The sequence below is a fragment of the Rhineura floridana genome, chromosome 1 (assembly GCF_030035675.1).
Source record: "Rhineura floridana isolate rRhiFlo1 chromosome 1, rRhiFlo1.hap2, whole genome shotgun sequence".
Classification (NCBI taxonomy): Eukaryota; Metazoa; Chordata; class Lepidosauria; order Squamata; family Rhineuridae; genus Rhineura; species Rhineura floridana.
The window spans coordinates 30,087,696-30,354,842 of NC_084480.1; the positions used below are offsets into that span (position 1 = coordinate 30,087,696).

Below are 267,147 nucleotides of genomic sequence, written 5' to 3' on the forward strand. Positions count from 1 at the left end.
CAGTTTCCTGACGGAATGGCCACTGACAGAAATTCAAACTTTACAGACACAGAACTATGGCTGCTATCCTATGCAAACTTATTTCGGAGTAAATCTAGTTAAATAGAAGCCCTCTTTGGGTGTTCAAAAGAAAAGGTTTAAAGTGGGAAGGGGTGCATATACTAGCATCCTGCCAATGTCCCTGTGCACCCTGGCTACTCTCCTTACCTTTGCACATTGGGCTAGGTGCTGAATGGGAATTCTAACTGTGTTCAACTGAACACAGTTAGAATTCTTCCAATAACGTAGAACCCAGTGCAATCAGAGTTCCTGACTGAAGGGAGGACATGGTTAGAATCGCCCTGCAGACATCCACATAAATGTTGCAGGCAGCACACAAGGAGACAATTGGATAGAGGCAGTGCATGTCACTCTATATTCCCTACCTCAACTGAGCCCCCATGCAATATTTTGAATGCCTGAAGAGGGTTTTAATGGAACAGTAAATCTGCATAGGATTGGGTTGTTAATGATCCAAGTCAGCCAAAAAATGATTTTTCTAATCCATGTAAGTGGTTGTGACAAGGAAATTATGGTTGGTATTTATTCTATATTAATTACACTGAGGAAAAACAAATTATGTTGCTGCAAATGTTGCTTTTTCTTTTCTCTGGCTCTTTCTTGCAAAACTGTGTGATGGCTCTCAGGAATATTGTTTTGTGTGTGTGTGTGTCTTGTGTCTTATCTACAGGATTCAAGTTTTGAAGGACACCATTTCAGACATCTCATAACTCTTAACAGTTTCTGTACATTCCCATAGTAATCATCATATTTTCTTCCTTCCTTTAAAAAACACAAAGAGAGAGAGCTTTACATACATAGTGTACAGCACGTACTACTAGTCAAAATGTGGTCAGGATCTGCTTGTTATATATGAATCTAGAGAGAGCTCAGGCAAGATAATTTCAAGGGCATTTTGTTTTTTTAGTCAATGTGTGGCAGAACTGAGGTCAAGGAATGTTACTGTTTTCTATCTTCACCTTGCCATGGGTTAGGAACTTTTACTATGGGGGGGGGGACAATTAACCCTTGGAAACCACAGAGTAGATTCTTTTCCCTAACACTGTTTTTTAAAAGGATTCTTTTAAAGGGTTCATTCTCAGTAAGGTTTCACCAGGGATGGGGAACCTAGGGCCCTGCAGATGTAATTCTATTGAATTTGAGAGGCCTGCATCATCAAGGATTTTTACTATTCATTCATCAGTCCAAATTAAAAGACTGAGCAAGATACACATCTGTACATTTTATGGTGCAGGCCAGATCTATTATTTACAAGATCTAAAAATGCCAAAGGAGCTCTGGAACATCCAGCTACCAAAAAGTCCAAAGTACCCACTGAAGACCTTTACAGGTTGAAACGGGTTTGAAGATGTAGTATAAGATGTGAATGCAATGAATATATTAAGAATACTTTATTGCCATATATGATGGTTTTCAACAATGTTATGATTGCTAGTTATTATATATTAAAATTACATTTAATACTTTAGATGTTTTAATAGATGAATTACTGAGCCCATTTGAGTTTTTCAGAGGTGGTTTAGAGGTTGGGTTTCTATCATTTTTGGTTGCAGGCTGGACTACAACTCCCATCACTCCTGACCGTTGGCCATGCTAGCTGGAGCTGATAGGAGTTGGAGTCCAACAACATCTGCAGGGGCACAGGTTCCCCACCGCTGGGTGACAACATACTTTCTGTAGCCATTGTGAGGGGTGTGGGACTGCAAACCTCTGGGTTTCCCCAAGCTACCTGCTTCTACCCTCTAGGACATGGATTGTTGCATAAGGACTAGGGATGGGTGAGAAGTTAAATTCAGTTTACATTTCAAGCTGAATCTATCAAGTTCACACTTTCCAAAACCATATGAGAACCGAAATGCAGCCATCCTTCTAAATTCACACTTTTTCAAATTTTGCAATGCCATTTGCCAACTAAACGGTGTTTACAAAAATGCATATGTTAGGTGAAAGTGTGCATAAAAAGGAATATATGAGTGAAAATAACATACAAAAGTACATTGTATAATGAGAAATTGCTTGCAAAACTGGGTACTTTAGTCAAACCTGCCTACAAAAATGTGTTTATTAGGAGAATTTCGCACTAAAATGCTGAAGAATTTTCATGAGGATTTAGAAAAAAGGTTGCAAATTGTTGCAGAAATGTGGAGAACTGAATTTAGGATTGGGAAAATAAAAAACTGAGAGAACCAAAAATTGACATATCTTTCAATTCCTAATGAGGACACACAGAAAAGTAGTTTGCTATAAGTACATTAAGTATTTTCTCACTCTAGTCCAGCAACCTGCTCTTTCAGTGGCCAATCAGATAGCTATGGGAAGCCCACCAGCAGGACCTGGGCAGCAGCACTCTCCCTAGTGCATAGCCCATCATGGCTAGTAGCTATTGGTAGCCTTATCCTCCATTATTTTTTCCTAAACTCCTTTTAAAACCATCCAAGTTCTAACAAAAGCTTCTAATTCAGGGAAGCCTGCAACAAAGTGTAGCGGCTTATATTAATATTAGCTTTTTTTAAAAAAAACGTATGTTTTACAAAAACTAATAAAAACACATTTAGTAAAAATAAAATGGAATAAAGTGGAAGAGCCACTAAAAATCAATATTGGATAAAATGGCATAAAGTTAGCAAAAATACCATTTCAAACCCCTTCCACTCCAACACACCAACTCATTCTCTCTCTCTCTCTCTCTCTCTCTCTCTCTCTCCTCTCTCTCTCCCCATCTGCACTATACTATACATTTAAACTAGTATCATACCACTTTAAACACTCATGGCCTCCCTGAAAGAATCCCAACTGGAGTTTGTTGAGGGTTTTTAGAAGATCCCTGTTGCTCTCATAAAGCTACAGTTGCCTTAGTGGAGTGCTTTAACAGTTAAACCCCCTTCCCAGGCAACTCTAGGAACTGTAGCTCCATGAAGAGATTAGGAGGTCTCCTAAAACTCTCAGCACCCTTTACAAACTACAGTTTCCAGGATTTGGGGGGGGTGCGAAGCTATGACTGTTTAAAGTGGTATGATACTGCTGTAAAGGTATAGTGCTGATGTGGGCTAGTCCTACTGAAACAAAACAGTCTTTATTTTCCTAAAACATGCAACAGAATCAGCCTGGGGAGGATATTTTTAATGGATGCCACCACTAAAAAGCCTCTGCCCTTTGTATTCTTTGGCTTCTTCTCCTGCAAAACATGGACTGTGTGCTCTTCCACTCACAATCTCCAGTTTTGTAAAAGGGCAAGCTGATCATCTCCATGATTATGGGGAAATGTCTCCTTACAACTGGTGGCTTTGGCTGAAGCCTTGCAAGCTAGCTGTCTCTAGAATTAATATTCGTTCTGGAATTTACATTGTTTTAGAATGGTTCCGATCCTACCTCAAGGGTTGTTTTCAGATAATAGCATTGGGTGGTTGTCTTTTGGCCCCCTGATTGTGTTGTGGGGTGCCACAGGGTACCATCTTGTCCCCAATGCTGTTTAATATCCATTATTAATATTCATGGGAGCAATCATCAGGAGGTTTGGGGCGAGGTCTCAGCAGTACGCTGATGATATCCAACTCTAGTCCTCTGTAACATCAGAATTGGAAGAGGTCGTGAAAGGTCTGGATCGCTGCCTGATCTCAGTGGTTGGCTGGATGAAGGCCAATAAACTGAGTCTGAATCCTAGCAAGATAGGGGCACTGTGGGCTGTGGTTCACGAGTTCAGATAATTGGTCAGTTGCCTGCTTTGGATGGGGCCACTCCCTCTGAAAGAGCAGATCCATAGTCTGGGAGTGCTCCTGGATACATCTTTGTCACTAGAGGTCCAGGTGACCTCAGTGACTAGGAGTGCCTTTTACCAGCTCCAGCTGGTAAGAGAGCTGCGGCTGTTTCTGGACCAGGATAGGCTGACCACTGTTGTCCATGCACTGGTAACCTCCAGGCTGGATAACTGTAATGCGCTTATGTGGGGCTGCCTTGAGGTTGGTCTGGAAGCTGCAGCTGCTGCAAAATGTGGCAGTGCAACTGCTCCCTGGGGCAGAGTATCACCAACATGTCACCCTGCTGCTGAAAGTATTGCACTGGCTTCCCTTTAGCTACCAGGTCAAGTTCAAGCTTCTGGTTTTGGTGTACAAAGCCCTATACAGCTTGGAACCAGGATACTGTACCTAAAATATTGTTTTACTCCTTATATACCCAGTCGATCACTATGCTCTGCAGGTGAGGGCCTCCTGCAGATACCATCTTATCAGGAGCCCCATTCTGCACAGCACAGGAAGTGGACCTTTAGTGTAGTAGCACCTACTCTTTGGAATTCCCTCCCCTTAAATATTAGACAGGCGCCATCTGTGTTATCTCTTCTGCATCTACTGAAGACCTTCCTCTTTCAACAAGCCTTTTCAGTAGAGACCTTATCCCAGTCTGTGTCTGTGCTGGAATTGCTTTTTAAGATGTTTTAAAATCTTTTTTAAAAAAAGATGTTTTTAAAGGTGTTTTGTTTTAATATATTTTAACGTCTGTTTCTAAGATGTTTTAGACTGTTTTCAGAGTTTTGCTTGCTGCCCTAGGCTTCTTCTGGGAGGAAGGACGAGATATAAATTTAATAAATAAATAAAATTATAAATAAATTTGGTACTGGAGCAGGATTTTCCTTTTTTGCATTGCTCTGCCAAGCAAAGGGTACTGCTCTTTGCTCTGCATTCAAGCCTCTGTCTAGCCAGAATAAACACGACCTTGAGACAAGAGAAAATAGATTACCAAGAAATCTATAATAAGGATTTTTTAAAAACGTGAGTGAGGAGTGATATATAAAATGCCTGCATGATTGTTGGGCAGTCATCAGTGGCATCTCACTGTGCATGAATTCAATCACTTTTCCTCCATCAGCAATTATTTTAATAATCTATATATCAGAAAATCCATGTTTAATTGCAACAGGAACAATTTTGCATGTTACTTTCCTCAAATAGCTATGCTCAAAAGTGGGTCAACACATACTGTCCACTGCTGTGGATTTCCTCAGAAGTAAGTCCAACTAAGTTCAATGGGCCCCGGCCTCCAAGAAGTCTTCTGTATCTTTAAAAGTTGTGCAGGGGGAAGGGAGAATTCCACCTTGTGGTTTTTCCCATTACAGGGTTGCAAGAACACCTGCACTTGGCTGACTTTCTCTTCTCCTAAAGATACAGGATCAGTCTCAGGCCCTGAGCCTGGCAACCCTATTCAACACTATCTTGGAGCTGGATACTTGTTAGCAGCAGAGTGGTGGACCAAAATCCTAAATTTGTCTGTCCCCAGGAATAGACACATGGAGTTTGTGGAACTGAAGCTGTCATGCAATTGAAGCTACCATTCCATGTTACAAGCATGTTACAAGAGTTGGAAGGGATTTTAGGTTTTTTATGTTCTGTAAAAGTAACATCAGGAAAGAGAGATGACATGGAAATATGCCTACGCACATTGTGCTTTAACTCTAACCCAGACCTTTGGGGGTTAAATTACATCCTGGTGCACCTTTTGTGGCTGAATATACACAGAAGTAGACCCACCATACAGTACTTCTAGGATACTATCACCTGCACAGCAGTAAACAATGTATCAAATTTTCAGCTACTTACCATTTATAGTTTGACCTGATCCAGTGGTGCAAGATTAAGTACCCAGATAGTGTTCTCTTTTTGAAAACCAAAAAGAGCTTGGGACACAAAAACAACAACCAAGTAAGCTATAAATTTTTCCCCAGTTGGGGTGCTTTTCTGTCCCAGCCACTGTTAATATACTTTCCTCTGCAAGCACCCTGTCCATGTGACTACTGGTCTGGAGTGTTTGCACCTTGTGTTGGGTCAGCGGGACAGACTGGGGATTCTGTTGGTGTACTGCCCACTCCGCTGCCCAACAGACTCCCTAGTTGAGCTGACCGAGGTGGTCTCGGGTGTACTGTTGAGATCCCCCAGACTGTCGGTTCTGGGGGATGTCAACATCCATGCCGAGGCCACCTTATCTGGGGCGGCTCAGGATTTCATGGTGTCCATGACAACCATGGGACTGTCCCAATATGCCACTGGCCCAACACATGTAGCAGGGCATACTCTCGATTTGGTTTTTGCATCTGGACATGGAGTTGGTGATCTGAATGTGGGGGGCCTTACATCAGTCCCTCTGTCATGGACAGATCACTGCTTGCTGAAGTTTAGACTTACAGCGGCTTTTCCCCTCTGCAAGGGTGGGGGACCTATTAAGTTGTTCAGCCCCCAGAGACTAATGGATCCAGATGGTTTCCAAAGGGCTCTGGGGAGTTTTTTGGCTGATAGGGCTGGTGCTCCTGTCGAAACCCTGGTTGAACTGTGGAATACAGAAATGACCCAGGCGGTTGACATGATTGCTCCTGAGCGCCCTCTCCTGTGTAGAGCTCGTAAGGCTCCATGGTATATCCAAGAGCTGAGAGCGATGAAACAATATTGGAGACGACTTGAGTGCAGTTGGAGATGAACTCCTAGTGGATGCAATTATACACTGGTAAGTGCTTATGGTAAGCTGTATTTAGCGGCAGTGAGGGCAGCAAAAAAACAATATTTTGCTGTCACTATCAAATCATCAATCTGCCGCCCAGCGGAGCTCTTCAGAATTGTCCAGGGGCTATTACACTTTGGCCCCAGGGACATCTGAGGCCTGCTGTAATGAATTTGCTAGGCACTTCCAGGATAAAAACTTTAGCATCTGCCAGGACTTAGACTCCAGTGTTATAGCAGGTGAATCAAGCGAGGTAACAAGAGCACAGCCTTGTCCCGATGTCTTGGATGAGTTTCAGTTGGTGCAGCTTGAGGACGTTGACAAGGTGCTTGGACAGTTCATGCAAACACTTCTGTGCTGTATCCTTGCCCTTCTTGGCTAATAAAAGCTAGCAGGGATGGAACAGCCGGCTGGGCCAGGGAAGTGATTAATGCCTCTCTGCGAGAGGGGGTGGTCCCTAGCTGCCTGAAAGAGGCAGTAGTGAGACCACTCCTGAAGAGGCCCTCCCTGGACCCAGAAAATCTTAATAACTATAGGCCTGTAGCAAATGTTCCATTCCTGGGCAAGGTCCTTGAATGAGTGGTTGCAGGCCAGCTTCAGACACTCTTGGATGAGACCGATTATCTGGATCCATTTCAGTCGGGTTTCAGGCCTGGTTTTGGCACAGAAACAGCCTTGGTCGCCCTGTATGATGACCTTTGTCGGGAGAGAGACAGTGGGAGTGTGACTCTGTTGATTCTCCTTGATCTCTCAGTGGCTTTCGATACCATCAACCATGGTATCCTTCTGGGGAGACTGGCTGAGTTGGGAGTGGGAGGTACTGTATTGCGGTGGTTCCACTCCTATTTGGCAGGTTGCCTCCAGAAGGTGGTCCTTGGGGAACATTACTCGGCACCCTGGACTCTCCAGTATGGGGTTCCACAGGGGTCAGTCCTGTCCCCCATGCTGTTCAACATCTACATGAAACCATTGGGTGCAGTCATCCGGAGCTTTGGAGTGCGTTGCCATCAGTACGCTGATGACACGCAGCTCTGTTTCTCCTTTTCATCTTCTTCAGGTGAGGCTGTCAATGTGCTCAACCGGTGCCTGGCTGCAACAATGGACTGGATGATAATAAACTGAGGCTCAATCCAGACAAGACTGAGATGCTGCTAGTGGGTGGTTCTTCTGACCAGATGGTGGATGTCCAACCTGTCCTGGATGGGGTTGCACTCCCCCTGAAGGAACAGGTTCGTAGCTTGGGGGTTCTCCTAGAACCATCTCTGTCACTTGAGGCTCAGGTAGCCTCGGTGGCACGGAGTGCCTTCTCCCAACTTCAGTTGGTGGCCCAACTACGTCCCTACCTGGACAGGGATAACCTGGCTTCAGTTGTCCATGCTCTGGTAACCTCCAAATTAAATTACTGCAATGCACTCTACGTGGGGCTGGCTTTGAAGACGGTTCGGAAACTGCAGCTTGCGCAAAATGCAACGGCCAGATTGGTAACAGGGACCAGACGGTCTGGACATATAAAACCGATTCTGGCCCGCTTGCACTGACTGCCTGTATTTTTCCAAGCTCAATTCAAGGTGCTGGTTTTGACCTATAAAGCCTTACATGGTTTGGGACCACAATACCTGATGGAACGCCTCTCCCTATACAAACCCACCCGTATACTACGTTCAAGATCAAGGCCCTCCTCCCGGTGCCTACTCCAAGGGAAGCTCGGAGGGTGGCAACAAGGGAGAGGGCCTTCTCAGTGGTGGCCCCCAAATTATTGAATGATGCTCTTGACGAGGTGCGCCTGGCGCCAACACTGTTATCTTTTTGGCACCAGGTCAAGACTTTCCTCTTCTCCCAGGCAGTTTAGCATGTGTTTTAAATTGTTTTTATATTGTTTTGAATTTTAAAATTGTGTTTTAGATTGTTTTTAAAATATGTGTTTTAAATTGTATATCTGTTTTAATTTTTTTTGATTGCTGTAAACCACCCAGAGAGCTTCGGCTATGGGGCGGTATACAAGTGCAATAAAATAAATAAATAAATATATATATTGGGATTTTAAAAACGGGTGTTTTTAACTGGTGCTTGGACAACTCCTTGAAAGTTTGGACTAAAACCCAGAGTGGATTCCACTGCCCCACTGACACGGAGCCACCAGTTGCCACTGCCTGCAGGGGAGCAACAAGGCGTGTAGGAACATGGGGTGATGGTGGCCACTACACATGGAGCCTGAGCACCTCTCTGGGTAGGGAGAAGCCAGCATTGCTGCAGCAATTTCTCCTCAGGCTGCTTTCCATGTGGTCAGCAATCTCCAGCCTGGCTGCCCCTTCTCAATTCCTACAAGCAGATGGAAGTCAGAATGAACAGCAGGAGTCTCTCTTGTGCAACTTCTGTCCTGGCTTGTGCCACTGCCCTTATGTGAAGAGCATGAGTTTCACTCTCTTTCTTGCAGGAGTGCCACTTCGGGTTTAATTGAAGAGGAAGGAACAAATCTCCAGTGACAAGTTTCTTGGCAATGTTTAAGGGTCATTCTTTGATATATTCAAAATTAAAATACCGCACCCCCCAACGCACACTGGGGGAAAAAAAGTGCAAAGAGGCATCATGATGATTCAGTGCATAGGCCCATGACACAAATGTGCCTATAAATATGCATATGCTGATTTACCAAGGGGTTATAGCTCAGGGGCAGAGCACATGTTTTGTAGGTACGTCTCAGGTTCAGTCCTTAGAATCTTCAGGTAGGCTTGGGAGAGACCCCTGTCTGAAATCCTGGGGAGCTGCTGCTAGTCAGTGCAGATAGTACTGAGTGAGAGGGACTAATGGCCTGACTCAGCATAAAGCACTTTCCTATGTTCCTAAGCATAATATGTATAGATGCCGTGGGCTAATTAAGATGGCAGGTGGTTGAGGTCTAACCAGCACGATCCTTTCCAGTGTGCCCAGCCACCCTGTAATTAAAATTCTTTCAAAAATTTTTTTTAAAAGGAGAGAAAGACGGAAGACGTGTGGCCTGGTATAAAAGACCCTGCCCTCTGGGCTATCCCCTAACAATGCCCATGTTACTCCACATGCATAATGCAAGAACATCTCTTATAGTTACTTCCAGTGGTGATTTGTACCCTTTCGGACTGGTGGCGTGGAAGGCAGGGAGGCCAACAGTAGGTGGAGCCAAAGTCAGCGACAGGAAGAGCCAACAAAAACCAGATGAAAATCAAGTAGAACATTTGTGGCATAAAAAGTCAAAAGGATTTCAGTAGGAAGTGACAGGAGATGCACTGACTGGAAGTGAAGCGGTGTGACTGCCCAAAACATTGGCAGGAGCAAACAGTATATTTAATGTGGGATTGCATATAAGTGCCCCCAATACCATCAGGAGCACACATCATAATGCAAAGGGCATCTGGAGACCTCCTTTTTATACCCCAAATATTCTAGTTTAGTTTTGTCCCACTTTTGTTGCACTGTAGCGCATCCAGACAGCATTATTTATTTATTTATTTAATTTATTAGTTGCCCATCTGGCTGGTTTACCAGCCACTCTGGGTGAAGTACAACATAAAAACATTAACGTGGAAGCATTGGGAAGGCACCACAGCACAAACGAAAGCAGAACAAATCCATCACTATCGCACTAACACTGTGTCTGGAACATGTTGCAGAATACACTGGACTGGAGGGGTCTTGAAACAAGTTGGGAAAGGGCCATAGTTCTATGGTACTGTAGCATGCAGAAGGTCCCACGTTCAATCCATGGCATCTCCAGGTAGGGCTGGGAAAGTCTCTTGCCTGAAATCATGGAGAGCCACTGCCGGTCAGTGTCAGCAGTACTGAGCTAAGTGGACTATTGGCCTAAGACTGAATAAGGCAGCTTCCTGTGTTCTTAACTATACATGGCTCACCTGTTTATCCTTCCTTTCTCTTCCCCTGTTGTTTCTTCTAATTCTACACTGTAAGCCCCTCAGGGCAGAGCTCTCACCTCATGTAAAGCGCTGTGCATGCTGTTAGTGTTAAATAAATAGATAGACTTTTTCATTTTTGTAACTAGGCACTGAGGGTGTGAAATCAGTGAAGCTGGCCAGAGGTGCGGGTGCTTCTGAAGAACAACTGGTTCTTGAAGTATTAAAATTAAGAATAAATACCTGCTGGATATTCCAGAAATTAACAAAAGCCAACAATGGCCCGAGTACAGAAAGGTCCTGAAATGGATCTAAAGTATGCATTCTCCCCACCCCACTGAGGCTGCTTCACCTTTCACTCTGCAAAAGACTCAGGGGTGGGGGGCAGAGATTGGCAATGGAGGCAGAATTCTCTGGCATCCAGGCAGCTGACTAGATGTTACAGACCCATCCTCTGTCCTCCTTGTCCAAAACTCTACAAAATGCTTTTTCACAGCACTTTTTCTTTCCAAACAATCCAAGTCCCATGCACTTTCATTATTTGATTTAAGGTCTGATCCAGCTATTCCATTCACCCCAGATAACGGGTGGGGAACCTGTGGCTCTCCAGATGTAGTCAAACGATAACTCCCATCAGCCCCAGCCAGCATGGTCAATGGTCAGGGATGGTGGGGGTTGTAGTCCAATAACATCTGGAGGGCCACAAGTGTGTCCCCCCAGTCTATAGTAGGGACACCTTATATCTATAGCCTACTGTAGTGGTTCCCAAACCTTTTTCTCCAAGGACTACCTGAAAATCGCTGAGGGTGGACCATGTAAGGATTCTTCTGCCATTTGTAGCAATTGTCATGCACTGTGCTAGATGCTGAATGCTTTTTAATTGTATTTTTATTGCTTCTTTTATTTCTTCAAAATTATGTATTTTATTGTGTTCCAATAAAGGTGCAATAAAAATACAATTAAATATCAATAGGAATATTTCATGCAATGGATGTGCTGTCTCTGGCTCCAACCTCAAATCCACAGACATGTTGCAGACCACCTGAAGGAAAGCTCATGGAGCACTGGTGGTCCACGGATCACCATTTGGGAAGAAACCATGGCCTAGCGATCATAGGGACGTAGGAAGCCAATTTATGCTGAGTCAAACCCAGTGGTCTATCTAGCTCAGTATTGCCCTCACTGATGGGCAGCAGCTCTCCAGGCTTTCACACAGGCAGTCTCCACCAGGCCTTCCAGGAGATGCCAGAGATTGAACCTGGGACCTTCTGCATGCAAGAGCTATTGCCACTCCTCTACTCAGAGCAATTGCTAGTGTTATTGTTGTTTTGTGTCTTCAGGTCGATTTCAGCTTATGGCAACCCTATGAATCAGTGACCTCCAATAGCATCTGTCATGAACCACCCTGCTCAGATCTTGTAAATTCAGGTCTGTGGCTTCCTGTATGGAATCAATCCATCTCTTATTTGGCCTTCCTCTTTTTCTACTCCCTTCTGTTTTTCCCAGCATTATTGTCTTTTCTAGTGAATCATGTGTTCTCATTATGTGTCCAAAGTATGATAACCTCAGTTTTATCATTTTAACTTCTAGCCAAATGAAGTGTAAAGAGATGGGAGCATATTCCCTTTCCCCCTCCTCTCACCCCACCCATCTTTACAAAAAAAAAGGTAAATGGAATGCCTATTGTTGAGAGACCCTTCCTCAGATCCTTTGGGGAAGAGCCAAGCCCTGCAGTCTCAAAGTTCTCTCTCTAGGTGGAGCCCAAAATAAGAAAGGAAGAGAAATTATTTGGGGAAAAATTTATGTCCAAGCCAAAAAAAAAAGTGACACGCACTAATTCGCAACTCCTCATAGGCTGGGCGGCAATCAGAGCTCCCAAGAATGCAGTGAACTCCTCCCAACCATCTCCCCGCCTCGAGGCACGGCCAGCCCACCCAGCCCCTTTTGCCCCCTCCCTCCCGCCATCCAGATCAGAAAGTGCAGACATGATCCCCACTTAAAAGAATCCCGTCCTGCTTCTGACACAGAGCCTGCCTCTCCCACCCAGCCCAGCTCGCTCCAGGAGACCGACGCGGTCGAACTCTCGAGCGCAAGGCAAGCGGTGGCGGCAGCAACCATGGAAAAAAGGCGAGGAGGCGGCGGCGGGTGTTGTGGCGGCGGGTGCTGTGGCGGCGACAAGTAAGAACCCGACGCCCGCACCGCCAAGCAGGCTGGGGGGCGCAAGCCAGGGGCGTCGCTGTTTTGTTCCAGATTTCCATGCACCGTGGCGACAGCGCAGCGCCCACCAAGACAGGGAACGCGCCAGACCCCTCTCTCACCTCACTGGGAACGCAGGTAGGAAGGGCGCAGACTGGGCGCATTTCTAGTCTTATTTTTCCTTCGCTTCTTCCCCCGTAGGGTAGGCTTTTCTCTCTCCCCCCCCCGGCCGCCCTGAGTCAAGCGGTAATCTGATCTACGTCGCGGAAGCCTAAACTGAGGTTTGGGGCGAGAGGGAGCGGGGGACGGGACTGGGAGACCCGCATGCTCCTGTCTCCAGCTCTGGCGATCCGTCTGGTTTTAACTTCACCCACCCACCACTTGGGGAGCAGGCCATTCCTAGAGGGCGAAAAGGCAAAGTGGGTTGGTCACATGGCGTCGTCACTTTGTCCCAGGTGAACATGCAAAGCGCTTGTTGCTTGCAAACTTCGAGGAAGTTTTGAAGAGCGCGTACACTCGGGCAGGAACCGCTTCCTCGGGCAATGGGAAGTTGGGGTTTGCGCGTGTGTATGTGCAAGGCCAGCTCTTATTGAGAGAGAGAGGCGATATTCTGAGACTGCGTTGGATAGGTTCGACGGCTTGTTATTTGATTGTAGCAACTCCTCACCACCACCACACACATGCAAAAAAAGGTAAGAGGCGGCTTTAAAAAAAAAAAAAAAGAGAGAACTTGGAGCGAAGTGGATGATGGTTCTTGGATGGCAGGGATGTTTCTCATGTTGGATTTTTCAGAGGGAAAGCCCTGTTGGTCTGTTTGCAGCTAAAACAACAAAGAGACTTGTGGCACCTGAAAGACTAACCCATTTACGAGCTTTTGTGGGATATAGTGGCACAAAACTCTTTGATATGTATTAGTTTTTAAAATGCAACAAATCTCTTGGCGGTTGTTTTTTTCAGACCTAGTTTCACTGCCCCCTTTGTTTTGTTTTGGGGTTTGGGGAGCTGGCCAATAGTTTGGATGATTGCTAGCTCTAGGCCAGGAGCAAAGGTAAATTTCAGTGTGGATGAATGCTAGCCTCAAATGCATGGCTAAAAGGGTTTTTTCCCTCCTGCAGGCTACACTTTGGGGCCACTTTTGACAAACTAGCCCTCTTCACCTGTTACTCTGGATTGGTGGAATTTGTTGCACCCAGCGTTAAGCAACTGTTAATTCTTGCTCTTTCCAGTTCTCCCCCAGATTCTACTTTCAACACGCTCCTTTCCCCCCTCTCCATGTAACACACAGCCTAACAGAACAGATCCTTTGGATCTTCCCAAGGATGAATCACATGCAGTCCAATCCAGTCCATGTTTCCTTGGATATATGCTGCACTGTGTTAGTGAGGCTTACTGCTATGCAAGAGTGCATAGGATTGCAGCCTTAATGTGACTCAGTTACTTCATTTAACTCCCCTGGGTTCACAGATTATGGATATTTGAAATGTCCTCCACATGTTCTATTAAAAGTATTGAACATATCCCTACTGGTCTTAGCTAGAATGACATAGATGTATTTTTAACTTAAATCTTCCTGTCCAGACACTTTGTCATTAAAGGTCTTCCTTTACACAGTGCTAATAAAGATTACCCAGGTAAGCTCGAATTGGCTTCATTAACAGACTTATAAACTGTATGGGCATATAGTTGCTCTTTATGCATGATGTACAGCTCTCATCTACATTAGTGCCAATAAAATAGGTAGGTCACAATTAAGGATGGAAAGATCTATCAATTTTGGTTCTCTCAGTTTCTCATGCTTCCAATCTTAAATTCAGTTCTCAACATTTCTGCAACATATTGCATTTTTTAAAAAAAATGAAAATTCTCCAGCATTTTAGTGCAAATTTCTCCTAATAAACACATTTTTGTAGGCAGTTTTGACTAATGTAAACATTTTTGCAAGCCATTTCTCATCATATAATGCATTTTTGTATGTTATTTTCACTCACACATTTATTTTATAATGCATTTTTGGAACTGCATTGCAAAATTCAAGCAAGTGTGCATTCAAAGAATGGCTGTTTCATATGGTTTTGGAAAGTGGGAATTTGATGAATTTGGCTTGAAATGCAAACTGAATCAAATTTCTCCCCCATCCCCAGTCACAATCCAGCTAAAGTCCAGCACCACTAATCATCAATTTGATGACTCTGCTCTCTTTTTGGCACCAGGTTAAAACCTTCCTATTCTCTGAAGCATTTTAATCTAAATTGATTTAATTTTAAAAATCTTACTGTATTGATTTTAGACTGTATTATTTTGTATTATATTGTGTCATTTATTGTATTTCCTATGTTATCATATTTTTGTTCACCGCCCAGAGAGCTATTGCTAGTCGGGCAGTATATAAATTTAATAAATAAATAAATAAATAAATATATTTGGATTTGTATCTCGCCTCTAAGTTTGTTATTGTTGATTTTTATACTGGATGTTTTTGAAAATAAATAAAATTATTATTAAAAAAATAACAGTGAGGCTTTACAGTTCCTCCCTTTGGTAAAATCATGTCCATATAGTTATTAAAGCAATGAGAAGATGGATTTTCCCCCTCTTCATGATGGTTTATAAAGTGGAAGATCAGGGCTCTTAATTACGCAGGGAACCAAATTGAGTAGAACAGTGCCCCCCCCCGACATTAAGCCTCTAGCACAGGGGAGCTGCAGGAATGGCAACAGGGGGTTGTGGGGTGGGAAGGGGCTAACTTGCTCTTCCCATTGTGCAGTGGTAATCGCAGGGGGAATTTTGTGAAAAGAACATTTGAACAGAGTTACGGTGAGATGAGAAAACGGAATAGAATAGCTACCCAGATTCCTAAATCTGGAATTGCAAAGCGTGATTTTTGTTGTTGTTGTGAGCTCACTGGCATCGTTCATAGACCTAAGCTATTTGATCCAGCAGCCCTGTGCATGTGTGGGAAGATGAATAAGCAAAAATTATCCATTGGCGGGAGTGAGTCTTCATGGGTAGTCAGTTTTCTCCAAGAAGCGATGAGAAAGAAATGAACATAGAATCATCTAGAACATATTTTATTTATTTATTTATTTGCATTATTTTATTTGACTTCTTCCAAAGGTTCAGGATGAATTACAATAAAATAATTGCAAAAACTCCCAATAGCTTTGTGTGGTAACCTGGTGGGCTTGATGCGTTCAGAGCCCCATCAAAACAAATGTGAAGGTTCCAGTACTGAACAAGTATACTGGGTGTGAAAGAATAGCTGGGTTTTTTTGATTACAGTTGGAATATTTATGCAGACTAGAGATGTTAAAGCAAAGCAAAGCAAAGAATGCTTGCAACCTCCCCATTTGGTGTTGACCTCGTCCCCAATTATACAAGAGGGATCCACCCCCTTGGGCCATCGGGTCTTCTGTCCTGGAGATGGAACGAGTAGCTCCCAGAGACCTGATGGCCCAAGAGGATACCTCCCTGTTGTACTGGAAGGGGAGGTTGTGAGCATTCTCTCCTTTGCCTTAACATCTATGGTCTGCATAAACACTCCATCTGCAATCAATAAACCTACCTGTTTTTGCACATCCAGTGTACTTGTTCAATATTGGGACCTTCAAATCTGTTTTGATGGGCTCAGAGTGGATCAAACCTAACAGATTATGACACTTTGATCAAATGTCTCCCATTCTATCCCTGGCTACCAGAACCAAAGCCAATCTGAATAAAAAGGTCTTGCACTTAGACTTGGGCTAATAAGTGAAGAAAACCGTTCCAAAGATTGCAAGATCTTTTAGATAGAAGATTGTGCTCTAATTCATGCATTATATATCCTTCTCTAACTAGAAGGTTCTGGGAGGATTGTGACACCCAGACCCACTGCAAAGCCTCAAGCTCAAGGTTATTTCTATGTTTCCATTTGCTATTCAACTTCAGTTGCTGATATACTGCTGCTGCTGAAAATCTTGCTGCAAAAGGAGGGAAGGAGGCAAGTTTGCATATAGCTTAGTTGTTGGTTGAATTCCCCAGTAGTTGCCTTTTGTCCAGGCCATGGGACCACTATTTCAGCTTGTGGCAACCAGGGCTTTCAGTCAGTCAATGCTGACTTCCAGCTCATGGGTTGCTCATGTGAATGCTGGTGCCAGGTGTCCAAATCCTCATGGATTGACTTTTGAGCCCCCAGTTGCAACAGAACTTTTCAGGTAATTGTGTTCCTCTGTGAAAAGCCAATCCAAGTTATGTTCAGTGCATGGGGTTGGCATTCAAACTACCAGCCTGTGGTAGTGTGGCTGGGAGTCAGCATGGCTGGCTAAAAATTATGAAGAGAGAAATTCTGCTTGCTCTGGTTCTTATTGCACCCCTGAGCCAGTTCCAGTAACTGTTCCAGTTCCTCCAGCATCTGCTCAAGCTTTCTTTCATTTTTGCAGCATAACTTGAGATGTCCTGGATCCATAGTGCTATACTTCTTTATAGCCCTAAACTCCACTCTCATGTACCTTAGGAGCATATATTGAGTCAGACCTTTGGTCCATCAAGCTCAGTATTGTTGACGATGACTGGCAGTGACTCTTTAGGGTTCCAGACAGGGATCTCTCCCAGCCATACCTGGAGATGCTGGCGATTGAACCTGGGATCTTTTGCATGCCAAGCAGATGCTCAGTCATGGGTCAGCCTCAAATACTGATTGTACTATCCATGCATTTAATTTCAGTTACGACCTTAGACACGTTTTTGCCTAATATGAAACGTCTATGTTTTCTCCTCCTCTGTTACTTTAACATCCACAGGGATGAAGTTTTAGATGCAGGGAAAATGGGACTCCCTCTGTCATGGAGAGTCAGACTCTGCTTAAATCTAGACAGCAAAGGCACAGAGATTGGTAGTCTTGGAGCAGTGCTTGACAACTCCCTTTGCCCCGAACTTGATGGTTTTGAAAGAGAATAGCTGCAGGGAATGGTAATTTAAAATGTGAATGCTAAAATATAATTTCAATCCACAGTAGCTTCTGTAAAAAGGATATTTATTATTTAATAAACCTGCTGCAATGTTTTACCTTTAAAGCTTTTAGGTGGCAGATTTGCTAGAGTTCCCTTTTAAAGACAGGTGGTGCCTCTGTAAACACACAGTGCTTCCTTCCACACGTGGCAGTTTATTTGTGGACTCAGGGCTGCTCACGCATGCAAATTTACTGCTGCATCCACACAATGTCATCCTCATCAAAATGTCATCCCCCCCACAATTTAATCTGGATTTACCATTTCTACAGTGTGTTTCCACTTACCTGGTTTTCCATGGAAACAGTAAATCTGGATTAAATAGGAAAATACGGGATGATGATGACAATTATATGTGAACTAATAAACTGCTGTGTGGAAGGAAGTGACACTGGGGGGAAAAGTCGCCCATGTGTTCTTTTACTATTGTTATTATCAGAGGGTTAGAGAGCATCTCATCTGTTCTCTCATGAGACTGTTTTCATGTCTGTCTTTATAGACCCTCAAGTATTTTTCTTGAGGGGACGAATATTTTGGGGGCCCTCTAGACATCCCTTTTATTGTGCGTTCATGATGATTTGTGTTCATGGTTGTACTAGGATGGTTATATGGGATCCCGCTTTCAATACTGTTTGCGCCTGCAAAATTTCCGCGCAGACATCCTGCTTCATTTCCAATTGGTTCATGTCCCATATTTTCCTGCTGAAACTCTGTAACTTTTCATACCACAAATATTCTGGTTTATTTTTTGTCCTGCTTTTGTTGCACTTTATGCTCCTTCAGATGGCAATGATGCAAGAGCACTGAGGAAGCATTGCATGACATCTAATAAGGCGGAATGATGTGTGGATAGTCCACTATAAATCCACCACTAATGCACTGTTATTGTGTCAATGACATGTTACAGAATATACCCGCAAAAAGATTCTAGTCTGGAGGGGCCCTTTATTAGGTGGCATTATTTTTAAACCTTCTTATATCCCTCATACATTCGACAATTGCCAGTTTGTAGTTTGCCTTTTTTAATAATCAGTTTTACTGAGATTGTAACCTTGTAATTTGTCTTACCAGTCGGTTGTCCATGATCAGCACATTACTATTACAGTAAGTGCGATGGTGATGGGAAAGAGTATTCAGTTCTGCTGTCCTTATTGTTAAAGATGTTCTGTTTTTCGTCTTGATTGGGATTTATCACATCAATCCAGCAAGAGCAAATGGACAGGAAGAACAGGCTTCTATTTATGGAACTTCTCATCAAAGGTGCAAAGACTTCTGTGACAAGGGGGCAAGAGAAACCACTGTTCAGCACCCATGGATGTGTACATGAGTAAGCTTCCCTTCCCATTGATGGGGACACCTTGAACATGATGGAAGGTCTTTTTTGCTGATATGGCATATGGCAACTTTCCCCAACAAGCTGCCTTCCAGATGTTCTGGACTATGGCTATCATCAGTCCTGCCAGCATGGCCAATAGTAAGAGACATCAGAGGGGGACCAGGTTGGAGAAGCCTGGTATATGGGATTTAAAAGGAAGTGGGAAACCTTGTTCAGCCACACTCCCTTATAGGCAACCTTCTAGAGGCCTTATACTCAGTGGTTGGTGGGGTCAGAAGCCAAAGGTGGGATGGAGCAATTGAAGTCATTCTTATTGTTGCACAGTAGGCTACGTCCAACCACACAACATCCAGAGGTTTCAACACGGTAAGTACCACATCTCTCCAAAAGGCATCATTACAGTTCAGTCCGGCCAGGAAAACCACTACAGAGCAGGGCTTGTGGGGGTGTGGCTTGAGGAGAGGAGTGTGGCCTAGGAAGGAGTCATGAGCTGGGAGATTCCTGAGGGCCAAATAGAGACATATCTGGAGGGCCATTTTCAGCCCCCAGGCCTGAGGTTCCACATCCCTCGAACATTCAAATGACCGAGCTATCATGCGAAGGATGTAGTCTTTGCATACCTCCTGGCTGTGCCCATGAGCTAGAACCTTTGATTTGTCCTTGTGTCTCTGGTTCATGCTTAAATTGTTGTATTTGTAATTAATATTAACCTCCTTTCCTGGAGATTCTCTCCCATCTGACTGATAAGATGCTATCTATCATGTTTGGAAAATAGATTTTCCAGTTTGGCTAATCTGTGCTGGATTTTGACTTTTTGAAGATGTTAAAAAAAAATGAGATGACATTGCCTGACAAAGTAAAAATCCACAGTTTTGCCAACATGCTACACGTGAAGATGCTAGGGTGAAAATGAGGACAAAGCTCCTTTCCCCTTAATTGTTGTGCAAATGAAGACACTTTGGCAGGTGCAACTTTGCTGGTCTGGATGCTCCAGCTAATGCACAATGCAATAGCTAGACCGCTGAAGGGGTCAAACGGCTGACAGCATGTGACAGCTTTGCTAAAACATCTGCTCTGCCTGCCCATATGCTACCAGGCCAGATTCAAGGCTCTTGTGTTGATATACAAAGCCCTGTACAATTTGGATCCATGATACCTTAAGGATTACTTGAACCCTTATGTCCCAGCTCAATCACTGAAACCATCCACAGGAGCACAGTTAGTTGTCCCCTGTGTTTCAGAGGCCCAACTGGCATCAACGAGAAGTTGGGCATTTAGAGATGTTGGTCCCATGCTGTGGAACACTTTTCCAGCAGAGATCAGCACACATCCTTGCTATTGACTTTCAGGCATCTCTTGAAGACCTTTTTATGCTGACAGGCCTAAGCAGTTGTTTAAAGTGTTCTTGATTGGCCAGGGATTTTAATGTTTATATTGCACTGTTTTTAACTGTGTTTTATTGTATAGATTGTTGTACCCCGTCATGATATTTTATATGAGTTGGCAGTATATAAATATTTTTATAAATAGAAATGAATAAATAAAGCTTTTACTCACCTACATAAGGCAGAGGAGCCATGTTCACCTGTGCACCTGGTCACCTGAAAAAAGGCTTTCTAGCGAAATGTATCTTTCGAGGTTAATATTTAAACGAATCATTGTCAGGGCATGATACCGTTCGCCATGGAAGAGGGTTGCCTAGTTAATGAGTTCACCGCCACATTACAGTCCCATATAATTGTTCATTCATATGACATAAATCATGTGCACCTATATTAACCTGCCAAGTGCTTGTTTATAATTATATGTATATGTCTAGACTGCTGTTTCCTGCCAGAAAGAACTTCACAGTGGCTTACATGTTAAAAATATACCATGTGATTTAAAAAACACACACAAATAAAACAATATGTATATAAAAAGTTAAATATGATGTTACATGTTAATTAAAGATGCATACTTTATATAAAAAGTAAGTGACAAAGCAGTAAGAAACAACAAATAGGGTTACAGCAACAACATTCCAACTGGGGAACAGAACAACACTCTAAGCTTTTACCGAGCATTGATGTGTAAGAGCATACGAAGAGTTCTGCAGGGTCACATCAGAGGCTTATGCAGTCCAGCATTCTGTTCTCACGATGGCCAACCAGATGCCTATGGGAAGCCCACAGGCAGGCCATGAGCACGACATGTAGGGTGGGGCCACACTCTCCTTGCTACCGTCTCCAAACATAGCAATCAAGCTTTGATTTCAAGTAACAAAGAGAGATGTGTTCAGGAAAGCCTGGTGTAGGTGCAGCAACGGTCTCACGATACTAGGGGTCACAATCAAGAGTATGACAGCAGGGTTTGGAGTACTAGACTGGACAGTAGCCATGAAGATGTCCCGAAAAGTCTCCATGCCCTCTAGCTGTTAAAAGAGCAAGGCATGGCTAGTGAGCTCACGAGACTCTCACCCTATGCGGAACCCCAAGCACTCAGGCACTTGTGCGAGGAGGATGCCATAGCTGCTCTCATCACTGCTTTGTAGCCTTAGCTGCAACCAGAGCTTGGAAAGGTTACTTTTTTAAACTGCAACTCCCATCAGCCCCAGCCGGCATGGCCACTGGATTGGGCTGATGGGAGTTGTAGTTCAAAAAAGTAATGTTTCCAAGCTCTGGCTGCAACTAACTTGTCTGGGAGTACCTGGTCCACTGGGAAGGTCCCGTGCATAGTGATTAGTATTAGCTGAGCCAGTCTCATGTTGGGAAGCTGAGCCAATATGTTGTGTTGTGGTATGTCAGAGGCTGGTTAATGGTTATTGTTTTCATGATGCTATTTCAGCTCGGATGGGGAACCCGTGGCCCTCCAGATATTGTTGGACTCCATTTCCCATCAGCCCCAGGCAACATGGCCAGTATTCAGTGATGATGGGAACTGAAGTCCAGCAACATCCAGAGATCCACAGTTTCCCTGTCCCTGAGACGGGATTGTCGTGTATAAAAAGGCACTGAAAGATTCTGTTCGGTGTTTAGAATGCCAGTTTTCTCATTTTCCATTTACAGTGGTCAGACAAATTAGGACATTAAAGAAGAGAGAAGAAGGCATTTTCTGTTGGAACTTTGAATTTAAAAGCTGCCTTGCAGCCAAGATGTGATGAAAATGTGATGTGTTCCAGCACTGTGCTTGGTTAGCACTGAGCATCTTTATATATACACATATATAAATGTGAGGCTTTCTGAAATAAGGAAAACAACACATCCCTTGTAACTGCATCTAGCCTCTAAAAGCTTCATTTTGCTCCAGAAGCTCTATTATTTACCCACAAACTACATTTTAAATGTGGGAGGGGGAATAAAACAGTCACAACAAGCCACAGTTGTGTGTTTGGGCACCGGATTTCCTATTTTTTTGTCCTCGCTGATCAGGTTTTTTTCACCAGTTTTCCGCTGCTGAAATGGATTTTTTTTAAACAATTGCCTCAAAAATATCAATATTGATATTTCATTTATATATAAATATTTTTAAATCTATGAAAAACAATGTTTTAAAAAATATTAATATCAATATCTTTGTGTGAAAAAAGAGTCAGTATTTACAGCAAATAGCGAGCATTGATTCCTGATGAAGTGGTACTGGAAGTTTGATGGAGCAAAAATCAAACCAGCACCAAAATGCGGATCCCATCCCTAGTGGGCACTAATGCGACCAGAGAGCTCTTGCACACATGAGGCTCTCATTGTTGGATATGCTTGAAATGTCTCGTGTGGACCTGCCCTAGAAGTCTGTCTTAAAATAGAAGGGCAATGCTGGATGCAACTCAATTATGCCTTTTATTTGCCTTGGTTACCAGGCACCTTTCCGCCTTCCAACAGAAATAAATTGCTTGAATTGGAGAGGTTGATTTTTACTTAGAAGAAGAATTGCTGGCCTGAGTAAGTAATCTTTCTACTTGCTCCTTGGAGCCAGCCAGGGTAGCTCTGGGGTGGGCTTGATAGAAACCACTCTTTCTTTACAATCCTTTGTTTTCTTTTTGTGTCTTGTTAAGCAAGCAAATTATTTTCCTCACTTATTTGTTGCAGCCCATATAAAATCTACAATGTGTCACTTTTGGATCCCATACTTCCTTCAAGGAGCTCACAGCAATTACTTTTCCAGTTCCCGTGTTCTATTTCGTACTGCTTTTTACCCACTGCTCTGCTTTTTTATAGTTGATGTTTGTATTTTTTAAAATCTTGCATATTTATCATTAAGCAGCACTGTAAATATTTATGTTGAAGGACGGCATATACATTCTTAAAAAAAATCATTTTAGGTATTCATTTTATACTTTTTAAACTTGTCTCTAGTTGTTATCGATGGATTTTGGAACTGTTTTTAAAACTATTTGTAGCTGTTTCTTGTTATGTTTGTAAATTGCCTTGAGAAGCATGTAAAAGGTGATTCATAAACAAACGTTATTCTCACAATGACCTCAAAAGGTAGATTAAGCTGAGAACTCGGTTTAGGTGTAACAGGAAACTATGAATTGCCACTATGAAAGTGAGCATAAGGCTTTTATGCTCCCCTATACTCTTCTCTCTTTTGTGCACCACACGAAGAGATCATGGCATCTCAACTCTGGTTTGTTTGAACTGTTGTTAGTGAGAACAAGAGAGGATCAACCTGTGATTTCAGATCCTGACTTGTTCTCAAGCCATTGTTTAAGCAAATCACAGTTCTGCAAGATTGCTCATCACAGGGTATTTTGGTTAGTTTAAATCATTTAAAATCTTCCAGTCTCCTTCTCTGGTATGCAAAAGAGGAGGGGAGGCCCACACATGAATCTAAGTTTTGTGCAATCTTGTTCACAAGAAACCATCATTTCTCATTACCTTTGAATTGGCTCACATGGAATGCCAAACCACAGTTTTACACTACTGGAACAAACCCTGTGCATATGCACTTCTTCCTCTCCTTATATGTTTAACCTAGGCTGCAATCTAATACATGTCCACTCAGAAGTAAGCTCCGGTGGCTTCAGTGGGACTTACTCCCAGGTAAGTCTGTATTGGATTGCAGCCTTAATGAGTTACCTCCTGGTTTGCACTTGTTCATCATACCAGGATTGCTTGCAATCCAACTTTAAACTGAGCCCCAGAACTCTTGGGAGGCACACTCCAGACAAAGTTAAAAGCACTGTTCAGTCCCATTAATTTCAGTGGGTTGTACCCAACTAAATTTTACTCAGCGTTGAGCCACTGAAATTAACAGATCTACATTATACATGTCCATTAATTTCAACGGGCCTGCCCTGAGTATGACTGATAATGGAAGCAACCCAATGGAGGGGTCATAGTTCAGCAGAAGAGCAACTTTTCAATTACTGGTATCTCCAGGTAGGACTGGGAATATCCACTGCCTGAATCCCTGCCAGTCCGGTACTGAGCTACGTGGACCAATGGTCTGATTCCACATAAGGCAGTTTCCCATGTTCCTAAGAAATTTAACGATGTCCTTAACTTTCCATTTAAATTAAAGGGACCTACAATGCTTGATTTTGGCTGGATTATGGCCTTGTCCTTTTTTATCTTCACTTGTTCAGTATTGTTTAAGAGCAGTTGGAAAGCTGTTACAATCAAGCCTTAAAGGGGAAGTGTCCCGTCTTGCTTGCCTGCAGTGGAGTAGCTTAGCTTTCACGAACTTGGTATCCTCTGGATGTTTTGAACTACAACTCCCATAAGCCCTGACCAGCATGATGGGAGTTGTAGTTCAAAACATCTAGAAGGCACCAGGTTGGCGAAAGCTGCATTTGCTCCTGGCAAATAATATATGAGACCCCAGAAGTGCCATTTTCCTTTGTGCTGTTCATTGTGCTTTTAGCTATACCGTACTGTCAGGAAGTGGCAAATAATTCAAATCATGCTCCAAAGAGCTGGCAGTCTGTTCAGGCATGTGTAGCCTTTACAAGGACATGTTGCATTACAATGCAGTATAAATATACTTGCATCGGCCTGCCATGTGCCTGCAGTGGCATTTTTTACGATATAAGGCCTTCTTGGATGAAAAACAGTGTCTTCTGAAATAGGACATACTAAGAGAGTTTTGTACCTGTTACCATGGCTTGTAGGAAAATATCTAATGTACAGATTTATACGTTACCGGAGCAGCATGGGAGTTCATTCTATGTGTAATGGTGTAGTTCCATGCCACTCCAGTAACATCTGCAAACAGAAACCGCTTGGATCAGGCAGAGTATGTGGTCCCTCTACCATGTCACTAGCCACCTGAGTGATGTCCCTGTTTTATAAGGCTGTACGTCTTGGCTTGATCAGGTCTCTTTCTGTCCAGAAGCCTCTTTGCTATTTGATTTGCCCATCTCAGATATTATTATCCATGGACGGGACCACACAAGGTCCTCTGAAGTAGCTTCTAAGAACCTAAGTAGCCATTGTAATGCGCTGTGCTAGATGCTATATTAACTAATAGGCAAAAAACCCTTGCAGTTTAAGAACATACCTATAGCCAACATATTTCTATCAAACTTTAAAAAGCAGGGAAATTGGGCAGCTATAGTGAATGCACCAAGGGAGCAGGAGACCTGACCTCCTCTCTGAAATATTGTACTGCCTTATAAATTTGTCAAAATGCAAACACAATTTGGGTTGGTCTTTTACAGTCCAATCCACTTCCTGTGTAGCTTGGAAGAATTTGATAACATGTGCCTCTGAGCATATGGTGACTGGTAGCAATGATTTTAATTGCATTTTAATTGCTTTTATTTCTTATACATTTTATTTTAGTGTATTACAAATTGAATTCCATATGAATATGAATATTTAGTGCGATGGATGTTCTGTCTCCTGTCTTCAACCACAAATCCACAGACACACCATGGACCACCTTAACAAAACTCTTAGACCACCAATGATCCATGGACCACAGTTTGGGAACCCCTGTTTTAGAAGTACAAGATCAGGGCTGGCCATTTATTCTGGTCAGTTGGCAACCCCAAGCTAAGTTTTTGTTTATTTATAAAAGTATTTCTATCCCGTCATATCATAAAATATCAAGGTGTACAATGTTAAAACATAAAGCACAGTAAAAAAAAAAAGTACAAATAATCGACTGGCTAATCAAAAATAAAAATTAAAACATCCACCAAGGCCTGTCAGCATAAAAAGGTCCTCAAGAGATGACAGAAAATTAAAAGTGAGGATGTTTGCTGAATATCTGCTGGAAGATTGTTGCCCAGCATAAGACCAGTAATACTAAACACAGTATAACAAATGAGTCAGGGACTTCCCCTCAAGTAGACTGGCTTTTAAAACTTCAGGTGGATCTTAATTTCTTAAAACCCAGTTTTACATGGGTGCTTTGAGGATCTGTTTTCCACTGATGGGGATTTTCAAGGATTAGAGGTTGAGTTCCAGTTGAATGTGGATATTTTCCCCCCAAATCCTAATTTTGTGATAAGAGTTGCCACTTTTTTATGACAGTGCTTTGGTCTTTTGCCTGCTGTATTTTAGGCTCTTTGTAGCCTGAGCATTACACTGGGGAATTGTTTTTCTGTACGGCTGTATAAAGCTGTTTATAAAGCCCCAGGAGGAAGTATGTCAGAAAACATGCAACCCTTAGCCTGTCTTCCTAGTAATCTTAGAACGAATGCTAAAACATTGTTTTAAATCATTTTAGAGTGCTTTATTATTTTATTGTGTTAATATATTTTATGTTGTTTAAGGTGCCTTGAGAATAGGCTTAAATAACAAATACTGTAAATGTGTGGTGTTGTTTAAAATCATTTGTGGCTGGGTGCTGTCTGGATTTGGTCCCAAGATTGCTTCATCACAGCCACTCTTAATACCGCTTGATAAACAATAATCCTGCCTGGAAAACAAGCCCCCAAAGGCGTAATTTAAACCTGATCTTATTTAGGCCTCAATTTTCTCATACTTTCTTGCGAATAACTGAGTTTAGAATTGTAGCCTATCTATGTTTATTGCCTTAAGTATAGCAAGAGGATTATCCGGGAATCTAGTGCTGCCATTTTGCAGAAACCCTGCTGGGATAAACACACCAAGGAGCAGTTTGTTCCAAAATTTAAATCTAGCTTCATAATGGTCATTTGGATCTTTACATTCCTTGTTTGACTTCCCTTGCCGCCCCAGCCCCTATCTAAATTGCAGACGATGCAAGCCTTCCACAACCCACAGCTAAATGATGTTGTTGAATTAACCGTTTTGCAAAGTGGAGGTCAGTAGAAGTCCCCAACAGACAGCCCCTGTGATGATCTAATTACCTGGGAATTGGTGAAGTTTTTTTGTTTAGTGAGGAGTGCAGTCCTGTGCATGTTTACCTGCTTAAGCCTCACTGAACATAGTGGGACTTGTTTCTAATTTAAAACATGCATAGGATTATTATGCAGCAGTCTTTCTATTTTTGTCATTGCTTTGGGCTCCTTTTAATACTTACTCTTTCCTCTTTTTTAACATTGGATTTTCTGCAGAAATTTTAAATCTGGATTAAATAGGAAAATAATATGGGATGGCGTTTTGATGAGGACAACACTGTGGGCTAACTGCACAAAGTTAGCATACATGGCTGGTACAGAGTCCACAATAAACTGAAGCATGCTCAGTCCCATAATTCCCCCCCCCGATAGCAACCAGATGATCTCGGGGGTAGGAGGTGAACCAAAAACAAAAGGCCCAATGACACACACACAAAGTTCACATACACAAAAATAAATTTTATATGCTTATAGGTCCATCATATTGATCAAGATATAATTCATGATCCATAATATGTTAGAATACATATATGGAAACAAATGGTGGAAAAGACTACACGTTACTATCACCAGAGCTTTTTTTGTTTAATAGTCTGAAAAGTGCAAGAAAAAGGCCTTTCCGCTAATCAAATAGACTCCAAACAATGTAGGGAGATTAGCTTCCACCCAGTAATTGCATCCTACTGCTGCCAGGCTACCCTGCGTTGGTGGTGGAGAGCTGCACACGAAGAGGCTGCTTGTACCAAGCATCACATAGGCTTCTTTTTTAATCTTCTTCCTTCCCTCTGTCTAGTTTCAGCTGCTTCTCTCCTCTAACCCTTGTGCCACTTCACTATCTCTCTTTCTTTCTCTCTGTCCCAGTAATAAGCTTGGTCTTCTTTGCCCTCCTTCCTCCTATTTTCAAACTTGACCTTTTGTGTGGATGATGTGGCACTATGAATATGGAGCATGAAAGATAAAATAGCAAAGATTTAAGGCAGAGTTAAGAATGTGATTAGTTTGCTGACTTGGTGGGGAAAAGGGGGGGGGAAGCAGCCACTACTGCCTTTAACAGGAGTCTGAACTTTAGAGATCAGAAGCTTCTTGTGACCTGGAGCTAAACATTATCACTTGCTCATGTCTGTAGACCTGATGCCCTCCAGATGTTTTGGACTACAACACCCATAATCCCTGACCATTGGCTATGCTGGTGGAATATTTAGGACCCTCCAGATGTCTTTTTTATTGTGCATTCATGATGATTTGTGCTCATGATATGCTCATGATGTTATTTGGGCAGTTACCCATGATCCCGCTTTCAATACTGTTTGTGCCTGCAAAAGTTGTGGGGCAGACATACTACTTGGTTTCCAGTGGGTGCATGTCCTTTAGTTTCCTGTTGAAATCTTGTAACTTTTCATATCACAAATGTTCGGGGGTGTTGTTCTTGTCCAGCTTTCTTGTACTGGATAGGATGGCAGACAGCAATAATGTGGTAACATTGAGGACACACTGCAGAACAACTAACAAAGACACCGTCTCTCTCTCTCTCTCTCTCTCTCTCTCTCTCTCTCTCTCTCTCTCTCTTCAATCTGGGGCCAAGTTTAGCTACTGGGCCAAGTTCAAGGTTCTGGTTTTGTTGTACAAAGCCATATACAGCTTGGAACCAGGATACATGAAAGACAGTCTTACCCCTTATATACCCAGTCGATCACTGCACTCTGCAGGTGAGGGCCTCCTGCAGATACCATCTTTTCAGGAGGTCCGTTCCGCACACCATAGGAAGTGGACCTTTAGCATAGTTGCACCTACCCTTTGGAATTCCCTCCCCTTAAATATTAGACAGGCACCATCTCTGTTATCTTTCTGGCGCCGACTGAAGACCTTCCTCTTCCAAAAAGCCTTTTAAGTGGAGACCTTATCCCAGTCTGCGTCTGTGTTGGGATGGCTTTTAAATATGTTTTTAAAACTTTTTTTAAAAGATGTTGTTAAAGATGAGCCATACGACAATGGAACCAATTACCTAGAGAGGTAGTGGGTTCTCTGACACTGGAGGCTTTCAAGAGGCAGCTGGACAGCCATCTGTCGGGAATGCTTTGATTTGGATTCCTGCATTGAGCAGGGGGCTGGACTTCATGGCCTTATAGGCCCCTTCCAACTCTACTATTCTATGATTCTATGTTTTGTTTTTTAAAGACGTTTTGTTTTAATATATTTTAAAGACTGTTTTTATGATGTTTTAGAGTGTTTTTAGTGTTTTTGTTTGCCACCCTGGGCTCCTACTGGGAAGAAGGGCGGGATATAAAATTAACAAATAATAAATAAATAAATAAAATGATATGTGAACAGTCCAGTATCAATCCACCACTAATGAACTATTATTGCCTCAATGGCATGTTGCAAAATGCACTTCCAAAAAAATCCTCCAGTCTGGAGGGGCCCACAGTCTAAACATCTGGAGGGCACCAGGTTGTGGATAATGCTGTTTAAGGTGTAGAAACAAAGGCTAGTGCTTTTTTTAAAAAAAAGGTGCAAGTCCTTCTGACCCTGCTCTATGATCTTTTTCAGATATAGTACCCAGGTGGAAGAGAAGGCTGGGCTCTTGCACCTTTAATAGTTGTGTTGCATTAACTCTCCTTTTTTTGCCTGATGGCCTCCCTATCTCTAGGCTTGGAGGTCTGGGTTTTGTGTTTTTTTTTAATGTGATGACCTTAGAAAAATAGAGGCATTTGGCAGTAGCCATAACCCAGTATTGGAACTCATATGGGAGAGACCAAGACCAAATTTTCACATATTAATGATGTGTACTTGCCTGGACTGCTTTGGGAGGAAGGACAGGATATAAATTTAAATAATAATAGTAATAATCATAATTCTGCAGCTGAGGTGGTGAACCTGTATCTGAGTATCATGTCAGACTCCAGGTGGGTGCTTCCTTTTATTAAAAAACATTCTTTTCACATAGAAAATGGGGCTTGTTAAGAGAGAAGGTTAAGAGAGAAGAGTAGGCTCACTTTTTGGATACTAATGCATTCAGTCATGTGAACTCCTCCCCAAAGTCACAGTGGCATAGCCCCCCTGCAGGTTTACCACCTCAGCTGCTGTTGTGAATTCAGTGGGATTTCTTCCCTGCTACGTATGTTTAGGATTGCAGCTTTACTCAGAAGTAAGCTTCTGAGAGTGTTTTTAAGCTGGAAAACCTTAAACTTTTAAAATAAAGCTCTAATCCTAACCTGATTTACTAACAAGGAAGTGGAATTGTGTTTTGAACAAATGTGCTTGGGATTGTGCTGAACACCCCGCTGGTTTTAGTGGGGCTAACTTCCAAACAAGTTTGCTTACTTCAGGCTTAAGGACAGAAGAGCCAGCAGTGGTCACTCAGTACATTGAGATTCACAACAGAAAGCATCAGAAGCATTCTTGTGGGGAATGTGAAGCTTCCCAGTCAGGGAAATCTTGTTAGGGTGCTTGCCATAGCTAAGTGGTAGAGCATCTGCTTTGATGCAGAAGGTCCCTAGTTCTATCCCTGTTATCTCTGTATAGAGCTGGGAATGAGAGCCACTGCCAGTCACTCAGTGTGGGATCTGTGGAGAGAAGATAATACTGAGCTTCATAAGGAGTGAAAGGCAGATTTAATCAATTAAATGGTCTGAAGCAATCGTGGCATTCGTAACGACATGATTAGCAATCATGTTGTTTTTTTAAAAAAATACCAGGTGCGGAAGGGGATAGTCATCAGCACTGCAACACTCAGGAAGGTGAGGTTTGAGCCTTCTCTTCCCACCTGATATCTTAGTCAAAATTACAACCACCACCCTCCAGTGGGGGGACGACAACAATGCAGTTAGGCTCTCTGATCACCTGAGAAGGTTGAAGGATGGGGAATGTTACTTGCTTTGCCAGAACAACATCATCACTACCTACAATGCTGTGCTGGTGGTATTCAGTGCTGACCGTACTCAGGGTATACCTATTAAAGTCAATAGACATGACTGGCTGAGGTTGCTTAATTTCAATGAGTCTGCTCTGAGCAGGACTTCATTGAATACAACCCACTGGATGTATCTGGGGTGCAGGAATATTACATTCAGTGCTGTAGCCAGTGATGCATGGATTTATGCAAGATGGACTGTGTGCATCTCCAAAATATCAAATTAAAGTTGTGCCTACCCTTGGAGAGAATTTTCACTTTCTTATTGTGTACTTTTAATCCTCTCCTAAGGAAACACAGTTTGGGAAATCAACTAAAGCCAGAGAGACAGAAATCTGACTTTTATCTCTAGGTAATGGACGAAGCACTGAACATTTCAGAGGATTCTGGGGAAGTTTAGAATGAACTGCAGGGTTGCCTGTGGCAATCTTATCTTGCTGATTCAGAGCAAGGCTCTAAACTGAGGCTCTGCTTGGCTTTCAGTCAGTAAAAGATCCCTGTAGTACTTCCCCTGGAGATTAGGGTAATAACTGTGGAGTTTGAACTAAGCCATTCACTGCAGAATTTCCCCTCCTTCAGTCCTAACTGTTGTTTATAAAACTTAGCGAAGATAATTACCATCCAGTCCAGAACTCTGATTGGGTAACTGTGGGGATGCTCCCTGAGGTCTGTTGCAAAACGAGAATGTTCTCCCCTCAATCTCTGGCATTGTCTCAGCAAACCCTGCCAATCCGAGCAATAATGAATCCTGTTTCTAAAATACTTGGAAAAGGATATTGACTTTTGGGTACATGGGGTCATTGTTCTCATTAAGTGCAATCATGCCACAGAGCTTCCCAGCTGTTCCTGTACTTCACATTCACCATTTGTTCTTCTTTCTGCTAGAGGAATGTTGTTGGGTTTTTTTGCCCCCCAGGAAAAGTGGTAGTGAACAGGGGTTTAATCTAAATGGTACAAAAAGGTGAACAGCCTCTTTGGGTAGAAGGCGTTAGTGGTATAAGGAAGAATGGATGGCTTGGGACTCTAAAAGCATGACAACTCATTTCTAGGCCAGGTTGGGAGCAATGGCCACATCCAGATGAGGGCAGGATGCACACCATACATTTAAAGCACATGACTTCCCCCAAAGAATCCTGGAGGCTGTAGTTTGTTAAGGGTGTTGGGAATTGTAGCTCTGTGAAGGGTAAACTACAGTTCCCAGGATTCTTGGGGGAAAGTCATATGCTTTAAATGTATATTGTGCAAGCAGCCTAGGGCGTAAGAAGTTGCCTTATGCCAGATTAGATCATAACCCAATATTGTCAACTTTGAATGGCAGAATAGCTTTCCAGGGACTCAGGCAGAGGTCTTTCTGATCACCTCCAGTATGATTTTTCTTTAGCTGGAGATGCCAGGGATTGAACCCGGAGCCTTCTGTATGCAAAGCTCTACCCCACTCTACCACTGACCTACGGTTATCCTCAGGCATTTTGTCATCAACCTGGGGTTTCTCAGCTCATTTGCTGGAGCCAGAGCTATAGTCTGAAACACAGCTGGCGGAAAGTTCTCTGTTGACAAGGCAGGAGTTGAAGTCTGATCTTAGTCATGGTCAGTGGTGTGGATTTTCTGGAAAATTTTGGATTGGTTAATTTGCATAGGAAAAAAATCGGTTTTGCATCTGAAAGTGATCTAATTTAGCATGTTTATTTTCCTTCTTTTTAATAAACAAAGCTAAAACCTAAATTGCCTAACATTGTATTTGCAGCTGGCATCCATTCATTTCTGCTAATGAAGTTATGAAACAGAAAGTATTTCCACAGAAAAATAAAGCGCTGGAAAAATTTCCATCGCACATCGCTGTTCATAATCAGAATCATAGTCAAGTTGTTTCTGTACCACATTTGCCATCATTTATGCTCAAAGTGGTACACAGAAAATAGGCTAAATACTGCAATAGTACAATATGCATAATGCATAATAAAAGTTACAGTATGCATACATCAAAAAGAGAGCATGAAGTTTACAAAAAAAAAGTGGCATTGAGCAAGGCCACAGTCCTACATCATGTGTACACCAAGGAAAGCAAAGAGCAGAGTGGCTTTACTCTTGTTCCTAAGAATATCCTACAGCAGCCTTCCTTGGCCTGGTACCCTCCAGATGTTGTTGGACTGCAACTCCCATCATCTGTGGCTTTTGGCCATGCTGGCTGGGGCTGATGAGAGGTGTAGCCCAACAACATCCAGAGGACACTAGGATGGTGGAAACTGGACTTCATGCTGGGATGCTTGGGGACAGAATGAGCTGCTGGAAGCTCCTACAGGGAATCCAGAAGCTCCTACAGGAAATCTAGAAGGGACTAATTCTGTTGTGATTGCTTGGCTGCGAGGATGGCTATGTTGCACCCTGCATGGCCACTAGAGAAACAAAGGGTTACAATGGACATCTGTGGGTCTCTGCATATGTAGGATTGCAGCCCAGGTTGTTATCTCAGCCTAACATACATCACAGAGTTATTGTGAACATTTGATTAGGTATATTCACTCTGTAATTAAGTAAAAACTGACGTGTGTGCAATTTTGTGAGTGTTGCTATTTGATTGATGTTGAGAAGATGAAAAGAAGAAAACATTGCTGTTATTTTCCCCAAAGGGAATATTGTTGTTGATGATCAATTAGTTCATCCAATGGCTGTGAAAGACAGGAAGACAGGATTTCTTAATGGAATTCATTGGCAAGCCTGATAAGAATGGAATGGCAAGGAGGAAGTGCTTGAACAAATTTCAAAAGCAGGAAGAGGGTACCCCAAGGCTCTGAGGACATACAACTGGTAACCTGTTCAAAATGGACTTGGATGAAAAGCCACCCTGATCTGGCTGGAAGACTAGTGGGATACAAAATCACTCAGTCTAATAGCAAACTCAAGTAGTAGTGAGTGATGATAGTGTTGGAGCACTTTGAAATAAGCAGGAGGCATCAGGATGTGATCTGGTAACTCACACCTTGGACAGCTCCTTTAAAGTTTGGACTGAAACCTGGAGCAGACATCGGAGTCAGCGGTCTCTACCGCTTGGCAGCATTTTCTGGTTTGGGGCCCCACAGCTGCTTTTTCTTCACAGTAAAAGTGCCCATTTTAAGCACAATTGAAAACAAAAAAGGTGTGTTTATTGTAACATGTAATTTGACCTCTTGTTGTGTCATAAAGAAAACATAAACAATATTTTATATCCTGAAGCATTTTGGGTAAAATCCTAACCAATGGCAACAAGAGTCCTGGCTTTTGACTTAAAGTGAGACATTATTTCTCTCCTAATGCATAGAAAAGAGCCAAAAAATCAATAGAGATGGACAATATTTGTCCAAATCTGCAATCTAGTGACTATCCATTATTCATAGCAGATAAATTAAAAATGCATTCCAGTAAAGCAATTGGTATTGTGCCCACAAATACACTTTTATGCCCCCCCAATCCAGTCCTGAGGACATGGGAGGCTGCCTTATATGAAGTCAGACCATTGGTCTATCTAGCTCAGTGATGTATATACTAACAGGCAGTGGCTCTCCAGGGTTTGAGACTGGGGACATTCCTAGCCCTACTTGGAGATGCCAGAGACACTCTGCTGCTGAGACTGCGGCTCAGTCTTTTGTTTATGATTAGCAAACATTCAGTGTTCACAGGAACAAGTGATACCAAAACAACAACTTTCTTGCAAACAGCATTGGGATTAGGGGCAGTGAGTATCCAGCACCAGGGAATCATCAAAGTGGGGGTGGTAGCAGGGTACCGCAGGGCTTGGTCCTGGGCTCAGTGGTTTTTAACATTTTTATTCATGACTTGGATGAGGAGGTGCAGGGAATCCTTATCAGATTTGCAGATGATACAAAATTGGGAGGGATAGCTACCACCCTGGAGCACAAAAACAAAATTCAAATGGATCTTGATAGGCTGGAGGATTGGGACTGAAAACAACAGAATGAAATTTATCAGGGATGGGTGCAGAATTCTACACCTAGGAAAAAGAAACCAAATGCGCAGTTCTAAGATGGGGGGTATTTGTCTCAGCAATACTGCATATGAGAAGGATCTTGGAATTGTGGATTACAAGCTAAATATGAGCCAACAGTGCAATGTGGCTGCAAAAAAGGCAAATGTTATTTTAGGCTGCATTAACAGAAGTATAGTTTCTAAATCGCATGAAGTACTAGTTCTCTTTTATTCAGCACTGGTTAAGCCTCATATTGAGTACTGTGTCCAGTTGTGGACACCACACTTTAAAAAGGATGCAGACAAACTGGAATGGGTTCAGAGGAGGGCTACATGGATGATCAGGGAACTGGAAACAAAGCCCTGTGAAGGGAGACTGAAAGAACTGGTCGTGTTTAGCCTTGAGAAGAGAAGACTGAGGGGGAGATATGATAGCACGCTTTAAGTACTTGAAAGATTGCCTCACAGAGGAGGGCCAGGATCTCTTCTCGATCATCCCAGAGTGCAGGACATGGAATAATGAGCTCAAATTATAGGAAGCCAGATTTCAACTGATCAGAAAAAACTTCCTAACTGTTAGAGCAGTACAATAATGGAACCATTTAATTTGGATTCCTGCACTGAGCAAGGGATTGGAGTCAATGGTTTTATAGGCCCCTCCCAACTCGACTATTCTATGATTCTCAGAATCACATAGCCTACTACTGAGGAATCAGTCACATGGACTGACAGTAAGTTAAATTGGGCAACCCCAGAGTCAAATCAAGGTTAGGGGAAGGTGACTGGAAGCTAGTCTTCATTTTTAATACAGTTGTATGCAAGAGCAGTTGGATGAGCCCCTCATCTGTCTTTAAGTTGCCAAGCGTTTGTGTGTATGTGTGCATGTGCAGATATATGTGCACAGGGATGCTCAGTGGTGGAGCACATGCTTTGCATACAAAAGGCCCCAGATTTAAGCCCTGACATCTGCAGGTAGAGATGGGAAAGAGTTGTGATCTGAAATCCTGCAGAGCCGCTGCCAGTTTGGTTAGTCAGTACTGAGCTAGGTGGACCAATGGCCTGACCACTGACAATGGTCACTGTAAGGCAGCTTTCTATGTGCTGTAGCAAACTAACACATGTAGCTTTCTGGAATGTTTTTTAACCTACAACATGGATTTAATTGAATCAGTATTAGTAAATTTTCTAATGGGTAACCACATTAGTCTCCTGCAGCGCAAACAACGAAGAGTCTTGTGGACACCTTAAAGACTAACAAATTCCTTATGCCAGAAGCTTTTGTGGGCTACATTACTCTTGAACAGTACCTCAACAGACTCAATGCTGTTATTTTTGGATTGAACAGAGACAAAAGATTTTTAGCACATCCTATGTGATAACTGATCTACCACTGCCTGGATATCTGTGTTACCAATAACTGTTTTTATGAATTTCTCTCTCTCTCTCTCTCTCTCTGTCTGTCTGTCTGTCTGTCTCTGTCTGTCTGTCTGTCTGTCTCTCTCTCTCTCTCTCTCTCTCTCTGTGTGTGTGTGTGTGCGTGCGCTTCTTCTGAGAGGATATTCTCCACATATTGATTGCAACATCCATCAAGCCTCCATTCTGTCCAGAGAAAACCTCCTCCATCCGAATGAGGTGTCAAAGCACAACGGATTCCATTTGTGGTAGATTTCCATCCAGCATCTCCTATCACCAAGCAATCAGGGAGAGCTACCCATTGCTAGCAAACTCTGAACAACTTGCTAGAGCCATCAACAAGCCTCCTGTTGTAGCATTTCGCCAGCCTCCTAATTTACGCAGACTGTTGGTGAGAGCTGTGCTTAAGCCACCTACCACCAATCCAGGGTCTCATCCTTGTCACTCCAAATGCTGTATCACCTGTGTGTACCTCAGGGAGACAGCCACTTTTACAAGCACTAGGACAGGCAGGACATATTACATCAAACAGAACATCACCTGCAGGTCCTGCAATATAATTTATGTCATTCAATGCAAGAGACCAGGATGTCATGTCCAATACGTAGGAAAAACTACAACTGGCCTACACACACCCTTCAGAAACCACAAATCGGCAATCTTGACAAAAAAAGCGGAGCAACCAGTGGCAAAACATTTCAACACTGAGGGCCACAGCCTGTTGGACTTTTCTATAACAGCCTTGGTAACAGCATTATATATATATATATATATAATTAACCATTGTGTGTGTGTGTGTATATGAACTACAACTGACCTACTCAAACGCTTCAGTAACCACAAATCGGCAATCTTAACAAAAACAGAGCAACCAGTTGCAAAACATTTCAACATTGAGGGCCACATCCTGTTGGACTTTTCTATAACAGTTATAGAGATGCGAACAGATCCAGCAGCACTGACTAAGAGGGAGAACTTTTGAATATACTCTGGACACATTGGCACCACATGGCCTTAACCTGGAGGACAGTACCAGCATTACTTAGCTTGTGCATAGGAAGCCCCTGTAAGCATTTCATCCTCAAAGCTCTATAACTGGCACCTTGGTAACAGCATTTGTTGTCAACAAAAGCTTATGCCATTTTTTTACCTTTAAGGTGACACAAGATTCTTTGGTGTTTCTGATTAATAAGGAGACTAATACAATGCCAGCTGACTGCACCTCTTCTGAAAATTCTTTTGCAACGTAGTTATTGATCGCTGCAGTCAGTTTAGCATAGACAAACAATAGCTTGGCCTTCACCTTAGATGGTATCATGTCTGCTGGATCCCAGCACTTTTCATGCTAGAAATTTGTGAGGCTGAGAATCAAGCTATGTGGACATGGTACACTCTTATTACCACTTCCAGCTGCTGGTGGGAGAATCACGTTTGAAAAATTAAAATTAACTTTTCACACAACAAATTTACGGAGCTAGTACTTTTACCGCATAATGTTTGTTCCACACTTGCAAGGAACAACTCCTTCAGGGTGGCAGCTCCTGCTCTCTAGAATTACCTTCCCATTAATATTAGACAAGTACCTTTTCTATATTGTTTCCGGTGCCTTCTAAAAACCTTTGTTTCAGCAAGACGTGTAAGACAGTTTTCAACTAATTCATCCTATTAGTGCAAGGATGCCACTAGCGCAACAGGACTTTCCCCACTCAGCCCCTCCCCAAATCTCCCTAAATATAGAAAAAATAGGGGGGGTTGTGGGAGGGAAGAGTTGGATGTAAATTTCATAAATAAAATGATAGGGTAGAACTTTTCTCTCTGATATACCAGTTTTCTATGTTTAGGTAATTTAAACTTTTTATATGGGGGTATATTTAGCTGTTACCTCCCATGTTCAGTCTGAAGTGGCACAGGCCAGTAAGAGTTGCACCATGTGACTTGGAGATGGACTATTTTGGGCACATTAGTGAATCATTTTGATTGTATAATAAAGACATATCTGTTTCTCCTTTGCATACCTTTCCCCAAGTGAGCACTGTCTTTTCCTAAGCATATAGACCATAGTGCTTATGACTGAAATGAATTTGACCCAAATAAATATTCTTGTAAGGACAATTGGTCCTGGGGAGGTAAATCTTGCTCATGGAGTTCATGCTTCAATAGATACTTTGGCTTATTTATTTATTTAAAAGCATTTATGTACCTCTTAATATTTAAAAAATATCTAAGTGGGGTAGACTCAAAAACAAAAACACAACCAAAACCCATCAAAGCAAGTAAAACAGAATTTCAGAGGAATCAAACATGTAAATCATGGTCCAGTCTTATCAGTCAGGAAAAGCCTGGGCATAAAGAGCAGCCTTTGCCAACTGGGTGCCCTCCAGCCAACAACATCTGGAGGGCACCCAGTTGGCAAAGGCTGCCTTAGAGGAGCAGGTTTGATCTTCAAGTCTGAAATCCTGGCTCTGACATGATTGATACCTGGTTCTTGCGGAGAAGACTGTGCGCTTGAGGCCAAGAAGCATTTCCTAACCAGAATTGCAACACTCAGCACTCTCCTATCTCCAGAGCCTTGTGCAAACACCAAATAATAAGTTGCTAGTGAATTATTACCTAGTCACCTCTGCTGTTCTGGGAGTGGGCAATGCAAATGCTCTTCCCATCCTTCATGTAGTCAATCAGCTTTACAAAGTCGGAATCTCAGTGACTTTATTCTGCTGTCAGCTTGCTTGATGGATGGACCCCGGTGAACCTGGAATGGTGAAAGGCGTTAGAGAAGAACATTGGATCCATTACAGGAAGACAGGGACACTTATCAATTTTCTATCCCAGTCTCTCTCCAGGGATCTCAGAGCAGCATGGATGGGGTTATTTTATTTTATTAATAGCATGCAAACAAAACAGGGATGGGGAACCTTGGGCCCAGGGGTCAAATGCAGACCTCCAGGCCTCTCTAACTGGCCCTAGGGGCTCCCCCCAGGCCACATCTCCTCTTCCCAGGCCTCTCCCCTTATACGTTTTCCTTGAGTGTTTTTGCGTGGCTGGAATGAGCCCCTGAATTCTGATAATACCTCTTAGTCCCCTGGATGGAGGATAGGGAAGGATGTGTGAATCTGTAGAGGAAGCAGCCTGCTGTACAAAGGTAAAAAATTGACCTTTGGTAACATTGGCTGGGGCTGATGGGAGCTGGAGTCCAACAACATTTGGATGGCCATTTGCTGCCCCTGGTCTGTACAATGGGTCAGAGTACACATGATGTTCATTATATGCTTAACCTGGTTTTTATTTTGTAGAAAGAGTCACTGCCCAACCCCAATCCAGAATGTGCTCCTGGTCCAGATCATACAATCATAGAGTTGGAAGGGACCTCAGAGGTCATCTTGTCCAACCCTGCCAGCTCAGTGCAGGATCTGCAGAGCAGGATTTAACTATAGCATCCTTAACAAATGGCTGTCCAGCGTCTGCTTACATACCTGAAGAGAAGGAGAGCCCATGCAAATATCTGGCCCTGTTATTACAAGAGCAGGAAGAGTGGGACAGTGAAGTAGGCAGCAAGTGCCTTGCCTTTATTTATCCATAGCAGATATTTTAGCAACACAGAGAGAGAAAAGTTCAATAACCCATTTGAACCAAGTACGAAACACAAGTGGAATAAAGCAGAGCTTGGAAAAGTTACTTTTTTGAACTGTAAATTCCATCAGCACAATCTAGTGGCCATGCTGGCTGGGGCTGATAGGAGTTGTAGTTTTAAAAAAGTAACTTTTTCAAACTCTGGAATAAAGTGCATAATTCCTAGCAAAATGGGTACTTTTTATAGTGTTATTTATTTATATCCCTCTCTTCCTCCCAAAGGAACCCAGGGCAGCAAACACTTCTCTGTTCTTTAAAAAAAAATTCAGTGCAAAATAAAATTAAAACATATTTAAAACAGTTAAAAACAATACAGCACAAGAAAATGCCTCAAACAAATTTAAGCACTGATGCAACCAAATCATGTGTCTCTTTTGATAGGCCTGCCAAAACAACAAAGTTTTTAGCAGACATCTAGAAGAGTACAGTGTGTGCTTTTAATGATCAGACCCTTATAAGCAAGGGAGCTTTTAGCACAATACAGTGACGGGCAGATCACATTCTTGCACTTTAATGATTTTTATTATGATACAGTACTCCAGTGATGCTTAAGAAAACAACCAAAAAGTTAGCATATATTTCTGCTGATGTCTTTAGTTATTAAACCATTCTGAAATGCTTCAATAGAGCATGTAATTAACTCCTGCTGTTGAAATCAAGCATGACCATGTATCTTTTCTGGCTGAACAGCCTAGAATTACACTTGATATGAGTCTATGTATAATTTGCAGGCCTCTTCTATTTGAAGGCAGGAAAAGATAAAGCACATTGCTACTGTTATAGTTTTCAGGGCTGATGTGTTACTGTTCATGAATTGCTCATGAACAAGGTTATATATTAACTAATAGGCAAAAAACTTTGCGGTTTAAGAACGTACCTATAGCCCACAGATATTTCTATCAAACTTTAAAAAGCTGGGGAATTGGGCAGCTATAGTGAATGCACCAGGGGAGCAGGAGACCTGACCTCCTCTTTGAGATATTGTACTGCCTTACAAATTTGTCAAAATGCGAACACAATTTGGGTTGGTCTTTCACAGTCCAATCCACTTCCTGTGCAGCTTGGAAGAATTTGGTAACATGTGCCTCTGAGCATATGGTGATTGGTGGCAACTAGGGTTCCAAGGTTCATGGCCTGAGACTGATCCTGTATCTTTAGGAGAAGAGAAAGTCAGCCAAGTGTAGGTGTTCTTGCTACACTGTAATGAGAAAAACCACAAGGTGGAATTCTCCCTTCCCCCTGCACAACTTTTAAAGATACAGATAACCTCTTGAAGGCCACAACCAAGAGGTCTTCTGTATCTTTAAAAGTTGTGCAGGGGGAAGAGAGAATTCCACCTTGTGGTTTTTCCCATTACAGGGTTCCACGAACACCTGCACTTGGCTGACTTTCTCTTCTCCTAAAGATACAGGATCAGTCTCAGGCCATGAATCTGGCAACCCTAGTGGCAACACCTGCCATCTCCAAAGATGGAGAATTACATTTTTGTATGTTTGTTGGTGTTTTTCTTACTTTGCTTCTTTCCTGTGTTTCTAATGTTTCTACAGAGAATATAACCTAGGAAACTGTATTTCTCTCATTCATCCTACAAACCTGTGTCAAATTTATTTTTATTAATTTCAAACCCTTTTTATTGGTCAATGTCATACGGTGGCGAAGACAGCCTTTTGTGTTTCAAACTGGAGGTTATGCTCTGTTTCTATTTTGGGTGCATTAACAGTTGAATCTGAACCTACAGTTTGATGTAAAATCAGACTGATTACAATATGTTGCTATTTAAGCAATGACTCTAGCTGGTGGAAAAAACAAACTTGGCCTGCCCAAGATGCATATTTTCAGCCTGCACTGCTATGTTTAAACCACTCCATTTAAGGAAAGGTGGGCACGGTCAATTAAAAACATAAAGCACACCTAGAATTTTGCTAGAATATATTTCACCTCCCACTGTTTTGTCTTGTGCAAACTGAGACACTCCTCATGTCCGTTGGAAACTATTCTGCAGAACAGTCAGTGCCATTATTCCACAATTGTTTTTGGAGCTTTTTTTAATGTTGCAAAGTGTTGCTGTACTTCACATATTCACAGAAACAGAAGCAAAAGAAAATAATTTACTATGGGAAACTTCACTAAAATTGCAAAGTAAATCAAACATACTTAGAATGACAATCTAAACTATATCAACTGTTTTAATATTGTTGCTTCCTCCCTGCTAAAACAAGATCAGCACAGCACATACCTTGTTTCTGTTATTTGACTGTGAAAGTGTTTTTAGCAGTCCTGTTTGCGGCCCTGGGCTCCTGCTGGGAGAAAGGGTGGGATATAAATCAAATAATAAATAAATAAAATAAATAATAAATTATCCTACCACCCAAATGTAAACCAAAGCTGTCTCTGGCCACATCCACACCAGACCTTTATTTCACTTTAGACAGTCATGGCTTCTCCCAAAGAATCCTGGGAAGTGTAGTTAGTGAAGGGTGCTTAGAGTTGCTAGGAGATGCCCTGTTCCCCTCACAGAGCTTCAGTCGGAGCAACTGACTGTTAAACCACTCTGGACACTGTCAGAGGAATAGGAGTCTCCTCTCAGCACCCTTTACAAACTACACTTCCCAGGATTCTTTGGGGGAACCCATGACTGTCTCAAGTGAAATCAAGGTCTGGTGTGGGTGTGGCCCCCTGATTAGGCAAGCCCAGCAGCTGTGAGTGTGGCTTTTAGAACACTGACAGTTGGTTTTTACTGAGCATGCCTGGGCTTATTAAGTTCAAGCCAAAATTTCTTAAATTAATTAAAAATCAGCCAGGCATTTTTAAAACTTTTAAACTGCAGAAGATAAAAGTCAGAGTATGGGGCAAGGTCAGTAATAGGATTACAGGTACTCTGTGAACATGGCTGATTTTTAATTAATTTCAACAAATTATGAGAACTCTGACAGAAAAAAGTCCAAAAGAGGTCTGTTTTTTTCTTCTCTTTTTATACTTTGAACTCTTGATTCTCTGTGACTGTTTTGTGTATCGCCATGAAAATTTAGATTGTTGTTAAGCAAGCATTTCTGAGTTCAGAACTATAAGTTTTGTAAGGTATTGTCTTGTAATGAGCTTATGGGAAGTATCAGAATGGCATGGGGGTATTTTCAATATAATATTGCAGAATGCAAAAAATCCATACTGGCTATAATATACTGCCACTCTTGTGGCTGTATAATTCCTTGTAATTGCCTTATAAAATAGGCCAGCCTTGTAAATAAGTCCATAAGAGTTACTAAGCCCACAATTTATTTTTTACTAGCCTTCTGAAAGGCTAGTAGCATGCATTTTCATAGGGGAGAGGGTTCAGATGATCCCACGCTCACATATTGAAAAAGAGGTGTGTGTCCCCCTTGCATGGAGGAGCTTAAGGTGCTTAGATCCCAAATACCTGACAGACCACCTCCTTCCCTAGAGACTCTTCCTCAGTGGGAAGCACTGAAACAGCGATGAAGGATGGAAAGATCCCTTGCCAGCCCTATCCCTTGCTTTCATGGAAGCAAATGAGTGGCTTCAAACCATGCTGAAACAGACCTTCCTCCTATATGTCATCTGTAGTTGTATGGATACAGCAGTCAACAACTTCATTGTTTAGGTCATGAATCTGATTAAGTGGACTCTGGTCCATGAAAGCTTAGGCCATAATACACATTAGTGTAAGCTAGTGGTTCTTGAACTTTTCTCCCCACAGACCACTTGAAAATTGTTTAAGGACTTGGCAAACTACTTAATTATTGTTCTGCCTGTTGTATTTATTTTATTTATTTATTTTAAAATATTTCTATCCCACTCTTCTACCGTATAATAGTGCACTCAGGGCAGCTTACAAAAATCAAATCAAATACGTACATAATAGTAAACAGTAAAATCACAAAAACATTAAAATAAATTAAAATACATAAAATACAATTAAAATACATACTACACACACACACATATATATACATATATATATAGGGAGTGGTACTAAAGGGACTGCAAAGGTAAAATTTAATGTAGAAGCATAAAATCAGTGTCAGGCTCTACCTTCAGTCCCTCCCAAAGGCTCTCCGGAACAAGATCATTTTCAGAAGTCTCCAGAAAACCAACAGGGAGGGAGCAGAGAGGACTTCTTGGGGTAGAGTATTCCAAAGCTTGGGGGCCACAGCTGAAAAAGCTCTCTCCTGCGTGCCTGCCAGTCTAACATCTTTTATTCCAGGCATGCAGAGGAGACCAGAGGCAGATGATCTTAAATCCCGGGCAGGTACATATGGGCGTAAGCGGTCCCTCAGGTATATTGGTGCAAGGCCGTTTAGGCCTTTAAAGGTCAGAACCGGCACTTTGAATTGGGCCCGGAAACAAATCGGGCGTAAGTGGAGTCGATAAAGCACAGTGGTGATATGCTCCCTGCGCCATTCTCCAGTTAACATTCTGGCTGCTGCATTTTGAACCAGCTGCAGTTTCAGAACCATTTTCAAAGGCAGCCCCACATAGAGTGCGTTACAGTAATTAAGCCTCAATATCACCAGTGCATGTGTCACTGTGGCCAAGTCAACTGCCTCCAAGAATGGACGTAGCTGGTAGACCAGTCTGAGTTGGCCAAAAGCACTCCTGGCTACCGCAGCCACTATCTGATATTCAAGCAGCAGGGCAGGATCCAGGAGGACTCCCAAACTGTGGACCTGCTCCTTCAAAGGGAGTACAACCCCATCCAGAACAGGTTGCAGCCCCATCCCTAGTGCAGTTTTTCTCTTGACCAGCAGTACTTCCATCTTGGCTGGATTAAGTTTCAGTTTGTTAGCCCACATCCAGCCCTTCACAGCTTCCAGGCTCCGGTTTAGGATGAGCACTCCCTCCCTGCAATCAGGTGGTAGGGAGAGATAGATTGTAATAAAATAAAATATAACGCAATAGAACAAAATGCAACAAGTGAAAGAAGCAGTAAAAATCAATGTGAATATTTAATACAATGGATGTGCCAGCTCTTGACTTCAGCCACCAATCTACAGGCATGTGGACGTGCCATAGATCACTGGTGGTCCACCCACCACTCTTGGTGAACCCCTGGTGTAAGCTTTTGAAACTGATGGCATCAGGGATCCAGTTTAAGGATCCCGGGACTCTGATATTTCTGCTATTATAGATTAACAAAGCTGCTCTTTTGAAAAGTTCTTGTAGATGGTGCGGCTCAGTGGTAGTGAAATTTTAAAAGTGCAACGACTGCTCTGGTCCATAAAAATAAAATGTGAAAGCATTCTCATTTGTTTTCCATTGCTGAGAATTGTCAGACATCACACTCTGGCTTACTTGCCATACAGTCAGAAAAATTCTCCAGTAGTGCTTCCATAATACACTTTTTAATGTGTGAATCTATGCCAGGGGAATGGCCCTAAATTAAGGGCCCATACGAATGACTTTTACCACACATTTGGCCACACTACCAGTTAATGGATGATAAAACCTCTTCATAGTAAAAAGACATAAGAACATAAGAACATAAGAAGAGCCTGCTGGATCAGGCCAGTGGCCCATCTAGTCCAGCATCCTGTTCTCACAGTGGCCAACCAGGTGCCTGGGGGAAGCCCGCAAGCAGGACCCGAGTGCAAGAACACTCTCCCCTCCTGAGGCTTCCGGCAACTGGTTTTCAGAAGCATGCTGCCTCTGACTAGGGTGGCAGAGCACAGCCATCATGGCTAGTAGCCATTGATAGCCCTGTCCTCCATGAATTTGTCTAATCTTCTTTTAAAGCCATCCAAGCTGGTGGCCATTACTGCATCTTGTGGGAGCAAATTCCATAGTTTAACTATGCGCTGAGTAAAGAAGTACTTCCTTTTGTCTGTCCTGAATCTTCCAACATTCAGCTTCTTTGAATGTCCACGAGTTCTAGTATTATGAGAGAGGGAGAAGAACTTTTCTCTATCCACTTTCTCAATGCCATGCATAATTTTATACACTTCTATCATGTCTCCTCTGACCCGCCTTTTCTCTAAACTAAAAAGCCCCAAATGCTGCAACCTTTCCTCATAAGGGAGTCGCTCCATCCCCTTGATCATTCTGGTTGCCCTCTTCTGAACCTTTTCCAACTCTATAATATCCTTTTTGAGATGAGGCGACCAGAACTGTACACAGTATTCCAAATGCGGCCGCACCATAGATTTATACAACGGCATTATGATATCGGCTGTTTTATTTTCAATACCTTTCCTAATTATTGCTAGCATGGAATTTGCCTTTTTCACAGCTGCCGCACACTGGGTCGACATTTTCATCATGCTGTCCACTACAACCCCGAGGTCTCTCTCCTGGTCGGTCACCGCCAGTTCAGACCCCATGAGCGTATATGTGAAATTCAGATTTTTTGCTCCAATATGCATAATTTTACACTTGTTTATATTGAATTGCATTTGCCATTTTTCCGCCCATTCTCTCAGTTTGGAGAGGTCTTTTTGGAGCTCTTCGCAATCCCTTTTTGTTTTAACAACCCTGAACAATTTAGTGTCGTCAGCAAACTTGGCCACTTCACTGCTCACTCCTAATTCTAGGTCATTAATGAACAAGTTGAAAAGTACAGGTCCCAATACCGATCCTTGAGGGACTCCACTTTCTACAGCCCTCCATTGGGAGAACTGTCCGTTTATTCCTACTCTCTGCTTTCTGCTTCTTAACCAATTCCTTATCCACAAGAGGACCTCTCCTCTTATTCCATGACTGCTAAGCTTCCTCAGAAGCCTTTGGTGAGGTACCTTGTCAAATGCTTTTTGAAAGTCTAAGTACACTATGTCCACTGGATCACCTCTATCTATATGCTTGTTGACACTCTCAAAGAATTCTAATAGGTTACTGAGACAGGACTTTCCCTTGCAGAAGCCATGCTGGCTCTGCTTCAGCAAGGCTTGTTCTTCTATGTGCTTAGTTAATCTAGCTTTAATAATACTTTCTACCAGTTTTCCAGGGACAGAAGTTAAGCTAACTGGCCTGTAATTTCCAGGATCCCCTCTGGATCCCTTTTTGAAGATTGGCGTTACATTTGCCACTTTCCAGTCCTCAGGCACAGAGGAGGACCCGAGGGACAAGTTACATATTTTAGTTAGCAGATCAGCAATTTCACCTTTGAGTTCTTTGAGACACAGATGACTAAGCTACCCAAGGATATAAAACAACTGCTAGGAAACTGAAGATGTTACATCTTCACCAGACCTTTGAGAAGATTCTAATTAGTGGGCACCATAGAAGGTCTTTGATGATGGATTCACTGAGAAAATAATCCTCATGGCTAATTTTATCTGAACAGGCTATCTGGTTTTAGAGGTTTTCCCTTTTCCCTTTGGGAGTGTTATATAGCCCTAATTTTCAAGCAAACCTGAATATCTGTCCTGGTCTCATTGGGCTCTGAAGGAGACTTCCCAGGAATAACACAGACAAGGGCAACACCAAGACAGTAGTGTCCAAGCAAACAACGGGATCAGGGAAGAAGCAAGGTCAGAGCAATGCAAGGTCAAGATCCAAGCAGTCCAGGGGCAGAGTAGGGCAAGATCAACAGAAGATCAGCAAGCAGGTCAGGCGCAGAGCTGGTGTATAGACATTGTTCCAGCAGCTCTTCCAGCCAGCACTGGAGTTTTTATGCTGGAGCTGTGGAACCACACCTCAAACCTCAGCTGACTCCTATTAATCACCTGCAGCCAGACCTTTACTCCCAAGGCCTGCAGTCATACACTCCTCTGAATGGGCCACGTCTCCTGCTGGCGTTTGAGGTAACACCTATCCCTTGGGCTCAAGACTCGTTCAGCTTCAGTGTCAGAAGCTGAACTTGCCCCAGATGCTGATGGCCCTTCCTGGGCCTTGTCACAGGATCCTGGCCCCTCACCCTAAGATGGAGCTTGACCAGGATGGGGGACAAAGACTGGAGGTCTTCCTCTGATGAGTACTCCCCTGGCTGGGTCCTGGCAATGTCCCTGAATGTCATTTATAGTAGAATAACATTTCCAGAGGCCCGACAGGCTTCAGCTAGAAGTTTGGCATTTAGTGTCACTGATCCCGTGCTGTGAAACACTCTTCTGGCAGCGATTCAGCAGGCATCCTCATTTTTGACATTCAGATATCTCTTGAAGACCTTTCTTTGCCAACAGGCCTTTGCAGCTGTCACTTTAATGATTATTTCTATTGTTTTTAGAATAGCATTGCCCTGATATTTTATGATATGGCAGTATATAAACACTTTGTAATAAATGCACAAATAATGTTAGCTGTTCAGAGCGGCAGATAATACATACATGCCCTGACCAGCTTCTTTACAAATTTATTCTGCTCAGGTGTGGTTGTCAGGCCACAGAACATAGAGCAGCATGTAAAAAAAATGTCTGTGCCCAGTTGATGAGCTATGTCAATGGGCCAGATCCAACTAACTCGTGGAAGCCAGTGCAAAGATTGCTGCTAGTACAACAGGGTTCCCTCCTCACCCCCCACTCTCCCCAAATCTGCTCCAAAAGATTGGGAGAACCCTCAGAACAACGTGGGGGGGGGGAAGAGGGGCAAGCAGAAATGCGACCTCAGCACTACGTTGAATACAATCCAATGGCTACAACTTGTGTTTAGTGTGGAGAGAGTTAACCACAAGTCCTAGTTCTGATGACCACACTATGACAAACCTTGACTTAGCTCAACAAGGCACAGCACTCAAAAGGACCAGGGAGGAGCAACAAAATGTTGCTGTATGAAGTACTTCCTTATTCAGGATTCCAGCTACTCCATTGCATTCCTCCATCTCCCAGTTTTTCTCTTCTTCCTCCCTCCCTCCAATGGACAGTTAGCATTCTGTGGATACAGAGCATGTTCAATCATCATTGGGCTGTTTCTGGGGCTCTCTCCCACTAGGGGTGAGGGGAATTTCAATTGAGCTCATATTTCAGGGCAAACCTACCTAATTTGCACTTTCGGAAACAATATGTAAACCGAAACACAACCATGCGTTGAAATTCACACTTCTCCAAATTTTGCAGTGCAGTTCTCTAGCTGAGTAATGTAGAGAAAAATGCACATACTGGGCAAGGTGTGAATAACAATGCTTAAATTAGTGAAAATAGCATACAAAATGCATTGTATTAGGAAAAAATGCTTTGCAGAAATGTGTCTATTAGACCAAATTACAAACCAAAATGTATATATTAATGAGAAATTTACACACTGATGAATTTTCATGAGGACTTTTTTAAAAAAATGGCAAAGTGATGTAAAAATGTGGAGAACTGAATTTATGATTGGGAAAACGAGAAACTGAAAGTAACTGAGGCTGACAGATTTGCCAAATCCCCATCTTCCACCCCTTTTATGCTTTTTTGCTAAAGATTTCCTGCACTTTGCCAAAACCTCAAGATTTTGTTGATGTGAAAGAAAATGTATGTGGGTGGTGATGTCATGTAAGAAATGGCACTCACAGCCTGGTAAATAAAAGGAATTCTAGGAGCAGAGAAGGCCAGCATTGCTAGCCTTTCATAATCTTCTCCTGTCAGATTGTCAAATAGTCACACTAGTACACAGGATACAGTTTCCAATTACTAAACATTGATTGGCTGATAATTCTCCCAATTTTCCTAGGAGCCGACAGGCTATTAGAGAAGTGGGTGTTAGGTACAAGCAAGTGCCAACAGGTTTTGATGGCTGAACAGGCCATTGCATATTAGTGTGACAGTACCCTTCTTAGAGCCACTTCAGATTATGTTGTGGTGTTTTTTATCTCAGCAGGTTTTGAGATGTGTGTCAGTGGCACTATGGAATGATTAGATGTATGTCTCTCATGTCAGTCTCCAAGCTGGAGGCATAGTGGGCTGGTTTCCAAGGTTTTTTTTTATTTGTGCTTGGATTGAGCTTCTCAGAGTGAAACTGACATGAAAGCAAGGGGGGTGGACCTTTCAATATCAATGCAAATTTAACAGGCAGCATTCCAAGTATGTTTGCAAATGTAAAAGTAGCATTTAAGATTCTGTAATGAAGCCATATGACTATGTGAGAGAGCAGATCTGTTGCAGCAGAACCTGTGACTTGCATTCACTTATAATCTACCTGCATAAATGTAAATAAAGCAAATTTTAGGAAAACACCACAATAGCGACATGAGAGACAGACTCTTTTACATCCTGAGTTCATTCATACATTACCTCTCTCTCTGTCTCCTTTCTCTCTACCCCCCCAAACATGATTATCACATATCACCCTAGTCTGTAAGAAAATATTTGCTATGAATTCATCCTGTCTGTTACTTAGTGTCTGGATCATCTCTAAGATGCATGCATTCATTAATATCTTGGCACAATGCTTTAGTCGCAGTAAATGTGACAATATTTATCTTGTGCAGTTAACAAACTTCTTCCATGCAGTATAGCTCAAAACCTTTCCTGAAATTTGACAGTACTGTCGTGGTTATGCTTGCGTGGTCGTTTGATGTCATCTCGTTCACATCCTTACGTCGTTTAAAGGAAATTCTTAAGAGCTAAAGGTGGAGGCCCGTAAGGTGGGGGTGGGGTTTTGAGGGAGAAGGGAACATTCCATACCGAAATAGCAAGGTTGTTGATGCTCTGCAAGTAATGGCCTGTCCACACTATAAATATAAGAATACCAGAGAATCCAGTTACATGCTGTCCCCATAACTAGTCACAATATACTATTAAATTGTACGCAAGAAGGACAACGTTCTATAATACAAGGTGCCAAGTGTAGTAGATAAAGTTTACAGTGAGCTGGGGCTTGTGAACTTGTTTATGTCAAAAGGACTGTGGCTACAGTGTAAAAGTGCTTTAAAAAATAGAGATGATTTGGTGGATGAAGTGGCAGTTATGGGAACTCTGGGGGAAAGTGACCACACCATACTAGAATTCTTGATTTTAACAGAAAAAAAAAGCTGAGAGTAGCCATACATGTACCCTGGACTTTAGCAAAGCTGATTTTAATAAACTCAGAACAATTGTAAGTACTGTTCCATGGCAAAGTGAAATGAGAAAAGGAGTCCAAGATGGGTGGGAGTTTCTAAAAAAGGAAATTCTAAAAGCGCAATGGCAAGCAATTCCAACAAGGAAAAAAGGGGGGAAACAACAGAAGAACCCAATGCGGCTTCACAAAAAGCTTAGAGATGACCTGAAAACAAAAAAGGACACATACAAGAAGTGGAAAGAAAGCCAGGCCACAAAGGAAGAGTACTGGCAGGTATCACAGAATTGCAGGGATGGCGTCAGGAAGGCTAAAGCTGAGAATGAGCTGAGGTTAGTGAGAGAGGCTAAAAGCCACAAAAAAAGCATTCTTCAGGTACGTCCATAGTAAAAGACAGAGAAAAGAAATGGTGGCACAGCTACTCAATGAGGATGGCAAAATGAACAGATGACAAAGAAAAGGCAGAAGTGCTCAATTCCTACTTTGGCTCAGTCTTCTCCCAGAAGAGGGTCTATGACCCTCCCAGGAAACATGAAGTAGAAGGGGCAGGATTGGAGCTTGAGATTGATAGACAAATGGTCAAGGAATATCTAATCACTTTGAACGAGTTCAAATCGGCAGGGCCCGACAAACTGCATCCTAGAATATTGAAGAAACTGGCTGAAGAACTCTCAGAAGTGTTGTCTATTATCTGCAAAATCATGGAGGACTGGTAAAGTGCCGGATGACTGGAGGAGAGCTAATGTTGTCCCTATCTTCAAAAACGGCAAAAAGGAGGAACCGGGGAGCTACAGACCAGTCACCTAACATCAATCCCTGGAAAAACTCTGGAGCAGATTACACAGCAGTCAATCTGTAAGCACCTTGAAAACAATGCAGTGATTACTAGGAGCCAACATGGATTTATGAAGAACAAATCCTGCCAACCTAATCTTATCTTGTTTTTTGATTGGGTAACCTCCCTTGTAGACTCTGGGAATGCTGTGGACATAATATATCTCAACTTCAGCAAAGCTTTTGACAAAGTGCCCCATGAAAGCAACAGAATGAAATTCAACAGGGATAAATGCAGAGTTCTACACCTAGGAAAAAGAAACCAAATGCACAGTTATAAGATGGGAGATACTTGGCTCAGCAATACGACATGTGAGGAGGATCTTGGAATTGTCGCTGATCACAAGCTGAATATGAGTCAACAGGGTGATGTGGCTGCAAAAAAAGGCAAATGCTATATTAGGCTGCATTAACAGAAGTATAGTTTCCAAATCAAGTAAAGTACTAGTTTCCCTCTATTCAGCACTGGTTAGGCCTCATCTTGAATACTGCATCCAGTTCTGGTCTCCGCACTTCAAGAAGGATGCAGACAAACTGGAACGGGTTCAGAGGAGGGTAACAAAGATGATCAGGGGCCTGGAAACAAAGCCCTATGAGGAGAGACTGAAAGAAATGGGCATGTTTAGCCTGGAGAAGAGGGGAGATATAATAGCACTCTTCAAGTACATGAAAGGTTGTCACACAGAGGAGGGCTGGGATTTCTTCTCGATCATCCCAGAGTGCAGGACATGGAATAATGGGCTCAAGTTGCAGGAAGCGAGATTTCGACTGAACATCAGGAAAAACTTCCTAACAGTACGACAATGGAACCAATTACCTAGAGAGGTAGTGGGTTCTCCGACACTGGAAGCATTCAAGAGACAGCTGGACAGCCATCTGTCGGGAATGCTTTGATTTGGATTCCTGCATTGAGCAGGGGATTGGATCCTTGCTGGATCGTCACCTTGCAGTGGTGAGTGGGCTTGCGTGTTCCAATGAACCCTGTGAGCGATGCCATTGGGAGTCATGTACTCACAGCAGTGTCACCCATGGCGGTAAGGTAAAGGGAGAGGAACCAGACAAAGAACGATCCAAGAAAGTCCTCAATGGCAGAACAGGCGGAGGATAACAATGTGTATGTTACAACGGCTGTGAAGGCGGATGAAGGCTGCAGCAGATAAAAGACTTCCAATTGTCGTGGTATCCATGCCATTGGATCAAAGCCTTTTTCTGTCAAGATTGTGTGTTGATCGTCATGCACTGATCTCCCACATAAAACAAATTCGTGCACAGGTGTCTTCCAACCAAACCAAACCAAACCAAACCAAAAGTCTCATGGTGATCGGCAAACGGCAACGGGGGCAGGACTGTGAAATCTGGGAGACCCTAGTCATGGACCAGCACATGGGCGGTGGATTCAGACTCAGTCGTCCTGGCTCAAGGACCGAGGCAGTTGAGTAGTTCGGCAGCTGTATCCACGACTGAGCAGTCCTATTCAGGATCCACTCTGCTCACCCTGTATGGGGAGGGGGCTAGAAAAGGTGCTCTAAACACAGTCTGCCTCATCTCTCTCCTTGACTGGATCACCGCATCCAGTGGGGTCACCACTTAGCGGTCGCAAAAGACAAATGAACTTTGGAACGTGGAATATACGGACATTGCTGGACAATACAGATAGGGAACGTCCTGAACACAGGACAGCCATCATTGCGAGGGAGTTGAGACATTCTAATATTTGACATAGCAGCACTCCAAGAAACTCGAAGAGCAGGAGAGGGACAATTGAAGGAAGAAAAAAGAGGTTACACTTTCTTCTGGAAAGGACTGCTTGAACAAGAACGACGAATACATGGAGTAGGCTTTGCTTTGTGACGCTTTTGTCAGAAGTTCCTACTGGCATTAATGAATGACTCTCAACTCTCCGATTAAAACTCGCCCCAAACCAGCAGGCAACTATTCTCAGTACTTATGCACCAACATTAGATGCTGATGAAGACATCAAGGAAAATTTTTATACCCAGCTGGACACCATCTTATCAGAGATACCTAAGAAGGATAAAATTATCCTCCTGGGCAATATCAATGCAAGAGTTGGGCATGATTTTGATTTATGGCCAGAAACCATTGGGAAAGAAGGAGTTGGTAATAGCAACGTGAATGGAATTCTACTTCTGACTAAATGTGCAGAGCATAATCTTGTCATCACAAACACACTCTTTCGCCAAAAAGATAAATTTAAAACATGGAAGCACCCTCGGTCAAAGCACTGGCATCTCCTGGATTACGTAATTGTCCGTGCCAGAGATCGTCGTGATGTACTCCTCACCAGGGCCATGACGAGTGCCCATGACTGGTGGACAGATCACTGATTAATTCGATCCACTATGGCAATATTTTTCCTCAACGTTTGCTCCAAGGAAGAAAACCAAGGCGTAGAATGAATATCCATGCCCTTCAAGATCCTATTAAGCAAGCTTGCTTTCAAACAACTATCAAGAAACATCTACCTACGGAACTTCCTGAAAACATTGATGAACACTGGATTAAACTGAAGACTTCCGTCATTGCAGCATGTGAACAAACTATTGGATACCAAACTAAGAAACATCAGGACTGGTTTGATGAGAATGGTAGTGAGATTGAACATATCATTGACAAGAAAAGGAATCCCTTCCAGATATGGCAAAAAGACATTAACTGTGCTGCTAAGAAAAAAAACCTATGCCAGTGCAAAGGCTGAGGTCCAAAGAACTAGAGAACTTAAGAACGCCTGGCGGATAAAGAAAGCTCAAGAAATCCAGCAATTTGCAGGTGCTCATGATGCACAGGGCTTTTTTAATGCCACAAAGGCCATCTACGGACCAACATATTATGGTACAAATCCCCTACATTCAATAGATAGTAGCAAACTTCTAAAGGACAAAGAGTCTATTGCACTGCATTGGAAAGAGCATTACTACAACCTCCTTAATCGTAACTCTGTTGTGGCTGGTGAGGTCTTCTCGCAAATCCCACAACAACAAATTAGAGATGAGCTTTTTAATCTCAGTAGGGTGAAAGCAAAAAGTAAGATAATTACAACCTCTGTCATAGAACTTCAATATGCCGGTGATAATGTAGTCTCCGCATATCCAGAGGAAGACCTTCAAACTATCCTAAATGTCTTTGCAGAAGCATATGAAAAGCTTGGCCTCTCGCTTAACTTCAAAAAAACCAAAGTGCTTCAACAGCAAGTGCGAACCAATTCCCCTGTAGCACCATCAATCCAGCTTAATGGTGTGACGCTGGAGAATGTCGATCACTTTTCTTATCTTGGCAGCCATCTCTCTGTAAAAGCTGACATCGACGCTGAAATTCAGCATCGTCTGAGCTCTGCGAGTGCCGCATTCTCCCAAATGAAGCGTAGAGTGTGTGAGGATCGGGATATTCGCAGGGAGACCAGAATGCTTATTTACAAAGCCATTGTACTACTGACCTTACTGTATGCCTGTGAAACATGGACCATCTATAAATGCCACTCCCAACTTCTTAAAAGATTCCACCAATGCTGCCTCCGGTAAATTCTACAAATTACTTGGGAAGACAGATGGACTAATGTTAGCATTTTGGAAGAAGCAAAGACCAATGATCCTTCGACATCAACTTCGCTGGACTGACCATGTTGTTCGAATGCCTGATCACCATCTTCCAAAGCAGCTACTTTACTCCCAACTTAAGGATGGAAAACGGAATATCGGTGGACAGCAAAAGAAGTTTAAAGTTCTCAAAGCTAATCTAAAAAAATGTAACATAAGCATGGAGAACTGGGAAGCCTTGGCCCATGAGCATTCCAATTGGAGGTCAGCCATTATCAAAGGTGCTATGGACTTTGAAGAAGCACGATTACAGGGTGAAAGGGACAAACGAGCTAAGCGGAAGGCACGTCAAACAAATCCTCATCGTGACCATCTTCCATCTGGAAACCTGTCCTCAATGTGGGAGGCTGTGTGGATCCAGAATTGGCCTCCACAGTCACTTACGGACCCACTGTTAAAGACCTTACCCCGGAAGACAATCTTACTCGGCCACGAGTGATCGCCCAATGGACTTGATGGCCTTATAGGCCCCTTCCAACTCTACTATTCTATGATTCTATGAAAAGGGGGGAAATTTTTGAAGAGGAACATAAGAGGAACCTGCTGCATCAGACCAAAAGGCTCATTGAGTCCAACATCCTGTTTTCACAGTGGCTAACCAGATGCCTATGGGAAACCCACAAGCAGGACATGAGTACAACAGCACTCTCCTCATTTGTGATTTCCAACAACTGGTACTCAGAGGCTTTCCGCCTCTTGACATCGTGGCTAGAATGTTTGGTAGAATGCTGAATGTAAACAGTCCATACCATGAAACCCTAACCATGGCAATGGTTTCTTTTATGCATTTGGAACACAGAATCTTGCTAAGTGCCTTCACCTTTTCATCCCAACCTGATGTTAGTCCCTCCCTTTTTAATCTTTATTTACTCTTTATTAATAATCTTTCTTCCCTTCTCTTGCTTTCCAGCCATGATGTTTTCCTGCACCTTCTGCTTCCCCCTCTGCTTCTGTGTACTTCTGTGCTCCTTTTAGGCTTCAGGGAGGTGGTTTTATCAGTTCCTTCTCTTGCGCTTCAGCCTTTCCAGTTGTTGTGCAAATGCTATATAGCCTTGGAAGCATGTGTTCATTATTCTTCAAACATTCTGATTATCATGTGTTGTGTTAAATCCCTTATCTTGCCAAAGGCATAGCGACATGAGCTCATTAATGGGAAAATTAACTCAGTAAAATGCAGTCATTAGTATATAGGGTGTGAGTGTGTGGGTGTGTAGGGAGTGGATAAAATGAGGACAGGAGGTTTTTATGTTCTAGTAATGAACCTCTGCAAGTGAAACGAAACCGCCCCCGACAACTCTATTTGAACTTCCCTGCAAGAAATGTTCAGGGCTACGTTGCCCTGCTATTCAAAAGCTCCCATTATGTTGCCAGCTGACCAGGCAAAGACTGGACTAACCTGCTCTTATGCCTTAAGAGCAACATTTTATGTATTTACCCCCTTACATTTGTATCCTATCTTTCTTCCATCATGGAACCCAAAAAGGTATACATGTGGTTTTTAGGTGGTCACCCACCAAGGCATTTACCAGACCCCCAGACCTGCTTAGCTTCAGCAAGCTGGTGGCTTCATGTATCTTCAGACCATACCCTGGGGTATGACTGGCACAACTTCGTAGGTTTTGCTTTTTACAGCATGGAGATAAGCCTTATGGCCTGCAAAAGTTGTGCACCATGCTGCTGTTAAATTCTAGAGGTGACAGGTTGCAATGCCCCTGTTATTTAATTTATCACACGTGTACTACTATTTCTCCAAAGTGTTCAGAGCAGTTTAACATATGGTTTGCATTGAGGCAGCTTTTACAGGCAGACCTGCTTAGTTTTAGAAGTACTTTTTGCACTGTTACATTATTCTTTGGTCCTGTAACAAAAAATGCTACTTAATTTTATTTTATTTATTAGATTTATATCTCACCCTTTCTCCCAGTAGGAGCCTAGGGCGACAATGGGTATGCTGAGGATCATTCAGAAATCTCTCTGTCTCTCTCTGTCTCTCTCTCTGTCTCTCTCTCTGTCTCTCTCTCTGTCTCTCTCTCTCTCTCTCTCACACACACACACACACACACACACACACACACACACACACACACACACACACACACACACACACACACATTCTGAACTAGAACATGCCACTCTTGTCACCTCATTTTCCTGCATGGGTAAGCCAGGCCTGCGACCTTGATGGTGTTCCAGGGGAAGGTTATTACATACTGGATTACTACAGTGCATTTTATGTGGGGACTGCCCTTAAGGTTGTCCCAGAAGCTACAACTGGTGCAGAACACAGCAGTTCATTGCTTAGCACAGTTAGTTTCTGCCAGCATGTAATACCTCCGTTATACTCTGAAATATCAAACAATAACAAATATTCAGGATGGAGAAAAACAAAAAGGGATTGCGAGGAGCTCCAAAGGGATCTCTCCATACTGGATGAATGGGCAGTAAAATGGCAAATGCAATTAAACGTAAGCAAATGCCAGCAAAATGCACATTGGGGCAAAAAAGTAAATACATCCTGATTTCACATATATGATAATTAGGCCTGAATTGGTGGTTACTGACCAGGAGCAAGATCTTGGGGTTGAAGTGCGTAGCTTTATGAAGATGCTGACTCAGTGTGCAGCAGCTGTGGAAAAAGTGAATTCCATGTTAGAGATCATTAGGAAAGGGACTGCAAATATCCTAATACCATCATGCAAAACTATGGTGCAACTACACTTTAGAGATTGTGCACAGTTCTGGCCAGCTCAACTGAAAAAGGATATTGTAGGCTTCGAAATGCTTCAGAAAAGGATATTGTCATAGCACCAAGATTTTATTTATTTATTACATTTATACCCCACCTTTCTTTTCATGATTGAAACCCAAGGCAGCTTACATATGGTTCCCAGGCGGTCTCCCATCCAGGCACTGACCAGACTTAAAGCTGCTTAGCTTCAGAACAGAGCTGGCCTTATGTGCCTTCAGACCATAGCCTGTGATAAGAAGACAGTAAGAAAAAGAGGCAATTGGGTGGAGGCAAGGAGAAGAAATATATTTTGAGTTTTTGAGTGACCATTTGGCTTAACTGATCAACAGTGCTTAGGAGGGCAAGGACCACATTTGGCTTATGCTAGCCTTACATGACAAATTGCAGCACAAAATGGCAGTAATTAGATTTCGGAGGGCTCTTCGGAAGGAAGAGGGGCTTAAAAAGCCGCAGAGCAGATTAATTATGAGGCATTATTGTTGTGCTTTTTGGAAGCAAGCTTCTTCCTGCCCAGTTTCCTTTCAGGATCAGATTAAATGCCTTCCTGGGCTATAATTGGCTAAACACCTCAAATGTCCTATAACTCTGGGATCTGTGAAGAGGTCATTGGGAACACCCCAGGAGGGCAAAGCTGTTGAATTTGATGTAATTCTCTGGGCTGTTAAGGGACCTGAGTGGAGAAGCAAGACCAAAGTCTCCTGAGAGAGCAGGACTTTGGAGCAGATGTCCAGGGCCCCACTCAGCAGAATGAACAGGAAGGCCCCCAAACACAACAGGGATGACATCCTATTTTGAAGCAATATATATTACCATCTAAAGAGAGGCCTCCCCTCTATAAGACTATTGAAGTTATTTAACTGGTCAAATGAGGTCAGGTCAGCACACACAAAAAAGCATGTTTAGCCCAACAATTCTATAAACATAGAGTAGCTCACACCGTTGCAGATACAGTAGGGCTCCACTCATACGGCGGGTTACGTTCCGGACCCCCGCTGAAAAACTAAAATGGCTGAAAAGCGGAAGTCATTGAATAGAATGGCACGCAATGCCCGAAAACCGCCGTAAAAGCGGAACAAGCACCATATGAGTGGGGCTTTAGTCTAATTGCATCTAATTAAGACCACCGCATTAGCAAAGCGCCGTAAAGCCCTTCTGTACCATGTCATCTTACATAAGGTGAATTGGTCACTGCTGTGCTCTCTACCAGTTACAATCCACTTATTTATTTAGTTGTTACTTTGGAACATTTAACCTAGCTGCATCCCTAAAGGCTTGGGAAGGGTGTTTCCAGTCAATCCTGTTATATCACAACAAGCATGATGTGTATGCATTGTTCAGGAAGCATTCAAGGAAGAGTTTCCATTTAGGGAATATCACATTTCTCCCATATTCAGCACTGCGCCAACACTGTTATCTTTTCTCTTCTCCTAGGCATTTTAGCATGTGTTTTTAAATTGCTTTTTAAAAAATGTGTTTTTAAATTTGTATATTTGTTTTTAATGTTTTTAATTGTTGTAAACCGCCCAGAGAGCTTCGGCTATGGGGCGGTATACAAATGCAGCAAACAAATAAATAAATATTTATTGTTCCTAGGCAAATGTAGTTATTTCACCAAGTAGTGCTATCTGCAATGCAGATGCTTGAATGTCACAGGTATCTATTGGATAATGCCAGTGCTGTGACACTGAAGATGAGCAACACAATCCATCCTTGTTCCAACTTGTTGTGGCCCTAACACCAGAGCTTAGTCTTATAAATCGGGAACATTTTTTTCAATTATATTTTTAGTAAGATTAAGAAATTCCACTGATCTCTTTGAATATACACTGTTTATGTAAGAAATGAAATTTCTATTCCCATGAAACAATTTCTAATTACAAGATGTGTTAAAATTAATCGAATGCTGTATTAATTAAACATGCATACATTCTAATGTCATTCTTTAGCAGATTTCCTAATCCTTTTGTGCAAAGCTTATCTGGCCCCTTCCCACAAGTGATGTCGTTTTTGCAGAGTTGGAGTTCAAATTTTCCTGTGCAAGTTACACTATACCAATGAGCCTTTGGAAACTGATACTTTGTATTGGGAAATGTTCTGATGCCCTACAGCAGGATCTAATTTAGCATGCACATTTTTCTTGTATCTAGCATTCCTCCAAATAACCTATTTATTGAGTATTCATCCTGATCTGCTTGCAAAAAACTTATGCGGAAGTTAGATTGTATTCAGTTTTCATTGAGCATTCATTCCAACTTATTTGTGGGGAGCTTATATGACAATGAGCATTCATTGTGTGGTGTTTATGTGGCTTCAAGGTCACAATTAGTTCATCCCACACTTCTCCATGCATTTCCCCATCACTTCCCTAACCACAAAAAGTCTGTTTCTTTTTAAAAGTGGATTTGTTGTGCTGGGGCAACAGAGTACTTAAACCCATTTTACTTGTGCAAACCTAAGTAGCGCAGTATGCCCTTGGATTCAGAAAATACTGACAGTCTGAAGGCGCCCTTAGTCAACAAACCTGAAAACACTGAAACTGCCACATTTGCCTAATATTGTATTTGCAATTGGCATCCATTCATTGTTTCTTGGGAATGTATGAAATGGATCATTTCCTGCAGAAAACTAAAGCACCGGGAAAATTAAAAAAGCTGGAAAAGCATTTTGTAAAGTTTCCCACCTCCACCCACATCACTACCTCCCATGCTGCTTTCTGCTGTTCCTGGAGATATAATGTTTTAAAGGGGCCTTGTAGGGGCCTTTATCCACTCTGCCCATTTAACTTTTTATTTTGGGCTGTTTTATTTTGTGGCTTTATTATGGAAATGTTGCATTTTAATTGCTGTAAGCTGCTCTGAGTAATGTGAAAGCAGTGTGGTATAATGGTTGGAATGCTGGACTAGGACATGGGAGATCAAGGTTAAAATCCCCACTCAGCCACGAAGCTCATTAAGTGACCTTGGGTCAGTCACTGTCTCTCAGCCTAACCTATCAAACAGGGTTGTTGCGAAGATAAAATTGGGTGGGGGAGAACCATGTTTATACACCATCTTGAGCTCCTTGGAGGACAGGTGGGATTTACAGTAATACCTCAATTAACAAATCCTCCAAGAAAGAAGCTCCTTTTAACAAAGTCTTTTTTTGAGTGGGTGGGGGATCACACTCTGACATAGTCCGAATGTGACTCCTTGTCTACAGGATTGTGCTGCTGCAGGCAGCTCTGTCACGCGTGGCTGGAATAGTGCTTCTTGCAAGGTGGCGCAGGAGCCTCCGCAGTAAACAGTTCTTCGGATGCCCTGGAAGCACTGTTTACTGCAGATGCATCTGCTCAAGCGCAGGGGAGGATGGCACAGAGAGAGAAAGAGAGACTAAGCACAGGGTGATGGTGGTGGCTGCCCCTTGCCTGCCTGCTCAAGTGTACAGAGAGGAGAACTGTGCTCAGCGCTTTAGACTGCTATAGCAAGATGCTACATGAGAAAAGAAAAAAGGCAAGGCAGGCATCCCTGCATGCATTTTGGAAGAAGCCTTCAAGTGATCTGTATGCAAGGCTTACCTGACGTAGTTGTTTCATTTCAGACACGTGTACTGTTAGTTTTGAATAAAAAGTTTGCTGAAATATGTTGAACTGCTCTACTTTTTTGTGGTGTAGGAACCTATCCCTGTTCTTTCCATGTTATTCCTGCCTCTGGTTCCAAAGTTTCTGTTAAAGAAGTAATGTCCAGGAACACATTGATTTCTAAATAAAATAAATCAAGCCAGGTTTTTCGACAAAGGCCTCTTAAATGAAAAATAAACACTTGCGTGGGTAGACACTCAAGCTGCCTTTCTCATATTGTAACAATCAGTACAAAGCAGATCTCTAAGCTATTCACCCGTCAGAACAATGTACACTTCTCTTGCACTTCATCTTCCTAAAAGATGCACTCTAGTTGTCTGATCTTGAAGACATTGATTAGGACTCTTAATTATGCTTTCCCATTGACTCCTGCACTTTCCCCTGAATCAATGGTGTTTTTGCTCTGTATAGCAGTGTTATGTTTCATGCTGTCACCTGTGGGAGTTAATTGGATTTGTCAGCGATATAGTAGGAAAATAAATGCTGCTCCTTCTTTTCCGCAAGAGAAAATGTGGCTTTCAGTCATTTAGGATTGAGTTTTTAAAGGTCAGTGCAACATCTCGGCTTCTGTCTGTCTGTCTGTCTGTCGGAAACCAGCTCATCTCATTAGGGTTTTCCTGGTTCCTTTGACTGTGTAACTTCAACCAGTTGTGAACATTTATGGTACAATCCAATACATACTTACCAAGAAGAAAGACCCATTGGAGATCCAGTGGTGTTTACTGTCAGGTAAGTGTGCACAGGATTGTGCTGTGTTCAATCTCACATTTGAGTAAACATGGTCATCTTTGGCCATCCTTATGGGCATCTTTATTGGCCAGTAGAATCCCTACACTTGGAGCTTTTGGTAAGGTGCACTCATCTGCGTTGAGTCGGGGTTCTCAAACTTTTTTATCTTCAGAACCGTTCTCACATTTATTTGTGTAGTACAGAATCCCTATATGTTTGCTGCAAACCCCCCATGTGCTATAGATTAGAAGATTCTCGGACATGTTCTAGGCAAAGTGCACAGTCAGTTCACATGGCAGACAGGACTATTGTCCCACTAGTGCTATCCTGCATGAACTGACAGTGCATCCTAGTACATAACCTAATACTCTCCTATGGCTGCCTGTTTCATAGATTATTGGTACCACTTTGAAAACTCTCCTTCAGGGAAGCTTGTCTACCATTAGCAAACTTCTCGTTGCAGAATCCCTGACAAACTTTCAGAGAACTCCAGGAACACTGTTTGAAAGCCACAACTCATACATCATACTTGCAGAAGAAGAGACAGTGATTCCTGATGATAGCATCCCATCTAAATCATCAAGCAGTTTGGTAGCAGCAGGAGATAGACATGTAGACACTAAATTCAGTAATTCAAGCAACATCTCTACAGTGAGGAAGGACAGTCAAAGGATGACAAGTGACAGAAAAGCAGAAAGCAGTATTCAAGCCTGGCCAAGTTATTTTATAATCTTAGATGGTTGTATAATCTTAGAAGGGGGCATGGCTGTCACTATCGTGAAGGGACCTTGCGCGCGCACACATGCACACACACCTTCTTTAAACAATCAAAATCTGATTGTAAAAAAAAAAAACAGATTAACCTACCCTGATGAAGAAAGGTGCTTCCTTGAGTTCATTTATGACACTGTTAACTCGAATTTCATAATTTAAACAGATGAGGAGAGTAAATAAGTCTACGTTGACAGAAGCGTAATGGGCTGTAGATGAAAATTACACAGCCTTTAAATTAATGCTTCTTCTGTGCTTACATTTTAAGATACAGAAAAAGTGTATGTTTAAGGAATACTGAGGCTCAGTATTTAAAGTCAGTCTTGGGGGTGCAGGAGACTCTCTCAAAAGCACTGACTGTCTCGCATGCCAATGTAAAGAAAAGCTGCATATTCTGCGGCCAGCCACACTGGCCTAAAACAGATGGGGATGTTTATGGAGATTGAAGCAGGCTCTGGAAGAATCCTCCAGAAAAATATGTTGCGTTTCATCCTCAAAGGTTAATGAGACAACTTTGCTGAGTTACTGAGACCTGACTGGGGTTTCTGTTGGCCAAGGGTTGAAAAGTTACTTTTTTGAACTAGAACTCCCATCAGCTCAATCCAGTGGCCATGCTGGCTGGGGCTGATGGGAGCTGTAGTTCAAAAAAGTAAATTTTCCAAGCTCTGGGTCGGCTCCAATGTAGTATTGCAAAGTACTTCGCTGGCTATCGTTTTTATGTTCATGCTCCCCTAGGCAGTTTTAAATGGGAGTCAGACTGATTCACCATGGATAAGGCTATCAATGGCTAGTAGCCTTGATGATTGTATTCTACAGTCAGGATCAGAGACCGGATGGCTCTCAATGTCAGTCTCTGGAGAATATCAGCAGGAAAATCCTATTGACCTCATGCTGTGGTCGTGGTTGGCCCCTGTGGAAAACAGGGAAGCACTGCAATACTAGGAAGACCTTTGATCTGATCCAGCAGGGCTCTTAGGAACATAGGAAGCCACCTTACACCAAGCCAGCCCATTGGCCCATCAAGATCAGTAATGTCTACAGTGACTGACGGTGGCTCTCCAGGTGGGAGCTTTTCCACAAGCCCTACTAGGGATTGAAGCTGGGGGCTTTTGCATGCAAGGCCCTACTACTGAGGTATGGCCTTCCCTCCTTCTCATATTCTTAATGAAAGATAAGGCACTGCCACATTGCCTTTTTATTGAGCATTCATCTGGATTTGTTTGTGGGGAGGTTAGATGACATTGCATTAAAGCAAGTGCTATCTCTCACTTTCCAGTGCATTTTCCCATCACACTTTGCAAAGAAGTTGAATCCCTTGGTGAAGGGGGTTTGTTCCACAAGCCCTTCCAATCAGCTGTACTTGTGCAACCTGAATTTGCCAGTATGTGATTGAATCCTACCCGAAAAAGGCAACAGTCTGGAAGTACCCAAAGAAAACCATTGCACAAACTCACCCAGCTAATTGCTGTTCCATAGTGGAAGGAGTAGGTGCATGCAATAGTGCTGCTGCCGCTACCACTGTTCTTAAGTTATTTTTCATATTTTTATTTGTTTTCAGCATATACAAACACAACAGTGTACATGACCAGAACAAAACAGAACAAGGAAATAAACAATATCCAGGGATGAATTTAAATTTGAACTTCTTATTTCGTTGCCCTATAGCCAGGTTTAAAATTATTTGAAATAATCATAAAATCAAAGCAACAGAGAGGGACAAAATTACCCCCAAAGGGCTAAAACATGTCATGACACCATTGGGAATGTGAAGATTTAAGATGTTAAAACATTAAGCCAGTTTAAGGGAAGGGCCATAGCTCAGTGATTGTGCATCTGCTTGCATGCAGAAGATCCAAGGTTCAATCTCGGTGTCTCCAGGTAGTACTAGATAAGGCTTCTTACTTTAATCTCACTGTAGATAAATAGAGCTAATGGTCTAAGGCAGCTTCCTGTGTTACTACAAATAGATTTTAAATAGCCTGGGAAAATAAAAAGAGTCTCTACTTGGTGCCAAAAAGACAATAAAGTTGGCGCCAGGTGAGCCTCTCTGGGGAGGTCATTTTAAAGCTGGGAAGACTGCATACCTTTTTCATAAGGCCCCTGGAGGATGTTTTTGCTGAAACTTGGTAGAATCAGATTGAGACTGAGGAGTTCACTAAGGGCCTCTTTGCCTCCCACATTCCCCAATTTGAGCACTGGTGCATATTCCCCCATACGCATGTATAAGGCATTGTGTGTGCCGAATGTAACACACGTTTGGAAGAGCTTTTCCCCTTGTCAAAGATGGAGGAAGATCATACAAGTCAAATTTGCTTGCACCAGACCCTGCACACAGAATGAATGTAGGAAACGGACTTATACCAAGGCAGACTGTTTCTGTCTATCTCTATGTTGTCTATCCTGATAGTCAGCAGCTCTCTAGGATCTCAGGCAGAAGGTTTCTACTGTACCTGCTATCAGAAGTAATTTTAGCTGGAGATGCTGTGCATGGAAGTTGAGACCTGGGTATGCAAAGCATGTGATCTGCCACTGAGCTATGGATCCTCCCCCTCTCATAAGGCCTTGTACGTGCAACCATTTTCAACTTTACAGAATCATGATTCTGGGCCAAGTAAATGCATGGACCAGCTAAAAGACTTGCCCACGATGAGTCTGTGGTAGAGGCAGCACTCAAATTTAAGCCCTGTTCTCCATGCCACTCTTGGCAGTCGCACACTCATGCCCCAAATTCCTTCCATGGCTGTGCACAGGGCTTAACACGAACCAAGGTTCAATAGAAGTTTGCTCCTGAATGCATGAAATAATGATAGGCAAAGGACCTCTGAACAATTGCAGAGTGCATTTCTCCCTGCAATTAGTCAAAAATTAACATTGACCTTCAGCAGAGGACATTATAATTGTCTAATAAGAGGGCATAATTGATCTTACCATTATTTCTTCTAATTAAGAATGCCATCTTTTCTTCTCTGTAAGGTTTATGTCACTTTAATAGATACATGACAAGTGGAACAGTGAGGAGGTTGCCCATGGTGATGGATAAAAGTTTTACCTAATGAATTGTTTTGTCAGCAAGATGTTAAAGGCGCAGGCAGGGCCTTGTTAGAGGTGGCTTGGGAGGGCAAAATCCAGGCCTTTTTCAGCAGGTCCCAGATCTCCTATCCCTTTCCCTCTCTTTTTAAACTTTCTTTTAAAAAACTTTCCTTATGGGGCAGCTGGGTACACTGCAATGCACAGTGAGACCTCAGCCACCATCCATCAATACACAGGGATGGGTAAATCTGTCGATATCAGTTTTCCATTTCTCCAATCTTAAATTCAGTTCTCCACATTGCCACATCGGTTTGCAATGTAAAAAAAAAAAAGTTGTCATGAAAATTCATCGGCATTTTATTGCAAATTTCTCATACTCTACACATTTTTGTATACGGTTCTACCTAATATACACATATTTGCAAAACAGTTTCCCCTGACATAATGCATGTTTGCATGCTGCTTTGAACAATATATGCATTTGTACGCACACTTTACCTTAGCATATGATTTTTTTGTGCACGCTGCTTGGCTGGAAAACTGCATTGCAAAATTCAGAGAAGTGTGAATTTCAAAGGATGGCTGTCTTTCAGTTTGCATATTGAAAATGAAAATTAGGTAGGTTTACCTTTAAATGTCAACTGAAATGAATCTCTCACCCATTCCTACACACAGATGCCAGAGGAGTCTCTGCAGTGCCCTGGGTTCAAGAGCCTGGTTAGCAAAAAGGAGGAGAGGGAGAGAGATTGATATACAGCAGATCATCCAAACTGATTATGTATCAACCAATCCAAATGCATTGCCTAAAACCATGGTTGTCACAATATGGAACAATATAACACAGAGCGGGGTGTGAAGATATAATATAGCAAATGTGATGACTAATAAAACAATTGAGCATTCCAAACCTATTATTGATTTGTTCGTTTATTAAATTTGTTAAATTTATATCCTCCCTTCCTCTCAAAAGGAGCCCAGGGTGTAAAACAAAAACACTAAAAACACTCTAAAGCATCTTCAAAACAGACTTTAAATTTAAACAAATCATCTTTAAAAACATCTTTTTAAAAAAGCTTTTAAAACATCTTAAAAAGCAGTTCCAGCACAGACGCAGACTGAAAAGGCTGTACTGAAAAGGCTTGTTGAAAGAGGAAGGTCTTCAGTAGGCACGGAAAAGAAAACAGAGGTGGTGCCTATCTAATATTTAAGGGGAGGGAATTCTAAAGGGTAGGTGCCACAACACTAAAGGTCTGCTTCCTATGTTGTGGTGGTGGTGGTGGTGGTGGATCCCTCGCTGGATCGTCACCTTGCAGTGGTGAGTGGGCTTGCGTGTTCCAATGAACTCTGTGAGCGATGCCGTCGGGAGTCATGTACTCCCAGCAGGGTCACCCATGGCGGTAAGGTCAAGGGAGACCAACCAGACAAAGAATGATCCAAGAAAGTCCGCAACGGCAGAACAGGCGGAGGATAACAGTGTGTATGTTAAAAATGGCTGTGAAGGCGGATGAAGGCTGCAGCAGATAAAAGACTTCCAATTGTCGTGGTATCCATGCCATTGGATCAAAGACTTTTTCTGTCAAGATTGTGTGTTGATCGTCATGCACCGATCTCCCACATAAAACAAATTCGTGCACAGGTGTCTTCCAACCAAACCAAACCAAACCAAACCAAAAGTCCCATGGCGATCGGCGAACGGCAATGGGGGCAGGACTGTGAAATCTGGGAGACCCTAGTCATGGACCAGCGCATGGGTGGTGGATTCAGACTCAGTCGTCCTGGCTCAAGGACCGAGGCAGTTGAGTAGTTCGGCAGCTGTATCCACGACTGAGCAGTCCTATTCAGGATCCACTCTGCTAACCCCTTATGGGGAGGGGGCTAGAAAAGGTGCTCTAAACACAGTCTGCCTCATCCCTCTGCCTGACTGGATCACCGCATCCAGTGGGGTCACCACTTAGCGGTCGCAAAAGACAAATGAACTTTGGAACATGGAATATACGGACATTGCTGGACAACACAGATAGTGAACATCCTGAACACAGGACAGCCATCATTGCGAGGGAGTTGAGACATTCTAATATTTGACATAGCAGCACTCCAAGAAACTCGAAGAGCAGGAGAGGGACAATTGAAGGAAGAAAAAAGAGGTTACACCTTGTTCTGGAAAGGACTGCCTGAACAAGAACGACGAATACATGGAGTAGGCTTTGCTATTAAAAATGATCTTGTGAAGCTCTTGTCAGAAGTTCCTACTGGCATTAATGAATGACTCTCAACTTTCCAATTAAAACTTGCCCCAAACCAGCAGGCAACTATTCTAAGTGCTTATGTACCAACATTAGATGCTGATGAAGACATCAAGGAAAATTTTTATACCCAGCTGGACACCATCTTATCAGAGATACCTAAGGAGGATAAAATTATCCTCCTGGGCGATATCAATGCAAGAGTTGGGCATGATTCTGATTTATGGCCAGAAACCATTGGGAAAGAAGGAGTTAGCAATAGCAACCTGAATGGCATTCTACATATGACTAAACGTGCACAGCATAATCTTCAGGGCCGGTTCTAAAGGACCACCAGGCGGGGCACTGGCCCAAGGGCCCCTGGAGCTACAGAGTAACAGGGGGCCCCTCAGTGGCTCCTCTGCTCCCCTTCTACGATCCACAGCAATCCGCAGCCCCCCCACCCCCTACTTACCTGTCTCCTGCCTTTTAGTATTGCCCTTAATGAAGATGGTGGCTGCGGTTTCCCTAAAGTACTGAAGCCCCTGCCGCCATCTTAGTTGATGGCAGAGATGTGTGCGCATAGCACGCACACATGCCATCAACAAAGATGGCGGCAGAGGCTTCATCCCCTTAGGGAAACCGCAACCTCCATCTTGGTTAACGACAACAGTAAAAGACAGGAAACAGGTTGGTGGGGGAGTGCACGCGCAAACACGCACACACGCTGGGGCCTAGGGCAAGCTGATGCCCAAGGGCCGCGGCATACCTGGAGCCAGCCCTGATAATCTTGTTATTACAAACACTCTTTCACCAGAAAGATAAATTTAAAACATCACCCTCAGTCGAAGCACTGGCATCTCCTGGATTATGTAATTGTCCGTGCCAGAGATTGTCGTGATGTGCTCCTCACCAGGGCCATGATGAGTGCCAATGACTGCTGGACAGATCATTGATTAATTCGATCCACTATGGCCATTCATATTGTTCCTCAACGTAGGCTTCAAGGAAGAAAACCAAGGCATAAAATGAATATCCACGCCCTTCAAGATCCTATTAAGTGAGCCTGCTTTCAAACAACTCTCAAGAAAAATCTACCTATGGAACTCCCTGAAAATGTTGATGAACACTGGATTAAACTGAAGACTTCCATCACTGCAGCATGTGAACAAACTATTGGATACCAAACTAAGAAACATCAGGACTGGTTTGATGAGAATGAGATTGAACATATCATTGACAAGAAAAGGAATCCCTTCCAGATATAGCAAAAAGACATTAACTGTGCTGCTAAGAAAAAAATTTATGCCAGTGCAAAGGCTGAGGTCCAAAGAAGAACTAGAGAACTTAAGAATGCCTGGTGGATAAAGAAAGCTCAAGAAATCCAGCATTTTGCAGATGCTCATGATGCACAGGGCTTTTTTAATGCCACAAAGGCCATCTACGAACCAACAAATTATGGTACAAATCCCTTACGCTCAATAGATAGTAGCAAACTTCTAAAGGACAAAGAGTCTATTGCACTGCATTGGAAAGAGCATTACTACAACCTCCTTAATCGTAACTCTGTTGTGGCTGGTGAGGTCTTCTCGCAAATCCCACAACAACAAATTAGAGATGAGCTTGCAGTATCTCCTAATTTGGATGAAGTCAGTAAAGCCACTAATCAAATGAAGAATAACAAAGCTAGTGGACCTGATGGGATTCCTGCTGAAGTCTTTAAAGAAGGTGGGCCTGAATTTACACAACAACTTCATAAGCTCATCGAAAAAATCTGGATGAGGGAGGAGATCCCGGAAGACTTTAGGGATGCCATAATTATCACTCTTTTCAAGAAGGGTGATAGAACAGATTGTGGGAACTACCAAGATATCTCTCTTCTAGCTACCGCAGGTAAAATCCTTGCAAGGATCCTCGCAAATCATCTCAGAAGACATCCTCCCTGAATCCCAAAATGGTTTCCGCCCTTCCAGGGGGACAGTGGACATGATCTTCACTGCATGACAGCTTCAAGAAAAATGCAGGGAGCAGAACCAACCTCTGTATATGGCGTTTATTGATCTGACTAAGGCCTTTGATACTGTAAATTGAACTGCTCTCTGGACCATTCTTCTGAAGATTGGATGCCCTGATAAATTTCTGAATATTTTGCGACTCCTCCATGACAACATGACGGCAATAATTTTGGATAACAATGGCTCTCAAAGTGATCCATTCAAAGTGCGATCAGGCGTCAAACAGGGATGTATCATTGCTCCGACCTTATTTGCTACTTTCATTGACATGATTCTACACCTTATTGAGGGGAAACTTCCCACTGGCGTGGAAATCACCTATCGAACAGATGGAAAGCTTTTTAATCTCAGTAGGCTGAAAGCAAAAAGTAAGATAATTACAACCTCTGTCATAGAACTTCAATATGCCGATGATAATGTAGTCTCCACACATTCAGAGGAAGATCTTCAAATTATCCTAAATGTCTTTGCAGAAGCATATGAAAAGCTTGGCCTCTCACTTAACTTCAAAAAACCCAAAGTGCTTCATCAGCAAGTGCGAACCAATCCCTCTGTAACACCATCAATCCAGCTTAATGGTGCGACACTGGAGAATTTCGATCACTTTTCTTATCTTGGCAGCCATCTCTCTGTAAAAGCTGACATCAATGCTGAAATTCAGCATCGTCTGAGCTCTGCGAGTGCCGCATTCTCCCAAATAAAGCATAGAGTGTTTGAAGATCAGGATATTCGCAGGGAGACCAAAATGCTTATTTACAAAGCCATTGTACTACCGACCTTACTGTATGCCTGTGGAACATGGACCATCTATAAATGCCACTCCCAACTTCTTGAAAGATTCCACCAATGGTGCCTCCTGAAAATTCTGCAAATTACTTGGGAAGATAGGCGGACTAATGTTAGTGTATTGGAAGAAGCAAAGACCACCAGTGTTGAAACAATGATCCTCTAACATCAACTTCTCTGGACCGGCCATGTTGTTCGAATGCCTGATCACTGTCTTCCACAGCAGCTACTTTACTCCCAACTTAAGGATGGAAAACAGAATATCTGTGGACAGCAAAAGAGGTTTAAAGATGTTCTCAAAGCTAATCTAAAAAAATGTAACATAAGCATCGAAAACTGGGAAGCCTTGGCCCATGAGCATCCCAATTGGAGGTCAGCCATTATCAAAGGTGCTATGGACTTTGAAGAAGCACGATTACAGGGCAAAAGCGACAAACGAGCTAAGCGGAAGGCATGTCAAGCAAATCCTCATCGTGACCATCTTCCACCTCAAAACTTATGTCCTCACTGTGGGAGGCTGTGTGGATCCAGAATTGGCCTCCACAGTCACTTACGGACCCACTGTTAAAGACCTTACCCTGGAAGACAATCTTACTCTGCCACAAGTGATCGACAATTAGAAATGAATGGTGGTGGTGATGATTATTAATATTTATTAAATTTATATCCTGCCCTTCCTCCCAGTAGGAGCCCATGGCGGCAAATAAAAACACTAAAACACTCTTAAAACATAAAAACAGACATTCAAATATATTAAAACAAAACATCTTTAAAAACGTCTTTTTAAAAAAGCTTTAAAAAACATCCCAAAAGGCAATTCCAACACAGATGCAGATTGGGATAAGGTCTACTTAAATGACTTGTTGAAAGAGGAATGTCTTCAGTAGGTGCTGAAAAGATAACACAGATGGCGCCTGTCTAATATTTAAGGCGAGGGAATTCCAAAGGGTAGGTGCCACTACACTAAAGGTCTGGTTCCTATGTTGTGGGGAACGGACCTCCTGATAAGATCAGGAGGCCCTCGCCTGCAGAGTGTAGTGATCGACTGGGTATGTACGGGGTAAGGCAATCTTTCAGGCATCCTGGTCCCAAGCTATGTAGGGCTTTGTACACCAAAACCACAAACCAGAAATGGGAAGAGCACTACTGAGCTCAGGGCCTGCTTGTGGGCATCCCATGCACAAAACTTGGCCTCAAATTGAGAGAGAGAGAGAGAATAGCCATGCGAAAGTGGTAGTGGGGGAGAAAAGCAGAATTGATTTAATAAAGCTTCTGCAGCAGGAAGAAAATTGATTATTTGCCCAATCAGCCCAAATAAATTCTGTAGCTGTTGCCAAGCTTAGTTGTCTTTTTCTGTAATATAAATGAATTCTAAGCTCTTAAGTGTAAACAAGCTGTGACCATTCAAAGGGTTCTTTCTGTAAATGAGATTTTCCTGGGACAATATGAAACCATAACCCTGGAGGCGTAAAGTAGATTTTACCTAATTGGCAAAGAATCAGTTCCATTCCGCTTTCCTGCAAAGGTAACTTGAGAAGCACAATGTTGGACTGTGTTTCTTTGATGTCCCATTGGCTCTGAACAGGATTTCCTAAACTGATCTTGGACGTCACATTTCAGAGGTCAATAGTGGGCCTTTTCCTTTCTGACCTACTATCTCATTCTCTGGATACTCTGCACACCCAAACAGGACTGCCTTTAGGACAACTTCATACCTTAGAGGTCCGTAGTACAGTGCTTTTGCTTTGCAGGCAGTGTCCCAGGTTAAATTACTGATTTATTTACTTACTTATTTATTTTTAATTAGATTCATTAGTTGCTTGTTACCCGAAGGTTTCCAAGCCACTTGCAACAATGTTAAAAACAAAAACATCATACTATTAAAAAAAAGCACAAAATCATAAAACAACAACCGCACCCCCATGCAGCCACAGGAAACATCATGTCAGTCTGTTAGATGCCTTGGGGAAAAATGGAAGTCTTTATCTTGGATTCTGTGGAATCTCCCAAGTTGATGTGGGAAAGACCCGTGTGAAAACTTGTTAGTCAAGGGAAACAGTACTGAGTTAATGAACCAAAGGAGAATAAGGCATTTAGCTGAGGCTGATGGGAGCTGTAGTCCAAAATAACTGGAGGGCACCAGATTGGTGGTGGCTGGTCTAGACAGACTCAAGAAAAGACAGCTCTATTTGTTCTTTCCTTCGACCAGCACAGCAGGCCGGCAACCTGTTTTACTGTCCACCTGACATCCCTCAGAACCTGACACGGGCGGGAACCAATGTAAGTTGTGGGAGTTTTTCAAAGAGCAGAGATTCTTCCTCAGTGCTTGTTAAAAGCAATTAAAATAAAATAGAATTTGTGAATTAAGCCCTCTTTTAAAGATGCCTCCAGACTGTCAGCATTTTGCAAGAGGAATTCAAGTGCATCCACAACTTTAACTTAGCACATTTAAAGTCGATTAAAGCATTCTGTTGCTCTAGTGCAGCCTTTCCCAACCAGTGTGCCTCCAGATGTTGTTGGACCACAACTCCCATCAGCCTCAGCCAGCATTGCCAATGGTCGGGAAAGATGGGAGTTGTGGTCCAACAACATCTGGAGGCACACTGGTTGGGAAAGGCTGCTCTAGTGCAACACATTTTTTAAAAAACAACCACAAACGTTTTGCAGTTTGGAAAGTGATGGGGGAATGCATTGAAGTGGAAAGAGGGGAAGGTATGTAAACACCCTGCGTACAAATCAGGACCAATGCTCAGTGTCGTATAACTGGCCTATAAACAAATCAAAATGAATTTTCAATAAAGACTGGACATAGTCTAACCTCCATGTAAGCAGTGTGCGAGCAAATCAGGATGAATGCTCAAAAAATATGTCATCGGGAGGGTCCCTAAGTTCCACTTTTGTCAGCATTTAAGTTTACTGTCCCTTCATTTAACCAAAATAACAGGCTTTTAAAACACAGAGAGAGAGATGCTTGTGTTTTATTGGTTGGTCACTTTCCAAGTTTCATGGTGCTGTTGAATTTATCAAGTAAATCAATTGTGCCAAGACGCTTCGCCATCCCTAAGAGGTTTACAATTGCACAAATTAACTCTTTAGGCAATAAATGAGATCATCCTACAAGGTTCTCAACTAATGAACATTTAGAAATAATCAGTGGGCTACTATAGAGCTTTTTGCTTTTTAAAATATCAGATGTGAAGTAGTTTTATGATGTAACCTTCAGCCTTTCCTTTCTCTGACTTACAGGATTAAAATCATAATGATAGAAACATACTAAGGTACAAGCAAGCAATCAACAGATAAAATTACAAAGCAAAATCTCCCAAATGGCTTGCCTGTCTGGCAGCAAAATTCCACTGGAGGTGGGGGGGGGGGAGGACACATCAATCTCCTGAAGCAGGGAGTTCCAAAGAATGGAGGCCACAACTGAGAAAGCCCTCTCCTGCATTCTCAGCATCCACACCTTAGATGGGGAGCGGGAAACATGCACATGTGCTCTATCATTGAGTTGTGGCCCCTCCCAGATCCTAGTTTTAACAAGATTTTATGAATCACTAGTAATGCCAAATCATTGGCTGTCTTCTCTCTTAAGATACCCTATGAACGAATGCACATGACCGATTGTTGGCGCACCATTTTGACAGTGTTTTTTTTCTCTCCCCTTTTTTCAAACAATCTGCAAGTGACTTCTGACAGCGTGTGTCAAGCAGGTTGCACAATGTGCAAAGCTGATTATGGTCAACGAGTCAGAAAACCTCACTCCACAAGCAGGGAGTCTGATCCAGGCCTGCAGTTCTCATGCTCTTATGGCCTCAGTCTGCAGCTGAGCCAGGATTTGTTCAACACAATCTATTCACCCGGCTATGCTGGTTCTCCCATTTACAGACATTCAGGGGCATTCATTAAGCTGTAATTAATTGCACAACGAAGATGCATCCTGTTCTACACTGTTCTACATAGTGGCTCTTTCTCCTTAGACGAGAATCAAATATGTTCTTAAGATTAATTTAAGCTTTCTAAAATATTCTAAGGCCCTTGAGCAAAGTAAAAAAATGTAGCAATGAGTATTTAGTCAAGCAAAAGACAGGAACTGGGAGCTCTTAAAACAGACTAATAAATCTGGTGTCAGCAGTTCTGCTGAAAGAAGCTAGTCCATTTTGGGCAGAGCATTTATTTGTTCTGCTTTATTCAGTATTTCTACACTGTCCCCATAATCATAGTCTTCTGGCAACAACCCTTGTATAACACTGGGGTCCCCAAGCATGGTCCTGTGGATGGTGCACATCTTACTTTTTTAAAAAAATTAAGGAGTTTTAATGAAGGAGCATTCCAGTATGGGATCCCCTGCCTGAGGTGAAACAGTTTAGTAAGAATTGCTCCACATGATTCTGCTGTCTAGGTAGGGTCCAATCTACCCTATACACTTTAAACCCTCAAGACTTTCCCCAAATAATCCTGGGAACTGTAGTTTGTTAAGAGTGCTGAGGGTTATTTGAAGACCCCTATTCTCCTCACAGAGCTTATATTCCCAGAGATCCCTGAGAAGAGGAATTGACTATTAAATCACTCCAGGAGTTGAAGCTCAGTGAGGGGAATAGGGGTCCTTTAATAACTGTCAAGCACCCTTCACAAACTACACTTCTCAGGATTCTTTGGGGGAAGGTTTCAAGTGGTATAATTCTGCTTTAAATGTATAGTGTAGATGGGCCCCTTGGCTCTTAAAGGGCTCATAAGACCTTCCAGTTAAAGGGGTCTCCGTGCCCTTGGCATTTTTCAAGGTACTTCAGATCATGCTCAGTGCCTCTCTTTCACCCACTCAAATAGTGATTCCCTAGAGTGGTTGCTTACAACACATACATAATATGTAAAACAGGACTCTCTCCGAGTCTACAGAACAGGCCACAGGCTGTTTGCTTGTTTGTTTGTGTTTGGCTCAGCTGAAAAGACAAATGATCTTGTTGACTATATAATCACATCCTCCTAAGATATATTTGATAGCTCCTCTGTGGTGTATTTAGGCTTAGTGAAAGCTACCTAGCTTCATGAAATAGCTTCTGGTAGCAACAGAATGTTATCAGATCATGTGAGGTTCAGCTGGGGCTGTTATTAAAACTGTGACATCTGCAGTGCTGGGTTCTTCCTGGAAAGAGTAGCTCTGATTTCAGGTTGTGTTCAATAAACTACGTGCTTGAAAGGTCATTTGTATGCTATGATAAGAATTTCTTGCTTCGCAGAAACTTTAGCTGTTGCATGTGTCAATTTCAGTGGCTCTCATGTAGGTCTTAAGGATTCTTTGTGGCCCTTATTTGTATTGGTGGCGGTCTGCTGTCCTGGAAGGACTGACCGAGAGCAACAGAGACTGCCAAAGAACATAAGAATTCTCTTGCTGAATAGGACTAAGGGTCCAAGCAGCCAAGCAGATGCCTCTCTGAACATCCACAAGCAGGACATTAAGGTGGGAGAGCCTTCCGCTGTTTGTTACCAACATCTAGCAGTCAGAGATATACTACTTCAAAACATGGAGGTTCAGTTAGCTGGCTTAGCTAATAGCCAGTAAAAAATCTATCTTTGATGAATTTGTTGAATCCTTTTTCTAAAAAAGCTGTCACCACATTTTATCACAGCTGAATTCCATTAAGTTATTTGTTTGAAGACATAACTCTGTTGGTGCTTGGCCAAACAACTTTAGAAACATCATTGGGTGGTCCCAAGCTTTATTTAAACATATGCCCTAACCAGAGCTTGGAAAAGTTACTTTTTTAAAACTAGAACTCCCATCAGCCCCAGCCAGCATGGCCACTTTTTCAGAAGGAGCTACTAGACCTATACACAGGTATTGTAAATGCAGCTACATCCTAGATTTACAGATTTATATAATGGCATCATTTTGTTTATTATTGAGGGCACAATCCTGTGGTCCCTGTGAGGGAATCCCAGGGGTCTTAAGATTTTGCAGATCTAGCCAGTGTATCAGAGGTAGTACAATACTGTTTTAGATGCCTGCTGAAGACTTTTCTGTTTCAACAAGGCTGACCAGACATGTGATTTAGTTGTGTCTATCTTAAATGTTTTATTTATTTTATTTTATTCTTAGCAATGGTTTTATGCATGCTTGAGTTTAATTGGTTTGTGTATTTTAGTCATGTTTCATAAATATAAATTGGACTTGTACACTGCTTGGAGAATGGTTTTTGAGCAAGTAGTTTATACAATTTTCTAAAGATAAATAAATAAATAAAAAGACCAGTTGCTGGTAATCACAGATTGGGCCGTGTGTGGGAGTGTGCGCGCTGTTGCATTCACACCTGGCTTGTGGGCTTCTCACAGGGACCTGGTTGACCACTGTGAGAACAGGATGCTAGAGTAGGTGGGCATTTGCTCTGAAATCCACCTAGGCCAGCCGTTCTCAACCTTTGGGTCCTCAGATGTTGCTGGGCTATAGTTCCCATCATTACTGACCATTGGCCATGCTGGCTGGGGCTGATGGGAGTTGTAGAGGGAGCTAGAGGGAGCCCCAGCTGACGAAGCGTCAAGGCGAGTTAAGCAGCAGAGCGAAAAGAGGGTAAGTAGCTCCCATTTATTCCATTATTTAATCAAATTAAAACAGCTCAGAGCAATAAGTAATAAGGGCAGTCTAAGGTCACCCTGAGCTAGGAGCCAAATCCTGAAAGAACCTCTATCTTAGGAGACAGATCCTAGGAGAAGGAAGCCTATAGAAAGCTAGTTTTCAACACCACCCTAGCAGGAAAGCTTCAGGGGACACTGTAAACAAGGCTGAATTCCAGTCGGAGAGAAGGGGAAAAAGGAAACTCCACCGATACATACAGGGAGAGAGTCAGCTCAGTTCTTGCTAAAAAGGGCAGCTTTAGCCTTTCTGAAACACAACCACAAGCTCTGTTTCCCTAGGTTAAAGAAAGGTCAGGCTGTTCTAGGTGGGAAAACAACAAACACAAAAGACTTGCCTGGAAGTCGCAGCCCCTTGCTTAGATTAAAAGCAGCCAAAAGCTTAAACAGCCCCGCCCCTCGCTCAGGAAGGAAGCCTGCCTTCCTGCCTTCAAAGGAAGGAAGCCTGAGATAATTCTAAAGAGTTAAGCCCCAGCTGATAGTTGAGCCATCAGCCTCAAGTAACACATCATTGGCTGGCAGCAGTAGCTGGGAGGAACCAGCCACACATATAAAGTCAGAGCACCCTAGCGAGGGAGCCTGCTCCACGAGCTAGAGGGAGCCCCAGCTGACAAAGCGTCAAGGCCCCAGCTGACAAAGCGTCAAGGCCCCAGCTGACAAAGCGTCAAGGCCCCAGCTGACAAAGCGTCAAGGCCCCAGCTGACAAAGCGTCAAGGCCCCAGCTGACAAAGCGTCAAGGCCCCAGCTGACAAAGCGTCAAGGCCCCAGCTGACAAAGCGTCAAGGCCCCAGCTGACAAAGCGTCAAGGCCCCAGCTGACAAAGCGTCAAGGCCCCAGCTGACAAAGCGTCAAGGCCCCAGCTGACAAAGCGTCAAGGCCCCAGCTGACAAAGCGTCAAGGCCCCAGCTGACAAAGCGTCAAGGCCCCAGCTGACAAAGCGTCAAGGCCCCAGCTGACAAAGCGTCAAGGCCCCAGCTGACAACGCGTCAAGGCCCCAGCTGACAACGCGTCAAGGCCCCAGCTGACAACGCGTCAAGGCCCCAGCTGACAACGCGTCAAGGCCCCAGCTGACAACGCGTCAAGGCCCCAGCTGACAACGCATCAAGGCCCCAGCTGACAACGCGTCAAGGCCCCAGCTGACAACGCGTCAAGGCCCCAGCTGACAACGCGTCAAGGCCCCAGCTGACAACGCGTCAAGGCCCCAGCTGACAACGCGTCAAGGCCCCAGCTGACAACGCGTCAAGGCCCCAGCTGACAACGCGTCAAGGCCCCAGCTGACAACGCGTCAAGGCCCCAGCTGACAACGCGTCAAGGCCCCAGCTGACAACGCGTCAAGGCCCCAGCTGACAACGCGTCAAGGCCCCAGCTGACAACGCGTCAAGGCCCCAGCTGACAACGCGTCAAGGCCCCAGCTGACAACGCGTCAAGGCCCCAGCTGACAACGCGTCAAGGCCCCAGCTGACAACGCGTCAAGGCCCCAGCTGACAACGCGTCAAGGCCCCAGCTGACAACGCGTCAAGGCCCCAGCTGACAACGCGTCAAGGCCCCAGCTGACAAAGCGTCAAGGCGAGTTAAGCAGCAGAGCGAGTTCGGCAGCAGGGCGAGGAGGCCAGGGCCCCCCACTCTGCCCGTCCGTTCCGTAACCTCAACTAAACCGCAGTCTCCAACACATTGACGTAATAAACCTTAAACAAAACTATGCAGGTAAGAAGCCAGCAGGGGTGTGGGGGCTTTCCAGTGTTTTGCACCGCCTGCAGCATGTACGACTGTCTGCCTGTTGGACAGAAGTCGTGGGTGTGCTCTCGGTGCAATGAGCTCCTGGCTCTCTGGGAACGACTTCATTTCCTTGAGGCCAAGGTGGCGGACCTGGAAAAGCTGAGAGAGGCAGAGAGGTGTGTGGAGGAGGCCTTCAGGGACGTTATAGCTGTGTCCCACTCCAACAATGATAGCTCTCCTGCTATCATGGAGAATGATGATCTCGGGGAAGGAGAGCGTCCAGCTGAGGAAGAGGGAAACGATTCCTTAGAAGGGACCCATTCCTTGGGGGATGAGCAGCTATCCTCTCCTGCCGAGGATATATCTCCAGGGGGTGGAGGGATCCTTGTAGTGGGTGATTCGATCATTAGGAACATAGACAGTGGGGTGTGTGATGGGCATGTAGACCGCAAGGTGTTTTGCCTGCCTGGTGCGAAGGTTGCGGATATCGCCCGTCATTTAGATAGTTTGGTAGACAGTGCTGGGGAGGAGTCAGTGGTCGTGGTGCACGTTGGCACCAACGACATGGGGAAATGCAGCCGTGAGGTCCTGGAAGCAAAATTTAGGTTGCTAGGTAAGATGCTGAAAGCCAGGACCTCCAAGGTGGCTTTCTCTGAAATGCTACCGGTTCCACGTGCAGGACCAGCCAGACAGTGCAGTCTCAATGTGTGGATGAGACGATGGTGTCGGGTGGAAGGATTTGGATTTGTTAGGCACTGGGGAACATTTTGGGACAAGCCGGGCCTGTACAAAAGGGACGGGCTCCACTTGAACCAGAATGGAACCAGACTGCTGGCACTTAAAATTAAAAAGGTAGCAGAGCAGCTTTTAAACTGACTGAGGAGGGAAACCCGACAGGAACTGAGGAAGGTCCGGTTTGGAATAAACCTCCCCCCTGGGATAAAAACCAAAGAAATGATGAAATTTTAAAAGGGGTAGGCCTAGAAGTAGGCATTGTGAGAGCAGGGGCACAGGATATAAATTCAGAAGAGCAAAATTACCACAGGCCAAACCACAAGTGCCAAAGACACTTGAAGAGAGACACTGCTTGCAAGTGACTGTACGCTAATGCTAGGAGCCTCCGAACCAAGTTGGGAGAACTGGAGTGCTTGGTCTTAGAGGAGAGCATTGATATAGTGAGCATAACGGAGACCCGGTGGAATGGAGAAAACCAGTGGGATATGGTTATCCCTGGATATAAACTATATCGGAAGGACAGGGCAGGATGTATTGGTGGCGGAGGCGCTCTATACGTGAAAGAAGGCATTGAATCCAGCAAGCTCGAAACCCCAAAAGAGGCGGACTCCTCCACAGAATCGTTGTGGGTGGTGATACTATGCCCCAGGAGGGACTTAATACTGGGAACGATCTATTGTCCCCCTGATCAAAATGCTCAGGGAGACCTTGAGATGAGATATGAAATTGAGGAAGCATCCAAACTAGGAAATGTGGTAGTAATGGGTGACTTCAACTACCCGGACATAGACTGGCCGCATATGTGTTCCAGTCATGACAAAGAAGCAAAGTTTCTAGATATTCTGAATGACTATTCCCTAGACCAGTTGGTCATGGAACCGACCAGAGGGACGGCAACCCTGGACTTAATCCTCAGTGGGGACCGGGACCTGGTGCAAGATGTAAGTGTTGTCGAACCAATTGGGAGCAGTGACCACAGTGCTATTAAATTAAACATACATGTAACTGGCCAATTGCCAAGAAAATCCAACACGGTCACATTTGACTTCAAAAGAGGAAACTTCACAAAAATGAGGGGATTGGTAAAAAGAAAGCTGAAAAACAAAGTCCAGAGGGTCACATCACTGGAAAATGCTTGGAAGTTGTTTAAAAACACTATATTAGAAGCTCAACTGGAGTGCATACCGCAGATCAGAAAAGGTACCGCCAGGGCCAAGAAGATGCCAGCATGGTTAACGAGCAAAGTCAAGGAAGCTCTTAGAGGCAAAAAGTCTTCCTTCAGAAAATGGAAGTCTTGTCCGAATGAAGAAAATAAAAAAGAACACAAACTCTGGCAAAAGAAATGCAAGACAATAAGGGATGCTAAAAAAGAATTTGAGGAGCACATTGCTAAGAACATAAAAACCAACAACAAAAAAATCTATAAATACATTCAAAGCAGGAGACCATCTAGGGAGGCGATTGGACCCTTGGATGATAAGGGAGTCAAAGGTGTACTAAAGAACGATAAGGAGATTGCAGAGAAGCTAAATGAATTCTTTGCATCTGTCTTCACAGTGGAAGATATAGGGCAGATCCCTGAACCTGAACTAACATTTGCAGGAAGGGATTCTGAGGAACTGAGACAAATAGTGGTAACGAGAGAGGAAGTTCTAGGCTTAATGGACAATATAAAAACTGACAAATCACCAGGCCCGGATGGCATTCACCCGAGAGTTCTCAAAGAACTCAAATGTGAAATTGCTGATCTGCTAACTAAAATATGTAACTTGTCCCTCGGGTCCTCCTCCGTGCCTGAGGACTGGAAAGTGGCAAATGTAACGCCAATCTTCAAAAAGGGATCCAGAGGGGATCCCGGAAATTACAGGCCAGTTAGCTTAACTTCTGTCCCTGGAAAACTGGTAGAAAGTATGATTAAAGCTAGATTAACTAAGCACATAGAAGAACAAGCCTTGCTGAAGCAGAGCCAGCATGGCTTCTGTCTCAGTAACCTATTAGAATTCTTTGAGAGTGTCAACAAGCATATAGATAGAGGTGATCCAGTGGACATAGCGTACTTAGACTTTCAAAAAGCATTTGACAAGGTACCTCACCAAAGACTTCTGAGGAAGCTTAGCAGTCATGGAATAAGAGGAGAGGTCCTCTTGTGGATAAGGAATTGGTTAAGAAGCAGAAAGCAGAGAGTAGGAATAAACGGACAGTTCTCCCAATGGAGGGCTGTAGAAAGTGGAGTCCCTCAGGGATCGGTATTGGGACCTGTACTTTTCAACTTGTTCATTAATGACCTAGAATTAGGAGTGAGCAGTGAAGTGGCCAAGTTTGCTGACGACACTAAATTGTTCAGGGTTGTTAAAACAAAAAGGGATTGCGAAGAGCTCCAAAAAGACCTCTCCAAACTGAGTGAATGCGCAGAAAAATGGCAAATGCAATTCAATATAAACAAGTGTAAAATTATGCATATTGGAGCAAAAAATCTGAATTTCACATATACGCTCATGGGGTCTGCACTGGCGGTGACTGACCAGGAGAGAGACCTCGGGGTTGTAGTGGACAGCACTATGAAAATGTCGACCCAGTGTGCGGCAGCTGTGAAAAAGGCAAATTCCATGCTAGCGATAATTAGGAAAGGTATTGATAATAAAACAGCCGATATAATGCCGTTGTATAAATCTATGGTGCGGCCACATTTGGAATACTGTGTACAGTTCTGGTCGCCTCATCTCAAAAAGGATATTATTGAGTTGGAAAAGGTTCAGAAGAGGGCAACCAGAATGATCAAGGGGATGGAGCGACTCCCTTACGAGGAAAGGTTGCAGCATTTGGGGCTTTTTAGTTTAGAGAAAAGGCGGGTCAGAGGAGACATGATAGAAGTGTATAAAATTATGCATGGCATTGAGAAAGTGGATAGCGAAAAGTTCTTCTCCCTCTCTCATAATACTAGAACTCGTGGACATTCAAAGAAGCTGAATGTTGGAAGATTCAGGACAGACAAAAGGAAGTACTTCTTTACTCAGCGCATAGTTAAACTATGGAATTTGCTCCCACAAGATGCAGTAATGGCCACCAGCTTGGATGGCTTTAAAAGAAGATTAGACAAATTCATGGAGGACAGGGCTATCAATGGCTACTAGCCGTGATGGCTGTGCTGTGCCACCCTAGTCAGAGGCAGCATGCTTCTGAAAACCAGTTGCCGGAAGCCTCAGGAGGGGAGAGTGTTCTTGCAGTCGGGTCCTGCTTGCGGGCTTTCCCCAGGCACCTGGTTGGCCACTGTGAGAACAGGATGCTGGACTAGATGGGCCACTGGCCTGATCCAGCAGGCTCTTCTTATGTTCTTATGTAGTCCAGCAAGTCTGGAACCCAAAGTTGGGGAAAGGCTGACCTAGGCTCTTTTTATGTTCTTATGTTTCCTCTCCACAGGAAAGAGGGAGGTCCATGGGTGCAGCAGGAAGTCTAACCTAAATGGTCTTGTTCCTCCTTCCTCCAGTCTGTACATATCCCGTCGTTTCCTGCTGAAATCCTGTAACTTTTCATACCACAAATGTTCCAGCTTGTTGGTTTTTTGGTTCTGTTTCATTGCACTATAGCACAACAGTGCCTCTCCAAATGGCAATCATGCAGTAACATTGTGAAAGCATCACAGAACACCTAAGAAAGCAGAATGATGTGTAGATGGTCCAATATAAATGCACCAACACACAGTAATTGTGTCGATACATTGTTGCAAAATACACCTGGGTGAAAAACCCACTAGAGGGATACTAGACCTCTGTGTGAAATTTAATCCTTTGTCCACTCTGAGATACTTCTGGATTGTTAATAAGCACTGAGCTTGCTTAGTCATCAGCTATAGATAGAAATACAAGATCACTCATGTACAAGAAACGAGACTGCAGCTTAATAACAAGGATAATTAGTGAGTAATCTAATGATTAAGAATGATATAGATGGAAGCAGAGTTGTCAGATATTTCAGTATTAACACTCGGCAGGTCAGGACTTGGCCAGGTCACAAAATCTATGAATAGAATCTATAAATAGATGGGTAAAGCAACACAACACTTAGATCTTCTCCAGAACTAATGAAAGTCTCCTCTTTCTCTATGCCCAGTCTTCCACCTGAAATCTTATTGTGTGAATTACTGAAATCTTGATCAGAAAAAATTCTGGACCACTTACTTCTAGCATCACTGGAGCAGTAGGCATGTGGAGTAGCACCATATTGCTGCCTAAGCTGGTTCGGGGCAAACCTTGAGCCTGATGATGCCTCCCTCTTCTATTCTCTGTAGCCCTGTTTTGTCTACGATCCTAAGAACATCCAGCCTGCTGGATTAGGTCACTGGCCCATCTGGCCCAGCTTTCTGTTCTCACAGTGGCCAGCCAGTTGCCTCTGGGAAGGCCAGAAGGTAGAACTTGAGCACAAGAGCACTCTCCCCCACACCCTGTGGTTTCCAGCAACTGGTATTCAGGAGCATACTGCCTCCAATCATGAAGGAAGAGCGTGGCCAGCATGGCTAGCAGCCGCTGATAGCCTTATCCTCCATGAATTTATCTAATCCTCTTTTAATGGCATCTAAGTTGGTGGCCAGCGCTGCCTCTTGTGGGAGTGAATTCCATAGTTTAACTATGCGCCATGTGAAGAAGTACTTTATTTTGTCTGTCCTGAATCTTCCAATGTTATTAGATGTCCGTGAGTGCTAGTGTTATGTCAACCCTCACCACCCGAGTTTGATATTGAAGAGTTATATAGTTGCAAAAGACTAAAGGCTCATCTCATCCCAATCCCAAAGACAGAATGACTCAGTCACCCAACCCTCTTTCATAAATCAACCTTCACTAGAGATAAACAACTCGCCGTCCTGGGGCCGCAACCTCCCCCCCCCAGCTTCCTCTCTGGCTGTCAGCATAGCCTCTAATGCTAAGGACACACACTCATACACTCTCACAAAAGGCAAAGAGGCCTTTTGACACCCCCTCCTCCCCTGTATGGAATAGCAACTGAGGCTCTCTGCCAGATTTCTCCCCTCCTGCACCTCAGCTGCTTCCTCCTGCATGTGAGCCGGGAGACAGGCAAAAGGAACGAGAAGATGAGGTGGATGAGGAAAGAAGGTCTGGCAAGGCCTCTGTTGTTGTTTATATAGCAGGAGGTTAGATACCGACCAGAGCTTACCCTGGGTCTTTGCCAGTGTGGGAGTGAGTCAGTGGGCAGAGCTAGTGTTGCTGACCCTTCAGCCCTTGCTCAATGCAAAACAGAAGCCCTGCCAAAAAAAAAAGAAGTGCAGTGGCTTGTTGTTTGGCAAAGCAATGGAAGCAGCTAGGATGAGCCTGTCTGGATCGCTCTTGGGCCAGTGGTCCTCTCCCTTGTTGGTAAAAGTAGTCCCAGCGCTATTTTGGGCTCTCTCCCACAACAGTGGTAAGGTAGTAGTCCCAGTGCTCTGTGTGGGAGAAGGAAAAGAGACCATTGGTTCTTTTCTTTGATGGTGGCAAGGGAAGTGGTTCCAAGGCTGGGCGTGGGAGAAGATAAAGAGGCTGGTGGCTCTCTCCCATGATACTTACAAGAGTAGTGGTCCCAGTACTGTTGAGGGAGAAGAAAAAGAGGGCATGTAGCAAAGAGGAACCAGGAGCCGTATACATTAGCCAGCTCTGTTCAGTGATGGCGGTGGAGGAGGTGGAGTACAGCTAGCCTTCCCTCCCACCCGCCCACCCACCCACCCTCCAATTCTATTCACATGCATTTTTCAATAACAGGAGGTATGACAAACTTTCAGGGCATGAAAGGGGTTGAAAATGTTGTGATCGTAGAGCAATCATCACAGAAATACAAAATCAGCATTCACATCACATGAAAACAGTGAAAACATCCCAGATAAGTGTACTGCAGAAACGACCAAAGACTTCACATTTTGTATTTGCCGCTAGAATTTTCAGAGTTGGCTATTCAGAAACGGAACTGCAATATTTGACCCACATTTCTGCTATTGTTGCATTTTGGTGAAGGCAACAGATGTAAATGCCATTGCGTGAAGATACTTCCCAGTCTTCCTGATATCTGTTACAGCTGCTATACCAGCAGCAGCTATACTGGGCCAAGACAGTAGCCCTAGCCTAGCCAGTAGGAATTACAATCATGTGAGGTAGGAGAGTGGATCCTCCCTGGCTGTTATGTCTGTGCTACCCAGTCCCGCTGCCTTCCACACATTGGAGGGGGTAGCTCTGAAGGAGGGAGCTTGATCTATCCACAAAGGCTCCCCACGAGTTAGAATCCTGCATGATCAGAGCTCTGGACCACACAGGCAGCCTCCACACATAGAGCAGCTGGGCCGGCTCTCCCATTAGGCGGTGTGAGGCGGCTGCCTTGGGCAGCAGATGCTAGAGAAAACTGTTGGAGGACAGTGCTGTGTGGGTCATGCGGACTGCCCTTTAAGTTAGTATGCAGTCTTCAGCTGCAGTGGAAGATTCTATCCCCTCACCAGTTTTGAAATAAGATTCAGTGGCTGGTGAGGATGCCATCTTGTCCTTTGACAAAATGTCTCAGGCTGCCCCTATAGAGCAGGCTCCATGCTTCGCAAGTGCCCCCAACAAGCAGGGAAGGTGGAGAGATTAGGTTAAAGGGATGTAACACAGGGGGTGGTCCCGCTCTCCCCATCATATGATTCTAATCATGTGGGGGTGAACGCACAAATAGTGTGTGTGTGTGTGTGTGTGTGTGTGTGTGTGTGTGTGTGTGTGTGTGTGTGTGTGTGTGAAGAGAAAAGTATCTGTGTGTGAGTGAAGAGAAAAGTCTATGTGCGTGGTATTTATGCTTCCTGTTTTCTTCATCCTTATATCATGCATACGAGTGAAGTGAACTATATTCTGTGCCTTGGCTGGCATTCTCAAAACCATCTGTCTGCAGACCAGGCATTTCTCACTTTCTTTCTGTGGGACAGTTCTAGTCTGGGATGTGTTCTGATATGTGGGGGCCTGATATCTTGTGTGGAAAGCTTGGTGGTGCCAGGGAAGTTGGAAAATACATGGAAAAGTGATATTTATTTATTTATTTAAAATATTTCTATCCCGCCCTTCTACCCTACAATAGGGCACTCAGGGCGGCTACAATAAAATCGCACACATATATAATAAAACATTAAAAATTACAGTAAATTAAAATGTATAAAATACTATTAAAATACATAAAATGCATTATGCACATACATACATAAAATGCATTACGCATACACATACAAACATGTATATATGTGCATACACATATAAGAAGGTGAGAATAAAAGAACTTAAAAGGTAAAAAACTTAAAACAGTGTCAGGCTGACCCGCCAGTCCCAACAAAAGGCTCTCTGGAACAAAATAGTTTTTACAAGTTTCTGGAAGATCATCAGGGAGGGAAGCAAAGCGGGCTTCTTGGGGCAGGGAATTCCAAAGTCTGGGAGCCACAATTGAAAAGGCTCTCTCCCGCGTGCCTGACAATCTAACTTCTTTCATTCCAGACATGCAGAGGAGACGAGGTGGATGAGCTTAAATCAGGCTAGGAAAATATGGGCGTAAGCGGTCCCTTAAGTACACTGGTCCAATGCCATTTAGGGTTTTAAAGGTCAAAACCAGCACTTTGAATTGGGCTCGGAAACAAATTGAGAGCCAGTGGAGTCGATAAAGCACAGGGGTGATATGCTGCCTGCGCCGTGCTCCAGTTAACATTCTGGCTGTTGCATTTTGGACCAACTATAGTCTTGGACCAACTGATATGTCTTAGATGGCAAAGGAGAGGGCCTTTTTAGTTGTGGCTCCTCCTCTGTGGAATGTGCTCCCCAATGAGGTCCACCTGGCACCTTTGCTGACATCTTTTGGATGCTAGGTATAGACTTACCTTTCCCCCCCCCCCAGGTCTTTGATAGAATTAGTAGATTCTGTTTTGTTCTTGGTCTGCTGCCAAAGCATCCTATGGCTGCTATTGGGGGGTGGGGGCGGCGGCTGTTTTTTGTATGTTGTATTCAAGTTCCATGTTTTATAATGAACTAATTAATTTTCTATTTGATGAAATTGCTTTTGCTGTCTTTAGAGTTCGTATTGATGGTTTTAAGTGGTTTTTTTTAGAGTTTATGGTTCTTAGAACTTGTGTTTTGTTGTTTTTATCTTGTACGCTGTTTTGTTGGCTTTATGCGGTGAAGTGGTCTGTAAATTTGTTTAATAAAATAAACAACTATATGATTTCTACCCCTCCCCATGGTATAATGTATTTACATTTATATTTTTAAATGTAAGTCGCTTGGAGACCTTTTAGGTAACAAGTAACTGCTAAGTTTAATAAATAGTAATGATTGATCCAAGATGGGAAACCTTAGGCCCAGGGGTCAAATGCAGCCCTCCAGGCCTCTTTGTGTAGTCCTTGGGATTCTTCCTAAGCCATGCTCTGTCCCCAGGCCAGATCCCTATCACTGGTTCAGCTCCATACCCTCTTCGAGTGCTTTTACCTAGCTGCAATGTCTCCTTAAACCAGATAAAAACTCACATCCATTGTTCCGCCCACTTTAGCCACTGGCCCAACTCACCACTGACACGCAGACCCTAGAAGGGCTCTCCATGAGGGAATGTGGTTCTCAGGATTGAAAAAAGCCTCCTCAATCTTGTCTTAGATGGACAAAGCATTTTCTGTGGGCCCCATTCCAAGTCTTGCCCAGATACCAGCATTTTAAAAATATACTTATTTCAAGGGTTGGCAACCCTGTGTTGACTTGCCACATTAAGTGGGACTTTGTGCTTTGCTTCAACTTTGGGTTTTAACTGTGCCTGGCTGGAATCCAGCCCAGGCACATTGCCAGCAGCAGGCACAGCTGCTTTGGCCCAGTCAGTGCTCAGACACCCCTTGGGTGTTAATAAACCCTTTCCCTGACAGGCCCAAGTAAAGCTGCCAGAGAAAAAATAATCAGGAACCCATTGATCGTTTTATTATGTAGCTCCTTTAACATTCATGGGTTTTTTTCCCTTTAAAAATGGGCTTTTCCTAGAACTGAAGGTACATAAATTACCCCTTCACTATGCTGGCCAGATACAGAAGAGGACAGGGTCTCTTTTATATTCTATTCTTTTATATTCTGGCACCTTTAATAGAAATGAAAACCAGAAAACGGGACTGATTTTAAAATCAAAACAGTGTGATGATTTGAGGGATTCTACAACAACTAACTGTTAAACTTTAAAGGAGTGTAGCACAATGACTAAGGTCCCTTCCAGATAGGAATGGGTAAGAATTTTGATTCAGTTCACATTTAAAGCCGAATTTATCAAATCACACTTTCCGAAACAGTATGAGAACCGAACACAGCCATCTTCATATTTGCCTTAATTCGAATTTTGTGATGCAGTTCGCCAACCAGACAGTGTTTCAAAAAATGTTTATGAGGGGAAAATGTCCATGAAAATGAATATATGAGTGAAAATAGCATGCACAAATGCATTAAATGAGGAGAAATTGCCTACAAAAATGTGTTTATCAGGAGAAATTCACACTAAAATGCTGGAGAATTTTCATGAGGATTTTTTTTTAAAAAAAAATCACAAATTGGTACTGAAATGTGAAGAACTGAATTTAAGATTCAAAAAATGAGAACCTGAGAAAACCGAAACTGACATATTTGCTCGTCCCTACTCCCAGATAACTTGTTTATTGAGCATTCATTTTGATGTGTTACGACTTAATGTCATACAATTATCACATTCTTTCCAGTGCATTTCCCCATCACTTTCCTTATCACAAAAAGTCCACTTTTGGGGGGAAGTTGTGCAAGAGCATCAAATCCACTATAACTGCAGAACCTGAATTTGCCGGTATGTGATTGAATCCCACTCAAAAATAGCAACAATCTGGAAGCACCCTAATGATGGAGCTACATGTTGACTTGGCAAACCCATACCTGTTGAGATCATGAATGTGTGGGACATTTAAAGGAAAAAGTTTATGAGCAGGAAAGAATGGTGCTTAACCCCTTCATGCCTGCTGACTGCAAATGTCTCTAAAGAATAGAGATGTAAAATTTCTGAAAATGTTGAAGCCATGGAAGAAAAGCTAGTTTTTTTGCAGGGGGTACAACTTTTTGGGAAAATCGAAAAATCTGCAGTACTTTTTAAGTGCCCTTTTACAGACTGAAAGTCACTTTTTACTTTAGGAACATAAAATATATTATGTATAACTTGGTTTGTCATTAAATTACCATGTTTGGTGCAGTAAAAGTACAGTTTATTCAGACAATAATTATAAGTTGAATTTATATACAGTTTTGACTAATGTACACATTTTTGCAAGCAATTTCTCAGAATATAATGCATATTTGTATGTTATTTTCACTAATATATTCATTTTTATGCACATTTCCCCCTAATATATACATTTTGGTTAGTGTTGTTCGGTTGGAAAGCCGCACTGCAAAATTCAAATAAGTGCAAATTTCAAAGGATGACTGTGGTTCAGATGTTGTTTTGGAAAGTGTGAATTTCATAGATTCAGCTTTAAATGCAAACTGAATTGAATTTATCCCCCATTCTTAGTGATGGCCATTAACCTGGATGGCTTTAAAAAGGAGTTAAACCAGTGCTTCCCAAACCTTTTCCCCCCGTGGACCACTTGAAAATTGCTGAGGGTCTTGGTTGACCACTTAATGATTTCTCTGCCTTTTGTAGCAACTATAATGTGCTGTGCTAGATGCTGTATGGTTTTCAATTGTGCTTTTATTGCTTCTATTTTTTATACTGTATTTTGTTGCATTACAATTTGCATTCTGTAGAATTCAAACAGTAATATAATAAAATACAGTATAAGAAATAAAGGAAGTAATAAAAATACAATTGAAATCAATATGAATATTTAATGTGGACCACCCGAAGGAAGGTCATTGACCACTGGTGGTTCATAGATCACAGTTTGGGAACCTCTGGGTTAGACAAATTCATGAGATCAAGGCATGAAGATCAAGGCTACTAGCTGCAATGACTATGTTCTATCTTTGGTGTCAGAAGAGGTCTCCAAATACCAGTTGCTGGCAATGGAAAGTGGGGAGAGTGTTGTTGCCCTCATGTTCTGACTATGGGCTTCCCATAGGCATCAGATTGGCCACTGTACGAACAGGATGCTGGCCTAGATAGGCCTTTGGCATGATCCAGCAGGTCTCTTTTCATGTTCTTACCTTCCCTCACAATGAGCAGTTCTTCTTTAGACTCTCAGCTGCAACCCAGGAAATCCCTGCTTCAAAGCTCAGCTCTGCTATGAAATCACTAGATGAAGCTTGAGTGATCTGTGCTGCTGCTTGCTTGCTTCTATCATAAAGAAGTTCCTGCAGGATACACATGTTTAGTCTGTTGCAGCAAAAGCAGCAAAGAGTCCTGTGGCTCTTTAAAGGTGAACAAATATATTATGGCATAAGCTTTTGTGGACCAGAGCAGTAACTTACTACTACTACTTAAAAGGAAATGGACTGCCTTCAAGTCGATCCCGACTTATGGTGACCCTACAAATAGAGTTTTCATGGTAAGAGGTATTCAGAGGTGGTTTACCATTGCTTTCTCTGAGGCTGAGAGGTGACTGGCCCAAGGTCACCCAGTGAGCATTATGGCTGTGTGGGGATTCGAACCCTGGTCTCCCAGGTCGTAGTCCAACACACTAACCACTACACCACACTGTCTCTCTTACTACTACTTAATACCACGATTAAACTGTAGATTTCATACTGCAAGTAATAACACCTATGAAACTGCACCACACTACTTTGGTGTAATGGTAATAATATGATGCAGAGTTTGTTTCTCACTTTGCCAGCCAAACTAAATGTTACATGCAGTTACGTGTTTCTTTCCTGCAACTCTTAAACTGAAAAGCAGCCTATGGGACTGCAATTGAGAATAGAGGAGCAGAGGGTGAAATGTAGAATCAGTGGAGACTGGTCCATTAGGGGAAAAGGGGTACTGGACCACCAACTTAAGCTGACTCCCACCTGCCTGCCTTCTTACTTACAAGCAATCCAGAGGTGTCTCTGACTGTCTGGCCCCACCTACTTGTTTGCCGCCCTGGGCTTCCTTTGGGAGGAAGGGCGAGATATAAATTTAATAATAAATAAATCCTGTTGGCCTCCCTACCTTCTGCCCTACTATTCCCAATGGGCACCAGCCATTACTGGGTAGAATGGCCAGATGCAAAAGAGGACAGGGCTCCTACACCATTGGTAGTTGGAGAATTTCAGGAGGTGTAGTCATCTAGCCTCCACTGTGAAGGGGAAATTTATGTCACCATTTGTCTATTGAAAACCACCACCTCCAAAGCTGCTTTTCCACTAGGGTTGCCAGGTTCATGGCCTGAGACTGATCCTGTATCTTTAGGAGAAGAGAAAGTCAGCCAAGTGCAGGTGTTCTTGCAACCCTGTAATGGGAAAAACCACAAGGTGGAATTCTCCCCTCTGCACAACTTTTAAAGATACAGAAGACCTCCTGGTTGCCAGGCCCGGCCTCCAAGAGGTCTTCCGTATCTTTAAAAGCTGTGCAGGCGGAAGGGAGAATACAGGATCAGTCTCAGGCCATGAACCTGGCAACCCTATTTTCCACCCACAGGAAAAAGGTGTGGTTCCCCCCATATCTTTTCCCCTGTGGGTGGAAAATCAGCTTTAAGAAATATGAATGGACAGATATCAGGAAGGGAAAGGTTTGAACAGCTCACTCCCCTCCCACCAATCTTCTGTTCTCCCTTACAGCCTCCAAGACTGCTTTTCAGTGTTAAAAAAATAATTGAGAGAGAGAAAAACACAATAGCTGTTTGGTAACATGTAGTTTGTCCCTATGGGAATTTGCCCGCTGGTACAGCACCTGTTAGTATAGGAGAAGTTATGGTTGTGCTATGAACTTTCTGCAGATGGGGATTGTAACATTAGGTGACCTAAGCATCTGGCTGGCCGTCTTTCAGTCTGCTCAAAAAAGGGGTCAACCTATTTATAATGCAGGGAGGTTGATGCCACTGTTCTGTGAGCAGTACATTGAGAAGCATCCCACAGATTATCATTTAGTGCCTAAAAATAACAGGGTGATAGGCTTGCTAATGCCCTGATCTTTGCCATTCTGGTAATCTCTAATGTGCCCCCTTTTTACATCTGCCGTCAGCCCACAAATTAAAAAAATACACATTGGCTGCAATCACAGTTCCTGCTCAGAGATATCTTACACCACAATCCTCAACATGTCTACTCAGAAGTAAGTGCTTTTGAGTTCAGCTGGGCTTACTCCCTGGTAAATGTGTATAGAATTGCAGCTTTAATGTATTTTTCTCTGACCTAGAGTTTTGTTCAGTAGAACCCACCTGATAATTCAGAGGCTGTTATGGATAGTTTATGTGGAATGGCATAACTATAAGTCGTTGCATTCAGACTTGGGGCTTCTCAAGACAACCTATTTATTGAGCATTCATCCTGATTTGCTTGCGCAAGGCTTACGCGGAGGTCAGATTGTATCTGGTCTTTATTGAGCATTCTGATTCGTTTGCAGGGAGGTGATACGACAATGAGCATTCATCCTGATTTGCTTGTGGGATGTTTATACATCTTCCCACTAATTATTAGTTCATTCCATACTTTTCAATACATTTCCCTGACACTTTCCTAACTCCAAAAAGTCTTTTTTTAAAAAATGCCTTCGTTGTGTTAGGGCAACATTCACAGATACTTCCATCCCTAGTCTGGAGGCACCTGTGTAGCTCAGTGTTCCAGCACAAGAAATGATACCTGTAGGTGAATTGTAGTCGGTCATCTGGTCAACCCAAGGAGAAGAGCCTAGATTATGACTGGGACTGTAGTGGAGAGAGTTTTTTAGCCTTTTGCCCTCACATTGTAATTAAGTGGCCACATGCAAGAGAGGACAGGGCTTCCGCACCTTAAATAGTTGTGCAGAAGGGGGGATTTCAACTGGTATAGCCTACATGACAAATATGCCACCCTATTCAAGTATAGGACTCAAAGAGAGCAGGAGTTCCACCCGGAAATGTTCTGCGGCATCACAAGATCTGTCTGTGTTTTCTTGAAAGTTCATGCATATAGTTTATGATTCCATTTAAGTTACACTAGTTCTTTCATTTTTTGCATGTCTTGAATCTTATAAGTAGCTTTTCCATAGCAATCTGGTCGCCCTCTGCGTCCTTGCCACACCTTCCTACCTGCATTGCTCCAGAGTCCGATCAGATCCATTCCGACATTTGGGCCCCTTCAGACATCCTTTTTATTGTGCATTCATAACTGTTTGAACTTGTGATGCTATTGCGGTGGTTAGAGGCAATCCTGCTTTCCATACTGTTTGCCTGTGCAAACGTTTTGGAGTAGACATACTGCTTTGTTGCCAGCCTGTGAATGTCCTTCAGATTCCTGCTGAAATGCTGTAACTTTTCATACCATAAATGTTTGGGAAAGGGGAGGGGTGTCCTGCTTTTGTTGCGCTACCATCCAAGAGTGCCTCTCTAGATGGCAATAATACAGTAACGGTGGGGAAGCATCACAGAACAATGAACAAAGCTAAATGTGTGGATGGTCTAGTATAAATCTACTGTTAATGCACTATTACATGTTGCGAAATACACCCACAAAGAAACACCAGCCTGAAAGGGCCCATTTGTCACTTACTTGTCCTGTTTTAATGCCTCAAGAAGCAGCTGCTTTCATCCATTGATAATTTCCCCTTCCTTTATGTTCATTTGCAGCATGCTTGTTTTGCCCTCAAAATATATACCTATATAAAGGCAATATAAAAATGTGGTCCTGTGATGAGAGTCTGACAAACTGCATTTGATTTTTAAAAGGAAGTGCAGAAGGGGGATCATTGTGCATTTGAAGAGGCATCTCATTAGCCCGCAACACATTCCTAATAGACAAACTATGCTTTGGCTGTGACATTGAACTGGGCCAGCTTTTCCTAACTTGATGCCCTCCAGATATTTTACTGCTCTGGAGAGCAGCAGGGCAGGGAAGGCTGAATTTGGACAAATACACTGTTCTTCAACCTTAGGTCCCTAGATGTCGTTGGACTACAGCTCCCATCATCCTTGGCCATTGGCTAAGCTGGCTGGGGTTAATGGGAGTTGTAGTCCAACAACATCTGGGGACCCAAGGTTGAAGAACAGTGGGCTGATATGTACCTTATTGCCCTGGTACTTCTAAGTTTAGGAACTGTTCATTCCTGTGACCCTAATCACTGTCTAGAGGTTAGCCAGGAATTAAGTAACTGTGATGAGGTCCAGATCTCTTTGATTTTGAATGCAAAAAAAGTTTTGTGTATCTGTTTTAAGCACAGTGGAGCATGGTCTAATCAGGAGAATTCTTCCATTGCTGGCGTTTTGCCGATTGCTATTGGTTAGACAAGCTGGCCTCTGCTGTCAGCTGTGGGAGAGGAATAGCTGTGACGCCTGAGAGCTTTTGCAACTGTGGATGTTTGTGGACGGATTTAATTCCTTCCAGCTGGCGAAGAGCTCTGCTGTTTCCATTGGGTGAGGGAAAGCCTTCAAAGTCTGTCCCATTATGTGGAAATCTGTGTGCATTTCATTTTCCAAGGGCAAGAACTGAGACATACTTGCTTTCTTTTTGCTGTTGCAAGTCTTGCCATGAGTTGGCTGGGAAGAAGGTATAAATATATTGCAAGGACAGCACACAATATTTTTCCCGCTATGTAATAGTCAACTTAGAAATCCACAAAAAATGGTTAATTATTTAGAATACCTTATGTTCATTCACATCCATGTCATTTGCACTTTGTACCTTATAGCCTTGTCACAGTTGTCCATGATTCCATACTCAGGTGATCTGAATGGATTGCTATAATGCATTATACTTGGGATTGTTCTTGGAGATTATTCGGAAACTTCAACTAAAGCAGAATGAAGCTGCTAAAATGTTAATTGGTACAACCAGATGGGATCATATCACACCAAGATCTACATTGGCTGCCCATTCAGCTCCCAAGCCCAATTCAAGGTGCACACGCTTGGCTTGGGCCAGAAATACTTGAAGGACTGCCTCTCTCCATACCAGTCTACCTGTGTCTTAAGATCTTCAGAGAAGGCCCTTTTCCATATCTCATTGCCAGAAGAAGCTTCTTATTCAGCAAAGAGGGACAGAGCATTCTTTGCAGTGGCACCCTGTCTCTTGAATGCTCTACACAGCAGGGATTGTAGGAGTTACATTCATTTTGTGCCAGTTCAAAAATCACTGGGCTGCATTTGATTAAGTCCTGCTCAGAGTAAACCCACCAAAATTAATGGGCCTAAGTTAGTCATGCTCATTACTTTCAATGGGTCTACTCTGAGTAGGACTTAGTTGAATACAACCCAAATATTCTCTCGGGCACTTAAAAGTTTAAAGTTTTGTGTCTGGTCTTTTTTCCAACAGTTTTTAACTGCCTGTAGTCAGTGTGTTTTTATGAAGATGTTTGATCTTTAATTGTGTTACGTTGCATTTGTTTGTTGTGTTTTTCCTTTATCTTAGTATCTTTGTACATGAGCAGTCTCACCCAGTAGCACCACTCACAGTGGGCAATTCCATCACTCATGCTACCACAACACACTGAGAATCAGTAAAACAAAGCATACATACAATGACTCGAGTGCCTTTTCGTGTCACACAGGAACCACAGTCATAACAGTTCCTGCTGGAACTGCCAATTGGCTGCTTACATATCACCAAAAGAGAGGAAATTCATCACCAAAAAAGGAGGGCAAAATTTGCATATGCAAACTTATGCATATAGGTGCAAATTTAAAAATATTTCATATAAATAAAAATACAATACATTTCACCATAGAGAAGAAGACTGAGACCAGGTGGCCTGTGCATCTGCTCAGTCTGCAGTCCTGGCGTTAACCTTGATAACGGCAACTTCAAGTTCTTTCCTGCTCTCCCCTTCTAATGGTCCATTAACTTTAAGGTGGACTTGGACCAGACAGCACTTCAAATAAAGGACTTACTCAAATAGGGGACTGCCTTCTGTAAAGTAGGGCACGTGGCCACCCTACTTATGCCTACATATATACATAGGGAAGGACCGGTACACACCACTGCTTCCAGCAAGACTTGTAGCAGAAAGGGGGCACTTCCGGTTTCCCATAGTATCCGGAGTTTTTCTTAGAAGCACATTATTTTTTAGGCATGGTAGTCCACAGAAAATACCATGCCTCAAAATTGTACAGAATTATAGTAGTAAATTATATTGACAGCAAAGTAGTAAAAACAACCAACTTTTAAAAAATCATGACCACATATTATACCTGTGCTGAGAGACCTGCACTGGCTGCTGATCAGCAACCAGTTCAAGGCCTTGTTCTTAACATATAAAGCCATGAACAACTTGGCAACAGGCTACCTGAAAGACAGCCTGCCACCATATAGACCTGAAAGATCACTGAGATGCTCTGGGGAAATCATGGCACCCTATCCTGTAGAATATCATAGGGCAGTGACCTGAAAATGGGCATTTTCTTCTGTTGCCCCTGTAGTATGGATATATTCTTTCTCTGCCATACACAAAGCGGAAACCATCCTTTGTTCCAGATGTCTTGTAAAAGCATATTTTTTTGCCCATGCTCTCTCTGACCCACAAGACCGGACCCTGTCTTCATTTGTCTGAGCTCTTGTTTGTATATGCTTCTATATGCTTTTATACTGTTATACTGGAGTTGTGCTATATTTTTGTTTTAACGATATTGTTTGTTATTTTTCTATGTTGTATACCACTTAGAGATTTTTTTTGAAAAATATTCAGTGGTTTATAAATGCTCATAAATAAATAAATAAATTGCAAGAAGAAGAAAAACATTAAAACATTTTAAAGTCCACTGGTTTCTGTAGGAAAGACTAAAGCACATGCTTGATGGTCTCTCTGAAATCAGTGAGATGTAAAAATACTTAATTTTGGCTAGATCGTATCCATTGTATTCCTGTTCTCCGAGATAGGCTAGAGACTGAGAACATATCTATACTGGTAATAGTTTCTCTCTCCCTTGCCAGAGAATTATTGTTGTATGGGGAGGGAGAAGGATTGCAAACAGAATTTGGGGCCTGTTCACCCAAATGCAGTCAGTAGGCTTCTCTGGTGACAGTTAAAAAACCCATATATGTCCTGGAAGCCCTTCGCTGCCTTCAGTAATTCATGGGCTAGCAGCCTCCAAGAGTAGAATTTACTGTCTCTTACAATGTGTAATATACAGTAAAACTTTACAAGGCAATAACATTTATTGTAATCTGCTTCCTTCCTAAATCTTTGGCTTAACTCCAGCCAGCCAACTAATAAACCAGAAGACAGGTGAAACAGCATTTTAACATTTTATGAGTGGTTACTATAATGAGCTTGATATAATTTGTCTTTTTTTACAGTTGCAGAATCCAGAGGTATGGATCTTTGGCTGTTGCGGTTTATACTGGCATTGGTGTCTATGAGCGATGCTTTTCCCACAAGCAAGGGTGAGTGTTATGAGGAAATGCTTTTGAGCCACTGATGCTAAAGCTCTGTCTGATGTATTTGACATGAGATATTTGGTCATAGCAGTTTTTGCACAGTAACTGCTCCTGGTACCACCTTTTGTCTCTGACCAAAAAAGGCCTGTCCAGGTGAGTGCTGCGGAGCACATGGACAGATGCGATTTCTAGCCTGCTTGGTTCAGTGATTGATTGATTGCATTTGAATACCGCCCCATAGCCGAAGCTCTCTGGGCCATTTACAAGAATTAAAAACATTAAAAACAAATATAAAAATTTAAAAACACATTTTTAAAAAGCAATTTAAAAACACATGCTAAAATGCTTGGGAAAAGAGGAAAGTCTTGATCTGGCACCGAAAAGATAACAGTGTCCATATTCCATAATTTGGGGGTCACCACTGAGAAGGTCCTGTCCCTTGTTGCCATCCTCTGAGCTTCCCTAGCACTAAACCATACCTCTCCTCTCAAAGAGTACCTTTCCTTGTATGAGCCTGCCTTACTGGTTGAAGTCGCTATACAGGGACTTTGTCTGTCTTCCCTCGATAATAGGAGTTGGAAACCCTATGCAACCAGTTGTGGCTCCAGGGGTTATGGACTGACCTCCTTAAAGACTTATGATTGTATACCTCCCTGCTTATCTTTCAGTGATTTTGCAATTCCTACTTATTCAGGAAAATGGGGGGGGGCATTAAGACCAACTGGTTGTTTTTTCTTCATCATTTTTTTATTTTGTCTGCCTTGAGAGATAAGGCAGGGTAGCTGGAAATTTTTTATTATTGCTCATGATGTAGTTTTTGTGGCCACTTCGCTTCTAGTTCTGATATGTTGTGAGGTGACTATCCCATCCTTTCCTCACCCAAGACCTTCCCCCCCCCAGAAAGTCTCTTCTGAAGACAGGAGGAGCTTTCTGAATGTGGTAGGCAGGAGGGCTAAGTGGGAAAAGGAGGATCCCCAAAAATCAAAACACATATGGGCAAGAGCATGGTCACTGCATGCTTTGGCAGGGAAGCAGGGCCTCATAAACCCACCCACCCCATGTTCTTTTAACACCAGATTTCAAAATGCAGGGCTTGGTCTCTGTCAGTTACTCTAAATCATTACAGAATTTTTTCAATTTTATCTTTCCCGCTATAGCAGAAAACATTATCAATCAACAGACCTTCCTGTTTTAAAAGAAACCCTTGGCTAATTCTTGCAAGAATTTGTTTTAAGACCCGTTCCAGCCCTCAGGTTTTCATTTTCTCTGGCACTGAGCTGGTTGTTTGGATTTGATTTAATTTTATTTGCAGTTCAATCATTGCATGTTTTGTTCTGGTTTGAGTTGCTAATTTGGCCACTTTGTTTTGGTTTGATTATTTTACTTTGTTTTATTTTGGGCAAATGAAGCCTTTAAGCTAGGTTTGGGGGTGGCGTGGGAAGTGGGGGGAGAAAAAGAGGAAAAGGCATCAACATTTCTATATTTAACTATGAATAAGTCTGGTGTCTGTATTTCAAACATTTTCTAACAAAGGGCAAGCAGTAACAACGGGAGAGATGCCAAAAACAAGCAAAATATCAAAATGTAGGCCTTAGGTCCATTTAAAAAAAGAAAGAAAAACCAGCATTAGGGAGGGGGCCGTTTAGGGCAGGTGCGCTCAGTCCTCAAGCATGTCCAATCTACTTTGTTTATTTTACTAGATCCCCAAGACCTACCAACCACAGCCAGGTACAAAAGACATACTGTTAAAATTAATGAACAAAGTGCCCACTGTGTACATTCTGAGCTTAGGAATTGGTTTTTAGTACCAGCAAATGTGTAGTTGACTGGGGTCTCGGGGGTCTCAGACCCTTTTCTTTTTGGGAGCAGGGTCCCTATGTCTCCATCATCCTACAAGTCAATCAGCATGAAAGGGGAGTTGTGTTAGCCACTGAGAAGACTCTTCTAACATGATTCCTTGCCCTTTCCAGCTGATTGGAGCCAATCCGAGTGAAAGGAGGTGTGTCAGCCACTGAGAAGACTCTTTTCAGTAGCTAACAGTTTCCCCTTTCAGGCATGTTGGCTCCTAGGGGTGTCTGTTATTGTGGGAGAAGGCATTTACAGGGATCTCATTCTCAACCCAGCGCAACAAGAGGGGAGGGGGCATGGCTGTGACTAACATGAAGGGACCCTACACTCCTTAATTTTGCTACTACGCTACTGAGTACCGGAACTAAATGGACCTTGCAGTCCTTTCATACAAAATCCTGCTCATTTCAGCAGTCTAATTTATGTGGGAAAAGTCATTTTGTTGCTATTAATAAACAATTGGGAGTTAAAATTCCTTGCCAAGCTGCTGCAAATCACCCTGCGATCTACCAGTAGATCCCCATCTACTTTCTGCACATCCCTGGCATAGACAACAGAGGGGATGGGATGGGATTGCTTACTCCAAAGGTGAGGAAGTGGATCGGCCATGGGTCACTTTTGACTTGTGGGTGTGGCCACCCACTTTCCAGTCACCTGACTTCCCAATGACTTCAGGTGCCATTGTGCTTTAAAGCCCCAGCAATCAACTGACAGGGAACCTATGGCTCTCCTGATGTTATTGGACTCCAGCTCAGTCCCAGCCAACATAGCCAATGAATGGTCAAGGAAGGTGAGAGGTATAGTCCATCAACATCTAGTGGGCCATAGTTCAATGGTAGCGCACTTGCTTTGCATGCAGAAGACCCCTGGTTTAATCTCAGCATCTCTGGGTAGGGATTTCAGAGACCCCGTTGGAAACTCTGGAGAGCTGCTGCCAGTCAGTGTACACAGTACTGAGCCAGATGGACCAATGATCTGACTCAGCATGTGGCAGCTTCCTATGTTCCTATATCTTAATGGATGGGCAGGTCCAGATGGGAGGAGACAGCCCTTTAAGTGACATGGTTCTAGGGATGGGATCTGTTGGCCAGGGCCATTTGAAAAGCATTCTGTTGATCTCACAGGCTGGCATCGATCTGAGTTCATTCTGGATCCGCTAACCACTGTTTTTGTCAATCTGTGGGATTTTTCCTGCTCCGAAAAAATATTGATATTAATTTTGAAGGATATATTGATACTTACTTTTCAAATATCTATATTTTGAAAAAATAGAAAAATTATTATTCTTATAATGGATATTTTAGAAACGGTGTTGTTTTTTAAAGTCCATTTTCAAAAATAGGCATGGAAATTCACTACATTAAAATCTGATCATTAACTATTGAAAATAAGTGAATTAATGGAAAAATTCAGTACCAAATCCGAATTAGGTGGAATTTTAGCACATCCCTACTTGATCTCCAGCTGTTGAGGGCTTTAAATGGAATAACCTGCACTTTGAATTGCATTCAGAAATGAACCATCCACAAAGTATATTGTAGATTCACTGAAGCTATCGTAATAGGGTTTTGTTCTGTTAATTTATTTCCTGTTACATTAAATTGCAAATTATAAAGTATCTTTTAACTGGAAATTAATACAATTAAAATTATATGTTTTACAAACAGTGACTATGCAGATTAGTTAAATGTACCTGACTAAAAAGGGATCCATTTATGGAATGGGTAGTTTCTGTCTTCCTTACAACTTTTAGCACAGGTTTGGTCAAAACAGGGGCAGTGATCTCCTGGGGACAATTTCCAGAGGGGTAGTCATGTAACAGCACCATCATAAATAAGTACCACTATGTCCAAGGAGTAAACAGTTTAGGATTACCTGGGAGTAATCCAACTGAACTCAATGGGACTTACTTCTGAGGAGGACTCCTACTCTATGTGCTACTTTGGTAATCATGCTGCCTCCTGCACACTCATTTTCTAGGAGTTTCTTCTGAAATAAAGAGTATCTGGCCACTCATTTATTCCACTATTATTCCACTTTAAACAGTCATGGCTTCCCCAAAGGAATCCTGGGAAGTGTGGTTTGTTAAGGGTGCTGAGAGCTATTAGGAGACCCCTATTCTCCTCACAAAATTACAGTTCAACGAGTAGTTTAACAGCCAGTCCCTCTTCCCACAGAACTCTGAGAATTGTAGCTCTGTGAGGGGAATCGGGGTCTCCTAACAACTCTAAGCACCCTCAACCAACTACAATTCAATGGAGGAGGCCATGACTGTTTAAAGTGGAATCATAGTAGAATAAATGTATGGTGTGAAAGTGGTCTAAGTCTGAATTGGGCCTATGATCTTCAGTCGATTCCTTTTGGCCATGTTGTACTGTGAATAGGGTGCTATATAAAAGCTAGCTAGACCTATAGACCCTGGCTGGATCCATACTTCATTAACAAGTAATGTTCAAAACCCTTGGAGAGAAAAGAGGCTCACAGGATCAGGAAAAACTGGTAAATTAATTCCTCCCCAAAGGAGATGCAGTCTCGAAAGCTCTCGATGCTGACAAAGTCTGGAGAAGGCAGTTGATTTGCTAGAGATTATTTGCTAACAGCTAACTAGAATGGGATTTAGCAGATTGCCCAAAAGTGTACTTGTGTCTGTCTGATTTGTAAGGCTGCATGCTAATGTTTGTTTTTTAATGTGTGGTTGTATTTGCCAGGCAGCTGGAACTCCTCTTGACTGCCAAGAGCATGGAGAGGCCTCTTAGATGTGGAACCAAGGAAAGGAAGGCAGTCGATTTGTTCCAGGATGCTGCACCTAAAGGAACATATTTTGCAGCTTATCTGGTTTGGGCCATTTAGAACTATTCTTCCATTGTTCACATGTATTTTAGGAAGGGATTAGCAGTACTCTTAACATTGGTCGATTCTCCTTGCCAAAAAGAGAGAGACCATTTTCTCGACCTTCACAGGAATTTGCCTGAGCCAAGGAGCTGTTGGGAATCTTAGCTACTGTTAGCACAGCTGCGGTTTTTCATGGGCACTGGAAAGAAAGAGGCATTCAGGAGCGCCTTCCACCTTTTTGTTGCCCTCCTTCTGTTGTAAATAATTACACTGAGTCGTTCTCAAGGGCTACAAGGCTCCACGTGTTTGCCTCGCTGTCAGAGCCGAGTGGCTCTACCACTCTGCGGTGTCCTCAAAAAAACAAAACAGATTTTAAAGTCTGTTTTTTGGATTTTTCAGAGTGTTTTTGTTAGCCCCCCCCCCGGGGCTTCTTTTGGGAGGAAAGGCGGGATATACATTTAATTAATAAATAAATTAATAATAAAACCCCAAACTCTACCCCGTTATTTATCTGAATGTGTCGTTCGACTCTGTGTCACGTTTATACAGCATGCAAGAAGCTAGCCTGTGAGGCACAAGTGCTACAAGACACAGGCTCTAGGGCGCTTGGACAAAACCAGGAGATCCCATGGGAAGAGACATAGTTTAGCGGGAGAGCAGCTGCTTTGCCTGTAGAAGGTTCCAGGCTCAATCCCTGGCATCCCCAGGTAGGGCTGGGAATGTCTCCTGTCTGAGCCGCTGCCAGTTATTGTGGACAATGCTGAGCGGGGTAGATCTGTGGTCTGAGTCGATATAAGGCAACTTCATACGTATCTATGCTATAGAGCAGCCAGGCTTACACGCCCGTCTGTCTGTGGTTTTGTTTGTTTGTTTATGGAAGGTATTTAGACCCAGCTCTTTAGCAAAAAAAAAAAGTCTCTCAAAGCAGCTTACCAAAATCAGTAGTGAGATGGTCCCTGCCTTCAGGCTTACAATCTAAAAAAGACATGACACGTGAGGAGAAAGGAATGGGTGGGGTGGAGGGGAAAAGCAAGCTCAGTCATAAGCTCTTACAGTTCTCAGTTCTAGAGTTCTGGCTATACAGATTCTGGCTGAACTAATGGGGAGCCAAGGAAAGAAATGCAGGGTGCAATTCAGTACTTGTCTACTCAGAAGTAAGCTCCATTAGGTTCAATGGTACTTACTCCCAGGTAAGTGTGTATTGGATTGCAACCACAGTCACTTAGTTCCATCATTTATTTATTTACTTATTAAATTTATATCCTGCCCTTCCTCCTAGAGAAGGAGCCCAAGGTGGCAAACAAAACACTAAAAACACTCTAAGACATCTTACAAACAAAAGACTTTAAAACATATTAAAACAAAGCACCTTTAAAAACATCTTTTTAAAAAACAACTTTAAAACATCTAAAAAAGCAATTCCAACACAGACGCAGACTAGGATAAGGTCTGTACTTAAAAGGCTTGTAGAAAGAGGAAGGCCTTCAGTAGGTGCTGAAAAGATAACAGAGATGGTGTCTGTCTAATATTTAAGGAGAGGGAATTCCAATGGGTCGATGTCACAACACTAAAGGTCCTCTTCCTATTCCATTGTGCGGACAGACCTCCTGATAAGATGGTATCTGCAGGAGGCCCTCACCTGAAGAACACAGTGATCAACTGGATAATAAGAGGTGAGATGATCTTACAGCAACCTGGTCCCAAACTGCATAGGGCTTTGTACACCAAAACCAGCACCTTGAACTTGGCCTGATAGCTAATGGGTAGCCAGTGCAATTCTTTCAGCAGCTGGGTGACATGCTGGTGATACCCTGCCCCAGTGAGCAGTTGCGTTGCCACATTTCGCACCGGATGCAGCTTCTGGACCAACCTCATGGGCAGCTCCACATAGAGCACATTACAGTAATCCAGCCTGGAGGTTACCAGTGCATGGACAACAGTGGTCAGGCTATCCCAGTCCCAAAATGGCAACAACTGTCTTACCAGCCAAAGCTGGTGGCACTCCTAGCCACTGAGGTCACCTGGACCTCTAGTGACAAAGATGGATCCAGGAGCATCCAAAGCAGGCAACTGACTAATTATCTGAACTCAGGAACCACCAACCCTCAGGAACCACCAACCACTAACCATCTTGTTAGGATTCAGACTCAGGTTACTGGCCCCCATCCAGCCCATCACTGAGTCTAGGCACTGGTCCAGGGCTTGCACGGCCTCTCCCAATTCAGATGATACAGAGAAATAGAACTGGGTATAACATACTGCTGACACCTTGCCGCAAATCTCCTGATGACTGCTCCCAAGGACATTGTATAGATGTTAAACAGCATTGAGGACAAGATAGTACTCTGCAGCACCCCATAGCAGAACTGCTAGGGGGGCGAAATACAATCACCCCATGCTATTCTCTGAAAATGACCCTGGAAATAGGATCAGAACCACTGTAAAACAGTGCCTCTGATACCGATCTCACTAGGTCAGCTCAGAAGGATACCATGGTCAATGGTATCAAAAGCTGCTGGGAGATCAAGAAAGAATAATAGAGTCATACTTCCCCTGTCTTTCTCCTGATAAAGGTCATCCATCAGGGCAACCAAGGCCGAATCAGTCCCATAATCTGGCCTGAACCCAGATTGGAATGGGTCAAGATAATCTGTTTCATCCAAGAGTACTTGCAATTGCTGTGCCACAAGTCTCTCAATCACCTTCCCTAAAAAGAGAGTATTTGTGAGTGGGCAGTAGTTGTCACAAACCAATGGGTCCAGGGTGGGCTTTTTCAGGAGTGGTCGGATCACCACCTCTTTCAAGGCGGCTGGAACCACTCCCTCCTGCAATGATGCATTCACCACAGCCTGGATCCACTCAGTCATACCCCTCAGCAAGCTTTAATAAGCTGAGGAGGGCAAGGGTCGAGAGGACACATTGCTGGCTGCATCGCTGCAAGCACCTTATCCACATAATCAGTCTGCATCAACTGAAACTGATCCCAAGAAGTTGCAGCAGACATTGCACTGGACACCTCACTGAGGACCGTAGTAGATGTGGATGGGGCATCAAGATTGGTGCAGAGGTGAGCACCTTTACCCTCAAAGTGTCTTGCAAAACAATTCACAGTGGGCTTCTAAAGGGTCTAAAACTCAATTTCCTGAAGGTATTGTCAACAGACCCCTAACAATACAAAAAAGCTCTACTAGACGGCTACTTGAGAATGTGACAGTGGCGGAGTGGTGGGCCTTCTTCACTGCCCTCTCCACTACACAGTTAGCATGGTTTTGAAGTTTTACTCATGCCTGATCAGCCTCACAGCACGTCTTTCACCACTTGCACTTTAATCGTCATCCAACCTGTTTCATTGCCCTTAGTTTACTGGTGTACCAAGGTGCAAACTGAGCTGCACTGTGCCAGAGAGGGCACTCAGGGGCAACCATGTTAAGAGCCCAATTGTCTGGTTCAGAGCGCGAATCAGGAGTCTGAGACAAGGGTGCAAGGAACTCTTGCTTTATTAATGTAATGGATACATCAAAGGCTGAGCGCCTCATAGAAAAGACCCTATGCTAACTCACTGCCAGTCCCTAACTACCCTCTAGACATGCTCTGTGTGATTAAAGTTGACTCAACGCCCCATTCACAGCGCGGCAATCTTAAATAGGAGAGGTCTTGGAGCGTAACCTCTCACTCCTTCGCACACATGCCCTCTGCCCTGTCCACTTCTCCCTACGTTGTGAGCGCGGTGAAGGGGGGTGAGTCTCCACAGGCTCATCTGACAGAACAGGGTCCTTATCTGCAGGCGGGGAAGCAGAGGGCTGGGAAGCGTCAGGCGTCTCTGGGATACTGCTTGGCACAGGAGGAGTTACTGCTCTTTTGGAATCCTCCCCTAATGGCTCTGTGGGGGTGCTTGATGGCTGAGCGCTGTCCCATTGGGGGCAGGGCCATCCATGGGAACTGGCGGGGCGGCTAGCTCGCTCCCTTCCTCAAGGTCTGGGCTAGACTCAGCAACAGCTGGATCGTCCATGCCCGCTGACGGCTGAGGTGCCTGCAATTCATGCCTTCCCCCTCCTTGATCCTCAGGAGAGAGACTGGGCTCAACACCAATATGTCTCATTGTTCCACGGTGTAACAAGGATTTCCACAAGGTCACCTGCTCTGTCTACTGGAAACTTCCCCAGGGCGTTCAGAAATCCAGTGGATTCTGTTACTTTCGGGGGGGCAGATCATCTTAATCTGTCCACAACCCCTGCAGGAGAGAATTGGAGCCATAAGTCTAATCTTCACCCCATGATAATGGGGTGACATCCCCCACCCCCTCTCTCCAGACCACCCTTCCTCCATCTGAAGCAAAAACCAATTCAAGGGTGTGCCTTGCCCTATGTGTCAGAGCAGTGTGATAGTCTCACGGTCATCATGGAGGCCATGAAGTCCTGAGCTGGAACACTAGAGGCAGCCTCAACTATCATTCTGGTCTCCTCCAATACAACAGCCAAAACAGCCTCCACCAGCTCGGTCAGAGAAGCGAGTACACCAGCAGCAACCCTAGTTTACTATCTCCTTGGCCCAACACTAGGAGCAGGCCTTCACAGCCAGCTCCAAGACAGAATGGTTTCCCAGTGACAGAGATGGAAGTTCTGTAGACCACAACAACCCCTCCTCCCCATCCTTGCAGCCTGTGCTGGTGTTGCACCAAGCATCCAGGTGGGCAAAGCTGGGTCAGATCAACTCCCCTCAGATCTCCCACCCAGGTCTTGGTAATACACACCAAATTGGCACCCTCATCCGTGATCAAATCATGGATGAGTGTGATCTTGTGTGCCAATCAGGCGTTAAACAACAGCACACACAGACCAGTGGGCACAGCAGATGAGCAACCAGGAACCTATTCATGGGAGGAGTGGGAGCGAGGAACAAGGCATAGACAGGGAGGAAGGGTGGGATATAAATAAAATAATAAATAAATAAAATAGACAGCCTTGCCCTTGTATTCCATGGTAGCTCATCGCCTCCCCATGGCTATACCTCCCTCTACCCATGATCACTTCAATTGGGGTGGCATCACCCATGTCCCTCCTTTCCTAGACTTCTCCTAAACACGATATAGGCACAACAAGAGCCCACCAACAAAACCAAACAAAACCAGTTATCCCAGTATGCCAAAAAGGAAGGAGCAGGAGGAAGCCCTCTGGAAGAGATGAGTTCAGACTTCTAGCAAGAGTGATCTGCCTCTTGGGCAAGGAAGGAGAGAATGAAAGAAAAGCTGGTGACAAAAATTGAGAAAGCGCAAGAGTACGATGGGATGCAAGGAGTGCTGGCCCTGCCTACCACCATCTTCGACTCTACTCACTGCCACCATGTGGCCCCCACCATGTGCCTAAGTGAATGTGGCCCTCAACAGCAAATCCCATTCCTGGGTCCAGGTCAGGGGAAATGAAAGCTTGGGAAAGTCCCACTTCTTGGAACAGAATGCAAGGCCACAGTAGACATTTTCCAAATATGATCTCTTCCCCGTGGAAGAAGCTGGACACATCCTGTTTTGTTTTGGTTCTGCAATAAACTTTGGTTCAAACTTTAGTTGTGTTGCCCTTGTGAGAGTAATAATTCATTCACTGTGGGGGAAGAAATGTGTGTGTGTTTTTGGAGCACATGATAAAGAAAAACAAAGCAGAATTTGTACAAGCTAATCCTTGCAAAAATAGTTTTTGGTGCAATACTTCATCATAAATCGTGATCTGCTGTATGAGATAGATGTTTTTCTCCTACTGCAAACCTCAGTTTGCAGTGTGCGCATTGTACATTCAATGAGGTTACAATCTGCTTACCTGGGCACACAAGTAACTGAGCTGTACACTCATAGAATTATTCACATGTAACATTCAATGAGCGAACAATCTCCCGTATTAACAATTGATCTGTTAGATTTATGATGAAACGATGCGGCTGTATTAAATGCTCAGTGATAGAGCACATGCTTTGCATGCAATAGACCTCCAAGGTCTGGTCCTGGCTTCTCCAGGTAAGGCTAGAAGTTACCTCTGTCTGAAACCCTGGAGAGCTGTTGCCAGTCAGTAGAAACAATACTGAGCTACATGGATCTATGATCTGGCTCAGTGTAAGGCAGCTTTCTTTGATCCGATATTCCTCAATGCCAGTTGTCCAAAGACAAGTCCAAAGATAGAAGGGCCACTGCTCAGTCATAAAGAATCTGCTTTGCAAGCAAAAAATCCCAGGTTCAACCCTGGAGAGTTGTTACCAGTCTGTGTCAACAATGCTGAGCTAGATGGACCAGTGGTCCGCCAGCTTCCAGTGCATTAGCAATGGGCTCCGTTTCTACAATAATTGGATTTGCCATCAGATTAATTACTATTTCTGATATTCTCTATCTTTGCAGAGAGAATGTTGAAGTAGCAGCCCTCCTGCACCTGGTTTCCAATTAATTCATTTTTCCCCAATTCTTTTTTTAAAATTCACTTTGATAGTGTGAGTGATACTTTTATCAATAGTGTGAGTGATATTTTTAGAGATTACTTTCTATGTAAGCTCTTCAAATGTATATTCCCTTTCACTGATGTCAGTGAAGTGTTGATTGTAACTGACAGACAGAAAGCAGCAGGGGGGAATGAGGTGTTGATTGTAAGCAGCAGGGGGGAAGACACTGACTTGATTCTGCCTTAATCTGCTCTGCAATGCACTTGAAAAGGAATGTAAACATGCAACAATTACAGAGTTCAGAATACGGATTGATAGCAGTGGAGACTCATGAATAACTAGCGATTATAATATTGATAATTCTCTGCAAAGCACATATATATATAATATATATAATATTGGAGGGGATTGGAAGAATGAAGAGATATCAGAGGAAAAAAGGAATCAGATCGTTAATGACCACTAGGGGGCCACATTTAAAAATGAAACATAAAAAATGAGAGGATTCCATCCCTACTGTGCATAAGGCTGTACACTGTATTCCTGTGACTTCCTTTTCTGCTCCTTGTTTTCCTCTTCTGTAGCTGATTCCATGTTCTTTTAAGGTCTAATAAAGATGACTTGCCTGGAATCCCATTCATGAGATGGAGGTGGGGGCTCAGAATGGGACCTTTCCTGCTGCAGCCCACAGCCTCTAGAATCACTTATCCATCTTGTCCCTTCAGAAAAAAAGGCAACGGAATGTTCGGCATTTGATATTATCTGTTTTGTTTTCTGTTCAGATTAGTTGGTTAGTTTTATTGGCTGACTTCTCCAAAGTTTTATGTGGGTTTTGTTGGAAGCAAGTAAGGATTCTTGTAAATCATGTAGTTTAGATTTTGTTGCTGCAGGCTGGAGAGAAAAACAAGAGAAATACTTCTTCCATCAAGCTGATTGCTGCAATTCCTTCACCTGCAAGATGGGAAAAAGTTTCCCATTCCACTGATTCTCTTACCACTGGCAGGGCACTTGCAGAAGGAGTCACTGGTATGGTAACTTGTTCCAAGGAGATTCAGCCATTGGATCTGTTGCAGACATAAAAAAGAATAGCTGATAGGAGAAGGGCAACTGTCATGGGCTGCCAGGGCTTGATCTGGGACCTTTGAGTTTGTGTGTGGCTGCCCCATGTGTATTGCAGCATCTGCTTGGGCTAGGGATAGCCAATGTAGTGTCCTTCAGATGCTGCTGAGCTATAACTCCCATCATCCCTCACTATTAGTCATGCTAGCTGGGGCTGATGTGAGGCCAACAACTTCTGGAGTATGCAGGTTGCCTGTGCTCAGTTTAGTCAGCTTAGTATCCTCAGGCCCTGGACAGACTGCACCCAGGCAGACTAGCCATTCAGTCCTCCTGGACAGGAATGAGTAGAAGAGGGCTTCCTGTTCTAGTTAAGACTTCCTGAGCTCTGGTGAGTCCCTGTATCTTTGGGTCCTTGTTTGCTCTTTGGTACGGATTTCTGGCTTGCTCCTCAATCCTCCTCCTGGTTTGTCCTTCAGTCCTTTTTTCATTTTGTTTCATTTGTTGCTTGTATACTGCTTTTCATTTCCAAAGAAGGCCAAAGTGGCTAAGAGAAAAACAAAAAAATAACTCAGAACTCAAAATATCAGAATAAAAACCAGTATTTTTGGTGCCTGCTCTCCGTGAAATTTCCCACCCTAATTAGTCATTAGAACTTGTTATGAAAACTTTCTCTGAGTTTGCTTATTTCCTCTTCCCTCCCAATCCATTTTCCTTTTGTGTCATTTCTTTTTTAAAAAGTCTTTTTTAAAAGGCTAAAAGCTTTTTAGTGATCTGTAAGCTGCTGTGGGAGCCTTTCTTTCTTTTCTTTTCTTTTCTTTTTCTTTGCTAAAGAGCAGGATAGAAAAATATTTTTTTAAATAAATAAATAAATAAAATGTAACAACATTTGTTCTTTGATCCCGATTCCTGGCTTACTCCTTGACCCATCCTGCTGGTTATTGCTGATTTGCCCTTCAGTCCTGAGTGCTGGCTTCCTCCTCAGTCCTGTGCCCTGGTTGCTCTTTGGTCCTGACTACTGGCTTTGTTCCTCACCTTGATTCCCAGCTCACTTATATCTGTTGTCTATAGCCCAGATTTGTCAGCAACAATCTCTTTGTGGCTAGGTGGAATGTGAGTTCTTTGGTGGAATTTACTCTGATGGAATCTCCCTGTAGCTTTTGTGCCTGATAGCCATTGATACACCTGCTTGTTGGAAGAGTACTGGTTTCCACCTGGACTCCTCACCAAGGCGATTTGTCACTTCTCCCATCTATGTAGTCCTTTTCAAAAGTCATCTACAGCCCTTTTCATACCTTCAGTTGCACATGCACTGAATGTATGGAGTGTAGAACAGGATCACACTCACTGGCCCCATGCCAGACTTCTGTGCATTCATCAGGAGGTGTGAGGAGGCCTCTGTGCACGCGCAGTTGTCTGTGTCTGGGCTCTTCCACACAGGGTTTTCTCTATTGCCCAGAAGAGCCTTGTGTGTATGTACTAGCAGCTCTATGCACATTGAAGACCCTTTCACATCTTCTGCAGAGGTTGGGAGTGGGGGCAGTGAATGTGATCTGACATGACTACAAATGTGAAAATGTCTTATGCCAGTGATAATCACAATGTCTTGAGACCATGGAAGGGCTGGCTCTGACCTCATGGCTTTTTATCCTGCTGAATAAGTGTCTTTTTAATGTGAAATTCATTGTTCAGTTCCTCAAATTATGAGCCAATTCTGAATCCCTTTCATGGGGTAGATATTCTCTTTAACACTTCTTCAGAGTCATGTGAAAGGAAAGGTGCTCTGCAAAACAACAATAAAAAGCATCGATATCCCTTTAGACTGCAAAGCTTCTCTGTCTGTTTCCGTTTCTAGCAGGATAACACTGCCTCTCAAAGTAAGTGGCAGTGATTCATTGTTTCTTCAGCTATGTTTATTTTCTGTTCATATTCAGTTACACTTTATTTTCAAAGGACTAATCTCTCTGGCTCTCCTGTGAGCCATCATAATCCCTCTCCTTGATTCATTAAGAAAGTGTAAAGGATTTAATTGCATTTTAGTGAATTTTGCCATTCTTGTTTGATCAGAGAAGAAGCTGTGTTATCTTTATTAACCCCCTTTGATTATGGATTTTAGCAGACAAGTAAAGGGCTTTCTGATTCTGGTCCCAAGCTGTGGTCTGAAGGCAACTGAGGCCATCCCCTTCCTGAAGCTAAGCAGGTCTGGTCCTGGTCAGTGCCTGGATGGGAGACTGCCTGGGAACCACACGTATGCTGCCTTGGGTTTCTGTGATGAAAGAAAGGTGGGGTATAAATGTAAGAAGGTAAACAAATAAATGGTTACAATCATCTTTTCAATCATCATGGATGTTCCCTTGATTTATGACTCCCATTTACAGTTGGGAAACTAAGGTTAAACAGATAGACAATAGTGGATTGTTGGGGTTTTGTTTAGAGCTGTCAGAGCCAAGGCCAGGAATCCACCACACCTGAGTGCATACTTGTTATATTGCCTCTGATAAACCAAGTTTCACAAGTTTTTTGAAGCACTCGTAAGAAAAAAACCTGGTAAGTGTGGGGCATGGGCCTGAGGTGCAGCAGGAAGAAGGTACTGCTCTCTTAACAGATAACGGCAGAAAGTCCGCTCAGCTCAGAAGCTTCATACTGGCTTGAAAGGGCTGGTGGAAGAGAACAGAGGTATATGAAAAGGGTCCCAAGCCCATGCAGCCCCCAGCAGCTCAGTAGGGTGGGTTGAAACTAGGGGTGGAAGGGCCTTCTAATTTCTTTCTGTTTCTTATTTTTTTCAATCTTAAATTCAGTTCTCTATATTTCTGCAGCAATTTGTGATTTTTAAAAAAAATTCTCAGGAACATTTTCCAGCATTTTAGTGAGAATTTCTCCTAAACAGATTTTTGTATGCAGTTTTGACTAACATACACATTTTTGCAAGCAATTTCTCCTAATATACTGCATTTTGGTATGTTATTTTCACAAATATGTTTATTTTTAAGCATGCTTTTCCCTAATATATATACAGTAGGGCCCTGCTTATACGGCGGGTTCCGTTCCGGACCCCTGCCGTAAAGCGGAAAACGCCGTAAAGCGGAACCCCATTGACTTTAATGGGCCGCGTCGCGCAAAAATGACGCCAAAACATCGCAAAACGTCACAAAAGGGGGAAAAAGCTTTTAAATTAAAAACGAAAGCTGCCGCATCAGTGGAACGCCATAAAGTGGGGCCCTACTGTATATATATATATATATTCAAACACTGCTTAGTTGGAGAACTGCATTGCAAAATTTGGATAAGTGTGAACTTCAAAGGATGGCTGTCTTTTGGTTCTCATGTTTTGGAAAGTGCGAACTTGATAAATTCAGCTTTAAATGCAAACTGAATCGCATTTCTCCCCCATCCCCAGTTGAAACCATGAGGTTCTAAGTCCTAGAGCCCCAGACCCAGATAAGAAGGCTAAAGACAGTATGAAAGCAGCATCATTGTCTATAATATGTATATACTATTTATTGCAAGTCTTAGATTGAAAAGAGACCTATATATTTATGAGGTGGATAATTAGATCAACAGTCTGTCACCCAGGATTTTTCCTCCCAGAGCTTCAAAAAACCTGCAAAACTTGGTTGATCAGAGACAATAGTTGGAGAGAAAACTGAACGGGTACGCCATTGGCAACAATGGCGCTATTACGCTACCTTCAACTCTGCTATAGTCATCCTCTAGCCGAAGAGCACCTTTAAAACTGAATTGTGAACTTGGGCATTTAACTTCACAGTTTACACATGTGTTTTGTTTTTTCATTCTGGTTTGAAAGAAAATCTTGGTTTGTGTAACACTTTTGGATTTAAGAGCAAACTCTAGTTTGTTTGAACTAGGTAATGAAGAAAGGGTACAAGAGGGATGAATGAGGTGATGAGGGAATGTACAAGGCACACTTACAGTGGCCAAGTTTGGTATTAGAACTGAGCCAATTCTCAAAAATACAGAGCTAAGCCCATGTCAGAGACTGCTTCTGTTTGTTATGGAGCAGGTTACAAACTTAAAAGAATAGAAGAAAGCCTGGCATTATCCCAAAAGTATAGCATTTAACACCTATGTGTCAGCTGTGGCAGTGCTAGTGGGATCTGTAAGGAGGTGTTTTGTAATGAGTTGTTTAGTTGTTGACTCAACCAAGACTTCGCATCAGCATATGTTTGTAAAGGATCATATTGGTAAAAGCCACAGAGATCAGAGCAAATGCTATTTTATTGTAAATGAGTCAGATGCTCAGTTGCTCAGGTACAAACAAACCTTCTTGGCTGCTTCAGATGTTCACCATGCCATCTGAGCAGAGGGCGCAGATGATGCTATTACAAGGACAGTCTCGCTCAAGCTTAGAAATTGTGAAAAGGGAAAGGGGCAGCCTCTAGTGATCTGTAGGGCAAAACCAGCTTCACAGCTGGAACAGTATGGCCCCATCTCCACTAGATATTTAAAGCGGTTTCACACCACTTTAAACAGTTATGACTTCCCTCAAAGAATCCTGGGAACTATAGTTCGTTAAGAGTTCTGAGAGTTGTTAGGAAACCCCTTTTCCCTTCACAGAGCTACAAGTCCCAGAGTTCCCTGGGAATATTGATTATTAAACTACTCTGTGAACTGTAGCTCTGTAAGGGGAACAACTCTCAGCACCCTTAACAAACTATAGTTGCCAGGATTATTTGGGGGACGTCATGACTGTTTAAAGAGGCATAATATTGCTTTAAATGTATAGTGCAGTTGGAGCCTATGAGACCTTCAGACCATTCTCTGATCCCATTTTATTTACTTACTCATTTTGACCAAGTTGATATATATCTTGCCCTGTTGCTTAGGCTTAGAGCAGTTCAAACCACGCCAATGCTAACTCTTCTTGAGCCAGGCCTTTGGGATAAAGTGTCTTTTAAAAGCCAAATAAAGTAACAAAATATTGAAAAATTGGCAAAGCAATCCAGCCGCCACTTATGCTGGGCCTGGGGACAGGGGATTGGATTGAGTGGAGGCGTAATGCTGACCTCCCACTGGCCATCACCAGCAAAGTGACATGAACGTCACTCTGTTGGCAGACTCATTTCCACACATGGGCAGGCTGTCCACCAGCAGTAATCAGGAGAAGGCCCTAAAATGTTCCAAGGGTGGAGAGGGGGCAGGGCTAAGCCATCCTGGCAACTGTTGGATGCCCTAAGTCACACTAACTTTTGTACCACAAAACTTTGTGCTAATTTTGAATTCTCAATGTGAAATTCAGCATCAAAACATTAACTTGATTAACTAGTGGCAGCCAGTTTTAATCAACAAGGGCCATTGGGTGGCTTTAGCTGCTAGTTAAGGGCTTGCTTTTTATTTTTTGAAGCTGGTTTGCTTCTGGTATATTAATAGTGTAATGAAATAAAAAGAGAGAAAATATTAAAGATGGGTCTTCCTTTCAAAAACAAGTGTTTTGTTTGTTAAATAAAACAATTGTACGCTTCTTTCAGTTTCTGAATTTATTAATGTCCTGTGTGCGCCAAGACTGCTGTGACTCAGATGCTCATTTTACCAGCAAGCTCTCCAGTAGGTCAAGGACCGTGAAAGCAAGGGAGGTGACCAATTAAAGTAATCACTGAGAGCTCTGCAGGATGTTTCATCAGTAGGGATGGAAGGATCTGTCAATTTTGGCTCTCTCAGTTTCTCATTTTTCCTGTCTTAAATTTAACTCTACACATTTCTGCAGCAATTTGTGTTTCTTTGAAAAAAAATCTTCATGAATCAGCATTATAGTGCGAATTTCTCCTAATAAATACATTTTTGCAATTTTGACTAATGATCACATTTTTGCAAGCAATTTTCCCTAAAATAAATGCATTTTTGTAAGTTATTTTCATTTATATTTTCATTTTTATGCACACCTTCCCCTAATATATACATGTTTGTAAACATTGGTTGGTTGGAGAACTGCATCACAAAATTTGGAAAAGGCAGTTTTAAAGGATGCTGTGTTTCATTTTTCATAGTGTTTCGGAAAGTGCAAGTTTGATAGTTTTGGCTTCAAATGTGAACTGAATTTAATTTCTCTCCCCGCCCCCCAATTCATCTGCAACTGCTAGGCTTTACAGCTGACCTAACTACCCCACTGCTTCCTGGAGAGCCAGCAGGATCCTGATCTTGAGCATCTACTAGATCTGGCTTCCTCCTCACAAGTAGAATTCAGGGATGGGAGGCCTTGGGGGGCCTCATGCTGCCAGATGAACACTGTGCCTTTGGTTCTGAACTTCCACTCTGATACACTGGTGTAGCTGTTCCTTGGGTATCTAAAACTAGACAATCAGGATGCATTGAATCCCCTGAATCTGCACCTCCCCAAGCAGGACATCTCCCTTGGTGGTGGCCTTGGAGGAATGCAGAGGTGTTGTCTCTGTTTGCCAACTCCTTTTGAGGTGCTAGAGTTGGTGTTCTTCCTTAGAGATGGTCTCATCCAGTTCTCGGTCGGTCCTGACATGGAGGTGGTGAGACAAGACTCAAAAGTTGCCTGATAGTGAGTCAGACCCATTGCTTCATATAGCTTGGCCTGCTATGGTGATGCAAATGAGAGCCTTCTCTATTTGGGCCCCTGGCTGTGCAGTGCCCTTCCCCAGGAAATATGGGTGGTGAAGGTTCGATTAGGATCCTGCTGAAAAGTAAAAACAATCATATTCTCCCAGGCATTTGAAGTACATTAGTAAAGCTATCCATTGGTTTTAGTTTTCTCATGTTGTGGTTCTTATTGATAGTTTAATTAATTGATTGTTTTAATCATTGTTATGTATTATATTTTTGGAAACCACTCTGGGATCAGTTTGATGCGATGAAGGACAGTCTACAAATCTTAAAAATAAATGAAAGAAGATGAAACAGCCCTGTTCCATCTACTTGGACAGGCAGCTGCTCTCGGAGCTGCAGGGTTAACTCTCAGCCTTTTCAGTCAGAGCTACAAAGGGACTGAAATTGGGTCCTGCTGTCTGCAAAGTAGGTATTCCATCACTAAAGTACATCCCTATCCCTATATATAGTAATATGTGAAATATGCAAATAATTTTTTTAAATCCATTGAAAATTCTTTATGCAAGAATGATGCTGTACTGTAGTTGCTTTGACTGCTTCTGCTGCAGTCAATATTTATTTATTATTATTTTATTATTATTTATTATTATTTAAAATATTTCTATCCCTCACTTCTACCCTATAATAGGGCACTCAGGGCGGCTTACAAAAATAAAATCAAACACGTACATAATAAAATTGTAAACAGTAAAATTACAAAAACATTAAAATAAATTAAAGTACATGAAATACAATTAAAATACAGAAAATACTATCTATCGATCTATACACACACACACATATATATAGGGGGTGGTACTAAAGGGACTACAAAGGTAAAATTTAACGTAGAAGGCATAAAATCAGTGTCAGGCTCTACCTTCAGTCCCTCCCAAAGGCTCTCTGGAACAAGATTGTTCTAAATGTTCCCATGTCATTGAAGCTACCACCACCACCCCGCACATAAACACCGAACTATACTCAGACCTGAAGTTGGTCAAGCTTGACCAACATGCTCCTTCCTGCAGGCTCCCAGGGTAGGCTCAAGCTCTCATTATGTTACAGGCTTTCATAGAGCATAGTTTTTCAACTAACTATGCCATTCATTGACATTTTCTCCAGCATTACATTTTTTTATTTGGCCTTTAAAATTGTCTGGTATTTAATGACAATGGGTTAAAAAGCAGCTGAAATGCTTTTATGCTAGCATCTAATCTCCTCTGCAAAGATGGAGCCATTATATACAAATGCACCCAGCAAATGTGCTGGCACAATGATCAACACACCTGCTTTTCATAATGCTGTGCTTGCTTGGAGTCAACTACTTTGCTGCCCATGGCAACCAATAAAGTTTGCCCTTACATATCCTTAGTCCCCATTATAGAGTTGTATAATACTTTATGGCAAATAAACGATTTACAACTCTATAACAAGTACGGAGATGGTCTGCTGCCAGCCTTCATTCATAGCAGACTTTGGAATGGCTGTGTTTTGAAATGCTCAAAAGACAATTGCACAAGTAGCTTAACTAGCGATGGAAGGTTCTATCCATTTTGGTTCCCTCTGTTTGTCATTTTTCCAATCTTAAATTCAGTTCTTCACATTTCTGAAGCAATTTGTGGATTTTTTTTTTTTAATCCTCATGAAAATTCTTCACCATTTTGGTACAAGTTTCTCCTAATAAAGACATTTTTGTATGTAGTTTTGACTAATGTATACATTTTTGCAAGCAATTTCTCCTAATAGAATGCATTTTTGTATGTTATTTTCACTTATATATTCATTTTTGTGCAGACAATATATGCATTTTTTAAAACATTGGTTGAAGAACTGCATTGCAAAATTTGGATAAGTGTGAATTTCAAAGGATGGCTGTGTTTGAGTTCTGATACTGTTTCAGAAAGTACAAATTTGATAAAGTCATTGTTACGAAGGGACCTTGAACTTCCTCATGAGCAGAGCTCACTAGAAATGCAAGTTCTCCTATCAAGTGAGAGCAGCAGGATCTTATGCTGGAGTTACCTGCACGTCACCCCCAGAGCATGTATAAATTTACCCGTAACCCAATGACACACACTGAAAGTAAAAATAAAGAGTGGTTTTATTAAGAGAAGAAACAAGGAAAAATATTGCAGTTTATAATTGCAGTTAACAATGAGCAGCTTTCTAACTATTATTCATTCATTCAGCAACACTGGATAGACTAAAGCAAAGAGACTAACACTATAAACACTTTCACATTAAGCTCACCCACACAGAAAGAAAAAAGGAAAGAAAAAGGCCCAGATAGTTGCATATACCTTTCCTAGAGAGTTGCTGCAAGACTAAGGCTGAGAGAGAGACTTTCGTATCTAGCCCAGTGAGCAAAAAGCTCTGCCCTTGTGTAACCAGCACTAGATTACTCAAATCTCACTCAAATCCTTAGCTCTGAAATTGCCCCAAAGATGCTAGCGTGCGTTGGTCAGAAAAGCAGCTGTTGGAGCCCTCCAGAAGAAGAACTCCCCTCCCCTTCTCATGTTTTATACCTTTTCCTAACTAAACTGACCCCAAAGTAAACCCAGTGTAAATGTGTCCAGGAGGATGTGGACGTGATAAATAAGAACAATGAAAGAATTTAGGATAATCCTGTCAGGGAATGTGTTGTTTTTCCAGAAACCATTCCCTGAGGGATTCCCAGATAACGACTGCAATCCTGTCCCCTCCAAAGGCTTAATGCACAACACCTCCTAGTTTGAAAGGAGCTATTCTGTTTCCTTCTGCAGGCCTAGATTATCATAAACATTTCCTTTGTTTGAAAGGAGCACCTATTCTTACTGGGTGACAAATCCAAATTTCCATAGGAGTCAGGAAGTCTATACCTACAGGCTTGACTCAGAGGTCACAGAGGAGCTGTCTCCCAGGAATCCTTGCTGTTGCCGGCTTTCCAAACTCTGGTTTGCTGAGATGAATCAAAGATTAAAAATCCTCAATATTTTGATTCCTCATTACATCATCTTTAAATGTGAACTAAATCAAATTTCTCCCCCATCCCTTGACCTTATGTGGACATAACAGTCATCATCATTATCATCATGTATTGGATTTCTTACCCATCGTATTTATTTAACAAAGTTTATATACTGCTTGGTTGTAAGAAAAAACCTCTAAGCACTTTACAAGGTACAGAGTGAGTTACAACAATATAAAAAATACAACATTAAAATCAGTTAAAACAATTATTTACTATCAGAAGAAGAGAGTAGGATGGATGGATGGATGGATGGATGGATGGATGGATGGATGGATGGATGGATGGATGGATGGATGGATGGATAGATAGATAGATATCTCAGGTGTCTCAGGTAAAGGGGTACATTTTCAGCCTACAATGAAAGCTTAGCCATGGCCATATTTAACTGGTATGGCTGAACACCTGAAGCACGGCTGGGAAACTGTGGCTTCAAATAGGGTTACCAACCATACTCTTAAGAGTACATGTACTCTTTTTGAGATGGTGCAACAGCATACTCTTACTTTTCACTTATCGAAGCCAAATGTACTCTTTTTGAAATGACAAAATGCTGGTAACCCTAGCTTCAAATAGCAATGGGAAAACCCTGCCAGGGTTGTTTCAGGGATCAGTTTGGAAAATTGAGCTATCCTAAGCCCAGTTCTCAATTCAGAAGCATTGTTCCAGTCCCAGCAATGTCTTTGTGGGTGCAACCAGGTCCACTTCCCCAACTCCCCATGAACCCCTAGACCAGCGTTTCCCAACTAGTGGGCCACCAGATGTTGTTGGACCACAATTCCCATCTTTCCCGACCATTGGCAATGCTGGCTGAGGCTGATGGGAGTTGTGGTCCAACAACATCTGGTGGCCCTTCTAGTTGGGAAAGGCTGCCCTAGATTCTGTCTTTCCTTCCTCCAAATTGTGCTGGGTTGGCTGCAATGTCAAGATTTTGCTGGAGATCTTCTTTCCTAGCACTAGCATGCTCGAACAGCTGTTATTTCAAGAAATGGGGAGCTCAGGAAACATGGTTTTCCAGGGTGCCTGAATCCATACTATGAACTTGGATGCTCTGGAGACATATGTTTCCCAGAGTTCCTTATTGTTGGATCCAGGGAGGCCTTGCACAGAGACCTTTAGAGAGAATGTGTTGGTGTTGCCACCCAGGTTGGGAAAGGCTAGACTAAAAAGTCTCTGCCTTAGCTAATGTGTGAATCTCATTTTGGGGTTTTATATTAACAAGAAGTAGAAAGAAATAAAGCCTTGCATATGATGTATAGAAATTATACATAAGTTAGAATACAATGATTAGTGTGCAATAACTTAGTATAAGTTAGTATGCAATGATAAATTAGTATTCAACAAATATGAATGAAATATCGGATATAAAGTTTAGTTGCAGTGATCAGGAATAGAACTAACAAATAATTCTGTACGGCTTCTATTTATACCTTTTATATTCCCCACTCTGCTGTATTTTGAACTTGTCTGACACAGCGAAGCGATGCAACACATTGTGTAACTCTGTGGCTGAACCTGAGTTTTATTTATTGAGCTTGACAAAAAGACATTGGGAAAGACCTAGCAACAGTGGCTGTGAGACTGTTGTTGGTGTGTGTGTGTGTGTGTGTGTGTGTGTGTGTTTAAAGTGCAGTTTAACCATCAAGATTTAAACCAATCTAAATCTAAAAAAGATTGTGTTTGCATTTAAAAAAAATAAAAGGAATAAGAAAACAATCCTATTTGGAGAAAACACTGTTTGGAATTCGCTGCCGTGGGATGGCCACTGGCTTAGATGGCTTTAAAAGAGGATTAGCAAATTCATTGAGGTTAGATCTGTCAGTTTCTAATAGTTATTGTTAGCCATGGTTTATTGTCATGTCCAAATGCAAAACTGTAGCAAGTCTTAACTATGTGTTTAAGCATGTTCATAAACCAGGTTATAACAACTAATGGTGATTAGCTCACAATGGAAGCAAAAACTTCCAACTTCCATGCAGTTGTGATGGACAAGGAGAGGAGAGGCAGAGCTCATGGTCCTGAGGCTCATTCATGTAACACTAAGCTGTTGTTAATGCTACATCCGCACCATACATTTAAACCACTATTAAACCACTTTAAACCATCATGGTTTCCTTAAAAGAATCCCAGAACTGTAGTTTGTAAAGGGTGTTGAGAGTTGTTAAGAGACCCCTGTTCTCCTCACAGAGCTACAATTCCTAGAATTCCCAGGGAAGTTGACTGTTAAACCGCTCAGAGAATTGTCATTCTGTGATGGGAATAGAGATCTCCTAACATCTCTCAACACCCTTAACAAACTACAGTTCCCAGAATTCTTTGGGAGAAGCCAGGAATGTTTAAAGTGGTATAATAGTGCTTCAAATGTATGGCGTAGATGTATCCTAAGTGTTAAGTCCAAATGCGGTCTCGCTGTCCTACAATCACAGCCATAATATATGAATGACTGTAATCAGGCAGTTTTCCTTTCCCCTTTTCTCTTAATTAGCAGTCTTGCTGTGTTTATTCTCAGACACCCAGTGGGGTGGAGCTACAAGACTAGCTTCCCAGCAGTGACATCACTGCTGCTTACTAGGAGGGTGGGGGTGAGCCAGTAACATGGTTAGGGCTGTGTGGGCGCACTGGTGGGGGAGCCGGATTGGTTCAGACAGGTGCATCCCCAACGTCATTCCCACTTTGCCCTTTCCTTCCCAGTAAGTGGCAAAGACCACACTGTCAGGAAACTAGCATTGTGAAGGCACCCCACTGGGCAAGCCACTTCCATTTATATATTACTCTCTTTTTTTGTTGCCTGCATTTTCAACTTTATCTCAAAATCCCATATTAAAAACAGACTTGAGCTATGAATCAGGAAGCTCCTTCTCTTGCATGTTGCCTCTTCCATGAAATCACTTTGAGCACTCAAAAGCACTTCGGAAATGCTATTATTAGGACCCTCTGGAAACGGTCAGTGGGTTCACAGGGAAAGACTCTAATCTGAAATATTTTAGACTGATCTTTTTATACAGGATTCTGTGTCGAAGGTGTTTTGCACATAGATACTTTTTGGAAAACAACAGGACATGCTGACGCCACAGTCACCCTTGCTGATAAAATAGGAATTTTCAGTTCTGCTGATTACAAGGAGGATAATTTGTTCCCCAATCTGCTTCCTGAATTAATTCATTCCGTGGTTCAAATGCTTTCCATCCATAATTAAACATGAGACAAGGGCTTTTCATTCACCTCCCCTGCTGTACATGTTCATCCTTAATATTACGATTGTGTCTAAGGCAGAAAAATAAAGCTGCCAGAAAAATACATGTCTAGACATCCTAATTTGTTTTTACAGTATAATAGCTGGTTTTAAATTGGTACATTCACTATGCGAATGATGATAATGATGATTCCTTTAAAGCTACAACACAACTAATAGCAGTGTTTGAGCATATAAAATAAATGGTCAGAATGCAAAATGAAACAACTTGATAAAGTGATGCATAGCATGTAATAATTTGGAACAGGTTGCTTGTTGCTCAGTGGCATCAAATTCAGTGGCAGCGGCTGCTGAGGAACCCCCATGGATGGGAATCTGGCTAACACTGAATTACAGCAGTAGTAAATTGGGACTCGGGTGCAAAATGAACTACTTACACATTATTTACAGAGCACCTAGTAGGTCACAAGTTGAGCAGGTCTTGCCTAAACTAGTAAGACTATGGCGAAGCTGCAGTATGCTGAGTCAGACCATTGGTCCATCTAGCTCAGTATTGCCCACACTGCTCAGCGGTGCTTCTCCAGGATTTCAGACAGGAGTCTCTCCCAGCCCTACCTGGAGATGCTGGGGTTTGAATGTGGGACCTTCTGCATGCAAAGGAGATGCTCTATCTATGCTATGGCCCTTTTTCCAGTGGGTTTAAATGGTACTCCAAGAAAAGTGCATATAGGACTGCAGCTTGAATTTTTTAGGAATAGAGTGTGGCCTTCAGACTAAATACCCTTTTAAGCCTCCCCCCTCCAGAGCTGTTTTAGCACATTAGCTAAGAGGGTAAGCTGTGAGCGCATAAGTCCATGGTTAAAACATCACTTGCAAGCAAACCTCTCTATTCTTCCAGCCCCCTCCCCCATTTCCTCCATAGAATGAGCACAACAGTCCTGGCCTATTTTTCAGGTCTGTTATAAAGATTACTGTGGTAAATGTATGTGAAGCATATCCTGAACACTTGAAGTGCATCACATATATTATTGTGAAATTTTAATATTCAATCTTAGCATTTCTCCTGTTAAACTATATTTCTATGCATGATTTCTTTATCACCCTGCAATCACAATGCACACCACAAGGCAACTGCTTCCCTGCATACAAATTAGACTGCTGTTTGCCCTTTTCTGTCTGTGAGTCTTTCATTATTAACCTCATCTTGAGTCGAACCTTCCTCAGCTCCAAAGAAACAGCAAACCACATAAGCTTTTGGTGAGAGGTATCAGGCTGGGTAAAGGAAGAAAATTCTAGAACAGACGCCTGTAGACACAATGGACAGTCTAGATCCACTTGGCGCTTGACGCTTCAAGAAGTTGAACTGGATGCAAGACATCAGGCAATGTGTGATGTTGCTATGGAAATGGAGAATATAGTGACATTTATCATCAGGTCAGAATAGTACAACCCTAGATTCCAAGGCTGCTGCAAGCGATGTCTGGTCACAGTGTTCATCTTAGATTAGATAAATAGCTGCCTCTGAAAATCATAATGACAGAGTTCTCTTGCCTTTGGGCATATTACTTCTCGGGTGGGTCTATGGATTGGAATGCACTCTGTTTTCTGTCAGTGAGACTTTTTTTTGCTTATTAGCAGCATTCTTTAAGCGTATTATTTGCCTGATGGGAGGAGACTTTTGCAGTTGCTGTTCCTGGGTGTATATGGATTAAATTGTTTACGAATGAGCCTGTGTGAGCCTGCCTAGCATCTGAAATTGTCTGGGGAGGTCCTTGTTAATGTTCCTCTGCAGGGACACAGAGGCATTTTTCTTCTGTAGTGGCCACCCTCCGCCCGCTGGCTCTGGAACTTCCTTCCTCCTGAAATTCATCTGGCACCCACAGTGGCCTTCAGATGCCAGATGATTATTTCTAAATTTGCATCTATGCATACATTAATACGTTAATGCCTCCTCCCATAATCCCTAGAAGCCAATAAGCATGAAAGCTACAAAAAGCATGTTAGCTACTGACAAGAGTCTTCTCAGTGGCTGACTCACCTCCTTTCACTCTGATTGGCTCCAATCAGTAGGAAAGGACAAGGAAGCATGCTAAAAGACTCTTCTTAGAGGCTAGCATATTCCCCTTTCATGCTGATTGGTTCCTAGAATGCTGGAGACATAGGGACCCTGCTGGGACACTGTTCCCAAAAAAGTAAGGGGTCTAAGACCCTCTGAGACCCTGGATGGCTATACCCTTGTTGCCCACAAGAGAATGCAGCCCTTGGGCTGAGAAAGGTTCCCTGCCTCTGCAGTACACAGTTCTCAGACCAAACAATCAGTGAACTTGAGCCGGTTGGCCATGACAAAATTCCTTAATGTTATGTTTCATGACAGTAGACAGTTTGAGCCTCAAGACCCTGCGATCCATGATCCAAGCAGCTCAGCGACTGCGCTGAAGCTGCTGCTCAACTAATTACGAGGAGGAGAATGGCAGAAGCAGATTCTATGCATAAGCTGTTGCTTGAGGATCAGGGAGAAAGAGGTTCTCAAAAAGTGCCAACTTTTATTGAGCACTTTTTGGAGAACCTATGTCCTCCCTGGTCTTTGTTGCTGCTATTATAGTGGCCCCTCTGTTGTTTTCTTTCTGGAAGCTCATTATACATGCTTAGGGCTCCTCCAGATGAGCTGTGTATTCAACATTCATCCAGATTTGCTTACACATTAGTCAGACTATGTCCGGTTTTCACTGAGCATTCTTTCTGATTTGTTTACAGGGTGGTTACATGACAATAAGCAATCACCCTGCATTCATCCTGATTTGTTTGCTTGGTGTTTACATGTCTTCCCATCAATCATTTGTTTATCCCACTCTTTTCAATGCACTTCCCTGTCACTTTCAAAACTGCAAAAAGTCCAGTGGATTTGTTGTGCTTGAGCGACAGTGTACTTTAATCCACTTTAATTTTCCTATATGCACTTGAATCATAAAATGGTGGGTGTCTGGAGGCACCCTAAGACTCATTGTAAACAGATAAAGGAGTATTTTTTTATTGACTTGGGTGGGATGAGAGCCTGTTTAATCCTTCTTTGCTGTGTGCCACTTTTTAAAGAATCTAAGTGAGGAAGGAGCATCTAGGATCTCAGGGTTGGGTGAGCAAGAACACAACCCTTTTTCCTCCACTGGTTGCACAGTAGCTGTTTCTGTAGTGCAGGAGGGACTGTCTAAAATCCCAAATGCCTCCCATTTGTCCCTCCCCCCCCAAAAAAGTATGAATGCTCCCAAGTGTATGCCTTTGTGATGTGAGTCCAGAGGCCATGCAAGCATAACTTTGTTGCTGTGATGTGCCTTCAAGTCGATTACGACTTATGGCGACCCTATGAATCAGTGACCTCCAACAGCATCTGTCGTGAACCACCCTGTTCAGATCTTGTAAGTTCAGGTAAGCATAACTTTAAATGAACATTTTAAGCTGCCTTGACACATTCTTCAATAAAAAGTTGTAGCATGAAATACGGTAGCAAATTCCAAAGGGTGGGAAATCAATATCCAAACTGACGAGGACAAATGAAAGTATAGAGCAGCCTAGCCTACAAGTGCATTTGAAAATGATTGCATTTGAAAGGGGCTTCATTGCAAATAAATTGCTTTGTGACTGAGATTCAAATGGGCATCTGGTACAGACAAAGCATGAAGTTCAAAGTATGACATTCAAAATTAGCAGCTGGTAATAGAGAGGGACTCCTTGACCCAACCAAAGGACCAAAATTGGAAATTTCTTGAACATGCATTAAGCAGGGCTGAATGAGAAAGCAGATTGCCATGATGATTCATATGTTCTTTTGCAAACCTGCTAATCTCCCAGTATACTTTGCCCTTATACCAGCCACAGGGAACATGGGTTTCTAAAGCAAATTCTCGGCCCTTTCTGATTATAGTAGTCCAAGATCAGTTCTATAGAAATAATTCATAATGTTATTGGAGGAGAATTTCTCCTTAGGTGGGACATCATGGTTGGTTGGTTTGTGAGTTTTTTTTTTTTAATTTTAGTCCATTTATGTAGCACTTCATATGTAAAAAAATAACATACCTCTAAGCAGTGTACAGCTAATTAAATATATGTATACAATAAAATAAATAATACAAATAAATATATCAGTGCCATCACTGAGTGCTAATGAAACATCTTCTGATGCACATCACCACTCAACACCTGTCAGCCTCCTGGCTGTGTCAGCCATGATTTCTCACCCATCCCCACTGGCTCTCACTCAGGTTTCAAACAAACTCACAGGTCACCCCAGAATTTCTCACAACAAAGGGGGTGCCCTGAATCTGCTGGCCTCATGCTAGTCTCTCACTCTAGCTTGAATTTCACCATTATATGGCTCCCTTTGGGTTGTCCCTTCGGTGGCAACATTGCTCCCAGTCTGCCATCCATAGCAGGGCTTGCCTTTATGCGCAGGCTGATGGAGCTTCCTCAGGCTGCCCACAGCTGTGTCCCATTCAACTATACTGCACACACCCAGTTCTAGGCTACAACAGGCTTAGTAAATATCCCATCAGGACCATAGGATGGCAAATAGGGCACCTCTTCACTCACAGTTCTTTCTCTGGCCCCTGCATGCCTCTCCTCTTCCAACTGGACTGGAGTGAGACTGTGCCATGCCCCATCAATGAGAGTCAAGCTTGAAGCAGTCGAGTTCTGGATCCTGGGGGAGCTGGCTGTCAGTGCATGTGATAGAAGTGCAGTCAAAACCACGCATGGGTCAGCCAACCATAACCATGTACAAAACAATATCTCAGAGTTTGGCATCAATAACCAACTGCACCCCATGAGCCACACACTTGTTTGACCTACATATGAAAGTACAAAACTACATTTGAGTCTACAGATAGGGATCCTCACAGCCTAATTTAGTAAAAACAGCACCATCTTGATGTTTTATTTATGTGTTTATAAATAATATTTATATATCTCTTACCGTGCAAAATCCCTAAAAGTGAAGGATCTATGCCTTGCCAGCCTCAGCAAGCATGGTGAATGGATAAGGATACTGGGAGCTGTAGTCCAGCAAGTTTTGGAAGGCCACAGGTTCCCTATCCCTGTGTTAAAGAGATGGGAGTCAAAAATCCTTGCCAATCTACTGCTATTTGTCCTGCAGTTTCCCAGTGGATCTACTTTCTGTCCATCCCTGTATTATGCTGGCAAATGATATCATCCTAGCACCAGCTGCATGAGAGTGCTTTCTGATGTAGGTTTTGTGAATGTCTGGAGCTCTGAATTGGAATGGAGTAGCTGCAATTCATTATCCGCTCTTTCAGGGGGAAGATTCCCATGCCAGTCATTGCTAGTGCAGAGAGATTAACAGATGGCTGCCTAAGCTACTGTCATCCTAAAATGGTGGTGGTGGTGGTGGTAGAAAATTTACACTGCTGGTACACATGGAGGTTTATTCCAGCCATCATGATTACTGGCCGTGGTGAGAGGCAGTATGACACAGGGCTGTGGAGTCAGAGTCGAGAGCAATTTTGGGTGGAGTCGGATTCGGAGTCGGGAGCAATTTTGGGTGGAGTCAGAGTTGGTAGAAATGTACCGACTCTGACTTCCAAATAAATTTTGATTGACAAGAAGCAATTTTGGGTGGAGTTGGAGTTGGAGTCAGACAGTAGAAAAATAGAGGAGTTGGAGTCGGAGTCGGACTTGGAGTCGGACAGTGGAAAAATAGAGGAGTCGGAGTCGGAGTCGAAGGTTTGGCGTACCGACTCCACAGCCCTGGTATGACACAGCAGAAGAGAAAAGAGAAGTGTGACCAAATCCCATCAAAGCAAGCTGAGGCAAAAAGGCAAAGATTGCTTTAACCAGCAGCAACAGGGCAAGACTCCCCTAGTTGCCCAGAACACTGAGCTAGAACAGTAGCTTTTATAGGAGTTCAGAAGCATCACCTGACCTGCTTTGGCCTATTGCAGTTAAGAGGCTTCCTTGCTGGTCTTATCCGGCCGATCTCACTGTTATTTTCATTTTTTTTAGCCGGGGCTGGGTGGGGGCACAACAACTATAGTCCCCAAGTTCAGAATATGGATGTCAGAGAACTCCAAGAGAAATGGGTGTGTATATTGCCAATATTCGTACCATGTCCAGAACAGAAATCAATCCAGGAGATAATGATTGTTATTCGCTGTTGTTGTTTTCAGTCTGCTAATGATACATAATTGATTCCCCCCCTTTTATATTGTATTTCCTTTGCATTGAAATGAATGGTGTGGAATAATGTGACATAATCCTGTTGTCAACAATTGATTACATACCGTGAGGTGAATAACATTGTTTTTTCAGAAGCCAAATTGCAGCAGAACAGAAACAGTGCTGCATATGACGAACACAGGACAGAATGGAAATTGATGCCTTCTTACATTGCTCGTTCAGGATCTGCTATGGCCTCTACAAATCTTGAACACACATTGTTGACTGGTCTGTTTTTTTCAGCCAAGGAAAAGTGTCATCAGTGTGGTCTTTCCTTCAGGAAAGGATATCTAAGTGAGCACACACCCATTTAGGTGGGTGGAAGAGGAGAAAAAGACCACAGCCAGCATAGTGTGATGTGAAGAAGACTTTTGAAAAACAATAAGCAGGGGAGAATTTGTACACTTGGACCCAAATCCTGCTGTTGCTGAAGTCAAGGAAAATTTATTTTTCACTCATTTCATTTTTGGACAAAGGTTTGGCTCCCGGATGAGGGACAGCTCATTCAGGTCTGTAGAACAGAGGGAATAACATTTTCCAAAGGTATTCAAAGCCTTTAGCAATAGTGCTCTGCTGTTAATTGATCCTACTTGAAGGCTCATACATTGTGTTGAAGCAAACAGGACTTATCAAACTTGTAAATAGCTTTGGGATTAATGCTAAAGTTTCAGCGGTTAGATATTTGGGAAAGGGAGTCTAGCCCATAGTTTAGGCTGCGGGATGGGGCATTCTGGATAAAATGTGGAAATAAGGCGACTGGAAGTCACCTGGTCATTACAGAGATCCTTCAACCAAAGGAAGAAACATTTGCCCATTTGCTATGAACAGCTGCCAGAACATGTTCCTGGCAGAAAATGCCTTACACGTATGTTCTTTCTAAACTCTGCCTTTTGCCAGAGAAAGTGAGGCCAGCGATCTAACTGAAGAAACAGCTTCTTGATGCCTAATATAGACAAAGATTATAGCTTTGTCCCCACACGAAATACACTTATCAAGTTGTCAGCAAACGTGCCCAGAAGAAGTGAGGCAGTCATCACAAAACGGCAAGAGATTAATTTGAAAAGGCCCTGCAAGCATGTCAGCACATTGGGAGGAAAATATCCAGTACCAGTGAAAGCTCTCTGCCAGTTTTTGAAGAATATGCAGCTGTGTCCTATGCAGTAGCTATAAAAATAATAAATACTGCACTGGCTCTGAAGCCACTTTCCTCCCTGTTGAATGCCTCAGAGTGGTAGTTGTTATAGTACTCCTTTCAAAGAGCATGTTTTCCCCACATTTTTTAAAATTCCTTTTGAGTTAGTTGTGTCCAGTATTATGTGAGCAGGTTGCACAACCAATATTTTTCTTCTCCCCCTGCATCCCCTCTCCAGAGGATTGAGGGGACTTTTATTATTATTATTATTATTATTATTATTATTATTATTATTATTATTATTATTATTATTATTATTATTATTTATACCCCGCCTTTCGGCCAAAGGCCCTCAAGGCGGCTTACAAAGAAAAATAAATACAGGTATAAGAATACAATAAAAATACAATTTAAACAATACAATTTACAAAAATTAAATAACAAATACCATTATCGGCACCGCCAAGAAAGAGGAGGTAGTGTTAGTGGGGCCAGCAGCTCCCAAGAGGCAGAAGGGAGACAGGCGTTTGTTACAGCAAAGCTGTTTGCTGTTTCAACATTGTCTTCCTTTCCATGTCCTCAGGCTCGCTCAGCTACTGCTCCCCGGGCTTCTGCTGCTGCTGCTGGTAGTGATGGTTTATGTTGGGGGGCAGCTGCGGGAGCTCGGGCTCGGGGACCTGGGCCTTGCCTCTTTCCACACAGAGGCAGGCAGCCAGAACATTGTGGGATTACAGAGGTATAGCGGGGGGGGGGCAGAATCACCAAATCAGGAACTTTGTGCAAACAGTGTGCAAGATTCTTCTCCCCAATTTCAGGCAGTTCCTCCTCTCACTGTAGCCCCGTAAAACACAGCCAGGGAGGTAAGGCCTCGTTTTCCATTCCACCCAGTATTCGCCACATGTAGCACTGTCTCCGTTTTCCTGCAGTTTGTCTTCTGTCAAAAACTATGTTATTCATCTCGCTGTCCACTGTGGTGAAATTACATAACTTATGCAACTGATTACACAAATTATTGTCATTATTCAACCCCATTTCATTTTCCATTGCAAAGGAAATGCAATGCACATAGGAAAAAACATGATCACGTATCAATTTGCTGACTGAAAGCAACAACATTGACGATTATATTTACTGGACTGATTTCGATTCTGGACATAGGGCAAACACTGGCAATTATTGTTCCCATTTCCATTTCTCTAAATAAAGGACCTTATTTTTCTGATGCTTAGCTCACGTCTACTTCATCATCTTTTAAATGCACATCTCTTTTTCCCAGAAATATTTCTGGTAGCTAAACAAATATTTTGAAAGGTGCAGTTAACTCTTTTCTTTTCAGCCTGATGTCATGAAGCTTTTGTTTGGTTGGTTTTTTGTTTGTTTGTTTTCTTTTGCTAATGTTTCTTCTCAAGGGAACACCTGACCATTTTATTTATTTTTTGTTTTAGATTCAATTCAGTTTATTTGTTTAAACGCAAAGGTCAGTGTTACAAAGAGACCATGGTTTTATTCAACTAAATCCTGTTCAGAGTAGACCCATTGACATTGCTTCATAACCAAGACTCTGGGGCCCTTACTTCTGTTCCTTCACCCACTGCTAGTGTTCAGTTTAAACTCTTAGAAGATCAGTGGCTAGTTTCTTTTTTAGCACTGCCCAATGAGAAACAAGATGACATAGTACATGGGTTATCAGATACACAAAATAAATATTTTGTCCTTAGGAAAGTTCCAGTCTTTGCTGCATGTGCAAACCAATAATGTTCATGTGATACAGCCACTTAAGCTTCCAAAGTTCCTTAGTTTCTCATGATGTTTGCTAGTTGGGGAGAGTTATGAACAAAAGAACTGTCTGGTGTTAACAATTAGTGAAGTAGTCCCTAAGATATTGTGGGCTGTGTCCAACGGAGTCGTCCCATTGGCTTAAGGACTTCCGCCTTTACAATGTACTTCCTCTCACTCTCCTCACCCTGTTCCTTCCCCATCTATTCTGGGGGTTCCCCTGAACCATCCAGAGCAGATTGGGTGGGCACATGGGGAGAAAGGAGGGAGAAAAAGTCCTGTTGCACGGGCGGAGGTTCTTGTGCTAGTGGGACGGCTTTGTTGGATACAACCTATAATTTTGTGGATCCTAAAACAGTCTCCCCTTCCATGAGTGCAGTCATTCGAGGACTCCAGGCCGCATGGTTGTCCTTCTCCGGCCTCGGGATGCTCGTCTTGGGTATTGATTCTCCAGCCATGGCTTTCCTATCTTTTTTTTCCTCCAAGAAGGGATGGGAAAGCTATGGCTGGACAGTCGGCACTTGAGACGGGCGTCCCGGGGCTGGAGAGCGACGGTCGTGCGGTTTGGAGTGTTCGGGTGACTGCATTCATGGAAGGGGAGAACCTGTATGAAGTCTCAACCGATCAGCTCAAAAACAGTTACCCATCATTGTGAGACTTCTAAGCATGTCCAAACCCTTTTCAGAACGTTCTGCTCAATGTGAGAAGGTTGCAGTGGAGGAAGTACATGCATATATTTTTTTTACAGTATTTTATTACTATGTTGTATTCTGGATGTTGTTTGGTTTTCGTATTGTTTGTGTGTTTTTGTTTTTGAGTTATTATATTTATTGTATTTATATATTGTGCCTGCTTTTACCTTTTATGTACACCGCCCAGAGAGCCTTCGGGCTTAGGGCGGTATATAAATTAAATTAAATAAAATAAAAAATAAAAATAAATTAATGAATCCAAGTTAGTCCTGTTGATTGATTTCAGTGGCTCTACTCTGTGTAGAACTAGCATTAAATACTACCCCATGAGCATAAAACATGCCATCATAAACTGTTAGCAACAGAATCCCAAGTCCTGATGCACCTTCTTATGTCTGGTCTTTTTGTGGTGCAATAGCCAACAAAGATGTGGCAGATTAATAAAACACTCTGGATAGAAAACTCTGCACAGGTGCGCAAATCAAACCTAAAGGAACAAAAGGACCTTTTCTTGGCTGAGCCTCTGTTCAGAGTACACCAACTGAATGTGCTTTTGTTCCTCTGGCAAGAGAAATGGAAGACTTGCACAGATGTGCTTGGTCCGCTGGCCAGGAATTACATGCTTCCCATCTGCTTGCCTCTGCTGGGCTCCTCTTATAATAAAGCAGCCTTCAGAGCTGCTTTGTCTGTTGCACAGAAGAGGGAGTAAGTCATACTTTCTCCCCTCCACCAGCCCCCCACCCCACCCCAACTTCTTGCAGAAGTTTTCTCTGGTCTGTAGCAGAATCAGCTGTGGGAGATTTTGGAATGTTGATTTTTCCTTAGGACTGATAGCATCATCTTCCGCTTGTCTGTGATATCTGCTTAATTGCACAGTTATTAAACAACAAAACCAGAGTATTACAGAACACTGTTAAGTCTCCAGTATTTTCTTGTCCCAAAGGGAATTGAATGCTACCCTGGAAGTTCCCACCATTCAGAGAAGTGAGCAGTTTGAAACAACATGAATCAGTTTTCTGAGATGCTTCCAACATTAACTTTTTTCGTTTTTCTTCCTTGTTTTGAGATGCATCCCTAAAAATGTAAGACATAAAGGTGACCTGGATTTATTTTTCTGTTTACAATATTTATAGTCCATGCTGCAATACGCCTGGCCCCAATGTTACTATCTTTTCGGTGCCAGGTTAAAACTTTCCTTTTCGCCCAGGCATTTTAATCATTTTAACCATCTTAATCATGTTTGTATGTATGTATTGGAATTGTTTTAATTTAATATTCTGTATTTTAATTGCGTTTTAATGTGTTATATGCTATTGTGTTTTTATGTTGTTTTGTTCTTGTTAACCGCCCAGAGAGCTTCGGCTATGGGGCGGTCTATAAGTTTAATGAAATAAATAAATAAATAAATAAACAGCAAATGGTTCAAGACAGCTTGCAGTTGAAGAATATAACTGAAAACAAATAATACAAAATCTAAAAATAATACAACCAAGTTTAAACTACTTTTTTTTAAGTGAAAATTTCCACTCATTCCCAAATGCTCAATGGAATAAAAGTGTTTCCCTCGGTGTACAATAAGGTGCTGTTAGGAGCCCCCTATTCTCCTCTCAGAACTGCACTTCCCAGAGTGCCCTAGGTAGAGGGATTGACTGTGAAACCACTCTGAGAATTGTAGCTGTGCGAGGGGAATAGGCATCTCCTAACAGCTCAGCACCCTTAACATACTGCAGCTCCCAGGATCCTTTGGGGGAAGCCATGACTGTTTAAAGTGGTATGATACTGCTTTAAATGTATATTGCAGATGGGGCCTAGGTAAGGAGAATGGAAAAGTCTTCCCCTAACCTGGTGCCCTCCTGATGTTTTGGACTGCAATGCCCCTCAGCCAGCACAACTGTTCCAGGCTGGGGTGGATGAGAATTGTAGTCCAAGACATCTGGAAGGCACCAGGTTAGGGGAAGGCTGGTCTAGACCACCCAGCGCAAGTGGTGGATCATTAACAGTGAGCACTAGACTTTCCTCCACGGACCACTTAAAAACTTGCTGAGGGTCTTGACAGAATTCAAATTGAACAGTACAATAATACAATACAGTGCAGTATAATAAATAAAAGAAGCAATAAAATACAATTAAATGTGAACTTTTAACATGGACATGCTGTGGACCACCTGAATGAAGATCACAGACCACTGGAGGTCTATGGACCACAGTTTGGGAACCTCAGCACTAGAGGAATTTTCAGTGTTTTCAGACTCAGAACCCATATTTAAGCTCAACCTGAAACATGTTTTTTGTTTCTTTTTTTAACCACATTATCTTTTTTTCCATCTCTGGATATCTTTTTCCCTCTGTTTCTTTTTTCTCTCTTCTTTAGAAATAGCCCAGAATAACAAGAGGGAAAAGTGGTGATACCACAGTCCTTAAGCCAAGGTGTACATAAGAAACTGCTTTATCCCAAGTCAGGCATGTGACTGTCTGCATGCAAAGCACCTCTGAGGGGCCGTCCATATGACTGTATAATCTGCAGTGTTATTGCTTTGTGTCCTCAATAATTCACCGTTGTCAATATGACGTTGCAAGCTAGTATGGATTTTCACATTCACAAATCCGCATTAGAAATACCACCAAAAAAAGATACGCTTTCCTGTATCAGTAATCAATCACATTAACGTCCGTGCGCTCGGATGCAGTACCATGGACTTTCCTGCAATAGGCGGTCCGTGGGCGTTCCTCTGTCATATGCCAAGCCCCCTGTCTCCTTCCCCCTAATAACCAGTTGCATTTCTGGTACTGAAATTGGATCCACCCTCTGTCCATGCCTTCTCCTTTCTTACAGTTCATTTCTGCTTCTGGTACTGCTGGGGTACTTCCTTCTTCTGGCTTCTGAAACTGTATCGCATTGTGTGTATTTTTTAAAAAAATACTATTTTGCGATGAAACGTAAAACCAAATGTTTAATGAATAACATTTCCACTTAAAAGCTATATTGCGATATTATGCAAACAATTCATTGAAAACATGGAGGAGGTTTTTAACTGAGCTTCCTTGGGCTGATAGGGGGAAAGGGGGAGGACAGGAGCAAGCTCTAGTACTTTAATGTGTCATTGATCTTGCAGCTAATCTAGCAGCAGGCAAAGCCTTCCTTTTCCTGCCCAACTGCTGATGGGTGGGGGGGGGGGAGGCAAACATACCAAAGAGCCAAGCAGCCAGATCTCTGTGTGTGTGAGAGAGAGAGACAGACAGAGAGTGCAGGCACTATAGGTTGTATTCTTTTCCTCTAAGCCTGCAACTGACTAATGTGGGTCCTTCCTTTGCTAACTTGAAACTGAATGATGGACTATCTCTTGCTTTCTCCAATGGTGGACAGTGGAAGATCTAATACAATTTGAGGGGAGGAGGCATGAAGAGGAGATTTGGTGGATGCACTGGGCAGAAGGAAAGCCTTTCAAACGGTAACAGCAGGAGATAGTGGGAAACAGCTGAACATGGAAAGGGATTTGCCTCCCAGTTCAACGAATTCAGTGGAATCAGGAGTAACCAGTGGCTCCCATCTTTAGTATGCACTATGTTATATGTAACAGCCCAGACATTTATTTTATTTGTACTTGGGAAAAGCATTAACTTTGCCCTTTTGCACATCCACAAAACTGCACGTGGGAGTTTAACAAAATACGTTAAAAAAATACACTCTTCTGAAAAAGCGTGTGAAAAGCAGACAACCATTATGGACCAATCACTGTCAGGGGTGGACCTAGGGGAGTGGCCAATGCTAAAGCAATTTAGCCCCCCCAAAAAGCCCACACATATGGATGCTTGAACATCAGGTTTTCACAATATAAATCCCACAACAAACAGGACACGTATGGATCTCAAGGCCACCAAGCGAATATGGAAAACTTGGATTTTGCAGTTAGGTTTGGACAGGCCCTGAGTTACAGCCCTTGTCTAATGAACAGTTCAACCACCAGCTGAAGAACAATGCCGTAGAGCAGTGTTTCCCAAACTTTTTTATTTTTTTTTGTTGCTGGACTACAGTTCCCATAATTCCTGACCATTGGCCATGCTGGCTGGGGCTGATGGGAGTTGTAGTCCAGCAACAAAAAAAATAAAAAAGTTTGGGAAACACTGCCCTAGAGCAGCCTTCCCCAACCTGGTGGCCTCCAGGTGTTTTGGACTATGACCCCCATCAGCCCCAGCCAGTATGACCATTGGTTAGGGATGATGGGAGCGGTAGTCCAAAACATCTGGAGAGCACCAAGTTAGGGAAGGTTTCTTAGAGAAACCACTGAGTACAAAACCACATGGTTTTAGGGGACCAAAACATCATCAGTTAGTTATCTCTTCTTCAAACTTCTGTTCTTCTGTGCCTTGCAATTATGTTTTATTTATTTATTTATTATTTCATTTGTATCCCGCCCTTCCTCCCAGCAGGAGCCCAGGGAGGCAAACAAAGCACTAAAAACACTTTAAAACATCATAAAAACAGATCTTAAAATACATTAAAACAAAACAGCATTAAAAACTTTTTTTTAAAAAAAACAGCTTTTTTAAAAAGGGTTAAAAACATTAAAAAACATATAAAACAATTTTAACACAGACGCAGACTGGGATAAGTCTCAACCTAAAAGGCTTGTTGGAAGAGGAAGGTCTTCCAAAGGCGCCGAAAAGATACATTTGTGATGGTTAACATTTCTTCGTAGCCAGCCTTTCAAGTTCATTCATAAATAATGTACTCTGAGCTGCAAAGAAACGTGTTGCTCTGGAAACCCATTGTTGTTCTTGGACCTGGACCACCTGCTTCATTTATGTTTAGTTTAATTACAATCTGTTCAGTGCCTGTTTTGTATGTTGCTGAAGAGTGATGCGTGTGGTCTGTTATTAAGGAGCTATTACAAATAGAGATGCTTATAATGGGGAGAAATGATTTTCCAAGCATGAAAAATAGTCAGGTATATTGACAGGGTATATTTTTCCTCCCTCAATGAAAAAGCAAAACAAAATGTTCAGTGAAAAAGCAAAACAAAATAATTTTCATGTTGAGGAATCTTTCTCCTGATGACAAATTGCCTTTTTGCCAAATGGACCCGCTTGACATGTAACTTTAAATATCTTCTCTCTGTCAGTTTCAGTTAGTGAATATCAATAGCAGATTAAACTATATCACCATGCACTGGTCAATGTACATAAATGGTTGAACTGAAACAAATCAGACCCCAAAAATTCTTTTCTAAATTATCCTCTACAAATATTGCTGTCTCACAGCCCGAAACATATACAGAAGTTATGGCTATAGCTCAAAAATTAGCCCCATGTGCTGAAGAGCTCCTGTATGATGGCTTTATTGTGGGCCCACCCTAACTGCCAGTTAAGAGATATGCATCATAGCTAACATGATATATGTCTTAGTAAGCTCCAGGCTGGACAACCTATTCTTTGTGGGGCTTTGAAGACTGTTTGAATACTTCTTTTAGATCAAAATGCCTGCATCCACTTATTAGCAGGAATAAAACATCTCTTCTGTGCTAAATAGTGGTGCCCAGTTCTTAACACATAATTCAAAGTGCTGGTTGGTTTTAACCTTTCAACTTCTCAATAGCTGTGGTCCCATTTTTTTTTTCTTATGAGTTCTCATCCTCCAATACAGTAAGGTAGGTCATCACAAGAGGTCCTGTTTTGAATAGCATCTTTATTGGCAGTTAGAACAATGACACAAGGCACTCGGTAGTATGCCTGTTTCTTGACCGTACTACATCAGGTTGTAGGTAGAAACGTCATATGCCTGAAAGTTCCTTCATTAAAAAAAATATAGCCTGTATGTGGAAAACTAGATATCAGATAAAAGAATTTTAGTTTAGTTCACAAGAACATAAGAGTCCTGCTGGATCAGGCCAGTGGCCCACCTAGCGTAGCATCCTGTTCTCACAGTGGCCAACCAGATGCCTATGGGAAGCCTGCAAGCAGGACCCGACCTCAAGAGCACTCTCCCCTCCTGCAGTGCCCAGCAATTGGTATTCAGAAGCATACTGTCTCCGACCATGGATGCAGAGCATAGCCATCATGGCTGGCAACTACTTGTCCTCCATGTATATTTCTAATCCTTTTTTAAAGCCATCCAAGTTGGTGACCATCTCTACATCCTGTAGGAGCAAATTAACCATGCCCTGCATGAGGTTTTCTGGATTTCTGGTCTTACATAACGTTTTAAGATCCACATAATGAGGGTCGGAGATATTACTTCCCATGTCCTTCAAGTCGATTACAACTTACGGCGACCCTATGAATCAGCGACCTCCAAGATCATCTGTCGTGAACCACCCTGTTCAGATCTTGTAAATTCAGGTCTGTGGCTTCCTTTATGGAATCAGTCCATCTCTTGTTTGGCCTTCCTCTTTTTCTACTCCCTTCTGTTTTTCCCAGCATTATTCTCTTTTCTAGTGAATGACGTCTTCTCATGATGTGTCCAAAGTATGATAACCTCATGTCATTGGTAGCCTTCACTATAACCTTATATGTTGTCCAAAGCCTGGTTAAACCTTTATCAAAACAACAGGAACTGAGGCCTCCAGTTATATAGCCTGGACATTCATAGGGCTTTTCTCCTCTGAAATAAAATAATTTAAAAATAGTTAATAGAGGCCTGGTCCACACTCACCAGAACAAATAAAGCACATAGATAAGTACTCAACTCACTGGTCAATCCAACAGCACTCTCCCCTCCTGCAGCTTTCAGCAACTAGTATTCAGAAATTACTGTGGAGGCAGAGCACAGCCATCATAGCTAGCAGCCTTTGCTAACCTTATCCTCCATGACTATGTCTGATTCTCTTTTAAAGCCGTCCAAATTGGTGGCCGTTCTCTGGGAACGAGTTCCATAGCTTAACTATGAGCCATGCAATATTCCTTGGTGTTCTCCAGTTTTTCTATGTGCTTGGGGTTTCGGAGTTTGTTTGTTTTGAACTGTAAAGCATTCCACCTTAAGCCCTCACCTATAGCTTCAGGTGGTATAGCCCACAGAAGGTATCCACTTCATTCTGCAATCAGTAGGAATTAATCCTGGTTTGAGCACTGATCCATCCTTCTTTTCAGTCTAAGCAAAATGTTGTCTTTTGCTATGGATAATCTTGCTTAGGAGTTTAAATTGACCACTTGCCATGTCTCCCCAGGATGGGGGAAAATCAGAGTCCAGCTGTATCCTCCAGTGTTGTATGGGAGACTTTGTGTTGAGCAACTGAGCAATGTGTTGCACCAACTGCCTCATCCAAAGAAAGTATTCTAGTAGCACTGAACATGTCTGTAATCTACATAACAAAGTGCTCTATTTATTCCTTGCAAGGGATGCATTCTACAGAGTGTTTACATAAAAGATGATAGCATATTGTTTAATTGCTTCTGAGGATTTGGTACCCTCGGAGCAGTGTGGAACATGGGGGTGTATGATATTTAAGCAATATTGTTGTTGTGGCATTAGAAATTGGCAGGCCTCCCTTCGTGCCCGTGATTCCTTAATAAACTGGATGCTAACACAGATACATACCATTGGTCCTTAAGGTGTCATTCGGGGCTCTTGTAGGAGATATGGACAGTTTCCAGGGAGATGGATTCTTATCTCTCATCACTCGAGTGCATCTTGGCTGTGCACTCTTTCTCAGTCAGAGTAACGTAATGCAGACATAATGCTGGTGGGGATTGCCAGTGTTATATAGCGATTCAGCAGGAGTAACCAACGTAGTGTCTTTTAGGCGTTGCTGTTCTGCTGTTGCTGATCATCATCCCTGATCCTTGGCTATGCTGAGTGGGGCTGATGGAAGTTGTAGTCCAATAACAGGGCACTATAGTGGTTATCCCTGGATTAGACTAGCACTGGGGAGACCGGGACTCAGCTCCCTACTCATGCATGAAGCTCACTAGGTGACTGTGGACTATCTCTCAGCCTATCCCACCTTGCAGGGTTGTTGGGAGGTTAAAAGGGAAGATGAGCCTGTCTCCTTCTTTGATAGCGAGTTTTTTGCCGCCACTTCTGGACAACCTAGAAATCAAGCGTCACAAATGTTAGACCGACCCTTCAATTGTAACTATTCATTCTATATGCCAAACTCGCTCTTGGTTTTCATCCTGCGTTTCTTGTATGTTTTTACTGCTGCTCCTATTTCTTTTTTCTTTTCTGCCTTAGTTTCTTGGAAATATTCAAATAGTCAATTATTTTATTATTATTATTTATTATTATTTATTAAACTTTTATACCACCCGACTAGCAGAAGCTCTCTGGGCGGTGAACAACAAAAATTTTAAGATACACAATATAATACATTAAAAACATATAACAATAAAACAGTCTAAAATCAATTACAACAAATGAAAAATCAATAGCTTAAGTTAAAATGCATTGGGAAAGAGGAAGGTTTTAACTTGGCGCCGAAAGGATAGCAGTGTCGGCGCCAAGCGTACCTCCTCGGGTAGACTGTTCCACAGTTCGGGGGCCACCACTGAGAAGGCCCTAGATCTTGTCACCACCCTCCGTGCCTCTCTATGAGTCGGAACCCGGAGGAGGGCCTTCGAAGCAGAACGCAGTGAGCGGGCGGGTTCATATCGGGAGAGGCGTTCCAACAGATATCGTGGTCCCATGCCGTATAAGGCTTTATAGGTTAATACCAACACTTTGAATCTGGCCCAGAAGCATATTGGAAGCCAGTGCAAGCGTGCCAGAACAGGTGTTATGTGATCGGACCGCTTGGTCCTTGTCAACAATCTGGCAGCCGCATTTTGTACTAGCTGCAGCTTCTGAACTGTCAATAAAAGTATATGTTGAAAAATGAGGGGAGGGGCCATAGCTCAGTGGTAAAGCATCCTTTTCCCATGCAGTTTCAATCCCTGGCATCTCCATGTAGATGTGGGAGAGACTCCTACCTTATTTTTTCTTTAAAAAGGAAAGATGACCCTTGTAAATCATGAGCTCTCTGGAGGAAGTGTGGGATGAAAATGTTCAAAAGCAGCTACTTTTCTTTAAAAGGTTTTGCTTCCTCAGGGTAACTCAAAGCATGCTATCAAGCCATCCTGCTCTGATTTTGGACAGCTATTTTAAGTACGCACCAAGTAGCACCTTTTCAAACTAATTTTAATTCATTAACCACCTTACACTGCTGCCTGGCTGCTTCAGGCCCTCCAGTGTTGCATCTGAAGAAGCAGGTTCAGTCGTATCCTATGGAAGTTTAGACTGTAATGGAAAAACAAAATTAGCTGGTCTGAACGGGTGCTGTTGGGTTCATGCTTTAAATAACTGTAACCTAAGATTTGCATGGCTTTCCAAATGATTTTGAACTGGGGCCATATTTGGAATTGAGTGTGGACTGACAGACCAGCGAAACTGGCTACATCCACTGTTTAGCTTCGGCATGGGCACAAAAAAAGAGGCAAGCCTCAAAATGGAGCTGAAAAACTATCAGAAATATTAATGAAATAATAAATTGCCCAATGCATTTTGGTAGGAACCTTAGGGGCACAATGATTTGATTTGCTATGTGCCCCTGAAAAAGGTTTCTGCTAAAACACATGGGGCAATTTACTGGTTCATTAAAGTCCCTTATTAATTTTTACCATTTTGAGGCTTGACACTTTTTATGCTCTTTTGTATTTGGGGCTGTCACTTCCCTTCAAACGTCCACACAAGCCAAGAATAGGCAAAGGGCTTTTTTCATTGTACCTGCTGAGTATCTGTTACATGCCTCTGAGTTGAAGCCGGGCTCAGTCATAAGTAGTACCAGAGAAACAGTCACACACTTGCACATATCCTTCACATACTGCTTTCACAAACACATAATTGTCACACGCAGTTTTAACAGCTGACCAGCACTTCAGTGAGTCTCCCATCTTTTTCTGCTCTGTCTTGTAACACCAAGAACATAGAGCCCCATCTGTTCCTAGACCTTGTGTGCTAACTGTTTTTACATTTTTGAACCATTGGAATGTCTATGAACATTCTATAGCTGACCTGGATATGGATAATTTCACTTGGCCATAACCAAGACTCCCATAGCCAATTGTTATAGAGGCTGCGAAGACTAACCTGCATTTATGTCAGAGGTTTTTGTTTCTTTTCTTTCTTTCTTGTAATCAATGTTATCTGTATTGATGAAGCAAATAGGCTGTTTTATTAATTATCTGCAAACCTGTATGCTCTGTGATTTAATCTGGCACCTCATTAGTCTCTCCCAGATTGTGGTTTCCAAACTGTGGGAGTGGAATATGTGAGCATGCCACACAAGGGGCTGCGGTGTGTGCACTTTGAAAAAACGAAACACCAACACGCATGCATGCTGGGACAATGAAAAGTGTACTGATTTGAACATGTAGCATCCAGCAGATACCCCAAGATTTGTCTCCAGTCCTAAACAAAACACACAGGTTCCTTGTGAGGTAGAGATCAGAAATAAAGAGAAACATGTCAAATTTTATATTAGCAAAGCCGGAGACTTTAAGCTTCGAGGGGCATGCCTCAGCTTTTCATATTGAGCAACATTGCTCAACTACCACCATAGTAAATGCTGCAAAAGTTGGCTTTGACTTTACAAGTAAGAAGGCAGTGGGGTCGAACACACAAGCCCTGCCTTTGACTTTCTCATCCCCACCCAGGAGACCTTCGCGCATTGAGCAGGATGGTCTGGTAGGAGATTCTAGGCACTTTCAGCTGCACACGGTTAGAAGCCTCAGGACGGGGACTCCTGGACGCACACTCAGGACAAGGGCTCCTGTGGAATGGGGACATTGGGGGTGGGGCAGCGCCTGCATTGCCTGTGCTCTTCCCCTTCCCCCACATGTTGCTTGAACACCCAAATAGGGCTATAGTGGCTGGTGCCCATTGGGACTGGTGGGGTGAAAGGCAGAGAGGCTCCACGGTAGGTGGAGCCAGAGAAAATGACAGGTGGAGCCAGAACCAATGACAGGGAGAGTGCACTGATCCTAGTTCTGCCCCTCTTCTCCTCCTGGCTGAGTTGTATGAGGGACAAAACTGAGACTAAGGAGGAGGAATCTGACAGCCAGTGCCACCCCCTGGACTGGTTGTAAGGAAGTAGGCAGGTGAGGGTTGGCTGGAGGCAGAGATGGGTGGGGCAGTGTCCCATTTGCCCAAATGGGGCAGCCTCCACTGGCTATAGATATATGGCCTGGGCCCAGGTTATCTGAAGGGTTGTCTTAAAAGAGCCTGCTGGATCAGGCCAGTGGTCTACCTAGTGCTGCATACTATTCTCCCAGTGGCCAACCAGATGCCTATGGGAAGCCCGCAAGCAGGACCTAAACACAAGAGTACTCTCCCCTCCTGCGGCTTCCAGCAACTGTCTTCTGCCATATGAACCAGTTTCAGAGAGTAGGAGGTGTTCTTCCAGACAGCGTGTGTTTTCTGTGATTGTGGCCTCTTTGTGGATATCCCTCCTCGAGAATGCCTGTTCATTGGCACTGTCTCTTGTTGCCTCACCCTCACCACCACCACCACCCCTGGGCTTTGGAGGGCTAGCACTACCAGGGTTTACTTACTTTGTTTGGGATTTGTTGCCAGTTATCTCGCTCTCTGATTTGCTAGTACATCTGGGCCATATTTTCTGTTCTCTGGTTCTCTGATTGATGGCTCTAACTGCTTTTGTTTGCTGGCTGAGTTTCTGTGATGGATTTTACCATTCTTTTTGTTAGCCTGAAGGCCAGTGTTTGGTGGAAGGACAGGATTAGATTATTATTTTTAAAATACATTTTCATACTGTTCAAAAATTTCACAGGGGAAGACGGGGGAAGTCCTGTTGCACTAGCACAATTAGTTACTTGAATACTGCCCAATATGCCCCATACTTCCTCAAAGTTAGCAAAAACCAAGTTCCAGTCCAGATTTCACAGTTCCTAAGATCTGTTCTGAAGGTCTTGATGTTCCTTTTAGAAGTTATGTTGCAAGGTTTTGGGAAAACACCCAGTGTTAGTCCTCCAAGTATGGGTTCAAGGATTTTGCTGGCTCTTGGCTAGACAAAAAACACATATTACAACAGTCAACATGACAAGGATAACTCTGAGGAATGTATATGGAAGTTGGCTACTGGAGCATCTGTAATACTTTGATACATAAATATCCATTGCAATAATGGTCAGCTTGCAAAATGTGTGTCTTAAAATGGATCTCTAGGGGTGTTTTCTTGCCTAGCATTCCTTCTGCAAGCTTGGATAAATGAATTTTGGTTCATCACTTAATGCTGTTTTTATCAATGCTGTTGTCTGTTCCAGTAAAATAAATTGTTAGAACCTGACCGTCGCCATGTCATTTGATGACTGAAATTGACCATTTTGTGATTTTTGCTACCTTTGATTAGTTGTTAGTATGTTGTAATTAACTTGATTGCATTTGAATGTTGATCCCAGTGATATTGTTGTTAATCTGTTTATCACTGGCTGTTTTTGTGTTGGAATAGCTTTTTAATATGCTTTTAAACCTTTTTTTAAAAACTATGTTTTTTTAACCTTTTTAAAAAATAAATCTTCAAAGCTTTTTAAAAAAATGTTTTTGAAGTTGTTTTGTTTTAATGTGTTTTAATGTCTGTGTTTGTGATGTTTTGAAGTGTTTTTAGTGGTTTTGTTTGCCTGGGCTCCTGCCGGGAGGAAGGGTGGGATATAAATCAAATAATAAATAGATAAATAAACCAGTGATTCTATGATTCTAAACCACTTTGAATCCAGTAGATGCAGAAAAGAGATGCACAAGTACACCTCTCTTGATGACCTAACTTCTTTTTCTGACTTTTTCAGGGAGGAGAAATTATAACATTACAGCCTTTCCCAACCTTTGGGGCTCCAGATTTTTATTTTATTTATTTATTTATTTTGCTGGACTACAATTCCCATAATTCCTAACCATTGGCCATGCTAGCTAGGGATGATGGGAATTGTAGTCCAACAACATCTGGGGACCTAAAGGGAAAGGCTGATTTAGCATACTGAAGGCAGTTCAAAATACTTTTTGGCCATATTCCCCTGCTGTGGCTATATTCACATAGACGCGGCAGAAAGCCTTCCTCCTGTTAGGTGGGCATTTTCCTTAAGTCACGTAAGACTTTTCTTTTAATTGAAGCAAGCTTTCAGTGGGAAGGGATGTAGCTGAATGGCAGAGCATCTGTTTTGAATGCAGAAGATCCCAGGTTCATTCTCCGGCATCTCCAGGCACAGATGAGAAAGATTCCCTGTCTGAAACCCTGGAGACCAACCAACCAACGTAGACAATACTGAGCTAGATGAACCAATGGTCTGGCTCGGTATAAGGCAGCTTTCTGTGTTCCTATGATTGAGGAAACGGGCTGGTAGTATTTTGGCTGAGTCTATTTTTCAGGGGCACTGTACTTTAAAAAGGGCTGTTAACTCCTCCTGGCCTCTCTGAGCATAATTTATAAGGTGCCTGGCAATTTTACTAAGTAGAAGCATTTCCCACTATTGGGAGTCAACTTCTGTGGCATTCTAACAACCTCACTCTGAGATGGACCTCGCAGAAAGCAAATGTGAGAAGCAGTTTGTTCCCTTCCCTCCCCCAAGTGGGATCTTGCCAATTACTGTTTTATTCGCTGAAAGCAAGAGGCTTGGAAATTGGCAAGGAAAAGGAAGAGGAAACAGAAGTAAACAGGCCAGCTGGAGATAATTTCTTTAATAAATCCTCACAGTTTTGCTTCCAACATGCATATCTTGTTATTTTTGAAGTAAACATAGCACAAGATTCTGCTGCCTTTAAATTGTGTTACTAAGCAGTCCTGTTTGGGGGAGCTTTTGAAAAACAGCCTGAGAATCAGCATAAAATCCTCTGCATGATGATGACTGATGTGTTCTATAAGCTCATTTTGAAAAACGGGCATTTTAATAAGTCCAGTTCAGCATATCCAAATTTCTTATAAAAGCAACAACATATATATTTTCAATATTGATTCCACACCTTTTTTCAAAATGCTTACATTTATGACTTGCTATATCCACTCATTATGGCAAGCTGGAATTACTTAGGAACTATAGGCCAAAAGGACGTGGTTGTGAAAGATAGTGTAACTGAGATTCCTGACATTAACTTGATCCCTGTTATGTCCTTACTTTGGTTCCCTTTGCACATCATTAAGTAAAGAGTCAAGTACTTTGGAGGTAGTTTACACGCTAAGAAACTAGATCAGTGGTGGGCAACCTGTGCCCTTCCAGATGTTTCTGGACAGCAACTCCCATCATCCCTGACCATTTGCCACACTGACTGGAACTGATGGGAGTTGTAGCAGAATAGGATCTGCGTTCCTACTGGGAGAAAGGGTGGGAAATAAATAATTAATCTGGAGGGCCACAGTTTGCTCATACCTGACCTAGAAGACAGTACAGGAATCAAGATGATGACACTTAACTAGCCCCCAGATTTTATTTGCTTTCACCGGGGAACCCTAGGAACTGTAGTTCACTGAGGGTGGTGGATCTCTAGCAGAGAATTCTCAACATCATCATCAAGTTGCAATTCCTAGAATTCTTTGGGGAAAGCCATGATAGATCAATCCTGTATATCACAAGCCAATTGCTAAGATCATGTGGGGAGACCACTATTAAATGGCTAGATCACTGTACAAAGGTGAGACACACGTCTATTGGTCTGCCCATTTTTCACTTCTCACCCCACCCACCCACCACTGGCATGTGCCCCCACACACAGACAGTTCCCCACAAGGAAATGCAGGCTTTGGGCTAGAAAAGGTTCTCCACCTCTGTTGCTCTATGATTCTGGCTACTCCATGTTTAAACATGGTGGAACTGGCATTGTTGCATCTTGTTTCAGCCTCAACATGGAAGATCCATCTGTGGCCCCTTCTATTTCAGTTGTAATGCTAGAGGGGTTTTGTTAACCTTTAGCAGGAAGGGAAGGATAGATTTTGCATGGACAGTGCTCCAAAGTGTTTGCTCAGCGGTATCTAAAAGAAGATGAGCTTCTTCAGATGGGCACACACCTTGTGGCCAACTTTCTGCTGCAGCCAGGTGAGGACTGATCTGTCAGCATTTCCCTGCTGTTCTATGAATGTGACATCGTGTGCCCTTTGGTCCTTGCTGCTGGGACGCCATCCAAGTTTGCTCCATCCAGGTTCAGTTTCCTAGCTCATATAACCAAGCATGGGCCCTGCCAAGATCTTAGGACCTACAGTGACCTACAGCATCATTATATAAGCTGTCATAATAATAGAAATAGTGTCACATGAGTGATTTCCCTTCATTCCCCTCACTCCCCTCTGTGCAAATACATGGAATAAAAAGTGGATGGGGACAGGTTTTTCAGAAGTGGCTTTATAAATTTGGGGAGGATCTTCAATGAGCCTCTTAAAATTTCAGGCTCCAAGATGCAAATTCTAGCATGGCTTAGGTACAAGGAGCAACCTTTTATTCAACATGTGACAATCACAAAACAGAGGCAGGAAGATGATGAACCATACATAGGGATGTAAGAAGGCAGCGATTTCCATTCCAAACTGTGTCTATCACAGTCAGTGCTGTTTCCATTCCACTGCAGTTTGTTTCCCAAAATACTGTGTTATTCATCTCCCTGTCCACTGTTTAAAGCAATTTATGTAAGTTGCACTATTTAATGCAAATTATGTCATTAGTTACATAACTTATGTAACTTACATTCATTTCAGTGTAAAGGAAAAATCAAAACAATGTAAAAAAAATCATTAATTATGTATCATTTGTGGATTTAAAAACAACAATGCGAACACTAATAGTATTCACTTGACTGATTTCTGTTCCTGTCCACAGGCAAACACAGGAATTGCAGCAATTTCCACTTCCTTTTCCATTTTAATCAGAATTCTGATACCCCTAATCATACCTGTTACATTATAAAAAACGGCAAAGGTTTACTTTCTTAGTGGGTGCACGTTAAAATTTACAATTTGTATTCAATGTAACGTTAAGCAGATTGTTTTGTCAGTGCAAGGATTCGTCATTGCACAACAGAATGTTCTCCTCCTCTTCTCTCTCTGTGCATGCTCTAACCCTGTTTTGGCGTGTCCCCGAAGCCTCCACAGCAGATTGGGGGATGGTGTAGGGCAGGGGAAGACGGGGGAAGTCCTGTTGCACTAGCACAATTAGTTACTTGAATACTGCCCAATATGCCCCATACTTCCTCAAAGTTAGCAAAAACCAAGTTCCAGTCCAGATTTCATCAGACCTCTTCAGATAATGCATGAAGGCTAACACTGGACATGTGGGAGCTCAAACTGGGTAAATATTGTGGGCATGGATGCATCAGTCCTGCCCTCTGTGTGCGCCACCTATGTATTGAGCTGAACGTGGTTAGAAATGGGACTCTTCTTGATCCTAAAACTGAAAATACATGGGAGAGCAAAATAAATGTTGAACATCTTCTGTAGTCGAGAATAACACAACCCCAAGCAACTTGTTATATCTTAAACCTGAAGGTTGCAGTGTTACAGCAAAATATGGCTACAGTAAGGCTTACAAAAGCCGGGTGGGTTTTTTCCCCAGATGATTTTAAAACCATTTTTTCAACAATTTTTGTAGCATCATTTTCCTGCTAAGTACAGATAATGTTCACTCCTTTGACAGTTTGCTTGGAATTGTAGTCTAATGTGCCTGAGCTGATTCAAAGAATTATGCAAGATGTGGTGATTTCAAGCTGAGTTCATGCGCTCCCCCATGCTGTCATCTGGCTCACTGCTGTAGGAGTGCCAAGTACCAGGCACTGCGGAAAGTGGGAGCGATTGTCTGGCTGGAGGTGGTAATGGGAGGGGGGATTGAAGACTCATAAATAGGAGGGAAGGGCTGTAGTGCTGAATTCTGCTCTAGCTAAGATTATAGGAAGGGCCGTAGCTCAGAGGCAGAGCATCAGCTTTGCATGCAGAAGGTCCTAGATTCAGTGGCCAGCATCTCCAGGTAAGGTTGAGGAGGCTCCCTGTCTGGAAGCCCAGAGAGCCACTTCTTGAAGTAGATGAACCAGTGGTCTTGACTCAATATAAGGCAGCTTCCTAGGTTCCTGAAGTCCAAGTCAGAGAAGAATTCAGACGTCAGCATTTTGAATTAACAAGATTTGAATTAATAAGATTCTTCTGAGCCAAGGAATCTCAGTTATTAGAAGTTTGGGAAACTCTTGTCTTTTATTCTGGAGCCAGTCTCTTTTTAATCTGAACTAAGCAAGTGATATTAAGCTGTTGTCTTTTCCCTTATTAATCCTGCTAGGGATGGGAGAGAAATTTGATTCAGCTTACATTTAAAGCCAAATCTATCAAATTCACACTTTCTAAAACAATATGAGAACCAAAACAACCATCTTTCAAATGTGGCGCTTACATGAATTTTGCGATGCAGTTCTCCAACCAAAGTATGTTTACAAAAATGCATATTGTTAGGGGAAAGTGTGTATAAAAATCAATCAATATATTTCTGAAAACAACATACAAAAATGCATTATATTAGGAGAAACTACAAACATTGTACATTAATCAAAACTGTGTACAAAAATGTGTTTAGTGGAAGAAACTTACACTAAAACACAAGAATTTTCAGGAGGATTTTTTTTTTAAAAAATCACAAATTGCTGCAGAAATGTGGAGAACCAAATTTAAGATTGGAAAAATGAGAAACTGACATTGACAAGTTCTTCCATCCCTAGTCCTGACCAACATAGTTGACCATCACCTGCAGACAGTTTCTCAGAAAACACCAGCTACAGGTTGGGTTATGTTATAAAGAGTTTTTTCAGTAAAAATTGAACTGGAAAATTTTCCAATGCACCATGAGGTTTGGATCTGATTTAGTGTGCTTGACTTATACTTAGTAGTTACAATGAGAGAGAGAAAAGGATACTGTGTTAATTGTATGAACTTTATATTGGTAGATTGGTGCCCCTTTGTTGACAGAAGGCATCCATCAGCAGAAGAGGGAGGGGAGGCCATTTTTGGCAATTCTTCCTCCCACTTCACATCCCCCTGCTAATCTGCCTCAGAGGGCCCCCCATCCTTCTGGAACAGATTTAGGGGGACTGGGGAGACTACATGGGGGAGGAAGAATTACTGGAAACTGCCTTCCTTTCCATTCTGCTGACAGATGCCTTCTGTCAGCAGAGGGACACCAATCAGATACCACACTAACAGGGCAATTCTATACATCTCTACTCAAAAGTAAGTCCCATTGAATTCAGCAGACTCCCAGGAAAGTGGGTATAGCATTGCAGCCTCAATAATCTTATCCAATAGTCAAGAAAGAAAGAAAGAAAAGAGGAAAAAAGAACTGAAATTAAGAATTGATCAGCACACTTGAAACGATTAAAATGTCCCAAAGCACTCAAAAAAATTCAAAGCTTTTCTTAGAAATTATTTTTATTGGAATACTTGGAGGTATTTTTAGGTTGCAATCTTATACTTGCTTCCAAGTAGCCATCTAAAGCATTGCGCTGTTAGACAGGGCAAATCAGTAATATATATTTCCCTTATATTATTTAAATTTTAAGATAAAAATTAAAGAGGCTGGTAACTGTGAAACTTTAGCGTGCCTAAAAGGTTATGCATTTGTATCTGTTATGTATGTCTGCATGCTTGCTAAGGGTGGCCAAGTGTGTGCATGTGTGGGAGGGGAACCAATCTGGAAACTTCCAGTTTGCATGTTATTGTAGCCATTCATGTATCCTCCAGCCAGTCATAAAGTTAATCAATTTTATTAATCCGTAGCATCATTTTTTAAAAAAGCATTTGTAGAAATTGACAATTCCCACTGCCTATTTCACTGGTTACAACAAAGCAGGTCAGAGGTAGCACATCTGCAGTGTAACATACAGAAAAGCTTGTGGCAATAAGATGTGTGCGCTCCAGATGTTAAAGCAACATGTACATCTCACCTCCACAGGTGCCTTTACATTGGTTAATTCTAGAGGAGCAGTAAGTTGAAGTGCAAATGAGATTTTTTATTGTTGTTGTTGTTGTTAGCAAATCCCATCTCACAACAGTGGACTCACTAGGATGAGGATGAGGCATAGCGAGGTTGGGGGAGCTCCAGGCTGGGGGCACTGGTGGGCCTGCCATCCCCAACATGGAGCAACCTCAACCTCATCACTGCTTCTGGGAGGACACCACTCTACTCCCCTCACACACTCCTGTTACCTTCTCAGTCTCAGAAGCAGATACAGGTGTAGCTAGGGATGCTTGGAGATCCAGTGTAGTGTAGTGGTTGAGATGTTGGACTATGACCTGGGAGACCAGGGCTGGAATCCCCACACAGCCATGAAGCTCACTGGATGACATTGGGCCAGTCACTGCCTCTCAGCCTCAGAGGAAGGCAGTGGTAAACTCCCTCTGAATATCGCTTACTATGAAAACCCTATTCATAGGGTTGCCATAAGTCGGAATTGACTTGAAGGAAGTCCAGGGATGCTTAAGGAGGTATAAGATATTTATGAATTCGAGTATAAACTGACCTGATTCACACCTCCTGGTCTAGTGCGCAGATCAGAACGAGATACCATCTTCATCACCATGGTTTATTTGTATGCAGCCTTTCCATAGTAGTCCATCCTCAAAGCGACTCACAACATGAAAAAGAAATACACAATTCAAATAGTCAAACAATAAGTTAAAGAAAATATCTTATTAAGAAATATATAATAAATTGAAACAATGCCCTTATAATTTATAATAAGGTTCAACAATAATACAAAAACATAACCCCAATAACAGCAAAAGCAACTAACCAGCAGAATTAAATTTTGGCCCAAACAAAAGCCCCTAAAAACCCCACAGTCAAGATGGTCCCTGGCAAGCAGAGAGAGGGTCTTGCAGCACTCACAGTCTGGCATCTCCAGATAATAGCAGCTTAATAGCTGCAATCATTCAGGGCCCCACCCTCCCAGGCCAGTGGAAAGAGCCATAGCTCAGTGTGGAGTGTCTGCCTTGCATGCACAAAGTCCCAAGTTTTATCCTTGGCATCTCCAGGTAGGGCTGGGAGAGACTCCTGCCTGAAATCCAGGAGAGCTGCTGCTGGTTGGTGTATACAATACTGAGCTAGATAGGGCCCCACCCTCCCAGGCCAGTGGAAAGAGCCATAGCTCAGTGTGGAGTGTCTGCCTTGCATGCACAAAGTCCCAAGTTTTATCCTTGGCATCTCCAGGTAGGGCTGGGAGAGACTCCTGCCTGAAATCCAGGAGAGCTGCTGCTGGTTGGTGTATACAATACTGAGCTAGATAGACCAGTGGCCTGACTCTGTAAGACAGCTTCCTATGTTCCTGTGTTAAGAGGCCAGCAAGCAGGAAGAGGGTCTTGCAGCACTCAAACTGGAGGTGGTCTGTGGCACAGTCAAGATGGTCCATTGATTTTGCACTTCTCTGAAGGTTGCAGAGCTAAAAAAAAAAAAAAGCCCTACCAAAATGCATCTAAAATGTCTATTTTGGGATAAAATACATTAAATGCATATTTTCAAATAAAATGTGTGTTTATGTGTGTGAGAAGATGAGAATGTTGTTAACATTTTTATTTTTAAAAATATCACTGATCAGTGTGGAAAAAGGACAGAACACATGCAAAAATGTTGCAGAACACACATCCCTGAGTGTAGCATCTAAGTAAATAGTACTTCATGTTTTACAAGGCCACCCAGTGAAAGCTGATGAATGCCACTTCTCTCTATGCTGTTTGGATGTTTAGTTACTTTTCCTGGCATTTAATATACAAGATGTCATTGGCCATGTGCGTGTGTAACCCAGACTGCATTTCTGGCAATAATTCATGAGAAGTAGGCTTGCATGACAGACACTTGGTCTGTCCAGTCTCTGTGTGTAGTTGAAAGTTTTACTGTCCAAAGGAATGGTTCCAAACATTCCCAAATCAGCTTTGAATTAGCCATATGGGAAAGGAAGTGGGCTGATTTTCTGCCATATGCATTCACTAACTATGTGATAGGACAGTACTGATAGTCAGATGGCAAGAAAAAGGGAGATTGGGGAAACAAAGGCAAGATGTGGTGTAGTGGTTAACGGTGCTGGACTTGGGAGATGCAGGTGCAAATCCTCACTCAGCCATGAAGCTCACTTGGGTGACTATGGTCTAGTCATTGTCTCTCACCATGACCTACTTCGCAGAGTTGCTGTAAGGATAAAATACAGAGGAGGAGAACCATGTAGGCCACCTTGAGCTCCCTGAAAGAAAGGTGAGATGTAATTGTAGCAGTATAGGATATAAATGTAATTATTTAATTCACTGAAATAGGTATTGACTAGAATGAACTATATGTGTATTCAAGAATGACACTACTATTCTGTACTACCTAGAAACATTTTCTGCAATACCTAGAAACAACAGTCTACCCCATCCATTTACACAACACAGGAAGATAGAAAGCTGTCTTGTACTGAGACAGACCATTGGTCCCTCTAGCTGAATACTCTCCAGGATTTCAGTTAGGGGACGTTTCTAACCTCACCAGGAGATGCCAAGGGTTGAACTTTGGACTTTCTTGTGCATAGCAGATACTCTACTGACAAGAGGAGGGAAAACCCATATGCAAGCCCATATACATTAATGCATTGTGTTCAAGTGTGTACAGGGATCTGTTTTACAGTATTAATAAGTCGCTTGGAGACCTTGGGATAGCAAGTGACTAATAAATAAATAAATAATCATTTCATCAGTCAGAAGCATTGTTTGAGTTTGCCAGATTTTCACAGGACTGCTAGGGCTCAGCACAGGATGTGTAGTCATTAGGGTTAATGGAAAAGGATAGCCATTTCCCGCATCGGACATTTTCCACAGGCTTGGTTGCATGTTATAGTGATGTGACAGGGAAGACACCAAGAACCAAAGGTATTGGACATTACAGGGCTGATAGGAATCTGTGCACTCTGGAATATGTACAATATTTGCAAAGTTAAGAAAAAAATTGAGACCTCAGGTTTATTTATTTATTTTAAAAGTTTATACCCCGCCCTTTTTCCGAAGAACTCAGGGCGGCTTACATTAAAAACCAGAAATGATTAATAAACATGATATTCATTTTAAACAATTTAAAAATAAATTAAATAAACATAAGTTAAAACTAACTACATTAGTTAAAAACCCGTCTAAATAGAACAGTCTTCACCTGCGCACGAAAAATCGATAATGAGGAGGTTCCCAATTATATCCCCAGTGCACAGTATCTGAACATGTGGTCAAGTGAGTAGTCACCGAAAAAATGTAATTCATACAATAACATGAAACATACAAACACATGCACATGTTGCCAAGAGTAGGTATGTTAGGCTCCCGTCCTAACACTACTTACTTGAGAGAAAGCCCCAACGAATTCAGTAGGTCTTGCTTCTGAATAGACATGGTTAGGATTGCACAATTAGACACCTTAATGTTAGCACCCATCATTTCCCTTGTGCTGTATAGAATCATAGGCGAGGGGGAAAGGCAGCAATAGGAGCAGAGGAAGCTACCTTATACAGAGTCAGACCACTGGTCCATCTAGCCAGTGGAGACTCAAAGCACCTTGGGCAGCTCCTTGAAAGTTTTGACTAAAACCTGGAGCAGATTCACTGCCCCACTGACATTGGAGCCACCCGCCTCCACTACATCTAGCTCAGTACTGTTTACACTGGCTGGCGGTGGCTCTCCAGGGTTTCAGACAGGGACATTCCCAGCCCTACCTGGAGATGCCAGGATTCAAACTGGGACCGTGTGCATGCAAAGCAGATGCTCCACCGCTGAGCTATGGCCCTTCCCCACCAGGAAATCACTTTGTTTACTTGTTACTACAAATTAGGATGAAGCCTTAAGATCACATCATTCATTATTTCACACTGTACGTGCTGTTCCTTCCCTAATTAAATCACCGGCTAATTTGATGCTCTGTTTAATCTGAAATCTCCAGTCTTTTGTGCTAATAAGAACATAGCTTCTCGGTGGAAACAATCTGCAACACAGAGGAGATATCATACACTAGTGCAGCCTTTGCCAACCTGGTGCCTTCCAAGTGCTTTGGACTCCAACTGGGGCTGATAGGAGTTGTGTTCCAAAACAAATGGAGAGTACCAGGATAGCAAAAGCTGCATGAGTGTGTGATTCCTTCATAAGGTTGGTTTTGAAACCTTGTTAGGGCCAAAAAGTGATAGATTTTTTTTTTAAAAAAAAATCTGTTTTTTTTTTCCGCCCCAAAACCAGAAAAGACAAGAAAAGGTTCTTAAAACTTAAAATGCTTTGGAATATCTTACCCCAAGAAGCCCGCTCTGCTCCCTCCCTGATGGTTTTCCGAAGACTTTTGAAAACTGTCTTCTTCCGGAGAGCCTTTGGGGGGGACTGATGGGAGAACCGGAGACTGTTTTTATGCTTATTTTAATTTTTACCTTTTTAGTTCGTTTAGTACCACTCCCCTGATGTTCAGAGTTTGCCAGCAATGGGTAGCTCTCCCTGATTGCTTGGTGATAGGAGATGCTGGATGGAAATCTACCACAAATGGAATCCGTTGTGCTTTGACACCTCATTCAGATGGAGGAGGTTTTCTCTGGACAGAATGGAGTTTCAGTGGATGTTGCAATCGATAATGTGTGGAGAATATCCTCTCAGAAGGAGGTGTTCTTTAAGTTCGCTGATCCTTCTCTGGTATTTATCTTCAGTGTTGCAAATAAGTTTGGTTCTCGGAGCTAAGCTATACACAGTGTTTTTCTTTATATGCTTAGGATGGCAGGATTTCCAATTTAAATAGGTGTGGGCATCAGTGGGTTTGCTGTAGAGATCAGTGGCTATTTTGTTGTTTTCAATGGTGAGAAGGACATCAAGAAAAGGGATGTGCGGATTATATATATTGTAGTTTATGTATGTTAATTGTATTTTATGTATTTTAGTTTCCTTTAATGTTTTTGTGTTTTTTATTGTGTACGGTTTTATTATGTATGTGTGCAATTTTATTGTAAGCCACCCTGAGTGTCCTATTATAGGGTAGAAGGGCGGGATAGAAATATGTTAAATAAATAAATAATAAAATACAAAGAGAGAAAGAAAGCGGGGGGAGAGAAAAGCACTTCAGGAAAATTGATGTAGGATAATATTGCAGCTCATTTCTATTTCCCCCCCCATTATTTTTTTATTTATATTAAAAACTTGTATACCGCTATTCATTAAAGAGAAAATCAAGGCGGTTTACAACAGTCATACATATATAAAATAAAAATAATATAAAATTTAATATCAGGGGTCATTGACTAAAATTCCTTCTGGCTGCAAAATGATACAAAGTGGACTGCACCTAGTGGTTAGCTGTATAAGTGCCTTGCTTGAAAGAGCCCATAGCTAGCACCATATGCCAATAACGATGGTTAGCAAATTGAATACAGTGCATTATGCTATGGACATTTTTGTTTCCTGGTAATTGTTAGGCATGAAGTTGCCCTTTTGATAGCGGGTGCTGAAAGTCCCTCCCCCAAATAAGTGGCTCTGTACAATCATTCATAAAGTATTGTAAGTAACTTCACCTTTACAGCCCCCATGTCACTACAGTCTGATCCATCAGCGGTAGACAGAAAACTATACAAATACATGGTGGTGGGGAGATTTGTTGAATGAGATAAGGCCTTTTCCTAATTGGAGCCCTAGACCTGCACAGGTTGTAAGCCATCAAGACAAACATAGCCCATCAGCCATGCACGGGGACATTTTGAGCAATAAATAAGCTTCCTAATTTTTCTCCCTGTCTGGAGCAATGTTTTGATGGGCAAGAACACCTGGCTGGCAGACTACATTCTGCTTGCACAAATTGGGCAAGTCTGCCTTAGTCCCATAATGGAGCGGTGATATTGACTAGAGCAGATGAGAAGCTGCCCCTGGTCTAGTCAATTTTGCTCCTGCTTTAGTCAATTTTATTCTATTGGGTGGGGGGGAAACAAATTATTAAAATATATAGAATGTACACAGCTAAAATGTGGGAAAATGTATTAATTGGCATAGTTGTGCGGTATGTTTTATTCCTTATTTAATGTATTTTATGTCCTAAAAATCTTTTTAAAGGGCTGCGAAAGTAGCGAAGTGTGTTATCACCAGTGATGTTATGAGCATTATCCCGTAATGGGGTAGAGGGAACAGGAAGGCATGACAGAGAAAGGGTGGTTAAAGGAAGTGGGACAAATTAGGACAGTGATGAGGAACCTGTGGTCCTCCAGATGTTGTTGGATTCCAACTCCCATCAGCCCCAGCTATGGTCATGGATAATGGGAGTTCTCATCTAATGACATCCGGATGGCTACAGGTTCCCCTGGGTTAGTTAGTGAGGGGGAAAGTAAGTTCTGAATAAACCACGGCTAATTTCCAAGCAGAAATTAGGAGTTGGTGAAGGTTATAAAGTTGGGGCTATGCTGTTATTGCCCGGAAGGAGATGGGCACGCAGAGGGCCATTTGGATGTAGGATTGTTAGGTCTAGATTGATTCTTAAATGTGACAGGGAAATTCTGCCAACTGTGGAGCTTAAACAGTTATTGTGATATTGTGACCCTAAAGCAGGTGTGTGGAAGCTTTGGCTCTCCAGTTGTTGCTGAACCACATCTCCCATCATCACTAGTCCTTGGCCATGCTTGCTAGGCCTGATGGGACTTGTAGTTCAGCAGTGGTTCTCCACGGCTATCCCTAAAGGGACCAACTAAGATCAAGAGAAGCAGTTGCTGGAGGTGGGGAAGGCCTGAATTTCACAAATTGATTTGAAGTAAGCAGCTCGTTCGTGGACTGTTGGCTTCCAGTCTTGCCTCTGACATCATTATCCAAAGGTCCCATTATATCTGAAAACGTTGGACATTCTTCTGATTGTTCTAAACAAGACCATACTATAAGAGGTCAGTATGACCCAGTTAATTACATATATGGATCTCCCCGCTCATAAATGACTGTAACAACAGATTCTAATCCCAGGCTTTTCCTGTGTTTAATACTTATCTTTAGTTTTCAGTCTTCCCTTTCACATAACTGGTTCGTGCCAGGGACAAAGAGACTAAGGAATCTATGCCAAAAACATTCTGTGCTTATAACAACTGGAAATATCCTAAGAGGCCTGGTTCAGAGAAATCTTGCAGTTAAGGGTTTTGTGTCTGGAGTTTCCCCCTTCCCCTGATTACACTATACACGGTATGGAACTTAGAAAGCTACCTTATACTGAGTTGGACCATTTATCTATCCAACCCAGTACCATCCTCTCAGACTGGCACCCACTTTCCAAGATCTCAGGGTAAATTGGAGATGCAAGGTGCTGGGGACAAAACCTGAACCTGGGGCCTTCTGCAGTGAGGTTTCATTTCTCCGTGATATTAAAACGGAAGTTTCCGAGTCCCTCCAGTGTTGTTTTATTAAAACCCTAGCTGCCATCAACAAATAAAACACTGCTTTATTCTTTTGCCTAGGATCAATATCTTTTAAACGCTTAACATGGCAGCTTCCATATCATGTGGTACTGACACTCTTAAGTATCAGCTCAATCTTGTCTGACTCCAGAATTCTTGAATGTTGCATTAGATCTGGTTTATCATAACTGCACCCAACATTGGGAAGGAAGCAGAGGATGGATATTCTTTAATTTCCATAACTGCTTGTGTTTTTAATAGCTGGGCTTCTTGACTGTTTGTACTCACCAGCACTAGCGTTCATTTTGCTCACTGTTTTGGATTGCTTGCATTTCAGAGTCACAATTCAGGTCAACACTTTGTACTGTTTGCTTGGCTTTTCCCCTTCGCTTAATACATTGAGATAATCACAGTAACAAACACGGTTGTATTAATAAATATTTGCATAGATCAAACCTTATTTGAGGGCAAGATAGAGTGTTTCTTGTTCCTCTATGCCCTTGTAAAAGCTGTTGCCTTCTTGGTCCCAAAATGAGATGAGAAGTAGATCTCTTTTGATGGACTACTTTTGTTGATGAACTGAAATCTTTTGAGCATTTGGGATGCTAACATCAGCTCTGAATGGAGTTTTACTGCCATAGACTTCTTAAATACTTCCCTCTAGGACAATCCTAGAAGAAAATACTTCCTTTTACCATTGAGTTAGAGGAGTTATATATTATCTATGAATCTTTTGCAAAAAAAGAATGTAAGAAGAGCCTGCCTGATCAAGCCAGGGGCCCATCTAGTCCAGCATCATGTTCTCACAGTGGCCAACCAGATGCTTCTAGGAAGCCCACAAGCAAAACCTGAGCGCAGCAGCACTCTGTCCTCCAGTGGTTTCCAAGTAACTGGTATTCAGAAGCATAGTGCCTCCAACATTCTGCTTTAAAAGGCTAATTAAGTCTACAGGCCTGTGCACACTCACCTGGGAGTAAGCCCCATTGAACAAGGTTTAAATTCTTCTCAATCATACATAGAACTGGGCTGTAAGTAGGGATGGATCTGTCCATTTTGGTTCTCTAAGTTTCTAATTTTTCCAATCTGTTCTTGGGTTTCTGCAGCAATTTGCAATTCTTTAAAAAAAATCACCATGAAAATTCTTCAGCATTTTAGTGCAAATCTCTCCTACTAAACACACTTGAATGAATTAATTTATTTCGGTCATGGACCAGCCAACATAGTATGAACACAATACACAAATTACACAATATACAATTTACTTCTTACAATAAAACCATTAGCAGGCATAAAATGTATAAAATTAGCAATACTAAAATATATAAAAGGAACCAATAATTAAAATAATTGATTCATATCTAAAATCTTCGGTCTGCAGGTGGTGGCCGCTGCGCAAAATTTAGCTACCTTGAGTGTCACCATTGGGCTAGTGTCTGCTAACAAAAGATGGAGGTAGTCAGCTTCAGACTTTACAGAAAGCTCGTGTAAGATAGGAGTAATAAGAATGTGCCGGAGGTCTCAGTAAAAAGGACAGCTCAAAAGAACATGTCCAATAGTCTCCACCTCCCGTGCTTCGCATGGACAAACTTGATCTTGATAGGGCACTCTATTATACCTACCATCGAGCAGGGCAGATGGCAAAGCATTGAATCTGACCAGAGTAAAAGCTTTTCTATATTTGGCCACAGTTAAGTTTGTCAAATAAGACATAGAAGAAAATACTCTTTGATTTAGACTCAGATTAGAATATGCCACAGCCAAACTTAAATTATTCTGTAATTCTATATCCTTGATCCGTTGCTGGATGGCTGTTTTGGCCCTAGTGAACCCGAGCTCTGTGAGAGCCTCAGGCAAAAAACCCAGGGTGTAAAGTTTGTTGTATACACGTCGCTTCCATCTAGATTGAAAGGGGTCTTCTAGCGTCAGGGGAGCCAATCCTACGGGTGTAATACTAAACACACTTTTGTCTTCAGTTTTGACTTAATGTACACATTTTTGCAATTCCTCCCAGGATAATGCATTTTTGTATGTTATTTTCACTACTATATTAGTTTTTATACACATTTCCCCCCTAATATATGCATCTTTGGAAACAATGTTTGGCTGGAGAACTGCATCACAAATTGTGGATAAAATTTGGATAAATGGCTGTGTTTTGGTTCTCATATGTTTTAGAAAGTGGGAATCTGGTAGATCCATCTTTAAATGTGAAAAGAATCAAATTTATTCCCCACCCCTAGCTGTTAAGTAAATGAAGAATGCATAAAAGCCTGGGCACAGCCCTCATTGATTTATATCCCTTGCACAGCAAATATTAATGGAAGTTAGTGAGCTTAAATAAGAAAAAAAGGAAGAAACTGGAAATGCTTAGTTTGGGAAACAGCATTCGGTGCAACTGACAAAGATTTGGAGAGACATGTGAAACTCTAAGCAGATTTAATATCAGTATATTACCATTACAGCATGTTCCAAGTCTCTATATACTTCTTTTTCTCTAACTATGTTAAGATATTTTCCAGAGCTGGAAATCATGGAGTTTGGACCATGATTTCCCAAATGGTCCTGACAAAATGAGGACAAAGTATATTAACCACACTTGGGCAAATGTCCCAGCAGACAAACCACTGAGAATTCATGCAGTCACATCACATTCACAGCTTGTTGTTTAATCTACATAAGGTTGCCCTTGTGGCAGTAAGGCCGCTGACATTGGTTGGCTAAGCGAGTGGCTCAGAGTGTTCACTTGCTTAGATAACTAAACCATCTGAAGTTACAAAAGACTGTGAGGACAACCAGTTTCATCACAAAAGAGCCCGTTGTTTGCTAAACACTATCCGAGGTGATTATTAATCCCCTATTGCACTTCTTCTGTCATCTTCCAAGAGACACCTTGGTAGACTCCCCCACACCGCCCCATGTATGGCAACTAATATAATTATTTGCTGCCATCTAGTGTAGCTGGGTATAACCTGCCTCTCACCCCTCCTGACATCTCTCAACCAAGGCTAGCCCATGGTTGGATGTCTGGTTTATTTATTTATTTGTTTATTGCATTTGTATATCACCCCATAGCTGAAGCTCTCTGGGCAGTTTACAACAATTAAAACATGAAAAACAAATATACAAATTTAAAAACACATTTTAAAAAAGCAATTTAAAAACACATGCTAAACTGCCTGGGAGAAGAGAAAAGTCTTGACCTGGCGCCAATAAGGTAGCAGTGTTGGCGCCAGGCGCATCTCATCAAAAACATCATTTCATAATTTTGGGGCCACCACTGAGAAGGCCCTCTCCCTTGTTGCCACCCTCCAAGCTTCCCTCGGAGGAGGGCCTTAGATGTTGAGCATAGTGTACGGGTGGGTTCATGTTGGGAGAGGCGTTCCATCAGGTATTGTGGTCCCAAGCTGTGTAAGGCTTTATAGGTTAAAACCAGCACCTTCGGAAACTTACAGGCAGCCAATGCGAGTGGGCCAGAATCGGTTTTATATGTTCGAACCATCTGGTCCCTGTTACCAATCTGGTTGCTGCATTTCAAGCTGCAGTTTCCGAACCGTCTCCAAAGGCAGCCCCACGTAGAGCGCATTGCAGTAATCTAACTTGGAGGTTACCAGAGCATGGACAACTGAAGCCAGGTTATCCCTGTCCAGATAGGGGCATAGCTGGGTCACCAACCGAAGTTGGTAGAAGGCACTCTGTGCCACTGAGGCTACCTGAGCCTCAAGTGACAGAGAAGGTGCTAGGAGAACCCTCAAGCTACGAACCTGTTCCTTCAGGCAGAGTGCAACTCCATCCAGGACAGGTTGGACATCCACCATCTGGTCAGAAGAACCACCCACTAGCAGCATCTCAGTCTTGTCTGGATTGAGCCTCAATTTATTAGCCCTCATCCAGTCCATTGTCGCAGCCAGGCACTGGTTCAGCACATTGACAGCCTCACCTGAAGAAGATGAAAAGGAGAAATAGAGCTGCGTGTCATCAGCATACTATAGGGCCCCACTCATACGGCAGGTTAGGTTCCAGACCCCCGCCGGAAAGTGAAAACCACTGAAAAGCGGATTAGCTGTAGCGTGGGGGTCTGGAACCTACCCTGCTGATCGCACCAGAGGATGAGAACATGAGATCTCCCCCTCCAGCGGGAGTCTGATCGTGCCAGAAGAGGAGAAGATAGGCTGTAGCGAGCTACAGCTGACCTTCCCTTCCTCTGGCACGATCAGCTCGAGAGGGGGAGTCTGATTGCGCCAGAAGAGGAGAAGATCGGCTGTAGCGAGCTACAGCTGATCTTCCCTTCCTCTGGCACGATCAGCTCGAGAGGGGGAGTCTGATTGCGCCAGAAGAGGAGAAGATCGGCTGTAGCGAGCTACAGCTGATCTTCCCTTCCTCTGGCACGATCAGCTCGAGAGGGGGAGTCTGATTGCGCCAGAAGAGGAGAAGATAGGCTGTAGCGAGCTACAGCTGATCTTCCCTTCCTCTGGCACGATCAGCTGGAGTGCACGAGTCTGACCACACCCGAGGAGGAGAAGATCAGCTGTAGCATGCTACAGCTGATCTTCCCCTCCGGTGCAGTCAGCTCAAGCGGGGGAGTCTGATCGTGCCAGAAGAGGACAATCTTCTCCTCCTCCGGCGCGATCAGCTGGAGTGTGGGGAGCATCAGCCCCCCCTCCAGCTGATCGCCCCACTGGCACCGTATTAACAACGCCAAAAAGCAGGACGCCAAGAAGCGGGACCCTACTGTACTGATGGCAACGCACTCCAAAGCTCTGGATGACCGCACCCAACAGTTTCATGTAGATGTTGAACAGCATGGGAGACAGAACTGACTCCTGCAGAACCCCATACTGGAGAGTCCAGGGTGCCAAGCAATGTTCCCCAAACATCGCGTTCTGGAGCTGACCCGCCAAGTAGGAGCGGAACCACCACCATGCAGTTCCTCCCACTCCCATCTCAGCCAGTCTTCCCAGAAGGATATCATGGTCAATGGTACTGAAAGCCGCTGAGAGATCAAGGAGAATCAACAGAGTCACACTCCCCCTGTCTCTCTCCCGACAAAGGTCATCATACAGGGCCACCAAGGCTGTTTCCGTGCCAAAACCAGGCCTGAAACCCGACTGAAATGGATCCAGATAATCTGTCTCATCCAAGAGTGTCTGGAGCTGGCCTGCCACTACTCATTCAAGGACCTTGCCCAGGAATGAAACATTTGCCACCGGCCTATAGTTATTAAGATTTTCTGGGTCCAGGGAGGGTTTCTTCAGGAGTGGTCTCATTACCACCTCTTTCAGGCAGCCAGGGACCACCCCCTCTTGCAGATCACTTTCCTGGTTGTTGTGGTTGTTTTAACACCCCAGTTAATCCTTCCCTTTCCAGGCATAATCCTAATGAAAATCCCCACCCACTGGTTCCTGTGCTGCAATTAGTGTTTTTTTTAAAAAAAACCTCACACTTTTTTTAAGTGCTAAGTCCACAATGGGAGATTTTCAGTGGATAAAGTTGTTCCTGAAGGTCCTGACTAGTTTCAATAGCAAATCTCTCATTTACTGCTTCAACTGTTGTGTTGCTTGACTCCAGTTAGTTCTGAATGTGGTTATAAACAAAGGCACTGCTGCTGATTTTTAGAAGAGAGGATTTCAATTTTCAGCATTAAGAAGGCATGGTCATTTGAAAGACTTTGTATATGGGATCAATTAAGAAGTAATTTGAAGCCTGTCAGTTACTTGTATTGTCTTACCAAAAAAAAGCATATGCATAACTGCTGTACTTGACGTTGAACAGCCTCATGATGTTAATACGTGTGGCCTAGATTTACTTACTTATGTTTCAGTCCCACCTTTCCTCCAAGTGGCTCACAGTAGCATACTGCTTCTCTTTCTCCCAATTTCAACCTCACAACAACCCTGTGAGGTAGGCTAGGCAAAGAGACAGTGACTGCCGCAAGGCCACCCAGTGAGCTTCCTAATTGAGCGGGGATTTAAACCCTGATCTTCCAGGTCCTAGTCCAGCACTCTGTTACACCATGCTAGGAATTCTGTTTAATTGTTTAAATATTTTTTATTGTTAACCATCTTGAAGATCCCATTTAATATGGAAGGGGTGGGATGAAAATAATGGTAGAAATTGATGTAGACTTTCCATTCCTAACACTTCCTGAGAGTCTGGTGTACCCTCAGCAAGCCCAGAGCTTGGAAAAGTTACTTTTTTTGAACTACAACTCCCATCAGCCCAATCCAGTGGCCATGCTGGCTGGGGCTGATGGGAGTTGTAGTTCAAAAAAAGCAACTTTTCCAAGCTCTGTCCATGATTCACAGGTGCATAAACTGATGCAGAAAATAAGTGCTTTGTTCTCTATGACCAGAGGGAATTGTTGTGTTCCTATTCATACTCATTTCTTTTTGCGTGCCTTTCCCCCCTTAATTTGTTTATTTAACGTAGTGGCAGGGTACGTGTTACCCTCCAGATGTTGTTAGGCAATAGGTCCTGTCAGCCCCGGCCAACATGACAAATGCTCAAGGATAATGGAAGTTGTGTTCCACCAAATACTCTGGTGGGCCACATGTTAGCCACCTGTGATCTAGAGAGAAAAAGATGGTTGGTGGTTCCACTGCAACATGTGTAGCATTAACAGACAATCTGGACAACGTGTGGAAATCAAAAGTGAAATCTAGATTTATTTGCAGAGTGCCACCTAGTGGACTTTGTGCATATACAGCTGGCACAACATCATGCGACACAAGCAGCGCGTAATTTCTGCTGTTTCAGCAACTTCAACAAGGAATTTAAAAACATTCTAGTTTACCAAGGCATTTGACAGCTGAAAGATACTGTTCCTGGCAACCTTGAAATCGCTCATTGTGAGAATGTTTTTAACTGTTTTTATATTTTTTTTAAAAAAACTGATATGTCCGCCGCCCTGGCCTCCTTCAGGGAGAAGGGCAGGATATAAACTGAATAAATAAGTAAATAACTTAGTGCTTCAGTGGTCGTGTGGGTAGGCAGGGCAGCTCAGATTTGCTGAGGGCTAATATTTTGTTGTAAACCACCCTGGGAATTGTATTAAGACACAGCTACTATTTATGTTGCAAGACATAAATTAGAAGGGAGAATGAAGAAAGGCATTCTTGTTTCACCTACATTTCCATGCCTGTTGCCCAAGTTGGAGGGATAACTTCTGCATCAGAGAGCCTTTTCTACCTTTGTGGGCCCTTCGTGTTATTTAGAACCTTGATTTTGCTGTAGTTGCATCCTGCATTGCAGATCCTGTATTCAGCAGGAGGTTGGACTAAATGACCTCTAAGGTACCTTCCAGTTCTATGATTCTTTGTTTTGCTGGTGTATCTTTAACGAAAGCAATGAACACCCTCTTTGCTTTTATATCATTGTAGGGCAGACTGTTGCAGAGAAAATGAATATGGCATAAAAAGAGCCTGTTTACTACATAGGAACATAGGAAGCCACCTTAACTGAGTCAGACCACTGGTCCATCTAGCTAGTATTGCCTACTACATGGGCTGGCAGTGGCTGTCCAGGATTTCAGACAGGTGTCTCCCAGCCCTACCTGGAGATGTCAGGGATTGAACCTGAGACCTTTTGCATGCAAGACAGATTCTCTGTCACTGAGCTACAGTCCTTCCCCAAATCCTGGAAGGCAGTAAAGTCAGGTAGTGTTTGTTGATCTGAGCACAATGGTGTTACAAGTAAAGGAGTATCCCTGTTCTCATCTGAGAAGTTGGAGAGCTTGGGAGAACTTGCTCCACTTGTCACATTTATTTTCCTTCTTCCATTTAGCTCCCCGATTTTTGTCCTCCTTTTTCCCTCCCTGTTTCTCCACCAGATTTCCCGGCTATCTGAAATGTGCTTTGCTCATTTCTGAAAGAGTAGTTCAGATGAAGCCATTATTTAGAAGTCTTTTCCATGCAGCCTAAAACATATAGTCCCCAGGGACCGCCTAATCCTCCAGATCTCTCTCCTTGGTTATTTTCCAGTTTCCCTTCAAAACCTTGAGCATGAAGTATCTTACTTTTCAGATACAGCGGCTTTCTTTTCCTTCACACGCAACCCCTTCTAACAGCAATATCTATTCATCCCACGATGGTGACTTTTTGTAATGCGGCATGATCTTTCCCCACGCAAAAACAAAGCCTTGTTTGTCCATAGGAGCGTGCAGAGAAAGGAAAAGATAGCTGCTTTAAAACCAGTGGGCACAAGCCACTTGGAGGTTCTGTGCAACTCCCGCTCTAACTGCATAGAAGATTGCACGAGCACGCTATGAGCATCGGGAGGTACTTGTCTGAGTTGCACTCTGTAGGGATGGGGGAGAAATTTGATTCAGTTCACATTTAAAGGCAAGCCCTCCTGATTCACACTTTTTGAAACAATACATGAACCAAGCACAGCCATCCTTTCAAATCCGTACTTCTCTTGATTTTGCATTGCAGTTCTCCAGCCAAATAATATGTACAAAAATGCAAATACTAGGGTAAAGGGTGCATAAAAAGGTATATATTAGTGGCAATGGCATACAAAAATCCATTATATTTGGGGATTTGCTTTGCAAAATTTGCATAACAAAATGTGCATTAGGAGAAATTTACACTACAATGCTGGGGGAAAACGGATGTGGAAATGTAGAGAACTGAATTTAAGATTGGAAAAAATGAGAAACTGAGAAAAACCAAAATTTGATAGATTCATCCATGGTCCTTAAAATGGACTGCCTTCAAGTCAATTCTGACTTACGGCGACCCTATGAATAGGGTTTTCATGGTAAGCAGTATTCAGAGGGGGTTTACCATTGCCTCCCCCTGAGGCTGAGAGGCAGTGACTGGCCCAAGGTCACCCAGTGATCTTCATGGCTGTGTGGGGATTTGAACCCTGGTCTCCCAGGTCGTAGTCCCAACACCTTAACCACTAGACCACACTGGCTCTCCCTCATCGTCCTTAATCCCTGCCTTTGTTTTAGCACAGCTTCCAGTGGTAGTAAGGATTAAATTCTACACTCTGTTTAGCCAAAATGCCACAGGGCTTGAAAAAGAGTGGAATGTAGACTTCCGGGAAGGGTGACTTAGCCTGTGCCTGCTTTTGAGACGGGCTCCTGCCTCAAAAGAAGCTTATTCAGATATATCAGTCAGTTTTTTCTTTTTTTTTTGACTGATTAAACTTCTCCCGGGTAGGGAGAAACGAAGAGATTAACCTCAAAGCCTATTTTTGTTGGGACGACCAGATCTCATTAATTTATGGGACGAGGTCCAGCCGACGAAGGTGGGACGGATTTTTAACAGCAAGCTCTATCTGATAAAGCGAACGTTCACCTTATCTTCTAAGAGAGAACGCACTAACAGGCAAGCACCCTTCTTTCTATATTTTTCTTTTACTTGACTTAAATTGTTGCTGTTTAAAAGAGATTTGCCAGATTGATCAGTTTTTGACATCTCACTGGGGAGCCATAACTTCTCTCTGCTACGCACTAATTAATAGCTTATCTCTGTTTTTGTTGCAAAAAGCTGTCCTGGATTTGCATTCTAAAGATATACACAGAAGAGGGATTTCTATTCCAGATTTTTATTTTGAAAAATATTATACTGTTTTGAGACTACTCTCTTTTTGGTCTATTTTATTTTGACGAATCTGTTTCTTGACGATTGCCATTAATTGTTTCGATCCTGGGAACTGCATTTTGTTTACTTAACTATTGGAGAGATAAGGCTGTCTGCTCTGTTTATACTGTGATGTCACCAAGTTTGGAGTATTAACCCAATTGTTGCTGAAATAAGAAGTGGTTTTCCTATATTTTTCTTTTAAAATGGCAATTAAGAAAGTGGCTGAAAATCTGGAAATAACTATGTTTCAGAAAATAATGGATGAGATTGAGATAATGAAAATTGAATTGAGTAAAATGAAGCAGGAGATTAAAGATATAAGGGTCCCTGTGAGAGAGGTGACCCTGGAAGGGGTCCCTGTGAGAGAGGAGACCCCGGAGATTGGAACAGGGGTCCCTGTGAGAGAGGTGACCCTGGAGACTGGAATAGGGGTCCCTGTGAGAGAGGAGATCCCGGAGATTGGAACCAACGTGGAACAGGAACAAGATTTGGAGTCTATGGACTTTAGAAATAAAATCTATTGTTTGGAACTCAATGTTATCTCTGAAGAAATGAATGAAGATTCTAGAGATAAAGTTATCAATGGCATGGATAATCTTCTGGACTGGAATGATGTGATGGAGCCCAATATAGAGAAAATCTATGGAATTAACTGCAGCCATGTGACAATGGAAAAACTTTTAAGAGATGACCCAGTGTATTTTGAAAAAAAGAACAGAGATATGATTTTACAGCAGTATTTCAGCAACCTATTCAGAATGGATGGCAAGAAAATATTTGGGATAGAGGTAATCCCCATCAGACTCTTACTATATGACTATGGCTTTGACAGCAAGATTATTATGGAATACTGATAATGGAAGATTGGATATTGAAATTACTGGACTTAACAAGACTACTGAAGATGGAAGATGGAAAATGGAACTAATAGAGATAATAGAACAATGGCTACTGAAATTATTGAACCTAACAGATTCTGATGTGATGGATTAATTGAAATGTTTATTTTGACTATGGTTATGACAATAAGATTATCATAATTAGTAATGAGATGGATTAATCGATATGCTTATCTGGAAAAAAAAATTGATAGATATATTTCTTAAAGAATTGAAACCTCTCTTTGACTTTTTGTGGAAAGAATAAAGTAATGTTTATGAGATTTGATGATTAAGTAAGATAACTACTGGAGGAAAGTGATTTTATAATATGACTTAAGAGACAGGATTGTTATATATTATAGACTTATAACTGATTTGATCTTTGACAAATGGGAAGTCAATATTTTACTCTTTATTTTTTATTTTTGTTTTTTTTTTCTTTTTTTCTTTTTGTTTAACTATTTTTGATTTTGTTTTTTGTCTTTGAATGTTTTATGATTTTGTCTTGTATGTTTTATGAAAATCTGAATAAAAATTATTGAAAAAAAAAAAAAAAAAAAGAGTGGAATGTACATGCCGAACTTTTTCCCACAGGGCCAGTCCATTAATTGAACAGATGAGATATAGATGAGTTGCCAGGCCTGCAAGAGGGTGGGGTGCTGCGGTTTTAACAACAGCCCTCCAGATGGAAAGGGTTAAAAATGTAAATAAATAAAAATAGCCTGGAGGCAAAAAACAAAGCAATCAGGCAGGCATGTAGCTTTTGCCAGGGCCTCTCTGGTAGACTGCCACTTGCACATTAAGGCTGCTTGACAATGTCCTCAGGGATTGACGGCTTATGCAGCTATTGCAATTCCAAGGAGAGAATCCAAACAAACACCCTCAGAGCCTGCTTTTTTTGTCTGTGTTATAACCACAGATTTTAGCTCCAGTCTGCATCCTGGACAAGCTGCAAGGCAACTGGTGCCAATTCAGTAGCACCAAAGAATTGTGCAGTTAGCCGACATAATTCAGAAGGCGAGTGTGTCACCTTCTCCCTGGAGGTTATCTTGGGATATCACAATATTCTTTCCCGCTCCTTTGCAAGTGTGGCATAGCCCCTCTAGCATAAATAACATAAAATCATGACACTGCAGCTCTGCAAAGCCAGTCCTATAAACCAGGCCTGCAGAGCTGGTAGCTCATGAAGCCAAATGCAATTCAACAGGATCTCCACATACCTCCTCTCGTTTCTTGATCTGCCTGCTTCGGACTTGCAGGCCCCAGTACATGAGGACATGGCTGGGAGGGTGCGTTTGGCTTAATAGGACCCTATAATCTAGCAGTCTTGTTGTCTACCAGTGTTACAGTACTGTAGTTGGTGGTAGGAGTCCTAGGATTGTATTCAGCAAAGTCCTGCTCAGAGTAGACCCATTGAAATGCATAAACCTGAGCTAAGGAGCAATCCTAACTATGGGAAGCCAGTGTAATTTATTTATTACATTTCTACCCCGCCTTTCTTTTTCATGATTGAAACCCAAGGCGGCTTACATATGGTTCCCAGGCGGTCTTCAGCAGGGAGCTGGCCCCATGTGCCTTCAGACCATAGCCTGACTTAAATTAACATAGCGTAAAGTACACCAGATCCAAACCCCATTTAGGAGTGATGCTACAACTGGCTGAGCCGGGCAAAGGGAAAACAAGCCAGCGTTTGGCTTACACCACCCTTTTTGCCAGACCAAGTTTCACTGGGTTAACGGTTGTTAAGCTGGGACCTCACCAGAATATTGACACTTACCTAACATAACCCTTATCCAAGCATGCACCAAACTACTGAAGATCAGAAACGAAAATACTGTAACAACAACAACAATAAGCATCAGGGCAGAGGAGGTAGGGGAGCTGGGAAGGGGTGTGTGTGTGGGATTGTACTGTACCTAATAAACTATAGATTAAAAAAGAGTCATCCCCCCCATTCCCCCAGAATGCCCTTTTTCTGGAACTAATGCCAGCCTCAGCTATGCTGCGATGAGAGATTGATGTTAGGGTTCAGCCAGCTGAGCCGGAGATCCACCTGGCGGAACTTGGGTTTGGATTGCTCCCTTAGACTTGTCCAATAACTTCAATGGGTGTACTTAGAGTAGGATAAGCACCACGTCTGAACTTTTAGATGAGAGGAACAGACCTGATGTGACTTGGGGTCAAACGACACCTAAAAGGGCACTAGGTTGGGGAAGGCTGCTCTAAAGTCGACTGGCTGATCAATCCATCAGAAGGAGAGAGACCGAGAGAACTGGGAGTTTTTGGTGGGAGCTGGCTAAAAACAAAGCACCCTTGAATGTGGTTTCTCCTGCTTCAATGTTGCTCTGCTTGAATACTTGTAGATGAGCAGATATTCCAAAAGCACCATTGGTCTCCAGCGCATCCTTTTTCTTGACAAGGAAACTAACCATACAAAAAAGTCATTGCTTCAGTTCCCACCTCTCAAGAACATGTTTCCTATTGTATTGCAGCAACAGATTGAATGTTAGTTGAGAGGGAGTTTCATAAGCAAGGTGCCACCACCAAAAATGTCCTGTATTGTGACACTACCCAGGGTCCCTCCAGACAACATTTATGTAGTACATTCATGATTTGTGCTCATGATACTATCAGGGCAGTCATACACAATCCTACTTTCAATACTTTTTGCACCTGCAAAGGTTTTAGGGTGGGCATAATGCTCCGTTTCCAATAAGTGCATGTCTTTTAAATATCTGCTGAAATCCCGTAACTTTTCTTATAATAAATATGGGGAGTAATGGGGGGTTATCCCGCTTTTGTTGTGCTATAGCCCTTCCAGACAGCAATATAGGAATACCCCATATTAACGTATGCAATGGGTCCAGAGCGAGTATGTAAACTGAAAATGTATTTAAAGTGAAGCACTACCTTTTTTCACTTGTGCCGCCACTGTGCCACCTCTCCTTCACGCGGAGCCTCAAAGCCCCGCGCTAAAGCCTCTGCTGCTGCGCCGCCGCGGCTCCCAGCTGATCACGATCGCGCCTCCCAGCTGATTCGCGGTCGCACGATCACGTCTCTTTCCCCCCCCCCACTCACCGAAAGAACAGGCCACAACCAAAGGTTAAGTGTCCATTCTTGCGAAGCGAGCATACGTAAACGGGAATGGTGCTACTGTAAGTATGTCAGTACTCGCGAGTGTCCTTAAAGTGAAGGTCTGTATAGCGGGGTATTCCTGTAATGTGGTAGCGTTGGGGGAGCATCCCAGAACAACTAAATAATAAAGCAGAATAAATCTACCACTAATGCACAATTATTGTGTCAAGAACATATTTCAGAATACACCTGCAATAAAACAACAGTCTAGCCAGTGCAGCCAACCAAGATGGCTCTGAGTGAGAAAAGACAATGAAAAATTGAGAAACTCGTAACTGTAAATAAATACGAGCCTGTGGGAATTGTTTTCGGCTGATGGTTTATTTAAATATTTATTTATTATTTATTTATTTACTAAATATATATCTCGCCCTTCCTCCCAGAAGGAGCCCAGGGTGGCAGACATATAACAAAACACTAAAAACAACTATAAAACAAAAAAATATATGTTTAATTTTTTCAAAAAACAAAACATCTTTTAAAATATGGTATTGTATGTTGTGGTTCTCTTATGTAAGCTGCCTGGTGAGGACTTTTCCCTGAAAACTGGCCTAGAAATATTTAAGTGAATAAATTCAGGAAGATGGGACAATATTGTTATAGAACAGCATTCCCCAACCTGGTTCCTTCTAGATGTCATTGGACTCCCATCTCCCATCTCCCATCATCCCCAGCCAGCACGACCAGTGGTCAAGAATGATGAGAACTATAGTCCAAAGCAAATGGAGGGTATGAAGTTCGGGACAGCTGGTGTAGAAGGTGCAACATTTGGAGCACGGGCAGATGTTGTAATCGATATGGTACAAAACAGGCGTATTTATGGCGATGACTGTTTGTAGTACCAATATGTTGGGACGACATGACATGGACGTAAATTAGTTTGAGATCTGAATCTGTTATTTTGATCCAGCAGTTGTTGCATTTCATCCCTTGGGAAATAAGCTCAGTGCTTTTCTTTCTTTTCCTTCCCTTTCCATACAGCTCCATCAGGAAGACCACAGATCATGAAGTGTCGATCACCTGAAATGGAAACATTTTCATGTTATTGGAGTAATGGTGGCTTTCCCCATTTAACTGCCCCAGCAACAATGCAGCTACTGTTTTTTAAAAGAAACATAGAAAGGTATGGAGAAATTGCTATCTAGAATGTACATTCTGTGTTACAGCACCAGAAATACATACATAGATGAAGATCATGAAAAGGGTGGTGTTATTTTCCCACACATAGTAGCTTATGCTATTCATGGATTTGCATGACTCAGAGACCTTAAGGTCAGCTTCTAATTGACATGTTAAATTGGCATGCAGGGGAGACAATGTTGTGATTGGGTAATGGGTGGATTATTAGTCAGTTCCAAGCTCCCTGTTTCATACAGTGGCCATTCAGAAGCATCAAGGAAGCCCACAAGCAGGACATAAGTACAGTAATAACTCAGTTAACAAAGTAGATGCGTTCCTGGACTTTACTTCTGTAACAGAAACTTTGGTACCAGAGGTAGGAATAACATGGAAAGAATAGGGATAGGTTCCTACACCCACTCATAGATGGCAGCTTCAACAGGGGCTTTAAAGGGTGCCTACCCAGCACACGCACACACACTTCCACTCCTTCTCACGCCCCTCCTTCTCCTCCCCTGAATCATATTGGATCCTTCCCTCCCAGCCCTGGGAGAAAGCAAGAGATCTCTTTAATGCAAAGCAAACAGACAGGCTAGTCAGTTTCACCTTAAAGCAAAGGCACAGGCTTGAAAGTTTATCCATAGCAAAGCAAAGCTGGTCAGTTTCACATTTTAAAAAAGCCTTCCTTAAAAGAAGCTTCATTCCAAAAAGATTTAACTGAGGTGTTACCATAGCCCTTTCTTGCTTCTGCTCCCTAGCAGCTGGGTTTCAGTGGCATACTGCCCTCTCAGCTTGGAGTCACTGATAGACTCGTTCATTTCTCTAATGCCTTCTTAAAGCCATCTAAGCTAGAGGCTAACAGTACCTCTTGCAGCAGTGAATTCCATAAATCATTTACACCAGTCGTAAGATAAATTCCAACTTTAAGAACTTAAGAATTGCCTGCTGGATCAGGCCAATGGCCCATCTAGTCCAGCATCCTGTTCTCACAGTGGCAAATCAGTTGTCCATGGGAAACCTTATGAAATTTTGGGTTTAAATTTGCTTGGTGGCTAAGAAATGGTTTTGAGTCCGTTTCAGAAGTTTGTTCCATGTGGCTCTTAACACGCAGTGTTAAAACAAATCACTGTGTGGGAAGAAAAGATCCTCACCATATTTGTTGGTCTTTAGCCTTTTGTCAAATTCCCAGTGTCATTCCAATAGCCTGTTGTTTTTGGACACAATAAAATTAGCCATGGGTTCTCCTTGTTGGTTCAATCTCGGACTGATTTCAAACAATCAAAAACTTTCCATTAGAGAACATGCATGATGACCAGAATACAAAGAGCTGCTTTAGGTACTCCCCAAGATTTGGATACACCCAGTGGAATTTGTGACTTTTGAACAGAAGATTCCCTCCATCCCACCCACCAAATGCTATATAGTAAAATTGCTTTTGAGATGTCTTTCAATCTTAACAGGGGGTGATATACACAATAAAGCCCTGCTGTTCGAAAAACCTAGTCCAAAGCATGCTTAGGATTAAGAAATGTATTGCATCATTCAGGGCTGTGGAGTCAGTACGCCAGTCCTTCGACTCCTCTATTTTTCTACTGTCCGACTCCGACTCCTTCATAAATGGCAAATGTATATTAACTAGTAATAAAAAATTTACTATAGTAAAAAGGTAGCACAAGGCATTTCATCACCACCACGTGAATCCAGAGCTTGGAAAAGTTACTTTTTTGAACTACAACTCCCGTGAGCCCAATCCCTGGTGCTGATGGGAGTTGTAGTTTAAAAAAGTAACTTTTCCAAGCTCTGGATTCACGTGGGGGTGATGAAATGCCTTGTGCTACCATTTTACTACAGTAAATTTGTTATTACTAGTTAATACACATTTGCCATTTATGAAGGAAAGGGAGTCGGTACATTTCTACCGACTCCGACTCCACCCAAAATTGCTTCCGACTCCGCAACTCCGACTCCACAGCCCTGGCATCATTTATTGGTTACATTTGTATCCCACCTTTCTTTCATCATGGAGCCCAAGGTGGCGTATATGTGGTTCCCAGGAGGTCTCCCACCCAGGCACTGATCAAACCTGGACCTGTTTAGCTTCAGCAAGGCGGTATTGCTTCTGTGCCTTCAGACCATACTCTGGGACTTTGGAGTCACTTTTGGCCATTTATACAGAAAACTGGTTAGATTCCACGATTAGGAGTTTGAAAAAACCACTGTTCAACTGGGCATTTTTCAGCCTAGAGAAAAGAAGATAAAAGTGTGGAGAAGTTTACAGTTTTCAGGTATTTCGGAGACTGGTGGAAAATAACTTTTGCTTACCTTGACATGATTTCCAGAGGGATTGCCTTATTGGTCTCTTGCAGCAAAACCAACAAAAGAGTTTTGTGCCTCCTTAAATATTTATTATGGCATAAGCTTTTGTGGACTATAGTTCACTTGTCAGATGCATGAAATGTTATCCTAAGTTGGCAGGTGTGTGTATGTATGGAACAACAAAGTCAGAAGGCAAGGAAATGCAGAAAAATACAGATGATTATAATTACTTTATTAACAGTGGCTTTTCATACGCACACACAAACACCAGGGGTGCAAATAATGCAGACATTGGTAAGCCAATTAACCCATGTAGCTGTAATGTGAAACCACTGAACTGACAATACACGAAAGGTTCAGTGCTATCAGCTGTGGATCAAATCAGCACAATGGATCTATGTCACATTACATGTGTTAATTGGGTGTTAAGGGGTTTATTTTGTTGCAAAACCACAGACAAATCTTCTTATGCTTTATAATAGTTTTAAATAAAAAAAACTTAGCTAAACCCAACATTTTTTAAAAGAAGATTTTCATAATGTGCTTATTTTTTCACAATTCTTTTTTCCTGTCATTCTAGGGAGAGCGAATGGAAAGAGTGTCCTGATTACATAACTGCTGGCGAAAACAGCTGTTATTTCAACAAATCTTACACCTCCATATGGGTTCCTTATTGTATCAAGCTAGTTGATGGAAATGAGACATATGATGAAAAATGTTTCCGTGTTGAGGACATAGGTATACTTCCTCTTATGTACTCTGTTCTGCTTCTGTTGTAGCCCAGTTACCAAGAGCATTTGAGGTTCTTACATTACATGCTAGTTTGAAGCAGGCCCGGTCCTACCACTAGGCAGAGGTAGGCAGGTCACCACAGGCAGTTGATTTCAGGTGTCATGAAGGGGCAACAAATTGCTAGTTATGTAGCAGTTTGTTGCGTATTTACTGTCATGGATGTGGGAAGATGTGGGATTTTCTGCCACAGGTGTGTCAAGCATCCTCATTACATAGTTTCCATCGATTGCTGAAGACTCACGCACCTTGTTACCCCGGCCTTTGACAGTTAATATTTGTGTGGTTTTTGTGGTATTACCTACATTGTTTGATATGCATTATTTGGATTGTTTTATTGGATGCTAATGTTATATGGTTGGAAGAGCGGGTAAAAAAATATCTTAAATAAAATAAATTGACTAGCCCTGGATACCACTGTTCATGTGGGCAGGGGACGGGAAAGCCCTAGTTACTGTTCCATCTCAGGAAGCAAATTGTCTTGGTCCCAGGGCATTTTTAAAAGGAATTGTTACTAGGTATCCATTTTTTTCATTCAAATGGCTTGCACGTGGAAGCCTTTCTGCTATACACAAGCCCTGACATTTGGACTGAGGCAAAGGTGGTCCAGGCTAAAAGGAAAGGGAGTGAATACAGCCTTGCAAATGCATTTTATACAAGTTCCTAGCCTAGCATAATTCTTACTAGCCTGCCCGTCCAGCTGTAAATACAAGACTTAAAAAGCAAATTAGTAATAATAATCTCTAAAACTCTAATTTCAGAATTTAGAAAAATTGGTTAAAAACGACTGTTTTTGTATTATAAAAAAGATAGTGGGAGATTATTTTTATTTTTGTTTTCCGTAACCTAAAAAGGGTATTTAAAAAACTGCGTAGCACACAATAAAAGCTAAAAACACGGACTCCTCTAATGCTAGAACTTTAAGATCACAGAAAAATTGTTCTGGGGTTTGACAGGACTGAAAAGGAAATATTTATTTCATTTTTATATTCTGTAGTAAAAGTGCAATGCTTTACCTTTCTGCAAAGAGGTTTTCTCTCTTCTCTCACCACCCCCCAGCCCCCAAACCTATTTAGAATTCAATCTGGATTTGTGTTCTTGGTTCATTGATTAAATTTTATGTGTCCATTTGTGCCCACTGTGTGTCTAAAAGCTAAGACTGGGTGTCCATTTGGACACATGACAATTACTTTAAAAATGCCTTGCTTGGTCCAAACCTGATTTGAAAAGCAGAAGTGATTACATATGAAGGCAGTTCCCTTCAATAACTCTATGATCATTTGGGGATAAGAAAAAAGATGACAGTGGTGTAAGAAAACATTTCTCACATTATATAAAATTGTGCCCTTCCCCTCGCAACATTCACTAGACACTTTGCAATTTTATTGTATTACATTTATTTATAAAGATGTAATTTGCAATTGATCTTATTTATTAATAGCATTTATAACCTGCTGAATATTTGCTTTTAAATGTACAACATAAAAACGGTAAACAATGGGCATTATTCATCACACTTTGCTCTGTCAGTGCAAAGACTTTTAACTGTGCAATGGAACTTCCCCTCCCTCTCCCTCCATATGCACACCATAAATCTGTTCTGAGGGTTTCTCCAACCATCCGTAGCAGTTGTGGGGAGGGCATGAGATGAAGACAGTAAAAAGAGAGGGGAAGAAGTTTCATTGCAATTAGACTCTGATGGTTGTTTCACAGACTCATTGGGATGAAGAGAGCTCCAAGAGAGATCTCCACAGATGGAAATCCCATTAGCCCAAAGAAGCCAACAGTTGCAGCAGAAGGCATTGGCCCCTTAAATAGCCAGGAAGCAGCACTCATTGGGTGGAGCTTCCAGACAATGATTACCTAGCCCTGGTATAAAACAACTGGTTGCTCAAGGGCCTTGCTGAGACAACTTGGAAGCTTGGCTTTAGCTGCAGGAGCACTGTCCATGGTCCTGAAGCCACACTGGATGCCTTCCAATGTGACTGTAACACCCAAGAACTTCTGACCTCCCCTTGCATGACCCTTGCATGAGCCATCACCCTCATTGGTGGCAGGCATCCTTGTGGATCATAGCTGCATGAGCCTGCCAGCTCAGCTCCTCACTGCCACCACTTCCACTTCCCAGCGCCTACCTGTCCTCCTTCTTAGCCCGAGGGATGATTGGAGTTATAGTGCAACTACATTATTATTATTATTATTATTATTATTATTATTATTATTATTATTATTATTTATTACATTTGTATACCGTCCCATAGCCAAAGCTTTCTGGGTGGTTTACAACAATTGCATGTGGAGAACTACAAGTTCCCCATTAACCTTACAACCAGAACACTATGGTAATCTCCGAAGCAGTGGCTGCTGGTGGCTCCATGGCAGTGGGATCCACTCTGGGTTTTAGTCTGAGCTTTCAAGGAGCTGTCTAAGATGCTGAAATAAACTGGACTAAAACCTGGAGTGGATCCCATTGCCCCACTGAGATGGAGCTACCAGCTGCCACTGCTCCAAAGATTCTGTAGGCTTGCCATCAAAAAATAAGCAGCAACCTTATACACATCTCCTTTTTGCACATCACAGATTAAGAAAGCATTTCTCCAACTAAATGGATTGGGGCACTAACTAGGGCAGGGAAATTTTTTGCGTATCTTACTGGTAAATAGTCACGGCTTTGGTTTTTCCCAGGTGTGAGTTGTGACTCTGCTAGAGTTGCTAGAAAGGAGGAGTCCAGTCATAATTCCCTAAATCAGTGGTAGCCAACATGGTGCCTTCAGATGTTGTTGAACTAACACTCCCATCATCCCCTGCCATGGGCCATACTGGTTGGGGCTGACAGGTGCTGGTGTCAGAAAGGCTACAAGTTCTCCAGACTTGGCTCATGCTATAAATCTTAAATAGATAAATGCAATGGGTGCCTTGAATATCTTCAGGTATAGGGCCATAGCTCAGTGGTCATGCATGTGATTTGCTTGCAAATAATCCCATATTCAGGTCTGGTCATCTCCAGTTGAACAGTGCCTGAGGAAACAAGTGTTGGCAAAGGCCTCTGCGTGAGACCCCTGAGAGCCCCTGTTGGACAGAAAGGACAATACTAAGCAAGATGGACCAGCATGAAGCAGCTTCATAGGTCTGCATTTCACTGCAGCCCAGCCTTCTCCCAACCAGGTGCTCTCCAAATGTGTTGGGCTGTAACTGCCATCAACCCCAGCCAGTCCCAAAACTTTTGGAGGGCACAAGGTTGGGTGAGGCTGCTATCGCCTGTCCACTTAAAAAATTTTCTCCTCTCCAATCCCAGCACCAAAGGCAACAGGAGATTGTGTTTGTTTTAAAAAGTAGTTGTAGTAGTACAGGACAGGGCTGGCCATGTTTCAGATTCGTATTCATTTATTTTATGCATTTGTTAAATGTATATCCTGCCTTTCCACCAAATGCCGATCAAGGCAGCTAACAGCAATGCAAATACAACAGAAAATAATAAAATGCATCAATAACATACAAAATATAAAAATAAGGTACGGTAAACACCAATATAATTTTTTAAATAAGGAAAAAACAATTCGTGTATATTTACAAATCAAATTATGGGCCAAAGACTTGTGTGATATGAATGTATCTGCCTGCATTTGTCATCAGAAATGGGGCTAGCCAAGCAAGCAGGTCCAAAGCCCAGGGGCAGCCACCAAGGAGGCCCTCTCTTGAGTTCCTGCCAAATTGTCTCAGATGTTGGTGTGACAGAAAAAAGGATGTTAAAACAGGCTTATGTGGGAGAATGAGGTCTTTAATATAACCTGGTTCTGGTCATATAGGACTTTATAAGCTGTGTGAACAATCACCATTTTGAATTGTGCCTGGAAATGGACCAGTAGCCAGTGAAACTCTTATAACATGGAAGTCATATGCTCCCTATAATGGGCAAATTGTCTGTCTGCAGCCCCAATGTGCTGGCTAGAACTGATGGGAGTCATAGTCCATAGTCCTGGCAGACACCAGGTTGGCAGACACCAGTCCAAATGAGATACAACTATAGTACATGTCACCATAGCCAGATCTGACATTTCTAAGAACAGGCACGGTTTGGTACACTAACCTAAGCTGTGCAAAAGCACTCCTGGCCACTGCCAAAACCTGGGCATCCAGATTCAGGACCAAATCCAGGAGTATTCCCAAATTGCACACCGGAGTGTCCCAGGGGTGTGCAAACCCTTCCAAGACAAGTTGAACTCCTATTGTCTGATCTGTCTTTCCACTGATCAGAGCATCTCTGTCTTATCTGGGATGTTCAAATAACCCCTCATACAATTTGCTGGAGAGTGGGAATTAGGATCATGCCCACTGGCTACATGTATGCATTTAGGGTATCTCAGGGATCCCACTTGTGAAGAGGAGCCCTTGTGCACAGGCATCTGTACTCATTTAGGGCCCTTTAACACTTACACCACATGAGTGATCACAAAGGGGTATGACAAATGAGCATCAGTTTAGCCTCCCCATGTGCATTCTAGGAGTCCATGTGGAGTGCTGTGTGAACAATCCTTATGTCATTGGATGTCAGAAATGTTCAAAATAATATTTTTTTACTCATTGGGGGGAAATGTTCTTTAATTCACAGTCATACCAGACCCTCCCGTTGGACTCAACTGGACTTTGCTGAATGCCAGCCCAATAGGCATCTATACAGACATCCAAGTCAGCTGGAAGCCTCCACCCTCAGCAGACGTTCAGAATGGATGGATCACACTCCAATACCAGCTGCAGTACAAAGAAGTAAATGAGACAAAATGGAAGGAGGTACACATAGCACTGATTATTTTAGTCTTATTCCATTTATCCATTTATCCATCACTTCAATTAAAAAGTCTCAAAGGGACGTGACAAAATAAATACAGAAAAGCAATTTAAAACCAGAAAAAAACAAAATCCATAAAATGCTCATCTGGCAGTATGTTGATAAGGACCATGCCCTACCCACCCAACTGAAAGATGAGCACCAATGTAGGAGCCAAGATTAACTGAAGGCCTGAGTGAATATCAAAGTCTTCGCCTGGGATCTAAAAAGTGCAAAGGTTGGTGCCAGATGTCCCTTTGGGGAGAGAATTCCACAGACGGGGGCTACCACTAAAAAGCCCATTCTTGTGTAGCAGGAGCAGATCTCAAAGACCGTTTCCAGAGTGAGTAAAATCCATCAGTTACTCTAGTGCTCTCTCAGATGACATCTGCGGGGGCTGATTCAGTGATTTCCTATGACTTCTGAAGACTTAGGAGAATTTGACAGCAACAGTGGTGCAACTCCCCCACCCCCCGCAAGTACACTGGGGCTCTCCTGTTGCACAGTCTTGTACCCGGTGTAGTTTTTTTGCTGTAGAGGAGAGAGAATGTGGGGAAAATTCAATTCAGTCATGGGAAAGGTCCAGAGATTGTATATGGGGCACTAAGTTCAAATCCCACCCATCCTAGCATGGTGCAAGTGTGCTCTGGTATGTGTGTATCCACATGTGTAAGAGCATGGGATAGCCACTTTTTTTCAACACATGCTTTTTTGGCCCCTGGCATATAGCCTTTGGAGAGGACCCTGGAATTTAATGTGACCCCCAGGCCAAAAAGGATTATCCACCACTGTTTTAAACACTCTGTCCCCAGCAGGGGATGTTCCAAGTCTTGATCCAAGGATAGTGTAGCACTAACTGGAGTTTTGAGCTGCTGCCCCACTAACTGCAGATTCATTTATGCAATGACTACCGAGAACCTGATGCTGCCAGAGAGAGCAGGATAAAAAACATAACGAACAAATCAATACAACACTCTTAATGAAAGAGTATTTAAACACTAAGGCTGCAATCCTGTACACACGTACCTAGGAGTAAGTCCCATTGAACCCAGTGGAGCTTACTTCAGAGATTGTACTGGATTGCAGCCTTAGGCAGTTCTCACTGAATTTGCTAGGACTTACTTCTGAGTAGACATGGGGTTGCACTGTAAATGTTAGTGTTTTGTGTCCATACTGAATTTTCAGTGACATGGCTAAGCATACTTTCATTGTCTTGTCCCAATAACTTTTCTTTAATATTGATTTTGTGTTGCTGTTATTTTCTCTACTCCTCACTGCAATAATGTTCATCTCACCCTCCTTCTGCCTCTTATTTTTAGCTTCCAAGAGTGCCCTTAATTACAATTGCTTTAATCTCAACTGGGCTTTAATGCATTTCAAATACATTATTCAACTAACTATCTGACTTTAAAATTATTAGAGACTCATTTTGAGATGTAGCTTTATATCAATACATTGGCTTCTTTTTAAATGCAGCATACTAACTAACTAATTTTTTTTATTCCTTAAATCAGATTGAAATTGTGTGCTGTTTGATATCTGTTCAAACCCAGACAATAATACTAATAGCCATTGCTGGAATAAACTCCACTGAATTCAGTGGTGCTTCAGTGGGTCAGCTTGTAAAACACACTGAACATAAACAGAAGGACTTCACTCTGAAGATGCATGCTGAAATGCAACCTTTAGCTTGTATTTATAAATTGTATTTATTTAAAAATTAGACCCCTTTTCTAGGCAAATGCCCATCTAAAGTAGGCTACAATTATAAAAAAAGATAAAAATAGTACAAAATTTAAAACTTTAAAAACTTATTTTAAAGAGATGCAAACAATCTTGCAAATAAACATTTTATACTGCTATCATGAAGTAGGAACCCCATCAAAGTAAAGAAAAAAAGTATGCATCCTGTGCTTGATTATTTTCCTCATTCTCTGGTGTCCTCTATGCTAATCTGACACAAAAATCCTGAACATCTCAGTATCACCTAATTCACTGGCTAGAGCAGAAAAATCCATTGGTTACACTGGTGCTATGATAGTTGACATCATTGCTCATGCTCGGAAAAAGTCTTAGAGCTGCTTTCCTCTGCCTTCCCCACTCCTCAACCCATTCCAGATAAAAATTCAGCTAAAACTGAATGACAGCTGAAGATTCTGAAAAGCATAATGTGTATTGATAGATATGTAGCAATGTGAAATGCAGCATCTTGTGTTGGTCCTGTACTGTTCTAGAATCTATAAACATCCTGATCCTAACCATTCCTTTTCACAGCTTGCATAAAGTTATATGCTTAGAACAGGGATGGGGAATCTGTGGCCTTCAGACGTTAAGAACATAAGAACATAAGAAGAGCCTGCTGGATCAGGCCAGTGGCCCATCTAGTCCAGCATCCTGTTCTCACAGTGGCCAACCAGGTGCCTGGGAGAAGAAGACGTTGTTGGACTCCAACTCCCATCAGCCAGTTGGGCCAGCAATTAGAGATGATGGGAGTTGTAATTCAACATCTGGAGAGTAGGAAGTTCCCCATTCCTGGTCCAGAATTAGCTTTTTGCTTATGAGCAAGTAGTAGCCTTCCTCATAAGACTGTTCAGTAAAAGCTCCATTTATTGTTACAGCTGAAACCAACACATGACATAAATTTGCCAGTGTATTCTTTGAAAATATGCAACGATCATGAGCTACGAGTCCGAGCACAAGCAGTGTCTGAAATTTATGGGGAGTTCAGTGACATGCTTTATGTTTCTTTTGGTTCATCAGGCCTGGTGCCATGTGAAGAAGGTAAGTGGGAAAAAGCCATAGTCTGCGAAATTGCCCTTTGAATACTCTCTTAGGTTCATGATTGCACTCTTCAAGTACATGAAAGGTTGTCACACAGAGGAGGGCCGGGATCTCTTCTCAATCGTCCCAGAGTGCAGGACACAGAATAATGGGCTCAAGTTGCAGGAAGCCAGATTTCGACTGAACATCAGGAAAAACTTCCTGTTAGAGCCATACCACAATGGATTTTGAACCCCGGACTCAAGGTTCCCCATTCCTGATATAAAAGGACTCCTGATATAAAAAGCCAGGGGTTCCCAAATTGGGGTCCATGGACCACCATTGGTCCATGCATTTCATTCAGGTGGCCCAAAGTGTGTTTGTGGATTTGTGGGAGAAAGCACATCCATTGCATTAAATATTCATATTAATTTGAATTGTTTATTTTTTTAATTTCTTCCATTGTATTTTACTGCATTACAGTTTCAATTCTGTGGAATTTAAATTGTAATACAATAAAACAATATATGCTAAATAAAAGATGTAATAAAAATGCAGTTAAAAATGATACAGCATCTGGCACAGTGCATTACAGTTGCTATAACAAACAGAAAAAAAATCATTTTAAATGATCCACCAAGACCCCCAGCAATTTCCAAGTGGTCCATGGTGGTGGGGAAGTTGAGGGACCACTGGCCTAAGCCTCAGCATGGGGCCAAACTAAGTGCAATTAGCAATCTGAATCAGCCCTCCCCTTTGCATGGAAAAACACCCACTGAAAATGAAGAGAGCTATTCCAACATAAGTAAGAGGCTCAGAAGAACAGATTGGGACCACAGTGCAACACAGAGTTAGAGCCACCCCCATCCCAGCCAGCTCTATGCTAAAGATCTGATGCAGATCAGGGTGGCACACTTGCAAATTCTTTGCAAGCAAGATGAGAAAGGCATCTCATCTAGTTTGACTCTGAGCCTGGCATAGTTTGTTAGTCAAGCTCAGGGACTGAACAGCTCCCTAAGTGTGGGATCTTCTTTAAGCTGCAACCTGTATGGAGACAATGGAATGTCTCCTCTGGTTATGTCTGTCATCAGTGCTGGAGTCCAGGAGCTGATATTAATGAACTTGCTTGTTTCAAGCAAGCTGTTGAAAGATCCCAAGGAAATATAGAGAATAACATTTGGTTTTTATTTATTTTTTTAGCCCTGTAAGGGCAGGGTTAGATTTGAAACAGAAAATAAGCAAGGCTCATACGTAATATTTAAAATGTTGGGAATGGTTGTGCCAGTGTACAAAACTTCCTCAGTCCTAGTGCATGTATGAAGAATCTTTAGTCCCACAGATGGGGGCTGGACTCAGTGGCCTTATAGGCCCCTTCCAACTCTATATTCTATGATTCTGTGTGGCCATGCTTACTGAGGCTGGTGAGAGTTGTAGTCAAGCAGCATCTGGAGGGCCAAAGGTTCCCCACACCTGCCTTAGTGGATGTCAACCAATAAAGGCTAATGTTCTTTTAATACAACAGAGCAGAAAGGTTTAAGACTGGATTAGAATCTTCTTGACTTGGCACAACTCCCTCTGTTTCTGTTGCTTTGCTGTTTCAGAATTCCAGGTGCCTTGGCCTTTGGTGATGGCCTTTGGAACTCTTGGCCTGATGGTGATGTTATCGCTAGTCCTCTTTTCTAAACAGCAGAAGTAAGTCATTTGCTAAATTGCATGTGATGATGTGTCAGTCTTTGAACTACGTAGCTTGTCAATGCATACATCTTGTGTCATATTTCTTTTGCAGAAAAGATGGGTGGCGAGTGAGGGTGGATTCTGGCTTACCAGGGAAACACAGTCACTTACCTGGAGAGAAGGGATTCCTGTTGATCTTTTCTGCCAAATCAGTCTCTGGGAGTGTTGGTGGACAGGCAGCATTATAGGGGGCCCAGGCGGGCAAGTGTCCCCCAAGGACGAGTTGTTTGCTCCTCTGCCTGCCTCCCTCTGCTCCATCTATAGTCTTGTAGGAAAGGCACTTTCAACATGCAGCTCTTATATATATATAATAAGAGTGAACTCCTCATTCTGCCAGTGTGGATCTTTATGTGGCCAAAAAGGCACCATCCATGCACAAGAGAGAGAACTTGGAAATGCCAAAGACTTGGGGAAACCAAAAACAGCCCAGTGAGGACCGAGCATGTTCTTTGGACATGGAATGTTGATTGACGTTTGGAAAGAAAAAACTGGAAAACTGGAAGGAGACTGGAATAGAAGCAGTAGTGTACTGGCAAATTCAAATGTGCAGGGTCCCTTCATGAAAGTCATAGCCATGCCCCCTCCCCCCCTTTTTTGCTGCTGGGTTGAGAAAGAGATCCTCTTTAATGCCTTCTCCCAGAACAATAGACGTCCCTAAGACCAATCACAATGAAAAGGGAGAGTGTTAATTACTGAAAAGAGTCTTCTCAGTGGCTGACTCACCTCCTTTCATTCTGACTGGCTCCAATCAGCAGGAAAAGACAAGGAAGCATGTTAGAGGACTCTTCTCAGTGGTTTACACACTCCCCTTTCATGCTTATTGGCTTGTAGGATGCTGGAGATACAGGGACCCTGCTGGAACCCTGCTCCCAAAGAAGTAAGAGGTCTAAGACCCCCTGAGACCACAGATGACTACACCCTTGAATAGAAGAGGGCATGGCTGGCTGGAGCACTCTGCACTGCAGCATTTTGTTGTAGGTCACAGTTTTCACAACTGATTTATAACCCAGAAAGTACAATATGGCTATAATCCTAAAAATGCTTAACTGGAAATTACGTCCATCAAAATCAATGAGATTTCCATCAGGGATAATTTGTTTAGGATGGAAGTGTTAATACAACAGGTATCATTATTACCAGTGGCAGCTGGTAACTCCATGCCAGTGGGGCAGTGGAATCGGCTCCGGGTTTAATCTGAACTTTCACCTTGGACAGCTCCTTGAAAGTTCAGACTAAAACCCAGAGCCGATTTCACTGCCCCGCTGACATTCACTCACCTTCGTTACCATTTGGGGAATGCAGTATGGAAGACATAGGTCCCCACTCCAGAGGACTGCCACTCCCAGCTTCTGTGCCTCCCTCCCACATTATTTCCTACTACAGTTCCTTGCTGCCAGAATGGATCCTGGAGGCCTGCTATCAGGCAGGTACAAGCCACTGCGAGCATAGATGGAGAGGACAGGTAGAGATAAAAGTGAACTGAAGGACATCTCTTCCTCAGCAGTGTGCTTCGCATGGCCCCAAATCCCACTCTTTGGATTCAGAAAGAAAACATAGGCAAGCTGTTAATAGTTAAACAGGAGCAGCATAGGGAAAATAAATATAAAGTCTATAGCAGCAGATAGATGACATACATGTCTGGTTAGACCAGGGATGAGGAACTTTTTTTCAGCTCGAGGGCCACATTTCCTCATAGGCAACTTTCCAGGGGCCACATGCCAGTTGTCACATGCCAGTGGTGGACAGAGACAAAAGCAAAAGTGGGTGGAAAACAGGTGTGGCTCTTACCCATGTACAGTAGGCTATATGTCAGCAATGCAAACATCAGGGTTTGGGTTTTTTTACATATGTCCACATCCCACACACATCTCTCCATCCAAGAAAGTAAAAGCTGTATCACAGTTGAAGGATGCTGGGCAAAAGCACTTGAGGAAAGCAGAGAGCGGGCCACTGAGGGGCATGACTGGGAGCAGCCTAGGAAGAGTCCCAAGAGCCAGATAGTGGCCTAAGGGCCACATTTGGCGCCCAGGCCTGAGAATCCCCACCACTGGGTTTGACTATTAGTTGGGTAAGATGAAACACCGGTGACCAATTTGCACTAGTAAAAAACTTATGAGAACAGTCTGCTTATGTTACGTCCTATAATATTGGAGTCACAATCTCATGTGACTTCATGACTCTGACCTCATGCAAGTAGCCTGCGGTCATGAGCAGTTTTATAGTTTAGGATGGCCAACAGCTCCTTGTTGCATTAAGCAGTCAGACTGTGCTCATAGGAAATTGGCTTGCTTGCAGGTGAAGAGATAACACGAGACGAGAAAATCTGTTCCCAGTTTATTCTGTGGCGCACAGACAAAAAACTCCTCCAGGCAACAGTTTAAATTGAAGTAATGATTACAGGAAAAGAGAAAGGAAGCAGGGGAGAGAGATCTGTCTTTGTTCTAAATGCACATGGCTTAAGCAGCGTTGAAGATGAACTCTTTCACATTAGTCTGTAAAAAATAGGAGCAGTTACTTCCGGAGTTGGCTTCATTCTGAAGTGACATCAGCAATGAAATCAGCATTAGAGGGGGGAAACGGGCCTGCAGCCTAATTTTCAAGATGCAGTAATGCCAGTTCAGGGCACAGGGACCCTCAAAGCCAAGCCACATGTGATGCTAAGAATGCTAAAGACATCTTTGAATTTCTTATGCAGGTGTTTGTTTTTTAATTGATAGTTATTGGGATTGCAGCAGGCATGGAAGAGGGATTTGGCATCAAGAGGGGATTTCCTGCCAAAGGAAATACTAGCTACAGTGGAGGGATTTTACTCAGGATCAGTATAGGGAGGAAAGGGTTAAATACACTCCCCTGGCACCTTCCACACCTATTCTGACCCTGATAATTATTACACACACACACCAATATTGGATGCTTTTTGCAGTTAAGCTACATGCTAAATGCATTTAACATCATGTGTAGTTTGAGCCTTCACTGGGCAGGCATTAAGGCTGCATTCAGACAGCAGTTTATTCCGTTTCACAGTGTTTCCTTACCTGATCATTTCTGCATTTGGGGTGCTAAACCAACAGAGAGTTCTTTCCTGCCATTTTGGATTCGGGGAGGGGGAACAGAAGTGTTCCTATGCGGAAAGGGTGGGAGAGTAGCAACATGCCCAATGACATTCATTGTTGTGTCACCACATTGGGTTGCCAGGTTCAGGGCCTGAGACTGATCCTGTATCTTTAGGAGAAGAGAAAGTCAGCCAAGTGCAGGTGTTCGTGGAACCCTGTAATGGGAAAAACCACAAGGTGGAATTCTCCCTTCTCCCTGCACAACTTTTAAAGATACAGAAGACCTCTTGGAGGCTGGGCCTGGCCTCCAACAGGTCTTCTGTATCTTTAAAAGTTGTGCAGGGGGAAGGGAGAATTCCACCTTGTGGTTTTTCCCATTACAGCTTTGCAAGAACACCTGCACTTGGCTGACTTTCTCTTCTCCCAAAGATACAGGATCAATCTCAGGCCCTGAGCCTGGGAACCCTATACTGAACCCACAGGTGTGAATGAGATTTAGCATGAAATGCTGGTATATCTGTGAAAAAGCCACCATTCCATGATGTAAGATGTATAGGTGTGAAAGGAATGTTAGAAATCGGGACAGAAGTGCTTCCATCGTAATCAGTGAAACTAACATAATAAACCTCATGTCTGCATGCAACCTACATGAAAGACTGACCAAGCCCATTATACAGATCTCCTTTTCAGAAGGCCTAGCAAGTGATTTTGGAACTGTAATTGATTCATTAAATGTCTTTTAACTGATTGATTAATTGATTTACATTTATATCCATTTGAATGCACCAGTGAAGGAAAATAATCTCTTTCACATTTGTACATGACCAAAAGATACCAGAAGTCAGAACCAAAACAGCCTGAAAAATAAAAATGTGTGCCCTTGACAATCCTGCCACTGCCCTCATGGAGACTAGTCACTCCTATGACAGTGGGATAGTGAATCCATTCCAGGTTTTCATCCAAACTGTCAAGACTAAAACCTGCAGCAGACTCACAGCCCCACAGACATCAGGGCCACCAGTCTCCACTGCCTTCATCACTCCTAACAGCTGAATAGGAGGCAGTCTGCAGGATCTGCTGGCACTTTATCGATTTGAACAGCTTATGGGCTGAGGGGCAAAGGTAATGTGTGATTCCTTCATCATACAGACAGTTTGCAACTCACATTGGCTGTACCACTGAAAAGCTGCCCAAAGCAGAATGACCACAAGTTTTTGAAAGATGGGTTGCACTGTGAGCTAGTTGTTGTTGTTATGTGCCTTCAAGTCGATTACGACTTATGGCGACCCTATGAATCAGCGACCTCCAATAGCTTCTGTCAGGAACCACCTTGTTCAGGTCTTGTAAGTTCAGGTCTGTGGCTTCCTTTATGGAATCAATCCATCTCTTGTTTGGCCTTCCTCTTTTTCTACTCCTTTCTGTTTTTCCCAGCATTATTGTCTTTTCTAGGGAATCATGTCTTCTCGTTATGTGTCCAAAGTATGATAACCTCAGTTTCATCATTTTAACTTCTACTGATAGCTCCGGTTTAATTTGTTCTAACACCCAATTATTTGTCTTTTTCACAGTCCATGGTATGCACAAAGCTCTCCTCCACCACGTTTCAAATGAGTTTATTTTTCTCTTACCAACCTTTTTCACTGTCCAACTTTCACATACATACATAGAGATCGGGAATACTGTGGTCTGAATGATCCTGACTTTAGTGTTCGGTGATACATCTTTGCATTTGAGGACCTTTTCTAGTTCTCTCATAGCTGCCCTCCCCAGTCCTACTGCCTTCTGATTTCTTGACTATTGTCTCCATTTTGGTTAATGACTGTGCCAAGGTATTGATCATCCTCCACAAGTTCAATGTCCTCGTTGTCAACTTTAAAGTTACATAAGTCTTCCGTTGTCATTTCTTTAGTCTTCTTGGCGTTTAGCTGTAGTCCTGCTTTTGTGCTTTCCTCTTTCACTTTCATCAGCATTCGTTTCAAATCATTACTGGTTTCTGCTAGTAGTATGGTATCGTCTGCATATCTTAAATTATTGATGTTTCTCCCTCCAATTTTCACACCTCCTTCTTCTTGGTCCAATCCTGCTTCCCGTAAGATATGTTCTGCATATAGATTAAACAAATAGGGTGATAAAATACACCCGTGTCTCACACCCTTTCTGATGGGGAACCTGTTGGTTTTTCCATATTCTGTCCTTACAGTAGCCTCTTGTGCAGAGTATAGGTTGTGCATCAGGACAATCAGATGCTGTGTCACCCCCATTTCTTTTAAAGCATTCCATAGTTTTTCATGATCTACACAATCAAAGGCTTTGCTATAATCTATAAAACACAGGGTGATTTTGTTCTGAAATTCCTTGGTCCGGTCCGTTATTCAACGTATGCTTGCCCAATATGATCTCTGATGCCTCTTCCCTTTCTAAATCCAGCATGGACATCTGGCACTTCTCGCTACATATATGGTAAGTTATATCATATATACCATATATGCTAGTTGCGTGAAGACGCAATTACTGCATAGCTTCAGCACAGGCTTAATGGAGCCCACATTCTCCAGCCAGTTTACATACTTGCTGTACCTAGCTGATCACGTAAATTGGGTTTTAGTCAGTGTTATGGCAGGGTTGGGAGCAGGGGTAGCCAACATGGTTCCTTCCAGATGCTGTTGGACTACAGCTGCCATCATCCTTGACCATTGGCCATGCTGGCTATGGCTGGTGGGAGCTACAGTCCAGTAACATCTGGAGGACACCATGTTGGCTAGATTTTAACTCCCTGCTTAGCCATGAACTTAGTGTGTCATTTTGGCAACTCATCCTCAGTTTCCCATCTGTAAAAAAGAAATATCACTTGATGACAAAGTGTTTGTGTTTGAGGCTTATCAGATGATAAACCTGTCCATGGTGTTAGATCTATGATGGCTATTTTACACATGCCACTGAATGGATGAATCATAGAATTAACAGAAGCCTCCCAGGGCTTCAGTATTTAACCTCCTAGAGAGCATTTTAACCTTGTTTGTTACATATAGTAAACAGATGTTCAACCCAGAACAAAGACAGGAGAAGGAATTGATACATCCTCATGTTTTGCATTAATTATTGGGTTCAAAACTTGCTAAAGATGATTTTTGACATTCTCATACACTGCAAATCACTCTTAGCTGAAGACCAGAATTTATGCTGATTTAAGTCCCATTTATTTGTGGAATTCCCTCACCTTAAATATTAGACAGGCACCATCTCTGTTATCTTTTCAGAGCCTACTGAAGACCTTCCTCTTTCAACAAGCCTTTTAAACAGAGACCTTATCCCAGTCTGCATCTGTGTTGCAATTACTTTTTTGTATGTTTTTAAAGATGCTTTGTTTTAATATGTTTTATTTTTTAAGTGTTTTTGTGTGCCGTCCTGGGTTCCTTCTAGGAGGAAGGGCAGGATATAAATTTAATTAAAAAATAAATAAAATTTGTGCATTCCCTTTTTGCTGGCTTTCACTGAAGTCCAGATGCCAATAAGGAGAATTATATCCTAGATTGCAACCAGCCCATAGAACTCAATGATCTTCCTTCCATTTCTCTCCATCATGATTTTTGACTTTCATAGGAAAGGCATGCTGCACTGCATTGTATAATCTCATCCTGGCCCCATAACAAAGTTTGCGTTGTTTTCCAAAAAACATTGTTAAGTATGGAATTTGTTATTTCAATCTTCTGGAAAGACATTTGAAAGATCTAGTTTCAAAATAAGAATCTTAGTTGTTGTTATGTGCCTTCAAGTCGATTACGACTTATGGCGACCCTATGAATCGGTGACCTCCAAGAGCATCTCTTAGAGTCATTCTCAAATGATACACAGAATGGAAGGGATGTGATCCTGAGCTGTATCATTTCATAATTTTGAATGCTTTACCACACAGTTGCCTTTAGTAAACTAATACATCAGAGAGAGGGCTACAGCTAACCTTTCTCCTTGATGTTTTAATCTTATAGATTCAGGGAAGGAATTCTATTTAGAAACAGAGTTAAAAATGCAGGCGGCAAAACACAAACATAACCATTTAGCAATATCACTAAAGGAATAAAGAAATTCACTATTTACAATTCTTAATATATCATGCTCATGGGGCAACCACGTCACTAGATAGATATGCGGTCAGACAGACCCGTACCTAATAGAAATTTGAAGGGCTTCCTCACAGGAAATAAATTGAAACCATAGTGCCATAGTCTCTCATCAACAGAAGTGCCATAGTGCCATAATCTCATAATCAACAAAAAAGCCAGCATATTACTGAAATGAAGAAAACTGGAATGGGGCTGTGTGAATCAGAAGTGGACTTTTATGTGAAAGGACTATGAGCTCAGTTCATTTCTGGTACTTAAAACAAATTCCTGGGTCCTTTCATTCTGAGCATGTCTTTTGCACCAGGCTCCAGTTGGTAGATCTCAGGGTCGTGTTAAAAAACAAAAGTACGCCCTGCAGACTTGAATTCTGCTTATCCCTGCCATACACAGCTTTTTAGTTGTATACATTTTCTTAAATACTTGGGCACCATTTGCACAGGAATTCAAGATCATTTGTTCAAAAGAATGAAGGGTATGGCCTGAAACCACATGAGCCCCATCCCTGCCCCCACTTCCTGAAGCTAAGCAGGTCTGGATCTGGTCAGCGTCTGGATGGATGAAGGCCTGGGAATCACATGTACACCACCTTGGGTCCCATGATGGAAAAACGCAGGATTGAAATGAAACAACATAAAATAAAGAAGAATGACTTTGGTCTAATGTGGACCAAATTCCTGGCAGTAAATAACATCCATGTTCCAAGCTCCTGCACGGTTGGGCATTCCCACCAAATGCAGGGAGCTTTTTCCCTGAGAGAGAATTAAAAAATAAAGCCTCCTACCTGCAGTCTGAAGTGACACGGTCTAGAATTCTGCACCCTCAGAATTCCATGTAACTTGTAGAAAAGCTCTTGTAGAAAAAATAAAAATGTCCTTCAAACCACAGTTTGGGATCTGCCAGGTTTGTACAGATGGCGCCCAAGTGTTTAATGACATGGGAGAATATTCTGCTGCACAAGGAGAAATCCTCGTGCTGAGTCCTGGAACACTTTGCTTAGCACTACATTGAATACCTATGGCCATACTACCCTGAACACGCCTGATCCTGTCTGATCTTGGAAGCTAAGCAGGATCAGGCCTGGTTAGTACTTGGATGGGAGACCGCCTGGGAATACCAGGTGCCATAGGCTTAGAGGAAAGCAATGGTAAACCACCTCTGAATACCTCTTACCATGAAAACCCTATGAATATATCCAAAAAAGATTCATAGGGTTGCCATAAGTCGTAATTGACTTGAAGGCACATAACAACAAACCACTGAATATACAACCCTAAGCACTATATAACACTGTTGTATGGATATGGAAGATGAACTTCTGTAGTCTTTATTTAATTTAGTAGCAAAGACAATTGCTAACTAATGACTAGAAGATTCTTGCTTAAATTACCACTGATGGGCTTTGATAATTGATGGACACTAGCTAATGGACAGACCCCATCTGTTTAGATGGGGGTCAGAGAAATAAAGTTGGGCAGTTTGAATGGAGTCTGCAGATTAGATTGTTTTAAATACTGTATTTTTAAATTGTTGTAACCCACCCTGGGACCCTTATTAAACAACAACAACAACAATAATAATAGTTTCCAAAACATGCACATTTCCGTAGTGTTCATAATGGTACTTTTGCTATTTCTGCTGTAGACATTAACAGTTGGTGTTTTTTTTCCAGGTTAAAGATACTGATTCTTCCTCCTGTTCCAGTTCCAAAAATTAAAGGAATTGATCCAGACCTCTTTAAGGTAAGGGGGGGCTTGCTTTTGAACAGTGTGTAGAGAGATTAGTGTACAGTAGTGACACCTTAAACATGCTAAAATGGTGCACTAGCTAAGGAAGTGGGTTGTCCGACTCCTTTCTTGAGAGTTGTAAGATCAAGTCTTTCACCTCTAGCACAATTACCAATGCCTACAGATCAACCCTATAATATGTACTCAGAAGTAAGTCTCATTGATCCAGTGAGGCTCATTCCCAGGTAACTGGGTATAGCACTGCAGCCTTAATCTGTCTGGCTGAGGTAGCCAAGATTATCAGTGTGATGAGGAATTGGTCATATCACTGCTCAAATTGCTCCTTACTCCATAGAAATTAACAGAAGACCATAAGAGACCAGCTGAATCAGGCCAGAGGTCCATCTAGTCCAGCATCCTGTTCTCACAGTGGCCAACCAAGTGCCTATGGGAAGCCCATAAGCAAGACCTGTGTAACAATTCTCTCTCTATTTGTGATCCCTAGCAACTTGTATTCAGTAGGGGTAGAAGATAACCATTGTGGCTAGAAGGCATTGATAGCCTTATCCTCTGTGGATGTGTCTAATCCTCTGTGGGGAAAGGTATTTTCTTTTGTTTGTCCCGAATCTTCCAACATTCAGCTTCACTAGATATCCCCAAGTTCTAGTGTTCTGAGAGAGGGAGAAAAATGTTTCTCTATCCACTTTCTCCATACCATGCATAATTTTATACACCTCTCTCATACCTCCGTTTAATCACCTTTTCTCTAAACTTAAAAAGTCCCAAAAGCTGTAACCTTTACTCATACGGAAATTACTCCATCCTCTTGATTGTTTTGGTTGAACCTTTCCCTGCTCTACAATATCCTTTCTGAGGTGAGGCAGCCAGAACTGTACACACGTATTTCAAGTGTGGTCTCACCGGAGATTTGTATAGTGCATTTATGATATTGGCAGTTTTTCTTTTCAGTCCCTTTCCTAATGATGCAGTCTAGTGGAAATGGCCCATGAGGGCAATGGGGCGCTGCCCCATCTGCCTCAGTCTGCCCTCACCTGCCTGCCTTGTTACTTACAACCAGTCCAGGGAATGGCACTGCCTGGCAGCTTTCTCCTCCTCCCCACTCTCCGTATTGCCCTTGTACAGTTCAGCAGGGAGGGCAATGGGGGCAAAACTTGAATGAGTTGGCTCAGCCTGTCATTGGCTCTAGCAATGCTGAGCTGCCTGCTTTCCACCCTACCAGTCCCAATGGGCATCAGCCAGTCTAATAACCCTTTGATCTTACTGCCACGTCTTTAGCAGCAGGCTTCGCTTCACAGCTGCCCACCAGTGGCCACCATTTTCCCCAGAAAGGCCCCAGAATGACATTGCATCTGGGACATTCGGGAGGGGGGGGAGGGAATGGCAGCCAGCAGTGGCCAAAAGAAACTCCAGTACTGAGAGGCCCCCAGCCCTAAAATTCCTCCTCCCCAAAGCCAAATGGTCTCTTTAATTTCACAGCCATCCCTTTAATTTAATCTGAAATAAAGCGTAACAAGCACGTGATATATATCCTTGCTTTCCTCACTTGATAGGTGTGACACACTTCCCCACCTCCATCACCACCCCTCTGGACTTCACTCTTATAGTCAGAAGAGGTTAGAATGCACTTTTAGGATATATAGGAGCTAATTTTACTCACCCTCAAGAACCCCATCTTCTGTGTTTCTTCATGAATCAATGACCTGGGCATATGGAGCAAGCCCAGAGCAGTGGGCTACAGAGGTGCAGTGGGCAGCCTCTTCTTAGAGCAAGTAATTCTGACTGTGTGTCTGCATTTAGAGCGACTGAGAACAATTGGTGCAGGGACACAGCAGAGGTAACTCCAGTCCCAAATGGAATCTGGCTGTAGGAGTCAAGACCAGAACAGAGAACCACATAGGGCTGTAGTGGGCAGGGTCTACTATATCCTGATCCATGCTGGGACTCCACAGAGACGGTTGCAAGATTCAGTAGGAAGGCAGGCTTAGTGCAGACTGCAAAATCCCCAGTGAACTCCCTACAGAGCAAATGTCAGAGACTAGATCAAAGCAGTTCCGAGTTAGCTAAGTCCTGAGTAAACTGTGGCCTTTAATAGTCTCACAGCCAGGGGCTGCCTCCAACCCCAACTCCTCTGGGGGAAGCTCTTATAGTTTAATGGGGGGGTACTCTACATCTCAGATGTTGGCTCCAGCAGAGGTGGGGAGGCTGTTTATGCCTCTTTGGCTGGTAGTGGCAGGGTGACCTTCCTGCACTGTGAGGGTTTCAAAGAGGAGGCAGGGGACAGGTCCCAGCAGCACTGACTCCTAAAGCTTCCTGTCCCAGTAAGGCTGGTACTTCCAGGACTTCCTTTGGGCATGGCTTCTGTCCCAAGCCTTCCCATCCTCTGAGGCATAAGGTTCTAAGTTTAGGACCATGACATCCAGGAGCCTTCAGTTATGTAAGTGATCTGTTTTTCACAGCACAGTACTAGTTTTTTCCCAACAATCCAGTGTGCTCTAACACACAGTTTGGAATTTAGCTGATCTGTATATTGACCACATACAATGCTGGCATATTTAAACAATCATATAATCGTTGCTCCTGTCACACAGTTTGTTGTTGCTTTAATTTGCTCTGCAGAAAGGAAAACTTGACGAAGTCAACTCCATCTTAGCCAGTCATGGTAGCTGCATGCCGCCTCTGTATGGAGATGACTCTTGGGTAGAATTCATTGAGTTGGATTTAGACGAGGCAGAAGAGAGGACAGAAGGATCAGATACTGACATGCTTCTTGGTGATGACCACTTGAAGTCTCATGGCTGCCTTGGAGTGAGGGATGATGATTCTGGACGAGCCAGCTGCTGCGAGCCGGATATCCCAGAGACTGACTTCAGTGCAAGTGACACGTGCGACGGAACCTCAGACATCGACCAGTCCAAAAAAGCAAGCCACAAAGAGGAGGATCTCTTGTGCCTTGATCAAAATGACAATGAGAAGCCAACATCAGATCTTGAGGGTGCATCTGATCACCCACGTGAAGACAAGCAGCCAGAAGCCTGTGTTTCTGTCCCTGACAATACTGAGATGATTGGCCCACCTGTCCAAACCCAGCTAAGCAACCAGAGTTCAGTGGCAAATGTTGACTTTTACACGCTCGTCAGCGACGTTACACCAGGAGGAAGGGTTGTGCTTTCCCCGGGGCAAAAAATGAAGATGGGGAGAGACCAGAGTGAGGCTCAGAAAGAATCAGTTGCACAGTGCCAACCAAGCTTTGCCATGGACAATGCCTATTTCTGTGAGCTAGATGTGAAAAAATGTGTCACTGTGACACCTCGCAAAGGGGCAGAGCCAGAAGTTCAAGACTTGAGCTTTCCTGAAAGTGCTTACTTCACCACCGAGAGCCTTATCCCTATTATTGTGAATCCTGCAACAGCGGCTGCCAAAGAACCAGAAAATTCCGAGATGCCTGTGGCAGACTATACCTCCATTCACGTTGTACAGTCTCCACAAGGCCTTGTGCTCAATGCTACAGCTCTCCCTGTGCCAGACAAGGAATTCATTGCATCGTGCGGTTACGTGAGCACAGACCAACTTAACAAAATCCTGCCCTAGCTTTCCTTTGACTGTGTGGGAAAATGTGCCACTCCCCTGCCCCTCCTAAGTCCACACCTCCATGAGGCTCTGAAGTGCATACGGAACTCCCTAAAAGCAGGGGCTTCACGATGCACTTCAGTGTCCCAGAGACTTGTCATGCTTGCAGGGCATTTGCAAGCCCATGCTCACACAGAGCTCTGTGTGCATATTGGAATCTCTGCATGCTCACTTGGAGCCTATGAATTTGGGGTATATTTAAATGACAACGAGTTGGCTTGGGTGTGTGAATGCTTAAACCAAAACAAATGTGCTCAGTATTTTCAAAGGGGTGGCAGTGCTGCTGCTGGTTTAGTCCCTTCTCCGTTTACCTGAGATGTTGAATCAATTGCGTTATTGCTGTCATGTCTTGTAAATATTGTCTTATGCAACGTTGCTAGAGCTCGTTCAGTAACAGTGACTGTCTTTTGTTATTGTAGGTGTTTATTTGGGGTCATTCTTAATGCATTGGGCGAGAATGTAATGTATCACATAACACCTTTGTTCAGAAAGCTAATGTCAGGTGTTTTCTGCATGTTAAATCATACTATATGCGGAGATGTTTATTCTGGAAACTGGAGAATGAAATATTGGGTAGGAAAGGGAAAAATAGTTTGGCTAAAAATACATTTATTTTGATTTATATAAATACACCTATTTTAATACTGTAGACAAGCAGACATGGATATTTTATATTTACACTGCACACTGTAGTTTAATTATAATGATCCATCTATGGAATGTATCTGCTGCAATCATTGTAGCAATTTAAAACAAAGGAATATAAGGAAAATAATTATTTTTTACAGAATGTTTTTATACCTCCACAAAAAGCTATAGAGAACTCTACATGTAAAGTTGCTACGCTACTTTATTGAGGCCTACTTGTTTCTTAAAAGTACTTTTGCATTTTATATGTGGCCGACCACAACATGTACAAACCAGATACTTTGTCGCCAGATTTTGTTATTGTACCAACAGATCATACAGTTTGTATATCAGTAAAAACTAAAATGGATTTGGATTTTTCAGGGCCTTTCAGGAACACTATTCCACTTTTATGGAACGTTTAGAAATACACAAGAATAAGCACTGGTGACTTGACAGTGCTATTCTTCCCCAGAAAAATCCTGAAGTCCTTTCCTCGGAAAACTATTGAGGACCTCTCAGCACTAATATACTCAGTGAAAAAGCTGAGCCGGGGGCTCCAGGTTACTGTGAAGCTCAGACTCCGAATCAAATGAAGCTACAGAACTCAGTACAGTATTGTTAACAAGTGTGTTTTTTCCTGCATATTCTGCACACGTCAGTTGTAGGGAAGCTTTAAAGAAGTAGTGTAGCTTAAGTCTTTTTTACAATTTATCTGTGTTTTCCTCTCTCTTTCTCTCTCTCTTGGTACGCCTTAACATACTTCAATCTCAAATTTTGTTTACGTAATGAATGCCTCAATTCAAAGGTCCAGCATCCCCTGCTTACTTTCTCCAAGCTGTTTTATAGGCAGCTGCTGTTGCTAGGCTGAGCCTGCAGGCTGTCTGGACCTGGGGTGGCTCCAGCACAGAATTCTGAAGCCCAGTCCTCTGAGCTGGGACCCAGGGCCAGCGTAACCTCAAGGTTTGCTGTTCAAGCCACGGGAGTGCTCAAAGCTGCCTTGTACTGAGACACACCTTTGGTCCATCTAGCCCAGTATTGTTCACTTGGGCTGGCAGCAGCTCTCCAGGAGCTTAGGCAGAGGTCTTTTTGCATCACCTGATCGTTTTTGCAGAGAGGCCAGAGATCAAACCTGGACCTTCTGCGTGCAAAGGACATAGCCTGCCACTGAGCTGTGGGTACAAAGCTGTGCAGTTAAACATTGCTGTAAACCAGGCAGTACTCAGGAGACTGCTTATGCTGTTCCCTTGATCGCAGAGCCTGAGACAAGGGTGCAGCAGCAGCCATCAAAATGGCCGCTGGTTGATGTATTGCCTTGCTCATACTAATACATACCTGCATACAGAACTGAGTGGAGAAAACAAACATGACTCTTCTCAGTGAATTGGCCTTAACAGAATTCAGATCTATGGGAAGAAGCCTCAGATTAACAGGAGTTCTTCATTTCCACTGATATTACCTTAGGACAGGAGCAGTTTGTGGCCATCTGAAAAGCTGTGATATTTTTGGTCATTGACTGTGGAAAGGAAGCACCTTCCTGGAAACGTGTGCACTTTGCAGCTCAGTTAGTGGTCTGCTTTTTAAAAAATAATAATAAATGGGATGAAGGTCCAGATTTAGACTTTAATTTACCAGTTGCCAATGTTTGCCTTAGGCTACTATCCTACTCACATGCAGCACAATCCTTACCATGTTTACTTGGAAGTAAGCCACAGCACTCCATGGAACTTACTTCTGAATAAACGTGCTTAGGATCACACTAGGGTTGCCAGGTTCAGGGCCTGAGAATGATTCTGTATCTTTAAGAGAAGAGAAAATTCAGCCAAGTGTAGGTTTTCTTGCAGCATTGTAATGGGAAAAACCACAGGGTAGAATTCTCCCTTCCCCCTGCACAACTTTTAACGATACAGAAGACCTCTTGGAGGCTGGGCCTGGTGACCAAGAGGTCTTCTGTATCGTTAAAAGTTGTGCAGGGGGAAGGGAGAATTTCACCTTGTGGTTTTTCCCATTACAGTGTTGCAAGAAAACCTGCACTTGGCTGAATTTTCTCTTCTCTTAAAGATACAGAATCATTCTCAGGCCCTGAACCTGGCAACCGTAGTAGTAATAGGAGCCTAGTAACATGTTACATACAATATGAAAGGTAGCTAGGCTCTCTGATTGTTTGGGATTGCAAAAACTTTCAGTTGTCAAGGAAAGCTAGAGGGGCTTGCCATGAAGTCATGCTGAGCAGGAAAGAGATGCTGTGGGACCTTCTGTTGGCTTTAGTTCTCTCACTCAGCTAATTTCCTGTAGCAGTTAGGATGGGGAAGAGCAGAAGAGAGTAGTTTACTGGACATAGCAGAAGGGATAAAACAGCAGTATCTCCTCTGGACTGTCAGCACCTGGTTGCCTTCCAGACAGTGATTGTAATATATAGCTATTCTCCAAGCAACACTTTCAAAAGTAACAGCTTGTATCTCAGCCTCAGGTGAGTAGAGCTCCATGAAAGCAGATCACAGCAAGCTGCAGCAGTGACCTGAAATAATGTGCAAGTTAAAGCAAACAAAAACACCAGCAAGTTTGACTCAAGAGAACAGTTGTGAATTTTAAAATCACAGCATCTTGTATCATGTAAGCAAGCTTTGAGAAACAAAGCAAATCACAGCTAGGAGACTCTACATGGTTAAGAATTTTTAAAGAAAGAATGTAGCTCAGAAACAAATCATTATTTACTTCAGAAATCAACTTTTCTGATGTACTCACTACTTTAACAAATACATATATATTTAAGCAGCAGATATGAGCAAAAATATTGCCTTCCTGATGTTTTCCATGTTTGATGGGAAATACTGCATTCGGCTTGTACTTTTAAGATGATGTTTATTAGATACTCTGCTAACTTGCTGTTACGTTTTCCTAACAGCTGCCTTCTTTAGTTCTAGGCACTAATGCCATTCAAGTTATGTAAGTCTCTCTTGGGAGCAAGGGAGTCTTATGCTACATTTCTGTTGACAGTGTTTCTATCACCAAAAACTAGTTAAATACCTCAATCGATCTCAGAATGTCATTTTGGTACTCTGCTGGTTACACAAGCCATTATACCCCAATATGAAGATTTGTGTCTTTCTGTTTATATTTAACTTGCCTTGTGTCAGTGTTCTTTATTTCCTCCTCAAAGTTCAATAAATTTATTTTCTTCAATCCATCATGATATCATTGCATATTTTATTGCAGAAACTTTACAATGGGGAAACACACATTTAAGCTCAGTCAATCTTGTTTGACTATCCACAGTTTGCCAGATGCCATTCCTGAGCTGTAAGCCTCAACCACATAAATGGGGCTTAGGGGGCATACTTGACAGCCACAACTGGAGAGACTTCAGGCTGCACAAGTTATCCCACCTACCTCTGAAAGAGGGGGAGAAGAGATGCATCCTGGCCCAACCCAACCCTCCACTCCTGTCTCCATGGAAATCACAGCCTCAGCTGGTGAAACAACATTGGAGACAGCTCAGGGCCAAACTAGGTGTGAGTTAATTGTGTGAATGCAATTAACATGCACTTTTTAAAATATAAATAGCATTTTTAAAAGAGAGATTTTCATTTTAAAAAATGGTCTTAGAAAAGGTTTTTAACTTTTTCTATCCCTGCCACTGTCCCAAGAATAACCTAGGCTGCTATTCTGCATTTAATGGGAAATCTCCATTGGCGCCTTGAAATGCAACAGCTTTGGAGAGGGTCTTTTTGTTGGGACTGTAGCAGGGAAAGAAAGAGATCAACTTCCCATCGCAACTTATCCCAAGGCAGCTGAAGCAGAGCTTGGAAAAGTTACTTTTTTGAATTACAACTCCCATCAGCCCAATCCAGTAGCCATGCTGGCTGGGGCTGATGGGAATTGTAGTTCAAAAAGGTAACTTTTCCAAGCTCTGAATTGCTGTATACATAACTTTAAAAGAGCACATTATTTGTATTCATGCAAATAAGGTCACAGTTAGCTTGGCCCTCAGGTTACTTTTCTAGCAGTCCTAGATGAGACCGCGGAACCATTCCATGCTGTCATTCCTGCTAGGAGGACATAATTTCAGATGTTCCGCTGAGACTGGCTTAAATATTTGTGCAGAATAAAGACCACATAATATCTATTGTCAGTCATGAGAACTGAGAACAGTCAAGAGACATCTATGGCCATATTCACACCATACATTTAAAGCAGTATTATACCACTTTAAACAGTTGTGACTTCACCCAAAGAATGTTGTAGGCTGTGGAGAGTTGTTAAGAGACCCCTATTCATTTCCCAGAGCTCCCTGGGGAAAGGGCTTGATCATTAAACAACTCTGGGAACTGTAGCTCAGGGAGGGGTCTCCTAAAAACTCTCAGCACCATTTACAAACTACAGTTCCCAGGGTTCTTGGGGGGAAGCCATGACTGTTTAAAGTAGTATCATAGTGCTTTAAATGTGTGGTGTGAATGTGGCCTGTGCCTTAGTAGGCCATCTGGGCCAGGAGTGTTCTTACGTTCTCATGACAGTCAACTTTCCCCACTTCCATCACTCCAGAAATTGGGTGGAGTGGATGGGGTAAAGTAATACTAGGCTTATCATAAGTGTTGAGCCTACAGATTAAAGTCATCAGTGGTACTGAAAACAAGTAGCTAAGAATGAGCCCTGACTAGAGTAAACCATGGTCAAGACTGCCAGACATGCTTACTGAAAACATTGTGAGACCAGGAACTAAAAGAAGTATTGGACTGGGTTTTGTTGAGCACAGGTGGGGAACCCCTGACCCTCCAGATCTTGTACTACAGCTCCCATCAGCCCCAACTAGCATGTCCATTGGTCATGGATGTGAGAATTGTAGTTAACACCATCTGGAGTGCCACAGGTTCCCTACCAGTCCTGTAGAAGAATACATTTCTGCTGCTGAGTTCCTTTATTAACATGTTTTTCTCCCGCTTTTGCCTTGTCCTTGAGACTCAGAGGGGGAAAAACAACTATTTACAATAAAATTAAATGCCCAACTTAACATTATTCAATCATAAGCAGAAAAATTACTCTACTCTGGCTTCACCCCAGCTGTTAAAATCCAAGAAGTTTGATGAGCTCAAAATAATTTTGGAACACCCCCCCCCCCCAGTAACTCCACAGGACACTATTTTTTTTTCTAGTCAAGAAGTTTTAAAAAATTGCAACCAGAATTTTGAGCCATGTTGCTTCATACAATGGAATATCTTATCTACATTAATAAAGCCAAAAACATACATTTTTGTTCACAGTTTTCTTACAGGTATCTTGCTAGGACTTTTATATATTGCCACCCAAGACAATGGATGCACTGACTACAATCTTGGAATATTTCACTCTATTGCTAGAGCTGTTGTGAGGAAATTAGGTAATTGTTTATAGACCAAAGGAATGATTCATGGGACAAGCCTCTCTGCAGTCAGGATCATATTACATGGCTTTGCTTTAAAGCAAAATGACAAATCAAAATTCACCTTGGAATGGGGTGGCATTTTATCTGATGTGTGACATGGATTCAATTACCTGGACAAATCCACATGTAGCATCCATCAAAACGGAAAGTTTAGGATTTGAGGGGACAAAAGGGTAGGAATGGACATGTTTGGTAAAGTCTTGATTAAGGCCATCTTTGTCTTTGAAATAAACTTTTCTATTTATTTATTTATTAAATTGATATCCTGCTCTTCCTCCCAAAAGGAACCCAGGGCAACAAACAAAAACACTAAACAGCCTAGATACTTTTGTGTTTAATTTACAACCAGATCCCTTAAAGTGGTGCACTTTGAAGTCAAATTTTTCCAAGTAGTACAGATCAAATCAGCCTGCCTTTTTTTTTACATTATGAGAAATAAAAGTACCCAATGTGTAAATGGTCCAAGGTTACATCTCAGCCCCGAAGATGGCAATGCTGGTAGAATGGGTCTCAGATGAAATAACTATATGAGATTGCATCCTGCATCTAAAAGAAACCTGTGACACTGAGCAGAAACAGCTGCATCCTCACCAAGCCAAAAAAAAGGCAACCAGTCAAATAGAGCAGCCCACCTATAGCTTGACAAACCTCCCATATTTACCACCCGCCCAACTCTGCAAAACTAGGAGAGGATTCAAGCACCTGACAGACCACATCCATAGATGACAAAGGGTTATTTGAAATCTGTCCAGTGCACCCTTCTCCAACCTGGTGTTGGCTAGATGTTTTGGTGCAAAATTCCACCCCACCCAGCATGCTCGGGGATGATGGGAGATGTAGTCTAAATATCTGAAGGACACCAACTTGGGAGACGCTGCTGTAGTAGTTATCTAGTGGTTACTGCTATCAGTTTACATTTGCTATATTCCCTATACATTTGCTATATTCCCTAGGTTTGGAAGCACCAAATGGGATATCAGGCTAATTCATGGAGAATAGGGACAGAGTCACACGCACTGGCTTCAGTGCGTCTCCACCTCTGTTTTCTGAAGTCGGAGGCACATGACATTAGTCAAACTGCCTCATTTTACTCCAAAACCTGGGGAAATGCAGCTCTAGCGCATTTCTCTGTGAAATCAGCTTCACACAAAAATCAAAACGGTTTGGTAGATCAATTCGTTGCCACTCTGGTGTGTCCAATGAAAATGCTTTGCTGTAGGTTGGGCAGAGACAGTGACTGGCCCAATGCTTTGCTGTGGGCAGTCTTAAAAGGTCTGAGATCAGCAGCAGGAAAGGGAGATGTGTGCACATAGTGTTGCCAGGTTCAGGGCCTGAGAATGATTCTGTATCCTTAAGAAAAGAGAAAATTCACCCAAGTGCAGGTTTTCTTTCAACACTGTAATGGGAAAAAAAACAAGGTGAAATTCTCCCTTCCCCCTGCACAACTTTTAACGATACAGAAGACCTCTTGGTCACCAGGCCCAGCCTCCAAGAGGTCTTCTGTATCTTTAAAAGTTGTGCAGGGGGAAGGGAGAATTTCATCTTATGGTTTTCCCATTACAGTGTTGCAAGGAAACCTGCACTTGGCTGACTTTCTCTTCTCCTAAAGATACAGGATCATTCTCGGCCCTGAGCCTAACAACCCTAGTGTGCAGCCAAGGACAAAAATGTTTTAAACCTAAGCCAGAAAAAAACCCGGTCTGGCTGCTTTTGAAGCAGCGAGGGTGTCTGCAGCCTAGGCTTATTGATTGTTATCAGGCATGATACATAAATGGGATTTCAATGTTCAGAGGCACTGTAGCTCTGAATACCAGATGCCCTGGGCAAACAATGGGGGCAGAGCTGTTGCTTTACTGATTTCCTGGAAACAAGAAGTTGCCCGCAATGGACCTTACTGTTCTCCAGGAGGGTTCTTCTTAATTCTTATTGCACTGAGTGCTTCTTTGCCTGCACACAATCAAGTAACTTAAGCACTATTCTTAAAATAAATAGATAATAAAAATAAAAGTACCGTTCAGGGCACAGCCTACCCTATACCAATATTTCCCAGTGTTGCACTGAAGCACACTTTTTTCCCCCTGAATTGAAGTTGGAAGCACACTTTGATCTTGCATCCCAAAAGGCTTCACTTTTACTATCTCTCTGTAAGTGTTACCCGCCCTCAGAGGAGTCCACGAGTGTGTCCCTGTGGTGATTGTCTGTTCGGATGATTCCACAGCACACACAACAAAAGAACATGTGAGGGGGTCATGGGGTTGTGCAGACTGGCCTTGCCCCCACTGTCAACTTGCACAGTAGCCATACTTGCACCACCACAATCCATACATTCATCCAGTGACTAAAGAGTGCATATGCACTCAGATCTATGTCAAACTCCTTTATAAGCTGGCAAAAAATGCAGGTGGTACAGTTGTGGCCGTTGCACATGGCAGCAGTGAAAGCAAGGCTTGAAACCCCCCTGCATTCTTTCAACACATAGGTGAGTGTATCTGAAACCCCAGTGTTCCGGCCCAAAGTGGAGGTAGAGCATAAGTATGCCAGCTGGCCACCTTCTCCTGTTACCTCTCCAGTGTCCCTGCCCCTCTGCTGCCCGCAGGTTGGGGAGGCGGATGTCTGCAAATGGGGAAGCCTGCCAAAAACATATGGTCATTCCGTTTTCTGTGATCAGGATAGGGTGGCCATGTGTCCTACTTTACAGAGGACATTCCTCTATTTTGCAGGGCTGTCAGAAAGTAGTCCTCTATTTAAAGGGTTCCTCTCTTTGAGAGCTGTGCAGTCCGTCTGGTTTAAAAATAAGGATCCAACAAAAAAAAAGGAGAGCAGAAGCCTTGAAGCTACCCATCAACAGCACCACCTGGTCAGCAGACTGAACAAGCAGGCACACAGATCACCTGGTGTCTTCCCTACTATGGTGAGATATATTGTAGTTTTACCTTACAGCATAGGGCAGGTAAAAAATCAAATAAATAAATATTTAAAATATAGTGATTATTTATACATCTGTGTCTATACATATATATTACCATATTATCACCAAATCCTCTTTTTTGGCAATGTAGAACTGCCACCCTAGATCTAGAAGGCTGATCACATGGGCTTCCCCATTGCAGACATTCCCACCAAGTTTTCTTGTAATGTGTGAGGGCCATCTGAACCTCCTTTTGGTCAGTGACCTTTGGCATGAGAAGAGGGGCGTAACCAGAATGTTCCTTTAATTTCATCTATGACATGTCAGTTAGCAGGTATGTTTTCCCACTTACTTGGCCTACCATTTTACCAGCATGACAGGCAGTTTCTGACAACAAAGGCAAAAACAAGCCAGGCAGAATAACCAAAACCTTTTGTTTGTCCCTGAAATCTCTGGCTAGCAACAACTAAGCCAGTTTCCTGCCATTTATTCAATTAAAGAACCCTGAAAGGTGCCATTTAGCATTTATAAACATTAAAATATGCAATTACTTGCTTAAGCTTGCAAGCAGGTATTCTAATGAGTATAATTAGTGGCCTTTGGATTTACAAAGCAAGTTGCAGGGGTTAGCAAACTTCCCTGTTGTGAACATGCATCCACTATATACAGACACAAGTATAAATTCTGTTGGACCTTGGTCTTGCAAATTTTTTGATAAATGGGAAGGCTACACTGCCTCTGAGCCTAATTTAAACTTTCCCTGGGAAGGCACCTTTGATCTAGATTGCCTAAATTACTTTCATTCACAATTGGAAGACAGTGGTCCATGTCAAATGAATACATGGACCAGGAAGCCCTCAAGTGACACACAAAAAAGTCACTTGTGCCTTCCCAATGGAGTCCCAGGACAAATTAAAACATTGAAAGAAGTAAAAGAGAATTGGCTGCAAAAGAAAAGGCAAGTGGCTGTCCTCCAATTTATAGTACTGATACAGCCATACGGTCAATTTACTGCATGTGTGTGTTCACCTTGCTTAGTTACCAGCCCTTAACTGCCCATCTTAGTCCCAATACCTGGATCACCCATTCCGGTGCCAATCCTGGTTGTTCAGCTGCTCCCAAACTCCACCACTGGCCCTATGACTCCCCCGGAACATCAGAAATGGGCTGTTAGACAAGACAAAAAGGCGCCATGAATCTCAAGTGAGGAGTCTAAAGGACTCCCAGGAGAAATTGTAATAAAAAAGTGTTGCCTAAATAATGCTATGGAAAAGGTGGCGAGGTCTAGGTCAGAGCTGAGCTAAACCCAGAGGCCCTGCCATTTGAACCACTACAGAAGAACAAGAAGACAGAGACTGATCCTGTACCCAGTGCAAGTAAGGCAAAGTCTTCCTATGACCTGAGACCTAGAAGAATGACAACAGTTTGAGTCCTAACAGACCAGTACCAGTGCCAGGGTGCGGATTGGCAGATTGATAGAAGACAGTAGCCACGGGTCATAATAAAGCCCTTACTAAGTCCTGTAGTAAGCCTAGCGTTGACAGGGTGAAGAGGATCTTATGCCTTGGTGTCTGGGTCATCTGTGTCAGCTCCAGCACCAGAGACTACTAAACTTGTTCCTTTACCAAGAGAACCTTTGAGTTCCTCATTTTGAGTTCCAGAGATCCAAGACTTGACTTCAGTGGCTTTAAATTGCAGCCTATATTTCTTCCTTCTTCTGCTTTTGCTTTTAGCGCTGTTTTTGGTTGGATATTTTAAGAAGGGGCCTATCAAGACAAACAGAATGTTATGGATTAGGTTAATGTTCATTTTAAGGTACACTATGACCCAGGCCATATGGAGAAATAATTCCTTCCTACAGAAAGCCGAAGCTTGAATTTAAACCAGCTTGAATTTAACTTCCTGTTGGGTGTATCAACATAATCCACATAAACCAAGTTCTGATTTTGCCATGATAATGTTACCAGCTAATGAGATATGGGCAATATCCAATGTCTCTGCACTCCAGAACTATCCACGGACCTCTTCTCATTCACAGAGGAAGCGGATACCAACTGGTTTATTTTATCAGTCACCTTCATGGTATTCCTGGCACACTTTGGCCCACCCAGAAGGTTCTTTTGCCATTTGTATGCAGATTAATTCCACCTTTGGGAATAGTTCTGTGGGTAGTCTTCCTTCAAAGCAATGTGCTTTTATCTAGATGGCCAGTTGGAATTTAAACCTTTAGGAAACTACACTATGGAGAATTGTACCCATTGTGCTTCAGGGACCGAGGAGTCCAACCCAACATGCAGAAACATGAATACTTGGTTGCAATTCAATGTAACAAGCAGGAATTACACCCTAATGATTTCAGATACAGAATTACCACACAATCAGACTACTAGGTCCTGTCTTAAGCTCCAGCCTCAGTATGATAGATTTCTTCTCATTGATGGTATTGATAATATTATGTTAGTGGGAATTATAGTAGTCTGTTATATATGTTTTCAATTTGTTTTATGTTGTATAAAATTAATGAGCAGGCAAGCAAGAAAACCACACAGAAAGTGGCAAGGGATGCAGTAAGACGGATGTTCTCAGAGATGGAAGAAGGGAAGAGACAAAGAAATAAGGCAGATGATGCAAATTGAACTGGAACATGAATGAAATTTAAATTTAAGGTGAGAAAAGGAAATTCTCAAATGGGGGACTATAGAAGCAGAGGATTATGGGTTCCTAAATCCTTGGTTCTGTTTGTGAATGTATATAGAAGGTCAGAGTGTTCGTAGATATAGGAAGAGAGCAATAAAACTGCAAAGCCGGGGGAAATAACCAAACAACACAATTAACTTTGTTAACATGTCCCTGCTATTTCCTTTCCCCTGAAGTATCCATTTATTGGGTACAACACTGATTCCCTAACATGGTTGCCATAGTACTTTACTGATAAGAGACTGATGATCAAAGCAATCACTTTGTTCTTGCTTTGAAGGCGCCCTCCGTGGCGCAGAGTGGTAAGCGGCAGTAACGCAGCCAAAGCTCTGCTCACAGCCGGAGTTCGATTCCAACGGAAGGAGGAAGGCGAATCTCCGGTAAAAGGGGTCGAGGTCCACTCAGCCTTCCATCCATCCATGGTCGGTAAAATGAGTACCCGGCATATGCTGGGGGGTAAAGAAAGACCGGGGAAGGAACTGGCAAAACCACCCCATATATACGGTCTGCCTAGTAAACATTGCAAGACGTCACCCTAAGAGTCGGAAACGACTCGCACTATAAGTGCGGGGACACCTTTACCTTTTTTAGCTGTACCAAATGTATAAATGTAAGTTCTTTGTCCAGTTCCGTTACTGAAAGACAATAAAAAGCTACAGCAGGCAGTGAGAGTCAGAGTCTGCTGCAGATTGCCAGGTTTCTACTCATTCTCTCCAGCACTGTATTCTGAATAAACTTGAGATCTGTTTCTATACAAAATTGCCTCTAAGTGGATTCCTCCACACTTGCCAGCAGGTATTTTAATGAGTGTAATTAGTGGTCCTTGGATTTAAAAAGCAAGTTGCAGGGGTTAGCAACCTTCCCCATTGTGAACGTGCATCCACTATATACAGACTCAAGTATAAAATGGCACTATTAGCCATTTTAGAAAACCAGTTATTATTACTAATCAAACTTCAACACATTTGTCTCTTCTGAAATCACTTCAAACGCCCTCAGAGATACTGTTCTTTATTAGTAGTTTACAAGCGAGGCCATAATGCTAATCCTGGTACAGGAAGCAAATTCAGGGACTGAGCCTTGACCCAAATTAACATCTGATCTCTTAAAGAGTGTGGCTCCTGAAGACTTGAACTTTCCTGCAACACTTAGTAGAAATGTTCCATTATTACGGTGGCCATTTTTTCTCCTTCTGTTAAAACAGGGCTACTGTACCTTTAATAGTTGCACAAAAGGCAGAAATTCAACAGATTTTTCTTCCCCAACATATGGATGCAGTGATGTGTGACGCTTTATCAGTTGGATTTTTGCCTGTCATGCAGTTGTTAAAGGCACAGGAGCCCTGGCAGGAAAGAAAAGATATGACAATTCTGTCAACTGCGAAGCGACAAGCACAATCAATGCAATGGTCAGTCTGACCACAAGCAATGGTCAGTCCTGTTTTTTTTTTAATAGCACATCCACACCGAACATCTAAAGCACATGGCTTCTCACAATGAATCTTGGGAACTGTAATTTGTTAAGGGTTCTGGAAATTGTAGCTCTGTGAGGGGTAAACAACAGTTCTCAGGATTTTCTATGGGGAAAATCCATGTGCTTTAAATGTATGGTATAGATGTATCTCTTTTCCAGAAAAGAAGAGGACTGGGGAAACATGCAGGTAAGCTTCTTTCTTGTGCAGCTCAAAAATCCTGGGAGACTTGATTCCCTCCCCAACTGCTTGGGATGTGTTGGGAATCTATTATCAGCCTAGTGCAAGGAGATCTCTCTCTCTCTCTCTCTCTCTCTCCATGTGGTATGCTCCATCTGTTGGTTCCTGAGGCAGAAGCTTTTCCCGCCTTTTTGAGGCAGCCCTGGTCCTGGCTGTTCAGCAGAAAATTTGAGAGGGAAAGGCTTTCAATCTGAGAAAAAATTTCTCAGAAACAGTTCAGTGAGACTTCTCATTAAAAAGGGGGGCCTCTCAGGAAATCAAAATTATAGGTAGCAGCCTCATTTTGCCCATTTCAAGCCAACTCTGCTTCCTGTTTCTGGCTTGTCTGGGTGTCACCTCAGGATGATAAAGTCACTAAGAGTCCAAATGCCAGCCTGTCCTCATCTTGCGTTGCTCTCTGCATCCTTTATCAGTGTGTGCTCTCCCTCTTTTCGATACACTCGGTCTTTATGGCTATTATTTATTAATGTATATACCACTTACATGCCAAAATGGCTCCCAATGTATACAGTGTGGCTCCAAAATATATTCTGAATGAATTCATCCTTCAGAATATTGCCAGCTGAGCAGGAAAGGACCATATATATAAAATCAGGTGGTAGTAAAGCATTTATTCATTCTTTCCTTACTCATCCCATCTTTCCTCCAAGAAGCTCGAGGCGTGACATGCATCATTTTCACCCCACTCTCCCAATTTATCCTCACAACAACCCTAGGAGATACATTAAGAAATAGGGATTGAGCCAAGGTCACGCAGTGAACTTCCTGGTTGAGTGTGGTTAAACACATGGGTGTAGTTGTCTGGGTTCTCAGGGGGTCTTAGACCCCCTTGCATTTTGGTGAGCAGGATCTCAGCAGCATCCCTATGTCTCCAGCATCCTGCAAGCCAATCAGCATGAAAGGGGAGTGTGTTAGCCACTGAAATGAGTAATCTAGCATGCTTCCTTGTCCTTTCCTGCTGATTGGACCCAATCAGAGTGAAAGAAGATAAGACAACAACTGAGAAGACTCTTTTCAGTAGCTAACACTCTCCCCTTTCATGTTTATTGGTTCCTAGGGACATCTATAGTTGTGGGAGAAGACATTAACAAGGATATCATTCTTAACATGAGCAGCAAAAAAGGGGAGGGGCATGGTTGTGACTATCATGAAGGGACTCTGCACTTCTGAATTTGCCACTACACTACTGGTTAAACATGCTCACCAGCCAATTGTTGCAAGTCAAACAACCTGCTTCTAAAGGGACCAGTTCAAAAATTGCCATTACTGCTTGCAATGCATGGTGGTCCTTTCGCTCCTAACACATAGGTCTAATTTATACTTGGAGGCTGAGCCATGCTTCTAATGGATAGGTGAACAGGTGATCTTAGTTACTGACCAGTGATAAAGGCTTCACTTATTATTTCATTGTTTGTTTATAAAAGTATTTATATAGCACCAATTAATACAATATAACTTGGTGATGTACAAATAAAAATCATCATAAAAACAGTACAAAATTATAATTAAAATGATTGGCTAATCAAAACATTTTAACAGTTGCATAGGCCTGTCCACATAAATATGTTGTTACTATTTTGGTGTCTCAGTATATAAAACTGGTCCAATAATATTTGCTGTTGCTCTGAAGGAAAATTTAATTCCAGAAAGGAAACTTCTTATGTATATGGACAGAAGTGGATGAAGCAAATCTACAGATGCTGGCTAACAGCCTGGCAGGGGATATTTTTGATGTCTCTTGTGTAGCCTTGGCTGTGGTTAAAGAGCTTGCTGCCACCTGGGAAATAACAAGACTTTTAAGTGAGATAAGAATTACAAAATGCTTTCTAAACTGCAGGCCTTACAGAAACGATAACGGATAATAAGATTGTGCAAAAACAACACAATCCTCCGGTGCCTTAAAGACTAATACATTTATTGTGATTTAAAAAATAATAATTTGTGGCCATGAAAGCTGATGTCACAATAACAACTCACAGGCTCTTCCTTTTTTTGTTGTTACTATAGATTATTGAACTTTATACTTCTCACAATAAATTATTTTAGTGTGGCAGCACCTATTCTGGAATTCCCTGCCCACTGACGTCAGGCAGGTACCTCTGTTGTATTCTTTTTAATGCCTGCTTAAAACTTTTATGTTGAGGCAAGCCTTTCCATACATATAGAAGTTGATCTGGTTTGATCTTTTTAGATAGTAGCTGTTTTGTTTTAAATATGTTTTTAATTACTTGTTTTTAACTGTTTTATTTATAATTTTAATGTTTTTGTAAACCACTTAGAGGTTTTTACATTCAAGCAGTATATAAATTTTGTTAAAATAAATAAATAAATGCTCTGGAAAGGCCTACTTTGTGAAATCCATGTGTAAATTATCATGAGGCAATCTCATTTTTTTAAAAAACTAGTGTACAGCATTATAATTATTGTATGAAAGGGGTGTGGAATCTCTTTCAACCTGAGGGCCAATCTCATATCTTGACAACCTTCCACGGGCCACTTGCCAGTGATGAGCAGGGTCAGAGGCAAAACTGGGCAGTGCAACAAATGTACATTTTACCATTATAGAATAGGCTGGTTTCTACACACACAAATGCACATCTCTCTGTCCTCCATTCAGACAAGCAAAAAGCATTAACACAGTTTAAGGATACATTCCAGCAGCAGGACAAAAGCGCTCAAGGATGGTGCAAAGTAGGGCTGGTGAGGGGTGTGGCCTGAGGCACTGGAGGCTGGTGGCTCCATGTCAGTGGCGCAGTGGAATCTGCTCTGCTAAAACCCAGAGTGGATTCCACTGCCCCACTGACATGGAGCCGCTAGCCTCCATTGGCCTGGAGAGAGTGTGTGTGGCTAGGATAGCCAAAAAGAGAGGCTTACAGGGATCCATTTGGTTCCATGTCTGAGATTCCCCATCCCTGTTGTATAATGTGACTGATATAGAAAGTTATTTGATTGGGTAAAGGGCTTTAGTTCAGTGATACATCTGCTTTGCATGCAGAAGGTCCCGGGTTCAATCCCCTGGCACTTGCAGGTATAGCTGAGAATGTACCTCCCTTGTCTGAAACCCTGGAGAGCCACTGCTAGCCAACAGACAATAGTGAGCTAGATAGACCAATAGTCTGATTTGATATAAGGCAGCTTTCGGTGAGTTAATAACTGGGAAAGACTTTAAAAAGACTGAAATCCTATACTTACCTTGGAGCAAGCACCATTGAACACAGTGGGTCTTGAAAGTACTTTCATGCTGTATATGAAAACATTCAACATTTGTGTAGACACCAGAATATATATCCCTCTCATAATGCTTTCAATTTTGCTTATAGGACTTCTTGCTATGCAAGAATAATTAGAGAATGCCTGCTCTGATTGACACTCATGGGAATTCCTTGAGACAATGATAATTGCATGAGTAGAGACAGAGCTTGGAAAAGTTACTTTTTTGAACTACAACTCCCATCAGCCCAATCCAGTGGCCATGCTGGCTGGGGCTGATGGGAGTTGTAGTTTAAAAAAGTAACTTTTCCAAGCTCTGATGTAGAGAATTATGTTCCAAGAAATTCTAATTCTTCATTTTTTCCACCTCTTCAACTGTCATTGTATATTGTTTAGGAAACAGTTGGGTAATTCTGCAGCTAACCAGTCATGAAGACAAGCAGTGTGGTGAATCTTGATGAACTTTTAGAGGGCTTTTCACATATAGAAAAGGTAAGAACAGTACAGATCATTTATTTGCTACGCCAGTATGCTTATTTTATTGTATCCAAGGTGATTTCAATCATCAAAAACACAGCAGTATACAGGATTTGCATTGTCTACTCAGATATGGAAAGAAGTACGGGAAGTTTAAAAATAATTACAAAATGAAAGATTGCTTTAAAAAAGAGCAAAGTTCAAAAATCAGCAGATGAATTCAAAGATCACCAAAAATAGAAGAATACAAGTTTTGTGGTACAATCCTATACATGTCTTAGAAGTAAGCCACAGTTATCTAGGAGTAAGCCACTCTGAACTCAATCAGACTTATGTCTGAGTAAGCAGGCGTATGATTACATTATAAAGAGATTCACATCCTCCTGTTCACCAAAGACCAGGTGGAAGAGAAAGATCTAAAGAAATTAAATATGCCTTTTCAAGAATAATTATTCTATCTTATACTTGCTCTTGCTCTTTTTCTTTGTGTGTGTGGTTGTGTGTACTGCGCTGATGCCAATTTAGTGATTTTCCCACTAAATCTAGTGTTTTTAGGTGCACATCTGATGGTGAGTTTTCCTGTCTAGTGGCTAGTGGGAAATCTATCAGATACTTCAATTTCATTATTTTTTTCTGTATTATGGACAGTTTTTCATGAAACTGTCTAGCTGAAATCTAGCCTTTTAAAAAAAATTCTACTTTTAGACATTTTCTTGCATTTTTGTTTGCATTTGTTTTCCTATGTACAGTCTCTAAAGTGCTACGTGACTATTGTTTAATTTCTGCTGTAAGCTATGGCTAGTTGGCTACCTCTCTGGCTGAAAGATGGCCAGAGGAATGTACCCAACACTACACAATGAGCCAGTGACAGAGAGGAGGATTTTTAAGTTAAGTCTCCAGATCCTCTGGTGTGCTTGTTTTTTAAAGGTATAAAGACAAGGAGATTCTTGCCAATTGGCTCATTGAGAAGGAAAATGTGTGGGCAATATTCTACCCAATCAAAGTGTGATACAGCCTAAGGGGTTTAAGCACTACCAACTTCCTCACTGCAAACCACAGCCTCCTCTCACAGATTTGAGCAGAAACTTGTAAGCCTCAGAAATAAATCACATCAGCATGCAGAGAGTGCACCTGCCTCACCAATGAGAAACTTCTGTTTGTATTTAATAAGGTGATTCCACAACAGATATCCTTTGTATAAACACTACATCTTATAATCATCACAGGAAGAGCTGGCTGGATCAGGCTAAAGGCCCATCTAGTCCAGCATTGTTATAATAATTAGCAATTGCATGCAGCAAAGGGCACTGCAAGCAGACTGCCATAGAAATCTGGAAGCTGAACTCTAAAGATCAAATGGGAGGAGCCTGAGCAAGCACTATAGATATTGTATTTGTTGTCTCAGTAAAAGTTTTAGTCATAGCAAGCAGGTTTCTGTCTTCTCTGAATTAAGAAAGCACTATTAAAACAAGCATCCTGTTTTCAGAGTAGCCAATCACCCAAACACTTTTGCAGACCAAATGACAAAAAAAGTTGGTTGTTCTTTCAGCTCGTCTGGCACATATTCCAAACGTCAATTTTTCCATTAGCACTAAGTGCCAAATTTAAGAGCTACTCTCTCCACAATAGTTTCCCCCCTTCCCCCCACCAACGGTTGCTAGTACTTTTAAATTCTGTTATCCACCTTGTTAAGCAATTCCTCGTAACAGTGTTTCACAGTAACACAAAAATGTCATTGAATGCGGTGTCCAGTGTGTTAAGGTCTGATTTTGGTTGATTTGGGGCATGGGTCTGGTGGAGGAAAAACTCTTGTTGGCAACACTGTTGGACTGTATATTGGTAAGCATATTGAAATTTACTGGTTCACACGGAGACTTACTGTGAGATTGGTGCTACTTGCACTCCTATTTAATTTGCGTGGTTCACATGACTTTGCAGGCAATCAGCTAGAATGCAGTTTTCCCCTTTAAATCCATATCAAACCAATCCAATTATAATCCAAAAAGGGAAGGAAAAAAGTCTCCACTTTGTAGTGCTTGCAGACACTGTGCTCCGATACTTTTAGGTGGGTGTGTCAATCATTCCCCTCTCCATGCCCACTCCTTCCTCCTCCTCCTCCTGGCTCTTGTTCTGCAAACCTGCTGCAAATGGTGCTTTATTTTTCTTTCCCCCTTAACTTGTGCAAAAAAAAGCATAACACTGTTCAAACAAATATTTGTATTTCAGCTGGATTGTAGCCAGGGCCGGTTCTAAAGGGCGGCCAGGTGGGGCACTGGCCCAAGGGCCCCTGGAGCTACAGGGTAACAGGGGGGCCCTCAGCGGCCCCTCCGCTCCCCTTCCGTGATCCGTGGCGATCTGCCTCCCCACGCCCTCTACTTAACTGTCTCCTGCCTTTTAGTATTGCCCTTAATGAAGATGGCGGCCATGGTTTCCCTAAAGTACTGAACCCCTGCCACCATCTTAGTTGATGGCAGAGATGCGTGTGCATAGCACGCACGCGTGCCATCAACAAAGATGGCGGTGGAGGCTTCATCCCCTTAGGGAAACTGCGGCCGCCATCTTGGTTAATGGCAATAGTAAAAGACAGGAGACAGGTAGATGGGGGTGTGGGGGGGGCGCACATGCATGAACGCGAACGCGCACACACGCCAGGGTCCAGGGCAAGCTGATGCCCAAGGGCCCTGGCATGCCTGGAGCCACCCCTGATTGTAGCAAATTGTAGCAAAAAATACAAATAATCGCACTTCAGGGTTTTTTCTTTTTTTATGAAACTTACTCTGAAACAAACTGAGCATGCTCGGTTGCCAAGGTAACCAGAGGAAGTGGTACTTTGACCTTAAGAGGGTGTGGTCATTAGGAAGCTGCATGATTGATCCTTTCCCTTCAGTGTGAATGGAAAACAGCAGATTGGAAGGTAGAAAGTGTGAACCTTGCAAATCTATCGGGATGGCAAAAGCTAAGTCTTTAATATGACGTTTAGTTCCCATGTGAATGAGCCCTGATGCAAAGACCAAACTTTAAATAGCATCATTATTGGCAGGTCTTGTGGGATAGGGATTCTTGTCACTGCCTGAAGAGATTCATCTTCTTGAAATCAAGCAAGTTTGTAGATTTGGAGGTACTTTTAGATCTTCAAGTTATAGCCGAGCCCTGGGCTCAGACCCACCACATATTTAAAGCACACACCCCTGCCAAGAATCCTGGGAACTGTGGTTTGTTAAAGGTGTTAGGAATTGTAGACAGAAGTAAACTACAGTTCCCAGGATTCTTTAGGGGGTGCTTTAAATATATGGTGTGTATGTATGCAGCAGAATGCTTTAATAGTTTTCTCTTTAAAGCCCAAACATTTTCTGAAAGGACTATGAAACCATCTTGTTTGAGTTGTAGTTGGTAGCTTGGTAACACTACAGGTGGGAGGCATATAGCTCAGTTTGCATACAGTTTGCACTTTGCATACATAATATCTTAGATTCAATTTGTGTAGTTAAAGGATCTCTATGAAAGACCACTGCCTGAAACTCTGGGCAACTATTGCTAATTATAGCAAATTATATTGGGCTAAATATGGACCTGGTTGTCTGACTGAGCATAAGGGAGTTCCATATAGGTAATTTTCATTTGTGTTATTGTTGTAGTTGTATGCCTTCTGTTTGAAAATAGCTTAACTGGAAATGCACTCCCTTTAATGGATTGTTTTCTATTAAATCTTTCTGTAATTCCTCTAGAGTACCTCCTTTGTGAATAATGCTCTCAGATCTCTGATTAATTAGAATGTTAAACAATTTCCTACAGAAAATATTGGAACTTCATGGAAAAAATAATCTTATGAATCTTCAGTTAGATAAAACAAACAGGTTACTGACAATAAGCCAATCAAACGAAGAGTCGGTTAAAGAAGGTAAGCATTTCTTGGCATTGTTTTTATATTTACACATATGATGAAGTGGACTTCTGCCCATGAAAGCTTGTGTCATAATACATTTATTAGCCTTTAGAAAACTATATAGCTTTGTTGTGTTTGCTGTAATACAGTAACTTGGTTAATTCTTTGGAAGTTAACCAAAATACCTGCATTCTTACAGTTAATAACTGTAGTATTTTCTAGCATAATTATATACTTGAGGAACAAAAATCTCAAATGATATTCTATAACTATAATAACCATGATTCTTCTATTTGCATATAGAGGTAACAAACCATCACACCTATCAACACCTTAGTGCCTATATATAACTATGCGCTGTACTTAAAACTCAAACGTACAATGTAAGTCAAATTCCAAAACCCATATTAGGGCATTACCCTTATTAAGACAAACAAAATATCACAGAAGAAGGCTTTCCAGAACACTTCATCAGGCTAGGTGGTAAACAAAGTGAGTGAGGGGTGAGGGAGAGAATGTGAGTGATGATAATGCCATGAGTCTGGTCTGGTCAAAATCTTAAAGTAGAATGGGGAGAAGGAGGAAGCTAGTATTCATATGAGGCTCTTCTAGGTGCTATTCAGGTATCAGGTTGCATCACGGTCTATTGGGAAGAAAAAGTGTAACAATGCCTGATTCCTAGGGCTGCCTTGCAGTGGTGAGTGGGCTTGCGTGTTCCAATGAACCCTGTGAGCAATGCCATCGGGAGTCATGTACTCCCAGCAGGGTCACCCATGGCAGTAAGGTCAAGGGAGACCAACCAGACAAAGAACGATCCAAGAAAGTCCTCAACGGCAGAACAGGTGGAGGATAACAGTGTGTATGTTACAACGGCTGTGAAGGCGGATGAAGGCTGCAGCAGATAAAAGACTTCCAATTGTTGTGGTATCCATGCCATTGGATCAAAGCCTTTTTCTGTCAAGATTGTGTGTTGATCGTCGTGCACCGATCTCCCACATAAAACAAATTCATGCACAGGTGTCTTCCAACCAAACCAAACCAAACCAAAAGACCAATGGCAATCAGCGAATGGCAGCAGGGGCAAGACTGTGAAATCCGGAAGCCCCTAGTCATGGACCGGCACATGGGCGGTGGATACAGACTCAGTCGTCCTGGCTCAAGGACCGAGGCAGTTGAGTAGTTCGGCAGCTGTATCCATGACTGAGCAGTCCTATTCAGGATCCCCTCTGCTCACTCCGTATGGGGAGGGGGCTAGAAAAGGTGCTCTAAACATAGTCTGCCTCATCTCTCTCCCTGACTGGATCGCCGCATCCAGTGGGGTCACCACTTTATTTTTATTTATTTATTTAATTTAATTTATATACCCCCCTAAGCCCGAAGGCTCTCTGGGCGGTGTACAAAAAGATAAAAAAACAAGCAATGTATAAATACAATAAATACAATAAATCAAGAAAACAAAACAAACAAACAATAAAAGAACCAAACAACATCCAAAATACAAATAATGATGAAAATGCTATCAAAACACACTTTAAAATGCCTGGGAGTATAAAAAGGTTTTCACCTGGCGCCGAAAAGATAGTAGCGTCGGCACCAGACGCACCTCATCGGGGAGGCTGTTCCACAGTTCGGGGGCCACTACAGAAAAGGCCCTGGTTCTAGTCACCACCCTCCGAGCTTCTCGATGGAATGGCACTCGGAGGAGGGCCTTAGATGTTGAGCGCAGTGTCCGGGTAGGTTCATATTGAGAGAGGCGGTCCACCAGGTATTGCGGTCCCATGCCGTGTAGCGCTTTATAGGTCAAAACCAGCACTTTGAATCTAGCCCGGAAACAAACAGGAAGCCAGTGCAGACGGGCTAGAATAGGTGTTATATGAGCGGACCTTCTGGTCCGCGTCAGCAATCTGGCCGCTGCATTCTGGACTAGTTGTAGTTTCCGAACAGTCTTCAAGGGCAGCCCAACGTAGAGCGCATTGCAGTAGTCCAGTCTAGAAGTTACCAGAGCATGAACAACTGAGGTGAGGTCGTCACTGTCCAGATAGGGACGTAGCTGGGCTACCAGGCGAAGATGGTAGAAAGCATTCCGTGCCACCGAGGCCACCTGGGCCTCAAGTGACAAGGAAGGATCAAAAAGAACCCCCAAGCTACGCACCTGTTCCTTCAAGGGGAGTGTAACCCCATCAAGAACAGGATGAACATCCTCCATCTGGGCAGAGAAGGCACTCACCAACAGCGTCTCGGTCTTGTCTGGATTGAGCTTCAGTCTGTTAGCTCCCATCCAGTCCATTATCGCGGCCAGACCGGTTTAGCACGTTAACAGCCTCACCTGAAGAGGATGAAAAGGAGAAATAGAGCTGCGTGTCATCAGCGTACTGATGGCAACGCACCCCAAAACTCCTGATGACCGCACCCAGCGGCTTCATGTAGATGTTGAAAAGCATGGGGGACAGTACCGATCCCTGCGGGACTCCACAATGGAGAGTCCAGGGCATCGAGCAATGTTCCCCAAGCACTACCTTCTGGTGGCGACCCACCAAGTAGGAGCAGAGCCACTGCCAAGCAGTACCCCCAACTCCCAACTCCGTGAGTCTTCCCAGAAGGATACCATGGTCGATGGTATCAAAAGCAGCTGAGAGATCAAGGAGAATCAACAGAGTCACACTCCCCCTGTCCCTCTCCCGACAAAGGTCATCATACAGGGCGACCAAGGCTGTTTCTGTGCCAAAACCGGGCCTGAAACCGGATTGAAATGGATCAAGATAATCAGTGTCATCCAAGAGCCCCTGGAGCTGGCCGGCAACCACCCGTTCTAGCACCTTGCCCAGGAACGGAACATTCGCCACAGGTCTATAGTTGTTCAGGTTATCTGGGTCCAAAGAGGGTTTCTTCAGGAGCGGTCTCACAACCGCCTCTTTCAGGCAGTCAGGGACCACTCCCTCTCTCAGAGAGGCATTTATTATCTCCTTGGCCCAGCCAGCGGTTCCGGTCCTGCCAGCTTTCACCAGCCAAGAGGGGCAAGGGTCCAGCACAGATGTGGTCGCCCGCACCAGTCCAAGGATCTTGTCAACATCCTCAAGCTGTACAGACTGAAACTCATCCAATAAACAAGGACAAGACCGTGTTCTGGATGCTTCATTAGATCCCACTGCCATAATATTGGAGTCTAAGTCCCGGCGAATGCATGCGATCTTATCCTGGAAGTGCCTCGCGAACTCATCACAACGGGCTACAGATGAATCTATAATGTCCCGAGGGCCAGAATGTAAAAGCCCTCGAACGATTTTAAAGAGCTCTGCCGGGCGGGAGAGAGATGCCTTAATTGTGGCAGCAAAATATCTCTTTTTTGCTGCCCTCACCGCTACTACATACCGCTTAGAAGAGGCACTCACCAAGGCATAATTGCATTCGTCAGGAGTTCGCCTCCATCTGCACTCAAGCCTCCTCCTCTCTTGCTTCATCACTCTCAGCTCCACGGTATACCATGGAGCTGTATGAGCTCTACATAGGAGGGGGCGCATGGGAGCGATTGTGTCAACCGCCCGGGTCATCTCCGTATTCCACAATCCAACCAGGGCTTCGACAGGAGCACCAGTCTTCTCAGTCGGAAAATCCCCCAGAGCCCTTTGGAAACCCTCAGGATCCATTAGTCTCTGGGGGCGGACCAATTTAATAGGTCCCCCACCCTTGCAGAGGGAAAGGGTCGCCGTGAGCCTAAACTTCAGCAAGCGGTGATCTGTCCATGACAATGGGGTAGATGAAAAACCCCCAACCACCAGATCACCATCTCCATGTCCAGTAGCGAAGATCAAATCAAGAGTATGTCCCAACACATGCGTTGGGCCAGTAACAACCTGAGACAGCCCCATGGTTGTCATGGAGGCCATGAAGTCCTGAGCCGCCCCAGATAAAGCAGTCTCGGCATGGATGTTGAAGTCCCCCAGTACCAATAGTCTAGGGGACCGCAGCAATACCTCCGAGACTACCTCTGTCAGCTCAGTTAGGAAATTTGTTGGGCAGCAGGGTGGGCGGTACACCAACAAAATTCCCAGTCTGTCTCTCTGGCCCAGCACAAGGTGGAGACACTCCAAACCAGTCGACACCTGGACAGGGTGCTTGGTGAGTGAGAAAGAACTCCTATAGACCACAGCAACCCCACCTCCCCGTCCTTCGGTTCTACCATGATGCTGAACCGTATACCCAGGTGGGCAAAGCTGGGAAAGAGCAACTCCTCCCTGATCGCCCACCCAGGTCTCAGTTATGCACGCCAGGTCGGCCGCCTCCTCCACAATTAAATCATGAACAAGGGAGATCTTATGGTGAACCAACCTGGCGTTTAACAACAGCACATGGAGATCCGAAGGCTGACTGATAGGACAACCAGCAGTCCTGGGGATATGAGGAGAACCGGAACAAGTCACAGACACTACTTGTCTGGGACGAGTTCCCCTTATCTGGCACGTTCTCCTCACAATGCCGTACCTCCCATTACCCGTCACTACGCTAATTGGGGCCCCCGAAAGTCTCCCCGGTTGATGTATAATACTCTCTCCCAGGCACATATTAAAACTAATAAAACACACAATACACACTCACCAAATCACAGTCACCCACACAATGCACATTCACACCAATACACACTAAAATTCACACACAGACACACACACACTGAATCAATCACGCACTACAATAAACATACATATAAAACAATCAAACAATATTATGATAACTACAAAACTTCCAAATAAAAACTCACATACATCACAACTCAATCATTCACACATAATACACATGCAACCATATTAGTTGCCTCCAGGTGGCAGCAATGAGGCAAGATGTAATAATCTCAGAAGCTAAGCTATAGTAGCAACAGAGCTGCACTTAAAGGAGCCGCAGCAACAGCAGCAATGATGGCCAGATGACGGTAAAACAAAAGGGACAGAGTCACACAGCATCCCAGAACAGCAAATGCAGCATTCACGCCCCCAAAAACAGATGACGACCCGCTCCACCTCCGATGACAATGATGGCAAAAATGGCGGAGACAGCGATGGCAAAAGCAACGTCCACACAACCAGCGAGAACAGCGACGGCCGACAACGCAGCAAGGCGGGAGCAGAACGAGCAGGGCAGCGACAGGGCAAAAACCCAAGCGGCAACAGCACCCACGACGACAGCGGTCCAAGAACAGCCGCGCCACAGCGGCCAGAAGCCAGAGGACCAGAGAAGGAGCAGCGACGACGGCGGCAAAGACGCCCCGCAGCAGCCGCAAGCGGCAAAAAGCAGCAAGCGGCAACGACGGCAGCACCCAGACCGCTCGAACGCAGCACAACAGCCCGGTCCACGACCCAACGGCAGCAAAGGCAAGGCAACCCAAAGCCACGGCGCCCCAACGGTGAAGGCCGGAAAAATTGTAAGCCACGCCGCGCCGCTCTTGACCACACTCAGCCACCCCGTAACCTTCTGCCACAGTGACTGTTCAGGCTGTTCAGGCGGACCCGAGTCTATTTTGTATCCTGGGGTAGCAGGCAAGCTGGTAAGTTAAGATGTTAAAAACAATTAAAAGACTGAGTTACAGGATAAAATGTGGAGCTCTAGAAACGAGCGTCCAACTCAGTCGCCATCTTCCTAGCGGTAGCAAAAGACAAATGAACTTTGGAACGTGGAATATACGGACATTGCTGGACAACACAGATAGTGAATGTCCTGAATGCAGGACTGCCATCATTGCAAGGAAGTTGAGACATTTTAATATTGACATAGCATCACTCCAAGAAACTCGAAGAGCAGGAGAGGGACAATTGAAGGAAGAAAAAAGAGGTTACACCTTGTTCTGGAAAGGACTGCCTGAACAAGAACGACGAATACATGGAGCAGGCTTTGCTATTAAAAATGATCTTGTGAAGCTCTTGTCAGAAGTTCCTTCTGGCATTAATGAACGACTCTCAACTCTCCAATTAAAACTCACCAAAAACCAGCAGGCAAGTATTCTCAGTACTTATGCACCAACATTAGATGCTGATGAAGACATCAAGGAAAAAAATTATACCCAGCTGGAGACCATCTTATCAGAGATACCTAAGGAGGATAAAATCATCCTCCTGGGCGATTTCAATGCAAGAGTTGGGCGTGATTTTGATTTATGGCCAGAAACCATTGGGAAAGAAGGAGTTGGCAATAGCAACCTGAATGGAATTCTACTTCTAACTAAATGTGCAGAGCATAATCTTGTCATCACAAACACACTCTTTTGCCAAAAAGATAAATTTAAAACATGGAAGCACCCTCGGTCGAAGCATTGGCATCTCCTGGATTACGTAATTGTCCGTGCCAGAGATCGTCGTGATGTACTCCTCACCAGGGCCATGACGAGTGCCGATGACTGGTGGACAGATCACTGATTAATTCGATCCACTATGGCCATTAATATTGTTCCTCAACATAGGCTCCAAGGAAGAAAACCAAGGTATAAAATGAACATCCACACCCTTCAAGATCCTATTAAGCGAGCTTGCTTTCAAACAACTCTCAAGAAACATCTACCTACGGAACGCCCTGAAAATGTTGAGGAACACTGGATTAAACTGAAGACTTCCATTACTGCAGCATGTGAACAAACTATTGGATACCAAACTAAGAAACATCAGGACTGGTTTGATGAGAATGGTAGTGAGATTGAACATATCATTGACAAGAAAAGAAAAGCCTTCCAGATATGGCAAAAAGACATTAACTGTGCTGCTAAGAAAAAAATCTATGCCAGTGCAAAGGCTGGGGTCCAAAGAAGAACTAGAGAACTTAAGAATGCCTGGTGGATAAAGAAAGCTCAAGAAATCCAGCATTTTGCAGATGCTCATGATGCATGGGGCTTTTTTAATGCCACAAAGGCCATCTACGGACCAACAAATTACGGTACAAATCCCTTATGTTCAATAGATGGTACCAAACTTCTAAAGGACAAAGAGTCTATTGTACTGCGTTGGAAAGAGCATTACTATGACCTCCTTAATCGTAGCTCTATTGTGGCTGATGAGGTCTTCTTCCAAATTCCGCAACAACAAATTAGAGATGAGCTTGCAGTATCCCTTAATTTGGATGAAGTCAGTAAAACTATTAATCAAATGAAGAATAACAAAGCTAGTGGACCTGATGGGATTCCTGCTGAAGTCTTTAAAGAAGGTGGGCCTGAATTTACACAACTTCATAAGCTCGTCGAAAAAATCTGGATGAGGGAGGAGATCCCAGAAAACTTTTTTCAAGAAGGGTGATAGAACAGATTGTGGGAACTACCGAGGTATCTCTCTTCTTGCTACTGCAGGTAAAATCCTTGCAAGGATCCTAGCAAATCGCCTCCTACCTATCTCTGACTTCCTCCCTGAATCCCAAAATGGTTTCCGCCCTTCCAGTGGGACAGTGGACATGATCTTCACTGCACGACAGCTTCAAGAAAAATGCAGGGAGCAAAACCAACCTCTGTATATGGCGTTTATTGATCTCACTAAGGCCTTTGATACTGTAAATCGAACTGCTCTCTGGACCATTCTTCTGAAAATTGGATGCCCTGATAAATTTCTGAATATTTTGCAACTCCTCCATGACAACATGACGGCAATAATTTTGGATAACAATGGCTCTCAAAGTGATCCATTCAAAGTGCGATCAGGCATCAAACAGGTATGTGTCATTGCTCCGACCTTATTTGCTATTTTCATCGCCATGATTCTACACCTTGTTGAGGGGAAACTTCCCACCGGCATGGAAATCACCTATCGAACAGATGGAAAGCTTTTTAATCTCAGTAGGCTGAAAGCAAAAAGTAAGGTAATTACAACCTCTGTCATAGAACTTCAGTATGCCGATGATAATGTAGTCTCTGCACATTCAGAGGAAGATCTTCAAACTATCCTAAATGTCTTTGCAGAAGCATATGGAAAGCTTGGGCTCTCGCTTAACATCAAAAAAACTAAAGTGCTTCATCAGCAAGTGTGAACCAATCCCTTTGTAACACCATCAATCCAGCTTAATAGTGCGATGCTGGAGAATGTCAATCACTTTTTTTATCTTGGCAGCCATCTCTCTGTGAAAGCTGACATCAATGCTGAAATTCAGCATCGTCTGAGCTCTGCGAGTGTCGCATTCTCCTGAATGAAGCGTAGAGTGTTCGAGGATTGGGATATTAGCAGGGAGACCAAAATGCTTATTTACAAAGCCATTGTACTATCAGCCTTACTGCACGCCTGTGAAACATGGACCATCTATAAACGCCACTCCCAACTTCTTGAAAGATTCCACCAACGCTGCCTCTGGAAAATTCTGCAAATTACTTGGGAAGAGAGGCAGACTAATGTTAGCATATTGGAAGAAGCAAAGACCACCAGTGTTGAAACAATGATCCTCCAGCACCAACTTCTCTGGACCGGCCATGTTGTTCGAATGCCTGATCACCATCTTCCAAAGCAGCTACTTTACTCCCAACTTAAGGATGGAAAACGGAATATCTGTGGACAGCAAAAGAGGTTTAAAGATGTTCTCAAAGCTAATCTAAAAAAATGTAACATAAGCATTGAGAACTGGGAAGCCTTGGCCCATGAGCGTCCCAATTGGAGGTTGGCCATTAGGTGCTATGGACTTTGAAGAAGCATGAGTACAGGGCGAAAGAGACAAACAAGCTAAGCGGAAGGCACGTCAAGCAAATCCTCATCGTGACCATCTTCCATCTGGAAACCTATGTCCTCACTGTGGGAGGCTGTGTGGATCCAGAATTGGCCTCCACAGTCACTTACGCACCCACCGTTAAAGACCTTATCTTGGAAGACAATCTTACTCGGCCACGAGCAATCGCCAATGAATGAATGAATTCCAGTTCCACAAATCAAGGCAGGCTGATTTGCATATTATGCAAATTATTTACTAGCTGTGCAGATTAAGCATATTAATAGTTGCATTGTCCAGTTGTTTTGTTTTTGTGCCTGATAATTACGACCAAAACTGGGGAGGAATCTTTAATAATAAAAAAAAGATGTTCAGCCTTAAATGCCAAGACTCTAGTTTCCAACACTATGGAATATTTATTTATTAAGAGGATTTATATCCTGCCATTCCACTGTTAAAAACAGAGCTCAGGGCAGCTTACAAACAAAATAAAAACAATAAAAATACACAATAAATATAAAAGCATAATAAACACACAAAATAGAAACAAATATAAAACAGGGCAGCAATATAAAAATCTAACATAAAACAAAAAGCTAGCAAAACATAAATTAAAAGCAATATGATGACCGAGAGGTTGTCTGTATCAACAATTAGGAAATGTGACATGAATACACCACTACAACCTGTAACACAGATAGAAATAAAGTTTTCAATATTAACAGTTCAGTCAATCTTATCTAATTAGTTTCAAAGCAAGCAGTGCTGTCAGACTCCTTGCCAACACCAGACTATACTCCTGCCCCCCCGTTTTAAGTACCTGAAGCTACCCAAGCTTATGCTTATGCTGAGCAGTAATTGGAAATGAGCAAGTAAATAGGAATGATGTATTCTATCTTTAGAGAATTTAATATGCCACTAGAAAGAACAGAATCTTGGTGTGCAACTAGGTTTGCCTGAGGTGTTTTGCCAAGATATTTTGAGTATATGTATACATATATGTATATGGGGTCCTGTCAAAAGTGGTAGTAGTAGCCACCAGCATTAGGCAGGGCAGCTTATAGTGAGAACAGGCAATGTACCTTACCCACCCAGCCATTTTCTGCCATCCATGAATAATGCTGCAGGTGGTATCCCCCAAAGGAGTTAAAGCCCTAGCACACATTTTCCCCCAAGAACATGGCATAGCAGTGGGAATGGCAAAGATCTCAGCCACTGCAGACATGTAGCACCAAAAGGAAAAAATACTACACAAGAAGCAAATAACTTTTCCCAGGGTGGTGAGTGTGGGGTGGATTGTTCCATTCCTATTGATCTTAAGGGAGGGAAAGGTCGCATCCCCCACTGTGTGTGTGTGTGTGTGTGTGTGTGTGTGTACTAGGGGCTGCCATACCTGCTTGTTTCACTCTCCAACCCCACCTACCATTGCCAGAGCTCCCACCCACAGATCACAGGACTATAGCTTCTCTTATGTGCTTCTCTAATGTACACTGCCTTGCCCTTCCATCTCTCAATGCTGTATTCACTGCTGTGTACCAGGTAATGGTGTGGCAAACCAAAATTCTCTGCTCCTTCAGTTGAAGCATCTGTTCTAGTATCCCGTACCCATCCTACCTACATCAGGAGCAAAGTGAATTCAACAGTGGAAGAACACTGGGTTTTCTCCAGATCTGTAGAACAATTAATCAAGCATTCTGTTTGCAGCCCCGCGTTTAAAGAATTCATTACTGCTTGACAATCACCAGATTAAAGAATGTGGCATAATCAGGCAGACTTTTAACCTCCATATGTGATAGAATTTACTTGGTTTTGCATTATTCTCCTTGCTGTTAAGATAAATGCCACTGATTTTGTTTGTATTTTTCCCCTTGATTTTTGATGTATATATATATGGGCATTACAGATATAGATATGGATATTAAGGGTTCTTAGCTTTGAAAACTCATTTGAGTTGAAAAGCAGATTAAATATATACAGCTTTTTTTTCTGTTCTGCAATTCTGTGCATGCTTTTTTGTAAGTACCTCCTCTGAGTTCAGTGGGGCTTAACTAAGTGTGCTTAGAACTGCGAGTCTAGTGTAATATATTACAAAAGTGCTGTCTTGAGCTGCAAATATTCATTTCACAATGCAATAAATTGCAGGAGACAGAGTATGAAGCACTTCAGGCCAAATGCTTAAAATTAATCTGTATTATATTTGTCAGTGAAGATCTGTGTCTGGATTATATGTTTTGTAAACTAAATATTCATTCAGTGTGTCTGATCTTAGTGATTTTTGACTCTGGATCTGCTGAGAACTGTATTGTTGGTGGGTGGGACAATTTACAGTTTATGAAGCTTGCTTCAAATGCTGGAGCAGACTAGAAAAACTGCCTGTAAATTATAGCTTTTCTGACATGGAAAATAATGTTTTTGGCTATCTATTTCAACTTCTGCTAATACAGAGGCTTTTCTTGCAAAGAAAGGGAATGATATAAAATACAGAGATAGGTTTTTGACCTGTTAAACAAAAAACATGGTCTGATTTTTACATTCCTGAATCCTAGCTTAGGCAGGGAAATAACTTCATGATCAAGTAGCAAGTTAGAGGAGGCCTCCTTCAAATAATTTTATGGACGCAAGCAAACTACTCAGGTACATAATGCAATCTTCTACATGAACCAGGTCTGAGAGGTCAATAAACTCCATATTCTAAGAAGCTCTACTCATTATCCGCTTGAATAGATTCTGTCAGATCTGCTCCTGACCCTCCAAATTCTGCCTTCACTCTGCCTGCCCTTTTTAATAGTAAGAGGGCCATTTTAAAAAAGATCAAAATGTTTCAACAAGATGGCTATGGTATTGAAAAGTACTAGGTGTTCATGGCAACCTTAAAGTAATGCTATCACATGACTGAAGAAATCTTAGATGACCTTTCATTTTTTTTTAAAAAAATCAATTGATCTATTAAGTCTGCTTGTTACTAAAACAATAGTTTGTTGTTGTTATGTGCCTTCAAGTCAATTACAACTTATGGCAACCCTATGAATCAGCGACGTCCAATAGCATCTGTTATAAACCACCCTGTTCAGATCCTGCAAGTTCAGGTCTGTGGCTTCCTTTATGGAATCAATCCATCTCTTTTTCTGCTCCCTTCTGTTTTCTCCAGCATTATTGTCTTTTCTAGTGAATCCTGTCTTCTCATTATGTGTCCAAAGTATGATTACCTCAGTTTCATCATTTTAGCTTCTAATGATAGTTCTGGTTTAATTTAATTAAACCAGTAGTAATGAAGGGAAAACGTTTTTTTAATATTGCACATGTGTGCATTACACAAGCCAGCATTTTAGAAGATACATTCTCTCCCAGATGTGGAAAGGGGGAATGCCTCTTCTAACATAAGGAACATAGGAAGCTGCTTTATGCTGAGTCAGACCATTGGTCCATCTAGCTCAGAATTGCTGACACTGACTGGCTGCAGCTCTCTAGGGTTTCAGACTGGTGACATTCCCAGCCCTAACCAGGGATTAAGCCTGGGACTTTTTCCACCGAAAGCAGATACTCTACCACTGACCTATGCCCCTTCCCCATGGTTTCTGCAGCCTGCATTGTTTTGGTAAGTGTATGTATAAAAGCTGCTGTCTTTTAACTAACCAGATGGTTTGATTGATCTTCCTGCTTTAGTGGTGCAGCCCTGCTAGAACGCAAGTATAATGATGAGCACCATTAATTAACAATGCAGCAGCATATTTTGAATGTTAGGATTCCATTTTCTTTGGGCATATTTTAAACAATGAGGGGATGGGCTTTTTTGATTCCATTTAAAAACAACAACCACCAGAAACAATGAATCAGAATGAATTGATAATCTCTAAATGGATTGCTCCACTAGGCTCTATGTGTGGCTGCCCTTGGAGATGACTTGGAAACTATGACTGATGGAAAGGCATAGGCTCCTCTCAGCTAGACAGTATGGGGGCAAGGGAGGAAGTGCAGGGCCACTGAAACCTTTCATAGGAAGCACAGACAGATATCCCCTTAACAGGAATTGTCATGTGGCAAGCAAGGGGGAAAGGGACAAAATGCTTGCAGATGTTCTTCTGTGCAAGCAACTCTGATGTGTCATGTTGCTTGTTTTCTTCTATATAAAACAGTGTTTTGTACAGTATTTTGATAAAAAACTATAGAAGGCCTGGAAGATATGGGGATACTAGAGGTCCATCTTGTGTTCACTATTTGAAATTGCAAGCACTTTGAAACTTAAGAATATTTTTTTAAATGCAATTATTTTGCTGCTACTTAAATATTGTAGAAACACTTAACATTTATTTGAAGATACACAATTTAGAAATGCAGCACCCTGCATAATACTTTTTAATTACACCAGAATAAGAACTATTTATTCTTAACTAAGATAATTTTAAATGTGATGGAACTGTACAGCATTAGTGAATTATTGCAGTAATTAAAGTATACTAATTTCTCTTCTTTCTTTTCAAAAGAACATGCCACACTCCAGAATGTGATTAAGGGGCTACAACAAAGTGTAGAAAACCAGTATAATTTGAGAGGTAAAAAAACAAACCAAAGCACATTGATAGTAATGTATTGAGAGACTGCCCCTGTGCAGTATAGAACATGAGGTTTGGAGTAGAGCTTCCAATAAGGGTCAACTGCAGCCTGTCCTGGCACTTTTAAAAACTAAAATGAAGCCATTAGGTGCAAATTTGACGGAAGCAACACGTACATGTGTGGTGGCATCTTCTATGTGGCCCATCTTCCCTATCAAAATAACTTTCCCCTACCTACTTTCTGACATGTGATTTTGACCAGTAAAAACACACAGAGGAAAGGGTTAGACAAGCCCTTTCCAGTGCTGCTGTTCTGATCAAATTTGCAGGCCCTCCCAGGCCCTCCCCACATGACTCCTTTTCTTTAAAACAAAAATATAATCAGGAACTGGATCTTGATTAGTTTGGCCCTAAGAGCCATGGAAAGGATGCCATTTCCTTAGTATGTATATTGGCATGCATCGGCAAAATCGTATTAAAGAAGTTTATAGACAAGTTGCATACAGCTGTGCCTTGTGTGCCATTGCATACTGCTTGGGCTACAAACCTCTGCTTCTGTCCCACCGAAGGCAGATGATGTACAAGGTTCTTGCCACTGCAACATCAATATGTTTTTGCTGGCGCAGGCAGTTGGTGGGAAAAGAGAATCCAGCACCACACATGCAAGGGTCTGGAAGATGCCAAGGACTTTCTGAAGTTACTCACTCTCCTTCTTCTGACCTCATTTGCCTACTTGCATAGATTGTTTGCATTTATTAGTTGCTTCATAAAAAAGTTCTCAAAATGACTTAACAGTAAAATAAAATACAGACAGGTAAAATCAATTAAAAGCCAAAGAAAAAAAAAAGTACCATGCAAGATTCCTAAAATGCTCATCCAACAATACAATAACAAGGTCATCTTAACTTTTTATAAAATGCCCCATGTACATTTGCCGAAGTCAAGAAGTCAATGTTATTTAATCCATATACTCGTGTTTTGTTTTGTTTTTTACAATACAGAACAAGTACAAAATTGATCTCACAGGTCTGACTCTTAATAATTCCCTCCATAGATGAAAATAAGAGACTGAAGAACACAGTCCATATTTTAGAAGAGAAACTGAAGTCCCACGAACAGGTGAGAGCATCTGTCTTCAAAATCTCAGGCTTCTTTCTATAGGGACTGTAAAGACAATCAATCTGCTTTCTAGGAAGGGCTTGCTGTCTTTTGAAAAGTTCTCATTTAGATAATGTTTTGTTATATCCCCATAATATACATATAATATATTACATATATAATACATATATAATACATATTATATATATATATATATAATACATATATAATACATATATAATACATATATAATATATATAATACATATATAATACATATATAATATAATACATAATATACAATAACATAATTATTGTTATGAGCTACTTGAATTTAATCAGACTGGTGTGTTGGTTTAGAATACTTAATTTGTTTGTGGCTGACCATCATCATGCATCACAAACATTTGTTCCTGTGTATCTATCCAGGGCCAGTTCCAGACATGCCGGGGCACTTGGGCATGACTTTGCCCAGGCACGCATGCTCTCACACACACACGCCTACCTGTCTCTCACAGGGAGGGAGCTTCTTCTGCCCACCCATTCGCTGGCTCCATCTCACCTGTTTTTTGTGGCTGCATGGGCTGCTATGCATGCGCATAGCTTGCCATCAATCAAGATGGCACCGGAGGCTTCAGCCCCTTAGGGAGACCTTTGCCGCCATATTGGTTAATGGCAGTCCTGTGCGCACAGCCTCAAAAGATAGGAGAGACGGGCGAGCAGAAGAAACTCCCTCTCTGTGATCCACAACAGCTACTCTGCCACTGATCACAGAAAAGGAGCGCTACTCTTCCCCCATCCTATTGAGAGGCCCCTCTGTGGCTCCAGGGGCCCTCAACCAGGGCCCAACCTGGCCGCCCTTGGGGACCTGCCCTGTATCTATCCAAAAGACCAGAATAATACATGCACTGATTCATTGTGCCTGAAAGATTGTCTGATCCCTTATATACCCAGTTGATCCCTGCGCTTTGCAGGTGCGGGCCTCCTGCAGATACCATCTTATCAGGAGATCCATTTGGCACAACATAGGAAGCAGACCTTTAGTGTTGTGGCACCTACTCTTTGGAATTCTCTCCCCTTAAATATTAGATAGGTAGCAACTCTGTTATCTTTTTGGTGCCTACTGAAGACCTTCCTCTTTCAACAAGCCTTTTAAGTAGAGACCTTATCCCAATCTGCGACTGTGTTGGAATTGCTTTTTAAGATGTTTTTAAAGCTTTTTCAAAAATGTTTTTAAAGATGTTTTGTTTCAATATATTTTGAAGTCTGTTTTTAAGATGTTTTAGAGAGTTTTTAGTGTTTGGGGAGAAAGGGCAGGATATAATAATAATAGTTTGTGGCATTATTCTATTACAGCTGTTGTCACAAACCTTTCAAAAAGTGTATATGTCTGCCTAACAACAATAAGGGCTTGTCCACACCGGAATTTACAGTGTGTTTGCAGCTGTTTATGTTCCAATTTAATTTGTACAGTCCACATGATGTTACCCTCAAACAACACCAATCAGTGCTTTTCTCCTGCTAATTTGGGTTTACACTGTTGTTGTACCTGGAAAGCTTTTTGATAAAATGGGGAAGATGTGAATTAACAGCTGAATGATGCTCAAATATGGACAGCCCTAAGCTGCAAGTATGCAAACTCCTTCAACTTGGGGAACGAGGACCACAGTCCAATGGTATGTTTTGAATGCAGACCCAAATTCATCCCTAGTGTTTCCAGTGAAAAGGGCTTAGAAAGAGACTTGACCAAGACTTTGAAGATGGTCCTGTCGTCTGATATGGTGTATGGCAGTTTTATATTTTCTAACCCTTTAAAAAAAAATTCCATCCATTAATTTAACGTTGTAAATCAAAAACAAGTTCAGCCAAAGTAAATTTGTTTCATTGACAAGTGGACCAAGACTGCATTCCTAATCCCAGTTTCCTGGGAGTAAACCCCATTGAACTCAGTGGCACTTACTTTTGAGTAGACATGTAAAGGATTGTGCTGTAAGGCATGGAGAGAAATGTAGCTTAAGTGAAGTTGTGCACCCCTTGTCGTGAGCTGAAGTGGTCTTGTCGTTGTTTTCTCCATACACCCAGCTGACAACTCAAAACACATTTTCAGTGTCATGGCAAAACTGTCACTAAATGGAATGAGCAGTAGCAGCATGTTTCTTCCATGGTAGATGATCTCTGTACAGATCCATTCATCACACATCTTCTACTTGTTCATTAATGACCTAGAATTAGGAGTGAGCAGTGAAGTGGCCAAGTTTGCTGATGATACTAAATTGTTCAGGGTTGTTAAAACAAAAAGGGATTGCAAAGAGCTCCAAAAAGACCTCTCCAAACTGAGTGAATGGGCAGAAAAATGGCAAATGCAATTCAATATAAACAAGTGTAAAATTATGCATATTGGAGCAAAAAATCTTAATTTCACATATACGCTCATGGGGTCTGAACTGGCGGTGACCGACCAGGAGAGAGACCTCGGGGTTGTACTGGACAGCACGATGAAAATGTCGACCCAGTGTGCGGCAGCTGTGAAAAAGGCAAATTCCATGCTAGCGATAATTAGGAAAGGTATTGAAAATAAAACAGCCGATATTATAATGCCGTTGTATAAATCTATGGTGCGGCCGCATTTGGAATACTGTGTACAGTTCTGGTCGCCTCATCTCAAAAAGGATATTATAGAGTTGGAAAAGGTTCAGAAGAGGGCAACCAGAATGATCAAGGGGATGGAGCGACTCCCTTACGAGGAAAGGTTGCAGCATTTGGGGCTTTTTAGTTTAGAGAAAAGGCGGGTCAGAGGAGACATGATAGAAGTGTATAAAATTATGCATGGCATTGAGAAAGTGGATAGAGAAAAGTTCTTCTCCCTCTCTCATAATACTAGAACTCGTGGACATTCAAAGAAGCTGAATGTTGGAAGATTCAGGACAGACAAAAGGAAGTACTTCTTTACTCAGCGCATAGTTAAACTATGGAATTTGCTCCCACAAGATGCAGTAATGGCCACCAGCTTGGATGGCTTTAAAAGAAGATTAGACAAATTCATGGAGGACAGGGCTATCAATGGCTACTAGCCATGATGGCTGTGCTCTGCCACCCTAGTCAGAGGCAGCATGCTTCTGAAAACCAGTTGCCGGAAGCCTCAGGAGGGGAGAGTGTTCTTGCACTCGGGTCCTGCTTGCGGGCTTCCCCCAGGCACCTGGTTGGCCACTGTGAGAACAGGATGCTGGACTAGATGGGCCACTGGCCTGATCCAGCAGGCTCTTCTTATGTTCTTATGTTCTTATGATGTTGATGTCTCATTTGAGATGATATTCTCCCAAAGTGGCTCACATGAATTAAAAAATTCTAGTCACATGAAGGAAGAATATTGGAAGGAAAACGTATTAGGGGGAGATCAATATGACAGTGCCAGAAGAAAATTGTGAGCATTCCATGTATATCCAGGTGGGACCAGACTGATCTTCCATTGCTAGTGAACTTGCTTGGGTAGAGATGCTGCTACTGATTCAGCATCTCCAATTCCTCCGGTTGTTATGCTTTTGTCACTTCCTCAGTCTGAAGGCAACTGGTAGTTGGAACCAAGTGTTTTTTTCCAGCAGGGAGTGGGAAACAAACACCTTGTTTGGCTGCTCCTTCTCTGGCCAATTGATAAGGCCAGGTTGGTCTTTACCTTGCTGTGATAGTCTTCCTAGGAGGTAAAGGCCCAAACAGCAATCTCTTAGCAGCCCTTTAGCTAATGGATAAGAGCAGAGTGTGTCTCCCTTCTGCTCTGCAGTCCCAAAGTCACTGGTAGTTGGAGTGTAGTAATTTTTTCAGAAAGGAGTACGGATGGAAGGATCTGCCAGTTTCAGGTCTCTTAGTTTCTCATTTTCCACTCCTAAATTCAGGCTAGGCCTGGCAACCAAGAGGTCTTCTGTATCTTTCAAAGTTGTGCGGGGGGAAGGGAGAATTCCATCTCGTGGTTTTTCCCATTACAGCGTTGCAAGTACACCTGCACTTGGCTGACTTTCTCTTCTCCTAAAGATACAGGATCAGTCTCAGGCCCTGAGCCTGGCAACCCTACTTGTTCCTGCTCTATAAATGGAAATGTAAGACTGGCTTCTCTGGCATTCCAGTAAATTAATGACTTCCGAAGTTAATTTTGAAAGGGCTCATGATAGTTTCTTAAGATTCAATTAATTGTAAAAAAAGAGGTTAGAGAATTTTGTGACTGATCAGATAAGTCAATTGCAGAGCTTATTGTTTTATCATCTCTACTGCTGGAAAGTTTTATATTATTTATCATTGTTAATGATTTTATTGCTTTAAGCTATCCAGGGAACTTCATTATTGGGTGGCATAAATACAGTTAATGATAAAAGTATTTTATTATAATTATAATTATAATATTATTTTAAAAGATTGCTTAAATAATTTTACAGGAACATAAAAATATGGTTGATCATTTCACAAGAGAAATCAAAAGCAAGGAGGAGGAACACAAGCTTGAACAAAGAAAGTTGCACTATGACCTGAACAAAAAATGTAAGCATAAATTGTGTGCACAGTATTTGAATGATGCTGAGATTTGTCACAAAATCTTTGGTTGGTTTTACCTAGTTCTTTTAACTAATGAACATCAGTCTGGGAATTAAACATTTTAGCTTGTTTTAAATGCTCTTTACCTTGTAAAGGCTTGGAGAGCATAGGAAAGTTTGTGCTCAGTGCTATGCTTTCGGAAGAGCTATCTCGAACGGTGCGCAGAACCTTTTCAACCTGCAGACTTCATTCCCTTCTAGGCTACCTTTGGGGTGGGGTGGGGGGTTATGCCAGTGGTGGACAGATCCAGGGGCAGAAAAAGTGGGTAGAGCAGCAAATGTAAATTTTGCCTTCACACAATAGGCTAGTTTCTACACACACTCAGACAAATCTTTCTATCCTCCATCTAGGCAAGCAAAAGGCATTATCAGAGTTCAAGGACACATTCTTGCTAGCCAAAAACACTCCAGGAGGGTGTGAAGCAGGGCTGGTGAGGGTTGTGGTTAGGAAGGGGGAGAGTTCTGAGATCCAGAGAAAGATTTGGAGGGTAGCATTTGGCCCTAGGGCCTGAGGTTACCTACCCCTGAACTATGGTGATGCAAGAGGCTGCTTCAGGCCAAGCTAAACATGATGATAGCAAGAAACTGCATTGCTTTTCATAGAGAAGGAATCCACTGAACTCAGATTCCAAAATGGACTCACCTGATCTGATCTAGGTGGATCATGACCTGGACCAGCTCATGGGTCCACTTATGTCTGTATTAGAATCTGCAGTCCTATAGATCCCATTACAATGTGGTCTGAGGGCTCCAGCACAGCCTCGCCTGTGTTTTTTAAAATCCTTTTTACAAAAGTCCAGAAACCACCCAGCCACTCTCAGCCTGGAGCAGCCAGTGAATGGGTCTTCTTGATACCACATGCTTTTAGCAGAATGGTGCAAGTCACCTTGAGAGCAATGGGACTTAATGACATCCCATCACTTTTGGAGGGAATTGTGGGGGGGGATTGCCTTCCATAATGGGATCTGCAGGATTATGGATTTTAAAGTGGACTTAGGATCTGATCCTTGTACTTCTGTTTATTTTTTAAAAAAATTAACATTAGTATTTCGATGTGCCAATCCCATGTAGGACTGGGATGGACGGGACTGTGATTGGTCTGTTCATCCCTAACCCTTTCCCACACAGAGTGGCTAAATAATCTGATCAGTCAAAAGAAGTGTATAAATGATAGGAGCTTACCTCTTTCTCTCCCCCCCCCCCAATTATCTTGCACAGGCACTTTTCTCCCAGCCCAGCTCACTTCTGGTATCACAGCTGAGCTTGGCAAGAAAGAAATTCAGGTGACAAAACAGACAGGATTTATTATGGAGCCAGGGTGCATCTAACAGCACTTTGCAATGGCAAAGGACTTAATAGAATGGACATACACTTCCTCAGTAGTTTGTTTAGGTTATTTGAAATATACATCTAGCCACAGTAGCTAAAGATAGATTCCAACTTAATCTGGGTTTTAAAAAATGTTATGTATCAACCTGCATCATTTTTGATAAATGTGCTGATCAAGTTCTGTATAGTAAATGCACATGGGTTTTTATACATCTAATATTAAAATAGTTTGTTTATTAAGTCAGCTTTTCTTGCCAACATTTGAACGCAGATTTCATATGTACTTTTCATCATGTTAAAGTCTCTTGATGAATGCATAAACGCTTTATTATTTTTGTTTTATTTAAGTTGAAACAATGGAGAAAGAGCACAAGCTGCTAATAGAAAAGAAAGGTGTGGAGATTTTAGAATTAACTAAACAACTTCAAGCTCAAGAAAAGGAAAAACAGAATGAGATAATCAAATTGCAAATTGAGGTATGCACTAGAAACTCACAGACAGAAGCCAGAAGAGAGAAGATTGTTGGGTCTATTTTATAAGGAAGCATATACAAATCCAAGTACTAACTTGTTAATAGGAAGTATAGCTTTGTATGGGGAACCTAACCTGTTGTTATACTGGGCAATTTGTAAGAGCCTTACCTCATGACCTCAGGCTGTTGTTCTACAGTACCTGGTGAGTGATTTCTGCTGAAATTAATGGGATGTATTCTGAGTAAATGAGTTTTAAGTTAAGGTATTAGAATTGCTCATATTTTGTGTTTCCTTGTCCATTATATTTCTGAAAACCCAGTGTGAGAAAGAAAAATATTTGAGTTGTTTTGTGTCTAGTAGCACTGAGAATGTTTATTCATATTTTGAATGTTTTAATATCTTATCCTGTTTTATCACAGGATTTTAATTTTTCTTCACTGCCTCCTATGATTTCAGTTATAAACTTCAGAAAAGATGAAATCCAGCCAATTAACATTATTAATTAATAATTTTATTTATATTACATTTAAGAACATTTATTTATTTATTTATATTACATTGAAGAACATAGGAAGTGACCTCCTAGATCAGACCAAACATTACTCTAATCCAGTATTCTGATCCTACAGTGGCAGACCAGATGCTCATGAGAAGTCCACAAGTATAAGAACACAAGATGCCTATGGGCAGTCCGCAAACAGATCCCTATGGGAAGTCCACAAGCAGCATCTGAGTGTGGTAGCACTCTCCCATTCATTGTTCCCAGTAACTGGTATTCTAGTACTGTCTCTTATACTGGAGGAAATACAGCCATCATGGGCAAGTGGCCATTAGGGACCTTCCATGAATTTGTCTAATCCTTTTAAAGCCATCCAAGTTAGAGGCCATCATGTGGTAACAAATTCCAGAATTTAACAATGCAGTGTGCGAAGACATACTTAAGTCTCGCACCATTCAGCTTCATTGGGTGACATCAAGTTCTAGTGTTATCTGAATGGTGAAAAACTGCTCCCTATCCACATTCTCCACACCATGCATAATTTATACACTACTCTCATGTCCCCCTTTGCTTTTTTTCCCAGCGCTAAAAAACCATGTTGAAACCTTTCCTCATAAGAGAGTTTGATCATTTTGGTTGGCCTTTACTAGCTCTACAGTATCCTTTCAGAGGTGTGGTGACCAGAACTGTACATGGTGGTCCAAGTGCACAGGGCTGGTACCAGGCATGACTGGGGCCTTGAGCACCAGCCTGCCCCAGGCCTGTGGTTCTGTAGCCCAACACCCCCCCAATACAGGTGGCATAGGTCTAATAAGCCTGCCTGCGCACCCCACCTACCTCTCATGTCATGTGAATGATGTGTGTGTGTAGTGTGTATGCCTGCCATCAACCAAGATGGCGGTAGGGGCATGAGCCCCTTAGGGAAGCCCCCACTGCCATCTTGGGTGATGACAGGCATGCACACACAGCATTCACACTGATGGGAGAGGTAGATGGAGCATGCGTGCAGGCTTATTGAAACCCGCGTTATCTCTATTGGGTGGGTGCCTGGGAGCTCCCTCTCCATGATCCGTGGCTGCCGTGGATCACAGAATGGGAGCATCACCCTCCCACCCTACAGAGGACCCCTTCAGGAGGCCCCAGCCAGGGCCCAACCTGGCCATCCTCTGGCGCCGGTCCTGCAAGTGCAGTCATAACATGGATTTGTAACTCAAGGTTCTTCCTCCCTTTATCCTCACAACACCCATTAGGTAGACTAGGCCCAAGATGGTGTTTGGCCCAAGGTCACGCAGTGAGCTTCATGGCTAAGTGCAGATTACACATCAGTCGGCTCCATCCTGGTCCAGTACTCTTAACCACTATGCCACACTGGCTCAAGTATTATTAAAGTAGTATTGTTTGCACAGTTTTTTCCTCATTGGGTTTATCAGCATACTAACCTGTTTTTCTTTCAGTTCAATACAAAATTGACAAGGCTTCAGACACACACACCCAAATCTTATCCAAATCCCACTTCGCTGCCTCAAAACATTTACAGAAGGGTATGTGTTTTCCAGCACTTTCTAAGTATGTCAAATGTTTTTGTTTCATTAGGCATTTGGATGATGCAGTATTTTTCAGTGCCAATAAAATTTGTTTATAACTGTTGTCTTGCCGTTTACTGTGCATTAATGCCTCTGAAAGTATAACTGATTGCCCCAATTCAGTGATTCCTTCAGAGAAGAGGAATATAAATAATTGGGAATCTGAAATGGCTTCTCCATTCATTTTTAAGAGCAATCTGACCTGTATGTACTTCCCTACTTAAATGAATCGAGAGCACTATGTACACATAGATTAGGGCAATGTTGTCCACAATACCCACGTATTAGTTTCTATAGCACTGAAATATGTACAATACCTAGTGTACACTAGTTGTAGCAATTAAATCTCAAGCTAACGTTATCTGGATGGGCGAGTGCAGAGGCTTTGTAAAATTACTTGCAAAGCTGCACTTACTGTTTAATGAAGCTTTTGAAGTTTCTTTGCATGTCGAATGAAAGTGGCAAGTCATCACATCCAGTGGTAGAGTGGCTGTTGTGCATGTGGGACACTTGGGGGCTTATCAGTGGTGTTGTCCTCATTTGAGCCAGTTCATCCCATATGTTTTACTTTACTTCCATAGGCACAAATTAAGTGCTCTGTAACTTTCTCAACAGGGACCACTTAGTTGACTCAGTGACTACAAATAATAATACAGTGGCTCCCAACATTTCTTCTCCACGGATCACTTGAAGATCTCCAGAGGCTTGGCAGACCACTTAATTATTTTTCTGCCTCGTGTAGCAATTGTAATGTGCAGTGCTAAATACTGTATAATTTTAATTATATTTTATTGCCATTTTATTTCTTATATTGTATTTTATTGTGTTACACTTTGAATTCCATAGAACTCAAATCCTACTACTGGAAGAGAATAATAATAATCACTATAAGAAATAAAAGAAGCAATAAAAATACAATTTAAAATCAGTATGAATATTTAATACAATGGATGTGCCATCTCCTGTTTTCAACCACAAATTCACAAATATGCTGTGGACCCCTGAATGAAGTGCTCCATAGACCACAGTTTGGGAACCCCTGTCATAAATAATATATACAAGCTATTTGAAAATTATTTGAAGATTTTTTTCAATAGCAATTGACACCTTTATTGTATGTGCAGTGTATCGCCTGAGTTCTAATGGGCAACAATATGTTTGCTTTAATTTCTGCAGAAGCTTCAACATCTTCAAGAAGAGAAGAACAAGGAAATTGAAGTTCTCCGCAATACTATCAGAGATCTAGAACAGAGGCTTGGCAAAGGTCATGATTCCCATTTCACACGGCGACAGTTTTGAGAATTACATGAAAACACAATTACATTATTTGGGAAGTGTAATTGACAAGTGTCACACAGGATTGACAGCCTTTTTTGATTTATTAAAAACTTGCTTATCCATTGTCCACAAATATACTTTCCAGTTATATTCGTAACTACTTTCAGGCTTAACAAGCGTTCACCATAAAATAATTCAGGTTTGTAGGAGAGTTGAGTTTCCCTATTAAACCATCATGAACTATAGCAAGCACAATCTAAGCAGTTTCTCACTGTTGAACATTTTCTTTCATCCCAACAGCCTTCACACGCACAACACAAAAATTCATTTCAGAAGGACGAAGCGTTAACAAAAACATACTACTTAATTACGTAAAGAGAAACACTATAAAAGCTTCATTAATCAGTTATAAAAGTTACTAATCCAAGAAGTCACAAGTCAATAGGAACTGAGGGATGGATAAAATAGATTAACAGATGCTTTTGACCCTAATCCTTTAATGGAATTTACTAGTTCTTGTTCCATTTTATCACACCTTCACCTCACCCCCAATTCCTAATGGCTGTGAACCTTAGATTCAGTGGGACTTTGAGTGTAAGCCATTTCAGAAACACAGAATTCAGATGCACAGATACAGGGGTCTATCCTTCTTGCTACAGGAAGTTAAATGTGTATGTACAAAATCTATTACTTCGGTGTTAGGAATCTGGCAAATCCCTTTGTGGATGAAAATACATTGTTTGGAATATTTGCCAACATGCACCAACTTCTACAATACAGTTGGATCATTACGTGGCTCTAAAGTTTTGAAAGAAAAAAGCTCATTTTCATATATTTTCTTGGTCTTCAAAATCCCCAGAGGATTTTGTTAAAAAAAGAGCAGTTAACACATCTTTTCTTATCCTCCTCTGTTCTTGGTTGCTATATATCAAACAGGAGCCCCTAGGTTATAGTTTCTGCTTCTGTCTTCATGAACGCAAACAGAATGGTAGAAGAGAAAACCAGAAAGATGAGCTAATAAACATTGCAAACACTTTAAACTGGCACTGAAAAACAAAAATCCATACCATTATGACAGTTTCATTGTGTGTTTTTTAAAGTAAAGTCAGCTGACCCAGACAACTCAGTACAACACCAATTAAGCAATAACACTTGACTACACAGATCAACACATGTAGCTTACTGAAACTCAAGTACTCTGGCTTAATTGGTTCATAGACTGAACTGCATAAGTAGCTTTCTTTTGAATATAACCATAATGGTACTGACTAGAAGATCGCTGTTGTTAGTAGTCACTCAATGCATTTTAACTCTGTTTTGCTGTTGTCAGCAAGTGCTTCCAATCAGCTTGGGAAAATCTGATGATAATAATGTCTGCATGATCATGGAATGCATTTTAAATTGAGGACTCTCTTCCTTAGTGTTTAAGATGTTTAGTTTGTTTTTCAGGCTCAGTTTGCCACCCTTCCTGCTCACTGTCAGGCATCTGAAGTTTCAAGCTCGCCTGCTGCTTCTGACTGTCAAGCAGCTGTTGGCAGTCGTCACTGGCAAGACTCAGTGACATCTTCTGCCAACAGCTGTGCTTGTCACCTGCAGGAAGATGGGAGCTCTCCGCGACAGTATCAGGAGGCTACACTTTGTAGATCTTCAAACAGCAAGTGCCGACAATGTCAGCATCAGCTACTTGAAGTAGGCTCTGTCAGCTGCTGCCAGTTTCAGCTCAACTGCCTGTTGCAAATGGCATTTCCTTTTCGTCAAAGCCTCTTCCTTTGTGGGGGAACCACCACAACTGTTTGCTGTGGGGCAGCTTCTACAATATCCTGACTACCTGCCTGTCCATCTCTGTTGTGCACCACAACTCTGTTGTTATGTCGCCGATTGTTCTGTGGAGACCGATGTCTATGGTTCTCTTCCCTATGATGGCCATGATGGCGATGGGGAGGCAACTGGTCATGCTGAGAGGAAAGAGGTGCTGCTTCTGCTGGGTTTTCATCCGGCTTCTTTGAAATGTTTCTACATATTTCTTCAGTCTCTGGTGTCTGGAAGAGAAAGGTGTGGACAACATAAATGCACCCGTTTCAGTAGATGGGTATGTGAGCTTTTAAAAATAGATACAAAATCTTAACTGACTTTTATATGCCTGCTATGTCATCTTAAAATACGAACTTAAATCAGATTAAACAAACTAATGCGGTTAACTTTAATTTTTCTCTTCAGAGGTAAGTTTTTAGGTTCATTACAGAGCTTCAAATTTATGCAGTTTTCTGAAATATCGTAAACCATTTAACTATCTTTTCCCTTCCTTTCCTCTCCCTAGTAACTTCTGAAATTTCACCCTACCATGATCAACATGGGAAACCTTAAAAAATAAGCAGTATGTTTCAGCTCTTTGGCATCATGCAAAAGGCATTAAAAATATGAGACTTTCCATTTGCATGATGGGTGTGGAACCGAACATATTATCAGTTATCCTGGCCTTCCAAAGAGCTTCCAAAAGTGATGCATTTGGGTTTTCAGAAGGTCTCCTATTCATGGTACAGGCTGGGCTGAGGCCTACCTGCTTAATTCCAGAGTTGGAACCACAAAGTGCCTTCTGGAACAGAGTTAATCATTAAGTGGTTCAGCAGTGGTTTAACAGTGGTGAATCCACCAACAGTGTGGGAGGACCTCAACTGTAGGCATTATGGCAGGGTTTCCCACTTACAGCATTGAGGAAGCTTTAAAAATGGGCAAAACTCACACTCAGAACATAAGCTAAAACTACTCTCGTTGCACTTTATTTGATTAGGCTTTTATTTACTCAGTTTAATACATACATACACACAAAAAAGGAGGAAAGAATATTGTAAATACATACCAGATAAGAGCAGTTTCCACACTTTGATTCACAGTATGCGATCTGAATGGCTTCTTCCACATATGGAAATTGCAGAAAAGAGTAAGGCAAACTAAGGTGATACACGAGACGGCCACACCTAGGTAAGAAAGTTACCTACATTTCAATATTGATGCAGAATACTTTCATGATATGCAGCTTTTTGGAACTGAGAAATGGATTTCTAATGCCCTAGATCACCTATGTTCTGTTATGATCATTAAGATCTACTGCAAGCACTTCACTGCTGCCCCAATCCAATACAGTATGGTTGGGGAGCGGGGGCAGGGGGGGTCACATTCACACTGGCTCTTACAATAACATATTACACCACTTCCTCTCCCTTATCACAATGCTGTTGAAATCCAGGCATCCTCTTTCTTCTTATGCCTGTTTAGAGTGCACAGAACTCTTTTTCATGAAAAGCTTTCAGGAGAAGCAAACCTATAAGCATAGTTCACGCTAAGGCAATAAACCTGTGCCTCGGTAACTTGCAGTTGGGGACGCATATGAAAAAAATGCGCCTCCCTACAAAAAATGAATAAAAATCCTAATATATAAAAAAGCAGCATGAGAGACTGTTAAGCTACAACTTTTCTCAGTAACATCCAGTTTTCTGTGTGCTTATTCATTATGATCAAGTGGGGAGGCTCTTCTCTGTATCCCACCTATGGTGGAAGTAATGTTGACATGGACAAGAAATAGTGCTTGCATCAATGCTATTGAAATTCTGTCCCCATACGGTTTAGATGGCTCCATCTTCTCTCAGCTTGTGAAGAGTTTTTATTCCGGCAGGCGGAATTGATTTTAGTTGGAAAACTGTATTTTCCCTGTACTTCCTGTCGGATTTTCTAATGTTATACTTCTAAACTGTAATTACTATATTGTTTTATAGTTTACCTTTGTTTTTATTATATTTTTAATGTTTTTCTAAGGTTGTTGGGGTTTTTTGTGTTTTTAATGTGTTGTAAACTGCTTAGATGTGTTTAATGAAATAGCAATATACAAATATTTTTATAAATAAAAAAATTAATATTGCAATTTCAATTGATGCAAGCTACCTTGTGTAATGCATATATAGCAGAAATGAGGAGCATAATTTTATATAGATAAATATAAAATAAGAAAATTCAGGGAATATTTTGTATTCATTCACTCATGTTAGTAGGTCACCACAAATGCCACCCTAGTGTGAACTAGGCTACAATCTCACTATGATCTGATGATGCTTATGTTGCTGGCCATCAAGAATATCTACAGGTCCAAAATAAGTCCCATATCCCTTAAAAAGTAAAATCCTTCAAGTCCCTGAATAAAGACAGACATGAGGAACTGCTGAACCATTTGATTTGAGGTTTCCTAGCTTCCCCTTTAGACAGACCTGTCGTAGATTAGGAAGTCATCCTTCTTTCCCTTTAGAGTAGTCCAAACATCGGGCTGTTTCGTATCCTGCTGGTATACAGGAATGTACTCTGAAACCTTCTCTCTTAGAAGGTGATATTTCCGCTGGGAATTGTGTTCTTGGTGATTGATCACCATAAAAGAGACATTGACCAAGCCATAACTTTCCAGCTTCAGTCGCAGGTCTTCCAGTCTAATTGGAGGTGTAATGACAGAGAATGAGTATTTTATGCATTTTACTTTTAAAAGTTTTTTAAAACAACTAAAGTAAAATGGTAGCTTGTCAGAATCCATAAATCCCATTATTGTTTGCAATACATTATTTTAGGAGTTATTTGTCGCCTAATGTAAAAAAGCCACTCAGCAACTTAGTTTAAAATAAAATAAGCAATCATCATACAACAATAAAACTTTAAAATATTAGTTGATTGCCATCTTTTACGGTGTTGCCAGAAATCAGTGACACTGGCTTTTTATGGGCAGTTCAAAGTACCACACATATGAAAACCTGTGGCTGTGAAGATAATTGCATTAGAGCTTGCTTGCTTGGTGTGGTCAGGAAACATAATACTTTGACCAAGTTTTACATTGTGAATAATCTTGCATGTGAGGATTTTAATGCCACATAGATGAACTCGGTCCTCCTTGAGTACTCAGAGAGTATGTACTTGGCAAATTATGTTCCTATTTAATTTGCTGTATTAAAAGTAAAAAAGTAGTTGTCATTCTAAAGGCTTTTGCACATGTATGTCAAAAAAGCCTTTGATGCACCCCACCCCAGAAGCATTATACTAATGTTTGGGACTTAATAGCAATGTACTGCTTTTTTTTAAAGTGGAGATTAAGAACATAAGAACATAAGAAGAGCCTGCTGGATCAGGCCAGTGGCCCATCTAGTCCAGCATCCTGTTCTCACAGTGGCCAACCAGGTGCCTGGGGGAAGCCCGCAAGCAGGACCCGAGTGCAAGAACACTCTCCCCTCCTGAGGCTTCCGGCAACTGGTTTTCAGAAGCATGCTGCCTCTGACTAGGGTGGCAGAGCACAGCCATCATGGCTAGTAGCCATTGATAGCCCTGTCCTCCATGAATTTGTCTAATCCAAGCTGGTGGCCATTACTGCATCTTGTGGGAGCAAATTCCATAGTTTAACTATGCGCTGAGTAAAGAAGTACTTCCTTTTGTCTGTCCTGAATCTTCCAACATTCAGCTTCTTTGAATGTCCACGAGTTCTAGTATTATGAGACAGGGAGAAGAACTTTTCTCTGTCCACTTTCTCAATGCCATGCATAATTTTATAAACTTCTAAGACATTTTCCTCCTCTTTCTGCAGATACCCCAAGTTGTGCGCTCTTGGAGGACAAGAAACAGCAAAAGCAGAAGAGAATTTGGCAACTCAGATTTTTCCTATAGCACAGGTGCAGGCCTTAGTAATTTGGGCTGCTCTGAAAAGGAACATACCTGTTCCCACACACTCACCTCCTCAAGGAACAACATGGGGCTCTTTTGCTGCAAGGCACCAACAAGTACTATAGTGCGTACAGTAGGAAAACTGGGGCTTTGCATAAGGTTATATAAGTCTTTAGAGGTTATCCTCCCAAACCTGCAAAATGCAGGAAGATCGTGGACTTTCACACTCCAAGCTAAACAGCTGTATTTGATTTTTCAAGAAACAGTATGAGAACTGGAGATGCCCCTTGAAGGCAGCCATGGAAGTTTACTGTGGGACATTGCCAGTGAAAAGTCATGAAACCACTAATGGGGCAATTCCATCTTTTTGCAAATAATTCCCATGAAAAATATGGTACATGCATGTGCTCTTACTGGTTAGTTGTGTTTTTCCTTCAGAAACCAAGCTTTGGACAAAATTCAGGAATGAAGCCTAGCGAAGGAAGACTTTTGTTATTACAAACAGCTGTATAGGCTCCAAGCAGTGAAAAAGGCAATTTCAGTTTGTGAGCCAAAAATAACTTTTACAACTGTAATACAAACCCCGTCTGGGAGTCATGGGAAAAACAAAGGCTCCAGAAATCTTTATTAAAAATACTCACCCCTGCCCTGGAAAAGTATCTCTTACTATTTAAAAACAAAATCTGAACTGAACTCCCCCATCAAAATACAAGTGCATATTTTGGATTGCCCTTACCGAGAAGCCTGCAACAGGCACAAGTATCAGCTAGCTTGGAGAAGAGCCACCACTGTCACGAGACCTCTGGAATCCAGCATAGGGTTTTGTTCTCCGATTCGCCATTCTGGAGGTTCTTTACAACGGGTGCTTGGCTCCTGGCTCTCCGTGCCTCCTCGTGGGAGGAGACAGAGAACCAGGGTAAGCCCCAGCCCAGCCCACATGGCTGGGCTTTAGCTGAAAAAGAAAGCAACAAGTTGAACGCTTCACCCAAATTCCCATCAATCACACAACATGCCTGTGCCTCCCTCTTTGGAGCAGCAGCAGAAACTCGCAAGAACTCTCTTCAAGTCTTGCCTGCTTTTACCGACTGCACTCCCCCATCCCCATTTCCCATTCTTTTGGTAAACACTTTAGTTTCAGCAAACAACTATTTATTTTGCATTCAGCTTAATCAAAGCAACTATCAAAATCCAAAGAGTTTAGCATTCCCCGGTGGTGGTGGTGGTTATGTGCCTTCAAGTCGATTACGACTTATGGCGACCCTATGAATCAGCGACCTCCAATATTATCTGTTGTAAACCACCCTGTTCAGATCTTGTCAGTTCAGGTCTGTGGCTTCTTTTATGGAATCAACCCATCTCTTGTTTGGCCTTCCTCTTTTTCTGCTCCCTTGTTTTTCCCAGCATTATGATCTTCTCTAGTGAATCATGTCTTCTCGTTTGTTAAGTATTTCTTATTTTAAAAATACTTTTTCTATCACTCGCCAACAGACTTCATCTTTCTCGGTCCCTGGAGGTGCGCTTTTGAAACTCGCGCAGCGAGAGATTTACAGTTGGATCCTACGTGCATTTCCTGGGAAGTAGGGCTGCACTAGAGGCGAATATGTACAATTCTTAAACTGCAAGTCCCACTGAACTCAACCGCGCTTACTTCCGAGTACATCTGCATAGGATTGCACTGTTAGTATCAGCAGCCTTACTCCGTTCCGCAATGCAATAATAGTGCATACACTATTGTTTCCATTAAAGTTGCTAATGTCCTGTTGAGTATCCTAAAATCCTGAGGAAGCACAACGCTTTGTAAGCTAGAATCTCGCTTGGGCAACATCGTCCTTTGCACATATATAACCATCAACTTTTTCCCCCTTTTGTGTGTGGATACATTTTTTTTTAAAAAAAACCTTGGGAGTATTTGCAAGCGTACAATTCCGTATGTCTTTCGCTGCACCGACTTTTGCAAAAATCGGAAAAAGCGAATTTGACCACAAAACGAGAGACTTACCCGGCCCCACCCTTCGATTGGCTGCTCCGCAACTTGGCTTGCGTCCTCTTCAGCTGCCCCGTCCAAGAAGATACAAAGACCTGTCTCCTGATCTGCTGCGGTTCTGGTATTTATACTCCACCTGTTTATCTCGGCTTTCAGAAGCGGTTCAAAGTTCCAGGGGCTCTTTCGCAATGTCCCCGCGAGCGAGTCAAAGCCCTGGAGAGAAACCAGCCCAAAGGTTTGTTTTCGTTGACTAACTGGAAGTACCAAGAGCTTTGGGTGCCGCCTGGGGAAAAGGTTTTTGTAAGAAAAGTGGCTTGGGGGAAATGCGGTCTCAGAGGTGTCCCCCAGAAACTCCGAGCCGGTGGTAGAGTCAAAGGGGGAAGGGATAGTGGGAAGGGCCTCGATTCAAAGAGATTATTATTTATTTTTAAGGAAGGAAGCATCTGCTCTGCCAGCAAGTTTTGCTGTTGTAGGCTTTTTTATCTCCTTGCCTTGACCTGTGCTGCACCCTGTCCTGGGATAAGTGCCAAAGAAAATCTCCGTACTCAGCAGCTGATTTTCATTTACATCAGCCTACCCAGTGGCAATACCGATCCAAACGGACAAAACCTTAGGTGAGAGGCAGAGACCTCCCTAGTGACTGCTTGGGGCTCTGTCTCCCCAGTTCCTCGTAGTCTTCCGTTGTTGTTGTTGTGTAGTGTGGTGTAGTGGTTAGAGTGTTGGACTAGGACTTGGGAGATCAGGGTTCAAATCCCTATTCAGCCATGAAGCACACTGGGTGACCTTGGGCTAGTCACTGCCTCTCAGCCTAACATACCTCACAGAGTTGTTGTGGGGATTATATTAGAAGGGGGAAAACCATGTACACCACTTTGAGCTCCTTGGAGGAAAAGTGGGACATAAATGCAATAATAAATAAATTATTATTACTTTGTTGCTTCCTACATTTTTTTTTTGTTTCAAAGCAACTTACAATTTTTAAAAGCATCTAATATAACATTTTAAATAGTCAATTGCTGTTGTTCAAGTGGAAACTCCTGGTGGAGTGTTCCTCTTCAGGTTGCCAGCCCTCTTCCAAGCGGTGGTGATGGCTGATGCCTGTTGGGACTGGCAAGGCGGAAGGCAGTGAGCCCCAGCAATAGGTAGAACCAGAGCCAATGACAGGGAGAGCCAACCAATTCTAGATTTGTCCCCATCCTCCCTCCTGCTGAGTTCTACAAGGAGCAGCGCAAAGAGGAAGAGGCTAACTGCCAGTGCCACCACCTTGACTGCTTCTTTAAGAGAGAAGGCAGATGGGTGAGGCTGGCTATGGGCAGACTGAGGTTGGTGGGCAGTGCCCAGTACGCCCTAATTAACCAACCTCCACTTCTTTCAGGATACTCCATTCTATTCCACCACCTCCCACCCAACAGACAGTGAGCATTCCATGCCCACCTAACATGTTCAGTCCTCATTGAGCTGTTTTGGAGGATCAGGGGGGTGCAAGATATTTCCTGACAATAGTTGATGATTTTTCAAAATTCTGCACTGTTTATTTACTAAAAGCTAAAAGTGAAGCTGCAGAGAAACTGAAAAGGTTTATTACAAAAATTGAAGTGCAGTTTGGTGTCAAAATACAGAGAATAAGATCAGATCAAGGAGGAGAGTTCTTAGGACACTCTTTTACTGAATACTTGGATAAAAGAGGAATAAAACAGGAGTTAACAGCCCCTTATAGTCCTCATCAGAACGGGTTAGCTGAACGCTGGAACAGGTTGCTTCAGGACTCAATAAGATCAATGCTATGTGACTCCTCTTTAACACAAGGTTTCTGGGGAGAGTGTGTTCTGTATTCAGCTTACATTCAAAACAGAATATTCCATAAGGCCACTGGAATGTCTCCTTATCAGAAATTGTATGACAGAAAACCCAGATTAAACCATTTGATTAGGTTTGGAGCAGAATGCTGGGTACATGTTCCCAAAAATAAAAGGACAGGGAAGCTGCAAAGGAGAGCAGACAAAGGGTACATGCTGGGATTTGAAAACACGTATTACAGAATATGGCTGCCAAAACAAAGGTCTGTAGTGTTAAGCAGAAGCGTGCAAGCAATAGAGCAGGATTGGGAAGAGAAAACATATGTGGAGTTGGGAAACACTGAAGGTAGTAATGAACAAGAACAGGCAGAAACAGTACCTATAAAACAAGAAGAAACAGGCAGCAGTAGTGAATCAAGTTCTAGCTCTGAGAGAGAAACAGAGGAATCGCCTGACACAGACACAGACACTAAGGCAGAAATACAACCACGCAGATCAGAGAGAACAACAAAAGGTATTCCACCTGTTAGATTTAAAATAAATTCCATTAAACATATAGACTTCAGTAACTGGAAAAAGTGGGATGATGGAAATCGTGAAGAGTAATGAAATGTAATAAAAGTGATGCTGAGATTCTAATGCAATGTAGTAACTGTATTACAAATGATGCTGATGTAAACTGAAGAAAAAGAAATGTATCATGTGGAGAAAATGATATAAGTAAATGCAAGAAATGTAAATGTAAATGACATGAAAAGAAGTGAAAATGTGAATCTGTAACATAATCTGAAATGTATTGTTGAAATGTGATATAATGTGTGAAATGCTAAGCAAGAAGGCTATGGAAAAAATAGGTGGGGGAATGTTGGCAAGTAAAGGGTTCCTGAGAGTATTTTTTCCATGGCAGAGTTACAAGGCCAAGACGCTCAGAGTCCGTGCAGATCTCAAGGACAAGTATCCAAGGCAACCAGCTGGCCTTATCTATAAGACTTGGCAGATCTGGCCAGTTGGTGTGGGGGTCGAGGAGTTTGTACAGAGAGAGAGCTTGTGATATATTCTATTGTCAGTAAAGTGACTCTTAAAACTTATTACTTGTCTGGCTGAGTGCTTTCAACTGGAATCTAGCCTGTCACTATTCTGTTCTGCATCCTGGGCACCTGCTTGCGCCAGATACAACATCCAACATTTGTTAGGGTTTTCTTTTCTTTTTTTCTTTTGTACTTCTGCAAACTTAACGTTTTCCCAAATATGCATATATCTCTCTCTTGTTTGTGGGTGGTGCCATTTTGATAAAGTTAAGAGAAAAGTAAAGTCATTGTGAATTGCCAGAATGAAAATGGTCCATGTGCATTTTTGCTTACATAGTAATATAGGGAGCTGCCGTATATGGAGTCAGAGTGGATAAAAGGAGTTTGCAGTATCTAGCTAGATATTGTATGCAGTGGCTGGCAGCAGCTGTCTAGGATTTCAGGTAGGGTCTCTCAGCCTTACCTGGAAATGCTGGGAATTAAATCCGGAGCCTTCTGCATGCCTGTTACTGAGCTAGGGCCCCTTCCCTTGCTTGAAAGACAATCAGCCATTTCCTTTCTCTAATGGTGCTTTTAGGCTATTTGTTTATTAAGCATTCCTCCTGATTTGATTGCAGGGAAATTAGAAGACATTGGCTATTTAATAAGCATTCACTCTGGTTTATTTGTGGGGAGACAAATAGTGTTGAGTCAAAGCATGTGTTATCACACAATTTCCAATGCGTTTTCCCATCCCTTTCTTTATTGCAAAGAGTCCAGTGTTTGGGGGAAGCAGGTTTGTGGCACAAGATCTTACAATTGCACAACCTGAATTTGCTGATATGTGATTGAATCTCACCCAAAAGTACTATTGACAGTCTTAAAGTGCCTCCAATTTGAAACCTTACGTTTCTTTCTGTTCTGTGACCACCAGCTCATCCCAGAAGAACAACTTGTTGTGATGTGCCTTCAAGTCAATTTTGACTTATGTCGACCCTATGAATCAGTGACTTCCAACAGCATCTGTTATAAACCACCAGATCTTGTAAGTTCAGGTCTGTAGCTTCGTTTATGGAATCAATCCATCTCTTGTTTGGCCTTCCTCTTTTTCTACCCCTTCTGTTCTTCCCAACGTTATTGTATTTTCTAGTGAATCATGTCTTCTCATGATGTGTCCAAAGTATGATAACCTCAGTTTCATCATTTTAGCTTCTAGTGATAGTTCTGGTTTAATTTATTCTAACACCCTATTATTATTATTATTATTATTATTATTTGCAGTCCATGGTATCCGCAAAGCTCTCCAACACCACATTTCAAATGAGTTGATTTTTCTCTTATCTGCTTTTTTCACTGTCCAACTTTCACATCCATACATAGAGATCGGGACTGCTGTGGTCTGAATGATCCTGACTTTAGTGTTCAGTTATACATCTTTGCATTTGAGGACCTTTTCTAGTTCTCTCATAGCTGCCCTCACCAGTCCTAGCCTTCTTACTTCTTGACTATTGTCTCCATTTTGGTTCATGACTGTGCCAAGGTATTGATAATCCTTGACAAGTTCAATGTCCTCATTATCAACTTTAAAGTTACTGTCTTCTGTTGTCATTACTTTAGTCTTCTTGACGTTCAGCTGTAGTCCTGCTTTTGTACTTTTCTCTTTAATTTTCATCAGCATTTATTTCAGATCATTACTGGTTTCTGCTAGTAGTATGGTATCGTCTACATATCTTACATTATTGATGTTTCTCCCTCCAATTTTCACACCTCCTTCATCTTGGTCCAATCCCGCTTTCCGTATGATATGTTCTGCATATAGATTAAATAAATAGGGTGATGAAATACACCCGTCTCACACCTTTTCCAGTTGGGAACCAATCAGTTTCTCCATATTCTGTCCTTACAGTAGCCTCTTGTCCAGAGTATAGGTTGCACATCAGGACAATCAGATGCTGTGGCACCCCCATTTCTTTTAAAGCATTCCATAGTTTTTCGTGATCTACACAGTCAAAGACTTTGCTGCAATCTATAAAGCACAGGGTGATTTTCTTCTGAAATTCCTTGCTCCGTTCCATTATCCACCGTATGTTTGCGATATGATCTCTGGTGCCTCTTTCCTTTCTAAATCCAGCCTGGACATCTGACATTTCTTGTTCCATATGGTAAGAGCCCTTGTTGTAGAAGAGGAACGAGAGTAAGCTCAAAATTTCCCACCCTCCTCTCTCTCTCACACAGGTGATTTGCTGGGGTCAGGGCATTAAAACCCAAAGGTCATCATATTATAGAATTAGGCATTGCTTACATCCTTGGTAAATGAACAAGTGAGCAAGTAGTCTATAAACGATATTTATTTAACAAATGGCATTCTCTTTTCTGTCTTTATCCAGGCAGCCTGAATGTTACAATACAGGCTGTAATTTGGCTAAGGGTGTCCTGGCTTTTTAGTATGCTTAGCATAATGGCTTGATAGCTTTGAGAAAATTAAAGCCTGAATGCTGATAAAATTGGCAATAATTGCACTTCCTCCCTTAAATGTGCCTGTTTTGGGAACAAAAGCTTAGCTGAATTAGTAGACTGTTAAACTCCAGCTACTTTGTGTTTTGCTGCCTGTGATTCCTTCTAGGCCACATCCATGCCAGACATTTATTCCATATTAAATAGTCATGGCTTGCCCCAAAGAATCTTGGGAAGTGTAGTTTGTGAAGGATGCTGAGAGTTGTTAGGAGACCCGCATTCCCCTCACAGAACTCCAGTGGCCAAAGTGGTTTAACAGTCAGCCCCTCTTCCCAGAGAATTCTGGGAAATGGAGCTCTGTGAAGGGAATAACAGTATCCTAACAACTCTCTACCCGCTTCACAAACTATACTTCCCAGGATTCTTTGGGGGAAGCCATGACTGTTTAATGTGGAATAAATGTCTGGTGTGGATGTGGCGATTACGATTAATTAAAGGCTGAGATCCAAAGAGCAGGTTTAAGCCTGCCTGAAGGGTTTGCTGTGTTCATATGTGTTTGTGTGGGGGTGGCATTTAAAGAGCAAATTCCCAGTGTATCTCACAAACCTGTTTTGAAATGCAGTGCAAAAGTGTTTGCCATGCTAGGGTGGGCAAAATGGGCTGCTGTTTGAGAAGAAGAAACCAGTCTAGGCCCTCTAGAGAAGGTGCCACTTTCAGTTTCTGTTTCTCATTTTTCCAGTCTTGGTTCGCCACATTTCCACATCACTTTGCATGAAAATTCAGCAGCATTTTAGTGCAAATTTCTCCTACACATGCACATTTTAAATACAATTACGGATACACACATTTTTTGCACACAATTTCCCCTAATATAATGCATTTTTGTATGTTATTTTCACCAATCTATACATGTTTATGTGCCCTTTACCCTAGTAAATCCATTTTTTGTACAAATTAAAAATGTAAATGTACTGCCTTCAAGTCGATTCTGACTTATGGCGACCCTATGAATAGGGTTTTCATGAGGCTGAGAGGCAGTGACTGGCCCAAGGTCACCCAGTGAGCTTCATGGCTATGTGGGGATTCAAACCCTGGTCCGTAGTCCAACACCTTAACCACTATGCCACACATTACTTAGCTGGAAAACTGCATTGCAACATTCGGAGAACTGCAAATTTCAAAGGATGTCTGTGTTTCAGTTCGCATATTGTTTCATTGTAAACTGAGTAAGTCACCTTTAAATGTGAACTGAACTAAACTTCTCCCCCTTCCCTACCCACAAGCCTCCTTGGGCACCCAAAACTAGTTGTATGGCTCTTTGCATCTTCCTGGAGAGTCCAACTGTTAGTTAGGCTCTACTGTTTGCTTTTCAGATAAAATGATTTGCTGGCTATGTTTTTGTCTGATCAGTGGTTATATAGCCAGCTCTAATTTGAAAAAAACCCTAACTAATTTCCGTTAAATGTTAGAACAAAGGTTGTTGCAGCAAATTTGCTAATCTTAAGGATAACCAGATTGCCACAATGTTTCTTTCAAACATTTACGGCATGACCCACAGTTCAGGGCTGTGGAAGCATAAAAGGAGATGACTCAAAGATTGTCGAAGTAGCCACGGGTAAAATGGCAACATTGCATTAGCTTTGGGTTCCCCAAACTTTTTGAGCTCAGAGGCACATTTGAAAGTCTAAGAAACTGTTCTGGGCACCACAAAATACCAATTTCATAGATCTGGTGATGCTCAGAACCTCTTTCTGCCCACCAAAGCAGCAAAATACCTACACCCCCCAAAAAACAGACACAAAAGCAGGCTATACCCCCCAAAAACAGTCAACAACCAAAAAAGAACCCCCCAGTCTAAACAAAAATTGGAAGGGCAAGGGGCTTTCAAGGGCACCTCACTCAGGACTCCGGCATTAGCCCTCTCAACCATAGATCTGGGCCTGTTGAGGGTCTTGAGGCCAGGTTCCTCATACCATCTTAAACAATGTGGACCCCAAATATGTTAAGGAACACCTACTCCCATAGTGACCTCCCAGGCTGTAACGAATGCAGGGTAGGTGCTGGTTAGCGTTTATAGATTTGCCATTTTATAGTGGGCGTTCATTATTGCATATTGTATAATATATTGTTTTAACTTTGATTTTGATGTCAATGCATCTCTGCCCTAGGACCTTCAGGCAAAGGGCGGGTTACATTTTTAAAATTATATTTAAGAAATACGAAGGATAGAATAAATATTTTGAGAAGCAGAGACTTGACAGAAAATTGGGGGAAATGCTTGACACTATAGCTTTGAGCATCAGAATAATACATAATATCTCCAAATGTCCCCTTTTATCAGGTACAGCCTGTTTTCTGATACTAAGCAGTACACTGAATAATAAAATATAAACAAATTTGCCTTATTTGCAAACCATGCACCAGAACCTCTTCCACATTCTCTTCACATTAACGACATTCACACGTGGCACAAATACCACAACAGAGTCTCAAAAGTGCTTTTTAAAATAGTCTCAACATGGAAGATTGAGTTCTTAAAACTGCAAAGATCTCACCAAATAAGCAGCCAATGAAGATTTGTGTCTGTATGATATAGATAAGGTGAAGGGTGCCAAATAATTCTATTTAATAACTGTAGTTTTCTAGACATAAAATAGGACAATGTTCAGACAGCTCATCAAGGCAAGTATTAATCTTGATTTCTTATCATTTTTCAGAGACTGCAATGAATAGATCTTTCTGTAATACACAGTTTACAGCTGGCCTGTAAACAGCTGATTCACAAAGATGAGTTCGATCTATCAGTTTTGTACGGTGGCCCACCAGAAGCTCAATAAACTTCTTGGTTTTTTTCTGCCTTCTGAAGTCTACAAAAAACAAGGTGGTTGTTGAACATCACCTAGCAGACTATAGTAGATGGTTGGAGGATTACAGTCTGCTAGACTTTGTTTGCAGGAACAGTTCCAAATCCGTATCTGAAGCCACCAGCATCCTTTGCTGACTTGAGAATCTAAGAAGTCTGCCTCTGGGGCTATTACATAATATTGTGGATCTCACAGCCTTTTCCCCAGCCAAAGTTCTGATTTCTCCAGTGGTGCTCTCTCTATATCTCTGAAACAGTCTTACCCATTCCTTTTTCTTTTGGCGGATGCTTCCAGTGTTGTTATGTGCCTTCAAGTCGATTACGACTTATGGCGACCCTATGAATCAGTGACCTCCAACGGCATCTGTCATGAACCACCCTGTTCATGCTTCCAGACAAGGGCTTAATTTGCAAATGTGGCAACAGGGTCTTTTTCATAGGATGGATTTCTCCTGGAAAGGATAAATATGGATTAAAGTGGAAGGAAATTCGGGCTGGCATTTTGATGCCAACAACATTTTGGGGGCACTGCAAAAACCTTGCATGCATGAAGAGCACTGCTTCCCCTATCAACATCCATCTGGATGCACCTGTGGGTCACTCACAGATAGAGAACATGAACATGTCAATTTCAGTGCCCTGGGTTTCTCATTTTTCCCATCTTAAAGTCAGTTCTCCACATTGCTGCAGCAATTCACAAATTTTAGTTTAAATAATCCTGATGCAAATTAGAATTTCTCCTAATAAACATATTTTGCATGCAGTTTTGACTAATATATACATTGTTGCAAGCCATTTCCCCTGATACAATGTATTTGTGTTGATTGTGTTGTGTTGATATATGTATGTATATATGCACACTTCACCCTAGTATGTGCGTTTTTGTACATATTACTTGGCTGGAGAACTGCATTGCACAATTCAGAAAAGTGCACATTTCAAAGGATGACTGTGTTCTGGTTTGTATCTTGTTTCAGAAAGTGTGAATTAGGTAAATTTGCCTTTAAATGCGAACTGAATCTAATTTCTCCTCCATCCCTGCTTACAGATGACCTATTTATTGAGCATTCATCCTGATTTGTTTGCACAAGCTTTGTGGGGAAGGTTAGAAGACATTGCCTATTTACTGCACATTGATCTGATTTGTTTGTGTCTTTGCGGAAAGGTTACATGACATTGCATCAAGCAAGTGTTATCTCATACTTTCCAGTGCATTTTCCCATCACCTACCTTATTGCAAAAAGTCAGATTTTTTATTGGAAGAGGGGAGCAAGTTGGTTACACAAGCGGTCCAAATCAACTTTAATTGTGCAACCTAAATTTGCTGGGATGTGTTTGAATTCCACCTGAGAACAGCGACAGAGGGAAACACCCTTAGTGTCATTGTCTTTAAGATTGCAATATGGAGGGCAGGGTCTGCCTGATTATTGATGGTTCTAAGCCAGCTGAAGAGCAGGTAAAAAAATGTTTAAAATCAATCAGTCAATCAATCATGCAGCACAAGAAGCAAACCATTGTACACATTTGGAAGTAAGACCTATTGAAGAAAGCAAAACACAACAAAGAAATGCAATTAAGAAAAAGAAGTGATTCCCTAAGATCACCAGCCAGAGCCAGTCTGATCTGGTAAAAAAATGATTTCTTTACAGATCAGTGGGCATGGGGAAAATATATTAACCTCACAGGCAATTTTCCTCTGAGCAGTAGTTCAGTTCACTTCAGGTGACCTAAAAAGGCATTTGGTGGAAGCTCCCCATGACCAAGTCCTTGTTAATCATTTATTTCCTAGATATAGCATGTCATCCAGATACACAACCAAATAATGTGAAAAACAAGCACAGAGAGACATGGTGCAGGTATACCTTCTCCCTGTTTCCCTGTCCTGATGATTGCACATAAGCTAACAAAACCCAGATGAGTAAAAGGCAGGCAGGTAGGCTCTCCCAGCTAACCAATTGGGCCATAAGTGGTAGAGCACAATCTTTGGCACCTCCAGGAAAAGCTTGGAAAAATTGGCCTGTGATGGGAAACCTGTGGCCCTCCAGATATTGAACTACAACACCTATCATGCCTTACCACTGGTCATACTGGCTGGGGCTGATGGACGTTGGAGTCCAACAATATCTAGAGGGCCACAAATTCATGGAGGTGAAGGCTTTCAGTGGTTACTAGCCACTGTGGCTATTTTCTATCTCCTTGTTGGAGGCATTATGCCGTTAAATACCAGTTACTGGGAATTGCAAGAGGCAAGAGCACTGTTGTGCTCAGATCCTGCTAGTGGGCTTCTCAGGCATCTGGTTGTCCACTGTGAGAACAGAATGTTAGTCTAGATGGGCCATTGGCCTGATCCAGCAGGGCTCTTCTTATGCTGTTATGCCACAAGTCCCCCAGACCTGATGTAGACAATACTAAGTTAGGTGGACCAATGGTCTGACTTAATATAAGGCAGCTTCCTATTTTCCTAACCCTGTTTTTATCTGAGAACAGGAATGACGTTAGTTACATAAGTTGCCCATTTTATTGAATCACTTAGTGTCTGTTAATTTGATGGCCCTTGCCCGCAAACTACATGTTTCCAGAATTAATATTTATAGTGTGAGAGTGTGAGCAATTGCCTACTGATACCCAACGATGGGAGTTAGATGTATGATAAATGTTATGAATAAATGCATCCTATTTGAGAGAGTAGATATCCAATGGAACACAGTCTTCAAGGATGATGTATGAAATCTGCTTCTTTGAAGACTTTTAAAATGCTAGGATTTATTGTTGTTATTATCATCATCATCATCATCATTAATAATAATAATAATAATAATCCACCCTTCCTCCCAGAAGGAGCCCAGGACATCAAAAACACTAAAAACACTCTAAAATATCTTAAAAACACACTTTAAAATTTATTACGACAAAACATCTTTAAAAACATATTTTAAAAAAAGCTTTAAAAACATCTTTAAAAGCAATTCCAACACAGGCACAGACTGGGATAAGGTCTTTACTTAAAAGGCTTGTTGACAGAGGAAGGTCTTCAGGAGGCTCCGAAAAGATGACAGAGATGGTGCCTATCTAATATTTAAAGGGAAGGAATTCCAAAGGGTAGGTTCCACAACACTAAAGGTCCACTTCTCATGTTGTGTGGAACGGACCTCCTGATAAGATGGTATCTGCAGGAGGTCCTCACCTGCAGAGTGCAGTGAACAACTGGGTATATAAGGGGTAAGACAGTCTTTCAGGTATCCTTGTCCCAAGCTATATAGGACTTTGAACACCAAAACCAGAACCTTGAACATGGCCTGGCAGCTAATAGGCTAATGCCAGTGCAAGTCTTTCAGCAGTGGAGTGACATGTTGGCGATACCCTGCCCTAGTGAGCAGTTGCACCGTCACATTTTGCACCAGCTGCAGCTTCTGGACCAATCTCAATGGTAGCCCCACATAGAGCGCATTAGAATAATCCAGCCTGGAGGTTACCACAACATGGACAACAGTGGTCAGGCTATCCCGGTCCAGAAACTGCTGCAGTTGTCTTACCAGCCAAAGTCACTGAGATCACCTGTGCCAACATGGATTCAGGAGCACCCCCAAACTACAAACCTGTTCTTTCAGAGGGAGCACGACCCTATCCAATGTAGGCAACTGACCAATTATCCAAACTCTGGAACCACCAACCCACAGCGCCTCTGTCTTGCTAGGATTCAGACTCAGTTTGTGGGCCCTCATCCAGCCCACCACCAAATCCAGGCTCCGGTCCAGGGTTTGCATGGCCTCTCCAATTCAGATGTTACAGAGAAATAGAGCTGGATATCATCAGCATACTGCTGACACCTCACCCCAAATCTCCTGATGACTGCTTCTAAGAGCTTCATATAATGTAGATGTTAAATAGCATGAGGGACAAGATGGTACCCTGTGGCATCTCACAGCACAACTGCCAGGGGACTGAAAGACAATCACCCAATGCTTTTCTCTGAAAATGACCCTGGAGATAGGATCAGAACCACTGTAAAACAGTAGCATTGATACCCATCTCACCAAGTTGGCCCAGAAGAATACCATGGTCAATGGAATCAAAAACCACTGAGAGATCAAGTAAGAATAACAGGGTTGCACTCCCCCTGTCCTTCTCCCGATAAAGGTCATCCAGCAGGGCGACCAAGGCCAATTCAGTCCCATCACCAGGCCTGAACCCAGATTGTAATGGGTCAAAATAATCAGTTTTATCCAAGAGTACTTGCAATTGCTGCGCCACAATGCTCTCAATCACCTTCCCTTAAAAGGAGGATTTGTGACTGGGTAGCAGTTGTCACAAACCAATGGGTCCAGGGTGAGCTCTTCCAGGAGAGGTTGGATCACCGCCTCTTTCAGGGTGGCTGGAACCACTCCCTCCCACAAAGATGCATTGACCACACCCTGGATCCACTCGGTCATATCCCCTCAGCAAGCTTTAATAAGCCAAGAAGGGCAAGTTTCTAGAAGACCCATTTCTGGCTGCATTGTTGCAAAAACCTTGTCCACGTCATCAGGATGCATCAACTGAAACTGATCCCAAGAAGTTGCAACAGACTTTGCACTGGACATCTCACTCCAGACTACAGTAGATGCAGATAGGGCATCAAGATTGCTACTGAGGTGAGCAACTTTACCCTCAAAGTGCCTTGCAAACAATTCACAGTGGGGCTCTGAAGACTCTAAAACTCCATTTCCTGGAACTGATGTCAACAGACCTCTGACAATACATAAAAGCTCCCATGGACGGCTGCTTGAGGATACGATGGAGGCAGAAAAGTGGGCCTTCTTCAACACCCTCACTGCCACACAGTAGGCACAGTTATGATGTTTTACTCGTGCCTGGTCAGCCTCACAGCACATCTTTCGCCACTTGCGCTCTAGCGATCATGCAGCCTGTTTATTGCCCTTAGTTCACTAGTGTACCAAGCTGCAAAGCAGGCTTCACAATGCGGAGAGGGCTATCTACTGGGAACTACCCCAGGGCATTCAGGAATCCAATGGATTCCATTAGACTCTGGGGGCAGGCGATCTTAATCTGTCCACCAACCCTGCAGGGGACATTATATTTTCAGATCAGGGACAAGGATGCAGAGGATCAAAAAATAGTTAAAATGGTAAGAGATTAAGTTGATTCCAATGCCTCCAAAGGCATTTGCAGGGGAGGATTGGAAGGCAGGAAGTATTCTGTCCCATTAATGCCCCCCACTCCACTCCCCACAACAGAAAAATATGTGTTTGGGGACCGCATTTTTAAATTAATTTTCATTGTTTTCAAAATTATAAAAACACACACGAACTAATACAGCATGTCAAAGACGATGAGCTGGAAGTCTGCTGGGGATGGCCAGCCTGGGGAACAGAGAGCTGGCAGAAACCCTGAAAATGGGGTGTTCCGGGGGTGGGGCAGGGGCAGAGCCGTGGGTGACTTATGTGAGATCCTCACATTTGGAGCCCTCCCTTGGATCCCAATCTGCCCGGAAACTCCATGGGCCAAAACACCAGCTCAGTAAAAAATAATGTAATGGCTGTTTATGGGGGTGTGCTTATTCCCCAGGAGGCCTGTTCGTGGGAGCTGGATTCTTCCTTCCTGCTCGTGCCTGCGGCTCCCAAGGAGTCAACATTCAGCCGGGCTGGTGGCCCCCGAGTAGGAGGAGGATCTGGCTCCTCCTCCACCAGCCCCCTTTCCGCCAGCTCCCCGGCATTTGGGTTGCTGTGCCCATGATCTTAGGGAATGGGAAAAGCTTATAGACAGCTATGTACTTCAGCTGTGAAGCACACAATTCACCACCCCACCATGCTTTGGAACTGCATCTACATTCCTGATATGTTACAGCAATCTTGAGTTTAAAACCAAAAGAAAAGACATACTCTGAGCATGTGCAGTTTTACATTTTAAACTCCCTTAAATCATTGATAGCATCATCATGGCTACTAGAATAAAATGGGGTTTGCTTCTGCCCTGGTGGTCAACACATTTACTTGGGAGTAAGCACTATTTTGGTGTAGAAAAGGATAGTATTGTTCAAGTAAAAATGAGCATATGTAACCATGTACATGCCCAGCTAGCTGCCCCATGACATTTAAAACAAGAAGAAATAAAGGATGGCAATGAACATGCTTGCTGATGCACCACTGCATATTTCTGACGTTGCTATCAGTATAATATGGGCTAATGACATTGCTCTGCTATACTCAGGGGGTTGGATTTCCTTATAGGTCCCTTCCAACTCTACTATTCTATGATTCTATGACTCTGTTGTAAATATTATTGAGATGATGTATACAAAGCACTTTCACATATCCAGGGCTTCTTCTTTTTTTGGTAACAGTTCTCACTGGTACGAGCACCATCACCTCTTTTTTTGCTGCCCATAGCAACCATTTTGTCCTGGCGCCCACAGCGTTTTTAACAAGGCATGAGTACTAGCACCTCATTTTTTTACCAAAATAAAAAAAAAGAAAAGCAGCACTGCATGTATCTATTATAGGGTTGCCAGGTTCATGGCCTGAGACTGATCCTGTATCTTTGGGAGAAGAGAGAGTCAGCCAAGTGCAGGTGTCCTTGCAACCCTGTAATGAGAAAAACCACAAGGTGGAATTCTCCCTTCCCTCTGCACAACTTTTAAAGATACAGGGCCTGGCAACCAAGAGGTCTTCTGTATCTTTAAAAGTTGTGCAGCAGGAAGGGAGAATACCACCTTGTGGTTTTTCTCATTA

General features: G+C 42.5%; 3 protein-coding genes and 1 non-coding gene across 4 annotated transcripts; 3 read left to right on the forward strand and 1 right to left on the reverse strand.

The window, feature by feature from the left end:
* The first annotated feature begins 10,699 nt into the window (after nucleotides 1-10,699).
* GHR (growth hormone receptor) lies at nucleotides 10,700-202,144 on the forward strand. Its single transcript, XM_061608445.1, has 10 exons — nucleotides 10,700-10,708; nucleotides 12,425-12,755; nucleotides 98,826-98,912; nucleotides 174,559-174,700; nucleotides 177,593-177,750; nucleotides 182,411-182,589; nucleotides 185,245-185,407; nucleotides 186,988-187,078; nucleotides 195,964-196,033; nucleotides 198,656-202,144. The coding sequence occupies exons 1-10, from the start codon at nucleotides 10,700-10,702 to the stop codon at nucleotides 199,625-199,627; spliced, it is 2,202 nt and encodes a 733-aa protein (XP_061464429.1). The 3' UTR covers nucleotides 199,628-202,144.
* On the forward strand, nucleotides 195,305-195,423 carry LOC133375931 (5S ribosomal RNA). The gene has a single exon (XR_009760342.1). It is a non-coding gene; the product is annotated as a 5S ribosomal RNA (ribosomal RNA).
* A 17,998-nt stretch (nucleotides 202,145-220,142) lies between the features above and the next one.
* CCDC152 (coiled-coil domain containing 152) lies at nucleotides 220,143-246,186 on the forward strand. The gene is made up of 8 exons (XM_061617285.1): nucleotides 220,143-220,322; nucleotides 220,441-220,613; nucleotides 233,729-233,797; nucleotides 234,852-234,916; nucleotides 239,316-239,418; nucleotides 241,149-241,276; nucleotides 243,227-243,313; nucleotides 244,532-246,186. Exons 2-8 carry the CDS (start codon nucleotides 220,487-220,489, stop codon nucleotides 244,652-244,654), a joined length of 702 nt encoding a protein of 233 aa, XP_061473269.1. The 5' UTR covers nucleotides 220,143-220,322; nucleotides 220,441-220,486; the 3' UTR covers nucleotides 244,655-246,186.
* A 201-nt stretch (nucleotides 246,187-246,387) lies between these two features.
* Nucleotides 246,388-252,424, reverse strand: SELENOP (selenoprotein P). The gene is made up of 5 exons (XM_061617275.1): nucleotides 252,315-252,424; nucleotides 251,052-251,267; nucleotides 248,890-249,102; nucleotides 247,491-247,608; nucleotides 246,388-246,672 (listed from the first exon to the last, which is right to left on the reverse strand). Exons 2-5 carry the CDS (start codon nucleotides 251,252-251,254, stop codon nucleotides 246,388-246,390), a joined length of 819 nt encoding a protein of 272 aa, XP_061473259.1. The 5' UTR covers nucleotides 251,255-251,267; nucleotides 252,315-252,424.
* Nucleotides 252,425-267,147: the final 14,723 nt, after the last annotated feature.

Bases quoted from the DNA above. Each gene is read 5' to 3' on its own strand.
- GHR (XM_061608445.1), top strand. The intron at 177,751-182,410 runs GTATACTTCCTC...TTTAATTCACAG, and splicing joins TTTCCGTGTTGAGGACATAG to TCATACCAGACCCTCCCGTT. The intron at 187,079-195,963 runs GTAAGTCATTTG...TTTTTTTTCCAG, and splicing joins CTCTTTTCTAAACAGCAGAA to GTTAAAGATACTGATTCTTC.
- CCDC152 (XM_061617285.1), top strand. From the start codon at position 220,487: ATGTTAAACAATTTCCTACAGAAAATATTGGAACTTCATGGAAAAAAT. The intron at 241,277-243,226 runs GTATGCACTAGA...TTTTTCTTTCAG, and splicing joins TAATCAAATTGCAAATTGAG to TTCAATACAAAATTGACAAG. The intron at 243,314-244,531 runs GTATGTGTTTTC...TAATTTCTGCAG, and splicing joins CTCAAAACATTTACAGAAGG to AAGCTTCAACATCTTCAAGA.